General features: G+C 44.8%; 2 protein-coding genes and 1 long non-coding RNA gene across 4 annotated transcripts; 1 reads left to right on the top strand and 2 right to left on the bottom strand.

Moving 5' to 3' along the window:
• Window positions 1-76,357: 76,357 nt before the first annotated feature.
• Window positions 76,358-223,964, bottom strand: LOC142803720 (uncharacterized). 2 transcript variants are annotated; one of them, XR_012894244.1, is made up of 5 exons: window positions 223,718-223,964; window positions 166,975-167,087; window positions 159,286-159,369; window positions 106,141-106,310; window positions 76,358-79,171 (listed from the first exon to the last, which is right to left on the bottom strand). It is a non-coding gene; the product is annotated as an uncharacterized LOC142803720 (long non-coding RNA). The 2 variants fall into 2 exon arrangements; XR_012894243.1 differs by lacking the exon at window positions 166,975-167,087.
• On the top strand, window positions 189,841-191,070 carry LOC119160170 (5-hydroxytryptamine receptor). Its single transcript, XM_037412875.2, is given in 1 exon segment — window positions 189,841-191,070. A coding segment is annotated over 1 exon segment (1,206 nt). The 5' UTR covers window positions 189,841-189,864.
• A 2,642-nt stretch (window positions 223,965-226,606) lies between the features above and the next one.
• On the bottom strand, window positions 226,607-227,338 carry LOC142766559 (uncharacterized). The gene has a single exon (XM_075868006.1). It carries the CDS (start codon window positions 227,336-227,338, stop codon window positions 226,607-226,609), a length of 732 nt encoding a protein of 243 aa, XP_075724121.1.
• Between the last annotated feature and the right edge of the window lie 61,020 nt (window positions 227,339-288,358).

Raw genomic sequence — 288,358 nt, 5'->3', positions numbered from 1 at the left:
TAGATAGATAGATAGATAGATAGATAGATAGATAGATAGATAGACGAACGGACGGATGGACGGACGGACGGACGGGCAGATGGATAGATAGATAGATAGATAGATAGATAGATAGATAGATAGATAGATAGATAGATAGATAGATAGATAGATAGATAGATAGATAGATAGATACGCTCAAAGTCGCCGAAGTTCTTTAAGAACTGCTTCGCATTGCAAAGTCGGGCAGCATGACAATCTAGCTAACGGTTCTGCACTGCCGAATTGTTGAGCCAGTGCAGCACTTTGGTAACCACCGTAAATGTCCAACATGCGTTTCTGTTACCACATGCGTTCTTGTAGCAATTTTCGTAAGCACTGCTACCTCGCACTCCACAATATCTTCATGCCATGGCCGCCGTAGAGCGAACTCGGAGCAACCTCGTCTGCCCGATAAGCTGGGATCATCCTGAGTAGCCACCCTGGTGCGTTACGTTCAAAAACAATGATGTTCTTTTGAGGCACGCCACGGTGAAGGGCTCAGCAAATTACCAATATCGCACAGTGCACAGGCCTGTGACATTCTGCCATTATAGAAGCGTGACCGCCGTGGCTGGCATCGCACCCGCGTCATTCGTGTCAGCAACTTAGCACGACAACAGCTGCAGCACCACGGTGGATATTACAGAAAAAGCTTACGACACCGTTGTACAGCTGTATAAATATATGTCTATATGATTCGCTTTGTACCACGTTCGGAAAGGTATGATCCAACGCTAGTCAAATCTTTTTACTGCAGCTAATTCATCCAAATGCTTCATTGCTTTCGTAAATAGATTTATACACTGTAGTTCTTCACTGAAAGAGTGTCCTCTCTTATCCTTTCGGTGAAGACAATCAATTACTTATGTGCTCGAGACAAGCAATCCGCAGCGTGGGACATTTGATGTCGCACCTGAAGATTTATGGATACGCTCGGCTTGTCCATGCGGGGCACGCGTGCTCTCAAACTGTGGTGATACGGAGCCCGCTTTATATGGGTGCCATTGAAAGCGTGGCTGAGCTGCAAGAGCGGCTGCTACAGAAAACAATACAGCCTGAAAGACAACACATGTCCGTGCGCCTCCTTCTGTCAACAAACAACGTGCGCCCACTAAGACACCACAACGCATGTCGTGGCATTTAGTTTGATAGCGCAAAGGTTAGGAGAAAGGTACATCGTTCGTGTAGAATCGGGACCATAGCTGACGGTATGTACTTGTCTTGAGCTCGTGCGTGTAGCCCCAAAATTATTGTTGTCACACTAGTTGCTACTGAGTGATTTTCATTATTAGTTACAAGTTATAAGCATATTCGACTTATCGAAAGAAAGGAAGACAGATATTCTTCGTTCATATGCAAAAAGTGTCATTTATTGTTTTCGTAACATTCATGGCGTAATAGCTCGTTGATATCTCGTTAAAATAAGAAAAAGAATACAAGGGGCCAGTTGTTTGCAATAATAAATAAATATATTTGCACTAACAAAGGAGATCTTATAACGTCTTCTTTTTCCTGCCCATTGTTATTGCCGCGCCGCGGTGGTCTAGTGGCTAAGATACTCGGCTGCTGACCCGCAGGTCGCGGGTGGGCCTCCCGGCTGCGCCGGCTGCATTTCCGATGGAGGTGGAAATGTTGTAGGCCCGTGTGCTCAGATTTGGGTGCACGTTAAAGAACCCCAAGTAATACAAAGTTCCGGAGTCCTCCACTACGGTGTCTCTCATAATCAAATGGTGGTTTTGGGTCGTTAAACCCCACATATCAATGAACGCCCATTGTTATTAGCTGGCTGAACTGATTTGCTCCTGCCACTCTCGCTGGCACAAGCGTCCTATTTTTAACTAGGTTTTTTAGGGCGAAGAAAGGCCGACGTCATGCTAAATGCAGCGAAACGTATCTCTTAGCGGCACTCAGCGAAGTATAACATGTGTGCGCATGTGCGTGTGTGTTCGTGTGATCCTTTGTGAAAACGTTTATCCAAGTGAGAAACGTCAAAAGGAACGTAAATTTTTGTATAAGCGCACAGATTTATTGATCGATATGTAGGGTTTAACATCCCAAAATCACCACATGATCATGAGAGACGCCTTAGTGAAGGGCTCCGGAAATTTTGACCACCTGGGGTTCTTCAACGTGCGCTCAAATCCGAGCACACGGGCCTACAAGATTTCCGCCTTCATCAGAAATACAGCCGCCGCAGCCGGGATTTGTTCCCGCGACCTGTGGGTCAGCAGACGAGTACTAGCCACTAGACCACCACGGTGAGGCGTAGGAACGCACAGTTCCATTTTGACGAGTGCACACTTTTGGATTATATACCGTGCCATAGAACCTACTGGTGGCAACCATACGCACAAATGAGAAAAAAGTTCCTTATTTATTTATTTATTTATTTATTTAGGAAATACTGCAGGCTAAGAATAGCCTAGGCAGGAGTGGGCTATTCTTACGCACCACTTCCGCACCAATTCCACTCATTCTAAAAAGAACTTGGAATTTTATGGATTGTAATTAAAAATTTGTAAACAGGGGTTGTGTCAAGCTGACGTTTTGACAGGCGCACTTGTGTTTCTCAAGGTTATAAGAGAGTTTTCTCATTGCTAGAACAGAAGAGAGTTTTCTGTTCTGTATCGCGAGCTTCCACCTTCCCTTTCCTAATGTTTTATTAATTGTAAACTATGAAGCGAACTTTTTTTATTTTTGAATATATCGTCTATGATTTACTAAGTGTGCATGCATATCTAAGCCATATCTCATGTTCGCTTCACCTATTTCCTCAATATTTAACAGCAAAGCTGTGGAACCTAGCAGTAGTGTGTGCAGCCCTATCCTGAAAAAAAAAAATGACAGCATATCCACGGAGTGAATGATAGAGAGTGGGGCGAAGCATTCGTCCGTCCATGCGTCCGTCTGTGTGACCGTCCATGCGTCTGTTCGTGCGCCCGTCCCTGCGTTCGTTCATGCATCCGCCCCTGCGTCCGTTCATGCGTCCATCCATGCATCTTCCTGTGTGTCCGTTCGTCCATCTATTCAACACTCCAAGTCCCACCATCTCGCATCTTTTTATCATATATTCCCCATATAGAAGCACCGCCATTCAGTGGACATTCCAAGGACTAAACTAGAGGTGGCACACGTACACTTTCTTACGGCTTGCGCTTCGGGTCTACTTCCCACCTTCAACCACCTTGAGTTCATGGTATATACTAGTTCACTGTATTCATGGCACTGCGGTTCAATGCTCGCTAAACCTTTCTAAAACCAAGGAGGTTACGCCCAGCGAGTATAACGTAGCAAACTTTTCCTGTCAGATAGTGTTCAATGTACATGCCAGTGGCTGCTAATGTGAAATGAGAGACAGGAGGATTCAGCTTTTAATTTCTTACGGCTTGCGCTTCGTATCTGCTTCCCCCCTTTAACCACCTCGAATTCATTCATAGTATATACAAGTTCATTGTATTCATGACCCTGCGGCTCAACGCTCACTAAACCTTTCTAAAACTAAGGAGGTTACAACCAGCGAGTATAATGTAGCAACCCTTTCTTGTCCGATAGTGCTCAGTGTACATGCCAATCGCTGCTAAAGGCGATGGCAGCGTGCGCGTTGACTAAAAGCTGAATGCTCCAGTCTCTCATTCCCCATTAGCAGCCATTGGTATGTACATTGAGCACTATTTTTTAATGTTAAACATCGCACAAAAGAAATCTCTCACCGGCACCACCTTGGAGGTCAAATGTTATACCTATTTCGGGTATGTGGCACTGGTGGTTACTTACTAAGAGGGACGCCCAAGCCACGCCGTAAGGAGCTTCGCCCCTAAAAATCTCGATGCGCCGTTGTGGAGCGACCGCTAGCTATAGCAAAGCTAGTGTGACGTTATGTTCATCTGTCTGTGCTTCGAAATAGCTCCTGCGTGCTGACTACGCCGGAGAACTTGTGCCAAGACGAACATCCGGCGTCTGTTGAAGGAACTTTATGTGGATTCGCTTATGCGTTGGGCCACAGTTGTACAGCGATGTCGAAACGCACCGTGTGGAGACAGTTGATGCCATGGGTCACTAAGAAAGGCACGCACTTTCGAAGAGGAGGTCGGGTTTCACTAAGCGATACTCGCTGTTATGAGAAAGATACATTGGCAGAAACAAGCCGATCCCGAACACGCAGCAAGAGGCCTCGAGAATAAGAGGCGCCGATGATGTAACGATCCCGAATGCGCCAGCCTTCTAGGAGAACAGGATACTGAGTATAAACGGATGTGTGGCGTGAAGTCGAACACGAGCAACGCCTAGCCCGTGAACACACCATCATAACTTTGAAGCAGCCTGGTTTGACCTCGACATGCTGCAGGAAACTGCGAGATCGATCTGATTCGGTGTGATGTGGCCACGCATGGCCTATAACGTTTTACACTTTTTGTGAGTGAACGTTTTAAGATAGTGATACAAATAGAACAAGCGCCTTCTTTCGTACCCTCGAAGAGCGATGTTACATGTGCTTCAAGTTGATATATGACTGTGACCTAGACTGGCCGTCTTGATTCTGCAAGCCTAAAACAACGGCCACAGTTCTCATTTTCGGATGTAGCTGTAATTTATGTAAAACAAAATGTCTGCGTCATCTCGGTTTCAAGGAACAATTAAGCCACACCCTGTTTTTGTTTTACTGAGAGGCAGCAGAATCACAATATAGGACAAATATAAAAATTACCGCGGGGCGTTTTCACTGATAATAATTTGATATATGAAGTTTAAGGACCCAAAACCACCGTATGATTTTGAGAGACGCTGTAGTGGAGGGCTCCAGAAATTTCGACCACCTGGGGTTCTTTAACGTGCCCTGATATCTGAGCCCACGGGCCTACAGCACTTTCGCCTCCATCGAAAATGCAGCTGCCACAGCTGGGATTCGATGCCGCGACCTGCGGGTCAGCAGACGAGTACATTAGCCACTAAACCATTGCGGCGGGCACGCGTTCTCACTGAGATTCATTAAAATTTACGGATTGAAACCGTGCCTTTGTTTACAATTCTTTTGCACATTCTGTGACCAGAAGCCAGATTTTTCAATTTTTACTGGAATATAACTGAACATTACTCACGTACTTTCAGCTGTTCCAGAAGTTAGACATATAATTGATAAACGCGCGTGTATTCTGTACACACTAGCTCTGTAAACAATAAACTGTTTTGCTTCTTGTACACATCAGGACATCAAAACAGGCACATGAAGTAATGATTTGTGGGGTTTAACGTCCCAAAACCACCATTTGATTATGAGAGACGCCGTAGTGGAGGGCTCCGGAAATTTTGACCACCTGGGGTTCTTTAACGTGCACCCAAATCTGAGTACACGGGCCTACAACATTTCCGCCTCCATCGGAAATGCAGCCGCCGCAGCCGGGAATCGAACCCGCGACCTGCGGGTCAGCAGCCGAGTACCTTAGCCACTAGACCACCGCGGCGGGGCCACATTAAGTATCGCCGTGGTCTTCAAGCCAATAGCAAACTCCAAATTTCCGATACGCCGGCATGGCATTTTACGTAACACGGTACTATAGTATACACTATCCACAAATACCACTTATCTGCTCCTAGCCCGTGAGAGGAAACGGCGTAGAGCTTTATAAACTGAGCGCCGACGTCATAAAGTGCTAGTGAACTCAGCCACACCAGAAGTGTTCGGCCTTTGTGAAAACCTCGGGGTGTCAGTCTCGTCGGACTCGGCGTTTTGCGGAAATACGGCTGCAGTCCCTTCGGAAGCCACACTTGTTTCCGGCGTGCCGCTGTGACAGGAAAGGGTGTTCTGTCTCGTGTTTTATTTTGATGCCCCCGAGCAACGTTAGTCCGCAAGAAATGGAATACCGTCCCACTCATATAGCCCAACTTCTACATGGGATGAACGCACAGGGTTTTCTATGTATAGAGGGGCAGGCTACTCCCCAGTTATGTGTCTCCGCATGCCGATCTATTTTTCGCGCATGAAGCTGACAAAGTAATGCTTTTCAGCCGACAATATTCAATACACTTTCGCTTGTGAAAGACGTACAGAGATGAAAGTAAAGTTTGTCTTTGTCCGCTGCTTTAAAAAATCATAAAGACCGCCACTTATCGTTATTCTTATATTCATAGCATTTACATAGTTAGGTTTGCATAATGATTCAAAAGTATGACCGGAACTGCGTTCTATAGAATACTGATTTTCATTCGCTATCTAGCTCATACGAAACACCTAAACTACATGCATGCAGGCACTGCTATCTCATTCCCCGAGTGTCTGTAAATGCGTACTAGAATGACAGACTTGTGTAAACGGGCTTCGAGGCTGTTTTATTTATCAAAAATTTGGGCACTTCAATAAATGTTCTATCTACCGGTAAAATGCAGATGCTCGTTGTAGTCACAAAAATAATAAGAATATCACTATCATATTTAATCATGCCAGTGAGACAACAAGAACATGCCAATTGCGGCTAATGCAGGAAACTTGGCGACGAATCGCCAGCTTTCCTGTTTTGCTGTAATCATACGCTGGTGCAGCATGTGTGCTACCGCGAACGAACATGGACAAGCTCGGGAGGAACAACACCGCACTAGCTACCATGTGTCCATCAACGATGATGTGAACACGAGCTTTGCTGATGAAGATGCTGGCGTTGTGCCTCCAGAAAAGACAAAGCACCGAAGTGGTCAGTCGCCATGGAGTCTTGCGTAAAACTGGATTGGTTTTTCACAGCGCACGCGAGTTACGTACACAGCATCATGCGGTACACGCGCGCACAGTGCTTTCACCAGCAAAAAAAAGAAACTTCAACCGATCTTGTAGTTGTTCAAAAGAAACTATAACATTTCATTTGATTATAAATTGAAGCAAAAGAAAAATAAATAAAAGAAAATGAACTTTCTAGAGTTCATGCATCAGTACAGTTCGTCACTACGGTAAATACACAAGTATGAATTTACACTCGCATTCTATTCGTTTTCTGAAGATAACTACAAACCGCATCAAAAGCGTTCTTGTGGCTGAAGCCCAGATCCTAAGAACTGAAAGAAAGTATGTTCTCACTCGTGAAGTCCAGCCCCAAGTTGGCGTATGGGACAACAAGACTGAACTGAGCCTGCTTTGTTGTTTTCGTTAGCAACAGTGCAACACATCTTCGGCGATCAATTTGCATGTAGACGTGCTGTCATTATGTGACGCCACAATGTTGACAGCCACAGCGTATCCACTAAAGAAAAAAAGAAAGAAAAAAAAGAAAGAGAGAAAAAAAGGAATCAAGAAAGAAAATTTGGAAAAAAAGAGAGAAAGAAAGAAACGATCAAACAAAGAAGGGAAAGGAAGAAAGAAAGAAAGAAAGAAAGAAAGACAGAAAGAAAGAAAGAAAGAAAGAAAGAAAGAAAGAAAGCTTAGAAAAGCGAAGTCTTTCTCTAGAAAGGCAAAGTCCTCGTACAGATAAACCGCGATAGAGTGAGTGGCTACGATAGCGATGATAAAGACATATAACTGGCTACGAGAATGTCCTATATGCAACGCCAAACCGCAGTGTTTTCATGACAGAAGCTCTAGCACAGTGCGAACAAAGGCACCATGACGAGCGCAATGAACGAAGGCCCTCCGAGCAGACAAGGGCCACTTGCACTTTGAGCGATGATGGCCATCACTCTTCGACTGAGGAAGAACTAAGCGGAATGATAGTTATCTGCAAGTGCAGTGCGAATACAAAAATTACGAGAAGATCCATAATAACGTGGAAGGCCATTCTTGCAACGTAGAACACGCGTTTTGTTGCACATATCTCCCTGCTTCTATAACGGCATTGAAACGTGACGTGTTACCTAAATTACAGGTTTTCGTTGGCACAAATCCAAAATCAAGATTAACCCCCATGCGCGTATCGCCAATTGCAAAGCGAGGACAGCTAACAGCCATAAAAGCGATTGTGCCTGCTATCCGAAACTAGTACTATTTCTACGCAGCAGTATCCGAGTGCACTCTATAGGAGCTGATCAATAATCTATATATTCCTGTAAAGAGACCCCCAAAAAATGATACGATATCGGATATTTTAGAGAAACGTCCCACAGATGTCTCCTTCCGTTTTATTTCTTGTTTGTCATAAAAATACTCCGAGTTCTAGCTAATCCCACTCACTTTTTTTATGCATGCGCTGAACTTCATTTTTCCAGAACAAGCTGATGCTTGTGATAACATGGTTGGGTTTAGTAGATCTAAAAACTAAAAAAACAGTGGCAGTATTCACTAAACTCACTCACAAAAAAAAAACGTCCCACCAGAGAAATTTGGTCACGTAAGTCGATTCATGAAGCAAAAAAAAAAACAGTCGTAAGACGTCCTTGTTGTCACATCAGCCACTGCAAGACAGCGCGCGGCGACTGCTCAGCAACGTGTAAGCGATGGTGTTGCAGTTGCTATATTTGCTTACGTCACCAAAAAATGCTTGTAAATAAATTATTGAAGCTAAATTTTGCGTCGCGCCGTGAAAAGCGCACAAGAGCTTCTTCATAGCTTTCTTACGACGAAAACAGCACGGCGTCGTAAACAAAGTTTCTGTGGGTGCCGATTGTCACAGAACGAGCGCTAAAAATGGGCGCGCCGCCAAATTCTTGCGGTAACACGCGGAAGATACGCCGGGAGGTCAAAAGAAAAAAAAAGAAAACAAACATCCAAGGCTCCCCGGGCGCGCGCTCTGCCCTTGGAAGCGTGGCTTCGCCGACGAACCTCCTCACCCCACATCGGCGGCCGAGATAGCCCGCGAAAGTTCTAGAACGAAAGGGGCGTGGTCATACCGAGTTGAGTCATCGGCCGCGGAGGGCATTCCAACCGTCTCGCCCTCTTCCCAGCCTTCGCTGCGTATCGCGCCGACGAAATGACGAGAACGTTCTGGAATGTCGCGCGCAAGGTATTTAACCGAGCAGCCGAGATGAGAGATCAGGAGAAGACGGAAGTTAACGCCAGAGCGCGTAGGGATTCCGCCATGTAGTCGGCGAAGGTTTTGTCCGTAGAGACAAAGCAGGAGATGAAGAGAATTTCCACCTGAGGGGTGACGACTCGAGCTACAGGCAAGAGTGTGTGTTTACCGCTATCGAGCGAAGACGCGTGGCGACAGCTGTGTGTGTGAAGCCGACGTGTTCCGGCGAAGAAGTTTGAAGCTTGGAGAGTTGCCTATTGAAGTCGGGAGGTTTCCTGGAAGAGAAACTTCGGCGAGGTTTCCTGGAAGAGAAACTTCGAGGTCGCGGAACAACAACAACGCTGGACTTTGAGTGAGTGATTCTCGGAAGAGTATCATCTAGACTTGGGTTCCAAGAACTTTGGACTGAATAGGTTTTCTATCTCTTTAGTCTTTAAGTGTCTTGGTTGTTCAATGCATGCGACTGCATTGTAGTGTGTATTGTTGTCTGTGTCCGTTGTATCGAGTGTGGCTGATTGTACTTTGTAGTACGTTGTTCGATTGGCGACGTATTGTATGTAACTATTGTGGAGTGTGCATTCTTGTGTATTGGTTTCGATCTGCCATTTTTGAGAATATAATATTTGTTTTGTTTATCAACTCTCGGCTCTGACTTGTTCTTTGGGCCACAACCGGCGTCTGCTGGCGCGCCAAAAAGGACCACTTCTAAATTGTCCACGCTTTCGTGGTGCGGTTCGGGGGGCCAATACTACGGCCCTTGGAATTAGCCTGGCGATCGCCTCCCTAATAAACGGGACAGGTGTGAAAATTAATCTGGCGTCCGCGACACGGGACCTTTTGGTGCACAGTGTGTCCAAAGTAGTGAGAAAGAGCCTCGAGTTGTTGATACTGCTTTCGGAACGATTTTGTGTGTTGTGCAGTGTTCTCGTTAACGAGTGCAGTGGAGTGTTCCGATAAACTGATTTAGGCAGATACTTTTTACACGCGGCAAGACTTTATTTGCGAGACACCATGGATCTCGAAAAGTTAGTAGCTCTTGGTGAGAAGATGGGTCTTTCTGGTGCCGAACTACGGAAGTGGGTAAGCCAGAAGTAGAAAGAGGCGGTGGAGAGAGAGAGGTTGGCAGCTGAGAGAGCCAAGGAAGAAAAAGCAGCTGAGTTGGAGCGAGAGAGGTTGGCAGCTGAGAGGGCCAAGGAAGAAAAAGCAGCTGAGTTGGAGCGAGAGAGGTTGGCAGCTGAAAGGGCGAGGGAAGAAAGAGAAGCAAAGGAGCGTCAGCTGAGAGAAGAAAGAGAAGCAAAGGAGCGACAGCTGAAAGAAGAAAGAGAGCAGCAATTGAAGTTGGAGCTGGAGAGAGAAAAGTTGGCAGCCGAAAGGGCGAGAGAAGAAAGAGAGCTGCAATTGAAGTTGGAGCTGGAGAAAGAAAGACTGGCAGCTGAGAGGGCGAAAGAAGAAAGAGAGGAAAGGGAACGGCAGCGACAGCATGAGATGGAACTCGAGCGGCTCCGTTTGCAACAGCGAAGTGAAACTCCCGTCCAAGCTAGAGTTGAAAGCAGCGAACGGGAGGACCACGGCTTCCGCTTGAACCCCAGCAAGCTGCTCGTAGCGTTTGATGAAAGGAAGGACGACCTTGACGCGTACCTTCACCGATTTGAGACGATTGCGAGGAGCCAGAATTGACCGGAGCATCAATGGGCAACTGCTTTGAGTACTTGCTTGAGTGGTGAAGCGCTCAATGTGTATGGTAGGCTGACGCCGACCGATGCAGCCAACTATACAAAGGTGAAAGCTGCTTTGCTTAAGCGATTTACGTTTACTGTAGAAGGATTCCGGGACAGATTTCGGACAGGAAAGCCAGCTGATGGTGAGACGGCTACGCAGTATGCCGCCCGACTTTGCCATTATTTCGACAGATGGATTTAACTTTCAGGGACAGCGCAGAAGTACGATGAGCTTAGAGAGCTCCTAATTAGAGAACAATTTCGTACTAGTTGCCACCCAAGCCTGTCGCTGTATTTGAAAGAGAGGAGAGCTAAGTCACTTGAAGACATGCTTGAATTAGCTGATCAATTCTTGGAAGCGCAAGGTGGCACTAATTTGGCCAAAGTCAAGAAGGAGTGTCCCGAGGATTCGAAGAAATCGGCTCCCGAGGAAAAGAAGCGTGCACCGGAGAACATTCCGAGATGTTTCCTGTGTAACCGAGTGGGTCATCGCGCGAGCCACTGTCGTACTAACTTTACGAGCCCTACGGTATTAAAATGTTTCAAGTGTGGTCAGCCTGGGCACAAAGCAGACGCATGCCGAAACGGGGCGAGTCAAACTCACCAGGTATCCTGTGTGCAAGCGGCACCGAAATCCGGTAATAATGCCGTCACAGATGGATTCGTAGAGTTGAAAAATGGGGAGAAAATTCCTATTGTGGGTGCTGTAATGGCAAAACAGCCGACCGGTGTTACGAAGGAAATTCCAAAGCTGCCTGGAAAAGTTGCGGACAAAACGATTACGGTGTTACGAGATACCGGCAGCTCCACTGTTATCGTGTGGAGAAATTTGGTACGGGAAAGTGAGTTAACAGGCAAAACGAAACCGGTTTGCCGCATTGACCGTACAGTTCGGATGCTTCCCGAAGCAGAAATTGAGATTGAAACCCCGTACTTCAGCGGAGAGGTTACCGCTTTATGCATGACGACCCCCCTGTACGACCTTGTCATCGGAAACATCAACGGGGCGCGAGGGCCGAATGATCCAGAACGTTTGTGGGAAGACCCGAAGATAGAGCCCTCGCCAACCCAGCGGCCGCGAGATACAGTGGAGGAGCATCCCGTGACGGATCTCACTAGAGCCCAAGGTGAAGCCGCGGCGCAAGAGACAGCGAATGAGAGGATGATCGTGTTGAATGAGTTCACGGGCCGAGCAGCTGGACTTACGTCGGCACGACCTCAACCGACCAGCAGTGTAAAGGTGACGGAGTCGGCCTGCCAGACCAAATGTAGAGACATGAACAAGCTGGTAAATAAACAGACCGGACCCGTCGGACGTCATCACCGGTTAGCAGGGTCGGAAGTGACAACGATGGCTGAGACGATGCCTCAGTTACCGTCGTTGGAAAAGGCTCGCCGAAAAAGAACAAGAAAAAACAAGAAGAGATCGAGCGAGCACCGCAAGAAAGGACGCAAGCGCAGCTCGAAATACACAGGATAGGTGCTGAGGTCGAATCAGAATGTGTTTGGCATTGCTGAGTGCCATATGTTGTGTTAATGTTGTGTTATCCTGTGTCACAAGTGTCGAAGTGTTTGTGCTGTGATGTGATGTATAGTGTTGTATAATTGTTGTAATGAGAAAACTTTGTACATTGGTATTATTGGGAATGTGTGGTGTAGTGTTGTACTCATGTGCCTGTGGTTATATTTCATGTGTTGTGTAATTGAATTACAATGTACAATTGTATTGAGTGAACTATTGCGAATGTGACGTGTCATGAGCGACGGACTATGTTACAGTCTTTGAGTGTGTGGGGACTGTTCGCGCTCGTTTGTGTGGTTCTGAATATTATGAGATAATATTCTTAAAGTGGGGGGCAGTGTCAGAGAACGAGCGCTAAAAATGGCCGCGCCGCCAAATTCTTGCGGTAACGCGCAGAAGAGACGCCGGGAGGTCAAAAGAAAAAAAAAGAAAACAAACATCCAAGGCTCCCCGGGCGCGCGCTCTCCCCTTGGAAGCGTGGCTTCGCCGACGAACCTCCTCACCCCACATCGGCGGCCGAGATATCCCGCGAAAGTTCTAGAACGAAAGGGGCGTGGTCATACCGAGTTGAGTCATCGGCCGCGGAGGGCATTCCAACTGTCTCGCCCTCTTCCCAGCCTTCGCTGCGTATCGCGCCGACGAAATGACGAGAACGTTCTGGAATGTCGCGCGCAAGGTATTTAACCGAGCAGCCGAGATGAGAGATCAGGAGAAGACGGAAGTTAACGCCAGAGCGCGTAGGGATTCCGCCGTGTAGTCGGCGAAGGTTTTGTCCGTAGAGACAAAGCAGGAGATGAAAGGGATTTCCACCTGAGGGGTGACGACTCGAGCTACAGGCAAAAGTGTGTGTTTACCGCTATCGAGCGAAGACGCGTGGCGACAGCTGCGTCTGTGAAGCCGACGTGTTCCGGCGAAGAAGTTTGAAGCTTGGAGAGTGGCCTATTGAAGACGGGAGGTTTCCTGGAAGAGAAACTTGGGCGAGGTTTCCTGGAAGAGAAACTTCGAGGGCGCGGAACGACAACAACGCTGGACTTTGAGTGAGTGATTCTCGGAAAAGTATCATCTAGACTTTGGTTCCAAGAACTTTGGACTGAATAGGTTTTCTATCTCTTTAGTCTTTAAGTGTCTTGGTTGTTCAATGCGTGCGACTGCATTGTAGTGTGTATTGTTGTCTGTGTCCGTTGCATCGAGTGTGGCTGATTGTACTTTGTAGTACGTTGTTCGATTAGTGACGTATTGTATGTAACTACTGTGGAGTGTGCATTCTTGTGTATTGTTTTCGATCTGCCAATTTTGAGAATATATTTGTTTTGTTTATCAACTCTCGGCTCTGACTTGTTCTTTGGGCCACAACCGGCGTCCGCTGGCGCGCCAAAAAGGACCACTTCTAAATTGTCCACGCTTTCATGGTGCGGTTCGGGGGGCCAATACTTCGGCCCTTGGAATTAGCCCGGCGATCGCCTCCCTAATAAACGGGACAGGTGTGACACCGATTTTAACAAATTCTTCTCGATTGAGTTGGTTCAGTATTCGACTGGATTGTGTTTTGATTACCACTGCTTTTTTGGTGCGTGTAAGCGGTTCGAAGACCAGTGGTAGTGTATTGGTGTGCGGTGAAATGCAGCGAAGCCTGTGCCTTGGTGTATTTATCATGCAGGGATCGGCGCCTGTGTATCAACGGTAAATAGCACTAGAGAAGCCTGCAATGTGTGTTTGTGTGCCAGTAACAGTTCCTTCGCTTCGCTTTGCATGCAGTCTCTGAGTTGGGTGCTGTGCCAGATTTCGGATTTGACAGCGTTTTGGCACGTGAGTGACCCCAAGTACGGTACTGACACATTGAAATGGGACTGTTGGAGCGTGTGACCGATGGTATATATGTGCCACCGCTAGTGGGTGCGTGTGGAACCAATGTGTTGCATTGTGGTATAGCGCGAGGGGCAGAACACATACGGAACAGGATTACTCCTTCCGGTTGCCAAATTGTCGGCCTGTAGTTCACCATGCGTACACTGCTATCCTTTATGAAAGAGAACACACGAACGCGTGGCCTGCACTCTGCGGCGGCTGCCTATAGCACCATCAACCGACAGCAAAAGAAAACACGTTCGCTCTCAGCGTCATCTGTCGCCAAATAATAAAGAATAACCAGTTATGACCGGTAGACAAGCGCTGCTAGATTGCACTCGCCCTCTCTTCTCAGGCTTGCAGTGCGTAGTCCACTACCATGATATCAAACGTTGTGTGCGACCACGGTGCCGGCTGCAGTGGTCGCTCGATATCGCTCGCCGAGCGAGTGGTGCGGGAACGTAATCTAGCAGCGCTTGTCTACCGGCCACGACTCGTTATCTAGCTTGGCCATAGATGGCGCCAAAAGTGAACGTACTTTCTTCACTTGTCGGTTGATGGTGCTGTAGGCAGCCGCCGCGTAGCGCCGGCCACGCGTTCGCGTGTTCCCTTTCATAAAGAACGACAGTGTACACTGACAGGATGGTGCTGCAAGGCTCTCGCACATTCGCATGTCAACGTAACTGGCTCGCCACTGGGCATCACTTTTATTGCGCGCCAGAAGACAACCCTCTCGTTCTGCGTGCTTAGATTAAGTGGTACGTATGCTGTGCAAGTAAAACACGGGATTCAGTTTGAGATTGTAGCTTGCGTGCGTTCGTGGACATGAAAAACGTGTGCACAAAATCATGCAAAGTTTACTTCCAGTTTCTGCTCGACAAGAAAGAAAATGAGCTTCAGACTTGCCTTCATGAAACATAGAAACAATATCATGTATTATTGTAGGTTGTGCAAACTGTAGCATCTTTCTGAATAAAAAATGGCAGCATATCCACGGAATGAATGATGGATAGTGGGGCGAAGCATCCGTCCGCCCATTCGTTCATGCTTCCGTCCATCCATGCGTGTGTCTGTGCGGCCGCCCGTGCGTCCATCCGCCCATCCGTGCATGCGTCTGTTCGTGCGTCCGCAAGTTCACCTGTGCGTCCGTCCCTGCTTTCGTTCATGCATCTACTCCTGCGTTCGTCCATGCGTCCATCCGTCCGTGCAGTCATCCGCGCCTGCGTTCATGCACCTGTCTGTGTGTCAGTTCGTTCGCCTCTTCAACACTCCAAGTACAACCATCTTGCATCTTTTCATCATATATTCCTCATATAGAAGCACCGCCATCCAGCGGACATTCCAAGGACTTAACAAGAGGTGGCACACGCACACTTTCTAACGCCTTGCGCTTCGGGTCTACTTCCCACCTTTAACCACCTCGAGTTGATGGTATATACTAGTTCACTGTATTCATCACACTGCGGCCAACGCTCTCTATACCTTTCTAAAACCAAGGAGGTTACGCCCAGCGAGTACAACGTAGCAACCTTTTTCCTGACAGATAATGCTCAATGTACATGCCAATGGCTGCTAATGGGAAAAGTGTAGCGATCAAGCTATGCCTTGACCAAGCGGGTCATTCGCCACGCCGGATTAGTGCCAAAAGGACAGTCTCGCCACGGCTGGACGGTTAAAGCAACAGAGGCCGGCCCCACGAGACGGCGCCTACTGATTGACAGCGGTGCCAACGGGGTGGAATTTCGCCAAAGAAGGTTTTGGAGCCGCCGCTCCCGCCTGGGCCAGCCACGCATCGTTAGCGCGTTAACCGGCAGACGACGACGGCGCTGGTCAAAGGGCTCTCCCCAGAGGAATCCACGAACCTGGCACCTCTCGAAAGAGCGGCGCTTCTTTAATCTATTGTCAAGTAGCTGACCGGCTGACTGCCACGCCTGCCAGGCATTGTCCGAGGACGAGACGTAGTGTCGCCAAGACGCCGCGACGCCACAAACAGGACAACAGGGACGGCGTCTTCCTGAAGGAGACCGCGGCGGCTGCCGCGGATCGCCCTGCTAATTGAGCGAACAAAATCGGCGGACCCTTTGAAGTATGCGGCCAGGATCGTGGGCACTATTGACTAAAGGCTCACACACGACGAGGAAGAGCCCTGCTGGTGCCACCAAAGTGCAATGTTCACGTGGACCTTGCATGCTCGCCCCCCCCCCTCACCTGTGTGTGCGTGATTGGTGGTCGACTCGGAGAGGAGGAGCCTGACAGGGCATAAAACGACGCGGCAGAGTGCTGGACGTCGCTCTGAACTACGTAAAGTTCAACCACCACGCTCGTGGTTTGTGAAACCACTAGTTCTTCTCTTCTCTTGTGTCATCTCGACAACGCACTGTAAAGATGTAAATAAACCCGTTAAGTTTGCTCAAAGCTCTCCCCTAGTCCTTGGCTCGATGGAGCGACGGCGATCGGCCCCGCTACCCGCAGACTGCGGTCGCCGCGACGCGCTACAGCTGGTGGCAGCGGTGGGATGCCATCAGAGACTTTCCTTCCCATCCTAACAACTGGTTGGCAGCGGTGCGATGGCAGCGGCGACCTTCCTTCCGAACCGCTACAACTGGATGGCAAGCGGTTGGATGTAAGCCTGGAGGACGGAGAATGAATAACACGCCGAGATCATGGAGACTGGCAGCTGTGGACTGGTGAGTGCTGGCTTTGGTTTTTTGGTTGCCAGGCTGATAAGATAGAAGTGCAATCTTTTCGCTGGTAGAGGCTACCATAGAAGCAGTTGTTTACGGAACTTCTGGGTAGAGAGTGAGCTGCACCACACTAGTTCTCTGTCATGGATTGGAAGCGTTTGTTGAAGAATCAGCTACTGATTCTGGGGGAGGAGCTGGGAGCAGAAGTAGATGCGGGAATGAAGAAACACGCAATTGTTAGCGCTATCGATGGCTTGAATCTGAGCACTGAAGATATTAAAGAAACGTGGAACGAGATTCAAAAGCAACAGGAAAGGCGCGAAGAAAGGCGTGAGGAACGGGAGCGTCAGGAAAGGCGAGAGCAAGAGAGAGAGCAGTGGAAGGAAAGCCTAAAAGTATAACTGGAAGAGACCAGAAGATCAATACAGTGCCTTAGATGGTCTCAAGTAAATTCCAGGATCCATGCATTCGAAGAGGGCGAGGATATAGAGAGTTACCTAAACTCTTACGAGAATTTTTGCACAGACCTAGGGCTCGACGAAGACTATTGGTCTATCGCCTTATTGAGTGTCCTTCCGTGCGACTTAATGGGTAGAATAGGGTACCTTTCCGAGGACGAGTTCAACAGTTACAATGTAGCTAAGGCAGCCTTACTGCGGTGCTTCGGCATCAGAGTTGACAGAAAGCAAATTGAGTGCAAGCTCATGAACGCTCCGTTGAAGAACGCGTGGCGGTGTGCTGGTATTGAATCAAGCCTGAGAGAGGTCCGCGTGTCTCTCATAGCACCAAGGTGAATAGTGAGCGCAAATGGGAGATAGAACAACGGGAGCGAGGTGAAGAGTTCGAGCGAGCACTCAGCCTAGATATTGAACTGTCGGAACAAAAAGTCGAGGCAACGCAGTGGAAGATTCAGCCATCCGCAAGTGTAGCGCACGAGAAGTGCGAGGTGCAGCCCAGAGCTTTAGAGAAGGCTAGCACGTGTGAACGTAGCAGCGGATTCAAAGGCGAATAGATTTTGAGTGCTGCGAATGAAGCTGCGCTGAGTAGAGAGGCCGACGAAGGCCAGAGCGAGTGCGACGAGGTGCTTTGCCAGTTAACTGTTAGCGAAACAGCTAGAATAGCTGTAGAGAATCTGGCACAGACCTCAACTGTGTTTGTCGCGGTGGTGGATCTTGCAAATGAGGTCGAAGTAGGCAAGAACACCGGAGAAGGCTCAGAAGCAGCAAGCGTAGAGAAGGGTATCAGTGCAGTTGCAGACGGCTCTCAGGAATGCGAGCAAGATTTTTCGAAGGGAAACAGCTGCATTGTTCCTGAGTGTGTTAACCAGTCCGCCGGTCTAGAGGGTGAGAATAAAGATGACCAGGGCGAAAATCATTTAGACCGCGCGACTGAAAGCTGTGAGAGGGTTCACGATTGTGATATGCGATCGGGAGGCTCGGAAGCGACACGCAAAAGGCGGCGCAGACGAAAGAGACGTCGCAAATCCGCGAGAAAGACGAACAGTACTACGCGTGTAAAAGAAGGCGCAAAACCTGTCAGCGTAGCCAATAAGAGCTTTGCAGCAGCGTCAAAATTACATTGCAAGCGTCCGAGCAACCGGACGAAAAGTAAGAGGAAAGCGGGTTCGCGAATGGAATTGCGTGGAGAGCGCCGGTCTTTCCGTTCTATCCACAGAATGTTTCAGGGCGCACCTGAGTACAGCGTTAGCACAGGTGAATCGGCCAGACAAGGCGACAGAGCCAAGAAATCAAAGTGCCGAAACACTGTGGCAGGTGGTGCAGAGGCACCCTTGAGCGGTAAAACCATTGATAACTCAACCTGCAACGAATTTACAAGCAGTGCAGGACAGGTCGGTCGCAGACGTCGCCGGAAACGAGAGAGGCGTACGCGAGCGACAAAGCGAAGGGGTGAAAGAGGGGGCAATCAGCCGGGCGAGCGGCCCAAGAGTAGGTTACCAGCCAGTTCAAAGAAAGGTCCTTTGTGGCGTAAAGTAAGGTTCCAATGGCGGAAGGGTAGGCCCCAGCGCGCATCCCCGTGACGGAATGTACGCAGGAGATTTAAAGCTTTGCGGGAACGGGATTGTAGAAGGGGTCCTAGAGGAAAGGGAAAAGCCACAATAGCTAAATACCACACGCGAGCTAGCCCAAAGAAGGCATGGCCACTCTGTCCCACGCATCGCTCAGGTCACCTACGCCGAACTGACAGAAGCCCGCCAAAATCGCGAATGAGGCGTAACGCTGCAGTTCAGCTTGTTGCTCGTGCACGTTGTTGTCTCGCGCGTTTTCAGAATTGAAGACCACGACCGCCGCGTGTACGGCTGAAGGGGGAGCGACAGCTGTATGCGGGAGAGTCGGACACAGGAGTTTTTTTGGAAACATACTTGTTTGATTATATTGGGTTTTAAAGTGGTAATCCTGTGTCATCTCTACAGCTAGCTTGCTTGGGTACTTTTTTCTTCCCTCTAGATTTTGTTTGCGTGTAAGCTTTGTAAAATTTTCGAGTTGAAGTGTGTCACGGACGGCTATTTTCGGCGACACCGCGTCACGGCAATTAACGGGCGCCGTACTCCCCGACTGACCGTGAGAAACGGCGGCACATGAAAGGGAACCGATAAGTGCAAAATTGGGGTGCTCTCCTTAGAACGTCGCCGCCGACAGTTAATCCTTTTGTAACCGTGGCGACGTCTGCAAGGTCGTAGAAGGCCGCGGTATACCCCGTACAAGGATTAGACTACAAGACGCCCGGCTGAGAGCTAAGTGGTTGTCCGTTCCCACGGAGAAAAGCGTGGGAAACGCTCTGGTGGCCAAGCCGTATGACAACAACCCGACAGGTTGTCACTCTCGCTAGTTGCGGGCCCTCTCCCTATTAAAAATGGGTGGGGTCAAAATATTTTTTGGGGCGGAGTTTCCCCTCAATTAAACGCGCATGATTGGACCCAGGTAGAGGTCTCTTGTCCCCAAGGAAGAGAGCGAGGAGACACGAGGGGGATTTAAGCGCAGGATTTTGCCCTGCTAGGCAGACTAGTCGCTGACCAAGATGGTGTAGAAACAGATCAACAAGCATCTCTTCTAGAAGTTTTTAGTGTGGCTCTGTATCGGCTGGCCACCTAAACTTAGCCGTTCGTCTAGTTGTGACGCGATATTAACGTCGGCAACGTAGACATCGGGACTTCGCCTCGAGTTAGCTCAACCTGCTCGAAGTCACCTGCAAGCACTAGCCTCCCGGAGCCACCAGCGTTGCAACACCGCCGACATCGCAGTCGTGCCAGAACTCTCTCCGACTTCTCGCATCCGATCGTCGGGGACACAACGCTGCCGGTCATCACACGTATGACTTCACCTGTTTATATCTTCGAACTTTCTACTCCGTATTTCTATTGTTGTTAGTTTGTGTAGTTTGTGATAGTTCTCTCGCGTAAGCTGATTTATTGCTTTGTATATATTTTTTAGTTGCATAAAGTGTTGATGTGCTTTGTTAGTTGTATTGAAGTGTTGTATTATATCCCGTGTGCTGCAATATCACTAGAGTAAAGCTGTTTTGTTTTCTCACGTCTCTGATCTCTTCACTGTCTCTGCTTGCGTGCGGAACGAACCAACCTGCTGTCATTCCCGTCGCCGACTTCGCGCTGGCGACGCTTGAGTGGCAGCTTGTAACAAAACTGGCGTCCGCGAGACAGGACGTTCCGTACAAGAGTAAGACAGTGAGGGGTGAACGAGAACCGTGCGGATAGCGTGGCGATAGAGCCGCACAGTTGAAGCGGTTGCATCCTGCATATGATTGCGCTCTTTTTATAGTGGAATTATAGTGTCAGTTTGCAGTATGGAGTGTATAAATTTTGATAAGTGGATCGCGTACGGTAAACAGTTAGACCTCGAGGGCGCCGAACTGAGACAATGGATTAAGGAGCAGCAGGAACTGGCGCAGGCCAGAGAAGAGCGGGCAGGGGCCCGGGAGAAAAGGGAAAAAGAAAGGGAGAGAGAACGAGAAGCGGCAAGGGAAGCTGGAGAACGGGAAGTGCAGTTACTGCAATTAGAGATTCGCCTCAGTGAGGGTAGCAGGGTGAGCCGATCCAGCAGTGAGCACGGCGATGCCGGCGAGGGACTGTCATTTGAGCGAGACACATGGTGTCAAGGGCTACTCACGGGTCTGCCTTGCGAGGCAAATGAAGCTGTTGCGCGACTCAGCCAGCAGAACGCGAACAACTACAAGGTAGTTAAGGCAGATATGCTCCGGATGTTCGGAACTTCTGTCTGGACAAAAGAAGAGCAGCTCAGACAAGAGTCTGAAAGAGAGCGCGAAGCAGAAAGACAAGAGTCTGAAAGCAAGGCGCGTCGGAAAGCGTTGGACATTGAAGCGCGTCATGAAACGCCAGAACCAGAAATCGCGCTTGAAAAGGGCCCGCATATTCTCGCATGCATCCATATAAATGATGTAGAGAACGAGGCCTTGGCCGGTCTCGAAGTAGAGACAGTATCAAAAAACGGTCCTAGCGAGGATGAGGTGTGTGCCAGCAGCCCTAATGGACTCAGTAAGAAGCTGGAAACCATCCTCATGCCTCGAGAGGACGTCTCGAGATCGTCACATGCAGATAGGGTTAGCACAGTGGCTAAACACAGCGAGAACGCGACGCTTCAGGAATGCAGCGATGCCGTCGGAGAGGGCCCAGTTAATGGTTTCATCAGCATTAACAAAGATAATTTGGCCCGGCAGTCCGTCGTGACACCGAGTTCAAAATGTTTGAGCGTGGGGCAAAATGTAGCACAAGCTCCAACGAGCTTCCCAACCACTCAGTTCCCGACGCGACATGATGATGGCATTGAGAGAAAAGAGGCAAGCAAACATCGCCGAAAAAGAAAGAAGCGAAAGCGTTCGGCACTGCCTAAGCCTAGGACTAGTCCCACCCCGTCGCCAGAAAGACGAAGGGGTGGGCATTCAATCAGTTTTAGGAAACGTCCATGGTGGCGTTCAGCCTGGCACAAGCGGCGAGCCAGCTTTGGAGGAGGAAAAGGAGGTGCATCACCCAAACGAAAGGCGCGTTTTAGTTCGACAACTTCAGGAAGGCGACCTTGTCCGAAGGGTCAACGTCGAAAGATCACAAAAGCTAAAAACCGCGTCGGGGCGAACACAAAGGGACAGTGGCCCCAGTTTTCCCCCTGTTTCTGGCGTCCCTTTCAAATTCCTGAGGGGAACAGGCCAAAGTGGAAAATGAGGTGTGACGGCAGTGCACTGCTTAGAGTTTGTGCATTTTGTATCCTCTGGCGTGTTCGAAAAAACCGCCGGGAAAGCGACCTCATCGTGTGCGATTCAAAAGAATCTAGTTGAGAAAGGGGGAACGGTCAGTTCTAGTAACTTCTGCACAGGCGTGTTAAATATTGTTACTCAGTTGTACGCCAAGATGTGTATTCAAGTCTTTTAAATTTTGGAAGTTACGTGATGCGGTGTAATTTTTTTAAAAAAAGGGAAATCGTCGAACCAAAGGCTGAAAGTTAGCATCGAATTAGTTTAATCAGGAGTGCGAAAATTTGCATAAGGTAAAAACCGAGAAAATGTGTCTCTTTGCTAGTTGTTTCAAAGGTTTAGTGTGGCATCGCATGCCTCCACTACCATGGGGATGTGGCATGAATAAGCCTTTGAGGAAGATGTTAGCATAAACCGAATGATTTCGTAAATTGATTAAGATTGGCGTGACCCGGTACAGTTGTCGTTGCGCGCATTGCGACTTCAGGTCTATGAGCATGTTTTTTTTTTTCCTTCCGTCGGTTGTTTTCTGTTTGTATGTACGTATTTCATTGTATAAGAAGTGTATTTTGAGTTATTTTCTTTTTGCTTGGTGCATTGGTTGTTTTTACTTGCTGTAATGCACATTGAAGGATTGCACTACAGTAGAGGAGCGCAACTGTTCCGTTTTTCGTAGTATACATCTGTGCAGTGTATTCTGTATTGATGGCTGCCGTACACGGCTATTTCCTTTTCTTGTTTGTATGGCGCATTGATATTGTTGCGCGTAAATGAAGCTGGTACTCTAACCATTGTTTGTTTTTCCTTTTGTTGTTACTTTGATGCACTCTGCCTATTTATGTTGTGTATGAGAGGGACAATACTCATGCCTCCCTTGTTGGTGGTATTTTGTTCCTTGTTGTCGGAAAAATTCCCCTCCGTGCGAGCAAATGTTATGAATAACATTCTGAAAGTGGGGGGCAATGTCACGGACGGCTATTTTCGGCGACACCGCGTCACGGCAATTAACGGGCGCCGTACTCCCCGACTGACCGTGAGAAACGGCGGCACATGAAAGGGAACCGATAAGTGCAAAATTGGGGTGCTCTCCTTAGAACGTCGCCGCCGACAGTTAATCCTTTTGTAACCGTGGCGACGTCTGCAAGGTCGTAGAAGGCCGCGGTATACCCCGTACAAGGATTAGACTACAAGACGCCCGGCTGAGAGCTAAGTGGTTGTCCGTTCCCACGGAGAAAAGCGTGGGAAACGCTCTGGTGGCCAAGCCGTATGACAACAACCCGACAGGTTGTCACTCTCGCTAGTTGCGGGCCCTCTCCCTATTAAAAATGGGTGGGGTCAAAATATTTTTTGGGGCGGAGTTTCCCCTCAATTAAACGCGCATGATTGGACCCAGGTAGAGGTCTCTTGTCCCCAAGGAAGAGATCGAGGAGACACGAGGGGGATTTAAGCGCAGGATTTTGCCCTGCTAGGCAGACTAGTCGCTGACCAAGATGGTGTAGAAACAGATCAACAAGCATCTCTTCTAGAAGTTTTTAGTGTGGCTCTGTATCGGCTGGCCACCTAAACTTAGCCGTTCGTCTAGTTGTGACGCGATATTAACGTCGGCAACGTAGACATCGGGACTTCGCCTCGAGTTAGCTCAACCTGCTCGAAGTCACCTGCAAGCACTAGCCTCCCGGAGCCACCAGCGTTGCAACACCGCCGACATCGCAGTCGTGCCAGAACTCTCTTCGACTTCTCGCATCCGATCGTCGGGGACACAACGCTGCCGGTCATCACACGTATGCCTTCACCTGTTTATATCTTCGAACTTTCTACTCCGTATTTCTATCGTTGTTAGTTTGTGTAGTTTGTGATAGTTCTCTCGCGTAAGCTGATTTATTGCTTTGTATATATTTTTTAGTTGCATCAAGTGTTGATGTGCTTTGTTAGTTTTAATGAAGTGTTGTATTATATCCCGTGTGCTGCAATATCACTAGAGTAAAGCTGTTTTGTTTTCTCACGTCTCTGATCTCTTCACTGTCTCTGCTTGCGTGCGGAACGAACCAACCTGCTGTCATTCCCGTCGCCGACTTCGCGCTGGCGACGCTTGAGTGGCAGCTTGTAACAAAGTGTTAAGCGGAAGCAGTGACCCGCGTCGGTCAACCGACTGCTTCAAAATTAGTTTTTCTTTGAGAAAACAAAAGTCGTAAATGAAGTGTGGTTTGCCCGCTAAATTGGAAAGCGTGGTAACGTTGGTCGAGCGGAGCAGGAGTTTCTATGCTTCGTGCCCTTTAGTGAAGCGCGGCATCGCATGCCGTCTTCAATAGAGTAAATGAGCAATGTTTGGGAAGGTTTTAGAATAAAACTAAACAAAAGCAATTTTCGAAATGCTCATGGGGAGAAACATTCGGTACAGGAGGTTTAGCGCAAAATTAACGCCTGTTTTGTTACGCACTCCTGACGTGTACCTCAAGTGTGATTGTTCCTTGCGTTTGTTCCTTGAGAAAATTCACGTTCAGATGAGGGTTTAAGGATACCTAGGTGAGAGAGATATCGCCTATGGTTAAGTGCGTGTGGATATGCTAGCGCTCTTTGGAGGAGAGTAAGATGTCGTGCTAGAGTGCACAGCAAAGTCTTGTGCGTTCTTTAAAAACAGGGGCTGACATGAAACTACATTGAGCAAATAAGCGTGTTAGTATACAAAATTGCATTACCCTTTGTTATTTTAGTATGTGCTCAGGGATCAGTTGAATTCTTTAGCTGAGCGTCATGTTATACGGAACGTTGAGGGACGTTTTCTGTAATGATTTTAAGAGGTATTTGGAGTAATCGAAATTTTAGCTATGGGCAAGAGTATTAGTGTGGTTGCCATTTAAAAGAACAAAAAAGCGTAGGTGCATTGTGGCACATTTGAAAGACCGGCCTGGTTGCCGAAAACTCATTGCCGGCGCTTGCTGGTTCTAGCAGTTGGTCTTTGTGGTTTAAATGGTGTTGGGAGACTGCGGTTACTGTGATCTCTCCCGTCGAGCAGCTGATACTACCCGACGTCCGAGATCTTCCTGTCGGCGGAGGAGCTGTAGCGATCAAGCTATGCCTTGACCCAGCGGGTCATTCGCCACGCCGGATAAGTGCCAAAAGGACAGTCTCGCCACGGCTGGACCGAGGAAGCAACAGAGGCCGGCCCCACGAGACGGCGCCTACTGATTGACAGCGGCGCCAACGGGGTGGAATGTCGCCAAAGAGGGTTTTGGAGCCGCCGCTCTATCTCCCGCCTGGGCCAGCCACGCATCGTTAGCGCGTTAACCGGCAGACGACGACGGCGCTGGTCAAAGGGCTCTCCCCAGAGGAATCCACGAACCTGGCACCTCTCGAAAGAGCGGCGCTTCTTTAATCCATTGTCAAGTAGCCGACCAGCTGACTGCCTATGCCCGCCAGGCATTGTCCCGGAGGACGAGACGTAGTGTCGCCAAGACGCCGCGACGCCACAAAGAGGACAACAGGGACGGCGTCTTCCTGGGGGAGACCGCGGCGGCTGCCGCGGATCGCCCTGCTAATTGAGCGAACAAAATCAGCGGACCCTTTGAAGTATGCGGCCAGGATCGTGGGCACTATCGACTAAAGGCTCACACACGACGAGGAAGAGCCCTGCTGGCGCCACCAAAGTGCAGTGTTGACGTGGACCTTGCATGCTCGCCCCCCCCCCCCTCACCTGTGTGTGCGTGATTGGTGGTCGACGCGGAGAGGAGGAGCCCGACAGGGCATAAAACGACGCGGCAGAGTGCTGGACGTCGCTCTGAACTATGTAAAGTTCAACCACCACGCTCGTGGTTTGTCAAACCACTAGTTCTTCTCTTTTCTTCTGTCATCTCGACAACGCACTGTAAAGATGTAAATAAACCCGTTAAGTTTGCTCAAAGCTCTCCCCTAGTCCTTGGCTCGACGGAGCGACGGCGATCGGCCCCGCTACCCGCAGACTGCGGTCGCCGCGACGCGCTACAAAAGAGAGACAGGAGAATTCGGCTTTCACTTTCTTACGGCTTGCGCTCCGTATCTACTTCTCCCCTTTAACCACCTCGAGTTCATTCATGGTATATATTAGTTCATTGTATCCTTGGCACTGCGTCTCAACGCTCGCTAAACCTTTCTAAAACTAAGGAGGTTACACCCAGCGAGTATAACGTAGCAACCTTTTCTTGTCAGATGGTGCTCAATGTACATGCCGATGGCTGCTAATGGGGATCGCAGCGTGCGTGTTACCTAAAAGCCGAATGCTCCTGTCTCTCATTCCCCATTAACAGTCATTGGTATGTATATTGAGCACAATTTTATTGTTCAATGACACAAAGAAGAAATCTCTCACCAGCTCAACCTTGAACGCCAAAATGTTATACTTGTTACATACTACAACGGCTACGAGGAATGAACGGGTGCCGCTAAAGAAAGCTTCGTCCCTAAAGCTTTCAATATATCAGATTTGTCCTAAACGGAGCGTTATGTGGCTGCAGAACTCGAAAACTACACTCACAACAAACCGGCACGGGCTTCTTTGTCCCCTTCTGCTTCACTCCGACAACACGTGCACCGACTTGCCCGGCGTAGAATTCAATGGCCATGACGAGCGAGGGAATGAAACACAGAGAGAAAGGAAGAGATATCAATAATGGGGAGACAGAAAAAAATAAGGGAACAGAACGACTACAGACTGAGAGGGCTCGAAGGAGACAAAGAAAAGGAGGAGAAGAGAGTAACGATGGAAAGACAGAAAAAGAATAGACAGAGGGGGAACGGCAGAAAGATGAGAAAAAGAAATAACATGGAGGGGGAGAGAACGAACGAGAATGTAGAGAAATATTAGGCAAAACAACAAGAGAGAAATGGAAAAACTTGAAGACTGGGAGAAAAAGACCCAGCAAAAGCAAAGACCAAAATTGGCCCCGTATCCGCATGTTTCACTGAAAATGTCGCCGAAAGACGATAGCTTTGTGTGAGGAGAGAGTGAATTGGATTGGATAAACTTTTATTTAGGAGAGAGTGAAGAAAGCACTTATTTATTCTGCGCGAGAAAATCGGTTAATTGCATTCTGGAAGCGCTGTCCTAGACAGTTTCGATCCGTGCAAAAAAGACTAACGAGCGCATCGAGTCACGCTATACAAGAGCGCCATCCTTCAGTTATGTTCGACAACGAAGGAAGGCGTGCGCGCCCGCAGAGAAAGATGCGTGCCCCATCTCGGAGGCAATAAGGAGTAGAATGCGAAGTGACGGGCAGGTGTTACCACCGTGTCGTCTTAGCAAAGCGTTGGAAACACTTGTGTTTTTGAGCATCGCGTTGAACTGTCAGCGGATCGTGATAAACCCTACGATCCTTGGGATTACTTGTGTGTGCCTTCTTTAGTATAAAGCCACACATACAAAATATCGGCGTGTTGTTTTGGTGCCTCAGGTATGCGCAATAATGGCTCCTAAATTAACAATCGCACAAATATGAACGCTGAAACTTGAGCAATTGTGGTGGGCGCAGCGAATGGGGCTGGCCATTTGAGGTATTGTTTGGTCACTTTGTTGCCATAAAAGCTATCGTCACCCATTGTATCAGTTTGGGACGGCTTTAGGCTCTCCCATAGTCAAGTACTAAGCACTCGAAATCGTTAACCACTTTTTTTAAACACACAGTTCTAGGAAGAAGAGTATTTCGTACTGTCCTTGATTTTATCAAGGTTGCCCGATGACCGTCTTCAGGCTCTCCCATGGTATATTACCAAGTACAATAAGTCAGTGACCACTTTTTCTTAAAAGAAACAGAGAAATGTACAGACAGAAGGACAGACAAAAAGACAGACGAAAATTTTGGCATCGAAGGTCCCCAAGAAAGATTATCGTCTTTAAAAAAGAGATACAGACAAGCCTAATGAAAACGACATAGAACAGGTTCAACAAGCATAACCCTGTATAGTAAAGTATACCAAGTGAGGGATATGAGGTAAAAGAGATGAGAGGGTCCACATGAACAACAGCCTTCTGAACAGGGTACATGACGGAAGAATGAAGGAATAAGTATATAATGAAAAGTATATTGAGTGAAAGTATATAAGCTGCAATGTTACGAAGTCATAGGGGAAATAATCTACTTAAAAAAGCATCACAAAACCTATATTGCGAAATTATACACCAGATTGCGGAGGAGTTGGAATTATAAAAATCGTTCTAATTAGTCTTCGATGAACGCCGAATTTCTTCAGAATAATGTACTCCATACAGCACGTTCTTCTTTTTCTAAAATACACATCAAAAAGATGAAGCCCTACGTAAGACACAGCTTTCTGTAGTGTAGTATAGTGTAGTGTAGTCTTGCCCCCACAAGTGCATAGCCACCCCACTGTTCTTTGGCATGAAACTGTTTCATGCCGCGTTCTACCACGACTGCGCTGGTGCATTTTAATCACGGATATGACGTTGTAAATAATCATAGATTGCAAAGAAAGAAACAGCATGAAAAAAGCTTTGGTGGGGCGTCGAACCAGCGACCTCCCTCTCCGCAACATGCGAAGCAAATCACTGGACCACTGAGCGTACAATCACCGGCTTCTTAACCGCAAGCCATTTATATAAAACAATGTAACGTTGGCGATCCAAGGAGCTCAGCAATTTTGGCGCGTTTTCGTCATCAGTAGTGAGATAACGCACTAGCTAAAAGCATTAACCTCGCATCTACATGTTTCCCTACAAATACCAGACGATAGTCTTTCGTCTGGAGAGAGTGAACAAAACATTTATTTGATGTTCTGCGCGAAAAAATCGGTGAATTGTATTCTGAAGGCATCGCGTTAGAGAGTCACGATCCGTGCAGCGAAGGCGAGCGAGTGCATCAAGGCAATTTATACATTACTGCTATCTAGCAGTTATCTTCAAAAACGATGGAAGGCGTGTGCACCTATCTCAGATGCGATAGATTGTAGAACGCAAAGCGACGACGGGCAAGTGCCACCACCGTGTCGTTTTAGCTATTAAGTAACGATATTCTCTTCCACGCGCGTGTTTCCTCTTCGATTCTCCTCACCCGCTTGCCGCACGCTAGGCGCGCGGCGCCATCTTTCGCCCACGCTCTCGCGGGCGCAACGCAGAATTCAATAAAGGCGGTTTATTTGCGGCAGCTAGCGCGCTACAGTATGCTGAATTTTTTTAAATGTGAAGCATTTCTTAGCGAACTTCAGCGACTTTGAGCGTATATCTACATCCATCTAGACGCTTACGTTTGGGTGCTCTCATGGTCACCCCATTGACGTGGCGTGAACCAAAATTAGCATTTGAGGGTGGGTAAGATGGTTTGACTGATATGACGCGCTGGTCAAAACATGAATAATGTCACAATCCCGTCGCGTACGTCGTCAAAAACTTCCCGCTAGACACTGGCAATACTCACGCACGGGTATGTGCCACAGGTGATTGACACTTGTATCTACCCAAAAACGACGAGAACACACAGGGGCGATTTGAACGTGTGAGCGTTCAGCAATACCCGACATTAGTAGCGGCGACTCAACGAAGGCATAGAATAAATGTCAGTGTTAAGAAAGTCTGACATGAGCAGCGTGGGCCACCCGACGAATGCAAATAATAAATTTAAGGAGCCCAGCAGAAATCGAACCCAAGCATTCTGCGTGGTAGTCAAGAATTCTACCACAGAGCTACACCAGGTCTCGGAATTACTTTTCAAATAGAAGCTAATCTTCGTAAAACGCCAATGGTATTTGCAGTTCTGCCTACCCTATTTTATAAACATTACATATGTACTCCATTCATACAGCCGTCAAGTCAGGTTAACGTCAATTATGGTTAGTTGCTATGCGCTGAAGTTGATTTGTGTAGCTGTGTCCAGGGCCAGCATTCTCACAAGCATCAGCACTTCATATCAGCTTCTGGTGTTGCTAATACGAATTTTCCAGTTGGTCGTTGCGCAAGTGCAAACAACTGGTTATATAAACATCTGCCACTCTTCACCATATATCTGTGCGTGCAACATTTGTACATATATCTAGCGTCATTTCGCGACGTGTTGCTCAATAAAAAAATGCAACACAGCCACCTTCCCTCCACATGCTTGGCATAAAGTTGATTCCCAGATATGTGGGATCTGCCGAATTTCATTTAAATGTTCATAAGAAAATAAAGAACACTGAGGCAATCGTTTAATAAAGGATAAGCTTCTTCAGAAGGTCGTATAATTGAGGCATGATATTTAATAAAAGTTTTATAGGGATTTCTACGATGCGGATGTTTTTCTGCCATATGATGACAAGCTGCACGTTTGCATCGGATGTAGTTCGGCTTGTGGTATGTCCGTCTGTGTTCGGATATCTTTTCGTGCTTGTGCGCCAGTTTACGACACAGGTACTTGCAGTCTCACATATTGGAATGACTTGGCGGATGGTGGATCGTATAGCCACGTGTTTATCTACTCGGTGTGAAAGTAGCTTTCCGCAGTGGTCTTTAACTGAAGACGGCCTTTAAGCAATGTCGTTACGAGTAAGTGTCGCCAACAGTTATTCGTCTACCAAAATAACAGAAACATAAGAAAATGATTCATTAGAACTCTATTTTCGTGTTTTGTCAAAGAAACTAGTGATAGGGTTATTTGTGAAAGGAGAACTCTGCACCAGGATTGTCATCATTAGCTGTGCGTTCATAGTGACCAAAGAAGTACTATCCGGCTGACTGATCTCGGTCAGACGTACCCATGTGACACTAGTATAAAAGGTAATATCATTTTTTTACCGGGGAATGTAAAAAGTGTTAATGGAGTCGTGAACGAAACGATTGCGGCCACGTTCTCTTAGAAAATGGCTAACTCGCTATCACAATGCTATAGCTTTTTAGGGGCGAAGCTCGAAAAGCGACACCCGTTCATCCCTTGTCGCAGTCATAGTGCGTAACCAGTGTTACGCTTTGACCTGAAAGGTAGTGTCGGTGGGAGATTTTTCCTGTGCGTTGTTGCACGATAAAAAATTCGCGTTAACTAAAAGCTGATTTCTCCTGTCTTTCATTCTCGATTAGCAGCCATTGGAATGTACATTGAGCACTATCTGACAAGAAAGGGTTGCTACGTTATATTCGCCGGGCGTCACCTCCTTGGTTTTAGAAAGGTTTAGCGAGCGTTGGGCCGCAGTGCCATGAATACGGTGCACTAGTATATGCCATGAAGTCGAGGTGGTTAAAGGTGGGAAGTAGACACGAAGCGCAAGCCGTAAGAAAGTGTGCGCGTGCCACCTCTCGTTTATGTCGCTGGATGGTGGTGCTTATATATGCTGAATATATGATGAAAAGATGCGAGATGGTGGCACTTGGAGTGTTGACTAGATGGACGAACGGGCACACAGACAGAAGCATGGACGGACGCGCGGAGGGCTGTACGGGCGGATGGACGTATGGACTGACGCAGGGGCGGATGCATGGACGAACGCAGGGACGGACGCACGAACAGATGCACGCACGGACGGTCGCACAGACGGACGCATATATGATGAAAAGATGCGAGATGGTGGAACTTGGAGTGTTGACTAGATGGACGAACGGACACACAGACAGATGCTGGATGGACGCACGGATGGCTGCACGGACGGATGGATGAACGGAAGCAAAAACGAATAGATGACGGATGCTTCGCCCCACTCTCCATCATTCACCACGTGGATATACTGCCATTTTTTTTCGTTGCACCTCTGTATTTCCTTATTTAGTTCGATGGATCGCCTCTCTTTCATGATTATTGTGTGTTAATTTCCCCCTATAAAGTTACAAAATAAATACCCTTATGGAAGCGACCACCAATTAGTGTCATCTCTATTCATAAGTTCATTTCTTTTCTCCAACAAACGTTCTCGTAAACAAATCCTAAGAGTCACAAAAAGCGCGATCCAGAATCTCTGTCATCTCACGTAATTGTTCGCAGTGAAAGCAGACTTTAGTTGTGCATTTTTGACAATTGCCGAGGTGCATGCGAGATAAAGCGTGAGCTCAATATTGCTACGTGTTAGTGCATGGAGTTGTAGAAGACATAGCAGATAGACTAGCGTGAGCTAATCTGCGTGGCAAGCGCTGCTCGCTTAACCGGCTGTAAATACATCTGCGACTACCCCTCCGAGTTGGTCTCCTTCTCGTAACATATTTGGTGTAGTTGTGCAATCCCCATCCTCGCAACGGAACTCCGAAGCGGACGCTCCCTTGTGGCTTTCAACATGGCTACTCAGGACTCGGCTACATCCTCTCCGGTCGCCCGCCCTTCTGCCCGGTCTGTCAACCCAGCGCCCGCCACAACTTTCGTGACGCTTTCCTTGCTCTAAGACCCCGGCGTGCTCGCGGGCCGCAAGGTTTCTGACATCGACTTGTGGCTACGCCTCTACGAACGCGTCAGAGCCACTTACAGGAGGGATCTCACATCTATGCTCGCAAACATCATCTTTTATCTCGATGGAATCCTTCGTGTTTGGTTTGACAACCACGAGCATGACATAACAAGCAGGGAAAGCTTCAAGGAAAAGACCCGTGAGCTTTTTGGCAACACCTCTGATCGTCGTGAAGCTGCAAAAAATGAGTTGTCGACTCGCGCACAATCTTCCACGGAGACCTACATTGGTTACATTCAGGCTGTCTTCTCACTATGTCGCCAAGCTGACGAAAACATGTCCGAGCCTGAAAAGGTTGCTCATTACCTAAAGGGTATCGCCGACGATGCGTTCAACTTGTTGGTATTCAACAATGTGTCATCTGTTGATGCTATCGTTCAAAAATGACACCGGTTCCAAGAAGCTAAAAGCAGGCGCATCTCCTATCAGTTCCAGCCCCTTCCGAACACCACTGCGACGTCCTCGTGTCTCGAACATCCACCATACACCTGTGACAACTTGACGCGACTCGTCAGGCGGGAACTTGAAGCGGCTGCTCCAGCTAAGATGGGACCAACGTCCCCTTACCCCTCTCCTCCAACTACGTTACCTCTCATTCAAGCAGTCCTCCGGCAGGAAATCGCCAGCTTGGGAATTCACTCTATCTCACCGCCTCCCCGCACTGACTAGCAGCCCCAACGCACACCTGCGCGTCCCTTCCCGAGCGGCTCTCCCTCAACGTTCTGTAATCCGTCCGCATGGCGAACACACGATGACAAGCCGATCTGCTTCTCGTGTCCCAGAATCGGGTATATTTCTCACCATTGCAGAAGTCGCTGGGGTCCTCCTGCACAACCATCTTCTCGTCCCTTCTATGCGCGGCCTGCCTATCACCATGAAACCAGCCGCGACTATTTTGCCCAGGAACCTGCTACTGAATACCGCTACTCCCGCTCTCCGTACCCCAAACGACGCCAGTCTCGTTCTCCACAGCCCCGCTGACCGTCTTCCCCCGCCTTGCCATGAGGTTCCCCGACGAAAAACTAAGGGTTGCAGCCCCCGGAGGTGGCGCTGCATCGCTCGGACTGACCGTAAATCCTCTCTTAACGATACCAACGAAACGGAACCTTATAGACGTACAAGTAGATGGCGCACATGTCGCAGCTTTTGTCGACACCGGCACTCAACTTTCTTTGATGACGAGTGATTTTCACCGCAAGCTCAAGAAGGTTCTCACACCTGTGACCACTCAGTTCGTTCGTGTTATGGATGGCGGAATAGCATCTATCGTTAGAATGAGCTCCGCTTGTGTAAGCATTGCAGATCGACACACAGTTGTTCTCTTCACCGTCCTTGATAAATGCCACCGCTACGTGATCTTAAGCCTCGCCTTCCTGTGCGCGCATTCTGCCCTCATAGGTTGTTCGACCAGTACGCTCCGTCTACACTTGCCCGCAAAAGAATCTCTTGCACAACGGCCGACTCGCCTCTGCACAACGGGACACGCGCGCCTCCCTCCACAGACACTAACCTACATGGAGCTCGTCTCAATAACACCAGTTCAAGACGGTGACTATGTTCTGACCCCTATCACCGATGTCCTAATAAACCGTGGCATCACATTACCGCACACTATTCTGTCCTTCATAGGAAATTCTACGTGCCTCCCAGTTGTGAACTTTAACTTGACACCTCAAGCGCTGCCACAAGGGATCTCTTTGGCGTCGCTCTGCACCTTAGAAGACAATGCCGTAGATCTTTTCACGATGGCCACTCCTTCTGACCCACGCGCTCAACATCAATCTGCCACTTGCTCCGACATTGCTATTACGTCGATGATCGCTTCCAAGTTAACGCCTCAGAAGACTGATGAGCTCCACCGGGTTCTGCTGTCCTACATCGACGTTTTTGACCTCAGCGGCCGTCCGTTGGGGAAAGCTACTGGTATGACCCACCGCATAAACACTGGCAATGAGCATCCTATTCATAGGCGTCCATAACGGGTGTCGGCGGCCAAGCGTCACATTATCAAGAGTGAGGTCGACAAAAGCTCGCCAAGAACATCACTGAACCATCCTGCAGTCCCTCGGCTTCTTCTGTATTGCTAGTCCGCAAGAAAGACTGTGCATGGCGTTTCTGCGTTGATTATCGACACCTCAACAAAATTACCAAAAAAGACGTTTACCCTGTGACACGAATAGATTATTTGCTTGATTGCCTGTATAATTCCCACTACTTTGTCCTACGTAGACCTTCGTTCCGGCTACCGCCAGACAGAGGTATATGAAATGGACCGTGAAAAGACGGCATACATCACCTTCGATGGCCTATATCAGTTTAAGGTCATGCCCTTCGGCCTTTACAACGCTCCAGCCACCTTCGATCGAATGACGGACTCCCTGCTCAGAGGATTCAAATGATCCACCTGTGTGTGCTTCTTGGACGACGTCATCGTCTTTTCACCAACATTTTAAACTCATATAGAGCGCCTCTCAGCCATCTTAGGAATCTTCTGTCGCGCTTGCCTTCGGCTAAACTCGTCCAAATGTTACTTTGGCTGCCATCAAATCACAGTACTTAGTCATTTAGTAGACGCCAACGGTGTAAAACCAGACCCGGCGAAATTCAGCGCCGTCAAAAACTTTCCTGTACCACGATCTGCAAAGGATGTACGCAGCTTTATCGGACTACGTTCCTACTTCCGATGCTTCGTGAAAAATTTTGCGCACATAGCGAGGCCGCTTACGCAGCTCCTCAAGAAAGACGTCCCGTTTTCATGGGGCTCTGAATAGGTTTCTGCGTTCTCGACTCTCATCGCCCTTCTCACTACTACTCTGATTCTGGCACACTTCAACCCTGCTGCCAGTACGGAAATCCGTATAGATGCAAGTGGACATGGCATTGGTGCAGTGCTGGCTCAGAAACAGCTTGGCCATGATTGCGTTATTGCATATGCCAGCCGCCTCCTATCCGCCCCTGAACGTAACTATTCGATCACAGAGCGTGAGTGCTTGGCTCTTGTATGGGTGGGGACAAAATTTCGACGTTATCTATACGGACGCCCAGCTTCGGTAATTACCGACCACCACGCGCTCTGCTGGCTCAACTCTATGAAAGATCCATCAGGCCACCTTGGTCGCTGGGCTTTGCGCCTGCAAGATTTTTTCTATACGGTGGTCTACAAATCTGGCCGCCTACACCATAATGCCGATTGCCTCTCCCGGTACCCTGTCGACGATCCTGAGGACACTGACGAGCTCACGGAGAACTCTATCCTGTCAGTGTCCGACTTTGTTAATATTGTGGAATAACAGAAGCGCGATTTAGTGCTGCTTGACATCATCGGCCGTATGGAATCCTCCCCAAATGATGCTTCCGTCCGCTACTTTGTCATTCAAAAGGATGTGCTATACCGTCGCGATTTCCGACCAGACGGGCCCGACCTTCTCATTGTTGTGCCTAAGCATTCGCGCCGCTGTGTTCTCACCGAACTTCACGACGCTCCCACGGCTGGACACCTTGGCGTATCCCGCAAGTACGAGCGCGTCTGGCGCCGTTTCTTCTGGCTAGGCCTTGCTCGCTCGGTACGCCGATACGTCACCACGTGTGAACTATGCCAACGTCGTAAAACACCGTTGCTGCTGCCCGCTGGCTATCTTCAACCAACTGACATATCCACGGAACCATTTTACCGTGTTGGGTTAGACCTGCTTGGTCCTTTTCCCACATCAACATTGGGACACAAATGCATAGCCGTTATTACAGACTACGCTACATGCTACGCTATTACGCGAGCTCTGCCGACCAGCTGTGCAACCAACGTCGCTGACGTCTTTTTACGGGACGTTATATTGATTTACGTTGCTCCGAGACAGCTTCTCACAGACCGTGGCCGTGCATTTCTATCCCAAGTCATCGCCGACATTCTTCGTTCTTGTTCCACGCAACACACACTGACAACCACTTACCACCCTCAAACAAACGGCCTCACTGAACGATTTAACCGCACTTTAACAAATATGCTCGCTATGTACGTGTCGCCCGACCACCGAGACTGGGACCTTGCCTTACCCTACGCAACTTTGGCTTGTAATTCATCCCGTCACGACACAGCAGGTTTTTCGCCGTTCTACTTATCGTACGGAAGAAAGCCCACTTTACCACTGGTCACAGTCATCTCAGCTCACACCTCGTTCACCAGCGAGTATGCCGGTGACGAGATTTCGCGAGCCGATCATGCCCGTCAGCTCACTCGCGCTCGGATGATGGTATCGCAAACCAACCAATGCCGTCGGTACGATGCAGAACATAGAGACGTACATTTCGCTCCCGGTACCTTCGTTTTACTCTGGTCCCTTCATCGTAGGCTGGGCCTATCAGAAAAACTTCTGTCTCATTACACGGGACCCTACCGTATATTGCGTCAAGTAACACCTCTCAGCTACGACATCAGCCCCATCTATCCATCATCATCTGCTGTGTGGTCCAGTGATATTGCACACGTCTCATAGATCAAGTTCTACAAGAATGCATCAGATAACGACCTTTAAAGCACCGGGACGGTGCCTCCGCCGCCGGGGGTCATGCTACGTCCCAATGCATGGAGTTGTAGAAGACAAAGCAGATAGACTGATGCGAGCTAATCTGTGTGGCTGGCGCTGCTCGTTTAACCGGCTGTAAATACATCTGTGACTACCCCTCCGAGTCGGTCTCCTTCTCGTAAATATATTTTCATTTATTCATTTAAACATACTGAAGACCAGCGATTTGGCCCAGAAAGAAGGGGCACAAGAAACATCACGTGATTCGTAACAGCAAAAAAAAAAAAACATGTATCCATACTCTAGTCGAGGTCACATGTCTGTGAAACAGCAACAAAGTTTATAACACATTTGAACATTCTAATCACCAAGTACATAACGCTCCAGTGACATAATTGTCAGCTGAAAAAACTTCGTGAGGTAGTGAATTGCATTCAACAACTGTTCTGGGAAAATAAATGTATATGCAAGCATTCTTCCCCACGTAACTTCTGGCGTTCCACAAGGGTGCGTCCTCGGCTCCCTACTGTTTTTAATCTATATAAATGATCTGCCAAATAACATATCTTCATGCATGCGTATTTTCGCAGATGATTGCATATATTTACCGTCCTATATCATCCCCCGACGACCACTTAACTCTACAAAGCGACCTTCACCGCATTAATGACTGGTGTAACAAATGGTTAATGTCCCTGAACACGGAAAAATGTAAAATAATCTCCCTTACGCGCAAACAAAACGTTTGCACATTCCACTACACTATCAATAATTCTGCACTATCATAAGCATCATCCTATAAGTATCTTGGTGTCCATTTCACACCCAATCTTTCCTGGTCTCACCACATCACCACCATTAGCGCGAAAGCCTCCAAGTCCTTAGGATATCTACGCCGTAATTTACATAGCTGTCCCGCTCACGTCCGTCAACTAGCCTATCAAACCTTTGTCCGTCCCCAGCTTAAATTTGCCGCTCCTATCTGGTCTCCTTATCACAACTACTTAATTAACATGCTTGAAGCTATTCAGAATAGGGCGGCCCGTTTCATTTCACGCAATCATGACTATCACAGCAGCATAACGCAAATTAAAAACAATCTTTCTCTTCAATCCCTGAGCACTAGTTGCGACATTTCCCTTCTTTGCCTCTTTCACAAATACGTGTACACCAACAGACCCCTCCCACTCCACCTCGATGTTTCTTCCATTACTTCACGTAGGTTGCATAATCACTTCAGTTTCAAGCGATTATACGGGGCAACTGATTCATTCAACTCATCTGCTCTTCCTCGCGCTATACGTTTGTGGAATGGTCTTCCAGATAATATCGCATCTGTATCAGACAATAATTCTTTCCGTCAGTTGCTGCTTACTCTCTTCTCACAATAGACTTGCCACTGTTCTGCACATTTTTTTTTGTGTGTGTCGGATTTTGTGCCCGATTATGTTTGTTGCACACTAGAAATGTTATCTGTATATGGGCATAGGTTCTGCGTTTTTTGGTGCTTTTTCTATTGTATGTTCTGCAACTTATAAACAAATTATGGCACGTCGTTGAGGTAAAGCCAGCTGGCTATCTTTGGTTGATGTCGCCTTCATATGCTATAATGACTGTATTCGGTTCCCTTTGTCGTGTGTGCACTATGAAATCGCCTTTTCTTTTTTCTTGTTATCGCCTGTTAACTTCAACTTATATTGCAAACCGCGTCATATTTTCATTGTGCTGTTACGCTTTGTAACGCGTGAATTAATTTTGTGTGATCTGTAAAACTTCACCAATTACCCCCCTTACTCAATGCCCTGTAAAGGGCCTGTAATAAATTTTAAATAATTAAATAAATAAATTAGTTTGTGCAAATATGAGTGCCAAAAATCGATCATGTTTACGGCGGAAATTCCTAGCAGTGGCTGGCCGAACGTAACAAAGTACATTTAAGGCAACTTTTTTCGACATAATTTTGTGCAACAATGTTAAAAGATTCAACTTTTTTTCTTGTTTCTAACAAAGAAATTCTGCATATTAATGACAACTCCACTTTAAAGCAGCGCATGAAGAGAGAGAGAAAACATTCAATTAGTTAAGATTGTGATTGAAGGTGGGAGTGTACCTTATTCCATGAACCCTCTGGTCAGAACTCATGCGTAGCGGCGAAAAAAATCACAGCGAATCACACATCACAAGAAATTTGTGTCACAGGAAATTTATGTCACAGGAAATTAATAATGACGAGTGGGGCGGAACGTGTGGACGGACGGACGCACAGACGGAAGGACAGATGGAAGAGCGCACGGACGCACAGGAGTATGAACGGACTGACGGACGCTTTGTTCCACTCATCATCATTCACTCCGTGGATATGCTGTGACGCCATTTTTATTAACAACCAATGCAATGCAACTGGCTACCACGACGACTATGACGACACGGGACATACGATCCACGGCGTAAGGAGCTTCACCCGTAAAAGCACGTATGTTGACGAGCAGGCCGAAACAGTATTCAAATGCAGCATTCGGAGATGCTTTGATACGAGCAATAAGAGAGGCGCCTTACCTCACAAAGTATACTGTTCTTGGTCGGAATAATTTTTCGGCCAATGTTGTGCAGCCATTGTGGGTTGCGCAAGCCATCGCGTTTATCTTGGGGTATCATAGAAAGTGCGTAACCATTTTCACTGCAGTTTTTGCAGTAATAGGCGCAACAGCACGGCTTTGCGCCCGCACAAAGTAAAGAAAACAAAGCGCTATGTTACGCAGAGCATCGGTGAAAAATGGCGCAAGCGAAAAAAAAACACAAGCAAAGCACAAGATCCACGCGTCGCTAAGGGCAACCGCCAAGGAGACCAATTATCGGGCAAAAAAGGTATCAGAGACCAGGAGGACGCGAAGGTTGGCGATGAGGGAAAGAGCAGGTCGAGCGCGTGGTGGCGAGTGCATTGGATGGCGGTACTTTCTCCAAGATCAAGGGACATCTGTCTTTGTAAAGCTTTGGAAACACTTGCCTTTTTGAGCATCGCATTGCATTATCAGCGCAGCGTGATTAACGCAACGGTGCTACAATTACTTGTGTATGTCGTCTCTAGTGTAAAGACACACATTTAAAATATTGACATAATGTTTAAGGGTCACTAAAGTCAAATAACTATTTACGTCAGAGTGAAAGCTCAATATATGACAACATCAAAAACGACAATATTATCTAGTGTCCTACTTACCGAGGAATTAAGGTAAGTGCACAAGAACACATGCGTCGCAGTAGGACATTTTCAAAATGATCCCAATGACATCAGACAGACCGCCTACAATTAATCACTAGTAATCGATCTAGCTGCACTAAATCAAGAACCTTACGTGCATCAAGAGACGCAATAACATGCTACTTGTTCGTGTCTGTTTGGTTTGTGTAAAAAACCACCACCGAACATTACTATAGGGAACGGCACGAGTGGTTAAAATATTCACCTTAGTGTGGTCAAACTGGACAGATGGTGTCATCCAGTGGAGCGTAGTTGAACCAAAATACGTCTGCAATCTCGGAGCCAATGGCGGGATGGGCGTTGTTGCCGCAGGGGCTTTCGCCGCTTTCGGACTGCAGCTACTAGCGCGGTAAAGCTCGGCAACATTGTGCACGGCAACAGTGACGTAAGTCGGTCCGGTCGGTCCGCTTCAATGAGGCGGGTAATATGAAGTGCGCTAACCTAATGCGAACCATTAAGATCCAATTTCTTTTCAAAATAGGCACTTCCTTGACGCAAAAGTACCCCTACGAGGCTTCTGAACCGCTCTTTCAACAATCAACATCGACTTAATAGTTGCTTTAGTGTCCATTTAAGGTGCCTCAGATATGCACAATATTTGATTTTAATTGGCAATCGCACAAGTATGAACGCTGAGGCTTTAGGAATATTAGTGGGTGCTGTGGATGGGGTTGGTCATTTGGGGTATCATTTGAGGCTGCTTTAGATATTGTTCCGGCGGATAAACCTATAAATGTACAGACAGAAAGGCAAACCAAAATAGTTGCGTCGAAGTGCCCCAAGAAAGATTATTGTCTTCAAAAGTCGCCGGCCTGCGCCACCCCGCACGCTGCTATACGTGCGCACCTCCACATAGCGTGGTACGATCTGGCGTTCCGCGAAGGTCACTTATCTTGCAGCCGTGGCTGCGTTTACGAAAGCACCACGCTGCTTACATACGCAAAAGAATTGTGACAGTTGTTCGCGCTAGTCTTGTGTATATTTTGCGTTAATTTTGTACGTCTTCCTATTTGGGCAGCGTACCTTAATTGTCGAGCTGTAACAGTCAGTGGTCCGCACTCGTCCTGTCTATGCTCATTTCCTACGTGCTTGATGCTTGAAGTGCGCGCAGCCAGTTCCGAGCTTCTTGCTGTTCAGCTACGATTCAGCCTAGTTGGAACATACCCATCTTGAAAATTTTTACGTAAGCACACAAGTCACAAAAAAAAACACAAACGGGGGCAATCTAACAACTGCTGTGATTTTGGAAAAACATTCGCTTTATACCCATTGGATCTGCGCTCTCTTGTCACCAAAAACACAAATGCACTTTGCACATACCACAAATAACGGTAAGAGGTTTATTAAATAACAGACAATTTGTGTTCTATTCTGTGTCCCCTGTGTGCTTGCGCAAATATTTTCAAGATGCTTGCTGTTCATCGTGTGACATGGTAATTTGTTACTCTATCATTCAATCTGTCGCCCCTGTGGCGAAACAACGCACAATAAACGCTCAACTACCTCCGTGAAGAGACGCAGCACTTTCGTGTTATACTGATTCGTAGAAAAAAAGATACAACGACATTTTTTTTTCATGCGACTTTTTTTTCATATAGCAGCCCGAGCAACCAATAGCACTTTAGTTTCTCTATTGGAAAATCCCGATTTACTTCGAAGAGCACTTCCGAGTATTTCCAAGAGTGACAACCAAGTACTCTGGCTGCCGATTTCGCAGTTATTGAGAAAAAAGTGTTCTGTAGATTAATGTCACGACATGGACGATTATAGCTCAAGTTAACAGTTAAATTGGATACATATCATATGGGAGCGTAAATTTAACCTAAGAGACAATTATATGCAAGTACAACTGAACAAAATTTCTTGAATGAGCCCACTGAAAAAACATATGGCTGTCTTGCGTGAAGCTCGGATCGTTGCGACAACTGGCGGTGCCGATCTCAACCAGGCGGCCTTTCAGTGCCCCTGCAATCCACTTCGCCAGCATGAAGGTGCGCAGCGGGACTTCATTGCGATGCACACGCGGAGAGATGCTTAACAATCATGACCAAATTCCACCTTCATAAGCTTCATCCATGAATACAGTGAAATAGTATATACTATGAACTCGAGGTGGTTAAAGGTGGGAAGTAGACGCGAAGACGTAAGCAAGTGTGCGTTTGCCACGTCTACTTTAGTTCTTAGAATATCCGCTGGATGGCGGTGCTTCAATATGGGGAATTTATGATGAAAAGATGCGAGATTGTTATACTTGGAGTGTTGAATAGATGGACGAATGGACACAGAGACAGATGCATGGATGGACGCATAAACGGACGCAGGGGCGGATGCATGAACGAACGCCGGGACGGACGCACGAACAGATGCACGCACGGACGGGCGGATGGACGAATGAACGGTCACAAAGACGGACGCATAGACGGACGGAAGCAAGAACGAATGGACGGACGAATGCTTCGCCACACTCTCCATCATTCACTCCATGGCTATGCTGCCAATCTTTTTTTATTCATTTCTTAGCGAACTTCGGCTACTTTGAGTCTATCTATCTATCTATCTATCTATCTATCTATCTATCTATCTATCTATCTATCTATCTATCTAGCCGCCTACAACTTTTAGCTCTTCTAGCCATTTCGATAATGGTATCAATACGAAACTTCGTATGGCAGGACATGACTATATGAACAACATATTTCATTGGTCATAACAGGAAAATGATGACATGTGTGCCGTGAATGTCATGGCTTACATTTCATGATTCTGCAGCTCTTGCGATGGTTTCGTTCAAATGGCATGTTGCAAAACTGGTATGGTATGGCATGATTGCATGGAAAACACAAGCGACAGACCCTAACATGAAAATCACGACATGCGTGTCATGCAACAACATGACTACACGCCACGCTCATGATGCGCTCGCGGCCGTTTCGCTAGCGACACATATACCAAATTTGGTATTACAGTACGTTAATGGATTACGATGGTAAGTGACTGGGGCAAACATGATAATCATGAGATAGATGTCATGTAACAACATGACCACATGCCACGCTCGTGATGCGCTCGCGGCCGTTTCGCTTGCTTCACATGTACCAAACTCGGTATCACGTTACGTGAACGGACAACATAGGTAAATGACACATCCAAACATGATAATCACGACTTGCATGTCACGTAACAACATGACTACATGTCACACTGATAATGCGCTCGTCGCCCTTTCGCTAGTTCCACATATGCCAAATTTGGCATTACGTGACGCCAATGGTTGACGAAGGTATTTGACTGGTGCAAACATGGTAATAATCTGATGCGTGTCATGCGAGAACATGACTACATGCCACAGTCAAGGCGCCAATATATTTCGACGTGACGTGGTACGCGTGGTCACCAGCGTTCATTTCGTCGCGTCACGCCGGAGTTGCCACGCCAGGCGCCGGTTCAGCCTTATACTCGTAGGCGCGCGCCGCGCTGCGTTGCTTTGACGCATGCGCGTTTCAGCGCGTCCGGCGTCTCTCCGTCACGAAAAGAGGGAGACGCAGTGTTGTATGGCTAACGCATCGGCGCGAAATTCAGCATGTCGCATTTCGCACCGGTTGCCGTCAGACGCCCCGACGGACGCTGGTCGCACCTCGCGTCAGACTATGGAGTGCTCGCGTTTTGCTAACGCAGCGTCGCTGTGCCCAGCTTGCGCGCGCGTCAACGCTACATTGGAATATATTTGGCCTTCATGATGCGCTGGTGGCTGTTTTTCCAGCTCCACATATACCTAATTTTGTGTTACGTGACGTCAATGTATGATGAAATATATGACTGGTGCAAACAAGATAATTCTTACACGCGTTTCATGTTAGAACATGATAACATACCACGCTCATAGCGTGGTCGTGGCCGTTTTGCTAGCTCCAGATATAATAAATTTGGTATCACGTGACGTGAATACATTACGAAGGAAAACAACAAATTCAAACATAATATTCATGACACGGAAGTCATGTACGGCATCTTTGCCTCCAACTCGTATGTGCAAGTTTTGAAGTGACATATCAACATTTCTCATTAGTGCTTCGCATATCGCCGATTCCCACTGTAAGTGGAATCTGCCATTTTTTTTTCATCGAAAGGGGTTATAAAATCTAAACAAAGGTTCTTTTTGGCGCTTTAGTTGTCTGCGGCTGCCGTCGTTGCTGCCACCACTGCTGAAGCCGGCGTCCGTAACGACTATAGCATAAAGTAAGAAAACAAGCAATAAATACACCCAAAAAAATAAAGGAATCGAAACTCGGGTCCCTGCGTGCCAGCCAAGTATTTTACTACAGAGCCGCGCCGGTAATTCTAAATCCATCCCAAATTGGCTTAAGGCAGGCTTCAAGTCGGAAAGCAATCTGTTTATCATGCATAATAAAGCGTTTTAGGACAGAAAAATAAGCCTTAGGCGTCACACAATCGGAACTTCGTTACAAGTGGGTCGTCGAATGCGCTACCTCATAAATAAAAATGCCTCATGTATAATTCTTCATCGTCGTCAGCCACAACATCAAAAAATTGCAAGAAATTACGTGCAGTGCATTTTTGCGTGCAGTGCGTTTCCCCGAAGAATGACGAGGAAATGCATAGTGAGTGCCTTTCAACTACCCAAAAAGTAAGAATTTATGTCATAGTGGGTACCCTGCAAGTGTGTAGCTGTTGGAAAAAAGTATTTAAAAAGGCTCCAGAAAATACGCTCTTCCAGCTGTCGCTGCGATAGTTCTGCGTATTCCAAGCAGGCCTGGCAGTTTTTATATGTGAAGCATTTCTTAGAGTACTACGGACAATTCGATCATCCATCCATCCATTCATCCATCCATCCATCCATCCATCCATCCATCCATCCATCCATCCATCCATCCATCCATCCATCCATCCATCCATCCGTCCGTCCATCCATCCGTCCGTCCGTCCGTCCGTCCGTCCATCCATCCGTCCGTTCATCCGTCCATCCGTCTGCCCGTCCGTTCATCCACATCCATCCATCCATCCATCCATCCGCCCACCCGCCCGCCCGCCCGCCTGCCCGCCTGCCTGCCTGCCTGTGTCTGGGTGCTCTTGTGATCACCCCCCAACTTTGGGCGAACCAAAGTAGTTGCGGGAAACTATACAACATAGTTTGATGAATATAGCTCGCTGAAGGTCATGACACAAAAAATGTCACAATCCCGCTGCATACGTCGTAAAACCCTTTCGGCCATACCTGTGACGCATACCCGCGGGTGGCTACATGCAACTTGTACGAGGGTATATGACACAGATCACTGAGTGTTTATATCTACCCAGAAACAGTGAGAACAAACGTGGGTAAATTTAATGTGGGACCATTAATAAAAGCTGACTACGGCGACGTTGCGACGATAAATTTGATCTCGCGAATAAATTCGTCAGTTCTGCACATGCCTCTCAGTTACCTAATTTTAATGTAAAAGCAGATTTTTATGGCTTGACGTGGCCATAATCTTCATTCCTTAAAAAGTGCAATGGTGGGGGAGTTGGCAAGTGTGTGGTCGCGTTTTGTGAAGCTCGTTGGCAAGGAGTTAAGTGTAGCACACGTGTTGGTAAAGGCGTAATATGCAGTGAAATGTTTTGTTTTGAGAAGAGCATTTTTCTCATCCACCCTTATGGATACTCGATCACTTGCTCAAACATAAGTACAGGTTAGTGTTAGTTGTGCTCGACAGGTGTGCGTGCAACAAACACATGGTGAGAACAAGGCCCTGAGGGGATAAATCAACCACTATACTTTTTCTCTTTCCGCATTTTATTGTATCATAGAATCACAAATGTCTTTCACTATGACTTTGATCGAAATGACAGCTTCCAAAGGCCATAAAAAAAGCCCCATCAGGCAGCATTCTCGGAACCTGTATATTTCCGGTTCACCATCTACACTTTCATTTCTCATGTTTTTCTCACTTATAACAGCTCCTAGGGGAATTTACGACCAACGCTGAATAATGTCTTGAAGTACAGCCGTTGGTGTAGTTCTTGTCTAAACTCTTCGTTAAGGTTATTTGCTTACTCTAGCGAAAAACTGGCGTGTCCAGTGACATCACAACAATGAGGTAAAAAGTAAAAAAAGACGTATACGGCTGTACTCAAGCCGCTTTTTATCCCGGGGGTCTAAACCACCTTTGGCGAGTCTGCACTTGGACCTGCTCTATATTTGTAGTTCTCAAACGATACCCTATAAACGTATTTGACTCAGTAGCTTTCTCTTTCACTATACGTCTTGCAGAAACTGGTCGATGTCACCGATCCTTTTTTGATTATGTTCCCTTGTGAACTCCCAGCTATAAAAACAGAGACAGACAACTTGCTCGATTTTGTGGTGCCCGGGAATTACAGCCCTCTCCAGCGACCACCAGAGTTAGAATCAGCCTGCGGCACTTTGGGTCAGGCCCGGGTGAGCGCCCCTCGAAACATGCCTTTCTGTTTCCAGTTTTCGCTTATACGACGCTGAAGAAAGAAACGAATTTTTATTATAGTTCTTTATTGTTCTAAGCTTTGTTCATGACCAACCCTCACATTTATTTTTTAATCTTTGTATCTTTAATTTTTTAGCCAGTTTCACTTGCGACAACTGCGTGGAGTTCCAGAAACTTATTAGAAAGGCGCTCTATTATTCTATAGCAGATGGTGTTCCAGCCTTCAACAAGATGGTTTCTCTTGGTATCTATCTACTATGAGTCAGAAGCTTACTTACTCGGCATGCCCCTCCTTTTCCACGGTAAAAAGGAGCAGCATGAGCCGTTCTCTGTCCCATAACTTGGATCGTAATTGTCTTGGGTCCAATATAAAGACTCACATCAGAAGGAAGCAATAATATTGTGTTTTCTTGAGACTACTTATTCAAGTGGACTTGACCGCGCTCCTATAAAATGTTAACATGTTCGATGTATGCGTAATTTTCATATCCTACACAGAATTGTAAGTGGAAGAATGTATGAAAGCACTCGAAAGTGACCGTAAAATTATATTACGTTACATTCACGTCAGATATGTAAAAGCAGACCTACTATTTTTATATATCTTTTCATATATATACTATTCATATATATTGTATATATAGTGTGGGCATTTAAAGCACGCTTCTTCATCACCTAGACAAAACCATCATCACCTGGTGTTTTTCATCTTCATCGTTAGTGGGGATGACCCTTGAGTCGGTTCTGTGCCTCGGAGGAAACTGTTTTTGGCCACGTCTTCCAGGCCTAATAAAGGCGTGCAAAGTACTTCGTCGCAAGTGGTGGAGTTTGCTCCTTGATTCCCCATTCCTGCTCGCCCGCTTAACCTCCTGGTGCTTCACTCAGGTCGCCGTTTGGGCTATGCGTCCACCAGCATGCCACAGCACGAGCCCTCGGGTGCTTCTCTCTTTACCCCTCCGGCTACGACTGTCTCAGCTACTCACTCTTCGATCGTCAGTGGACCCCCTCGTGAGCCCCCTCTATTTTGTGGACTCCGACATGAAGACTTGGACGACTGGCTACACCATTATGACATTGTGAGCGCAGCGAACCGTTGGGACAATCCGCACAAGCTCCGCCACGTCACCTTCTATTTTACTGGCGTGGCGAAGACGTGGTTTTTTAACCACCTAATCGACTTTTCCAACTGGAACGTCTTCAAAGAACACCTGCGACAACTCTTCGCAACTCCGGCAGTTCGAGCCAGTCTGGCGAAGACAACACTTGATTGTCGCAAACAACTAGGTGAGTCTTATACCTCGTATATCGAGGATGTTTTCTCCCTCTGTCGACGCGTCAACGCCTCCATGGCCGAGACGAACAAAGTGCGCCATCTGCTATAAGGCATAGGGCCTGTCGCCTTCAATGCTTTGGTCGTATAGGACCCAAGTACCGTAGCTGACATTGTAGCTATGTGCCAGCGCCTGGACGAGATCAAATTCGCACGGCTGCAGCTGGACAACTCTCCCACAGCCATCCCTGACAACCCTACTGCCGACCCCTTGTTACGAGCCATGATCCGCACCATGATACGAGAGGAACTGCAGTCGCTCGGGTTACCAGCGCGCCAGTTTTCTTCTGACACCCCCAGTACAAAGTTACGGGACGTCGTCAAGGAGGAGTTGGCGGCTATGACTGGCAATGCGTACACAGACCCTCACGTCCCTAAAGCCCCAATGACTTACGTGCAAGTCACCGCAATTACTCCAGGCTTCGTTCTACCGATACTGCCGACGACGAGGCCAGCCCTTTGGCGTCCCTGGAGCTCAGCACGCAAAACCAGCCTTACTGTGCACGACCGGCGCCAGCACACCTGGCTTCCATACTCCGCAGCCAAACACCCAACCCTACTATCAATCATGGCGCCCGACGAAACCTACATGCTACTATTGTGGGCACCGTGGACACATCGCACGTGTCTGTCGCAAGCGTCAGCGAGACGAGCGTCATGGGTTTCACACTTACGAACGGGATGACGATGCCACAGCAACCACTTTCCAGCACTGTCCTTACGCTACGCTTTACGGTCGCTCTTCCTCGCCATCAATAACTCCTGAAATGGCTCCTCGCTACCGTGGTGCCAGGCATCGCTCGCCGTCCCCTCTTCGTCGCTCTACGTCGCCACTTCGACCAGCCTCACAGTTCGCAAACCGTCGCCCGGAAAACTTAATTACGCAGCTTCTTGGGGAAAAGCTGCATTTAGCAAAGTGAAAAAAATTCTTCCAGGACATCCTCATAATATTATATCTGTTTCAGTGGAAGGCATAGAAGTGAAAGCAATTATATACACTGGTGCTAGTTTCTCAGTCATTCACAGAGATTTGTGTGCGCGTTTCCACAAAGTTAGTACGCCCTACGATGGACCTATATATGTTGCTCGCTGCACAAGGGGACGCCATCCGACCTTCCGCCATGTGCACTGTTCGTGTGTACATTGAGAGACTTCTCCATTATGTGCAATTTGCAGTGCTTAGTTCATGTACTCCACAGCTAATATTAAGATGGGACTTTCTTTCAACGACGTCCTCGTGCATCTGCTGCTGGCAACGCGTCCTACATATAAACGATACCACCCATTCGCTTCACGCAGATGACCCACCACTTATTTTTAGGGGCGAAGTTCCTTAAAGCGGAACCCGTTCGTCCCTCCTAGTCGTAGTCGTAGTGTGTAACAAGTGTTACATTTTGACCTGCAAGGTGGTGCCGCTGGGAGATTTCTCCTGGGCTTTGTTGAACAATAAAAAGTTCGCGGCGTGCGCGTTACCTAAAAGCCGAATGCTCCTGTCAGCAGCCATTGGCATGTTTCAGTAGGAAACGTTAGTAGAAGTGTTAAAAGCCGACTTCTGCTGTCTCTCATTCCCAGTACCATCCATTGTTTACCTCCAAGGTAGTGCCTGGTGAGATTTCTGCTGTGCATGATTAAACAATAATTTTTTTTCAAAACATCGTTGATTAATGAAATAAAAAAACGAAAGACGCCAGAAGTTTCTAAAGCAAAACAAAAAAAAACTCCAGGTGTTTTCTAAAGCGCATATCATCAAACAATCGTTAATTCAATCAATCGTTGATTTGTCATTTTTAAATTGTTTCACGTCTTGTTTTGTCAGGCGAATTAACGGAAGAAATTCTCACGCTATTACTTGAAGGAGCTTCGCCCAATCTTATCGTCATTCACCTCGTGGATCTGCCGTCAATTTTTTATGCAGCAGAAGACAATGAGCTACCTCCGCACAGTCAGCAAATTGTTACACTTCTGTCTGATGGCATTGACTACGACGATATGCTCGTACAACCCTCCGTACGATGTGTCACCAAAGAAATAGCCTTCGCATAAGGTCTGATACGTTTTGTCGATGGCTTCCTATTCGTTTGCGCAACAAACCCGACATCCGAAAAAATTCTGGTTCCGAAGGGCTTAACGTTGGCTTGCATCGCTACACTAGAGCCTTTCTCTGTGGTAACCTTTCAAGACGCTTCTCCTGAAGATCACCCTGTTGCACGTTCTCCATCCACCTCCTCCCTCAAAACTACCATCAGCTCTGACCTGACCCCTTCGCAGACTCAGCAACTGTTTGCCTTACTGACGAAACACGAAGCTTTGTTTGACGTCAATTCACCCGTATTGGCAAAGACGTGCGTCACCACGCATCGCATCGAGACTGAAGGTACGCCGATCGTTCGTCGTCGGCCATATCGCGTATCAGTAGCTGAGCGGAAGGTTATTGAAGAAAACGTTCACGACATGTTGAGACGTTACATGATACGCCCCTCCGCTCTGAAATAATATGCCCCTCTGCTCTGAAAAAGCCGAATTCTCCTGTCTCTCATTTCCCATTAGCCGCCATTGACATGTACATTGAGCACTATCTGACAGGAAAAGGTTGCTACGTTATGCTCGCTGGGCGTAACCTTCTTGGTTTTAGAAAGGTTTAGCGAGCGTTGGGCCGCAGAGCCATAAATACAGTGAACTAGTATATACCATGAACTCGAGGTGGTTAAAGGTGGAAAGAAGACCCGAAGCGCAAGCCATAAGAAAGTGTGCGTGTACCCCTCTCGTTTAGTCCTTGGAATGCCCGCTGGATGGCGGTACTTGTATATGGGGAATATATGATGAAAAGATGCTAGATGGTGTGTACTTGGAGTGTTGAATAGATGGACGAACGGATACACAGACAGATGCATGGATGGACGCATGAACGAACGCAGGGGTGGGTGCTTGGACGAACGCAGGGACGGACGCACGAACAGACGCACACACGGACGGGTGGATGGACGCTTGGACGGACGAAAGCAAGAGTGAATGGATGTACGAATGCTTCACCTCACTCTCCATTATTCACTCCGTGGATATGCTGCTAATTTTTTTATCAGTACCTTGGTTCCGGCTTGCCTTCCGGTCAGGCTATGAATGAGTTTATTATTCCTTAAGAAGAGGCATGACTGAAGTGTGATATCCTCTGACAGATCATTGAGAATTACTTTATGATAATTGTCTATTCCAATAATAGGTTGGGAACTCTGTTTTATGATGTACCCTAAAAAACGTCGTGAACAGTCTATCTAGTCTGTTTTTTGTAGCAAGGTTATATGTCCGTTGCTTTATGCATCCCTTGCTGAACGACTCTCACTTTTCATATACGTAGGCAGCCCAAGGGGTATTGATTACTTTCTTAACAACGTGTTTAGTTTGTCTTTTTGCGGTCTTTCTTGTGTTTTTCAGATGGCTGCTACTCGTGCATGGCTGCAACGTAGATGAAGTGAACGGCGCTGGTAAAATTCTTCATCCACTCTATGCTAATCTTCACATGTTCATACGCACTTTGTCTCGACAGCAACATTACGAAATGAGGGTTGTATACTTCGTCAGAAACGTGCTCCATATACCGGCATAAAGAAAAATTAAAAAGTAAACTGTAGAGGCGCGGAAACGGTCAGAGTGAATTCAGAAATATTTTCGCTCGATACTATCTCTCTTTCCACCTGCCTAAGATTGGATGTGACGTTTATAATAGCTGGAGGAGCTTACCGAAAGGCGCGTGTCATGGTTTCTCCAGCTTATGAAAATACCTAGCACCACTCTACGCATGCAAATAAGCATGTTCTCAATGTTTGATAAATAGTGTTGAAGATTTCTAGAATGGTGACTTTCAAGCTTCTACGACGACTGTCCTGTTTCCCTAGTAGTTTCTCGTTCGCTCTTATGCACTTTGATTTTCCTTCACAAAAATGCCACTAAAGCAAAAACTTCAAACATCTCTTCCCCTGTCGGAAGTGACCACAAGTTGCTGTTGTGTAGGACTATAGTTAAAAAAATGGGCCCCGTATCTAAATGTTACATTGAAAATGTCGACAAAAGACGATAATTTTTCATCTGGAGAGAGTGACGAAAACGTTTATTTGATGTTCTGCGCAAGAAAATGGGTGAATGGTACTGTAGGAGCGCTGCCTTAGAGTCCTCGATGCATGCAAGGGAGGTGAACTTTTATTGTTTTCATGTCTCTCTAAATTAGAATCTGCACGCTCAGCTCACTTGAGGTGCGGTCTGATAAAAAAGACTTTGAATAGCCTTTTTTTATTTGGTACTCATAGATGTGATCTCAGAACATCGTTACGTAAAAATGACACGAGGCGTGTCTATTTAAAATCTATATTAAAACTGATGCGTATGACGTCGACTAAGATGGAAGACAGCACGCACAACCGACAGACCACTTCCTCGTTGTCGTCTTCTGACCGCTGATATGTCAGTTACGTAGCATTACCCACCCCCCTCCGGCTGTAAAAGCGCCATCTCGGTGCACATTAACTACGCTCTTTAGTAGGCAGGTGGTAAGGTTTTAGCCTGCTGACGTGCACAACATCACTGGGTGTGGTTGCAGGCAGGCTTGTGTTCTCAGATGCAGGAGTGATCTCACAGGTGACGTCGGTTACCTGGTGGATGATACGGTAAGGACCCATGTAGCGAGACAACAACTTCTCTGTAAGCCAACTCGACGAACTGGGCACCATAGGAGAACAAGAGAACCGGGAGAGAAGTGAACGTCAGCATGCCGACTGTTGTAGATGGCTTTCTGGGTGGCTTGCGAAGCCGAAAGTCTAGAGCGGGCGATTTGACGTGCATGGTCGGCACGAGCAATAGCGTCGCGTGCATATTCGGTGGACGGCGTTGTAGGGGTTGAAAGTAGGGTGTCGAGTGGTAACTTCGGATCATGGCCATAAAGCAAATAAAAGGGTGAATAACCAGTAGTGTTGTGGCGCGAAGAATTCTACGCGAAGGTCACGTGAGGTAGCGCCAGGTCCCAGTATTGGTGGTCGTAGGACACATACATCGCGAGCATGTCCGTTAGGGTTCGATTTAGCCGTTCGGTAAGGCCATTTGTTTGGGAATGGTAGGAAGTGGTCAGCTTGTGGTGCGTCCAGGAAGAGCGCAGAAGATCGTCGATTTCACGGGACAAAAATGCGCGGCCGCGATCCGTGAGTAATTTGTGAGGAGCGCCATGGTGTAGGATGACGTCGTGGAGCAAAAAGTCCGCAGCGTCAGTAGCGGTGCTGGTGGGGAGCGCTGGAGCGATGGCATACCTAGTCGCGTAGTCTATAGCAACGGCGACCGACTTGTTGCCCGATTTCGACTCGGGAAAAGGACCGAGAAGATCTATACCAACACGGAAGAAAGGTTCGGTTGGAATGGAGATCGGTTGAGGAAGTCGAGCCGGGGGCGCAGTAGGTCGCTTCCTACGTTGGCATTTATCGCAGGAGGACACGTAACGGCGAACGGACCGGGCGAGACCACGCCAAAAGAAGCGGCGACGCACGCGGTCGTACGTCCGAGATACACCCAGATGACCAGCAGTTGGTTCATCGTGAAGCTGGTGCAGCACGGATGAACGCCAATTTTTCGGCACGACAAGAAGGAGCTCAGGGCCATCTGGCTGGATTCTACGAGGGTACAGCGTGCCGTTCAGGAGAACGTACATGCGAAGTGACGCGTTGTTCGGAGCAGATTCGAGACGGTCAATAAGTTGTCGCACAGAAGCATCACGACGTTGTTCATCACCAATCTGAAGAAACTGGGACATTGACATGACGCTGAGGCTAGGCTCGATGTCTGGTTCGTCGGGCTGATCAACAGTGTAGCGGGATAAGCAATCGGCGTCCAGATGGAGACGTCCAGACTTATAAGCAACCGAGTAGGAATACTCCTGTAGGCGTAATGCCCACCGACCAAGTCATCCAGTGGGGTCCTTCAGAGAAGAAAGCCAACACAGCGCTTGATGATCTGTGATGACATGGAAAGGGCAGCCATACAAGTAAGGACGGAATTTCGAAACCGCCCAAACAAGAGCGAGACATTCCCGTTCTGTTATAGAATAATTGCGTTCAGACTTAGAAAGCAGACGGCCTGCGTACGCGACTACACGGTCGTTGCCCCGCTGAATTTGCGCCAAAACTGCACCAATTCCGTGACCACTCGCGTCTGTTCGCACTTCTGTAGAGGCATCGGGGTCGAAATGTGCAAGAATAGGAGGTGTCGTTAGAGCGGTGATTAGCTGAGAGAAGGAGTCAGCTTGAGGAGGGCCCCAAGAAAATGGGACGACTTGTTTGAGAAGGTCGGTGAGTGGCCGTGCGAGTGCCGCAAAGTTTTTCACGAACCGGCGAAAGCAGGAGCAGAGGCCCACAAAACTGCGAACATCATGAACAGAGCATGAGAATGGGAAGTTTGTTACAGCGCGTACTTTCGCCGGGTCTGGCCGTAGGCCAGCAGCGTCAACAAGGTGACCAAATACGGTAATCTGACGAAGACCGAAGTGGCACGTGGAGGAATTGAGCTGCAGGCCGGCCCGTCGAAATATGGATAGAATTGTCGAAAGGCGTTCAAGGTGGTTTGCCCAAGTCTGGCCCAAGGGACGATCGTCATTGTCGAAAATGTCACTGTATGAGGCCAAAACTTGGCAGAGACCGTCGGCCTGGTGAGTCGACAGCTCCGATCCAATCATGTTTCGAAAAATACCATCGTCTGAGCTGGGTGACCGTGAGACTGCGCTTCGATCAAGAGCAGATACAGCGACAACACTGACATCGTCCTCTGTTATGGCAGTTAGCTGGGCTAGAGACATCTGGCAGGGCAACACTTGAGGGGTGAAACCAAAGTGAAGGAGCGGAAGTACCACACAGTTATCCGCTATGGTCGCGATGGTATAGGGCACAGTAACACTGCGCGTCAGATGAACGTCAGTAATTGGCGTAACGATATAATCACCGTCAGGAACGGGAGGGGTCGATGACAAAGACACGTACGTGACGGCTCGAGGTGGCAGGCGAACGAAAGTGGTTGGGCTCAAGCGGCTGGTGGGCTTTGCAGAGTAGTCAGCGAAGATTGGTAGATCAAGGCTCAGAGTACCAGACAAACAATCAATTAAGGCCGAGTGTGCCGGAATAAAATCATGGCCAACTATGGAGTCATGAGAGCAGCAGGCTAGCACGGCAAAAAGGACCACAGCATGACGAACGGTAATGCTGACACCAGCAGTGCACATTCCAATTACTGGTACAGTACCGCCATCGGCAACACGTATTGCCTGCGTCGTAGATGGCGTCATAATCTTTTGTAAGCGGAAGCGTAGAGAAGCGCTCATAATAGACAGGTGCGCACCTGTGTCAATGAGGGCGGTCACAGGAACATGGTCGACTTGTACTTCAAGCAGGCTATGGTGCGTGGGAAGCGTCAGTAGAGGATTTTCGGCCGTCATTGGTATTGCAGCTTCACCTCTATAAGCTGCAACATCTAGTATTCCTGCTGCGGTCATCCAGAGAAGCTCGGTGAGGAAAAGCGCCGAGGTGGCGGAGAGCGGGATTCACGACGTAGCGGCGACGGGGAGCGAGAGCTGCGACGACCGGACGAAGGGGCGTCAGGGTAGCGGCGTCCGGGCAGAGGAGCGTCAGTGAAAGGCTCGTAAGATGACGACAAATAGAAATTGAAGGGTGTGGCGACTGAACGTCGAGGGGTCGTCGGATGCATGAGCGCCGAGGTAGAGAAAGTCTGACGTGGTTGGTTTGACTAACGGCGGCGGCAATAGCGAGAATCGTGCCCAGGCTGGTGGCAGGAAAAACAAATAGGCCGGTCGTCGGGTGTTCGCCATTCCGAAGGGTTACGGAAAGGCATTGTTGTAGGTGATCGGCGAGCGTGTCCTCGGGAGTAGGACGGGACTTCAGGGAGAGTCAAGGGTCATGCTCGCCGAGGTTCGCAAACTCCTGCCTCACCACAGCTTGTATTAACGCCACTGACGGCTGTTGTTGGTCAGAGGCGAGCGTTTTCAAAACGGGTGGTTGAAAAGGAGCCGGACAGGCGGCTTCGATTTCCCGACGAACAATGCGTGTGACGTTGTCATACGTGGGGGACTGGCGGGCGGCTTCACACGATAAGGTTGCGGCCTTGTTGGGCAGCCGGGTGAATCGCTGAGTAATACGGCGGCTCTTGGCTTCTTCGAACCGCCGGCACACTTTAATGATGGCGTCGACGGTGGCAACGTTGTTGTAAACTAGAAGATTAAATCCGTCGTCTGCTATGCCTTTCAGCACATGGACCACTTTCTCAGACTCACTCATGTGCTCGTCAATCTGGCGGCATAGGGCGATGACGTCGTGAATGTACGCCACGTACGACTCCGTCGACGTCTGTGCACGAGCCGCCAGTTGATTCCGCGCTGTGATCTGCCGCCCAATGGTGTCGCCAAAAAGGTCGCGGATCTTCTATTTAAAGGAGTCCCAGCTCGTAATCTCTGCTTCGTGGGTCTCGAACCACACTCGCGGTGGGCCATCGAGGTGAAAAAGCACATTGGCAAGCATAAGAGTCCGGTCCCACCTATAGCTTGCGCTGACCCGTTCGTACCGGTTGATCCATTTGTCGACGTCAACGCCATCTCGACCTCAAAATACACCGGGATCACGAGCAGGAGGTAGAACGACGTATGTAGAAGTCACGGTAGGGGCAGGTGGTGAAGACGATGGTTGTTCAACCTGTGACATGATTGTACCAATGATGATGCGGCCGTTGCGGAGCTTCGTGATGAAGACGGGTAAGTACCCAGCACCTCCACCACAAAGATGTTACGTAAAAATGACACGAGGCGTGTCTATTTAAAATTTATATTCAAACTGATGCGTATGGCGTCGACTATAGAAGACAGCACGCACAACCGACAGACCACTTCCTCGTTGTCGTCTTCTGACCGCTGATATGTCAGCTACGTAGCCATATCACTGAGTTAAAAATCAAAGGAATAAATCTTATTACTTGCATTTGCACTTTATTTTCATGCAATTATGATTAAGAAGAGCAGCTCATGAGCTCAAGCTATGCAATCGTACCTAAATATGCACGAACATTTGAAGACGATGGTGCCTTATCTAACGCAGGTGTCACAGGGGAATCAATGATTATGATCAGCTGTTCGGAATCGGGCAGATCAAGACCGGCAACCTTAATCGCCATGAGAAGTTCATCGCGGCTACTTGATACCTAAATTTATAATGACTTTGATGCAGACTTCAGCCAGATTCAAATCGTCTCGGTCTTATCGCGCTTGATCGAGATGAAAAGGGACCGTGTAATAGCGCCTGATATTGATCGAGCTGGATCGACCATGACCGCGATAAATGACTTATGGAGCACCGGCATAGAAAAACCCATGATGATGATGACGATATGTGGAGTTTAATGTCCCAAAACCACCATATGATTATAAGAGACGCCGTAGTGGAGGGCTTCGGAAATTTCGACCACCTGGGGTTCTTTAACGTGCACCCAAATCTGAGCACACGGGCCTACTAGAAAAACCCAGCAAAGTGAAAACATCATTAGACGAAAATGCGTGCTCTGACTCTTTTCTATAGCATGGATCATATTCACCTGCAGAAATCGGATATTAAAGGGAGTTAAATTTTGCACTGCATCCGATTGATGACTGGCGTGCAGTAGACCTAGAAGCAGGCATGTCTTCATATCCACAAAAAATTTAACGAACTGATATATTCCTGCAGACCGGGATAAGAAAGTGGGTTTACTTTCAGATTTTCATGATTTATCGCACCAGAGGAGTTCTGTTTTGTCTCGCAAGGCGCCCTTACTACAGAAGCGTTTTTACACACAGGCTACAAAAAACAACGGTTCTATATTTTATATATTTCTCGATATATAGATGATTTGAAATGTTATGGTCTTTCTGGCGAAATGACACACCAACAGCCAGCACGATGTTGTTCACTGCGTGTTAGGTAGAGATCTCATCTGAACGATCACGTGCGCAGTAACGTCATGTCAAGCCTGTCAAAGTGAAAGCTACGAAGAATCGGCGAAACTTGCTCGCCCACGTTTTGTTTTGACATGTACTCAGCGAATACGGGTAGCAAGAGACGAACAATATGCGCAACTGCCAAAGTGATATTATTATTTATAGTTTTTGCATGCCGCCAGAATCAATTTCACGCGCCCGTGGTTTTTCCCGGATCGCAAGAACGAAAGCAACGCACGAGTCACGGAAACCATTTACGACGCGTCGTAAAGCATAGCGGAAGCACATGCAAGGAACAATGAAGACCATAGACCTTTATCTCAACAGTTCCATTTAAACTTTTTGATAGCATCGTGGCCCAGCCTGTGATCGTTCACGACGCCATTTTCCGGTGTTCCTGACGTCACATGTGACGTGCAATTGCCGGAGATCGCGAGCATGCCTTTGCAGTAAAATCTGCTGCACTTGTGTTTGATTACAATACACTACTGGTCTTTCTAAACCAGTTTGCTAGCATAGAATGTGGAAAGTTCACACATGTTTATGCAGGTTCTAGCAATATACCTTGCTTTTATACATTGTCGTTTTTATGTGTTATGGTATAAGAGTTTTTTCACTATTAAAATGAACATCTGCATCTAAATAACCGAGTGAGTTTATTTAGATGCAGATGTTCGTTATATTAGTCCTATATCTATACTTTTATATCTACAGAATATAAAATATATACATACCAGCACATCCAACGAAAAAATTGGCCCCATATTTGAATGCTAATCTGCAAATGTCGTCGAAAGACGATAGTCTTGCGTCTGGAGAGATTGAACAAAACGTCTATGTGAGGCTCTGTGCAAGAAACTCAGGGAATGGTATTCTGGAGGCGCTGCGTTAGAGTGTCTCGAGCATGCAGCGGAGGCGAACGAGTGAACCAAGTCACGTCACACATGAAACAAGAGCACTATCTGGCAGTTATCTTGGACAACGAAACGCGCGGCTCTGAGTCGGGCGTGCGGGCTAGTTTCAGGGGTGATAAGGTGTAGAACGTAAGGCGACGGGTAGGTGCGACCACCGTGTCAACGTAGGAAAGCGTTGGAAGCACTTCCTTTTTCCTGCAAGCGTTGGATGATCATTGCCGCGTGACAAACGCTACGGTCCGTAGAATAACTTATGTTTGCATTTTCTAGTAAAATACGGACATACAGATAATACACGTGTTATATAGTGGTAGGGCAACCCAATGCGTTCATCGTTAAGTGACGAGCAGGACCTCAAGTCAAAGAGCTGGTATGAAGTATGTATTTCCGTTAACAATGTATTTCTGAACTTGTTTTTGCCACTTGTGAGACAAGGATGTAATTGCTTACGAATGGGGACAGCCTCTTGCTCTCCCATAGTAGAGTACATTGTACTCTAAATCGTCAGACATTTGTTCTTAACACATCCATGCTCTTGTTATATATCGTGTGCGTTTTTCACGGTGGCTTCCAGCTCACCCGTACATTTTTATAGTGCTCGCTCATAATCGTGGTAAATAGAGAATTGGGATCCATAAACCATATACATACATTAGAGATGAATGGCATAAGAACGTTTCAATCCGAAACAAGGCCCTGAGGTGGCCATCTACGCTTTTTTTCCCACAACCTGTTACGACCAAATGTGCTCCAAGTTAGCCAACTTACTTTATAATTCAAGTATTGAACTACGAAACCTAAATAATATCCCAAAATCGGATGTCTTTTTAGAAAATGGACAGTATCCACGTACAGTGGGAATCGATGATATGCGAAACACGAATGAGAAATGTTGATATGTCACTTTATCATCAGCGCAACGTTACGAGGTGGGGGTAAATGAGGCCGTACATGACCTGTCATGATTATTAGGTTTCGATGTCTGGTTTGTCTTCGTCATCTATTCACGTCACGCGATACCAAATTTAGTATATGTGTAGTTAGTGAAACGGCCGCGAGCACGCTATGAGTGTGGTATGTTGCCATGTTCTTACATGACACGCGTGCATGATTATCATGTTTGCACCAGTCATATAATTCGTCATCTCTTGACGTCACGTAACACCAAATTTGGTATATGATGAGCTAGCAAAAGGGCCGTGAGCACGTCATGAAGCGCCCAATTATACACACCAATGTAGCGTTGACGCGCGCGCACGCCGAACACAGTGACACTAACTTAGCAAAACGATCTTATACCATATCAATAAAAAAAAACTTAGCAAAACGCGAGCACTCTATAGTTCGACGCCAAGCACGACCGGCGCGACTAGCGTCCGTCAGCGTGGCCCAACGGCAACCAGCGCAAAATGCGACATGCTGCATTTCGCGCCGATGCGTCACCCAGGCAACACTGCGTCTCCCTCTTTTCGGGACGGAGGGACTCCAGGCGTGCTTAAACGCGCATGCGTCGAAGCATTGCAGCGTGGCGTGCGCCTGCGAGTATATGGCAGGACCGGCACCTGACGTTTCAACGCCGGCGTGACGCAACGAATTGAACGCCGGCAAGCACACGCATCGCGTCACGTCGAAATGTATTGGCGCCTTGACTGAGGCATGTAGTCATGTTCTCACACGACACGCATTTCATGATTATCATGTTTCCACCAGTCACATATCTTCGTGATTCATTGGCGTCACGTAATACCAAAGTTGGCATATGTGAAGCTAGCGAAACAGCCGCGAGCTCATCATCAGTGTGGCATAGAGTCATGTTGTTATATGACAGGCATGTCCTGATTATCATGTTTGGATGTGTCATTTACCTACGTAAACTTGGTATTACGCGTCGCGTAATACCGAGTTTACTACATGTGAAGGTAGCGAAACGGCCGCGAGCGCATCATGAGTGTAGGATGTAGTCATGTTGTTACATAACACGCATCTTATGATTGTTATGTTTTCACCAGTCACATAACTTCGTCATTGATTCACGTACTGTTATACCGAATTCAGTATAAGTGACTCTAGCGAAACGGCAGCGAGCGCATCATGAGCGTGGCATGTAGTCATGTTTTTACATGGCACGCATGTCGTGATTTGCATGTTAGGGTCATTCACTTGTGTTCTCCATGCAATCATGCCATACCATACCAGTTTTGCAACACGCCATGTGAACGAAACCACTGCAAGATCTGCGGGACCATGAAATGTAAGTCGTGACAAGCACGTCATGATTTTCATGTCAAGACTAGTGAAATATGCTCTTCATAGAGTCAGGTTATGCCATACCAAGTGTGGTATTGATACCATTATCGAAACGGTCAGGAAAGTTAAAAGTCGTAGGCGGCCAGATAGATAGATAGATAAACAGATAGATAGATAGATAGATAGATAGATAGATAGATAGATAGATAGATAGATAGATAGATAGATAGATAGATAGATACGCTCAAAGTAGCCGATGTTCACTAAAAATGCTTCACATTCAAAATCGGCCCCGTATCTGCATGTTACTCTGCAAATGTTGTCGAAAGATGATAGTCTTGCCTTGACGATAGTTATAGCGCGAGAACAGAACAACGACAAAGAGACAAGAAGAAGACGAGCACTCGTCTCATTCTTGTCCCTTTGTCGTCGTTCGGTTCTCGCACTATAACTATCGTCATGTCATACCAACTAGCCCCAACTGGCACACTTCTAAGATAGTCTTGCGTCTAGAGATAGTGAACAAAACGGTTATATCGTGTTCTGCGCAAGAAAACTGGTGAATGGTATTTTGGAGGCGCTGCGTTCGTGAGCCTCAAGCGTGCGGCGGATGCGAACGAGAGCATCAAGTGACGTCACACGTGAGACATGAGCGCTATCTGGCAGTCAACTTGGAAAACGAAGCGCGGTGACCATCGCGCCCGTCTTGGAGGTGATAAGGTGTAGAAAGCAAGGTGACGGGTAGCTGCCATCGCCATATCATCTTAGCGAAGCGTTGGAAAGCATTGCAGGGTTAGCGCGACGTGATAAACGCTACGTTACTTGGAATTACTTATGCATGCCTTTTCTAGTAAAAAGACACAAATACAGAATATTGACGTGCTGTTACGGTGCCTCAGATATGCACAGTAATTGCTTTTTAAATGAAAATCACACAAGTATTAGCGCTCAACGTTGAGCAATATTGGTGGGCGCTACAAATGGGGTCGGCTGTTTGGGATATTGTTAAGGGAGAACAAACAGACAAATGTACACACCAGGGCTGCCAACTCTAGGAAAATGTCCCTAGATCTAGAGAATTTGGTTTGTATTTAGGGGAAAAGGGAAAATTTTTAAACATCTAGGGAATTATTTGGTTCCACGTGAAGCAAGAAGATAGACAGAAACATAGAGCTTCATACAATAATACTTGTATGTATTTCTACTGACGCAAGGACATCCCGCCCACAACCTCTATTTTTCTTCCTTCTTCCACCTTTTCTCTTTTACACCCCCTCTATACTCACTAAAAGCGCTGTGCCATGTCCAGTGGTGGTGTCGAGGGGTGCAAGGGGGGACGGGGCTGGTCCCCGTCCACAACGCTGTGCCACCACTCTGCTCTTCCCACTTCATTGCGGTTGAGTCTGTTAAGTCTGTGTTCGACATCAATTGCCTGAATACTGGTTTGAACCAAAGAAAAGGTGCTCTCACTCGAACCCGCCAAGTATATATATATGTATGTTTTTTTTTACACTAACCTCCCATTTTCTCACCTTTCACCCACCGCGTTATTTCTTTGGTTTGTTGTTGTTTTTTATCTCTTTCCCTTTTTTTGTGGATGCTGCCACGTTGCTAGTGAGCTGGCCCCTAGAGCCACGCCAAGGTCACCAAAGTTTTTGTGAAAAGCGCAGCCTGAGCAATAGGCTGCATGTACGCGGTTATTTGCACAGCTGAAAAAAAAAAAGTTGAAAAAAAAAAGTGCCTAGGGAAAGAATGCAAGGATATATTTGGAACGAATATCTGGCAGTCAACATTTCTAATAAACATATGTGTTTAGAAAAAATTGCTAACGATTTAGAGTACTTGGACTGTACTATGGGGGAGCAAAAGCCGTCCCATTTTGAACATCAGACGCTCCAAAGAGACTCTTCAAGGGAAATAAACAAATACGATATTTTTTCGTTACCATTCAGCAGATTGCGAGAGATGAACTGCCACATGGCATAATATGCTTTCATTTTAGAGGCGAAGCTTCTTATGGCAAGGATTGTGCGTCCCTCGTAGTACGTAACCACCAGTGGCACATACCCGAAATAAGTATAACATTTGACCTCCAAGGTGGTGCCAGTGAGAGATTTCTTCTGTGCGTTGTTTACAATAGAAAATGGTGCTCAATGTACTTGCCAATGGCTGCTAATGGGGAATGAGAGACAGGAGCATTCGGCTTTTAGTCAACGTGCACGCTGCGATCCCCTTTAGCAGCCATTGGTATGTACATTGAGCACTATCGGACAAGAAAGGGTTGCTACATTATACTCGCTGGGTGTAACCTCCTTAGTTTTAGAAAGGTTTAGTGAGCGTTGAGCCGCAGGGCCATGAATACAATGAACTAGTATATACCATGAATGAATTCGAGGTGGTTAAAGGGGGGAAACAGATACGAAGCGCAAGCCGTAAGAAATTGAAAGCTGAATCCTCCCGTCTCTCATTTCACATTAGCAGCCACTGGCATGTACATTGAGCACTATCTGACAGAAAAGGTTGCTACGTTATACTCACTGGGCGTAACCTCCTTGGTTTTAGAAAGGTTTAGCGAGCATTGGGCCGCAGTGCCATGAATACAGTGAACTAGTATATACCATGAACTCAAGGTGGTGGAAGGTGGGAAGTAGACCCAAAGCGCAAGCCGTAAGAAAGTGTGCGTGTGCCACTTCTCGTTTAGTCCTTGGAATGTCCACTGAATGGCAGTGCTTCTATATGGGGAATATATGATAAAAAGATGCGAGATGGTGGGACTTGGAGTGTTGAATAGATGAACGAACGGACACACAGACTGATGCATGGATGGACGCATGAACGGACGCAGGGGCGGATGCATGAACGAACGCAGGGACGGGCGCAAGAACAGACGCATGGACGGTCACACAGACGGACGCATGGACGGACGAATTATTCGCCCCACTCTACATGGATATGTTGCCATTATTTTAAACTATTTTTCATCACACTGTCCTGCATCAGATATGACAAAGATTAAGAATAACGTTTTTCAAGACATTGTTTATATATTAAGTAAGCGTGCATCACTCCATGTTTTATATGAACAACACCAAGCTTTTTCTACGGGAGAGTTGCAAAATATCAGAATGGCTTGTTAATTTTTGAAACCTACCGCGCCAGATTATTTCACGCATTGCGCTTTATATGCTCGTTCTGATTATTATTATTATTATTATTATTATTATTATTATTATTATTTTGATAACTTATTTCTTTTTCAACCTTTACGGAATGCCTTTTTCTTGGTCACTTGTATAAAATACTGCGATACTACATGTCTCCCCCCACCCACCTAAATGTGATGACCCCTTACCTTTGTGATTTCATGAAATAAAATGGTGTGTAAAGCTTTTTCATTTAGACTGCGACATTTTTTCACCTTCAGCACAGTGATATTAGTGAATATTTTCAAACAAATGCACTAATATACCAAAAAATTGAACTTGGAAATTGTTTTTCACAGCACAAACACATATTAGTTTAGGAAAAACTGCTTTCCATAAATATTTAGAGAGATTTAGGGAAATTTTTTTTCTCCAAAGAGAAAAAAAATCCCTAGGTCTCTTTAAATGAATATGGTCGGTTATGGTAAACCGAAGAAGTTGCCAAACCTAACTTCAGTGCAATTTACAAATTAGCTACTCGTATATTTCTTCTCCGAGCATCTCATACCAATAACTACAGTGAAATTTAGGGATTGCAATCAGTGCATGGGCAGCAGAGGTCCAGACAAAACAATCTTGACGTTTGTGTTTCATTGATTTATCTAATATGTAAAACAAAATTGAAAGCGTATTGCTAGAGCAAAAAGTAACACGAGAATGCGGTGATGTACTTCGAAGAAAAAATCGATGGTTGGCTCGCTAATACAGGATGAGGCTGATTGAAATAAGCAGAAAAAGAAGTACTTGCGTTAAAAATATCGGTAGAGTTTTTACCAGAGCCGGTCAGTTTACTATTTCGACAGAGGGAGAAACTTTCTATCTATGAGCAAGACAACACGAGTTCAATGCAGGTACAACAAACAAGAAAAACGTAACAAAACAATCAAAGGATAAATATGCTAGAAGGTTCAACTGATTCATTGCCTCTAAGATTCACTTGATCCACCTGCAACATTCTGGTGGGGTGCTGGGTATTTTTACCAGTACCTCTCAAAGAGGTGTGCACATGCAGAAAGGAAATATAAGATTTCAACCAGATGAAAACAATACAATGAAAACCACGTCCACTTATCATGCTATCTTCCTGTTTCAACAATTTTTCATGCATTTAACGTTGAATCAGCGCGAATTTCTTAAAACAATAGTTACTCTATATTCATACTTGCCAGAGGAACTCAACGAAGTGGCGGTACCTATTCTCTGATTTAATTATACGAAATGTATGGGAGCTGAAGTGAGTGAACATTTCGCAATAGTTTGAAATACACTTTTTTTACAAACGCACAGGAGACGTTACTGGCAAACAACCCTTAGGCTGAAGCCAAAATGAAAATAAAATAAACAGAAACAATACACAACTCGACCCATGTCACCATGCTTTCCAGAATGCAGAAGCTGAAGTCTAATTGAGTTTTTCAAAAACTACTATTGCGTGCGTGAATAGTGTACAGTGTATACAAAGGCTACTGCCACCATTGTATACAATCTCAATCGTAATCCACTCGAAAGTCACAAAATCGCAGAATGAACGAGTAGGCGAGAAACTACGGTCTTCACCTTCAATAAATCTTGGAGAACGGCACGCGCAACGGCTCACCGAACCCTCAGCGGAGCCCATGCGCGTACGTGGTCGCCAAGTACAAGAAGTCTCTTCGCCATTTCGCCACGGTCGTTGACTAAATTCAAATGAGAGAGAATAAGAGGATTAGGCAGGAATGGCACGGACTGTGCACCGAGTGTCTCGTCGCCCGCGAAGTGCGAAGTTGCCCAAGTTTTCGAAGAGTGGCGCACACTGAGAATAGGAGTCGTACGCGCGTATGCAGGGCAAGAGGCGCTTTGTTTCGCAACGCGTCCGGACCCCTTCTGGTTGAATGCCATTCTTGGCGCTAGCACCACGACAAGTTCATTTTCTCGCATTCAACTTGAGAAAACTTCATGCGTCTCGCGGTTTCCGTGGAGACCACGCCATCTTTCTAGCGTAACTGAAAAAGTAAGCAGAAGGTAAGCGGGGAAAAACTCGACCACTTTAAGATGACAGTTTCAAAGGCGCAATTTATAGGCTGTGTTTACGTGCGAGCTCTGAGTAAGAAATGACAATAGATGATTTGTGAGCACGTAGTTACTTCAGTTGCACTCTCATAGTTCTGTCATAGTCTAACGTGTGTTTCGTGTAGCCGGATCATTTGAAATGGTCAAAGTTTTCTAAAAATTATATTTTACAAAAATGAAGGGACACTGCTGGGTGGCATAATTATTTGTTTGTTCGCGCATTCTTTCCGTGTTGGTTAATTGATATTTAGGTGCTCAAATATTACTCTAGTCTGCGTTCTAGTGGCTCAAAAAAAGTTGTTACTTTGGTACTCGCTAAGCAATCAGCTTTCCATTTTCCTCTAGTGAAAATATTTTGCTTCTTTTGTATGCTTACCACTGCTGCGCAGCCTAACCAGTTATGCCAATAATGTGTTGTTCTACTTGGTTGTTTTAGGGTCAAGAGCGGAATGTATCTGAAAAAGTGTGATTAAGTCTAGAGAAGGAAATCTCACGCCTCAAGCCGGACACTGATTAATAAATTGAACTTCTTTTCTCACATAAGAAGCCATTGATGTTAATAAATGCGGCAGAACTGGGCTGTCATGAAATAAGTAATAAAGTGAAGGGTGTGCGTCTTTGCGGCTCCTGTTCAGTTTTGCACACGTTATGTAGCATAGTTATCGGCAACGCCCACTTATCATCAGTGCGACATGTTGTTAAAGATACCGGCAAAACTAATGTAATATCCCAAGTGCTTGTGAACCCCTGTTTATTAACACTGGTTCTGAGGTAAATGTTTCCAGGTCTTCTGTAAATAGTTCTTGACGCTTGAGGGCCATTTTTTTTTCGAAGGCCCTACAAGCCTCAGTGTTAAGGAAAATGCCATTTTGTGCAACATGAATGGATGTTTAAATGTTTTCCTGTTTCTGGCGCTTTGTTCCAACCACCAAGCGCCAGGAACGTGTACTTTTTTGTAGCCGACAGGTGTCGCCATTATACATACGCAAACAGAATGAATGGCTTACATAGGCCTCACTGAAACCACTGTGTTAGGGCTCCTGCGTTTGGGGGGCTGGGTCCGGGACCTTTGTCGTTATATGAAAATATAACATGCAAGTCCATCCGTTATTCAAGCACGGAGGCCTTCCAGCCACAACAAACATAAGTAACTTTATATTTGTCATCGAAGCCACCGTCGATGCATTCAAGACATCACGCGAAAGGTATTTATATTTGCCGCTAATTGGAAGCAGTTTCAGAGCACGTGAGCGCACTTCCAGCTCTGATTATCTCTACGTGTTTTCTCTTTTTCTGCAATAACTACTGTGAATTGTAATAGTGAAGGAAAAACAAATATAAGGGGTAGCGGGTTAACCAATTATGCTTCCAATTGGCCACCCAACTCTTGGGGAATAGACAAGGGCAAGAATTTGACACAGATATATGAGAGAAGACACCTTACAAAGCTTTTAACCTAGTTTAACTGGTATTAATTCATTCGAGTATGTACACGGATATGTGTACTGACTATCTTTCAACTGACAAGAATATAGTGACAACGTTTAATAGTTCTAAATTTGATTAATGAACTTATCAGTATTATGGAACAGGCACACTGACGGACACAAATTAAGGAAAGACAAAAGTATGGTACTAGCTCATGGTGAAGCGAACCTAAATATCAATTTGATTAGAGTGCTCACTTAGTCGTAAGTAGTGAAAGACAGCAGTCATCAAAATGACATCAATAAGTCCCCCTGCGTCTTCTAACAATATGAACAGAGCGCAAAGCAAGGCGTCAGCCTGCACTGTTATACAGCACAAACAAGATATTACTGAATTCTAGTGACTATCATATTGCATGAATTGGAAGCAGGGGCTTACAAATTACAAGCTTGGTTAAATTACCTACTTTACGTCAAAACAATATCTATCGTTTCAAGACATCTGTGGTTACTGAATTTGTGAAAGCGTACTATAGTCGGACACAACTTGAAATGACAAGAGAGGCCCCACCCAGCCAACCAAGGCGCGAGAAGCGATCACCTCCGCGACTCAGCAGACAGTCGCACTCATGATCGGCCGACCGTCCGCGATCTCCTGACGCCGTGTAGCTCTCTCCGGGAGTGCCCCGTCCTCGGACTCCTTCGACCATGTCCCCCCCCCCCCATGTATGTTGCAGCCTTGTCCAGTTATTAACGCGACAGTATTAAAGAGCTCGTGTCGCAGAAAGCCCGCCACCAGTGTCGGCTCCGTTGGTTGTCAGCCAAAAATCGTCTGGGCTCTGTGACCGAAAAATCAAGCTACTGAGATAGCAGCGGAAGGCAGCGACTTCTCCACGCGTACGCGTGCGATCACACTGAGAAAGCCGCGCATTCGAAGAAAAGAAAGCTGCTCAAGGTCCCGATTTGTGGTAGGTCCTTTGCCCTGCCACCCCTCCCTGCTTAGCTTCCAGCGCTTTCGTCGGGACGGGAGAAGAGATACTGCAATTGCAGCATGCGACCGACCTTTGTAATTCACTCGCACTCGACGGATTCTTAAATTTTTTGCGGCGTTGAATTCGTGGGGCAATAAGCTCTTCTAGTGAATTCATTACGTGCTTACTTGAAAAAGTGTTTCAGGGCTCCTTCAACGCTTTTTGTTCGACAGGTGTCACGACGAAAACTAGCCCAATCGGCGATAATAGCACGCGCTGGTCCAATCTACTGTGTGCGTGTTTGTGTGCGTGTGTGTGTATGTAACAAAACATATGAATAAGAATGCACTTAGCGGTTGAAGATTGCACTATAGGGGCCGGATTTCGCTATCGCGTTCAACTCTTAAACGCGAAGCTTTAAGGTCTGCCAATTTTTTTAAAGCTCACTAGATTCTGTTGTGAATGATGATGAGTCAGGTGAAGTGCACGTCCATTCGTCCGTCCGCTCACACAGACAGACAGACAGACAGACAGACAGACAGACAGACAGACAGACAGACAGACAGACAGACAGACAGACGGACGGACGGACGGAGGGATGGATGGACGGATGGATGGATGGACGGACGGACGGACGGATGGACGGATAGATGGACGGATGGCCGCGTCGCTCCTCTCATCATCATTCACTCCATGGATATTCTGTGAATTTTTTCCTTTCATCAAGAACGACTGACGAACCACGCTATTTTCTTGACACCTGGAGGAGTTCACTAATATTTACAGCTTCATGATACATGTACTTTCTGTCCTCATCAGAAACCACCGAGTCTTAGGCAAAGACCCTTCACAGCGGCCAAAATGCTTGTTGGATACCACAATAGAAATAAAGAGGAAAAATCATTAGACACAGTATATGCTATAAAGAGCTTCGCCCGGTTTGCAAGTGCTAAAAACAGTCCCTGATCATTCTACGTCAGGGGCGTCCGTCAGCACGAGTCATGGTGCCAATCGCGTCTTGGACGCCTTCGAAGGCGCTTGTCTTCGACGTTGTTGTCTCTACGGGGACTAGTGCCGAGACCGTCGTTGATGCGACGACCTCAATAGTCGGCCTCTCAGAGGTATACTGCGTGCAGCATCAGGAAGCTCGAAACTTCCAAGTCACCGTGAAGAGCAGGGCCTCCATGTCTGTAATCGTCAATGCTGGCTGCCTGGTGATTGGCGGCGAGCGTGTTCAAGTCGTTCCCGTTGGCCCACAAGTGACCAACGTCGCCTGCCTGTTCCTGCCTTCGTTCGTCTCAAACGAAGCTCTCGTCCAAGCGTTATCCCCATATGGCAAGGTGCTCACTGTCACCAGTGGTTTGATGAGTGGGCTACGCTGCGTACTCACTCTTCTGTTGCGGCCGCTCCGACCATTTCGACATCGCGTCATACACGTAAAAAATCACCCACACAAAGGTTGCCTACACCGGCCTGCCGAGACGTGGACAGTGCTGCCAGCATCACGGCTGTGGATCCAAGCTTGCCGGCGGCTCAGTCCCTACCTCCTCAGGACACGTCTTCAGAAGACGACTTCAGCCTGGGACTGGATAGTAGCATCGGACTGTCTAGCCTTGCCGATTTTGACGTCGACATGGGAGCTCCACGTGAACCAAAGCGAGGGCACACTTCCAGCTCTTGCTCGGATGAACGCAGTGATGGCCGTGGTAAATCCGTATGGTCCAGAAAACCTCGACCCTCTTCTAGAGGGTCGAACAGTGCGATGGAATTTGGTTGAGCAAGTGTTCCTGGACACTTTCCAGGACACTGTCTTGAACTATGCGTCCAGGTTAGTCTTCACTTTTTATTAAGGCTACTACATTGCATATTATTTCATTGAATATTCAGGGTTTTCGCAGTCCGGCAAAGCAGGCTGAAGTGATTAGTGTCACCCATGCTGCCAATTGTGATGTTTTGTGCCTCCAGGAAAAAATTTCTTCTCGCTATCCGACGTGCTTGCTTTTAAACGAAAGTTCACCCTAGATTGTTATGTCTCTTTCGGTACATCTCGTTTTACGGGAGTAGGTATTATTATTATTTTTAATCGAGCTCTATTACGGGATAATCATGCTTTTTACGATGGCGTGGGCAGGGTTTTGGCTTTAGACTGTAGCTAGCTTTCTTTCAGATTAAGGATACTGTGTGTGTATGGGCTAGCGTAAGCTGGACAGTGTAATGAGTTTTTTAGATACCTGGATGTGTTTTTTCTTGACGGTCGTGGTGTCATTCTGATTGGCAACTTCAACTTCAATCTAAATGCGCGAACCGATGTACAAGGTCCTGGCTGCGGCCGGTCTGCTTGAAATGCTGCTTTGTTGCTTCCGTTGGTCCCGCCAGCCCGCCATGCTCGCTCTAGACGGGTGTCTTGGAGCACCTTAACGGCTTCTTTTCTGTCTGGACACCTCCGGGACTTCATGTGGCGCTTAGATGGGGTGTGCTTACCACTCTCGACCACCTCGAAAGGTGGAGAATGGTCAAGTCAGCAACATGTCCGAACTGCTCCCTTCGGGAAACAAATCAGCATTTTCTGAGGCATTGTGTCATTGCTCGCGTTTTTTGGAGAGCCGTACATGCTGGATTTCGCTGCCTCAAAATAAATCGCTTTGTTTCTTCTGGGCGTTGTTCGCGAGGCCGCTTCGCTTGTCATCTCATTGTCGCCGGCTGTTTCTGCCTCTGGCGCAACCGCTGCGAGGCGGTTGCAGTGGGCCGCCGCCGCCGCGCGCTCTACCCGATCCTAGAGCGATTGTACTCGGAGCTGCGGTCTGTTTTGTCGGAGGAGCTCTTCTTCTTCGGTGAAGAGGAATTTCTTCGGCACTGGTCTTGCCCTTTTGTGACGGTTTATGACGGACGAGTGAAACTTGTCTTTCGGCCGGCCTAGTATTGGTAGGCTGATCTGTCGATGCGCTGGCAGAAATGGCATGCCAACATGTAAATATGCGAAATGTACATATACATGTTTTATTTGTGGGTCTTGTTTACCTTGAAGTATTTTTGTGGTTGTGTTTGTGTGAACCATCGAATGTACATGTTCTTTCAACGTCATCTCATATCCATGTTCATGTAAATGACGTCTGCTTTGTCATCATCGTTCGAGTGTGTCTAAGAAAGAAATGTTCTGTTGAGTGTTATTGACGTTTGTGGCAATAAATATTTTCTAAACACAAAGCAAATTGGCGGTCGGGTCATCGCTTCCCGTTGCGTTCACCAATCTCATTTGCTTTATAACACAAAGTAATGGCCCTTGACCTTCTACGCGATAAAGATGTCATACACTGTTGAGTTGTAACTGTATGGGTTCTCCTGTATTGTACGTTCCCGTGCTTCTTGTGGCGTACTATTTCATTATTTTAATGACACTGATTACTTTCAAACAAATATAGCCAGTATATACGTGAAAAGCCTTAAATTATTCACAGAAAGAACCGGCCACAAAACATTGGATTTAGAAAGTTTTTTTTGCGGGGGGTTTGATATCTTACCCATAAAGAGTAATGTGTTTCAGTGCAGCCTGAAAAATCATCTTCGTGAGATGATTTACTTACTTATTTTACGGATGGTCTAGCTACATATCCGTAGACTAAATGTTTGCACTGTGACGCTTGCCCTACAAGTTACGGATGGCTCAACTTTAGATTTATCTCAGGAATCATTTCCTGATTGATTGATTTGTGGGGTTTAACATCCCAAAACCACCATATGATTATGAGAGACGCCGTAGTGGAGGGCTCCTGAAATTTTGACCACCTGGGGTTCTTTAACGTGCACCCAAGTCTGAGCACACGGGCCTCGACATTTTCGCCTCCATCGGAAATGCAGCCGCTGCAGCTGGGATTTGAACCCGTGACCTGCGGGTCAGCAGCCGAGTACCTTAGCCACTAGACCACCGCGGCGGGGCCAGGAATCATTTCCTGCTGATGATCTAGAACACTGTCTCGGTAGCATGGAACGACGCTGTGCTCTCGCCTGTGATGGATACCGATGCGTGCCGGAAGCATCAATTGTTGGTCGGACTTACGACCTCCGATCTGCACCACCTGGTGCACTATTTGTCTTGGCGCATCTGGTGAGGAGTAACGATCCGCCTACATGCGGCAAAGCCCTTTCAGTTTCCTCTCGTACTCCTGTTTACATCAGTGTCTGACCACTAAGCGAATTGTCCTCTATGCAATAAATGTTTTATAAACTGATGTATAGTGCATCACACTGCCTAGCGAGAATGATCAGCCTGTCAGAGGTTTTCATAATCATAATCATGATACTGACTACGCTAATGTCAGTGCGAAGACCTATTCTATATTTTATTTATTTATTTATTAGCTTATTTTGAATACTGTCAACACATACGAGCAGTGATTGGGAGGAGTTTACCCATATAATAAACTGAAATCTGTCCCTTTGAAACACGACACTCCACAGGAGGACAAATAAACAGCTAGACATGCTACCTGCCAACCTATAATTTGTGCCTCCTGCTGACACTTTACACTTGCGAACTCTTTATTATCATCTGCCCACCAAATTGTTTGTCTCCCCCTAAAGCGTTTGCTTTCTCTTGGAATCTATAGTGACTTATCCTTAATGACCAGCACTTATCCTGCCTACGCGCTACGTTCCCGGTCTATGTTCGTTCCTACTTTTTGATTTCAACTGATATACTTAACCCCGCAATGTTCACTGCCCCACTCTGCTCTCTTCTTGTCTAGTAAGGTTACACCTATCATATTTCTTTCCATCGCTCACTGCCTCATGTCACGCGTGCGAAATCTAATTCCATGCTAAGATTGTTTTTCACTTTTATTGCATATATTTAACCAATCTATGTAAAAGAAACAAAGCATTTGCTCAATGAAATACTTCAATTATGTATCTCTTTATTTATGCCAATGAAGGTATAAGAGCCGTGACCTCCAGAAAACGACCACTTGACCTCCATACGTGGTTCGGGATGCATGTTTGAGCAGGCTATTTGTGATATCACGTTTCCCTCTTAAATTACTTGCAAGCAGTTTTGACACGAAGGGAGTTGTCCCTTTAGGGAGGGCCAGCGAAAAAATTTACCGCGCAACATGAAGACCATATGGATCACTTTAGGTGTCGATTGAGCAAGTTTTGGCGAACGTGATTGATGAATATGTGCAGAAGTGCAGAAGTTGGCCACAAACACCTTACATTACTGACATAAAAATAGTTAACAATGGGTCAAAACACGTGTGTTTTTACCAGCCCATCAAATTTTTCCGATAATGAGAAGGAAAATTCATTTTGGTCCACTAAAATTGGTCATGTATTGCGAGATCTATGGAAGAACCTCTCACCGACCTCTCAGAATACAAAAAAAAAACAACAACAAACGAGCGCCTTATTTTCTGCTGATGTTTCTTGTTTTTCTCAGCGCTCTTCGTAAAGCAGACATTGGTTCCCACGATGTCTTTAGTGTGCAGGCCTTCACTTGGTCCAAATAAGCGAAATACCAGACGTGATTTCTGCACAGTTTTACCAAGCAGCCACCCTTCCATTCTTCTTTGATTCACATGACCATATATATATAAATATATATATATATATATTGATGTTTCTCTAATTTGCTTTTAGTCAACGCTCTTACTTGTAACGTATGATTGGTGGTAGAAATAGATGGTTTGACAAGTATGTGTATTTTTGCAGTTCTAGCAAAGTAACAAAACAAAAACACGAACTGGTTGACCCTGCGTGGCTTGAGAAAGGAATTATGGAGAATAATAAGAAAAAATGCCGGTGAATGTGATGCTACTCAAAGGCCTGCAAATCGGCATTGCTCAGAAATATCGATAGAATATATAGTAACGTTTTTGCTGAACGTCAGTATCATCAGCTGCATTAATTCTTGCACTATTGGAAAATTTTTTGTAAACAATGGGACAACATGCGCGCTATGATATGCAATGGTATCCTCAAGAGATGCGTAATTAAGTAAAGTAACTGACAATTTCTTTAGTATTGTTTTCTTCTATATTTCGTAGCATCTTACCTCCACGTTGCTTGTAAATAACTACCACAAAAAGCGCAGCTTTATCCTGATAACCTTTTGTACTAAAGCGTATTTTCCGCTGCTCTTTTCAGCTTACTGCCACATCTCTGCACTTTTTAAAGAATAGTGAATTTCTTCGGCGGCCTAGGCCTGGGCACAGCAACAACCGTTGTACAAACAAAGTTCATTCCACTCAACTCAACCTCGGAGCTAAAAAAGATCCACTCATGCATAATACTTCTGAACAATATATACTAAGAATATATTTAAAATATTCTTGAAAATGAGATCATTCAAATTACTTCACACGGATTAAAACATAGCTATTTGTGAAGTGTATGTCTCGATAGATTCGATTAGGAACTAACTAATATTTTGAAACAAAACCGACGCTGAGGAGTTTGTGGGGAACATCAACGTCATTTTCAACGGTATAAGCTTCCACGCCTATTGAACCCGCTGGTGTATATTCACACAAAACCTCCAGTAACGTACTGGGTGGTCGCGGAAGTGACAGTACATTTTAAAACGAGCTAGCCGCTTTCGAAACTGTTCGCTGCTGTCTATAGAAGATGAATTGGCGTATCCGCAATTACTATCCACTCGAGTTTGCCCCGAGGCCCATTATTATGCTTGCCATTCTTCTTTTGTCTTCTTTTTTTTAATTCTAACTGAACCACACTTCATACTACGCGCGCTAAACGCAAAATCTAGTGCTCAACCTTACTGTGGTAACATATTTCGAGTAAGAAGCCTGTCACTGAAAGCGTAATTAACTCTCCCGAGGTGAGAAACTCCGGCTTCGATACCTGTGCAGCGTTCACAACAGGTGTCCCCGCATTTATTGAAAGCGCGAAGTCCCCAAAATAAAGCCGTGATAAAAAAGCTCCCGCTTCGGGTCCATGCTTTGAACTTGACCTTCAATGGTCCGCAAGAGGAGCGATTAGCCACTTTACTCGACAATAGATCTTGTTCATTCTTCAGCACTACCCGTAATAAAGCTCAAAATTATGTTCAGTGAAATAACACATGACAGCTTTGATTAAGTATCAGGTTTGGCATTGTATACCTGTGCAATATGTTGCTAGCATATTTGCTGATTATAAGAAAATCATGACTGCTTACTTTCGAAAAAGGTTTTGAAGCGTGTTTCGCACATTAGTAGGAGCAAGGGCTTCTATAAACACATAAAATATTATCTTCCATAAAAACCTTGTGATTTGTAGTAAAACAACGCCAGAAAGTCATCTGACTGAAGTGAAGACGCGTCATTCTTTATGCCTTTCTTATGTACAGCGGAAGGTAGGCGACATAAGAGGAGCATTCTTCGATAGGTCGCTAAACCATAGAAGTTATCCATCGAAACGCATTAATTGGCCGTGCCTTAAAAAGGCAGGCGCCAGCACACTTCCGCTGCAAAAACAGATACAATTACTAACGGGAGAACGTGCCACATACAGACGTACATTTCTGAAAAAAAAAAACCGTTTCTCTGCAAAGCGAAGCATGGCATGCAATAGCGACAAACTAGAATTTTACACAGGATAGGTGTAACATTTATTGCACCCGACCTACGCTGTAGTGTAGACATTAGAGTACTTGATTGCTGAACCGAAGGTCACGGTTTTGATCCCAGCCGTGGTTACTGCTTTTGGTAAAGGCCAAATGGTATAAAGACGCGCGTAGGGTGTGACGTTAGTGCACGTCAAAGAACACCAGATGGTGAAAATGTCCGTAGCCTCCTGTGACGGTGGGCCTCATAATATCATTACGGTTTTCGTTCGCCGAACTGCCAATATCATTGCTATTATAGCGCATCATTTCTTGGGATCTGGTCTGGCGTAACCCAGCAGTATGGCTTGCGTTAGATAATGCGGCCGCTTCAGCTATAGCGGAGTGGTTTTCGTGCTGTTATCCTTCTCACGAGAAGTTAGCAGTGAGAGCCAAGCTCGTACGAAGCTGTCTGCCGATCTGTGTCGAGATTGTGAGCGCGCACCAGCCCTCATTTGATTTTAAATTTTATTGGTTATACGAGCATCAATTACACATTCCTTGTATACAGATGAGGTTCCCGGTGTATAAATACTAAAAACGGGACCCTAAGTTTAAACTACGAAAAAACTGAATGAAGAACCAATGGCGGAAGACTAGCAGGTGGTAATATTAACCATACACAAAGCAAAACAATCCGCAGCATGCCAGAACAGGTGAAACAGAAAGTGAAGTATAATCAATAGAATAAAATCAAAAGCAAAATGTTGATACTATAGGCATAGTAATGCAACGCGCAGTCAAATACAACATACAAAAATTGTACAGAATAAAAGTAGAAAATTGCACAAAAGATAAAAAATTGAATAAATCACATAAGAAAAAAAATAAGGACAAGTAAAGAAATTCAAAGAAGTGAAAAATACATATATACAATAAGATGAGCAATCAGCAGTTAATAGGAAAAATTTTAAAGATGTTTAAAAAGTGAAAATGCGCGCATATATTTGGGTTGAACGGGAAAACTACTACAAAGCTTAAATGGTAAAGAACTTACATGTTATTTTACTGTTATTAGTGCGAATGAGTGGTAGCAAGTAATCATGATTAGAAGCGAACTTTATGGGGTTAGTATTCTTGAGGAAGCTGCATTCAAAATATTCGAAGGAGAGCTAGAAATGAAGTAACCTTTACAAAAATAGACATAGTAGGCCAAATCATCCTAACGTATTATAATATAGCAGGCTGAATGCATCTGAACGCGAAGAATTATAGCTTATGATGCGCCGCCAAGGAAGTATACTGACCATCGCATCAACCTTGCGCAAACCAATACAGTGGCTGCATTCGAAGCGGCTATACGATTCAGTTTTTGACTGTATTCGTGCGTTTTCAAGTATAATGAAAAGTTGTGAACGAGAATTGCGACGCGTTTGTCGATCCAGGCACCCAGCCCACTTCAACGGAATCTGTCATTCGTTGCTACTTAATCGCGGGGCAGGCGCATCGTCTGCTAGGCCGAAAACAGAGGACACCTGCCAGTCATCCAAGGGAAATCGTTTTGTCACCGTTATGCTCGCTTGACTGAAAGTTGATTTTTGCAACCAGCTATTGCTAGGAGCTAATACTGAAATGTTTGTTGCCTAAATTTCACTAATATTTGCTACTGTCTAGTGGTGTAGCACATTATACGCAAGTCTAGAGTCCATGCGCTAAATAGCACAGCCACCTGACTTCTTCTAATGATATGCCTGATCACTCGCTTCCTTGGTAAAGCTTTTGAGTATTACATGTGTTGCCATTGAGAGAAAAAACTTCCAGTCATTGAGGAACTTTGCCAAGAAGAATGATTTGACCATTTCAGAGTTTAAAGCAATGAAGTCGTGGCGGAATGAAAAACAATGAAAATTAGCTGCATACGTGGGGCGATTCCTGCTACCATGGATGATCTTTTAAACAGACGCTGTTGTTCAATCTAAAATGTAATGCCAACACTCAACATCAGCCCATGTGACAAGCGTGTAAAATGAGGTGTGTTGTAGGTTGCTTAACCTGGTCTATATTTGTTGACGAATTGTTGTAGCTGCAATATGCAGCTCCTCAGCTCTGTTACTTTTTTTTTGTTCTCAAGTATTCAGTAGTCAGCAAAGTAGAGGCCAGATGCCGGTCGACCTGAACGCTTTTGCCTCATGGGGCCCTCTGCTCGGGCTTAAACACGCATTCATTACGGTACTGGAATCAATTGTCGCTTGTTTCGCAGTTAACTCTTGTGGTGCGCATGGGCTGCTATCCAGCTTCGGGACGTAATACTAGCGTTGAAAACGAAAGTGATTGCGAGGTAGCGTTGCTACAGATACTCATTCGTTGTCTGTTCGGATGCAGCGTGGTCATGTTCAGTGACAACAATTGCCATGCTTGCAAACTTGAAGAATATTCTAGAGCCACCACTTGTAACAAATCTTGAAATTTACGTGTTTTAAACAAGAGCTACATATTTGAATGTGGCTTGAAAGAAAGAGAAACCAGAAAAATAGGAAGGCAGGGAGGTTAACCAGATGCTAGTATCCGGTATGCTACCCTACACTAGGGTTGGGGAATAGGGGGTTGAAAGAGAAAGGGAGAGTTAAAAATAAATAAGAGAAAAACACCGACACACACGCACACACAAAATCAGTCCACTCGGAGATGTTCCGACAGGCCAGTAGTTCGCAAGAAGCCCAGTAGCGCTTACACGGCTTTCTTCTGTGATAATGAGTCATGACGATGGCGCAGTATACTTTCTTCTCACAGCAGATGGTCATCTAACCTGTTTAGTATATTAGAAAGCTGTTGTATTTCCAGGTTATATTTCGGGCAGCCACACAGGATATGTCGAATGGCTTCTTCATCTCCGCAGTGTACACAGTCGGCGGTGTCGGCCATACCTATGAGGAACGATGAATGTAGCTTGAAAATGTATTAAGAGGCCTATTATCTCGCTCGGTGAACTGCAAACACCCTTCTCCGAAATCAGTTGCAGCTGCAGTTTGAGGGAACGACAGCCGCACAGTGTATTAAGGCGAAAGCCTCAGATACGTCATCTAAAGCGGAAAATGATTGCCCAGTTCGTCTAGCGTTGGCGGCATCAATATGAGTTATCCAAGCAATGATTATTACGTGAACGTGGCATCACATGACGTCAAAGATAATAAAGCTTTGGGACATGTCGGAAGATCACATAACGTGACGTCATTATATTACCTCTTCGCATGATTGAAATAGGCCAATCATGAAGGCAATGCATAACCAGCTGAAGGACAGAATGGTAGCAATGTCTGCAATCTTTGTGGCAGTGAGAAATCCATGTTAGCCGCAAGAATACCTCGGAGGAAAGCAAGGAGCTTCAATACATTTAAAAAGAAGAAAAAGAGGATGGTTCTCGCCTTTGAGTTGTCTCAGGTAAATACTGAAGGAAGCCTGTGAGTTATTTTTTCTCTTCATCACTAGTGAAAAAAAAAGACATTCTGATTTCTTTCTGTTTGATATGCCCAACGGCACCCTACAGTATTACATACTGAGGCATGCAAACAATAAGTTTGTAATGACCTGAAACAGAAAATAAAACTTGATTACCGTGAACCTCTAATGAAAGTATCCAACCAGCAGCACGGCATGGCAATCTGCCCGCGGACTACATGAGGTGGGCATGGAAATAAACACGAACATGGTATGCGTACCTTCTTTGCTGTATCGCATTTATTTTCAGCGTATGTAGACTGGAAGACTGATAAAAAAAAAGCGTCATACATGATTCAATCGAAGCCTATCAAGCATCTCTTTGTTGCCATCAAGGTGAAAACAGTTCACCACTATGTCTGCGTTACTTTTCAAGCTCCTCTACCCGTGAAAGCCTGCGAGAAGCCGGATAGTAAATAAACGTGCACGAAAGCTTCAATTCACGAGCTTTCTATCCTGTGCTGCCGTTCAGTGCCAGCTTTCCGTAGTTATAGTCACTGTATATGCTACCTTCAGGTAGCATGCTACCTAAAGGTAGCATATACAGTAATTCTATTCGTAGTCTTCGCGCAGCCTTGCCACGCGGCAGAGGCGAGCGGAGGCGGACTGCGCCTTCGACGGCCCGAGGATAGCATGGACGAGAGCGTTCACCCGGGGACTGAAAAAATTGAGGAGGCGCTGGTATAGCCTAATTTTATATTCACTCAAAAGAATGAAGATTACAATATTATATATTACTACCCCAAGTGATTAAGGCATAGTTGATATGGTAATGAATAAATGCAAATCACAGTGGAAGTGATGCAGGAGGTGAAAAATACTGGCGTGCCTTGAATAGCGGACGGATACTGAAGGCCCACTTTTTTTTAATACGATCAATGTGAAAACGAAACTTCAGCGGGCTGTGGAAAATCAGGAATACAAATACCACAGAGTCTTCTATGGTAATAAAATGATTTGCTAATAGTAAGCAAAGAGAATCAAAGGCTTTTGATGTGGATGTAATACCAAACATTTAGTTTTAAATATAATAATGAGTGGTTCAATATTGTTACATTATTTAATTAAGTTATCAAGTGCCGCATTTAGCTTATTTAGTAAAGAACACTAGATTGATCAGATACAGATGTATTGCTGTGTCGTCTGCGTAGAATACTTAGCGGCATAGGTGAGTGGCGTCCGGCAAATCATTATTTAAAGGACAAAAGCAATGGTTTCAATATTGAACCCAGTGGTACTCCTTGTTTATTAATGTTTGGAGCAGGCAATGTTTCACGTGCATACACCACGAGCTCTCGGTCACCTAAATAATGCTCTAAACATAATATAGCAGGGCCAATGATCTCATAGGCTTCTCGTTTACGACACAAAATTGTGTGAAAAATGGTGTCAGCAAATTTAGTTATAAGTTCTAGGAAGACGGAACCAACTAATTTGTTTTCTATCAAAACTGTTTTCATTAAAATGTGTTAGACAAAATGATACTAAATTGGTAGAACTTCCTGCTTGAAAACCGAACTCTAAGAGTCTGTTATGTAGGATTTATCTAAGTATTTTGTTTGTCTGGATAGGCATGACTTTTCACCCATTTCACTGAGGGAGGAAAAAAAAGTATAGAGACGGTAGTTTGACAGCAGCTCACTGTTGCCTTCCTTGAGAACCTGCATCAACTTAGCGCGTTTTAATACCTGCGGAATTTCAACAGTTTTGAAGATTGAATTATTTATTACACCTAGGGGTTAGCAAACTGTGTCAGCTACCACTTCAAAATGGCGCATTGAAATACCATTCAATCCAGGGCTCGTTTTGCGAACATTGCGAATAGTAGATACCACGTCACTTTGCGTAACCGAAAAAAGATAAAACGAATAACACAGACGGTTAATTTGATCACAGGTACAGCATCTGCCCGAAATATGCAACAAGCCCCCTTTCCTTCCCAACCTCGGGCTCACCTACACACACTTTTATGAGAAGGAACCAGTCAACGCGTTTCGGGTGCACTTCGCAAGCTTTCAATGCCACACAGTTCATGCGACGCATCGAGCGATGATATCCATTGGACTCGTTCTGTGGATTTCATGCCAACCGGTTCTGCCCCCGCGATCTCTGACGACAGCGCAGCTCTTGCTGACAGGCTTGCCCTACGCCATCTCCTGCCGCCAACAAGAGCTCTCACTGAGTGATGCCCCGTCCTCGGACTCCAGCGACTGTATCCATCTTTCCTATCTTCACCTTGCTTCTGGGCGTCGCTGTCCCTGCACCACGCTCTCTCCTTCCCCCTCTTTATCTCTATACCTTTAATCTTATTCTTACAATCCCTCCTTATCCCCATCCCCCGTGAGCAACTGTTGAGGTGTCACACTCTGATGCAGGCAGTTACGGCACTCACTTTTCTCTTCTTTTCTCTATGCCCCACCGCGGTGGTCTAGTGGCAAAGGTACTCGGCTGCTAACCCGCAGGTCGCGGGTTCGATTACCGGCTGTGGTGGCTGCATTTCTGATGGAGGCGGAAATGTTGTAGGCCCATGTGCTCAGATTTGGGTGCACGTTAAAGAACCCCAGGTCGTCAAAATTTCCGGAGCCCTCCAGTACGGTGTCTCTCATAATCATATGGTGGTTTTGGGACGCTAATTTCCACATATCAATCAAATCAATCAATTATTCTTCTTTTCTCTTTAGGAATCACATAAGAATGTCAATTCAGAATATTACGGTGACGGCGAGAATGTACTTCGAGTATCCATAAAAATCCTAACGCAAAAATCAAAAGCCATCGTCACTTTATAAAGCCATTAAAACATGAGATCCGCACTATTATCTCAAAAACGTACACATTAATCTAAACATCGGAAATTTAAATTTCATTAAAGGCAATTGTTATCTTTGTGTTTCAGCGCGCATAAATTTTATAGGTAAAGAAACTAATAGAAATACTGAGTAAAGTAGACATAAAATAATCTTGAAACTCAGTTTCATGATTTCACGCAACCGTCGACCGAAACAATATATAATGTTCGCGTAGGTGCTCTTCTTGGATATCCATATGAAAGCAGAGGAAAATATATGTAAAATATTCACTATGGGACGCGTTTATAAAGCATGCTACGACACCCCAGAGCAGATACGGTTTGTCAAACGGTGTTCGATCTTGGGTGGATGGCGCGACTCAGCGGGGGTGTGCCACAATGGCACAGGGACACTCGATCGACCCGCGGGGGTCTCTAGTGAGTGGCGTCATTAATCACTGAACGCCGCCGCGATCTCCAATGATTCTTCCAATTTGTCATGGTAGTACCCACCAGTACCCGTTCCCCTGAACTCGGTCGCAATGCTTTCGCAACCGTCTTGGCACACAATTTAGCACACAAGCGTTGTCGAACAACAGGGAACTAACGTGGTGCCCTTGTAGTTTGTGGCACTCAAATTAAATTTCATTAATCGTTCACCTTTGTAACTCTCCCATTGTTAAATTGCCTGAAAAAAAAAACAACCATATACTGGAAGGAGACAGCTATAACATTTTTCAAGGGCACGAAAAATATCGACGCAACTGTAGACAATTTATCTGCTGCATTTAAACGTAGTGTTCATGTTGCAGATAAATCTCTGGTTAAATACCGTTAATAACTGGGCCAGTTTGCTGCTCGTATCTCTTCGGTGATACTTTACAATATTTCAATAACTGCAGATAAATATAAATAACCAGGTGTCTAGAACACGCATACTGAACACGCCGCGATACGATAGGCGACTCGTTAAGTATTACCGCTAAGTTACGTATGATTTGCCCAATATAATTCACGAATTCACTTGATGGAATGTGAAGATTTTTTAAGACTCCCGATTTCTCCTTATATCTATATTGAACGCCCTCCCCCCCTGTTCCTTCGCCCTATACAAGCAATAAGCAATTCTTAACTGGTTAAGATTTCCACCTTTTCTTTTTCTCCTGATCTTGCACTCTAAACACACACACTCATATATATATATATATATATATATATATATATATATATATATATATATATGTGTGTGTGTGTGACGTATCAAGCGATGGGTAGTAGAGGCAGAGGAAGAAGAAGTGAGAACGAAATAAACATGGGGTATGCGCCAGGCCACGTCGCCCATTCATCATAGCGTCACACAAGTCGACAGGATGAAGACCTGGCAGCCCCTTCATTAGTCGCACATCATCGACAAGGTTCTCCGCAAGACACCCTGACCATAAGTGAACTACCAAACCAGAATCTAGCAATACACATCGGCGAGCATCATGACGGAATCATCGACCGACCTTCCCATCCCCAAGTACACCGGAGCAGCGGACGATGGACCTGTACAGGACTGTTTCGACCTGTTCGAGCTCCACGCTACCGCTGCATCATGGTCGGAACGGGAGATGGTCACCAACTTTACCGACTACGTCACTGATGAGGCTTTTAAATTTTACCTCACCCACATATTCGACAACGAAGAATCATGGCAAAAAATCAAAGAAGAAATGATCATTCGATTTAAAGATTACGATAAGGATTCACTTACAACCCGTGATCTGAAGGCAATCGATCTCAGTTGTCACAACCACCAGCAGTCTTCAAGCACTAAAACAGCCAAATCGAGTCGGCCATTCCCATTCCGACAAGACCTCTTCAAACATCCGCTCACTGAAAGGCATCAAGGTCTATTTCCACGAAGAGTTAATCTTCCACCTTGTTTTGCTACGGCACGACAATTGACCTCTACACCATTACTGCACCATAGGAGTCGTGTTACCGAACCATCCAGTGCACTGTACTCCCCGCATCGTACACTTGGCCCACCACGTGGTTTTTCGTCACTTTGCTCTTCAGTTACTGACAACGCCCACCTCACGCCTCACACGCTCGCTACGGTTGGTATACAGCTGAGGAACTCCGAATATACTCAGCCAAGCCCAGGCTCTACCGTCCATATTCATGCATCAGAACAGTCAACCTGCAAAGTTGCGCAGACAGAGAAACAATCCCAAGCAAAATCCGACCAAATCAAGCGTTTGTCAGTGTCGCCGTCGAGTTCCCAGCCACCTAGGAGTCCAAAAAACACAGTAGGCTCGGAAAAATCAACTCTCAAGCACTGCCCTGTACCAGAAGCGTCTATTAAGAACGGCGTTGCAAGAGCCTCCAAAGACTTCTCTGTCGATTCTAGTGCACCACCTTCATTTTCTTTCGAGAATCGCGACAACCGAACGACAACCAACTATCTGCTAGTCACATCAACTATGAAGAAAAAGCAGGCTCGTGTTACTAAACGAGTACCACCTCGTAAGATTCCGCAACATCAGCAGTGCCATCAAGTACTCAAAGAACTCCGGAAACTACGGCAGTTACATCAAGCACAACGACGAACTAAAATGAGATCACAAGCAGATCTGTGGCTTAAGGATGGTCGTCAGAAACGACACCAACTAAAGGAAAGACCAAGTCAACATTTGAGCCATATTCGTAGAAGGAAACGTCAAAGAAGTCTTCTGTACGAGATATCAAGGCTTCGTGTATTCTCCTACCGATGGAGATACCACCACAGAAAACCACGAAAGAGACTGAACGTTCCCATTTGCAAATTGCAGGTACATAGACATTGTATCATCAACTTCGGATCTCGTGAACCCAATCCTGAAGCAATGCTTCTGTCTCAGCCACGACAAAGAATACAGCACCCGCGGCAGAAAACTCGGCGCCTACGACGTCCGACCTTCAAATTCTACAAGGACGTCCAGCATCGTTGGTTCTTCGCAGCTGCTGAAGCCGTGTCATGGTCAGTGCAGTTGTGCAGGACGCGGTTATCTTCTCCAGAACGCCACAGTCAGCCTCGACCACCAGAACTCCTGCGTAAACCAGACTGCTGCACTATCTCCTGAAGTCTTTGAAAGTTTACGGAACTCCCCTGAAGCATAGAACCAATTGTGACTTTTGACATTCGTGACTTTTCAACCTCTCCTTGTTTAATTTTTCTTGTTCATAATTCATGCCTTCTTTCGGGGGAGGGGGAATCGTGTGACGTATGAACCGATGGTTGGTAGAGGTAGATGAGGAAGAAGTGCAGAACAGAATAAACATGGCGTATGAGCCAGGCCACGTCTCCCGCATCTAGCGTCACATATATATATATATATATATATATATATATATATATATATATATAGGGAAGGGATATGGCACAACAAGGATAAATATTATATATATATATATATATATATATATATATATATATATATATAAAATAAGAGAAAGAAGTGTATACCTAAGGGCTCGTTTTTCCGTGTTTTAACACAATAATAATGAGATCTAACAGACAGTAATGCCAAGGAATGTACAGGGGAAGTTATTAGAACCAATTGAATGTAAATAAGAAGAAAGAAAAGTGGATGAAAAAATAACCAGCCGTGAGCAGGAATCGAACCTACGACCTTCGAATAACGCGTTCAATGCTCTAACCACTGAGCTATCACAGCGGCATATATATATATATATATATATATATATATATATCTATATATATATATATATATATATATATATATCTATATATATATATGTATATATATATATATATATAATAAAATAGAGGTGTTGTACGTCGAGAAAGGTTAAGACGCAGCTTGGCAAAATGAGCTTTAACAGGCAGGTCTGGCTAATGGCGAACGGCGAGCGCGAGCTACCACTGCAGCCACCGATCATCGTCGTCTTCTTCATTGCCAGCAGAAGTTTGAAGTTTGAAGTTTATTATTATTAACAGACTGGCGATACATAAAATGAAGAAGACGTTTTACAGACTAGGGTCCCATAGTCCGAAGACTGTAGGGGGACCCACGATGAAGAAAGCATGTAAACAAGTGCAAAGGCAAATGGCAAGACAATGTAATATTAACAAAACAATGCTATAAAGCAACAATAGAAAAATAACGAAGCGATAAAACATAGTAATAATCACAACTTCAACAAATACAATCGCTAAGTCAAAATGCAAAAAGGACAACATAGAATAATTTATAGTGATAGAAGATATAATTTCAAAGTTTTTTTGAATGTATACAAGTTGGATAGAGACTTTATATTTGGTGGAATAGAGTTCCATAATGAAATAGCTGTGAATGACAAAGACTTTATGCCGTAATTAGTGCAAACTCGGGGTAGTAATAAATTTCGCTCCAATGCGAAGCGAGTGCGGTTAGTGTTTATCAATAAGTCACAGTTGATGAGGTCGAAGGGTAGCCGACGGTGAATTATATTAAAGAACAAACAAGTACAATGAAATTCAAATAACCTACTAATACACAGAATATTGTATTGTCTAAGCAAAGAAATAGCGTTCGAACGACGAGGGCTGAAAGTGATAATGCGGATTGCTTGGTTCTGTATATGTTGTACAGATGAGATGTACGAGTGATAGGTGTTGGCCCAGGTAATTATGCCATAGTTAAAATGACTATGAATAAATGAGAAGTAGAGCGATAGTAATGCATTAGTGGAAAAATATGGCCTAGCTTTAATCAATGCACGAATACCAAAAGCAGTCTTTTTCTTTATGTCTAATAAGTGTAGACCAAAATTAAGGGTTATGTCTAAACGTACACCGAGAAAAGAAACAGTATCACAAGCATGGATAGTATTAGGACCCATAGTTATAGCAGCAGAAGTTAACAAATGTTTATGAGCAGACCTGAAAACCATGAACTGAGTTTTAGAGGGGTTTATCGTTAGATCATTGTTGTTGCACCATAAAACTACATCGCTGAGTACAGAGTTTAGTTTTGATATTAAAGATGGAACTGTTTTGGCCTTACATGATACTGTGGTGTCGTCAGCGTACAAAACACAATGTGCAGAGCAAATGACGTCAGGGAGATCATTAATATAAATAATGAATAGGAGGGGGCCAAGAATGGACCCCTGCGGAACACCTTGATTGGTAATCTTAATGTTAGAGTAAGAGCCACCTGTAAAGACCACATTTTTTCGGTTAAACAGGTAACTTTTCAGAAAATTTAAAGCTGGTCCAGTAATACCATAAGAATCTAACTTATTGAAAAGAATGGAGTGATTGAGCGTGTCAAAGGCTTTAGTTAAATCCAAAAAGACTGAACCCGAGAAGTTACCAGTATCAATGGAATGTTTGATGAAGTCTGTCAAAGAAAGCAGAGCAAGGTTAGTGGAGCTTCCATGACGAAAACCAAACTGGGAAGGTTTTATAACATTAAATTTCGAAAGGTAAGAACTAAGACGCTTTACAAACAGTTGTTCAATTAGTTTACTTAATGATGGAAGAATAGAGATAGGCCTATAATTTTTAATATCATCTTTATCGCCTTTCTTGAAAATTGGTATAATTTTTGCACGCTTTAATGAGTCAGGAAAAGAACCTTTAGAAAAAATGAGATTGATTATATGGGTTAAGGGCTGAGAAATTATATGAGCCACCATCTTTAAATGGTGTGCACAAATGTTATCCAGACCGGGAGAAGTATTTTTAAGATTACGAATAGCTGATACTATTTCGTCAGAGGAAGAGGGAAAGAGAAAAAATGAGTGAGGTAAGCGCGGCAAACTAGGTGAAGGAACATTTTTTGAGGAATTGGATGACGAACAAAAATACTCAGAAAACGCATTAGCAATGTCGTCAGAGTGACAATAAGTAGCGTTATGGTGAGTGATTTTCGTTATGGGCGAGTTAATTGTAGGCGAATTCAAGAATTCATTGAGCAGTTTCCACTGTTTTTTATGATTATTTTTGTTCTTTATAAATTCCTCATTATAATAGCGTTTCTTGGCAAGTTTTAGCAAAGAGTTAAGAGTATTACAGTAACTTTTATAGCGAAGTGCCAAGGCGATATTAAAGGGTTGTCTCTTAACTTTCCTATAGAGGTTATCCTTCTTTCTGAGACTGGTTAATAAGGCAGATGTCATCCAAGGGCTTTGAGGCTCTTGGTATTTCTTGTTATAAGCAATAGTGTGAGTACTAGAAGAAACAGCTTCTGAGAATAAAGAAGAAAATGTATCAACCGCTGATTGTGGATCAGCTTGCGAGCTAACTTTGGACCAGTCACAGTTTGAAATTGCACTGATGAAATTGTCTTTGTCAAATCGCAGTGCAGTAAAAATTGTGTTGATTTGAGTTATAGGGCTATCAAATGTGATGAAGATGGGATAATGATCGGTAATATCGACATCAACCACCCCGGACACTCTAGGATTAAAGTTACAAAAAGCATGATCCAAAAGAGTGTTAGAGCCACGTGGGTTGGATCTAGTGTACGAATCGATGAGGCACGTTAACCCGTACCCTAGAAGGCAATCATTATAGGCACTTGTAGTTCTTGAATGAGAATCTAATAGGTTAATGTTGATATCGCCTACCAACAATACATTTTTGTTCTCCATTGATAGAGTGTTCAGGACAGTCTCAAGAGCCGATAAGAACTGGATAAATGAGGAGGAAGGTGAGCGATAGATGCAAGCGAGTATTAAATTTTTTTGATTATGAGTAACCTGTGGCTGTTCAATTTCTATCCAAACTGATTCGCAATAGGGGATGGTAATATGAAGGTCCAATCTGCGAATATAATTAATGCCAGAAGAAATGAAAATGGCTGAGCCACCATAGTTGTCAGATGCACGATGACAGTATTCAGATTTGTACGACGTAAAACCATATAGATTAGCATCCACATCGGAAAGCCAGGTTTCTGATATACATATAAATGAAAAAGAGTGTCTGGTAGAGTGAATGAAACTATTAATGTTGTCGTGATTCCTTCGCAAGCTACGTGCATTGAAATGAACTAGAGAGCGTTGATTGTCAGATAGAAACGAAATAAATTCTTCAGCAGAAAAGGACATGATTGACAAGTACTCGTCAAGGACAAAAAAAAAATTAGAAAAAGAGAGAGAGAGAGAGAATTGTCCCTAGAATCGATAACACGCGACTTAGTTGAAAACCCGAAGGTCGTTCTCAGACTTTAAGATGAACACTTTGCTGCTGCTAGTCTGACGAGCCTTAATCTGGCAGTTGTCCGTCCATAAAAACTGCCAGCTCTTCTCCTTCTTAAGAGCTAGTGCCTTAGAAAACAAGCGTTTGTTCTCGACAGTAAGGTGATCATTAACGAACACAGCAGCATCAGTGGAACCAGAAAAGCCAATTTGGCCAGTACGTAGACGGGCTTTGCGAGCCCTACGAACAAACTCGCCTTTCTTCTCGCGGCAACAAAAGCGAGCGATAATGTTCTTCTCCTTAGACTTTGTGGCCACACGATGGACAACGTCCAAGTCAGAGGGAGAAACAGAGCAGCCGATGGCATTGCCAATGGTTTTCACGATTGCAAGGCAATCTTCATTTTGCGTGACCGGAACACCCTTTATCTCAACATTATTCAGTCGAGAATACTGTTCTAGATCAGCAACTTTTTTTTCCAACGCCTCATTTTTTGCGGAGAGTGCGCGGTTCGCAGTCACCAGCTCGTCCTGCCTCACCCTCATGTCATCAAAAACATCACTTAAGTGCTGAACACTTTCCGCCAGAGTTGCGCATTGATCAAAGCCGAGTTCATGTAGCTTGTTAGAACACTTAGAAACAAGGTCTGCAACCACACGTTCAAGCCTACCATCGAACAGACTTTCGAGCGCGTCTATTCGCTTAGCAAGCTCGGTATTAGTAGGCATAGTGCAGTATACAATGTAACAACTTGGCAAAAGCAGCAGTCACGGCTAAGAATTAAAAAAAAAAAAAATAAGAAAAGACAACTTGAATACCACAAACCTGCACAAAGAATGCGTAGTTTTTAGATGCGAGTCAACCAGCCGTAACGCTGCTTGCCAAATGAAGACGAAGCACTTGCGACGTCCTTATATAGGCCTGAAGGGGCAGGCACCAAGCGCTGCTCGGTAACAGCAGATCTCGTGGCAGCACGATAAATGCGGGCGTCGGATCTCGTCGATGAATTCAACGATAAAAACGCTGATTCGAAGAGCAGACTGCGCCGGCGCACTAAATCCTGTCGAAAACCACGCTGGCCCAGAAGAAACAGGCCGCTACGGCAGCGACGGGAACAGGCTGCGACGGAAACTTGCTGAAAATCTGCACAAAGAATGCGTAGTTTTTAGATGCGAGTCAACCAGCCGTAACGCTGCTTGCCAAATGAAGACGAAGCACTTGCGACGTCCTTATATAGGCCTGAAGGGGCAGGCACCAAGCGCTGCTCGGTAACAGCAGATCTCGTGGCAGCACGATAAATGCGGGCGTCGGATCTCGTCGATGAATTCAACGATAAAAACGCTGATTCGAAGAGCAGACTGCGCCGGCGCACTAAATCCTGTCGAAAACCACGCTGGCCCAGAAGAAACAGGCCGCTACGGCAGCGACGGGAACAGGCTGCGACGGAAACTTGCTGAAAATCTGCACAAAGAATGCGTAGTTTTTAGATGCGAGTCAACCAGCCGTAACGCTGCTTGCCAAAAAGCAGAGCGTCCGTTATTCAGATTCATTAATTCGTTACAATTACTCCCCGCGAAGTAAGGAGCCATCCTGGCGACCTATGGACAAGTAAACACGGGAGGGTCGTAGCAGGGCTTAAGTCTCGAGACGTGGACAATTTCCTGGCCACGACGACGTTGGTCAGAAGATGGTTCCAGTGGCTCGATGAGGTAATTCACTGGTGACGTTTTTTGTAGCACACGATATGGGCCGTGATACTTGGGGACCAACTTGGTAGAAAGGCCAGGTGTAGCCGAAGGGACATGCAGCCAGACGAGTGAACCTGGATCGTAGGAAGTAGTGTTATTTGATGCGTCATGGTGGTGTTTTTGGCGTCCTTGGTCTTGAGTTGTGAATGATCTTGCCAGTTGGCGGCATTCTTCAGCGTATGTAGCGGCTTGAGACAAAGTCGTGGACTCTGAGGAGTCAGGTTTGTACGAAAGGATGGTGTCCATAGTGCAAGAAGGTTCGCGTCCGTAAAGGAGGAAAAAAGGAGAGAACCCAGTAGTGCTTTGAATGGCGGTATTATAAGCGAACGTGATAAACGGGAGCACTCGGTCCCAATTGTAGTGGTCTGACGAGATATACATAGACAGCATGTCACCAAGGGTGCGGTTGAAGCGCTCTGTCATTCCATTGGTCTGGGGATGATAGGCGCTTGTAGTGCGGTGAACGACGTGGCACTCACGCAGCAATGCTGTGATGACGTCTGACAAGAATACGCGACCACGATCACTCAGTAACTCCCGAGGTGCTTCATGCCGTAATACGATGTTGTGAAGAACGAAAGTCGCAACGTCCTTTGCTGTAGACAAGGGAAGGGATGAAGTTTCGGCATACCGCGTGAGATGGTCGACGGCAACTATGATCCAGCGGTTACCGTCAGCGGTGTTGGGAAGGGGACCGTAGATATCAATGCCGACGCGGTCGAATGGTCGGGACGGGCATGGTAAGGGTAGCAAGGTACCGCTGGCGTGACAAGGGGGAGTTTTTTGTCGCTGGCACGTCGAGCAGGCCCGAACGTATTGTCGTATAAAACGGTACATGCCACGCCAGTAATATCGGAGACGTATGCGAGAATAAGTCTTCAAGAAACCTGCGTGGCCACATTGAGGGGTCGTCATGAAACGTGGAACAAATTTCGGATCGCAGATGACGTGGAATCACGAGTAGCCACTGACGTCCACCGGGTGCGTAGTTGCGTCGGTACAGCACGTCGTCGCGAGTGGCGAAATGCTCGACTTGCCGACGCAATGTGCGAGAAGGGGGGGAAGCCGTGTGCCCAGCCAGGATGTCTAGAATCGAAGCAACCCAAGGGTCCTTGCGTTGCTCAGATGGCATCTTGGCGATGGTGACGGCAGTGGCATCACAGGTTAGACTTTCGCAGCAGTCCGGGTCAGGGGGTAGCGGCGAACGGGATAGGGCGTCTGCGTCCTAATGTTTCCGGCCGGAGCGATAGACCACGCGAATATTATATTCTTGGAGGCGTAATGCCCATCGGGCGAGGCGACCGCTTGGATGCTTCAGTGACGACAACCAGCAGAGGGCGTGGTGGTCAGTCACGATGTCAAAAGGGCGCCCGTACACGTAAGGTCGAAATTTCTCTATCGCCCAAATAATGGCGAGACATTCCGTTTCAGTGACTGAATAGTTGGTTTCGGCTTTGCTAAGAGTTCGGCTTGCGTAGGCAACCACGTACTCTTGGAAGCCGTCTTTCTTCTGTGCAAGAATAGCGCCTAGCCCGACACCACTAGCGTCGGTGTGGATCTCTGTGGGTGCCGATGGGTCGTAGTGTCGCAGAATAGGCGGCGACGTGAGGAGGCGGCGCAGTTCATTGAAAGAATCGTCACAGGTGGCAGACCAGACGGAAAGGTCTCTAGAGCCGGTGAGGAGCTTGGTCAAAGGAGCGATGATCGTCGCGAATATGCGGACGAAGCGCCGGAAGTAAGAGCAAAGGCCTATGAAGCTTCGGAGCTCTTTCATGGTGGTCGGTTTGGGAAACGCTGAAACGGCTGTAAGTTTGGCAGGGTCAGGAAGAATGCCGTCTTTTGAAACCACGTGGCCAAGGATCGTAAGCTTTCGCGCAGCGAAATGGCACTTCTTCAGATTCAGTTGCAGCCCCGCGGCAGAAATACACGCGAGGACTTTCTCGAGGCGGGTTAAATGGGTTGCGAAATCGGTTGAAAAGACGACAATGTCATCTAAATAACAAAGTCAAACGTTCCATTTGAGGCCTCGAAGGATAGAGTCCATCATCCGCTCGAAAGTAGCTGGTGCGTTGCAGAGGCCGAAGGGCATGACTGTAAATTCGTGAAGCCCATCGGGCGTGATGAAAGCAGTTTTTTCACGATCGGCCTCTGCCATGGGTACCTGCCAGTATCCAGAGCTCAGATCTAAAGAAGAGAAAAATTCGGCTCCCTGTAGGCAGTCCAAGGCATCGTCAATGCGTGGCAGCGGATAGACATCCATGCGCGTGATTCGGTTGAGACGCCGATAGTCCACGCAAAACCTGATGGATCCGTCCTTCTTCTTCACCAACACAACTGGAGAGGCCCAGGGACTGCTTGACGGTTCGATTATGCCACGTGTCAGCATGTCGTCAACCTGTTCATTGATGGCACAGCGTTCGGTAGTCGACACACGATATGGACGCTGCCGTATTGGCGTCTCTTGACCGGTATCTATACGGTGAACAACAGATGACGCTCGACATAAGGAAGGCTGATTGTCGTCAAACGAGGCTCGAAAACGCTGTAGGAGCTTGATCAGCTATTCCTGCTGCCCAGGGGTGAGGTTACAATCAATGGACTTGCGGAATACATCTATAGGTTCATTAGCGTTCGTTGCGGGTGTAATGGCACAAGTCGGTAAAAATGGCTTGTCTGGATAGATCGGGTCTTCGAAAATACAATTTAAGGTCTCGAGGCTTCCCAGACACTCGCCGCGTAGCAGGATGTACGGACATGCAGAAACGTTGCACGCATAAAGTACCACCGAACCATTGGAAAAGTTGATGACGGCAAACGGGAGGACGATGGTTCGGTGTTGCACACTAGCTATAGCTGGCTGGAACAGGAGCGTCGAGTTAGTAGCAGCAGGGGAAAACACAGGCACTAGGACGGCGGACAACGGCGCGATGCGGACGTCAGCTGCGGCAAACACTTTGGAGGGACTGTGGTGGTCGATATCAAGGCACGGATTCGTCAACGTGAGTTCAGCACGAGCGCAATCGACGAGGGCCTGATGGGTAGAAAGGAAATCCCATCCTAGTATGACGTCGTAAGATGAACGTGGGAGAACAACAAAGTTGACGGCGTACCAAACATTTTGAATAAAAACGCGTGCTGTGCACTGAGCTGTCGGCGCGATGAAATGGGAGGTGGCTGTACGCAGAGCAAGATTCGTAAGCGGCGTTGTAACTTTTCTCAAATCGCGACACAGTTTTTCACTAATTACAAAAACGACGGCGCCTGTGTCGACAAGTGCACGTACAGCAACACCTTCTACTAGCACATCGATTTCGTTGGTCAGACAAAGAGGAGGTCTTAGAAAGTTCGACGACGACGCAGTTCTTGCCTCCGGAACTGCGGCTGTCAGTTTTCCTCTCGAGCGGGGCTCGTGCGCCGAAGCATCGGGGAGACAGATCGGCGACGGGGCGGTAATGACCGGCGAAAATCGACAGGGCGTCGTGGGGACAATGAGTCGGTGATAGGATAAGATGGTCGCCGGGGATTCTGGGCAGCCTGGTAATTTGCAGAATTCCCGTGGTCTGGAGGCTGGAAGTTACGACGGCGACAGTAGCGTGCTATATGTCCCACGAAACCGCATGCGAAACATATGGGCCGATTATCCAAGGTGCGCCATGGGTTAACGATAGAAGGTGCAGGGGGCGAAACGGGATGGGGTGCCGTGTATGTAGGCAGCGTCGTAGGGTAGGAGGACCCGGTGCCCCTCTATGCGCCAGAGACAGGTGGGGCTGAGGGTCTAGCAACGACGGCAGCGTAGGTCAGCGGCGTAGGGACAGATGGCGATGGAGGCAGTGCCTGCGTGACCTGTGTCTCAATGACCTGGCGTAGACGTGGGTCCAACGATGTCACTGGCGCGGATGCTTCGGCCACAAGAGAAAGCTGACGCGCAACTTCTTCACGAATGAACTGTTTGATGTGGGGCAGTAAGACGGTGTGATTAGCAGCGACATCGTGCACGAGGGCGGAAACTTCAGCCGTATCTTCAGCGGCCCTGCGCGTCGAGACACGCTGCTTACGCAACTCGTCGTACTCCTGACAGAGCTGGACAACATCAGTGATGGTCTGTGGATTCCTAGCGACGAGCATCTGGAAGGTATCGTCGTCAACTCCTTTGATGATGTGCTTGATTTTGTCACGTTCGGTTAGAGATTCATCGACGCGCTTGCAAAGAGACAAGACATCTTCAATGTAACTTGTAAAGGTCTCGTCCCTGCGCTGAATTCGACTACGGAGACGCTGTTCCGCGCGAAGCCGGCGCACGGCGGGACGACCGAAGACCGCGGCGACGGTGGTCTTGAAGGCGGACCAGTTGGTGATTTCGCCTTCGTGGTTCTTGAACCAGAGGCTGGCCACATCATCGAGGTAAAAGCGCACGTTTGTGAGCTGGTCGCAGGCGTTCCACTTGTTGGAAGCGCTTACGATTTCGTACTCGACGAGCCAGCCCTCGACGTCTTGTTCGTCGTTGCCGCGAAAAATTGGTGGGTCGCGTTGCCGAGGCACGCCAGTACAGTAGACTGTCGTTGGTAAGGCAGCTTGAGAAGGGCCAGGAGCAGTCATGGTGAGCGGTGAGGGTAGCGTCCGATTGCGAAGTTCCAGGTTGATGGGAACCCCGGCTCCTCCACCACTTAAAATAGAGGTGTTGTACGTCGAGAAAGGTTAAGACGCAGCTTGGCAAAATGAGCTTTAACAGGCAGGTCTGGCTAATGGCGAACGGCGAGCGCGAGCTACCACTGCAGCCACCGATCATCGTCGTCTTCTTCATTGCCAGCAGAGCGTCCGTTATTCAGATTCATTAATTCGTTACAATATATATATATATATATATATATATATATATATATATATATATATTCAGCAGGAAGTTCAAGGGGTCTGGTACGTATAAAGAACACAAGCGAGTACACGTACGAAAGAGCAATACTTTTATGCCAACGTTTCAGCCGTGGCACGGCCTTCGTCAGGGAAAGGACGAAGGCCGTGCCACGGCTGAAACGGCGTTTCCCTGACGAAGGCCGTGCCACGGCTGAAACGTTGGCATAAAAGTATTGCTCTTTCGTACGTGTACTCGCTTGTGTTCTTTATATATATATATATATATATATATATATATATATATATATATATATATATATATACGCTACTTTTCGTGGCTCTATAGGATGAGAGTATGGCGTTTTTTGCCTCCTTCGACAGCGGCCTCGGTAGCGCAGTTCACACTCAACTTAAACCATACAGCGTAATCGGTCTATTGCCCCACTTCTCCACTCCGCTTCCCACGTAGTGGCACACGCTTACTGACGATACCAACGTGACGACTACCTCTTTAACTGATAGATCACGTATTGCTTTTTTTTCATTTCGAGAAAGTATAGCCTTGCCGGGGCCCTGCTGTTTTCGCTCCAATTTCGTTCTGATCTCACCTCACTGTCACCTTCCGGATCAATGGAGCGTAACGGTGAGCCAGAAGGAGACCGTGGGCGTGGAACATCTCTTTGTGGCTTTTTTTTTATCTCCACCCCGGAACACACCGACATCTCAACTTGGAGATCGTTCTCGTCTTGGCCGCTGCTACGCCCCACGCTACCTCCTGTCACTTGATAGAAGCCCATTTCAACTCTTGTCTTTCGCACGCGACCTAGCAATTACGGCGGCCATCCGACCACGTCAAGTCCGGCACTCCGTGCAGGGATTAGCTTAGCACTCCCCATCGGTCTGACAAGCTCCTACTTCCCGCTGTACTTTCCCATTGCCACGTTATGATGTGGACTATCCACATCAGGAATGTCTTTTAGTAAACGTGTAGTGATTATTCAACCACAGTTCTCCTAGTAAGGTCCTTTTGATTAGAGGACATGCATGCAAGCTGCATCAAACGTTTATTTTGATCATGGTGTTCAGCTGCTGGAACGTAGAACCACATGAAATGAAAAAATTAGCAACAACAACCACGTTGGGAAAATTGGTAATATATGCCTATGGATCTCTAAGAAACTACAATATATACAGCTGCGAAGAATCTCAGGGAATAATGGCATCTGGCTTCGAAGGTGCCTCAGAACTGCAGCTAAGAAACAGCCAAAAAAAGACCTGGAGCTTAGCCCCTACCCCGATTGTTTGGTTACCTTGTTCTCAAAAGCGACAACGGAGAATGATAGAGAATACAAAAATAATGTTCAGAAGTGAAACAAGAAAACAAATAAGACCGCGAAAAATGAAAGAAAACTAGATGAAGCCACTGGCTAAAGTTGTCTCTAAGCCCTGTTGTCCTTTGAAAGTGCAGCGGTGGTTTCAAGCCTTTTGTGCTGACACACTCTGTCAAGGTCCCAGGATTCATTCATCCGACGAAGAGCGATCGTCGCGTCGGTGTAACGTATTGGAGAGTTTAGTTTTCTGGGCAAATGAAAACGGGGACACTCACACAAGGAAAGGGTGGTCGTTTCTTCACAACAACTCGAAACGCGTTCCGAGCTTTAGCTAAGAGCACCTCTCCAAAAGGCTACCTTAAAAAATGTTTGATATATCTTTGCACGTAAAGTTATTGCATATAATGCGCATTTCCTTAGAAAGAGGAATAGATGCGTGTACATTCAGTTTTGCTGTTGTTTTCATAAAAATTTGAAACTATTGGCAAAAAAATGTCGATTACCCGAGTGCTGCTCGTGAATACCGTACTGGGAGAAATACTGCTTCCAAACAAAAGTTACTTGGTCTGATAGTCGTACACAAATTTGCTATAATTTACTAGATTTTGGGTATATTTCCAGCAGGAATGCGTAGAGCTAAAAAAACGCTACGTATTTTTTTTTTCATTTGTTACGCACTTCTAATTTGTTGTTCATTGCTGTCTCCGCAGGTGAGCAAGGCACCGCGTCTAACAGTCTACATCTGTCTACACCAAGCGGATATTAGTCTACAACTCCGCACTGTGCCAAAGGCTTCTTCACTGAGAGCGCGACAGGTAAGTTTCACTAATCAACCAAGAGGGAGAGAGAGAGAGAAACAAGGAAAAGTTAAGAATTCAATTAGAGCAAGGCTCCGGTATGCTACTATGTACTTGGCAAAGAGAAAAGATGATGTAAAAGAACGCAAAGAAAAAATTCGGCACACTTGGCAATATGGCACACTTGGCAATGGTATATATATATATATATATATATATATATATATATATATATATATATATATATATATATATATATATATATATATATATATATATATACATATATATATATATATATATATATATATAAATATATATATATATATATATATATATATATATATATATATATATATATATATTACTAGAGCACCATCTTAATGCTACATGGCAACAATTTCCGCAAACAGTCACCGTCGTTAGTCGCTCTGTTCGTGGTTTACTAAAACCCTTTGGCGATGAAACAGGCCCAAGCTATATTCTTCGTATAGAACGGCGTCCCCTATAAGACCCATTAGCATGTTAAACGAGGTTCGAAGTAAAATCACGTATTATAAACAAAAAAAGGGAGATAAAGAGGTGTATTTCATTTTATATATAATATAGACTCATGTAGCCACATTCCTGTGAAATAGTCACTGTTATTCGAAGCAGTGTATGAAGGAAGTGGAATATCTATAACACTCTACTGCTTGTTCCGTATGAATACTAAAAAATTTGGTGAATCGAGGTGATGGGGTCGAAAGCGATTGCACCATATTGCCACTTTTGTGTAGACGAAAAGAAAGCGAACGTGTTGTTCCAACGCATATTTGTATTTTCTGTGTGCCATTCTGTGGGTTTTACTTAACCAGAGCGTCAGCTCAGTTAGCATACTATCACTACACAAGCAGAACTTGTACGAAGAATGAGAGAAGCAAGACTGAGTTGGCATTTCTGGCACGCACATGCGACGAAACAGAAGAGCAGCGAGTTTCAGTAAGAGTGGTAAACTTCGCGCCGAAAACATTGCCACTCTAGAACTGAAGGAACAGAGCACCAGGGACGAGTACTAGAGGAAGAAACTTGCTTCGCCTCTCACGTATGCGTTCCTGCATTGAACAGACAGAACGAAGTCGGCGGCGTTAGCAACAGCATCATGCCATCGCTGCCGTATAAGTAGCGGGTTTCGGTGGCCGCATGCGCTTCCACGTATAGTAAGAGGAGACTGGCCGCGGATTTATCGCTCCCATGGCTGCGGCGGTGGTGGCTGGTGTGTGTGCGGGGCCTCCGCGCTCCATTACCAGAGATAACGGTTGGCAGACACCGGTAGGGCGAGCGAGCGGAACTCTCGTCTGAACGCTTCGCTTGCGCCTTCTCGCCCCGCCACACACAAACGCCTGCAGCAGCAGTCCGCACTGGCTATGACTGCTCTTCCCGAATCGCGGCACTCCTGCCTGTAGCGTGCAAAGAGAACATGTGCACGACGCAAAATTTATCTCGAAATCCCGCTGTTCTCTCTTTTTTGTCTCCCACCGCAAGTGCTTCACGTTAAAGTTTTCGGTTTGTTTTGTTTGACAACTTCATTTATGTATTTTATTGCCTGTGTTGTGAGGAGAGCTCTCAATCTTTATTTATGCTGCTTTTAATATATAGCAAATATTTTATTACAATCTGTGGCTAGGAGTGTGAGTGTAGTGCTTCAAATGCAATATTCATTACGCCGACTCATGTTCACAAACTACAGTCATGATGCTGCAGTGGTCGAATTGCTTGGCAGCTGACCCAAAGGACGCAGGTTTGATCACGGTCGCTGCGGTAGCTATTCTATTGAGGTGAAGTTCTAGAAGCCTTGTGACTATAGGTATTGAGCTACGTCACAGAACACTGCATGGACGAAGTTTTCGGAGCCCTCTAATGCAGCGTCTCTCATAATCATATCATGGTTTTGGGACGTGGAACCTCAGATATTTTGAAGATTTATATAGCGCTCATTTTATTATTATTATTAGTAGTAGTATTAGTATTATGCGCTTGATGACTTTATGATTGATTACAATACTAAAATAGTAGAAGACTTGTGGCTACTCTTTAAATTATTCATACCGCAAGCTATATACTAACGCGGGTAAAAAAGACAAACCACCGAAGCCCCTTGATAACCACTCAATGTTTAGCCGCTTGCTTAGAACCTTACCGCAAAAGGAAAAGGTGCAGGAAAAAATAAAAATAAGAATCAAGCATTAATAAATAAAAAAGATGATGCAGATCACTTCAATCACTTCTTTCAGTCTGTATTCACCGCGACCGATTATGACGTCGACGTAAGTTCAGAATGTACCGCTCGTAGCTAAATGAAGGATGACGTCAAAATAACTCGGAAGGGCGTATTTGAGCTGCTAATGAATTTAGATGTGAAGACAGCGAAAAAACTAGATGACGATTCGACCTAGTTTCTTCAAAGATATGCTGAATGGGTATCGTATTACCTAACACTTATATTTGAAAAATCACTGAAAACACAGTGTGTGCCACAAGACTGGCACAGTGCGGTAGTCATTCCAGTGTTTAAAGGGGGAATCTGAACAAAGGGGAATAATTACCCGCCTATATATCTCACATCTATCTCTTGTAAACGTTTGACATATAATAGCTAAGCACAATATTTGTTATTTAGAAATTAACTTGTTACTTCACGCCCACCAGCATGGATTCAGAATGGACCCCTCTACTTTCACACAACTCATACAGGCTATTCACGATTTTACTACAATAATTGATGTAGCTGGTTGATTTAATAGCCACAGATTTCACCAACGCCTTTGATAAGGCGCCGCACACTAAGCTAATTTATAAGCTGCAAACAGTCAGGCCTAATGCCACTGTTATAAAATAAATTAAGACGTACTTAACCAATCGCAGCGAGAAGTTATAAGAATGAGTAATCATGTCTCCTACTCAGTGTCAGGGTTCTCGGGGGTCCCGCAGTGATTTGTCTTGGGACCACTCTTATTTTTGGTGTATATCAGTTACGCTTCTACTATCATGAATCCAGGTGTAAACCTTAAACTGGTCGCAGATAACTGTTTATTATTTTTTACTCTAAGAAACACTGAGGATTAAGTTAAAATTAGCAGGACTTTACATGCGTTGAACGAATGGTTCTTTTGAACGAACTTAATTCTTTTAAATTTACATACATACTTAATACCACAAAGAAGTGACCTTTTTTTCATTTTCGTAGTCCGTCGGAGACGAGTGTTTTATAATTACTACGCAATTTAAATATCTAGGATTAACGATAACGTGAACTTCATCCTAGAACCTACCCACTGACAATGTTTGTTCGATGGCATATGAGAGAATATGTTTTCTTCAAAAAAAAACTAGAAAGTGCTACAGCTGATGTGAAACTCTGCTTACAGAACCTTTGTAAGGACAGTTCTTGAGTAGAGAGACCTCAGCAACACCATTTAAATAAACAAATAGAAAAATTTCGGAGTTATGTGGTGCGATTTTTATGTTGCCATATAGAGTAACAGAGTCAGATAAAGAGATGTTTCATTCTTCTGGCCTGCATTTGCTAGAAACGTGTAGGCAGAAAAGTTGTCTGAAGCTATAATTTAAAATACGAAAAGGCCAACTAAATATTAGCAAAAAAGTATACATACTTCCGCCAGGTAAGCAGAGCTGTCGAAGCAACCACAACAGGGCCACTCAATCGCGCAGGGGTCATACCGATAGGTTCAAATACTCCTTTTTTCGTAATGCAATTGAAATGTGGAATGAATCGCTGGTGTGCGCTGTTGAACAAAACAATTTGTCTAAATTTGAAGAGACCTTGATTGACTATCTGTACAAGTGTACCGCGTGTACCGCCTGTATTTGTGTTTTGCTAATGATGTGTTGTTGCTTTGTTATAATATTACTTCACCTCCTCTGTAAGAACTACCTAAATAGAATTGACAGCCTTGTGAAATAAAGTAATAAATTATTATGGATATAAAAACAATTTCTTACTAAAATGTATTCATCTAATTCCTCAACAAGTCCTAAAACTTTAGCTGAGCTACAATCCGTAATTGGGAATCGGTAATCAATGATCTTGTTGAGTCACTTCTTCTGGACTGGAATAAAAAATCTTTAATATACATTTATCCGTCACGCTTTAATTCGTAAGGCTGTTGAGATATCTGGTAGCATTGCTAAACAAAAAAGATTGACAGGCTCTTTTCATTTCTACGAATGCTTGAATAAGAAGTACAAGCGTGATTAACTTTTGCGTGAACTTGAGATGTCTAATCGTATGACGAACGTCCTCAAGTTATTCAGCACTTTCTTTTTCGAAGTAAACTACATCATACCTCCTGAGACGCTGCCAATAACTAAATATTGGCGAGTTGGCATTCAATTAGTCTTTTCAGCAACGGATTCTCTTTTTTCTTCTTAAGAGAGACCTGTATGTAAACTACAGAACTACCCAATTAGGGTCTCCTATGTAATTTCTATCACGAGCGTGGTGTCGGTGGACCGCTTCGATTGGCCTGCGTGCTTAACGGCAGACGGGAGATGAATGAGGTTTTTATTCGAGTAAGAGAGATGGCTCATCACGTAGTCGTTCCGAAAGCCGATATGCTCATGACGATACGCCGGCGGTGTAGTCCACACGTCGTTGGCAATCTAACAAGAGTTCATCCAGTCGACTAGAGATTAGAAGTTAGTATTTGTATGCTTATTTCTTATTCAGTGCACTAAAGCCTCCATTAGCTGTAGCAGAAGCGGAGAGCATAATGTGCAAAACTAAACTAGAAGATTCGCAGTATCTAAAAAATTACTGTATGATAAGAATTCGTAACAACGCCAAGGTTCAACGCTCTAATTTGTCAATGTCATACTGGCTGGAGTCACAGTTCAACTAGAAAAAAAAAATGGGCGCGTATCCGCGTGTTTCACAGCAGGTGTCGTCGAAAGAAAATAGTGTTCAGCCGGCATTCTTTCACGCATAGTGTTGCATTTTCAACGCAGCCAAACGCACACCAGGGTAATTGAAATCATGTATGCCCGTATCTTCGAGTGATTGAGCACATCTAGTAACACCTAAATGTTGATGTTGCGTGTGAGATATGTGTAATACCTGCTTCTAAAGACGATAGTCTTTCTTGGGGTACTTTAACGAAAAAAATTTGGTCTGTCTGTCTGTCTGTCTGTCTGTCTGTCTGTCTGTATGCCCTAACGATACACCAAGCGGCAACAAGCGACACGCCTGACGACCAACCCCATCCGCAGAACCCACCAATATTGTTCAAGTTGCAGCGTTCATGCTTGTGTGATCGTCATTTAAAAACCAATTATTGCGCACATATGAGGCACCATAGCAACACGTCAATATTTTGTATCTGTGTCTTTATACTAGAGAAGGCACAAGCAAGTAATTCTAAGGACTATGGCATTTATCATACTGCGCTGACAATGCAACGCGATGCTCAAAAAGGCAAGTGTTTCCAACAGCTTGCTTTGATTTATATGTGGGTTTTAACGTCCCCAAACCACCATATGATTATGAGAGACGCCGTACTGGAGGGCTCCGGAAATTTCGACCATCTGGGGTTCTTTAACGTGCACCCATATGTGAGCACACGGGCCTACAACATTTCCGCCTCCATCGGAAATGCAGCCGCCGCAGCCGGGATTTGATCCCGCGACCTGCGGGTCAGCAGCTGAGTACATTAGCGACTAGAACACCGTGGTGGGGCAACGGTTTGCTAAGACGACATGGTGGTGGCACCTGTCCGTCCCTTTGCATTGTATACCTTATAGCCTGCGAGACGCGCCCATTTTCTGCGTGGACGCGCACGATTTCCTTCGTTTTCGAAGCTAATTGCCAGATAGTGCTCGTGTCTAACGTGCCTCTATGCGCTCGTTCGCCTTCGCTGCACAGATCGAGATCCTCTAACGCAGCGCTTCAAGAATACAATTCATCGATTTCTCGCGCAGAATAACAAAAAAACATAATGTTCACTCTCTCCCCACCCAAGACTACCGTCTTTCGACGACATTTGCCGTGAAACATGCAGATACGGGGCCATTTTTTTATATAGACAATCTTTAAAAGTATGAACTCAGCCACTAGTTCAAGATGTCTGGGCGTTCAGTAAACGCTTAAAATTTGGCCGGTTGGCTAACTCATGTGACAAACAACCAGACAAAGGAACAGACAGAGAGACCAAAATTTATGCGGTCAGATATCTTCAAAAGACTATCACCCTAAAATTGTGGTGGGGGGGGGGAGGGGAGCACGGGTATGGTGTGCCATCCACTTGCTAGGTTACTGTCAGCAGGACAGCAAGAGCCAGGGTTTCTCGTCCCCACCGACACTCTGTTCCAGGTTCGTTCTTGCTAGCACTCCTTCTGACATTCTCCGTTCCAAAAGCTCGCGCCACAAGGCGTTCCTGTGTTACTCTTCTTTTTGTTTTTTCATGGCATGGTTTATCCTAAAGAGCTTCAAGAACATTGTCATCTTTCTTTTACCATTATCTATAGATGCGTCTTACAGCTAACGGTAACAACAAAGCTGACAAGGTCATGTTTTCAAAAAGGAGTAGCAGAAAAATAGTTGGTATTATGAGAGCCGCACCCAAAAGAAATTATATATGGCGTGAATAGACCTACCAGCGAAAGAGCTTATGACTCGCGAAATTTATGAAATAGAGGACTTTGAAAATAAGTTCATGCTTTAAAATGAATTTCCATAATTGTTCATACCATGTGCGGTGCCTGCCCTTGGTGTTCTGCCCTAATTACGTTCGTTTCTTTATTTCTTTCGAGAAAAGAGTCAACCTCCTAAGACTCGAGCCTTGTTTAGTTTTTAGGCATTCAATACACCAGCTTAGTCACGTAGCCATAAGCAGACAGTGGGGAACAAGTTGCTTGGCTTCAGATGTAATAGACAATACCTTCACACACACACACGCACCATTCATCTCCGCTATGTTGTCTGGTATCTTTTATTTCCTGTGCAACCACTGTGTGTCACGAAGTGCCACTGATGAGATATTATCAGACTGGAATGCAATGCGGTACATGACAGCAAGAGAAAATGTTCGCTTATATTGTCCCTGTCAACTATGACAATATAAATGAACTTAACATGAAGAGTTTTCTTTTCTTTAAGATTTTGCTATTACGTGGCTGCAATCTTCTGAAGCCATTCCACAGAATCATGGTACCTATTTCAGGTGTGCAAGTACATAGAACATCCAGCTGCCACTCTATGGACTCAGCGCTCAGCCTGAAGGTGAACACGCAAACTGAGTCCAACAGTGACTGAAACACTGTGATCATTCGACGACCTACAGTGAAACGTGGTACTCTTGATATACTGCGTCTAATACTCTAGAAAGTAGCAAAGTAGTTAAGGTCAAACAATTCATGTATGCTCAACACTTTGTATATATCTCCCTATTCTTAACCCTTAATCCCCTTCCGCCGGCTTAGACAGATAACCGGACACCCATCTGGTAGACTTCCTTGCAATTCATTTCTATTGTTCTTCCTCCGCCTCCTCCATTCCACATAAAGAATTGTTCTGTGCTGAATTCTGCGTACTTGCCTTACCATCGAAGTTGATCTAATACCCCAGGGCCTGCACTTACAGTAGATGCATGTCAAAATTTGAATTGAAAAAGAAACGAAAAAAAAATTTCTCTGTAGGCGTTTCTTACCACTGGGTGGCCTCAGTCACTAATGATATGCTAAGCATCAGGACGACTGGAAATAGTCTCCCCCGAATGCTTCTTCCGTAAGATGCTGATACAAGGCCTGGTAACACACAGTAGATACTTTAGCCAAGGTTGTCACAGTTGCATATCCCACCATTTCCTGTTTCAGATCCCTAATGGGGGGACAGTCAGAAAAAAAAACACATTTTTTGAGCTATAATATGCAGACACACGGGCTCTGGAATTGTGGTTTTGGTAAAAAAAATGGCAGATCCCACGTACCTTGAGAATCAACGTTATGTGAAGCAAGTGGATGGAAGGGGATGATGTTGGAATCTATATATAGCGAACGTGATAAAATGATACTAAATATATGTACAAATATTACACGCACAAACATATGTTGAAGGGTTGAGGATGTTTATATAACCAGATGTTCGCACTTGCGCAATGATGCCAACTGGAACATGATTACTACCAATGCCAGAAGCGATCAGCTGATATGAAGTGCTGTGCTCGCGAGGATGGCAGCCCCTCGAAGGTAATACATAAATCAACTTCAGCACATGGCACATAAATTGACGTTAACCCAACGTCATAGCTGTTTTGTGGGAGTACATATGCAATGTTTATAAAATTTAATAGCCCAGTAGTGCAACCACAGATGACGTTTCACGAACATTAGGGTCTATTTGAAGAGTAGTTCACAGACTTGGGTTGGCTTTGTGGTAGAATGCTTGATTTCAGCGCAAAATTCTTGGCTTCGATTCCTGTTGGTTCCCTAACATTTACTCTTTGAATTCGTCGGGCCAGCGCTGCCGATGTCAGGTATTTCTTAATGCTACTACGTTGAAATTTTGGTCTCGCTAGGTTAAGGGAGTGATGACTAGAGGACCCACACTTAGGCGGATAGATAGATAGATAGATAGATAGATAGATAGATAGATAGATAGATAGATAGATAGATAGATAGATGATAGATAGATAGATGTCAAAAGTGCTCGCAGTATGCAAAGAAATCATTCGCATTTGAAAATCAAACTTCCAATAAGCAGGGCATTGAAAGTGTTGTGTTAGAAGGAATTACGCAGACTAACATACGTTTAGAGCACTATCAACTCCTTCAATAAAGTATTGCAACTGTTATACCTCCCACAAATCCTTCAATAAACTTTCATGTTATGGTGTCGTTTATGTATGACGAAGTTGTTCAAAAAAATAATCAAGTTGTTTACTACTATTGTCGTTTGTGTATGAACACTTCAATTTCACTTGCGCAATGAATGAAAATATTGAGAACGAAGCTATCTCATTTAAAATAATTTGTCTTGTATCTGCATGTAATCTGCAAATGTCATTGAAAGACGATAGTCTTGCGTGTGGAGTCAGTGAACAAAACATTTATTTGATGTTCCACGCAAGAAAGTCGGTGAATGGTATTCCGGAGGCACTGCGTTAGGCCGCGTTCACACTGAGCATTCCAGCCGTCGAAAGTGCTCCGAATCCGGTTCGGCGGTGGCGAGTTCCGCCGAAAGGGCCCTCTCCGCGCCGATCTCTCTCGGACCGATTTTTGCGGCGTCTGCCGCTGAATCGGTCACAGCGGACCAATAGGAGCGCTAGTCAAGGAATTTTGAAAAATGGCAGCCAAGCCCTACTCACTTGTTATGCTGCAGTGCACGTAACTGAATGTTGAAACCAACGGGAGTTTAACCTACTCTGTGCCTATTTTGTCTCCGTATTTCGTGAAAGAGGTGACCCAGCTTGCTGTTGGCGTGACCGAGCTTGTTGTGGTCTTGCAAAGCAAAACGAACCCACCAACGCCACTGGCGTCGGTGGTTTTTCTGCTCTTCGTGCATTACTAGACAGCCACTTGCCAGCAAAGTAAGCGGTACTGTCTTCTCTTGCTTCTTGCGTACGAGAATCATCGAAGTATACACCACCGGATAGCGTAGTAGCGTTTGCGAGCCGCGACAACAACCGGGTGACGCGAATCCATCCCTCGTTCGCCCCGTAGTAGATGGCCTATTCGGCGGTGCGGGGCGCGTCCAGTGCGAACAACGCTGTGTTTCGGCGGCAGGGGAATTTCGGTCGCTGTAGAAAGCGGATGTTTCAGTGTGAACTAGGCATTAGAGTGCCTCGAGTGCGCAGCGGAGGCTCACGAGCGCATCAAGTCATGTCACACTCTAGACATGAGGGCCATCTGGCAGTTTCTTTTGGAAAACAAAGTGCGTGGCCGTGCGCGCCCGTCTCATAGGTGATAACGTGTAGAACGCGAGGCGACGCGTAGGTGCCACCACCGTCTCGTTTTAGCAACACTTCCCGTTCCGTGCAAGCGTGGCATGGTCAGCGCAGCGTGATAAGCGCTACGGTCCCTAAAATTACTTATGTATGCGCTTTCCATTAAGATATGCATATGCAGAATATATGCGTGTTCTTATGGTGCCCGAGACGTGCGCAATAATTGCTTTTTATTTGACAATTGCTCAAGCATGAACGCTCAACCTTGAGCAACATTGGTGGTCGCTGCGGATGGGGTCGGCCGTTTTAAGTACCTGATACCGGTAAGATCGGACAAACAGACAAAGGTACTGACAGACAGACAGACAGACAGACAGACAGACAGACAGACAGACAGACAGACAGACAGACAGACAGACAGACCAAAATTTTTGCGTCGAAGGTCCCCAAGAAAGACTATCGTCTTTAAAAAAACAGTAAATTATGGGAATAACATCCTGGAACTGCACCGTTAATCATCATAAACAACGTACGGTTATATGATACTCAATCATTCTGAGCATCCGCGGCTTGTTAAAGCACACATTGACTCTATATAGAACCATCGAGGACTCGCATTATGTTGCTTCATTCCTAATGACATATACATAGGGATGAAAGGATTTGTCTTGGTTTGAACCTGAATAAAAGCCTTCGCCGGCAATCATAAACACTCATAGCTGTTCTTAAAGCAGGCACATTTATTCATATTTCGTGTCCTATATAAGTTGATTTAGTAACTGATTTTGACCACTGCTTGATTTAGAGTAAGAAGTTTGAGTTCTCATCAATGCTATGAGGTTAGTTTAAAGAAGACAACATACAGAAATCTTCAATTGGGAACGAGCACTTATACGGATTGACATCTTCCTGTGGCAAAAAAAATAAATTTAGAGTACGTTACTCCCGAACTTCATAATTTGCCATGCATGACGACTTTCGGAGTTTTAAGAAATGGCATAGGGGAACTCAACTGAATTCACACAAATAGAAAATAGGGCAACACGAAAATTGGCCTACTATTAAGGCCTCATCCAAACCCTTCGAAATTAATTTCGTCGTTTTCTTTGAGACAAACTGCTCCTGTTTTCAACAATTTCGGCTAAAAGAATATGTATGATGTGTTTCAGTGGCCAGCACTCAATGGCGATTCCTTTGTACAGTTCCTACTTACCAGGACCATGGGCCTCGATCAGACTGATATATTTGAAATAAAGTGTATATAGCGCGTGCAGAAGGTCTAGGGAAGCTCTGCAAGCTGAATTTAGCGTTATATCTCAAGCATAAATGTTTAAGATATCAAGAGGGTGCTTTACTTCCTGTACACGCAAACAAAAACTCTTTAAAGCCAGTGAAGTGTTCAGCATGCTGGCACAAATATCTTTGAGCAAGTGGCAATAAAAAATGGGAAGAAGGGAAGTGCAGAACGGAGTGTGGTGTAGCTGAATAGAAGAAAAGGATCGTAAAAGGAAACGGTCATGTACTTATTTATCCACGCACGCTCGGGAAGTCGCCGCGATTGTTATTATTTTCCTAACTCTAGGATCTTCTGCAGTCTTTAAGCATGAGCAGTCGCTGTAGAAATGAAATACAATTACTGGGAACACTTCAAGCCGTTAAGTTCGCCTCTGGCGTTTGCAAGTGTTCTCTCGTTTTGTTTTCTTGTTTTTTTTTTGTGAGCTCTCGAGAAAAGATTGAGCATAGGTAATTTAGAGCTGGCCCAAGCGATTACCGGGGAACGATCTCCGTTCGGAGTCTCGCTCGACTAATTCGAGCGGTCGTCGTTGTTAGAGAGAAGTGCCAGTCCTCACGAACATTTTAGTTTTTTACTTTAATCAAAGACACAATTAGGCCATGCTTATTGTTATAGTAATTTTTTAGAAAAAGTCTTTCGCGTCGATATATGTTTTAATCAGCATCAATTCACTAATTCTGTAATAAAAATTGTGAGAGAGCAATATATTAATTAAAAGGAGGTCCCGAAGACGTCCTGCAAGAGAAACTGCTGCAGGGGCCTTCTGTAATAACAATAAAAAACTAATCCAGTTGAAACAAAGACAGCAACAACTCCAAACACTAAGAGAGGTAACGAAAACAGTTACGTGCATAGAATAAATCATAATATGTAAAATAATCTGCTAGTTTATAACGTTAAAACAGAAAGAAGTTACGGGACGTGTAAAAAGCGGCCAATCGCAAGGAGTTCGCAAACAAAAGCAACTTGTGAATAGAGATATAGTATAGGAGTCAATAAATACAATCAATTACGAAGAAAGAACAACCAGGACCGCATAAAATACATTGAATAAAACAAAGTTAGGTACAAACAAAACATACATGCTTTTTGAAACTGTCTGTGTTGCGAAACAGTCATTTTAAGTTTGAATTATTCTCCAAGATCACTTGCCATTCACAACAGAACATGTATGATTACATGCACACAATCATTCTCACACGGCTTCGTTATTACGCACATTCAGCAATAAGGTTACGCAGAAACGTCGTCTTTGAGAATTTCTGTGATATTCTAGATGGTAGAAAGAAGTCCAAGTGCTAATTACAAACCATTTTTTTAATATAGTTGTTTGCTGTTGTCCGTGGCTTGTACCACAAAGCTACTCGTGAACTCGAAGAAGCGGCTATTACAAATAAACTCGAAACGCACTTCTCAGTAACCTACGTGTTGAGTTTAAATGTGAAGCTTTTCTTAGTAAACTTTGGTGAATTTGTTAGTAAACTTTGGTTTACTAACAGTAAACTTTGGTTTACTATTAGTAAACTTTGGTGGATCTATCTATCTATCTATCTATCTATCTATCTATCTATCTATCTATCTATCTATCTATTCCTGTAGCCGCCTGCGGCTTTGAGCTCTCATAGCCGTTTGATTAAATACAAAAATTGGCATCGCGAACATGACTTTATGACAAACATAACGGATTTAGTATCACAAACTTTATGACATGCATGTCATAAACAACATGATCTATCTGCCATGGTGTTGACACCATTGCCACCGTTTTTTTTTACCCGGCATTCTACACAAATTTCTGGGTCACGAGAACCATAAATGGCTACCAAAATTGACAAGTGTTAAGGTGCAAATTATCAGAGGCATGTCATGTAAGGCATGATTTACCTACATCTTATGGTCTCGGTGGGCTCACGGCCGTTTTTTATACGTTTGATATGTAGGTAAATTGGTGTTGCGCCAAGTGACTGTACCAAGAGCATATACGCTAGATGGTAACATGAAAACATTGAAGGCATGTCACGTGCGTCCTTTACTGCAATATTCAGGGCGCACATATTCAGGGCCTAATTTCACGCTGTCACCAGTACGAAGATGAAAACAGCAATATTTTCAAACTGAAACTGCACTGCTGTTTACCAGGCTAATATAAACAAAACCATTATAAATATTTGAAACTCAATCATCACTGGAACAATGCTGCATTTTGTGGCTATGTATGTAACCAAACGTGTCAAATATCAGAATTTGTTTTAAGCTCTCATAATGTGTTTTAGCTCATATTGCCTTACGATTTCTTAGCTGTCTATTTTGAACCGAAATACACAATTTAAAAAATTTCCCTTGAAAATCACTAATAGAAACTTCGTGAATCATAAAACAGCAATACTGCTTCATTGTGCAAAACATCTACAAGTAGAACCGTTTTAGATCTTTTAAAGGTGTATTTTTAGAAATGTTAGTAGTGCCCCGCCGCGGTGGTCTAGTGGCTAAGGTACTCGGCTGCTGACCCGCAGGTCGCGGGCTCAAATCCCAGCTGCAGCGGCTGCATTTCCGATGGAGGTGGAAATGTCGAGGCCCGTGTGCTCAGATTTGGGTGCACGTTAAAGAACCCCTGGTGGTCAAAATTTCCGGAGCCCTCCACTACGGCGTCTCTCATAATCATATGGTGGTTTTGGGACGTTAAACCCCACAAATCAATCAAATGTTAGTAGCTGTAAAAGCAACACTTGATATAGTTGAATTTATTAGCACTTATCACAGGCATGTGATGTTTTAAAAATTTGTGTAAAGAATACTTCACCTGTTGGAAATAAATGGTGTGAAAAATCCTAACACGAAATTTTAAGACTGGTATTGGACATATAAAATTGTCCCAGAGATCTAGATATACAATATAGGAAGTCTGGCAAGTGGATTAGATTTGACTGCGTCCTTACCAGAAGAAACTTCAACGCGGGAAGAAGACATCAGCCTATATTTCAATGAATAAAGAGAAATGGGCAGCACCCTTACATAGGCCGAGGGCAAATTTTATGCATAAAACAGCGCCATCATTATTTTTGATTGACGAGTGCTATTCACGCTGGATTGACCCATACTTTTAGTAAAAACAAATGGCAGATCCCACGTAGAGTGAGAATCGGTGATATGCGAAGCACGAATAAGAAAGCTTGATATGTATCTCTAGAGAGAGAGAGAGAGAGAGAGATGAAGATGCAAGGAAAGGCAGGGAGGTTAACCAGACGCACATCCGGTTTGCTACCCTGCACTGGGGAAAGAATGGGAAGGGATAAAGGGGAGAAAAGAGGTTGCAGAAAGATGAGAAGGTACACACAATTACGAGCACACTCGGGGAGCACACACAGTCTACAGGCGGTCGCTCAGGTTTGTTGACTTTAGGTAAAGTAGCAGTGCTTTAGTTGCTTTCTGCGCAACTGAGGCAGATGCCCAAGGTCCTATTATCTTCTGCACACAAAATGGTCCGGGGTCAAGTCGATTCAAAACCATCCAGAGCTGGCATCGCTGTGTGTCGTAGCAAGCGCAGCTGCAGCTCCGCAGTAGTCGCATGTAGGAGTGTCTGCCATATCAATGCGAAAAGAGTACACTTTTGTAAATGCAAAACCAAAGGTGGCATAACAGTGTCGCATCGGAGAGGGAAAGTTGTGATGGTAGCTTTAGCTTGAGCGAAGGATCCAGTTCATAAAATTGACACCTTTGGAAGCTGGTAGACGACCAGAATGTGCGTGTGAGATCTCGAGCCAGCAGGTAAAGTTGTCTTGCTGCATCATTCCTTGATAGAGAAATCGGGACTACACGGGTTTCTTCATGGGCTGAGCGAGCTGCATCATCGGCTAATTGATTTCCGGTAATACCGATATGTCCAGGTAGCCATTGATGTATAATATCATGCCCTCGTGCTAGAGCTTCATGTTGGCAATGTCTTATTTCTTGTACCAGTTGTTCATGACTCCTCCTACGCATGGCAGACTGCAAACTCTGAAGCGCTGCCTTCGAATCACAGAATATGACCCATTTTCCTGGACGTTCTTGAACGAGATATTGTAAAGCAGCCCTTATAGCAGCAAGCTCTGATGCCGTAGATGTAGTCATATGCGACAAGCTAAACTTGATTGTCATTGCTGCAGCCGGAATTACAGCGGCACCTGATGAGCTGCTGGACGAGACGGACCCATCAGTGTATATCTGCGTTCGGTCTAAGTACAACTCATGTAATAATAGCAGTGTTGCTTGCTTCAATGCTACTCTGGAGTGATTGCTTTTCTTTTTGATTCCCGGAATTTCTAGACGTACTTGCGGCTGGTCGAGGCACCACAAAGGACATGCCATTCTTGCAGCTGGCGTATATCCTGATGGAATGCTGTTTAGGTGCTTGGCTATGACGTCTGAAAACGTAGCACGTGGTCTTCCGGAAGGTAGATGGACCAAGTGGTGGTCGGAGACATGGCTAGCATGTCGAATGTGCGATCTGAGGCAATCCACAACTATATATGTTCTGACCGGATGGTCTTTGGCAAGCATGATTGTGGCATAAGTAGAAGCGCATCGGGGCAGTCCTAGGCAGATACGCAGTGCCTGACACTGCAAACTCTCCAATGAATGAGTATTGGATTTGCAAGTGTTAGTCAGTACCGGCGAGCTGTAGCGCAATAGACCCAGAAATATGGCCTTGTACAGCTGTAGCATGGAGGCCACATAAGTTCCCCATGCTTTCCCGCACAAGAATTTCATGATATGCACAATAGATAGCCGTCTCTTCTTCAAGTACGCACAATGTGGGCTCCACGAAAGACTTTTGTCGATTATTATGCCCAAAAAACGATGCGTCCGTGCATATTTGACACTCTGCCCATTGATGTAAACAGGGTATGGCGTCATTGGTTTGCATGTAAACGCAATCAACGCGCACTTCACAGTTGATATATTTAGGCCTTGTTTTTGAAGGTAGGCTGTTGTGAGGGTTGCTGCCCGCTGTATTCGTGCACGCGCCTGAGGGCGAGTAACTGCAGCACTCCGGAGGCAAATATCATCGGCGTATATGGATAGGCACACCGACTTTGGCAGAACCTTCACCAGACCAATGAGGGCCACATTGAACAATGTGGGGCTTAAAACACCTTCCTGAGGTACTCCGCAGTAGGTGTAATGTTGGGCAGTTGTACCCTCATATGTTTGTACAAAGAAACCCCTGCCAGTTATATAATCTTTTATCCATTGAAACATTCGTCCACCAATGCCCATCGCTGCGATAGAAGTGACGATGGCATCGTGAGCTACATTATCATATGCACTTTTCACGTCAAGAAACAGTGCCACTGATATGCGCTTGCGACTTTTTTCTTATTGAAAAAATGTCGATAAGTCAAGGACACAGTCAATGGAGGAGCGGCCCCGAAGAAAGCCTGCCATGCAAGAAGGGTATTTGGTGTATCGTTCCAAGTACCACTCGAGACGAAATAGAACCATCCTTTCCAACACTTTTCCGAGGCAGCTTGCGAGGGCAATAGGGCGATACGCTGTCAAGTCCAACGGTGATTTTCCCGATTTCAAAAGTGGTATTAATCGACTTATTTTCCATTCTCGGGGAACACTGCCGCTGAGCCAGGAGTTGTTGAAGCATGTTAAAAGTTCTTTTTTGCCTTTTTGTCCAAGGTGCCCCAACGCACTATAAGTAATACCATCAGGACCTGGCGATGACATGCGCTTAGAAGCGACTAACGCACCTTCTAGTTCTTTCATGGTGAATAGAATGTCCATTTCTGGTAATCACGTCTCAGGAACGATCACGGCGTCGATGCTCTCGTTTATAATATTCCCGGCAACTCTCGTGCAAAATTCTTCAGCCACCTCGAGTTATGTTTTTCCATGATGGAGTGCCAAAGCTTTAAAAGGGTACCGTTGTTGCGGAGAGGAGCGAAGACCACGAACTGTTCTCCAGATATAAGACAGCGGCTTATGAGGGTCTAGAGATTCGCAGATAGCTTTCCAGCGTTCGCTCTCCAGCTTGTAAATGCGTCGTTGAATCATTTTCTGGAGCCGCCTTGCTTCCCTCAGATCGTAAATTGATCTTGTGCGTCTGTATCGTCTTTCAGCACGCCTTCGTATAGCTCGTAATTTTTTCAGTTCGATGTCGAACTGTGTTCTTTTAGACGAAAATGGTAATTTACATTTGGACGCTTGCATAGCTTCCGCTATGGTATTTTCCAGGCTGCAGGCGAGGCCTTCTTGGCAAGCGTTCTCAACACGCGATGTAAACATCGACCAGTCAGTGCCAATTGCAACACCAGAAGAGAAATTTTTTATGATACCATCGATCGTGACGTAGGTGGGTATGTGATCACTCCCATGAGTCTCAATATCGCAAAACCACTTAACTTTGTTAGAGAAGCATCGTGACACCAATGTCAGGTCAAGGCAACTGCCATACGTGAGACCCCGCAGATATGTGGGGGTACCATCGTTCATGATGGAAAGGTCGTAATCGGAAGCGAATGTAACAATGTTCCGGCCCCTGGCATTCATCCTAGTGCTCCCCCAAAGCATGTGATGGGCGGTGAAGTCACCGGTGATGAACCAAGGCCCATCGGTCCTCATCAAGATGTCTTTTAATCTGTCGCAGTCAAATCGCGATGACGGAGATATATATCCACCAATAAGCGTGAACGAAACTGCATTCTTCTTTACACGAAGACACACGTACTGATTGTCGTCATTTGAACTTATTGGGTGCGAAAGATAAGTCAAGTCTGTGCGAATGTAAACAATTACTTTGCTTCGTTCTTCGCAAGCGGCTGAACAAAAAGCTTCATAACCGGACAATCTATAAGGCGTTGATACGTTTGGTTCACATATGACAAGCATAGGGAATTGATTGGCCTGAACAAATTGACGAAAGTCCAAAATACGGAACTTCATGCCTCTGGCATTCCATTGAAAAATCGACGCACTTTTAACTTCAGTGCGGAAGATGAAATTTTGTTGAGCCATTGTGCCTATACGAAGTTAGCAAGAACTGTATTCAGTGCATCCAGTATTTGCAGTGCACTCTTAGCAGACGAAGATTGTATGCTGCTCAGTAGCGTGCGAATCGTGGCAATTAATGATTGCACGATTGCCGTCACTTGCCTGTCTTGGTTGGAAAGATCTCAAACCGGGATCGCGGACTGGCCGTCATGAAACTCCTTCGGTTCGCTTGATGCTGCTTCCCTTTGAAGTGCTGGCCACTCTGTCGCAGTTAGGGTATCCTCACTGGCTTTTTCCTTTACAGCATTTTCCACGGCATGTGGTCTGGGAGGTAAAGGAGGTGGTACTGATGAGGCTGGCAAACGTGTCGAGGAGGTAGCGGGCGTCCTCGAAGACCGACGTCGACGTCAACGACGCCTTCTGACTTTAGCTGCGGCTTCTCGATGAGATGAGGGATCGCGCGCCATCTCCTTCAAGATGGCAATTTCCTTCTGAATCCGCGGCCAGTCCTTCGATGTGGCTTCATGGGATCCATTGCAATAGAGCATTTCTTGACAGTTGCGGCGCATTTATCCGCTTCATGGTGCTCGGCGCAGTGGTGGCATACCACCGAATTCTCGCAGACGCTGCTCACATGTCTAAGTTTCATGCATTTACGGCACTGGAGAGGCTTTGGAATGAAAGGCCGCCCAGCATGTCTGAAGTACCCCACCTTCACATGAGAGGGGAGTGATGTGCTCCTAAACGCAATCTTCACACAGCGAGACTTGCCTAGCCGGGTGACATCAACAATGGGAGTATCAGTTGTTGACTTGACAAGAAATTGTAAGTCATTATTGGAAATAGTCACATTAATGTCGTAGATCACGCCGGTTACTACATCACATCCCAAGGGAACATGAGAGTGCACCTGGTTTCCGTCCAAGTCAGTTACACTGCGCAGAACGCCCAACGCACTTGCGTGCAAAACGTCCACAGCCAGTATATTCTTTCTGGCGTTCACTCTTATGTCCGTGATCTCATTAGGCACGAGCGTTTCCAGAGACCTCGACACAGACTGTCTGTTAAGGCGTTTCATGCTGACGGTAGGAAGTGCAGGCAGAAACAGGATGGTATAAGTGTTCGATTTTGGCGCTCCACTTACAGCTTGCATAGTTGAGGATGAGGATGTTCTCATGTTTTTCCTCTTCGCTTTGCGGCTTAGCACAGGTTGGAAACCGTCATCTGAGAAGTCCTCACTGCTGAGATAGTAAGCATGAGTATCTTTACTGTCGCTGTCACTCGCTTGTCCCATCCGCTTCCTGGAGGCGGCCGCCGCTGACGCCGCTGGTGCCGGCAGGCGCCCGGGATGGTCTACATTCATCCCCTCCAAAGGAGCCGCGAAAAGTGATCAACAGACTTAAATTACAACTGAAATACGCCGGAGTTAGCAGAAGTAGCTTCTATTCAAAACACACTTCTTCGTTTTCCTCTCCTGCAGCAAGATGTACCAAGCCTTGTTGGTAGGCTGGGGTCTGTAATTAGGGTGAGATCAAGTTCACTGGCACTTTGCCAAAGTCGATTTCCTTTCCCAGTGTTGTACTTGTAACCCCATGTATGATGAGGGGCGTTGAAATCACCTGCTATGACGAGTGGACATTCCCGGGCGATATTAACAGCTTTCATTAGAACAGTCTTGAACCCTTGCTTTTGTTCCTTTGGACTGCTGTATATATTAAGAATGAAAATGCTCTGACGGTTGCTGGTACCCGGCACGATCTCTACCAAGACGTGTTCCAACCTGCCTGCTTCTATCTTGAGGTCATGGGTTACGTGCGTTAGTTTGTTGCATACGAAGGTGCAGACTCCCCTCCCTTCAGTATCCCCTATTACAGGCCGGAAGCCAGGCAACGTTGCTTGCGGTGAAAGGGTCTCTTGTAATAATATATATGAAGCTTTTCTTGGCTGCTCCTGATATACTGCTGCAGGGTTGGCTTTTTTTTCAGGTAACCTCTACAGTTCCATTGCCAGATACGAAATGCTTCACGTAGCGCTGCCATCATGGTTATTACATGGGCGGCCAGAGCCTGATGCTGCACCTGTCGACAGGTTTGGTACCACTAGTATTGGTGGCCGAAGGGGTGAGCTTGGTGCATGAGGAGGCCTTGCTGTGTTGTGCAGATATGCTTCGACCTTTGTAATGCGCAAAGTCATGTGCTCTGCGAGTGCCACCACGCTTGATTGTAGCCTACCCATCTGCTCGCTAAGATTGGCTACTACATTGCTGAGCGTGTCAAACACCTCTTTCATGTCTGACATGGTCGTTTGGTTGGCTTCCACGTGTTCTGCCATGACTGCCCTCTTTTTCGTGGTTCTCGAGTCCCCCACGTTTTCATCCACAGGGACATCAACTGGCTGAGGCATTGGCTGTGAAGATTGCGCGCTGGTTAGCTTAGTGAGTCGCCGAAGTTCGCGAAGAAATACTTTGCATTTAACATAGGAATTCGCTTGCAGTATTTCGACAACTCATTGCACAATGGTTAGAATCTCATATTTGTTTGAGGTACGTTATGACCCTAAAACGTCTGTTTATTAATATGTGAACTACCGTTTATAAATATTTTAGGAGGGTGACCTTTAGAATTGTGGTGCAGAAAATGTTACACCCTGTGTGTTTCTTTTTAAGAGGTGGCCCTTTACATAACTGCCTTCAAACGGGGGACAAGCTAGTTGGATAACTCACTCCTCGTTTTTTTCCCCGAAACCTTAATTTTAGATGTTCATCGTTGTGCAAGATCTTCTTGCCTTTTAATAATCAGGTATTTTAGCGATACAACCTCCCAGGCTTTTTTTTGCGTTAAGTTGTACAGTGAACCAGGATATTTGAACATCGCAAACTATGTTTTGATAGTCTGGATTTCATTTGCAATACAGCCTCTTCAAAATACAATTTTGTAGATTTTTCGACTGCAGCATACCGAATGTTGATAGCAGCGCGAAGTTGCTAGTACAATGCACAACCTGTACATGTATATGCACCTACAGCGCTGCTAAGCGATTTCTCTATCATGTCAGAATTGGTAGTTTTGACTGCTAGCCAAAGGACATATTTTGTGTGTAGTAATATGTAACTCAATCTTAGTTAATTTTACTTTCATTGAAACCGACCCTTTGAAGGGTGTTCTGAAACTGCCTTTCTGAAGGCATGCTGCTGGCGCAAAGCAACTACTTAGGATTTAAATATAAAATCTTTTCTGAAAAGGTGTCAACGCACCTTAATTTGGTATGAAAAAGATTTGATCCTGCTTTGAGTGATGCTTGAGATGCTTTTGAAAATGGATAAGGTGGGCTGAACGTCCAATTTAGCAGCGAGTACGCTCTCACAAAATCTACAAATCTTGTATTTATGTTTAAGTTCCTGGCAAGCCTATAGAATTCCAAAATATGTAGCGAAATGGGTAGAAAAAAGCTTCTCGCGTAATACTTGACAAAAATGATATTTTGCGACTCCTTCCATCTTAGCGGCGCATCTATCGCTTCGCGCACCCTCAGTGCTGCAACTATTATTATGCTTACTGTAAATTACTTATTTGGCTGATTACTTCTTTGTCTCCAAAATGTCGTTTTTAGGTAATATCTCGAAGATATTCGGTTACAATTTTTTGTCGTATTAGTGTGATAATTTTGAAAAAGTTATTTCTAAAAAACATTTCTTGCAGACCTACCTCTCCGGTTACTAAACTTGCGTTACCATGTAGGGAAAATTGGGGGAAGACAAAATATAAATCACCAATATTTTACGCATGCCACTGCCTTGAAAATTTATTATGCTGTTTTTTTTCTTTTTTTATGTATTCTGCAATGGGCACTTCCCTGTTATATTTGTTGCATAACCTTTCACACCGCGGTTACGCTGGTGGCAACGCTGACTTCATCTCCTCCTCTACCCCAACTTCTCTCGTCCTCTTTCTAGTTCCTACTAACCAACCACGCTCGGCCTTAGTTTACCTTTTTCTCTTTTTTATATTCTGCTTCTCATCTTTCTCCTCGACAAGCTGAATCAAACGCTGCATTTGGGAATCACTTTACACGGCAGAGGCGCCCATAATGAAATCAGCTGGTCTTGGTCTTTAGGCAGACAGTGCTGCTACGTGTGCTCGCGAAAGTTATCCGCCCTGTCGGATAACGCATTCGTGGCTCAGCCAACAGTCAGAGTGAAAAGCGAAAGAAAACACGTGATCGGTAGATGAGCGCAAAGCTACCATAATGCTTTGCACGCGGGGCGTCTCGGTTGCGGTGTCCATGCAATTCAGAGCACGCTTCCTGCCTCCGAAAGTATTTAAAGAACGTGAGTGGTGCTCTTTTATTAGGTTTTCCCGTTTTCGCTTGCCATCGCAGCAACCTTGCCGCTTTCCATCGAGTGTTCAGTGTTTTCAGATAGTTTCGCTAACTTTGGCTCTCGCTTCTGTCGGCGCCGGTCTTGCGCCTAGCTGAAGTGAGGTGTTTGTCGGGATTAATGCGAATGTTTCTTTCACTATATTGACCCTATCGTGTTATGCATAACCACGCGTCTGTCTGTCTGTCTCTCTGTCTGTCTCTTTGTGTGTTGAGGGGGGAGGAATAGGGATTGTGCATGTGTGGCGGCACATTTGCAGCGCAAATGTTGTTGCTATATAGACACTTTTTGCTCACGCGCTGCACGTTCACTTCCAAAGGAATTGTGGCATCTTTGACGTGAAGTAATGAGGCAAAAATGATGAACTAAATTTGCCACGAGGTTGTGTTGAACTGCATTATAAAATAGTGCCTGGTTAGATACGTGAATTTTACTCCATATATGAATAAAAATAGTGTTCTGTGTTTACTTCCCCAATTCCATTTTTCAAACTAATTGGATTCAATTTACGCTCTTGCTCGGTATAAAGTATCGGTATAAAGGGGCGAAAAACCCTGACTTTTTTCAGGGAAGCTACGTTACTGCCATAGGTTCAACTGGAACACGTTTGCGAAAAAATGGTACGTAGGACAATTTACGGCACTTTTAGTGCTCTCATCACCACCGATGCCATCGTGCTTAACTGATTATAGTGCTCAACAAGTCCGCCGGAGGTTCCGGGGGTGGATTCCATCAATGGCGGGCGCATTTTGATGCCGACGAAATGCTACAGGCCAATGAACTTAGTTTTAGTTGTCTGTCAAAGAACATCAAAAAGTCAAATTTTTCTGAGTCTTCCAATATGGCGTCCTTCGTAACCACGTAAGTGTTTTTCAGAAGCAAAACCCCAAGTGTTAATACAAGTTTTCTTTCAGAAGTGTAGCTGCGGAGCGATGGCGTCTCCCGCCGGTTGTTGTCCATCGTTGCTTCTCCATCTCGCGACGTAGAGATCGCGGATGCGCTGTTGTTGCCAGCTATGAGACTGACGCGTCCGGTTCAGTTGGAGGAAGAATAGCTGGTAATTTCAGGAGCACCAGCACGCTCAGAAGCGCGAAGCGGCGCGAAAACGACGTGAGGCCACTGCCAGAAAAGGTGCGACCACCACTATAGTGCTATCCCTGACTTCTAACTTCGCAGTACTGAAAGAATTTTCAGTTATCCCGCGTGATACTCGAATATAATCCTGCAGGCGTGAGTATTTTCAGTGAGCTGACGATGACGACTTCGTTATACTGAACAATAATTTCATGGTCCTTCCTTTTTCGCTCCTTGGCCAAGAGCTGTTCATCAGCGCTGTGCATAGAAAATGGAGGCAACCACTTCAAATGCGACTCTCTCTTTGAGAACAGCGCTAAATTGGCGTAATTATTTCAGTAAACGCCACTCAACCCTTTCGCTGACGACAGCAGCGTGAAATGCGTGGAAAGCAACGCGCACCAGCATATAGGCTAACTAAAAGTTTCACTGCAACGGTGACTTCCCCGCCTTCCTCACTGACGAGCAGATCGCCGCCATGTGGGCTGCTCTTAGGAATCGCCTTCACAATGGTTTAAACACCATGCATTAGGCTGGTTGGCCCTGATGCTTAACGCGCATACTACAACTTTTAGGGCAGTGAGGACTTTCTGTTTAACAATTATTGATATAATATCAAAAGGTACTTAGGCTAGAAAAGACTGATACATTTATAGCATTCAGTGCTTCAGAGAGGGTCGCGAAGTTCTGCTCTACTTTCTGTTGGTCCTGGTACCGTGCTTAGTTTAAAAGGGTTCAGGGGCTCCTCGGGATTCACTGATTCTGCAATTACAATTCAAGTATGGTCCCGCCGCGTTGGTTTAGTGGCTAAGGTACTCGGCTGCTGACCCACAGGTCGCGGCATCGAATCCCGGCTGCAGCGCCTGCATTTCTGATGGAGGCGGAAATGTTGTAGGCCCGTGTGCTCAGATTTGGATGCACGTTAAGGAAGCCCACGTGGTCGAAATTTTTGGAGCCTTCCACTACGGCGTCTCTCATAATCATATGGTGGTTTTGGGACGATAAACTTGACATATTAATAATCAATCAATCATCAATCAACTGAAGTACGAAAATGTGCGGTGCTCTATCAGCATGGTAGCAGGAGGAAGAGGAGGCAGAGGAAGGAAATGCAGTAAGGTCCACTATGCGAGCGTCTCGTTTGCTATCCTACACCGGAGGAAGGGAATTGAGAGATGAGAAAGAGTGATAGAAAGAAGAGCAAAAAAAGGAAAAAAAAGTTGAGCTTAAACTAGACTGCTGCGTTCGATAGTAGTGTACGCAGGACTTCAGGCATAACACGTTCCACCGTAGGTCATCAGTTTATGATGCCTATTGATGGTTTGCAAGCACTGGAAGTAGAAAGTCCAGTACCTGTTGTACGGCCTCAGTGAGTGATGATTTCAACCAGCTCACGAACACTTCAAGCGTGTCGATTGATTGATTGATATGTGAGGTTTAACGTCCCAAAACCACTATATGATTATGAGAGTTGAAGTGTGTCGAGTAGTGATTGATAACTATTCGAATAGGTTCGCCTTTTGGGAATGCCGAAATGCGCTGTCAATCAGCATGGCGCTGCGACTTCGGCCACGGAGGCCAACCATGCGACTTCGGCAGTGGAAGCCAAACTGCGTGAGTTGTGTCCATGGTGGTCTTGTTCGTAGTGACCATCGCTGAACCATGTGACTGCGGGTATGGCAATGTAGGGCAAGTGGTATCCGCAGAAATCATGATTTTCACTGCGTTCTGCTTCATACGAGCCGAGTGTAATCAGGGTGTAAAAGGAGGTGGGGAAGTAGGGCGTCGAGTGGGCGCTGTGGATGCAGATGAGTTCGATTTTTCTGACGAACTTCGACGCCGACGGGGCCGCTTTCTGACGGTTGCGGCGGCCTTGCGATGCGATGCATGGTCTCTCGCCATTTGCCTCAACACAGCGATTTCTTTTTTTTTATTTTTGGGTATCTTTTGAGGAAGCTTCGTGGGGTCCATTTCAAGTGGAACACTTGAGAACAGTGGCTTTACGAGTGGCCGCGGAATGAATTTCAGCACAGCGAGAACATATTCGCTTGCCTTCGCATACGCTTCTCACGTGACCAAGCTTCATGCAGTTGAGACATTGCAGCGGCTTCGGCACAAACGGTCTTGCAAAGGGTCGGAAATGGCCCAGCTTTATACGTGCTAAGGTAGTGAGTTGCCCTAAATTAAATTTTTACATAACGTGAGGTATCCAAACGAGCAACCTTGATGATGACACTTGGTTAATTAGCTGGCTTGATAAGGCCACTCAAGTCCAAGTTAGGAATGGTAGCGTCAACGTCGTAGATCACACCAGTGACGAATTAGAGCTCATTGGTATGTATAGGGGCGCACGTTGATGCCACCCACCTCTGTGACGTTGCGTAGAACGTTCAGTGCGACAGCATGCGAAACATGAATCACCATGACATTCTCACGCGGGTTCACTCTGATGTCGATGATTTCACATGGCACCAGTCGCTCAAGCCGCGCGGAAACAGATTGTCTGTTGAGGCGCTTCATGTTGCTCTTGGACTCAGGAACAAAAATTATGGTGTTGGCCTCTGGCCTTCGTGGAGCTCGTTCATTCGGTGTGTTCGGGGATGAAGAGGTCCGGGCGTTACGTCTCTTTGTCTTTCATCTCATTACAACTTCGAGGTCATTGATTGATTGATGTGTGGGGTTTAACGTGCCAAAACCACCATATGATTATGAGAGACGCCGTAGTGGAGGGCTCCGGAAATTTCTACCACCTGGGGTTCTTTAACGTGCACCCGAATCTGAGTACACGGGCCTACAACATTTCCGCCTCCATCGAAAATGCAGCCGCCGCAGCCGGGATTCGAACCCGTGACCTGCGGGTCAGCAGCCGAGTACCTTAGCCACTAGACCACCGCGGCGGGGCGACTTCGAAGTCATCGTCCGATGGTCCCTCACCTGTCAGTGAGTAGCCATCAGTGTCCTCGCTGTCGCAGTCAGGTCCCGTCTGTTTTCTTTTTCCTTGTCGTGGCCGTCGTGGATGCTGGAGAACCTGGTAGATTTCCGACCTGGTCCTCGTATATCGCTGATGGCCCCTCATCTCCCAGCAGGTAGGCATGAGTGTCTTTGCTGTCGCAGTCGGGTCCCGTCCGATTCCTTGACGTGGCCGTCGTGGACACTGGAGGACCTCGTAGCTGTCTAACCTGGTCCTTGTACACCGCTGATGGCCCCTCACCTGTCATTGAGTAGCCATCAGTGTCCTCGCTGTCGCAGTCAGGTCCCGTCTGTTTCTTTGTCGTGGTGGTCGTGGATGCTGGAGGACCTAATAGATATGCGACCTGGTCCTCGTATATCGCTGATGGCCCCTCATCTCCGAGCAAGTAGGCATGAGTGTCTTTGCTGTCGCAGTCGGGTCCCGTCCGATTCCTTGACGTGGTCGTCATAGAACTGGAGGACCTCGTAGCTGTCTAAGCTGGTCCTTGTACACCGCTGATGGCCCCTCACCTGTCAGTGAGTTGACATCAGCGTCCTCGCTGTCGCAGTCAGTTCTCGTCGGCTTCTTGAACGTGGCCATCATGGACGCCGGGGGACCTGGTAGATATGCGAACTGGTCTATGTACATCGCTGAGGAACGCAGCAGCAGAGTTAACGAGGGGTGGATGCTATAGCACTAACATGGCAAGAGATACTCGAACAACGTGAGCATCGTCGTAGCAGAATTGTTGAAACCTTTGCCATCTGATCGCAGATACTTGCCTTCAATTCCCGCCACCTCTGAAGAAGTTTGTTTTCACCGTGATTTTCTTTTTTTCCCTTTCTCACATTTTTGAATATTTGCTTCCTTACCTTCTACCTCCTTTCCTCATTTCTTTGCTATACGCCGGCCGTCCGTTGCCGAATTTTTCTGGCGCATACCGATTCCTGGTGATTCTATAAATTTGAGTCATGACATTACGCCGAGCTAGTACAGCTTTGCAGTCACCTCCACCTGATAAAAATATGCGTAAGATCTGTTTCGCGCGACACTTCTTTCAGAGGCGTGGTAAAGTGGGTTCACTTGGCGTGTCGGGGTAGTCTTTCAGTTTGACAGCAAGGAAACTCTTAGCGCTCAATTAGAGCAGTACCGACGGAGCTTCAGCTGAAAAAAAAGATGGTGCTTTCTTGCGCCAAGGTTTTATATTTCAAAGGACATCTGGAATAACGGTTCTATAATACAAATTTTCAAAAAACCTATTGACCCCAATTTGATGATTTCGTTCAAAAATGGTCATGGAAAGAAAAGAAGCGCGACGATATACACGGCCATGCATCTCGGTATCACGTTGAGCTGAAATGTATTTGTTCCAAGTAAGCACGAGCCTATTCCGACATTCCAGCATTCGCGAGTGCCATAAAGTCCCACGAACGTCTTAAGTACTCTGTTTTACATTTTAACTGGACATGAGTATAGTGTTTGCCTGAACTTCGCAAAATGTTGAAGAACATGCATGAAAAAAAAATTCCCATGATAAAAACTGAGATGTCCGCCACTTTTTTACCATTCTATTGTCATAAGTAAATTACGTGAAAGAAAAAAAGAAAAACAACCCCGCACGAAAGAAATACTTCACATTTTGTATCAGTGGTAGCTACTTTTTGTTTCACGTAAGAAGAAGAGAAAAAAAAAGATAATAAGATGGTTATTACCTTTACCCACCCCTCTCGGTGAAAAATGTTTTGATGCCGTGACGAGAACTTTCACGTGTCTCAAAAGGCTGCTGCGCTTCTGGTGTAACTGGCAGCACATGGAGGAGAACGTCGGCACGAAAACTTTCAAAGGAAACGCGGAAACACCTTCAAGGCTTTTTTTTTCTGCCAGACGTTCGAAGAGAAGACGTCTGCGAACCAGCTTGAGTTACCAAAAAAGAAAACCTGATAAGACGTGCTCGAAAGGCAAGGTTAAAGACATGGGAAAGAATGAACAGAAAACAAACATTCTGACGCTTGTGCGCCGCAGCTGTCGCAGATTGAGGGCCGTTGCAGCTCGACCCATACGTGGGCTTTTGGCAACCTAGCCGGTAAACGTTTCTTGCTCGCGAAAGCATGCACGGTTGTGCCTCACGAAGAATCGTTCGTCGGGCGCGGTTGTTGCCTTTTTTCTTTTCCATTCTCTCTCTCAACAACGAATTTCTGCGAGAAGTGTAATGCATAGTTTTGTACCGCCTAACTGTCGCCTTACGAGCATTCGTACGCGCACCTCGCGCTTTCTGTTCCGCTATCAGTGCCGTAGTTGAAACTTTTCGGTGGTCTTGGGAAATCACGTTCACCTAAAACACGCCCTTTCCCCCACCCCTTCATTCTCCGAGGAACAACCACCATCGGAGCGCACGTCTTGGAAAGCTGTGTCAGCTCTTCTTCATCCACTGTCGAACCAGCGTGCGACTAAAACGTGCAGGATGCCCGAAAAGGGGATGAAGAAACGCCTTTCAGGACACTATAAGGCAGTGCCCAAGGGAAAGTCCCGAGGAAAAAGGGATATATTCATTCTTTTCGGGGCACGTAGAGGCGTCTATTGGCGAATACGCGACGCGGATGTGGCTATTAGTTTAGCTCTTTGTCATTTTTTTGCGCATCTGCTTCTGCGCTGTTCAACTCTATTTTCTTATCCCTCGAGGTGGTGTGCTGTTGTCGCATACGTATACAATCAACTAGCTGTCTCTTTTCTTGACGCGTAATGAGCATGTTTGAACAACTGCGCCCCGAGCTCTCTAGGGAGAGCAAGTGCGGAATCGAAAGTTTTGTCTCGGGATCTTGCGGGGCTTGAGTCGGAAAGTTCCACTTTGCACACACCCACTTTTTACGCTGAAATTGAAGTGCGAGGGTGTTTAGAAGATGACAGCTAAAAGTAACATTCATTCCTCAGCAGCCCGCTTACGACAAGTTTCTACTTATGATCCTCGAAAAGCGTGTGTTACTACTCGTCGCGACTGAGGCAGACTCACTGGTAAAGTAAATGACGCACAGAGGACAATTATAACAGGAAAGTGCTTTACGCCGGAGTCCACCACGCCGCCACTGAGGTATTTTCGTCACGTATATCGCGTCATGAAACATATTCCTACAAATGGCAAAGAAATAACATCGAGAAAAAAAAGTTTCGTCACCGGTAGTCGAACGAAAGACACGTTTTTCGCTTTCACTTTCACTTTGGTGTGACACCAATTTCTATGAATGAAAGATTAGCAGTTTTTTTTATATTGGTGAGTTTCAAAGCTGCTTATAATGTAGCAGTGGATAAGGTAACGCAATGGTATACCTATATCTGAAGATAAAACAACTCGCTGAAAATCTTCACGGTATAGGTGCAATGATAAAATGTGTGTTTTTGCAGGCAGTGCTAAAAAACTTGGAAAATGCTGAACTCAGTTAGCATTATTATCACTGAGCAGCACCTTCGCGTTCAAGCACTAAATGTTCGAATTAGAAATATGGAGTAGTTATATTCATGAAATCTTATTTAGTAAAACATCAGAGTTGTTTATCGCCAATAGTAAAGAACAGAATGCTTGAATCGTTACTTTGTGCTTACTTCAATGAACTGAACTAACATACTAGATTAAAGGGGATGTTATCAAGCTATATCATTATACTTCTATTAGCTGTAGCAATAAGGCCATGAAATGTTCTTCAGTGTTAATTTTTCTTACTGGCTGCCTCATTGTCAAAGTTACTACATTAAAAATCGTGTCACAAGCACAAACAACCTTCACTATGTTGAATTTTAGCAAACAACATAGTTTCAGGCATTCAAATTTCTGAAATGGCTCAGAGATTTTGTCTAGCTTGAAATAGTCAAAGCTCCCGGCATCAAAAAACTGCATTTTAAATCTAACTAATGAGACCCATATTTAGGAGGAGCTCTTATGGAACAATTCAATATTAAATTTATACTTATATAACCTGTGGGTTTATGTTCCGAATCCACATTATGATTATGAGAGACTGTCACACACTACTGGTGAGGCCCCGCCGTTAAAACAGCGGAGGCTTCCTTTTTAGGCTTTGGCTTGCGACACCTCAAGGTCCTCCAACTGGTACATTTCAAACTTATTTGCATGCCCGTCGACCTGTGCGGGATGCACGTGTAGTGATGTATGGGTCTCACTGATGTACTCGTAGAGCAGACATTAAAATAAAGAAGCTTATATTTAAAACAAGACAAAGGCAACAGCTTATAAAAACTGACTAAGAGGAAGAAGACGAATACACGCGATGAAAACAAGAGACACAAACAAACTATAGTCACAGGCAGGTACAAATATGTGAAATTGGAAAGATTAGCAAAATTACGACATGATGAAAACTAAAAGAGATACAAAGAAGAATTACAGAAAAAAAGTCATGCTCGCGCTTCTGAGTTTCTATGCGCGACTCAGGGTACGCTAAGACAATATTTAGAGCTAGTGAAAATGATGGCTATAAAAATCACAAAACATTTGCACGGACCAGTAGAGATCTTGGTTGAATTAAGGAACTTGAAGCGGTTTCGATGAAGGTCTCACCAGCTTAAGTAAACAGCGAGGGTGCCCAGTGCTGCAGCTGTCTCAAGACGTTGCGTACGTCACTCCGGACTCACCGCCTACAGGAGGCTCGTGGCACCGACAACCGCCTTTTTCGCTGGTTCAACGTCAATTGCCGAAGAAGTAAAATTCTTTTCCGGGCGAACGCTACTCTCTTGAGGTCATTACCCTTGATAACTTAGTGTTCTTCTACGCACCCTAACAGCCAACAGTACACTGGCCATTTCGCCTTCATTCAAAGGTGGCCGCCACGACCGAGATCCAACCGCGACCCTCGGGTTGAGCACCCCATAACCACTGCTACAATGTGGTGGTCTTATCAGGTTAAATATAGCGAGCATAATACTGGAGAAACGATAATAGTGGTCGCTGACGCACTCACAATCTTCGTGCTTTGATGCGCTGCCTAATAAAACGCGTGCTGAAAAAACAACAACGAGAAAAACAATACAAAGGCGATGCGCAAACTAAGCCCTAGTTATATTTTGAGCATGAACACACTTATGCACGAGAGAAAAAAAAAGCAACACCTAAAAGCCGGGAATCCAGTGTTAAAACGAGAAGGCAAAAAATAAAGCCTACGGGGTTTCGGACAATGCTGCGATGCATGTTATGAATTATATATGCGATGAAACGGTTTCCTGCAAAAAAAAAAAAAGGGTGACTGAGGTAGTGCTACCACACTCTTCGCTTATATAAGTAACAAATGCTATAAGTAACAAATGCTTCCGTAGTTTCTCTTTTTGGCTGATCGAAAGGTCGCGCCAAAACGCTTGCTCTATGAAATATTGCCATGCACCGACATTTTGCCCAGTGAAAAGCCAAACGGCCCGGTTGCATCAACAGCAAAACAGCTCAGATATGCACTTTGGCCTAAGTACAGACACATTCTTTTCGAATTCATTTTTTTGCGCAATACATATTTCTCACAATGACACTGAAGCACGCCATTTCTGAAGACGTGGTATCGCCAGAACCGGCTAAATATTTTAAAGCACTGTCCATGCTAAAACACCCGTTTCAGCGTTTAGCTGCGCCATGCCCCGTCTGTCGCAACCATGAGAACGAGTTCAATAAAAGATGCAGCCAAAAGCTCATCGTGCAAATGATGCCGAAAAGGTGATGACGGCCCTCAAGTTTTCGCTGCCATGAAAAGACTCCATCATATTTAAGCTGATTCTATGCGCGACGTAATTTCTGTAGCACTTTGGCAAAGCCAAGCCGTTGCTCCACAATATTCGACGGTATGCGTGTGAAAAATCCGGTGCACCTTACTCAAAAAACAAAGTTTTGGCAGGTATTTGTAGAATCGAGTGACGCAACCGCTATGATTGCTTCGTTCCCGACTGCTAAACTATTTGTCGGTACAGAGGCTGAGCCGTGCCGGCGCGATCATTCAAAAGTGCGCGCAGACGAAGCCTAATCTATAGCGCCATCGCCAATCCTTTCACTTAATATCCTTTGACGTGGCCTTCTTTATGACCATCAATGGTTCTCTTCCGAAAAGAGCATTTGTGGAAAAAAATAAGAGTCTGTAATTGATCGTAAAATCAGACCTCTTTTGAACTGTTTCCGTCAACACTATGAAGAATCAAACAGAAACGCGTGAAGCAGTGCTAAAGTTTCTTATTTCAGAAAATCAAAACTGAATGAAAAAACTTCAATAAAGTTCGACAGTTTTTTTTTTCGAGAAAAGTGGGGGGCAGTGAGAGGTGAATAAAACCTTTTCTATCCCACACTCTCTCGATGATGATGGTGGTGTCTCAGAATTTTCAGAATTTTTGTTCCTTTTCTCTCAATCTCTGTGTTTACGTCATAGGATTGGAACCACTTGCGCTTTTTGTGTTTTATTCCTGCACGCCAAATGTCCTTTTATTGTATTTCTTTCTCCTCTTTTTTTTTGTCTACCTCTACTTATACTATCTCTATATACTTCTACGCGCATAGAGTAGCCGACTGAGCACAGGGTTGGTACATATACATACATAAACTCCCAAATTACATCTTTGCACGAGTATTGTGTGAGAATTCCTGAGAACTAATGCTTCCTCTCATATATAGGGCATGAACTTCTGTTTTTATGACGATGCATAGTGAAACCACATCGCGAGTGAGCGTTATTGTTTACGGTGCTCCCATCAATAACGAGGAACATATAATTCATTCATAGCAGGAATAGCAGCAGTGCCGTTGCTTCGAAGACGACCCGGTAAATCTTTTGTAAACTTCTAAAAAAGAAGAAAAGAATAACAGTACTGCTATTGAACATATTTGTACAAGAAAAGAAAAGGGCTGCCCGCATGCATCCGACAGACGCTCCAGGGGCTCCTGTGTTGCGGTCGATGCGAGGCGTTTGTAGCTCGACTGCATGGGTCCCGCCTGCGATGCTCAAACCGGATCCGCATGGTACATTCAAATAAGCTCTCGTCTTTAGTGGCGGCGCCACCGCATAATTCCCGTGCGCGAAGAATGCCTCTATTGAATGCGCATTTCGCGCCCCATGATTGACGCTAGCTAAACTAGTCACGGTGGTTGGAGCGAGATAGGCAGTTTCCAAAGTGTGGCTTTAAACTATAGAGATCACTGACACCTTGTTTTGTGCAGCTAATAGTGTTTGCATGGTCGGAGACTCTGGAGGCCATTATTTTCAGCTCTCGCTAGTATCTAATGTGCTATACATATATAGCACATTAGATACTGCGCAGAACTGCGCAGAAGTATCATCTATTTGCAATAAGCGATAGTTTACGCACAATGAATGAAGAGCTTACATGGGCCTCCAAAGGAGGGGGGGTTGACAAGAACAGGTTTCGAATCTGTAGAGCGCATTCATTTTTTCTCCTCCCTCTGACTGTAATTTCTTTCCGGATTTCTTGCCTTAATCAGTATATTCAAGCTCCAGACAATATTAGTTTTGATACGAAACTCTCATTAGCAGGCAAGCATGGGCAGATACTATTGCAAATATGACATTCACTTTGTGGAGCTTGCTGGAAAGTAATTATAGGGTAGACACGATCTAGCAGTCTGTAATCCTTTCTTAATAAGATTTATTCATTTCTTTTACACACGGGATCCCAGTGAATTGAGCCGCTGCCGGGCAGCGGGAAAATACGTTTACCATCCAGGCAGTGGTTGCAATCCTCAGCTATTTTTTCTTCCAGGCGGGGAATGAAGTTTTCGGCTGCGTTTGACGTCTCGGTCTCTTTGATTATATTTCTTAGTTTAAAGACTTGAAAAAGAAAAAAAGTTTTCGAATATCGTCGTGGGGAGATATGCCAGAAGCAGTGGAAACATGCGAGCTAGTAAAAAATCTGCTGACAGGCTAGAAGCATTGCTCTTCCCGCCAGTGCTTAAATTACCTGCGCTCTTTGATTGTTGTTACCCGTGAACACTCACGCTTATGTTTTTATCCTTTTTTTTTCTACGACCTTAAGCATTGCTTCAATTACCAAACAGGACTAGCGAAGCCATTTTTGCTGAAGTTTATGCACAGTGTTCTTGTTCAGGCTCAAACTTTAACAAGACCAAAGTCAGCGGCATCAGCAGTTGATATTGTCGCTTGCTCGAAGGTATAGTGTTAAGTGCAACGTTAGGTGCAGAAGACTTGAATAAAAAAAAAAGGCAGGAAATGGAGTGCAAATAATAATTTTAGAAAATCTGGTTTAACCTACACTGGGAATCGGTGCACGGGTGTTTGGTTCAGGTGTAATTGAGTAGGGAAGAATGAAAAAACTAACAGCATATTCATGAAATGATTGGTGATAAGTGGGGTGAAGCGTCCATCAATCCTGCCGTGCTGCCAACCATGCGTCCGTCCGTCCGTACGTGTGCCTTTTCATGCGTCCATTCGGGCGTCCATTCATGCATCCATGCGTCAGTCCACCCCTACGTGCGTCTTTTCGTGCGTCCGTTCATGCGTCCGTCCGTGCGTCCGTCTCTGCGTGCGTCCATGCGTCCGCCCATGTGTCTGTCTGTCCGTCTACTTCTCTGTCTCTCCGTTCGTGTGCCCATCCGTTCATATATTGAACACTTGAAGTACCGCCATCTCGCTTCTTTTTATCATATATTCATCATATACAAGTACCGCCACCCAACGGACAATCCAAGGTCTAAACGAGAGTATGTACAAGATTTCTGCTGTCAGTGCTTTGTTAACACCGAGAGCGTGACAACGACGCCATGCAACGTTTTTCGTAACATGCGGACATGCGGATCAGTGTCCGAGGGTGGGTATGTGCTACTGGTATGCAGGTATGTGCCCCAGGTTACGCACTACGACAATGGAGGACGCACAAGCCACGCCATAAGGAGCTTCTCCTCTAAAATGCTGGTGGCAGAGATCGTCGAAGTAACTTGAATGACAGACCTCTGAGAGCATCGCATTTTGCCTGTGCTTGCCTTAGCAATGTCTCAAACTCTGTGGCAGGTATTTATTAAATTTTGGATTTACACCTGCGATAACCATGAAATGATCGTGAGATGCGAGGGGTAATGAAGAAGTCCGGAATAACTTTGGTGACCATATCTTCTTTATCGGGCATCTGAAGCTAAGTACAAAGGAACTTTTCGCAATTAGATGCCATTGAAACGCGGCCGCCGTGGCAAAAAATTGAGCATGCGTTCTTAAGCACAGCGTTTTTTCTTACTTGCCAATAAGCTGCAACAATGAGCACGCTCTCTCTGTTATAATAACATATCGATGCCACGCGTTCAGAGAAAAATGAGCTGGTTCTTTCATGAGCAAGCACACGATTATGACGACATGAACTAACACAGTATTTAGTTTTTGATTGCCAGAATTTCACCTGCTTACATTAAGTGCAGCTGCCCTGACGTGCATAGTGTTATTTACGTGTGTCTGTCCGTGAGACTTGCAAACAATTGAGGATATGTGTGAAGACGAAACCCCATAAGCGCTAAAATGCACGCGACAGTGACGAGTGACGCAATGAGCGACGAAACAGAATGTTCGCGCGCTGCGTCACCTGGTCATTTTTGCGAGACCACTCGGTATTTTAGATTTTGAAACTGTCGTCCATCACCCGAAAGCGCTGTGCTGAAGCAACCAATAGCGTAGCACTGGAGCACGATCTACATCTGTGACGTACTACTGATCGTCGCTACTTGCTTATCGGCGCGCATCAAAAAAACCTTCGTCAACACAAATGGGCAACGGCAACGAGCGAAGGTTCACATCGTTGAACACGAACGTGTCTGGAGAGGAACTACGAGTCCCACGTCGTTAGTGACGTGGGTTGGTGGTACGTGTCAGCATTGGTGGGATTAAAGCAAATAGTGAAATACAATGAGCAAGCTTTTATGTGCCACAATGGAACGAAAGGTTGTGTTTCAAGTTGCACACCGCTGACAACGTGCCACTTTTAGTGCGAGTAAACGCCACTTAACAGAAAGAGGAAAGATCGCTCGTCAAAGCGGTCGTGTGAAAGTTGTTTGGGCATGCAAGTGACCGCTTGCGCGAAGGCGCGCTATGTCGCGTCACCCGTCGCTGTCACTTGCATTTTCACGGTTTGCTCTTTATTCACCTGACAGGCTAGCCTCTCTTACCCCCGTATTCACAAACGCTCCTCGACTCAACTTTCACCCTTCATTTGACATAGTTGAGCATTGCACCACTGCTCGGCTGAAATTGACGCTGCGCTAACCAATAATAGCAACAAATTATCACTGATATGCAGTGACTTGCCCTGCCTAAAGATGGCGCTCCCATCTGCTTTCTCAAGCGAAGGTGGAGCGTTGAGTGAAGGGGTGTTCTAGAATACGGGGGTTAGTCCGAGTGGCATTCGATGATTGTATTTCTACGTACTTTGATCGATTCATTCCACACGGCTGTTTTTTGGCTTGGTGACACGCCATTGCACAGGAAAAAAGAAGGCAGCCAAGTGACGTCAGCAAATCTTTCAGTTCAGGTCAAAAATATTGCTTCGTCCACCACGGTGAACTAGTTGTAACGGTGCTTGGCTGCTCACCTGAAGGTCGCAGGTTTGATCCCGACCGCAGAGATCGTATTTCGATGGAAGCTCATGCACCGTGCAACGTCAGTGTACGCTGAAGAACGCCACACACACACACACACACTCACACACACACACACACACACACACACACACACACACACACACACACACACACACACACACACACATATATATATATATATATATATATATATATATATATATATATATATATATATATATATATATATATATATATATGTGTGTGTGTGTGTTACAATATATATATATATATATATATATATATATATAAATGTGTGTGTGTGTGTGTGTGTGTGTGTGTGTGTGATACAATAAGCATTTTTCGAATGATTATCTAATATCCTCATTGCGCTATAAAAATATAATAAACAAAGCGCTAAATGGGAAACGCGCTGAGCCAGTTATTGCTAATTTCAACACTCCTCCAACGCACTATTTCAATGTATGTTGTGTGTGAAAATCTTAACCACGGGCACAGCTGGGGTATACACTTCACCTTTTTTTCGTTTCCCAACGCGTGTCTCTACTGGGACGGGTTTCTGCACTCCCGTGGTAGAGTACCAAATAACCTAAATCCTTAAACACTTTGCCTAAACAAGGAACGCATTGCATGTTTATTTTATTTTAGGGGCGAAGCTCCTTAAGCCGTGGGTCATGTGTACGCGATGTATGTAGTAGTATTACTACTCCTACTAGTAGTAGTAGTAGTCGTAGTAGTAGGTAGCCACCTCTCGTCGAGTGATTAGAACGTCCGCTGAATGGTGGTTCTTCTATATTATGAATATATTATGAAAAGATGCGAGATGGCGGCACTTGGAGTGTTCACAGGATCGACGCACGCACGGACGGACGCACGGACGGACGAATGGACAGACCGACAGACAAGGAGGTGGACGGATACACGAACGCACAGATGGACTGATGGACAGACAGACAAATGCACAGACGGACGGACGAATGAACGGACGCACCGACGGATGGACGGACACACAGACAGACGCATGCACGGATGGTCGCACGAACGGTCGCATGGACGGACGCATGGACGCTTCACTCCACTCATCATAATTCACTCCGGGGATACGCTGTGATTTTTTTTTGTTTTTCACTCAGGCGCCAACACCATGAATGTTTATTGTTAAATTACATGATCTAGCTGAAAATAATAATGAGTTTTGTTGTTCGGTGGCACGCAATAAAGTGCCTCCGGCAGCTGTTTTTTGCTCAGGAAATTTCATGGGAACTTATTTGCAACCACTGCAAAATCAGATCTCACTGTGTTCTTTCTATAGGTTCACTGCGACTGTCACAAGCTGTTATTTTTAACAGCTTCGCACTCCGAGCTGGCTTTGCATATAATTTTGCGCGTCCTATGGTACATCACGTTGTGTAGTGTGAACTTTCGCGGCCGGTTGCGCCCTTTCTATAATCTCAGCCACCAATTACTAAAATTGCATTCGGTTTTACTGTTGCTTCACCTGAAATCTAAGCCGATAATCCTCCACGGTATTTTCTCGTTAGGATTTCTGGACTGGAACGCTTTCGCAGTGCCGCTGGTAACCGTGACTTCCATCGACATTCTAGCCACAACAACAAACAAAAAAAACGAAACTTTACTGTTATATGATTAACAATGAACTACTGCAGCTTTCGGTTTTCATTATTTTAAAGGATACTTTTAATCCACCAATGTAAAAACCAAGCTAGCAGAATTAGTCCGGCGAACTGTGTCCCCCCCCCCCCCCAAACAAAAAACGCTCCTCGCGAAGAACAGCGCCTACCTATTCAGCGTTAATTTTCGCTCGCCCGCACGAAACAAGAATATGCCTGCTCCGCCAGCATTGGCACCTCGATTTCTAATGAAGTTAGCCGGAGAGCAGTTTTGTGAAATAAGACTCGATACGTGATCCCCGTTCGACCCATCCTCCAGTCAGGCTCTCGCCAGAAAGACACGCCTCTGGAGCATCACGTGACGCAGATGCACAAACGTTTCTGTATCGGTATGCAGATGAAAAACGGATCTGTGTTACATAGATCACAGGCAAGCCGACAACCTTTTTCTACCTTTCTTAGAGTATTCATCACCAATAGAGCAGTTTTTCATTGCTGAAATGACAAACTCCAACAAAAGGATTCATGCAATGACCTGTGAGAACATATTCTTCAATTAATGTCCTAACGTTTTGTCCTAGCGTTTTTTTGTTGTAAAGATGACGCATGTTTCAAGAGTATTGTGTACGTGCATGCTCTCGTTTAACTACATGTCTTGTTGGATTTCAGTGTAGGCTGAAATTTATTCAACATCGAGTTAGGTCGCATAATGAACGTTCCAACAGAAAAATTCAAACGTCTCTATACAACAAACGATATTATCTGAATACGAATTGCAACTAAGCACCTCCACGAACCTTTATTTTTATTATCACTTGTTATTCGGGATTTTTCGGCTTACCTTTCATTATAGTTTCATTACCACCGTAGACGGATGCTGAACTAATACTTCAATGCTAAAGCTCAACAAATTTAATGCTCAACATATTTTTAAGCTGATCACTTAGAAAACGTTTCGATATCATTGCACAAAGAGAGATTAGTGCACATTTCTGAATGCTTCCTCGTTTTGGCATATTACAAATTACACTCAAAATACAGCATCAGTGATATCAAACAAGTAATAATAATAATAATAATAATAATAATAATAATAATAATATACAAGCAGTTGTAGATTGCTCGTGATGCCTGGTGACGTATGTTTCACACGAAAGGCTGCTACGTCCATACGTGGTATTTCTAATGAATGACATGACTAGCTAATTCACTGTTCAATTATATCAAAGGATTCAAAACAGTTCGGCACTGCATATGTTGTCACACGTCATGGCAAGCTTTATTTCAGAAGTATTTTTGTTTAAGCTTAGAAGCCGTGATAGTTGCAGATACCACCATTTAGGCGTAGATAACATGATTTACTTGACCACCAATACTGAGGTATACTTGAGAACCGAGTGGTAAGTACGCAGGCTGTTTCGTGCGAGATAAGTAATCGCGCCACCAAAGTTCACTAATCACAAAATTATCTAGAAAGCTATACTCCCGCTTTGAGAACGTGTCCTTGCAGTTAATGTTCCAGACTGTATATATAGTCCTTGCCCCCCAGTGTTGGGTAGCCTGCCGGAAGTCTTTCCGGTCAGGCTCCCTGCCTTCTCTCTATATGTTTGCATACTTACACAGATACCTTACACAGATACCTCTTAAGTTAAAAACGCTGCCCTCTGACAAAACATTAATTTGAATTTGCAGTGGAGCTCACACTCCGTAAAGATCTGGGTGTTGCTGCACAAGCCTTGCCAATACGGAACAAATGTATATAACATATACTGCTTTCCCGCCAAAACAACACTAGCTAAAAAGCTCTCGTTCGATCGGAAATCAGAAAACGAAGTTTGGTGTGATCCACTTGCTGGGAAATGTATGCTTCCCGTCAATACCATTTTTTGTTTCGCTCACGGCACGTCCCTGGGCTCCGATTCTTTGCCACCCCAGCCGCTGTTTGTGCCTAGACCTGAACATGTGTCACACTACAGCAAGCCAACTTCCATTTCCTTCTGTTTGATTCAGTTCCCGAATAGACGAACATGAAGGGCAGTATGTCCAAACAAGCCACTTTAGAGCTGACGTCAATCAATTATTGCGGGGCTTAACACGAGAGGAGCCGTCTGTCACGGAGAAACGCCGGAATGGACACTTCAGGGCAAAAAAGATGTTCTCAATGTGTCGCTAGTCCATTGCCGTTATTCTGGCTTCGCTTTTTTAGATGAACGGCAAATTGTGCTCTCCTAGTTCGTTGCGTTCATTGAGTGTTCTTTCAGCACTTTCGCTTAGCTGCGAGGACTTAGTCTTATATAGCTCAAATTGCGTTTTGCACAGCGGCGGCAACGGATTGCTTGCGTGGTGCTGACACTTGCTTGAGCGCGAGCGCCCAATAGCGCCAGCTTTCAATTTCCGTCAAGATAAACAAACATTATCCGGGAATGTTTGTTTATCTCGACGGAAACTGTATGGAGTAAAAACAGCCAATTATCGCAAAGAAGAGTGAGAAAGCAAAAGAAAAGCACATTTTTATCGCGACGTTAATTGCTTTGAACTGTGTGTTCTTGCACGGCGATTACGTTGCTCTCGCGAACGCCCACACGCAGCATATCCACGTGGAAGCATTGTCATAAATGTTTGTGATCTGTCATACGTCATAGACAGATTGTTTGAATCTGAAATTTTTGGGCCTTTTCTTTGGTTCTCTTCATAAGGGAGTGTATGAAGTAATAATATGCGAAATACTTCTTGGGCAACCTTTTTTTTTGTACTAGTGCATTCACGAGACACTGTTTTCAAATGCAAGTAAACAAAAAACATCGCCTATTTAGAAGTCGTAGAAATCATACTGAAGCAATCTCCCCCAAAATTGTCACGCGCAAGAACAGTGAACTGAGCTTACAATATTTTGCACTTTCTTTACGAAATGCGAGTAACCTCCCACCTTACTCTGCTGGCTATCAATGCTGGGAAGAGGAGTTCATTTGCGCGAACTATTCAGCACAGTGTGCTGAAATGGCCTGTTTTTCATGGCTGTTGGTATGTGTTATATTGTTTTAGGTTGCGTGGAAACTGGGTAGAATGAAAGTGCCCACTGAAAGTGCGGAAAATTTTATTGCAATTCATCGTACTTGAATACCTAAATCCTTGGAAAAGTGCTTCATCATCGAAATTCAACATGTTTTACGCATGCTATTGCAATATATATGCAAAAAATAGATTTCACCTTTCAATTTTCACCTCGTGACCTGATGTTGACGACACAATATGCTACTCAAAGCTTCATGGTTTCCTTCTTGGGGACGATGTTCAGAAGGCGATGTTCAGAAGTCTCCTCTCGATAATTTCTGATTTAATTTCTTTTCAGAGGCCTGCTCTAGTTCGCCTACCGCCGAAAGTACCAATCGGAAATAAATTCAGAGATAAAAGTGTGTGGGTGCTGAAAAGCAAGCGTATAAACAGCGGTAACTTTTGTTAGCATCAATGTGGTGAGCAAAAACCTCGAGGCATTACACATGCAAAATGAATACACAAGCGGAATTTCGAAGACTCGTTTCCATGCTCGACACAAAATTAATAAGAACCAGCACATAATGAAGTAATGGAAAGTATAAGGTACGTTAACTGGACTGTTTCAAATGCATTGTAGCAATTGTGCGATGCATGCGAAGAAAGTATTGCGAACGAAGAGTCGACTTGCCACCAGCAGGGACAGGCCATGCAATCTCTAGATTACGCGACCTATAATCTCACCAATTTACCTTCGGCGGCAGTCGTCCTCCGGCCCACTTTTTTTTAGATTTTTTTTTTTCAGATAACTTGGCTGGTTATGTGCATGGAAAGCCTGGAATTGTTAGCGCCCCCCTTAATGGAGTTTCCTTTGCCGCAGCTAGCCTCACGTAACGCGTGATCTTTTGATGAGTGGGCAGCTCACCTATTAACCCTCGCATATTTTCTTAAGCAATAGATTCCGCCTTAACGTGGCCCTCTCTATGAACGAATAAGGAAAGATCATTTCAAAGGCGTATTTTTTTGTTTAAATCAATGCTAATGAAAACTAGGAGAAAAAACAACAACAAAAGTATAGCCAAGTAATTGTACTGCTCGAAGAGACAATCCCTAAGTGTGACGTTTTTTTAAAGTTGCTAAACCAAAACACAGTTCGTTATAGAAGTTTACCTTTGCTGACACAGACGAAAGTGTACGATAAGGAACAATACATCTCCCTCCCCCCCTTCGTGGGATTTAGGTGCACACAAGGTACACCGGGTGGTCGCAATTTCCAGATTCCTCGCCTAAATTGTCTTTAATGATCATATCGCTGTTTACGTACGTTAAACTCCAACATTTATTAATTAGTCTCTGTGTGGGTGCCGGCAAGCATATCTTTTCCTGCAATGAATGTAGCTATTGTAAAGAAAACACAACCAGCTCAACGTTTTTTCTCTATAAAAAAACTCCAGCAAAATATTTGGAACCGTCTTAGAGATGGTACCAAGCCTAAGGTGGATCAGATTGTATTTCTTTTGCCGGCGAGTCCTTCGCTCTTGGTACACTCTAATCTGGTTGTGAGGGAACGCATATCATAGTGAACAGGGAATGATAGTAGCTAGATTCATACAGTTTTCTAAAAGCAGTGGTCAAAAAAGGGGGTTACTTAAGGTACTTGGATTGCTTGGACACGCATTTCCTCTGGCCATCCCAGCAGTAGTGCTCGCATAGCCTCAGCGTATGACTTTTCTCAAGCAACCGATCTGCGCAGTACGAGTGATGCATAAGGCGCTATCAGCTCTACAGCAACAAGAAGAGCAAATGGAGGAAATAGACAGAGAAAAGAAGAGACCCCGCGCTCACTCTGGCTCGTGCTCTTTTTCAAGCATCGAGTTTCTCACAATAATACCTAGAGAGAACTGTGGCACCTCCGTCTATGGGAATTTTTTAACGGGCCCCGTTGGCGCATTGAGAACGTATATGTGTCTGCAAGGCTTGTGTTGGCTGGTGTCGAGCGAGGCTTCTGCTCAAAAGTGAATACGACTGCGTAGATCAGTACCTTCAACCAGTACCTTCAACCAGTAGTGGGGCACGACCGAACACTGTCTAACCACTCGTTGAAGGTAACGCTTCTCCTTCATTCAATAAATAGGAATAATAAATACGAAATAACTATTAGGCATTTCAAAACCATACCCAACTACCATTCACGCGGTACTCCCACCACTTTACGCCTCATTTACTCGAGGTCACTCTGTAGTTAGAGGCGTGCGCCTTTTATTTGTTTTGCATCTACTGACGACTGATTTCGAATTAAATAAATTTGCACCAACATGTGCCACTCAGAAATATATTGGTGTTGAACTAAAGTGGCTGATAGCATCGGTAAAAGGCTTAAGATTCTTCCGCTCAGTTGAATACGGATCAGCGATAACAATGAAAATGTTTCTATGAGTGTCAGAATGATCTTTACTGACAAAGCAGGCAGCTGGAACAAAAACCGTAATGGCCTGACAGTATGCTAATGCGATTCATCTTTCGTAAGAGCTCTCGGATAGCCGCTTTCCGTTATAAGGACCCGCGGAAGTTTTTGGGCGCCGATGAGTTTCGCATAAAAAGAAAGTGAAAAAAGAAGTTCTCCCTTGCCTTGGTAGCTTTGCGAGCCCATTAGCGCCGGAGGAATGAGACGGCGCAGCATTGAACGCAGGGACGCCTTACCACGGCTGAAAATTGTCCGGCTGTTATAAGCGGGCACACCAAAAGACTTGAAAAAAAAATACTTGAGGAATGCCGTTTCACGACGGCACAGAACACAGGGACGTCTTTCTGTACGCGTCTGAAAGATTTCCATATCCAAACTTCCAATTCTTTAGTGGCTATCGAACGGTCACTGCCAGCCCTGCTTTACACATTCACGCCCAGTGCCGAATTGGCCCATTTATTCCTACGAGCGTTCTGCATACCGAGGCTTCTGAAATTGCGAGGCCTGCGACAAAGTAAAATGAGCAAGAAGAAACAAAAACGCAGACTGGCCGGCGGTGTAATAAAAACAGCCGCTCCCGGTACCCTTGCGCTGCTATGTCTTCGGAAAAGCTCGTGGAAGCCAGAGCTGGACCGCCTTCGCCGGGCCCCCTTTGTCCCATTTGTCAGCGGCCAACGAATGACAGAGTTGCGCATGGCTGCCGCTCTTTGATGCCCCGGGTTTCTTTCCCTGAAAATGAATCGTCGGTTTCCTTCAGCCCCTTCCTTATTTGTGTTACTTCGCAAACAGAGCGAGGCGACCGACGGTTGAGAAAAGAATGAAGAAAGCAATAAAGGACAAGTTGGCTTGCGGCGTTTGCTGAGATACTAGCGTAGGGAAGCTTAGGCAAGAAAAAAAGTGTGGTGTTAGCACCCGTGCGCCTTCTGTAGAAAAGATACAACAAATTCTACTCGAGCATACGTTTTCAAGCGAGTATAAAGCATGCTTCGAAGAATTTTGACATTTGGTGAGTGAAAGGTCGCAAAAACAAGAGAGAAATAGCACAAAAACATTTTTCACCACACTGTTTCGAAGGGCTTCGTGCATGTAGTAAAGCATACAGCTTGCCCTCCGCAACTACCGTGTGTTCATTCTCAGACACCCCTTTTCAAAAAGACGTTCGTTAGTAATTTGTGAATATACCACAAATGTGGCTGGCGGAACGATTGGGCCAAAGTTTTGAGGCATGCCAGCCTACATTTTTACACCCATGCTTATAAGTAAATGTGTGCGGCCAGTATACTGATGTCAGTTTAAGTTAGCATTTGAATCGATTGTTCGATAAGTGAGAACAAACCAAAAATAATGATTGGGCGTTTCTACAGGGCACAAACGATTCTGGTTAAAAGTCGGAAAATAATTAGTGTACTTAACTAACAATGGCCAGTATGAACTTTCTATTCATACAAAAAAAAATGATTACATTTCGGCAATTATTATTGTAAGTTCCATTATTAAGTTCCCCAAAAAGTTAAAATGTGCTGATGTCTTGCTTGAATGTGACTTGTATACGATACGTCCTGCTTAGATGAAATTCGAGTTGCTCAATAACGCGATCTGTCGACTACTAAAGTGACAGCAAAATCCATAAGTGCTTTGAAAGTGATAAGTATGAGGGAATAACTTAAAGTACACTGAGTGTTGTTTATTCTAGGCTAAATAATAAAGTTGCGTCACTAGTCTCAGTAACAACCTCGCTCAAACAGAAGTCATGAAGTAGATTTCTGAGCTTGGACTGTTATTACCAATTAGCAAAACTGCGCAGTGTTGGCAGATTTGCTGTCATCAATGTTATTCTACTTAGTCTAAGCAGACTCAAGTAAAAATAAAGACCCTTCAAGTCCAGGCTCGCCATGGAAGCCTGGATGAATGATACGACAGGCAGCGACTTTCGGAAATAAATCTTCGTGGTCTCCGATGACCGATGGCTTTTGCGAGAGTGCTGCCCGTAATAAAGTACGCAGCAAGAAAGAATGCGTTCTGCAAACACTTCCTTGTTCTAGATAGATATAGAAAAGGCTGATGCATCATGTCAACCTTCTGTTTTTCTACCAAAGTTGGCTGTGATCAGCGTAAAAGCAAAAAAGATTGTGTAGGCAGACATAAAGCACATCACTGCGTAAGCTTTTGACGGTCCTACTGAATGTTTCTATTGAACAGATGATCATATACAACTTCAGCGACTTTGAGCGCATCTATCTATCTACGTATCTATCGCCGCTTACGTTTGGGTGCTCTCGTGGTCACCCCCTTAACTTGGCGTGAATCAAAATTAGCAAGCGAGAGTAAGAAGGTTTGACGAATATGACGCGCTGGTCACGACATGAATAATGTCACAATCCCGTCGCATACGTCGTCAAAAACTTCCCGCCAGTGGCACATAACCACGGGCGCGTGTGTGCCGGTAGTATGAGAATATACGCCAGAGGTAATTGACGCTTGTATCTACCTAGAAAGGACAAGAACACACATGAAAAGTTTTAACGCGCGAGCATTAAGAAATACCCGACATCGGTAGCGTCGACCAGACGAATGGAAGGAATAAATGTCAGGGTCCCAGCTGGAATCAAACCCAAGCATTCTGCGTGGAAATGAACATTTTCCGTGGAGCGACGCCAGGTCTCGAGACTACTTTAAAAAAGACGCTGATCTTCATGAGACGTCAATAGAGGTTGCAGTGCTGCCTACCCAATTTTATAAACATCACACATGTACTCCTTTGATAAAGCCGTCACGTCGGGTTGACGTCAATTGGGGTTACTTTCCGTGTGCTGAGGCTGACTTACGTAGCAGTGTCCGGGGCCAGCATCCTCTGAGCATCAGCGCTTCATATTGCCAAGTTTTTTTGCTCAAGTTTTGTTATCACCCCGTTACACTACGTTCAGCGCAAACCGCACCTACGATGTTCGAGAAGCTTCGAGGCATTAGTAGATCGTTTCGTTAGGATTACGCCCACTTCGGGAACGTCACAGATGATTCGGGAACCTACGTCGCCGCTAGTGATAACGCTAAAATATTCGACTCTCTGTTGGCCGCATCCAGTGCCAGTATCTTACTTTCCTTTTGCGTGGCCACAAGTTCGCCTCAAATAAACAGTTTCTTCTTCGACCTGGAGTCTGTTCCCTTTGTTCCCTTTGTTCATATGACCCCGTGACAATATCAGCTTCTGGTGTTGCTAGTACGCATGTTCTAGTTGGCATCGTTGCGCTAGTGCAAACAACTGGTCATATAAACATCTGCAACTCCTTAACTTATGTCTGTGCGTGCAACATTTGTGCAAATATTTAGCGTCATTTTTCATGACGTGTCGCTCAGTAAATAAATTGCAACACGGTCACCTTCCCTGCGCATGCTTCGCGTACCGTCGATTCCCAGGTACGTGGGATCTGGCGAAGTTTTTTCTTAAGATGTGAATCGAAGGCGAAAGCGATATAGTAGGTTTTCTATTCAGTTCGTTTTATTTACCTCCTCCGTCTTTCCCGTAGTTCTCGGCAGACAAAAAGGTTTTGCACTGTCGCGAGTATCGGAGGCTGCTGAAGATTTTTTCCACCTCTCTTGGCTCCAAAATGGGTCGCCCACAATTTACCAACGCCACCTAAAGAAACTTCGTCAAGGTCTGGAACCTCTTCGCGTGACGTGTCATCAGTAGGCCGAAGCTTGACTGGCACGAGCTCCATAATAAATGACCTTTTGTCAAACACAATTTCTGTTATAATAATAATAAACGTTAATATGCTGAAAAATACTGCGCATGAATAAAAACATGAATACACGTACACACTTTGATCGGCTTTTGTACGTCTTTTGTTCCAAGCCCTTATGCACTAATCTATTGGCAGGCATGTCAGGCTTTTTTTTTAAATTGACTTTTCTGTAGTATGCTTTCTCATTCAGGCATTGATACAAATTATTGAGCAACACTCTTGCTGTCCCAAAGTGCTTATTTGATCACTAGCTAGTTCGCTATTATGTCTATAGTCACAGCAATCAAACTTTGTAAAGTCTTCACCTGCCAGCAAGTCCAGCGTTGATTCCGCTGCTATATGGCACTTACCATTGGTCGCTAAAAACACTGGCATTACTGTAAGTTCTTCTACAAAAAAAAGTTGTGCTTAAGTACATACACAGCTGACATTGAATGTAAACAAGGTATCCTCTATTTTGTTTATGAACCTGCACAGAGGAAATGCCGGTGAAACGTTTATTATATTACGTCTTCGCAATCGTAACGCAGTGACATGCACTGCGTATGCTGTCGCATACGCCAAAACTGGCATAATTACCTTTAGTTTTGGTGTTTCTCGCACTGTCACAACGACGTTCCTGACTGCTCGCTGTACTTTAGCTCCTTCTTAAAGTTTCTCGCAGTTTTTCTCATTGTTGGCTGGGCTTTCAGCAGACGCACGATCTGCGGTGGCATGTTTCGACGATGATTTTTTTCGCCTTCATGCGCATGCCTGCTAGATAAGCCGCACCAGAACACAGCCATGCACCTGAACGTCCCAAAGTTATCTTCAAAATGATTTACTGAGGAGAGCAAAATGCATGTTAAGTTCATCAAAACAATACCTGACAATCTCCACGGCCCCTTGGGTGTTCTGGTGAATGTAACGATGGATGTGTCACTAAGTTTTTGAGTTTCATCTATGTGCACACAGAAATACCCGTAGTTCCCACCGCATAGTCGTAGTCTACACAAGAATAGGGCACACAACACTTTTTGGTCACACCTCTGAGGCTGATTTTACTGTCCGAGCGGCGCACGAAGAAAACAAAAATTGCCCCCACCTCCGCGAAGGAAAGCGTGAGGAAACGTGAATTCATTTCTTGCGGCGAGAGTACACAGCGTAGTAAATTTAATGGCGTATAATAATGACGAGACGAGCATTTGTACCGTAACCATTTATTTACACATTCATCAATCAGCTAACGGTCGAAGGTGAAGTGCGTGCTTCACTCCATTTATATATATATGTACCAGCGAGCGAACGAGAGACTTGGGCGCAGGGAGGAAGAAGAGTGAATGGCGAGAGAAGGAGCGGCGAAACCCTGCACCGCACTCTGCTACACTCTCTCCACACACGCGGGAGTTCCGCCGAGCTCCCGCAATGCGAGTGCCCTCGAACGCCAGAGCGCACTCCTCCTCTCCACTCACTCTCTGCTACACCACCCGCACCACATGCTACGGTTGCTAGGAGTGAGGATAAGCACATAACCCGCAACTGTTGCTATGTGAGAAGGAGGGAGAGGTAAGAAAGAACACCTGCCGGTACGTGGACCTCGCTAGACGACTGACATGGACCAACTAAGAAATGCATTCGCATATAAAACCACCACACATCACAAAGTGTAAGTGACCTATAGCACCAAGAGAGAACAAATGATTAGCCTTTCTCGTACAGCTTACCACCACAAAATTATCATGAGATCCCTGCCAACACATGCATGAACAATTCGACACACCTCCGGAGTCGGCGGCCAGTAATGCTGAAAGAATCGAAGTGCCGACGCGAACGCGCCGCGACCACAGTCGTCGTTGAGAAACTGTCACCGAGCAAAGCTCGTATTGCAACCAGCATCGCCGCCCAGCAGTGACCACTGTGATTGGCAGCGCCTGCAGAGTGAAAGGAGCCCACTGAAAAAATCTGATCCTCTACCGATGGCGTTGTGTGATGTATGCAGTAGAGCTTCCAGGCCTTGACAAAGTTTCTTCACGTGGTGTTCATTTTACAAAGCTACGATATCACGCGACATACTTTGATGTGTCATCACATGATGCTGCTTTTTGCATCGCTCGCGTAGACGCCGACGGCCTTCTCTTTACGCTGACGGTCAACTTCTGTTTTGGCACCATAGTTACCTACCCTTTCGTATTATTTGCATATAAAATTTAATGTTTCGAAACTTTTCTGCCGTTCCAGACAATGCACCCACGTTCTCGCCTCCCCAGCAAGCTGGTGCGCATCGAGCCGCTGCAACGCAACTTGCAGCTCACCTCGTGGAGTGTCGAAGTTGCTTGCATATTGGCAAACACGGGGCTAGTATATAGCTCAAGGCGCTTATAATCTATGCTGAGGGGCCGCGAAGGTTGCTGGTTCTGATTTCCAGCTTTTTTATTTAGGCGAACTTGAAGAAAATACAAATCTTCACATAAAATGACGGTACTGTTCATCTCAAACCATATTTCACATTTTTGGGCTTGCCTGGTATGATGTGTACTGTTCTGATGAAATCTAGTTGGTGGCGTCATTGAAAAAAAATTTCAGTGTTCCTAAAATTTTGGAAGAGTTTGAAGGGGGTACGAGAAGTACGAATCATGAAGCTCTTTTTCACTGGAAGAGTTAGCCCAGTCAGCTGGCTTGGCACAACCACAGCCAGGCTAGTGGGTGTCCCAGTGCGACGGCAAGGCAGGTGAAAAAACATGGCAGACCCTTTGTCCAGGAAACGTTACAGTGCGAACAGACGGCGACTAAGGAAGAGTACGCAAGACAAAACGCTGATTTCTTTCTTCGTCCCGTCTGTACGTGCTCTAGAGTTTCTAAGATGCAATCCCCATTGGCCCACCGAACCGCTCCTTGAATCCAATCCAGGATAAGACAAATTTATCTTTGCTATTTTCTCCCGGATGTTACCTTTCGGCAATACTCTAGGAGCTGAGTGTGAATTGGCTATAGGAAGGCATTTAATAATTTATACTCCAATTTCTATTTACGTCATAGAGGGGTTATGCAACAATTTTTGAGCATGGTCAGAAAACGATGCCGATCGGTAGTCGATGCCCCCGAGAACACGCGAGCCAAACATTAAAGCGCAGCACGTTGCTTTGATTTCGCTACAAACTTTCGAAGTCGGATAAATATCGCTTTCTCTTCTCTTGACAATTGACGCTACATACTCGAAAATGAATGCGTGACAGGCGAAGTATCGGCCATCGGCTAATTTCAACATGGCGTGCGCTCAGTCGTAAGTGGGGCTGCCACTGGAGGCCGTGGCATGTACTCGTGTGCACGACCAATTGCACTCAAAAGCCTCACATTTGAAGAGAAGGAAGAAAAAAGCTCACTGTAATGCACTGTGTGTGACGTATTTTCTTCTCTCGTTCCACCTCTCTTTGCTTAACTTCCAGCACTTCTATCGGTACGAGAGAAAAAAGAATTCAGCTGGAAGGTGCCAGAAATATGTAACTCCACTCCTACTGGACGGATTCTCAAACTTTTTGCGGCAGTGAAGTCGTAAAGTAATGAACTCCTTTAGTGAATCCATTCCATGGCTACTTAGAAGAGAACTCAAGGGCCACTATACCTATATTAACTCATGGTGATTCTTGTCTTAAAACAACAATATGATATGGAAGATGTCCTAGTGGAGGGTGCCGGAAATTTAGACCTATTGGAATTCTTTACCATGCACCTAAATCTAAACACATGGGCTTCAAGCACTTTTGCCTTCATCAAATATACGGCCGCCACGGCCGTGAATCGATAGCACGACGTGCGAATCAGCAGTCTCGCAACACTACCACTAGATCACTGTGACGGGTCTCATTGAAGTCTTCTGCAGGAGTGTTTGGCCCTTCCGAAACTTCTTTTTTTTTTGCGCTATTTGTTCAGATTTGTAAGTACGAACGTGGCTGAAGTATGTTTTCTACACTGCTAAAATGCAATAGGTTTTTGCACATAATGACAAAACGGCCAAAGGGAGCATCATCATTAACCAGTTGCATTGTAGTCGGCAAGTGGTTCACATTAGAGTTCGTGCCAACGACGCCCTAAGACGTGCCATAACCGATGCACTGCAGTCCGGACCCCGGCCTCGATGTTGGCTGTCTTTTACATATGAGTTATGATCGTAAACAATCTAGGTAACAATTTGAAAAAAATTCCCCACATGACTAAAAAGCACTATCACTAAACCTAGCTGATGATTCCTTTAAACGATGTTGTAGGCCCGTGTGCTCAGATTTGGGTGCACGTTAAAGAACCCCAGGTGGTCTAAATTTCCGGAGCCCTCCACTACGGCGTCTCTCATAATCATATGGTGGTTTTGGGACGTTAAACCTTACAAATCAATTCCTTTAAACGTGTCCGGCTGCTTACATTATCCTGGTGCCGGACTCACAATTCTATACGTAGCAACTGTTTCTTGCTACACGCTGAATTCAGCCTGCCGAAATGTTTTTGCACTGTCGAGACCGGCTGGCATACTTGATATCACAACCAATTCGACAGGGTAAGATCTTTCGAAGTAAGAAAAAGATTGTCAGATCCCACGCAGAGTGGGAATCGATGATATGCGAAGCACGAATGAGGATGGGTGATAGGCAACTTTAAAATCAGCAAAACATCAAGAGGCGCAGGCAAACTTTGCAGTGCATGACTTCCATGTCATTATTATCATGTTTGGACGTTTCATTGGTATATATGAAGCTAGAAAAACGGCCGCGAGCGTGTATGAGCGCAGCATTTAGTCATGTTTTACAGAATATCCATATACTGATTATCATATTGAGACGTGTCATTTACATTCCTCGTCCATTCACGTGACGTAATACCACATTTTGATATATGTGGAACTAGTGAAACAGCCGCGAGAATGCTAGCACCGTAGTATGTAGTCATGTTTTACATGAAACGCATAATATGATTATCAGGTTTGGATGTGTCATTTACCTTCGTCGTCTATTCACTTCTCGTGATACCCAACTTGGAATATGTGGAGCTGGTGCAACGGCGGCGAGCGCGTCATGAAGGGCCCAATAGATTTCGTAGCAACGTTGACGCACGCGCAGGCTGCATGCAGCAACGCTACGCAAGCAAAACGTTAGCACTGTATAGTGTGATGCCAGGCGCGACCGGCGCGACCAGCGTCCATCGGCGCGGCCCGGTGGCAACCGGCGCGAAATGCGACATGCTGCATTTCGCGCCGACAACGTTACTTAGCACCACGACTGCTTCTCTTCGTGACGGAGGGACGCCGTGTGCGCTCAAACGCGCATGCGTCAAAGTAAGGCAGTGCGGCGCGCGCCTGCGAGAGTACATGGCATGCAGATTCACAATAAAGGTCAGTGGACCGATCCACTGATCTGTATTAGGGAGATATCGGCGCCTGGCATAGCATCACCGGTGTGACGCAATAAAACAAACGCCAGCGCACACGTGCGCTGGCTCCCGTAGGAGTATATTGGTGCTTTGAGTGTGGCGTGTAATAATGTTCTTAAATGACACCCCCTGTATAGCCCTGTATAGCCTAAAATGTGATCTCAGTTATATATATATATATATATATATATATATATATATATATATATATATATATATAGTTTTTCGTTGTTCTTGCACTGATCCTGCCTGTAAACTGTTCGTTACCTGTCTGTACCATTCCGATTCCTCCCCCCCCCTTACCCAATGCCCTGTTCTGGGGCCTGTAAGGTTTTTTTTGAATAAAGAATAAAGACACGCATCTCATGATTATCATATTTGCACCAGTCACATACCTTCGTCATCCATTCACGTGACGTAATACCAAATTTGGGCATATGTGAAGGTAGCGAAACGGCCGCGAGCGCATCATGAGTGTGGGACGTAGTCATGTTGGTACATGACACGCAAGTCATGATCATCATGTTTGGAAATGTCATTTACCTATATATGTCGTCCGTTCGCGTCACGTATTACCGAACTTTGTACATGTGAAGCTAGCGAAACAGCCACGAGCACATCATGAGCGTAGCATGTAGTCATGTTTTTACATGAGGCGCATCTTATGATTATCATGTTTGCACCAGTCACATACCTTTGTTATCCATTCACGTCCCGTAGTACCGAATTTGGTCGATGAGAAGCTAGCAAAATGGCCGTGAGCACATCATCAGCATGGCATTGAGTCATGTTGTTACATGACACGCATCTCATGATAATCATGTTTGCACCAGGCACATACCTTCGTCACCTATACACGGTCCGTAATACCAAATTAGGTATATGAAAAGCTAGCGAAACGGCTGCGAGCACATCATGAGTGTGGCATAGTCATGTTGTTACATGACACGCATATCATGATTTTGATGTTAAGGTCTGCCGCTTGTGGTTGCCATGCAGTCATGTCAAACAATACTAATTGTGCAGCATATAATGTCACTGAAACCACAGCAAGAGTAGCAAGACCATGACATGCAAATCATTCCGTTTATGGCATACGTGTAATGACTTTCATCTTATCTCTAGTCACTTATGTTTATCTTAAAGTAATTTTACATAATGCTTTGTTTTCTATCGATACCATTATCCGAATGGCCAGGAGAGATAAATGTCGCAGGCGGCTAGATAGATAGATAGATAGATAGATAGATAGATAGATAGATAGATAGATAGATAGATAGATAGATAGATAGATAGATAGATAGATAGATAGATAGATAGATAGATAGATAGATACGCTCAATGTCGCTGAAGTTTGCCAAGAAATGCTTTGCATTTAATAGCACATGTCGTTCTAACGAACAACGAAACAAGTCGAAAGATCTCCAAGTGCATGCGTAAAGTCATTGGATGAATTTACAGAGCTATATGTAAGCGCCCCTTGTGATTGGTCAGTGTACTTTGCTGGCAATAGGGATTAGAAAAGAAAATGCCCTAGCGGACAATGCCAGTGTAAGAGCTTTCCGTGAATGTGGTGCCACGAACTAAACAAACAAAACAAACACAAACATAAAACCATGGCGCGTGAAGTCGATTCTTTAATCGCAGCCAATGACTTTCTCACTTCTGACTTGAAAATCATACCTTTTCCCTCCACACCTGATTTCTCGAGAGAGAACCAGCGGAAAAAGAGAAAAAGAAGGGGAGAAAACAGCACATTGTTATAGATGCTCAAGCTGGCTATTACCCGTCCCAGATCTTCGGATACAGTGTAAACACTGGAGCAAAGATATGTGTGGACAACCGTAGATAGACAGCTCCTAGAACATGGCAAAAAGATGGGCCGTGCTGTTTTCGGGTATGTTTAGGTTTGGTTACCGAAGCTAACCCAGCATAGGAATACTGCTTTTATGCTACGGGCGATCAATACCTGACACCGTTTCTAGTATAATAAAGGATGTCCCCGCCTACCACTGAGGCTACGTTTGCTCAGACAATTGTCATACTTTTTATTAGTGCGCTACTGCTGGGTATAGTGTTGGCATATGTATTTGCTACTTTTCCTTTGAATAGTTTAGTCCAAGCGACTCATTGATCTTTATTTCGTTACGAGGCGTAAGTTTTTATGTAAACATCGCTTTTGAACACTTTATTATGCGCATAATGATAAGTCGGTCGACTTCTCGGGAGAACACAAGCAGTCCTTCTTTACGATGAACGGAAGCTGAAGAAAAGGTGCATCTCATGACTCAGACTGACGTGTTCTCTTGTTGGTAAAAAACAGAGATGCTGATGTGTGACCGCAGACTTTGTTGCTTTGTTCCTCGTACACGTTCACATTTCTATTTGTACACGTAGTCGTTGAACTTGTAAAATGTCGTGAAAAAGTGTAGCTTGGCATTAAATGTACTGACTTCAGTGTACCTTGAGAGTTTTATCACCTTAATGTCTCTTCCATTAATGTTTCTTCCAAACTGGCTCAAGAACAATTGTACAAATTTTGGGGTTTGGTGAAAATTCCAGAATTCTAACTCAGTCAATATTTCTCTGCATTATTGTTCAGGGTGTACCACCTCAACGGTAATGCGAAGAAATTTGATTGAGAGAACAGGTAATTTCGGTAATCATAGTTTTATCTCTCACTAACAACCTTCTTTAAAAAAATTTTTCATAACGTACACAGGACCGAAGTCATCCACAAAAGGAATGACACTCTGTTACTTCACCACAAATATAGATAATTATTCTTTTTAGATTGACATAGAAAATAAAAGCGCTCAATGCATGGAGAGAGAATAGGCTTGAGACACTTGAGGCATCTTCTCTGTCCTGTCCTCTGTCCTTGACTTGTGCACTTTTAGTTACTAGAGCGTCTCGACGACGTGCCTAACCAGTTAACTTAGCGAGCTTTGAGACATGCTCTCAAGCACATGCATGCAGAAGTACAACAGGCTGGAAGAGTCTTTATGTTGGAGGAGGAAAAGGCGAGATATATCCAGGCGATACCTTTAGATGCCTCAATAAACACGTCCACTGAACGGTGTCTCGTGGCAGCGTCTGCAGAATCCACTCAAAAAATCACCATCACGCAGGAACTTCACCAAAAGACGTCACTGAGTTGCCGCATAACCTAATGATATATGTTGATGTCATCGCATGACGCCAATGCTAAATCAAAGACGACCTGACAGCAGAGATAATGCAAAACAAGGTGAAGAGTAGACATCCTGAAAAGCCTGCTATCTTGGAGGCACTCCAATATTGTGTTAGTGGTACAAAGCTCGTGGTGGGCGGCGCGAAATTTTCAGTATATCCACTTCAAAACTAAAGGCATATGGTGGCTGTCACGTTCGAGTGTAGTGCGGTAGATATATAAGGGACCCTGTGAGTTTTCAAACCAATGCTGAACACCATCTTATGAAAGGTAGCATCAAGCACAATAACTGCGCGTCATCATGCAATTGTCAATACACTAATACAAAAACAAAAGCGATACAATTTGTTACTGCGCATGCCAGAAAAAATAAATAATAGGCAGTCACTTCATAGTTAGTGACGGCGGGTTAATTTTTATCACCTGTAGTTTTTGAGCTTGCATCTCTATTCAAGTACCTATGAGTTGTTGCATTTCGTCTCGTCCAAAGGCAATCGCCTGTTTCAAGATTGAAACCCATGTCTTCGAGCTTGGTAGCACATCACGTACTCCACTAAAGTAGCATTGAATGTCACGCATGCACAACGCCGCCTATGATATGGCTAAGAAGTTAACCTGCAACGTGGGATGACGTGAGCTGAGCTCGTACTGTAACACTTATACATGAACAACGATGACAGCTATAGCTCGTCGTGGATTTCTTCGCAGCATCAAACCATGCCTTGGTGAAAGCTCTAGGTTCCAGTGACTAAAAAAAGGGGGGTCCTTATTAGATGACAAAGACAGTTATTCATTGGTATTCAATGAAAAGTTCAGTAGTTTGTCTTATTCTATTTGAACAGCCTTTCGTGAAGTCAACTATAAGTTGTACGCGATGGACTCGAAGACATAATTACGAGTTTTGAAATGAAGAAAACATCGTTTCCAAAAGAAAAAGAGCAACCAGATAAAAAGCAGTGAGGATGGGGTAGTATGAATGTGTTGTTATATTTATAAGCATTCAACGCAGTTACAGTGAACCAATCCTAATATGGCGTCTCTACTATTAATAAAGTCCCCTAAAACCATGCTGAGATACGTTTAGCATAACTAAAATAATTAAATTAGCCATCGCTGTTCCCGAAAGTATAGTTAAATATACATGAAAACGTGCACCACTCGCTTTGGAAATAATGTATAATTAAGTATTGAAAAATGTAGTTTAACCTGCTTGAACGAGCAGTAATATAAAATTAGTGTTAATAAAAACTCACATTTTTGATATATTGCCAATAAATATTATTTTAACTGTTTTTATTGTTTAATTTGCTCATCTCGTATAGTTATGCGTTTTCAAACTGTTTACTGGCTTAGTTCATCATGACAGAACAACTTAACATGCAAAGTAATAAGTTTGTTTACTTGGATAAATAATGAACTTGTACCCACTAGTTAAAACGGTACCTTGAATTTAGTCCTAGTCGAACTACCGGTGCGATAATGTGTCTCAGGTCAGAGGGCTCGTGCAACTAAATGGTACACCGCAACCAGGTCGGTTGTAACGTAGCAAGTATTAATTAGCCGCCTTCGTAGTTTATTGTTGTTAGCATACCACACCGCCTGTTTTCCGATAAGTGTAGCAATCCAGTGCGCAGCTCTGGTGTTTGTGGGTAGCCGTATTTGTTTGGCGGCTCTGATGGCATTTGCACCCCTGAACTGTCTCTCCTTGCTGCTAGTAGACGGAAAACGGATTTGAAAGGCGTTGATGGCCTCGAGGACAGTTAGTGCGGTCCCAACGGTGTTGTCCACGGGGCTTCCACTGAGTGACCTACCATATCATATTTTCCCGACCATATCATTAGGAACCGGAATATATGGCGCTTACTCTGCATATTTATTTAACCTGGAAAGGCTCAAGGTCAATAACAGTATACGTGGTGTAGTAAAAGAAATGCCAAACCAAAAAAGATGATGATCTCCAGAATCACTTGTTTTCGAATCCAGCGTGTTGGGCTCTACATCAACAACGCGCGCCATTAGGTGTACTAAATCAATTATTCTCTGTCACTGACATGTCTAACAACAACAGCCACTTTGCGAAAACATCCTAAGGCCATGAACTTGACCGCGCTGTAATATGTTTGCTTGCCGGATGTGTTTACTACGCTGAAACAGGCCAGGAAGTTTAGCTGGCATTGATGTTCATATCGGCTGGGAACCACATTAAGCGTAATTATTCCTCCGGCGTCTGATTACACTGCAGTGAAACTTTCGTGCACTGACAGTATGGCTATCTGAAAGCGTGCTTCATGTCGAAGCCCTGTCAGTGTGGTTCTGTTAACGTTCACGCCTAATTTCATTGTGGTAGAGACGAGCCACATGTGTAGAAGGTTCAATTATCCATTCGATGCGCTCAGAAAAATTGGCACTGACAAAGAATGAGGCTCTCGAATGGCTTATAAACGCTTTTTGACTGTGGAACATAGCGAATGGGCAGGCTAATATTAGAGTAAACTAGCCCACGCAGTCGATGTCCAAGCTCCGAAGCAGATTATGATGTTAAAGAGCCAATTTAACCTTCATTCTGCAAGAAATGTGCACACTATTATGCTGCGAATGAATCACGGGGCTACGATAGCTAAATTTTGTATACCTCTACTTCATAGAACATCGCTGCAGGCACTTTTTTAACAAAGCCCTAAATCGTCAGTTAAGGGCTACCTGAACAAAACAAAAACATAGCCTGTAGCGCTGCAAGTGTACACAATTACGACATTCTTCTCCGTGTGTTTCGCAAGACGCCTCCGTTTGCTCTTATTTGCAGTGCCCACTTCCTTAACCGGTCGCATCAACGAAGATGAAGGGCATAACACTAGTTCGTCGAAAACGTGCTGTTCGTGTAAGGTGTGGCAGTTAGGTCATGGTGAAGTTTTAAGTGTGAATACACTTTATAAGCGACCCCAAACCATCCACCGCCGTCGGCGGCGTCCACAGTCTTCTCTCTATCTTTAAAAGAAAGAGGACTTGGCGGACCGCAGCGCGACGCTCTACCGAATAAGCCACGGACGCGACGCTGATATCGGTGTCAGTAACGCGCCTTATATCCCCTCCCCCTTCGCTCGCTCCTCCGCTCTCCTCGCTCGCTGCAGCTGCGCGCGCACCCCCCTCTCTCGCGCGCCCGCCTTCTCCCTCAGTCTCCCGTCGAGAGCGGGTCGTGAGGGGGAGTAAAGTTAAAATCCGTTGGCATTCGCCAGTGAGTTAACGTAAACTCTCCCGTGTGATCAAATTGCGATTTCCAGGAACCATTACACCATAAAGGCACCATAGTGTGATTAATAAATATATTAGTGCGAATTAATAAATACCCCTCATAGCATCACCCCGTGTATTCGCACTTAACCATGTTCACCCTCGGGGAAATGATTGGGAGTTTTTTTTCGTAGTGTCAACGTTAAGCCTGTCTTTGACTGTTTCCCAGTGGAAGATGTGTAAAAGCTCATGAAGCAGCAAATAATACGAACATTCACGGCTTGTACGAGTGTGTTTCCTTCTAGCATACAAAAAATACCCAAAAAAGGGCCATCTTTTCACACTGTACCACGTATATTAGGTTGTGTTGGAAACGTATGTCTAAAGTTATCATTCCGGTAAGTATTCTTAGGCCAGCCCTAAATAGCGATTTAAATGTAATGCACACCGCAGACATCGTCGTCAAAAGAACACTTAGTAGCGAGCCTTTTTAGACAGGAACGTTTTGCGCTGGGACATAATTACTGCATAGCAATCTTACACGAATGAAAATTACGTCAGCTGAACACGAATAAATGGCCTCCTGCTGATCGGCACAGTATAATTGCTTGCAAACTACAGTAACACACGTGGCTGCAGCTGCTCACGTTTATTTAGAACATTATTCAAGCCTGAACAAACGAGAACTGTTTGTGAAATGAGAAGCGCTACATGATCTGTACAAGATCTATAAGACACGAAATGCCCGCATTGGGCAATGAGTACGCTGCAGCCCACATGTACAGTACAGTTCGCAGCGCCCTCCATACGAAGTAAGAGGCTGCGGTTGCAACTGCCTTCCAAGTTTTATGTCGTCTCCATGAGAAATAGCAGTGCAGCCTCAATGTAGGTGTAATGACCATTCCCGAAGGACGTCGAATCAGTGTTTCGATATGAGTTTCAAAAAGAACATCTACATGTATGGTTCCGCTGTTGAGGTACGTGGATATTGAAGCAATCATACTTACGTGCCAAGGCATTGCCGTGGTGCCAAGAGCAGTTGCGGAGACGGAAATGTGGTATCGTGGGGCACGTGCCTATATGACTGTCGGCTGCAACGGTAAGAAACCGATGAGAAACGGGCCATATAAATGGGCACATCTGAAGGATAACTTTTATTGGTCAACAAGCTCGAAGGGAAAGTCTCCTGGACCACGAGTCTCCTTTTCACGCAAGAAAGTGCATCCCAGGAATGTTACCCGGTTGTGCGTAAGAGAAAGCAAAAAAGAAAAGCGAAACACAATTTGGGAGCACATACGTTATCGTAGCCACAAAGAGAATGTTTTGGTTTTGCAGTATCGCTGGTGAAGATGCTGCGATCACCCATGTGCCTTGGTCTTACAGTTTCATATCTGTTGCGTCATTAGCGCAAAAATTCACTCTGCATGTTTGAACAGGTATATAAAAGGGTGGGAGCAAGCACAGGACCGAGTTGACTGGCGGAACATGGGAGAGGCCTTTGTCCATCAGCGGACGTAGTCATGATGATGATGATGATGATAAAACAATGATAGTGTCAATTATTTCATAGCCAAAAGAATGAGAAAGAAGGATCTCACCGTAGTGCGACGAATTCTCACGTGAGCTTGTTTACACGCGGATAGATTAGCCGTCAATCTGATGCCAACATTCTGAGTGGCATTTACGAGATGCTGTCAGCTCCAAAAAAGGGGCAGGGTACGTAGTAGTTTTAAGCCTACGAAACACTTTAAATATGTTATTTTTATTGAAGCCACAAATCGGTCGATTCGAAGAAACAGAAAAGCCTTACTTTTGTTCCTAAGATCTCTAAAATGACCTTAAGGAACGATAAATTTTTTGCAGCACAAAAGCAATATAAAGTTTGAGCGTAAACGCATTGACTGTGTATGCATGCATCAAAACATAGTGAAAAATGCATCGAACGTCCGGTCAGGTCCGATATAGATTAAACCTTATTCAGATACTTAACTTTGATATTCTCATTGACCGCTTACTCCAGATTGTCTCGCACTTTTCAAACGAACCCTTTTTGCACTTTCCTAAATGCACCTTTCGAGGACACTATATTTATATGAGACAATCCTTTTAAATGCGAAGCAATTCTTTGCTAATGTATACTGCACGCACTTTTGGCATCTATCTATCTATCTATCTATCTATCTATCTATCTATCTATCTATCTATCTATCTATCTATCTATCTATCTATCTATCTATCTATCTATCTATCTATCTATCTATCTATCTATCTATCTATCTATCTATCTATCTATCTATCTATCTATCTATCTCTATCTATCTATCTATCTATCTATCTATCTATCTATCTATCTATCTATCTATCTATCTATCTATCTATCTATCTATCTATCTATCTATCTATCTATCTATGTAGCTGTTCTTTTCTGGTTGATCTTGTGATCACCCCTTCAACTTGGTGTAAACGGAAATTAGTAGGGAAGGGTAACATCGTTTGACGAATACGACTTACTAGTCATGATGACATGAATAAGGACACAATTTCATCGCGTACGTCGTCAAACACTTTCGGCCAGATAATGGCACATACCCGAGGGCGGGTATGTGCCGCTTGTGTGCCGCTATGTGCCACAGATGATTGACCCTGCATATTGTTTTGAGCGCGTGAGCGTTAAGAAAAAGCTGACATCGCTGGCGTTGGCCCGCCGTATATGACGAACAATTTTTAGGGTTACAGCAGGAATCAAACATCAGCATTGTGTGCGCCAACCAAGTATGCCACCACAGAGCCACACTAGGTATCGCAAGTACTTTTCGAATAGACAGTATAGTTCGTGAAGCGTCAATTGTGAATGCAGTATCAGCTATCCAGTTTCATAAACATTCGATATGTGTTCCTTCGGTACAGCCATCACGTCGGGTCAAGATCAACTGTTGCAAGGCGCAATTCACTGAAGGTGATTGACAGTTCATATCAAGGAAGGAATGGCATGAGCATACATCGGTAATTTTAATTTGAGAGCATTAAGAAAAATGGCTGCATCTTCACAAAGAGAATGATGATCAGAGGGCAAATCAATATATCCGAATGCCCCTAATGTCTACTTTGAAGTTACCGACTAGTATAACGGACGAACAGATCGATGCACTTACGGACAGACGTATGGACGGATGCAGGAATGCACGGATGAACAGACAGAACGGCATGGGTGATCATGTATTGTGCTTTCGTATAGTTGAATACATGGAGTTGGTTGTTTACATATATCATTTTTTTTTGTCGTTGTGCAGTTTCCGTTTGGGTTTCGTGAGGCATGAAGGACGCCAACTCGGTCGGCCCTAAGAAGCTTCGCCCCTTAAAGCTGGCACCAGCAGCGTTGAACCAATAAACGCATAGAATAAATATCAGAGTTGCAGCAGTAATTGAGCTTCAGCATTGTGCGTGGCAATCAAGTAAGCTACAACAAATTCACGCCAGGCCTTGTAACTGATTTTCGAGTAGACTGTTATATTCGTGAAACGTCAATCTTGGTTGCAGTGCTCGCTATTCAATCTAATAAACAGTACTTGCTCCTACCATACAGCTGTCCTATCGGGTTAAGGATGATGGTAGCGAAGTGCTATGCACTGAAGCTCATTTACCTAGCTGTGTCCAGGGCTGCTATGCTAGTTGGCACAAGCGCTACATATAAGCATATGCTTCCGGTGTTGCGAATACCCATGTTGCCCTCCGCATGCTTCGGATAACATAAATTCCCAAGGAATGTGGGATGTGCCACACTTTTTTTTCAGTGTTTATTCCAGAAAAAAGTGCCTGTACTTCATCGCTAAAAAGCTTTTGCGTTGTTGAATATATAGATATATTTTCTTTTGGTGAATTAGCAAATGATACAGCCCTGCTTCAATAACTTCAGTAGTAGTTCTATTTTATTGGCATACGATATGTTTTCGCTGTTATTAATGCTATCAAAGTTCTCCTACAATTTCAAGTTAATGCTAATGCGTGATACACTTCCCTCTTCAGGTGCTGAAAACGGTTTCATTAGATTCAATGAGTGTAGATAGAAACGTACTTTCGACTGGAATTACAATGCTGTTTTTCCATTATGTGCGAAACCTAAAATTAAAAAAAATGTATGGAGCAAACTTTATATTTCAAAATTAGTTCTGATAATAAAGTGTAACGATCTTGGTAAATACAGGCAATCGCCTGCGAAATAATGAATATGATTTTCTACCGCATGTCACACACTGTATTTTTTATTTTATGTTGCTGCACTATATATTGCAAATTGCTTCCCTGTGGGCAAATGACACATTTGTTTCACCGTAGATACCGTCGTTTCAATGACATCATAATGATGTTAACCTCTGCTCAATATGAAAGCATATTTACCTTTAGAGCAGGTTATTCGAGTTTTGTGGGTGTTGTGAAACACATTTTATTTCCAAATACCTGTCGATGTTCTGCGTTGAACAGTAATGATTCCTTGTATGAATCACATCCCCGGAACTACGTTCATTTATGCAGAAAGAGCTTCACGGCAGCCATCTAGAACTTTCGCTTAGTGACACCGAAGTAAAGATGACATACCAAGAGCATTCACAGGAAGTTGCCGAAGGTTCAGTGAACTGCTCAACCTACGTACCCAAAAAGAAAACGTTCCACAGAAGCAAGCTGGCTTGACCCTTCAAAAAGGTCAACAACCTCATTCTGTTTATCTATCGGAGCGTCTATAACGCCTTCAAGCTTCTAAGCCACATCGTGTTCTCTCCAGATGGCTCGGCCTGACTTTATGTTCCTTTCTCTTTTTTTTCTTGGCAGTAGTGCGCTAGCGGGAAACGCAGTGGCGTCTTGATCCGTTCACGGAGAATTTCCAATAAGCCTTGCCGGAATATTAAACTCAGCGTGTTATGCTACAAGTCAGCAGTTGCTGCTAAGAATGTTCGATTCGTGGCTTCAAATATAACATCAAGAAGTGTATATAAGCTAAGGTAATCGGTCTAAAACATGCTGCCCTATACTCCTCGTGCATTGATGTCGCACGAATAAAAGAGGTAGGCTCTTTTTTAAAATTATTGAAAATTTATTGAAATGCTGTGTTTACTTTTTCTATACCTTTCCCAAGTGCAGGTTAACATAATTATAAAGTTCTTTAAAAGAGCTCCATTTTTTTGCTCCACCTAATACGATAACCACATAATGCGTAATCAATTAGAGAGCAGGTGCGCTTAGTGAAGCAGCCACGTTCGCACCACATGATGCCTTCTCCTCAGTTGAAGTTGAAGAATATTTACCCACTTAATTGACAGCTTCGCACTCATACAAGAAAATCATGAGGATGAGGAGACGACAGGTCTAAACACAGATATTTGTCCCAGACCCATTACGACAGAACGTAAGTGGTTAACAAATCGCCATTTATTTTTGAGTCCGCTCTCTAAAACCGTAATAATGAATCACTCCATATTTAGTGTATATTCACGCAAAAGCACAAGTCAAGAGAATTTTTGGTTTTTTCACGTTTAATAGTGATTAGAACCATATATATATATATATATATATATATATATATATATATATATATATATATATATATATATATATATATATATATATATATATATATATAACGCGTAATTTAGTCCTTACTTTCATTTTACGCTATCGAAGCTTAGGAGCTTTAGCCATAAAGAGGGCAGTAGATGTGATTAAGTGATTTAATTTAGTTTGGCTATATCATCGAGTAAGGCTTAGACGCCATGGCCTGGTGGCCACATTTCAAAACGGAAAGAATGCAAAAACACGAGAGCACTTAGGTACACCTAAAAAAGCGCCTCGTAGTCCAAATAATTCAAGAGTTTTCCGCTAAGGTGAACCTTGTTGACATATCTCTGTTTTGATACGTCGAAACCTCGGCATTTATGAATTTATTATATTTTTATAAAGCAGACGGCACGTTTTAGAGGACTGGTCTTTTCTGTCTATTGTTGCTTCATATTTTCGTCGAGCAGAGATGTAATTATTATGCAGTAATGTTACAGAAAACTACATTGTAATATTCGTGCATTTATTTTAAGATATGGCACAGTATGCAAATAACTTATGAAAGCACCCATAGTTCTCTGCAGAAAAATTGAGGGGGAAAAGAATGTGTAGGAGAATCACACGCTCTTACTCCGCTCTGTGACCTTGCTTTTAGAGGAACCATCCGGGCACGGTGCTGAGCATGGTCACAAGTTATGAACACCTCTCACTAGCTTCTCATACTTTTTACAAAACAACGATTGTGAAATGTAATGTATTACAATTGATTTTACTGAATCAGTGGCTATAAGATGACCTTACCTTAGAGTTTCAATAAACTGTGCACCTAATCACGGACTTGATTTCATTTGAGTTGAAATAATTTCATGGTGATGACTTGTATATTCATAGGAGAAGCAATAGCGCTTGGGTTGAAGCAAGGTTCAAGCAAGAGCTGAAGCAATAGGTTGAATCAAAGTGCTAAAAGTGTATATCTAGTGACCTCTTCAAGTGGATATTAGATTCTCCGCTATGTAACTGTAGCTAACGAAACACCTGTCTCAGTGTCTTTTGTTGTTGTTGTTGCTGTTTCACTATTGCTCACACAAGTGACTTCACAAAAAATAAAGCAAGACAGCCGTATGAGTTTTGGCCCCCGAATAGACAGAGCTCGATGTTGCACAGGGGAGAGCGAAGAAGCGTTGTGTCTTCGCCGACGTGAAGTTTTGTTTGCGACAACGCGGCGAAGGAGGCTGACATTGCCCCACTTTTGCTTGCGCATCGCGAGAACGCAATATCCGGCTCGTGTCTTCATCATCTTTTTCCTATATATACCACGTATTTCACTCCTGCAAACGCACGCGGATTCGAACTGGCTACGAGAAGAGCAGAAAGCCTGCAACCGATGCGGTGCCGTCTAGTTCAAAGTTGGGAGATATGTCTCGCAAACGCCGATCTGTTGCTGAGGCGATTGTTGTTGTGGCGTCCATTGTATACACGAACTTTGATATAGAAAACGAGCCATATGTCGGAGCTCGAATATTGACGGTGGACGTACGACGAGTACAATTTATTCTGTGTATGGCGTAGTGTACGTAGCTCAGACATTGCACTTTGATGACGCAGAAAAGTTTGATTTGCGGCATGTGTGTCTGCGTGTCTTTTCATAGTGGTCCAGTAATCAACACACATGACGTTCCTCGAGACATTCCTCGTGGCAGATGCCTTGCACTTTCGCAATGGATCGCGCGAGAAGCGTCGAAACGTGACGCACTTCTTGCACTGGAATATTCAGTGGTATCCTCCTTCATCGTTTCCGTGTTCGCGAAGGATATGAAGAAAAAGAAATTGAAAGACCCGAACTGAGCATGTCAAGCATGCTTTCCAAGGGCTTTCACAGAGTCTTTCCACTTCCAAAAGTAAGTCTCTCGCCTCGCTTTATTATTTTCATAGCCCGGTGTTTTCTTATTATGGTTTATGTTTCTATAGCGAATGCTCCTTCTGGTATAGTCACATAGGTTTCTACTCAATGCATGTTCTGCGGATGTCGTCATCTTGTTTGTGTTTTACATTCCGGCAACCTAACGAGAGGGACACCCTAGCTAGATATGTGTCTTCCTAAACACATGATACAAAGTGGTTTTGTGCACCATTGGAACAGACGTTCGGGATGACGGACAATATGCTTTATGGATATTCATCTTCAGCGAACTGCAAGATTAACACGACCAGAGACACTATTCGCTAGGAAATAAAGTAACCACGCTTACCCATCTGCCTTTCCGAGTTCTGCCCAGCACAAGACTCGCATGCCTTTGCTCACCATTTCTCACCACCCGCTGCCTTAGTGCACTTCGAACTCATGGAAATGGTAATGCTGCAGCAGACGAAGTCATCATGGAACGCTTAGCCGAAAATGTTTCTGCCTGAGACTACAGTTTGAGTTGACAGTGCGTCACCACTTCCTAAACACCTCCGTGTTCGTATTTCTGCGAACGCAGACTTGGTTTGCATTATTGCAATCGATAGTCATGACGGCGGAGTTCAGTCAACAAATACTGCTGTCTTTAATGACCACTGCTCTGACCGACAACTACCTTGTTTCATATGTGGAGTACTATTTCATTCGTAACACAGCGAAACAGCAAAAACACGAAGCAAACAAGCAACTATATGCTACCCCATGCTATTTTTGTGTATGTCGATCAATTTCTGTTTAAGGAGTGTATACTGAATAAAACAAAAACCCCACGGATTTCTTATAGCTGTGTTCGCAATAGAAGCGTTTCAGTTCTTCCTACAGGTCCAAGGCTTACCCAATCTTTAGTTTTGGATTTGCGCAAAAAAAAGAACAATCCAATTTTCCATCATAAAAGTGAAACAGACTGCAAGGTATAATTAGTTTTTGAAAAAAACCATTGTTCATAATTGCTACTTTTTTGTAGAGACCAACTGAGATCTTTCTGTTTTTATACAAGTACAAGAACATGATAATTTCGTATTTCGCCTCTACCTAAATTCGGTACTACTGATACTCTACTAATGGCACAAGTGAGAAGCGTGACCTCCAACTTAGCCCCAAGAAGCAGTAGTTCCAAAGCCACTACGGTTGATATTGGCGCAAGAAATCCGGAGAGAACTAGTATGTCACAGAAAACACGCAGAATTACCTGGGGCCATTTTCTTCAGATAGAGATACAGAAAACTATAGACAAAAGTGCGTGCGCTTTTTGTCTACTCGGCACTCGATAGGGGCATAAGTAGAATAACAGATCAAACAAAGCTGGAAACAGAAAAAAAGGATGTGAAAAATAAAATAAAAGGCAGGTAGTGTACACACGCAAGTAGTGCAACATAAACACTTAGAAAACCTAGTCAATACCTTGAAACGTAATATACAATTTGTGGCGTCACCAGGCTGAAATTGTAATAAGGGGCACAAATTATAATGCGCCAGCAGGCGGCAAAAGTGACAATGTGAACGCGGATACGTTCGGCACATCTTGTTATTCAGGAGTACATGTCGAAAAGATACTTAATAAATAGACAGCTAATCGGTACGTAGTCACCAGATGGACTGATACGTATTATCAGCGTCCAATGAAACACGCACAGAGACAAGCCTTCGCGATGGTATAGTTCGTGCCATCCATTTATCACCTCGGACAGGCGCACATATATGCGCAGAGCTGCCGAACACGATGCACATGCCTTACCGTGGCGATAAGTAGACGGCACGAACTATACCATCGCGAAGGCTTGCCGCTGTGCGTGTTTCATTGGACGCTGGTAGTATTTTTAGTGTTCACTTACTACGTGAGTGAATTGTGGAAATGTTTTATAAATTTTGTTCATGCGGTATTTTAGAGATAACATATGTCGGTGACTACAGTAGTGAAGAGTTTTTTTTTTATACGAGACACAGAAAGAGGATAACACTTGAATTATTTAGAGGACTTTGCTCAGAGGTGCACGGGGCGTTTCTTGGCGAGATCATTTCTAAGGCTCGTTAAGGAACCGGCGCGTGACGTTTACGTTAAAGTAAGCGTTGTCTAGCACGTTCCGAGGCCAGTGCTGCTACAGTGTAGGCCACGTCGATCGGCACGTTAACCATCTGCCCCTTCATTCCATACTTGCAGCCGAACGAAGTCGGCGTAGTCGGAGAATGCGAGCGTGCAGGCCATCGAAAACCGACGGATGGGTGGATGAATGGATTGATATGGCTGTGCCCTTTAGATAGGGTGGTGGCTCACGCCACCAAACCGTAATACTTAGTGAATCAAAAACTAGATTTATTTTTTTCTTTAAATAGTAAGGTTGAGCACTAGTACTTTGCAATGAAGGGTTTAATTTATACTCGTGCCTCCTTCTACCCGCCTAAAGTCTACCCGATTAAAGTCTATTTGTCATCCCAGTACCTAAACCCCAGTGCTTTGAAAAACTCTGCGCCATCATCCTGAACTATAGGGTGAAGCCCTTTACAGGAGATATTCAAGTGTTCGGCAGTTTCCTCCTTCTCTCCACACGCGCTGCATGCTGTGTCTACCCCTTCGTATTTGGCCCGATATGTCTTGGTTCGCAACACTCCCGTCCTGGTAAAGAACTACCCCGAGTATTATCATAGATCGTTTCCTTGGCAATTTCCTGCTTAAAAGTTCGATAGATCTCTAGCGTTGACTTCTTAATCATGCCGATTCTCCGCATATTTGTCTCCGCTTCCTTCACCTTCTTCTTAACCGATAATTCTTTTTGGTTTCGCCCCCTGCTGTTTTCTATGTATTTACCCGTCGATTTTCTGGTTCGCTTTCTCCATTTTGTATCGATATTCTTCATGTACAAGTGGCTTGAAACCTTCCTAGCCCAACGATCCTCCCCCATTTCTCTCAATCGCTTCTCAAATTTTATCTTGCTGCTAGCTTCCCTGCCTTCAAATGGTGTCCATCCCATGTCAACTTGTACTACCTAATTTGGTGTATTCCCGTGAGCACCTAAGGCAAGCCTATTTATTCCACGTTGCTTAATTTCTAATCTTGCTTGAACTTCTGATCTCACGCACAATACCGCATTGCAGAACGTCAACCCAGGAACCATGACCCTTTTCCATATTCCTCTCACAACATCATACTTATTGTAATTCTACAGTGCCCTATTTTTCATCAGTGCTGTATTCCTGTTACCTTTAAACGTCACGTATATTTCGTGTTCCCTTAGGTACTCGGTCCCATTGCTTATCCATACGCCCAGATATTTGTACTTATCTGATATCTCTAGCGTGACCTCCTGTATTATAAGCTCACTATATACATTATTATGAAAAATCATGACTGCTGATTTTTCCTTACTGAATCTCAAATATAACTTATCTCCCTCATTACCACAGATCTCCATCAATCTCTGCAAATCTTGCTTGTTGTCAGCCATTGGCCTTATATCATCTGCGTACATCAATGCTGGAAGTGCCTGTTCAATGAGGTTTCGTTCTTTGACGAAAGATAGGTTGAAGCCAAGTCCGCTTCCCTCTAATTTGGCCTGTAATCCTTGTAAGTACATCATGAATAACAAGGGTGACAGAGGACACCCCTGTATAAGGCCTCATTTTACATCTGTGGGCTCGGATACCTGTTTTTTCCACTTTATAAATACCTTCTCATCTTTAGAGATATCCTTTAAGAGATTAGGGACTCTATCTTCCACACCTAGTTCGTCCAGTATTCTCCACAAGTCCTCTTGAACCATGCTATCGTATGCTCCCTTGATATCCAAAAATGCTAGCCACAGGGGCCTGTGTTCCTTTCCTGCTATTTCAATGCACTGCGTCAGTGAGAACAGATTGTCATCCAACCTCCTGTGTTTCCGAAACACATTCTGCAGTTCCCCCAGCACCCCTCATCCTCTATCCATGCCTGCAGTCTTTCCTTTATAATCTGCATCGCCAGCCTGTGGACCACTGATGCCACTTTTATAGGATCCATTTTGCCACTTGATTCATCCTTGTCAATTGTGGTGCATAAGGCATTTCTTTGTTGATTTTTTTCTGTCACTCTTGTTCCTATATATTCAATAGCTTCATCCCCTTCTAGCCTAGCACCTTGAGCTGTAGTTAAAAACTTCTGCTCTAGGCTCGTCTCATTTATTAGGGAATTTAGATGGTTCCAAAATTTCGTAGCTGCCTTTCTATTCTTTTGTGTACTTCTGCCAGTCACTGAGACTCCTTTTTTCTAATCTTTTCATTGATCAGAAGTGATGGTTCCCGTCTACAGCTTAGAAAGATGGCCCATTTTCTTTCAACATCATCTGTTGGTCGACGATGATGATGATAATTTGATGCCGTTCCCTTTGTAGCGGGCGGGTGTAGAGGCACCCTAGCATATTACGTCTTGGGTGGGGCGCGCCATCTTGTGAGCATTGTTGGAAACCCTGGAGAGGACGCCGTGAGCGGCTACTGGAGAAGTATACACTGGCAGTACTGGCACTTACACGCCGGCCGCCGCCACCGGACAATGCGCGAGCGTAAGAAGCTTGCCGAACCAGCTTCTAAAATTACGGGATACATGAGGTCGACATAAGCTGTCCCTTACAAAATGCTCTTTGAATGCGTCAACAGCCTCTTTTTATCGTCATCGCTCCACCTAGCTTTTTGGCGTGTGAAAGCCTCCTCTCAAACCACCCGACACTACACACATGATATCCAGAACAACGCTTCATTGACAACATTAAAAGCAGACTTACAAAATTCATAAGCCATGTCAAGTTTCATTGTCAACAATGACGGGATTGTGACATGGTGTACAATCTTTTCGTGGCGAAGCTGTTCTACACACAGAAAAAACTACGAAACGCATAAGGTTCTCTTTTAACAAGTGAACCCGATAGCGATATCTTGTTCTTAGCGTGTACCTAAACAATTTAGTGCATACACTTTGTTGTATGATTTTGCTCGAAAAGTTTAAACAGTGGATTCTTACAGTGTAATTGATACAGTTGAAAGTTTCTTGCGTCATTGAAGCATTTGCATTCAGCTCTATTCTGTGTATTGGGTAGTATGCTTAAAAGCACTGGCATTGGTGCGCGGTAAATCTTTTCCAACTTCGTATGCGCCCACTATGAGGTATTTAGAGATTACTTGTAGTAACGTGTGTGCTTTCTGTAATCGGTGGCTATGATAATCGCATGTTCTGGTGCCCAATGGCAATGTATACGCTTGTACCCCGCAACAATATTGCTATGTTGCTTCTTGTAGCATGAAGCCCGTTTAAAGGACGTGTTTGTTCATAAAGCGCGAACGTTATTTCAACCACATTTCGAAGCAGAAGTTATTTTAACTTATTCCCAAGCTTAGGCGTGGCTGTATTTTTCAACACCTGCTTTCTACGCAAACGGTCTGGGTTTAACCTTCATTCGGACCCAGAATTTTTTATTATTTATTTGACGTGCATTTCTCTGGATTTACCGATCAGGCCCAAGAAGATCCTTTTCCACTCACGACGAATGACGCCGAGGCCAAAATTTCAGCAAAACGAGCTCTTTAAAACTATCGCGTTCATAACAGGCAACGTAACAAGTACGAGATAGCTGATACGTGTATGTGCCCCTACACAGTCGTCGGGAGTTTTTATACACGGATTCCTACTATCAATTCAGATACAAACAAGGTGCTACAACAGAGAGAGCAATACGGTTCGAACACAAGCCACAAAGACGGCGCCGAATCAGTAGCTTCGTCAAACTGCTGAGAAGTGGCAGCAATTAAGCGTAAGCTCTATCAGGCGTGAACACTTTCTCGGGCACGAGTCTGCATATATAAATATTAGGTAATTTGTGAAGACGGATGTGGATATCATATCTAATAAAGGAAACGTCGCACACCTTCACTAATATGCTTTATGACTTCGTTTCACAGCTGCTCTGCACATACGTGTGGCGGCTTATTTTCAATGCTCTAAGAGCTTGTAAACTGAATCTGCTCCTGGGACAATATTGTCTGACTGATAGCAAGTCACTGGTGCTTTCACATCAACAGGTAGGCAAGAAGAACAGAAGGTAGCATTGAAACTATGTTTCTTGCCCATCCGTACTTAATTTTTGATGCCGAACATTTATGCAGAGGTTTTCACTGGGAAAGATGCGCGAATACAAAAAAAAAACACGTTCAAACCAAATATTTTTGCGATTCAATTTTCACTCCAGAATAGATGAAATGGTACATATTACGTACAATCATACCTTAAAAGAAACATCGCATAATTTACTAACGGCTTTATTTGCAAGCAATCTGCGTGAGCGTGGACCTTCGCAGGGAGAAGCTATTAGCCATTTGGTTGATAGGGTCCTCGCTACAGAAGCGCTTTTTTCAGTCTTCAAAAGAAGCATTCGCTCTGCAACTACCATTCGTACTTTGAAACTTTTCTCTAAACATACATTAAAACTGCTTTATACAACACGTTTTATTGCGAGGTCATCTTACATATCCAAATTAGTACTGACTATGAATTTTAATACAAGTTTTCAGAATAGTACCCCGTTCATGAAGTTTTTTTTCCGAGTGTAGACATCCTTTGGCTAAGTTTCACGGTAGTGACGATTCAGTGCGACCAAAAGCAGGATCGCTTACATATATATTAAGCTTTCCGTATACTATAAAGTGGCCTTAATTGTGTACACAAAGTGGTGAAACGCAAGAACATTGAAGAGTTTGTCACGAAGAAATTCTGCCATCAGCGTTTTTGGTTGTGAACAAAAAATCTGAATAGATTCAAACAAGTGAACAATAAAAAAGTATTTATCTTGAACGGTAATTGAACTGTGTCGTGCGTAGCAAGAAGATGTTCTATTAGAGAGCTGCACCCGTGCATGAAATTGCTTTAAAAAGCATTGTGTGAATTTTAAGTATTGCAATGAGTACCCTTATCCATGTCATTTTAGTGGCAGTAGCATAGAATTTCCCCAGGTGTCAAAACATATGCGCGGCTTGTTTACGAGTCTACTCATAAAAAAAAACGCTTAAGCATTGTTAGTAGTCGTCGTCGTCGTCATCATTATCATCATCATCATCACACAATTATCCCCAAAGTTTGCATATGCACAATGTTGGCAGGGCCTTACGGATGGCTAGTGAGACTTGGCGTATATTTAAAAGGGAGAGTTATGGCGTAGTGGGCAATTCGTAACTGTACTTGCGTAAGGCATTCTTAGAAAGTTTGAAAGGGCGTATGTTACGCACACAGACGTTCTACTCATTGCGGACGGCTGAGTTGCCCGCAGAGATGCGAAGTCGGGCTTGCAATTGAGAAACCATTGTCAACGCGTCCCGATTACGTCATTGAGTTCTCCTTATTAACCCAGAGTTAAAGTCCCCCGATTTGTTCACAATTTATCCAGTTTTTTCGCTTTGTGAACGAATTCAGCGCCAATATAAAACTGTGATTGGTGGTGAAAAATGTAGAAGAGTATTAAACTATGCAGTATCATATTAATAGCAGCAGTGACGTTCTAGTCTGTCAGTTCGTGTCTTCGCTTCATCCACGTCCTCAAGGTGTCATATCAGTTTTTTTTTCAAGTAATGAACCAACTAGTTCAACAACAAGCCCCATTAGAATGGTGAATTAAAAAAAATTGCCCGCAGCTTCCCTCGGGGGAACACTGAGGAGGATGCGGAGCATATAATTGGTTAACGGGGTGTTAAAGTGCGACTTACTTGGGTCGATGGCTAAATTGGTTAACGTGGTTGTGAAATGGGGTGTTAAATTGCGACTTACTTGGGTCGATGGCTAAATTGGTTAACGTGGTTGTAGGAGGGGGTGTTAAATGAGTGAACACGTACACACGTATGCGAAAGGGCGGCGCTGGTCGAAGGGACGTCGATCATTGTGTTTGTGGATTCGTTGGAATTCATTTCACCGCGACCTTGGACGTCGACGCGCCGTACAAACCAACCGACGAGCGGCAACTGAGCGAGCGAGCGCCGACCTTGAGTATATATACAGCACGACGGCGCATGCACTGTCAGCTGTTGAATGTTCTCGAAGCGCGACGCCACATGCGCGTCCACTGGAGAATCAGGAGAATTGTAGATGTCGAACGCGGTGTGTAGAGGAGGAAGGGTGCACAGATGGTGGAGGAGTGAAGCGCGCGCGGTGTGTAGAGGAGGAAGGGATGCACAGATGGTGGAAGAGTGGGCGACGGCGCGACGGCGCATGCGCGCGCGTCAGCTGTCGAATGTTCGAGAAGCGGTGCGGACGGCGCGGACGGCGCACTACAAGGCGCGAGTATAAGATGCTTCCGCATCTAAAAAGAAAGGCGAACCATCTGCTGAACAGAATATCGGGAAGCTCTCAGCTTTGAAACTAAAAAAATAACCCCCAAAGCCACGTAGTACTAAAAACCTGCCTTATCATGTGTTTTCAGAGCTACAGGTTTTGTGTTTTTTGCTTCGTAGTATTTATTAACCCGCCATTAAGTATGGGCAATTTTGGAAACACAGTTCTTCATTTATCGTTCAGAAGGGGACGTCAAACATTGCAACGTTGCTCAACCATTCATATAGCAACAACTCCTGGCTACTGTTTATGACAGCCTGAAGTCGAAAACTAATCGCATTCATCGTGTACCCACCAGATACGAGACGTCCACAAGATTGTGAAATAGCTAGCAGCATCCGCTCAGAATGCTTAGGCGGATTGTTGCGGTATTGCGACACTGCCGCTGCAGTACATTGTAGGAAACCTGGAGTTGATATATAGGGCAGCGAAACATTGCGACTGTCCCACATCACTGTCCAACGCTCTTGCCCCAGTGCCGGCGATCGATCACCCTGAACAACACCCGTGTTCGGAGTGCCTGTTGTATTCTCCGGTTTCTTGATGGTCAGTCGTCGCTTAGCACACGAACGGCCTGATATGCAAACGGGAAACACTATTGGAATATAGGCGGAAGGAATTATCCCTATATATTTGCTAGTCAATCTGAATCTGCTTGTGCAAGTGGAACAATGCGATGACACTGGCAGATACGACAGCAGCAAGCCGATCAGACAAGGCTATTTGCACCCTCCCATTTTGATGTTGCAACAACGCATGCATGCGTGCATATGGGGACGTGAATAGTCGAACAGCTAGAGAAAAGAGGGAGCAGAAAACAACGCTGTGTCGATGTTCACGTCTACAGTTTTCTTGCTTTACAGCGCTTATGTTATTCGGTGTGTGGCAAGCGAAGGTTTACGGCTGTAAAAGAGAGACAGATGAAAAGGAAAGATAGGGAGGTTAACCTCAGGTAGTTCGGGAAAGATTTTCTTAAGTTTCTGGTTGGTTGTTAGAATTGGAAAGCATTTTCTGAGCATACGCGGTGTAACCACGGCTAAGCCGCATATGCATAGAAAACGAGGATTACATCAACAGACTCACCGTCTAAAAAAACACTATCAGAATGAAACCATTCTAACACAGTCCTTGACAAAGCTTGTACGGACGCACTGTAACTGAACCACAATAGAGCACTCAATCCACGCACTAAAATCACAGCAACAGAAACTACGGCTCTTCTCACTGCAAAGTTTTCTAATGCACTCCCGAAGATAAACAAGATCATCACAAAATACTATCCAATTCTAACAACCAACCTGAAACTTAAGAAAATCTTTCCCGAACCGCCTAAAATCGCCTACGGACCCAACGCCAACTTCAAAGACATGCTTGTTCCCGCAGAACCTAAAGCAAAGACTAGGACAACGTCTGGTCCTTGTGGCTGGTCCAGGTGCTCCACTTGCAAACATATACAGTTGGCTACCAACGTGAAAAAGAACAGCATCTGATTACATTCACAGGGTGACATCAAGCTTCACCTGCAATTCAAACAACCTAATACACTGTCTTGAATGTGTCATCTATAGAAAACAATATATAGACGAAACTCGGCAATCAATTCACGTAGGACTGAACGGCCACCGTGCAGACACAAAGCACAATTTACCAAAAGCCGTGGCCGGTCACTTCAGTCAACAGGATCACAATTATGACCAAGCAAAGCTTTACCTTCTACAAACTAACTTCCGGTGACCACGAAAGAGTAAATACATGGAATCATATTTGATACACAAATTTATGTCGCTACACCCAATAGACATCAATGTAGCATGTGGCAATTTGGAATCGCTGACAGCCATAGTATACTTGCAGCAATATTTACAGAGACAAGATACGTTCAGCCTTCAAATAAACATAACCAGTATTACGTGAAATTGTTCCTAGCCTACATATCATACTATTATTATTATCTTTCAATTTTTCAATTTTAAATACAGATATGCTTGTACTTAAGACAACTACGAAGCTTTTATTTTCTAGTACCTTTCAACCACTGCTTTCTTTATTCTTTCATCGCTTCTAAAACCACTCTTGCCACGCATCGTTAAGATTATTGCCATTCCAGAAAGTTCTCTGCGTCTTCGAGGTATTCACTCGCATCCGCAACAGCGTCATCTCTTCGATGCTCTGGCGCAACATCGACGTCTGTCACAGCTTGATGTTTCTGGTGAAGTTTGTGCAAAGGTCGTCGGCGACATCTCTATACCAATCGATCTATTGCCACAGGACGTTTCATTCGAACGAGATCAGCAAATGAAGGTTGCATTCACTATGGAAGAACTACGTGCAGCATTGAACACATGCAGACGCTCATCGTCCCCAGGTCCGGATGGAGTGACCTGTACTGCCCTACGTCACCTAGGCCCGAATGCACAGCGCTGCCTCCTGGACATTTTCAATAAGTCTTGCCATGACGGAATGGTGCGTGATAACTTGAAGTGCTGTCGCCTAGTGCCTTTGTTGAAGCCGGAAAGTCTCCATTGGATTTGGCACCATACCGGCCTATAGCACTAGCAAGCTGCATCGGCAAGGTCATGAAGAGAATGCTGCTTACACGCATGGAATGGTATCTGGAACATTATAACATCTATACTGATGCTATGGCTGGCTTTCGACGAGGTCGGTCTTCAATTGATAGCGTTATTGACTTAGTGACCTCTGTTCAGATTCAGAAAGCTGAGAAGCGGCTGTCGGTAGCTCTGTTCTTAGACGTGAAGGGTGCCTATGACAACGTGACCCATGAGGCTGTTCTCAATGCTCTTGAAGCAGCTGAACTTGGAGGTCGTGTTTTTCGATGGGTAAGAAGCTACCTCACAAAGAGATCCATGTTCGTTCTAACTGAAGATGGGTCTACGAATAAGTATTTCACAAGTCGTCTTTCACTCTTTCACTCTTCGATCTCGAAAGAGTGAAAGTCACTCTTTCGATCTCAAATTGTTTCAATTGTGAGGTATCACTAGTGAGAAGCAGGCCTGCGTCAGCTTGTTTAACGTTAAGTATGCCGAGTTTCGAACTCTTCAATATTGAGCTGTTCGAATGAGCGAACTTAATAAAAAAATGTGCAAAAGTAAAGTACAGTCGCCCCGTAAGAAAGCAAAAACAAACAATAGTATATTGCAGCTGCTCCAGCAGAACCATTTCCGTTCTATAGGCCTACGCAAAATATTACCGCGCACCCTTATGTATTTTGTTTTCATTTCTTTCAGGCGAGATTCTAGAAACATCTTCGACAGCTTCATGTTCTGTTCGTGCTTTCTTTGGTGATTGCCTCTCCGGATTCGGAGAGCATGCCTTGAGAAATGGGCGAGCCGTATTGGCTTCTTGTTTCGTTATATATCGCGAGGAAACGAAGTTTCCTCGCGATATTGATCATTTTCCCGATCATTCATTCACCCAGCTTCCTACGTTTCTGATCGCGTTGGTCATGCACATAAGGTCAATACAATATATTCACGCACTAAGAAATACCAATTTTCACCTCTGCTGTTATCCATTAACGAGTGGAACGCGCTGCCCTCAAACATCGTCGCTATTACAGAACCCTCCCTTTTCCAGTCTGCAGTACAAACTTACTTAGAAGTTGACAATAATTTGTAACCACCATTGACATTTAATGTGTAACGCATGCTCAAAGAATGTTTATTGCTATTTCTTGAAATATGTTTCCTGTTATGGTGGGCTGCTTACTGTGTTTTTTGCTTATTGTGTTATTAGTAATGTTGCTTGGGCTATCGGTCTGTTTGATTACTAGTATTACTCCCTGACATGTTGTTTTACTGATGCTATAGTAACCTCTTGTATGTATCCCCCCTTATGTAATGCCCTCCGGGCTCTTAAGGTATTTAAATAAATAAATAAATAAAATTTAGTAATGAACATCAATTTTACTCAGAAAAAGCTATTTTAGTCACACTTTGTAATGTGACGATGAGAGAGAGAAAATATAACCCAATTTTCGAGGCTAAGCTGTTTACGCCTGGAAGTGGGCGACCCCCTCTCTCCATGTAGCCGCAAGCTTGATCTTATAGCCTTGCCCCCATTCTGGCATAAGCCTTGTCTCTAGATTCTTGTTGCATTCGAAACCAAAGTGGCCCAGTGTGTTTGACAACTTCCGTGACTCTCATTCTAATTATCATTAAGAGAACATTTGACAAACGTAGTGGTTTCTGGGCAAGGTTTTTGAAGTACACTGATGCAACTCAGCTCGTAGCTTCTGGAAGGCATGTGCCTCAGAAAGTGGGCAAAACAGTACTTCTCTATCGGTCCACTAAAGATTAGGAAGCTGTCTATAAGGAACTTCCTACCGTGGACCGGCTACTATGCAGTGAGAAGGAAATCGTCCTTTGTTTGCCTGAATGAGGCAAAAGTATGTACTCATTCAAACCTTGTTCGTCTTTCTCGAGTGTTCTGAGATGAGTAAATTGATGGACTTCCCTCAGGAAGAAAGTGCCCTTCAGGATCATCAATGGGGATTGGCACCTTCATGCAAGTTCCGATTAAGATGCCAGCGAAAGAGAGGCTGAAGCTGAGGCCAAGCGTCCGACAGAAGATGCTGAACTTAGATTAAGAGAAACTGATTGTAAACGTAAAGGGCTTGCATAAGACCTTGAGTTTAAACCGAGGCAAGAGGAAACAACTTGAACGCTTCGATACTTTACCAGCCTTCACGACGTTGTGAGTGAAACAGGGCTAATCTTTATAGGAAATCTTTCCTTAGGTAATGAAAGGCTATAAAATATCGAAAATGAAACAAGTAATGCAGTGTAGCTGTCACCACTTTAATGCAAAGCGGCCTTTCTAGGTGCACTATTTTATCAAAACTCGTCAATCAGATCACACGCACATTTTCACTGTGTCTATCAGCATGTGTGTCTGTATGCCTAAAGAAAAAATTAGACCTGGTATTTTCAGTGTGGCGACATTTGGTGATCTCTTTTTATTAAACTAGAATTCATTTTGTTATTGCTAATATTTATTATCAGTTTTATATCAGGAGAGGGCTCAGTGGTGCTTGCTTGTTTCTTCGATATCAAGGCACCACTACCTCAAATTTCCAACCTGACAGCGAAGCTTATGCCGGTAGGGTTTGTTTGGAAAATAGATAGATAGATAGATAGATAGATAGATAGATAGATAGATAGATAGGTACACAGACACACAGACAGATAGATAAATAGATAGATAGATAGATAGATAGATAGATAGATAGATAGATAGATAGATAGATAGATAGATAGATAGATAGATAGATAGATAGATAGATAGATAGATAGATAGATAGATAGATAGATAGACACGCTCAAAGACACCGAAGTTCGCTACGAAACGCTTCGCATGTAAAACTTCATTAGAGGCCAGGCTTGTTCACCATCAAGCCATTTATAAAGAGAGAACACAATGTTCCGACGATTACTTAGCCACTGTGGCATTTAAAACTTTGATCAAGCGAACGTAGCTTCCCTATCTACCTGCAATGGCGTCAGCAGCGTCGCAATTTCGCAATCCAGATCGGGCGTAGCAAAAAGACGCCGGCCGCACTCTAGCACATAATTTAACGCTGGAGCGCTGGAATTCACCGACGTTTGCAAGTATACCTCTACATATTGTGACCAAGATCCTCAGTTACAGCTCCCATCCAATCTATCAAGCTATTAGTGTGCCCTGCTGAACCCTCTCGAGCTTTCAGTGGCCATCTTGAATGCATATGCATAATCTATTGAAATAGTTTATAGCCCATTTTATGATCGCTGCGGGTGGAGTAAGGCAATCGCACAGCCTCTGTTTGAGTGCAACCGTTTTGACACCCAAAGAGAGGTCGTCTCAGCCACATTTTGCTTGCGAGATAACCACCCTCTCGCGGAGGACAAATTCGTAGGGCACTGGCCTACAGGACTATGAACACGAGTGCTTATGGGGGCATTGCTGCTGTTACTTTGATAAACTTTACAGAACGACAAGTCATGGCTCGTCTTAGACAAAGCTGCTGTGTTGCTTTCAGACAGATCTATTGTCATGACTTCGTACTGCCGTTGCGAACAGGCTCTTCTCTTTCATTATTCTGCACACCGTTTCACCTTCCAAAGTACAAAGTGGCCAACTGAAGTTCTTTTTTGTTAACAACCCTGCCTTTCTTTTTCTCTCTTTCTCGTTTTCGCTCTCTATGGATGGCCTCAACTATTACTAAGAGAGCAGATGCCAGCCATCAATATGTAAAAAACCTAATTACGGCTTCTGTTTTATTCATCCTTCGCAGAATTCTTCGTCGCAGTGACGAGAGCCGAGGTACACGCAAGGAGTGCTCGTCGTTCGCCACCGGCTGCTGTCCACTTAAAAACGTTTGCGATCGAGCAACGCCACAAAAGCCAGCCTGGTCACGCAAGACGAGACGTTTGGGCCATTGCCTCGGAGTCTCAGCCATAGGCTAGAAGGTGCCCTCGACAAAACGGGAGCGTGCTTGAAGTTCCTACTCCAAGGAGAACGCCACCTACCATCTTCTCCATCAATGTCATCTGGGGACCGCAAGAAGAAGCGGCACCGCTGCGGGTGACGACGTCCACTCAAGAGAAACACCCCGGTAGGCATGTCAGTGCAGTATGACGAGGACAAAAAAAAAAATATGCGTCTAGTTTGGACATCTGGCTTGAGGTTCGGGCCGGCAGGCGAAAAACTTTACTTGATCCGGAGACTGAGCTAAAAGCAATTTAGTTTTCCTTCCCTCAGCCAATGCTTTTTTTGAAAGTGGCACGTGACAAGCCCCGAAAGGGGAACATTTATTGTATAAAAAAAGACATTTACACTGATGATGCATGAGAACAAAATATCGAGTCAGTTAACAGGTACAAAATCAAACAGTAAGAATACCAGAAACGTGAATTTTGCGCGATGACGACGAACCAGCGGATCGGTTAACGTGCATTTCTTGGAAAACGATAAGGCCACTCTATTTTTTGGCATCTTTCGCTGCATAAGGATGGTCAGCCGGCGTGCATATGTATTTTATTTTTGTTATGATTGAATATGTATGAATGAGTTAGTCAAAATCCGCTCACATATGCCACGGGAGGAGGAGGAGGAGAAATAAAATTTATTATAAAAAAACAGCTTGTTTAGGAGGCCGGGCCTAGGCCTCTCATGGGAGGACGTCTAGCGCTTGCCTCAACGCCGCCGGAGGAACTCGAATAAATATCTGGCAAATTGGTGGATGTACCGCGTGAATGCTGCGTAATTCGTTATGGTTTCGGAATGCTCTATTAATATTTCGTCTTCATTATAGCTATTAACTGAACGAAGGAGAATAGTTGCCTTCAACGAGTGCTGGGACGCTGATGTTTGGTTGTGCCAAACTACTGTTTGAAGGTACTGTTGCTTCCGTCGCATCGGTTCGAGTCAATCGAACCGCCAAGTCAAACGAAAGCCTAGTAAAGACACCCTTGACTGAATTCCAAATGCGCGATCAAGTGCCTACATACATAGAGTTTCCTAAAATGAACCAGAGGGGACTTTGCTCTGCGATCGTTCAGCGACCATGGGAATGATGAGTATGAGTCGAATTAGCCTACTTGTTCGTGCTTGCTGGTGGCGAACGCTCTTGTGGATTCCATTACTGCTGCTATGTTTTGATTTTGTTTCGAAGAACCAACCGTATTTCACTTCGTGATCTGATTTGAAGTGGTAGGCCTAGAATTTTAAGATGGTGAAGCGTAACTGCCGAACATTTGCCGATCGTTGTTTTGTGACGAAGCAACTTGAAGCCACGCGAAGCTAGAATGAACTTAAAGTACGAAAACTAGGGAAATTCATGTCGTACTTGATTCAGATGCTCATTGAGGCACAATGCGTTGCAGCTTTCATAGAGAATAGCCCCAGAGTTCCCCATAGTGTATATAAAAAATTCTGTGCCAACGAATACGGGGTGGCCAGTGAACGGTTGCGCAGCGCAAGCAACCACTTTTTTTTTTAATAGCAGACGCTGTCTGTGTAGGTCTTACGAGGCGAGAGAGGGTAGCAGAGCGACACTTTGCGGGTGTCTTGTTGGGCCGGCACGAGACGCGAGCAAGCGGCACGACTCGCGAGACGCAAGCATGGACAGTGAAGGTGTGGAAGGTGCCGCCGCTGCGGGATCAGCAACCTCGTGCGACTAAGAAATGCTCTGCCTTTAAAAGTTATTGACAATCCACGGCGGTATTGTGTGGGCTGGTGCTAGAAAAACCCAATCTTAGGTGATGGCCTCGAGTCTTTGGACACAGGTGGCTTCCTGGGCGTGCCGGACGGGCCACAGTTGATCGGTGTGGTCGTGGCTGAGCAGAGCCACCGTCCATAGCGCCTCGTGGTTCGAGACTTGCGACGTCTACCCGTCTCATAGGCAACTGTCGCCCGCGGAATAAAAATCAAGAATATTTAGTAATCAAAGAGTGCTTACGTTTTTAGCCTGTTAAATAAATCTGTAGCGCAAAGTTTTAGACACCTGAAGCTCTGGATTGTTAGCGCATTTAAACGCTTCACGATTTCTTACGGGGCTTTTGGGTTTTAGGCTTGCTATGTGGTTATGACGTGGAAGTAAATTCATGAGTTGAATTTCTTTGAGCGAGTCAAGGCAAGCATTTTGCAATCTCTATTTATAAGATCCTAAGAGCTTGTAGATGTACTTTCTCTAAGCTACCAGAGAACACACACACAAAAAAATAAAAACTCCTACTTCTTTCTTTTCTGAAGAACGTCATTTTATAAACATTATCATTCTTGCTGCGGAGTTAATGAGCACAAGGAATACAAATCTTTATTTCAGAAGAAGGTCTTGTTGGACGAGTCGACGCATTGCTTCGATGGGCATTGTTGCGCATTCAATCGTGCGCCGCCACGGTGGTCTAGTAGCTAAGATACTCGGCTGCTGACCCGCAGGTCGCGCGATGGAATCAAGGCTGTGGCGGTTGTATTTTCGAAGTGGTCACACGTTAAAGAACCCCAGGTGGTCATAATTACTGGATATATATATATATATATATATATATATATATATATATATATATATATATATATATATATATATATATATATATAAATATGACGCAGGAGACGTGATTGATATACGATGAACCATTTATTTTATTTTTCTTCGTCTTTTTCCTTCTTTACTACTCCACCACACAGCTCTCGCGTGGTTCGTCACACGCTTCCCCCCTCCCCCGAGAGAGACGTAGATGCAGGGGCGGATGACATCGTTTAAGTCTCCCGACATGAACAATGTCAGTCTGGCGACCGAGTGGAGCCACGCTTCGGTCGATCTCTTAGTTAACTGCCGAGATCTTGCGTATGATTGTATAGGGTCCTTCCAAGCTCCCACTGAGTTTGCTGCGGTTCGGGTGCCAAACTGTTGTATATATAACAAAGTCTCCTACTTGAAGCTCTGGTGGAAGGAACTTCTGTGATCTTTTTCTGTGATGTCATCTTTTTTTGGCGCGATACGCCACTGAATTGCGGACTGCGTTTGTACAAGCTTCCTGCAGAATTTCGGCAACGTCTGGAAGGAGATAGGTATACGATGGTGTGCCATACATAAAAAAGCAGGATGGGTAGCTTGTGACTTCATGAGGTCTTCTATTGTACTCGTCGACAACGCCACGGTTTTCGGGGTTCATCGTTGATCTTGCATCGGAGGCGTGTAACAATCGACTGATTAGTGCGCTCATTTACGCCGTTACACTGCGGGCGTTATGAACTTGTTAAAAGCTGATGAATATTGTTGTACTTGAGGAACTGCTTAAATTTGCTGGCAGTGCATCCTGTGCGACGGTCATAAAGGAACTTCAGAGGCTTTTCAGCAGCGAAGATACTCTTCAGACAAGAGATGTAGGCGTCGCAAGTCTCGTTCTTGTGTGCGAAACCCGTACCTAACGGGTGGCATTATCAGCGGCTAAGTCAATGAATCTTTCGGATGAGCCATAATTGCCAAAACCTCCGATAGTGTCCATGGCCAAAAAATTTAATGGTTGTTCCGCTGGTGGCGAAGACTCCAAGGAACCAAAGCGTTTGGTCTTCGGCGTCTTGCAGCGCTGGCAAGTATCGCAGTGCCGTATGTACTCGTTCACGTTGATTATGATGTAGGGCCATGCAATAATACTGTGGAGCGAGAAGCCACAACGTCTTCTCTACACCGACATGACCGAAAGCGTCATGAGCTTTTTGGAAAAGAGAAGACCGGAGGGCAAAAGGCACATAGACTTTATGTATTCCTCTGCGTGTAAGTATACTCAGTCCGTTCTCAATGTTATGCTTTCCGGGTGGTTTGTCGCTGCGATGCTCTCGCAGTTGCTCAGAAGATAGGAGTAGAACTATCGGACTTCGAGATAGTGCATTAGCTTCAATGTTTTCAATGCCCTTTTGGTGCTTGATGTTCACGTCATGAAGGACCACCGGAAAAGTCAGCCTCGGGGATTCTTGATGCCTTTAAGCCAACGCTGCGTGGTCAGTGATCACAGTGAAAGATTTCCCGTGTAGATAGCAGTGCCATTTATCAATAGTGTCAATAATCGCTAAACATTCGAGTTCTGTGAGGGCGTAATTAATTTCATGTTTTAGTAACTTCCGTGAGTAATATACAATTATATGTTCTTTACTTTTCATCAGCCTGCTTCAAGACGGTGCCGATACCTCTGTTGGAGGCATCGCAGTATATAGCACACAATGCTTAGAGGCATCGTAGATGTTAAGGACGGGCAATTCTGTCACGCATTTCTTGAGCTGAGTGAAAACCAGCTCACACTCTGATAACCAGTTCCAGGTGGCGTCTTTGCTGAGCAGGCGTATCAGTGGGTGAGCAATTTGATTAAAGTGGTCGATGTATCGACGGTATACATTGACAGTGCCAAGAAAACGCTGCAACTCCTTAAGGCGTGGTGGTGTCGGAAACCGTAAAATTGCGTCCCCGTTGCTTTGTTTCGGAGTGACGGTGCCATGAGAAACCTTGTGTCCCAGGTACTCAATGAAGGTTCGAGCGAATTGACATTTATTTAATTTTAGCTCGACGCCTTCACTTTTGAAAGCTTTTAAAACGCCCTCTAGATGCCTCAGGGGGTCTGGAAACCTGTCAGATTGGACAACAATCTTGTCGAAGTAATTCGTGACGTGCTGGTGACGAGCTGCGAACGGTGGTTTACTAACATGGATTTCACAGCCCGTTCGAAGGTGACCGGAGCATTCCAAAGCCTAAAATGCATGGCGAGCCACTCGTAGTGACCGGTACGTTTGACAAACATCGTTTTTGAAATGTCGTCAGGGTGAATCTTCACGTGCCAGTAACCTGACGTTATGTATACCATCGAGAAGTACGTCGATTTCCCCAGAGAATCGAGGACGTTGTTGATGCGAGGGATGGGCTGATGATCAGGCACCGTCAATTCGTTTAGCTAGCGGTAGTCGATGCAGAAGCGCGTGCGACCTTCCCTTTTTTCTCTACCAGAAGCACCGACGCAGAATATGGGGAGGTAGATAGTTGTATGACACCGTGCTTGAGAAGGTCGTTGATCTGCGGTCCATTTCAACACTGTTGGTTTCTGAGCATCGATAGGGAGCTCTGCGAATGGGAACATTGTTGGTGAGATGAATGCGGTGCATTTCGCCTTTGATGCACCCAATGCCTGTCTTTGACTTAGAAAAAAACGCCATCGTACTTGCGGATAGGCTGTTTCAAGGCCAACTGTTGAATTCTATTTAGATGTAGTACATCGCAAACTTCAACACCTTGTGAAGACGTGCCCATGTTAGCCGTTATATGGTTTTGTGTACGAGAATAGAGGATGCCATTCTCTTGGCATAAAGTTATGGTGTCAAGGTCCAGCGACAAGTTAAAGAGGCAGGCACTATCCAAGCCACGAAGTAAGTAGCTCTTCATGCCTTGTAGAACATGAGCCTGAATTTCACTTGCCACTTTTCCTATCTGTACCTTTAGATTAACGTGACCCGAAGTTTTGGTAGATGATGTGACTTGTTCAAGTGAGATGCATGAATTCCTCATTATTTGCAGGCGAAGTGCCTTCAGCACTGCTTCGTTGATACAGGTAATTGTAGCTCCGATATCAAGAGTAGTGCTGACAGGGTACCCGTTAATGAGGGCATCAAACTGAATTACATGAACTCTGGGTCGCCCTCCTCGTTTCCCTGGTTGGTGGAGAGGGCGGAAATGCTTGCGCGTCGTGGGCATTCATTATGCCAGTGCATCTGTCGGGGTGAGCCGTTCATCGCGCAGCGTTTGCACTCGTGCACGGGTGTTCGTGCCACGGTATTACGTGGACGCTGACGAGTGTTGTCGCTTGTCACGTTAATCTGTATTCCGAGCTGGTGGAAGGCGCTGCACCTTCACTCTCTGCATGGTTGACTCTACACGAAGTGGAGCTGTAAGCCATGCTGCGGGTTTACACAAGGTAAGCCCAGCAAGCACCATTTCCTTATGCGCAGGAAGGCCTTCGATGAGCCCTGATATAAGGTGCGCGTCCTTTAGGTTGGCGAGGTGTTCGAGGGACATCTTTTTATTATAATATTACTTCAGGCTTCGGCCTGGTGTCAACCGGCAATGAATGAGTTGGCGGAAAGGATCCTTGACGCCGCTCGTAAAACGTTCCTTCGTGCGTTCAGATAAACTCTCCCAAGACGCGTAAGTGTCGAAAACCTCAGTGAGAAAGCGCCGGAAAGTCTCACCTTCAAGCTAATCGAAAAAGTAGCACAGCTTGTCTCACACCGTCCATGCTGCGGCCGCAGTCCTCACCTCGAAGAGCTGGAGCCATTTGTCAAAGGGGACGTCCTCAGATGCTCCCGAGTACTTCGCGGGATGTTGATGACTTTCTGTGATATCGCCATGATGAATGGAACGATAGATCCTGTCGACTAGTGTGACACAGGAGACGTGATGGCTGTACGATGAAGAACCAATTTTTCTTCGTCTCCCTCTTTCTCTACGACTCCACCATATATATATATATATATATATATATATATATATATATATAGGAAAATCATGTCAAGATCAACTCGCCTGAACAGAAGCAGCGTGGAAAATTTTTTTCTGCGTTATAAAAAAGCTTCTAACAGCTCACGCCCAACTGTCTTTGCTCTTTATCAGAGTTGTTTTGATAGCAATGAGTAGGGTTAGTAAAACAATGTAATTCAGCTACTTCGAACACAAATATATTCAAGCACAATTTGTAATGATATTTCCAAAGAAAGTAATCAACTGGAACTGGTTGTTCTGTTTTACCAACTTCGCAGCATGTAATATGCGTGACCGAAAAATTGAGAACAATGCAATTGAAATAAAGTGATACAAAATCCTGAAGCAGAGTGGGGACCGTGGGGACCACACCAGGGTTGTTTGGGTCCGAGCGTGGATCAAACCCGGGTCTTTTGCGTGGCAAGCGGATGTTCTGCTACACGCCCGGGATGCCTCTGCTTTTGAATACAGTAAAAAGATTATTGTCTGCTTGAAAATGCAGTAAAAGTAGCTTTCATGCTTCACAAACACACGCGTCCTGTATACATTCTTCACAACGCAACGCGAGATATTGCTGTAATAATGAAGGGTACAAGCGTCTATTTTCAACGGGCATCAGAATATGTGATTATCATGACAACCCTGTGGTTGAAAGCCCCCACTACAAAAGCCACACACGCTACTGCGCCCATTCCCTTAACGCCACGTATAGGTGGCGCACAGCAAAATCGAAAAGGTTTCATGCGCTAAGTGTTTGAAATACGCACTATAAACAGCAAGTCACTATCGCGTTCAAGACCTGAAGGCGAAGCTTCAGGGTTGCCTAATTTTTTTTCTTCTCATTTTTGTGTAGGCGCGCAACTGTTATGTTGAGCTTTTTCGACGATATCCTGCAGTACGTATCATCACGAGCTGCATGGTTCTGCTGCCTTTCTCTCTCTTTATAGGCGGCTTTTCAGCAAAAAATTGGCGCCCTGTGAGCCGAGTGTGTAATAGTGTTTATCAGAGCGGAGATGCAAAGATTGTGGGCAGCGTATTCGCTCATTGTGTAATATTCAACCAGCAGATGTGACGCTATATTGGACGTATATTATAACGTGCTTGAACGCATGCAGAGTAGGTGCCAAAGTTGTTGTGTGGGTCTTTGTTATGGAAGCCCGCGCGGGTCTGAGTAGATGGCACACAGCCAACCACGGATCCGTGGGTTTTTCGCTGACGTCGTGTAAATTGATAGAGAAAACTTGATTGCGTGTTTTAAGTAATTAGGTAAACGTCGGTGTTGTTTGTTGTTTCTTTATTGCTGGAACTTCTTGGACCCTCTGTTATTAAAACCAACGGGAAAGCACTTAAGATTTTACTGCAGGCTTCGTTTCTAATTCCAGATGCACAAAGTTCTTTTTAATGCAAGCGTTTTTATAGGAGTCACTCAGTGCAAAAAAAAACATTAGAGGGTTGCGAGTTTTAGCAGTTCCTGGTACTTCTGTGGTTTAGCTGAACAGGAAGGTGTCTGAAATCATTCACAGACTTTACTTGACATTAGTTTCGTGATACACAATAGTTCCCCCTATTTGCAGTGTTTTTACAACGGTTTCACACGTAACGTAAACGACGAAGAAAATTTTGATTATGGGCGTTCTACAAACCATAATTTTCGGTCGATTTGAGTAATATCGTAGAAAGCAACACATTCGAAAGAATAATTTTTATGGCAGGTATTTCTGCATCACCTTTTGGTCCGCTTGCGCAGCTGCTAAGTATTTATACCTATATACTGCTCTAAATCTATTTATTAAATTGAGTTCGCAAGAAAATGAAATGCAGCTAGTGACGTATTGTGGTCGGCTGGCGGCTATGAGGCCCACATCCATGAGATCTAAAGAAGTCTCGCGTTTTCATAGTGAAAGAGAACCACTTAATTTGTATACCGGTTGTGAGGTGTGCCTTAGGTGTCGGCTGTACTCGCACGATTTAGCTTTCTGCAGCTGTACGTGACGTGATGTCAAGGGTTTCGTTATCAGCTATGAGGATATCCTTAGGCAAAATAGGTGTAAAGCAAGGTCGTCGTTTCAACGTGTATCATGTGCACATTTAAATGTCAGGTGGTAAAGTCTAAGTCGTAGTATACACCGATGCGCCACTCAAAATCCTCTTGCATAATACTCAGTGCTGAGACCCATAGTTAAATCTGCTAAAAACTAAATGATTCAAAAACCAATCGTGAGCTATATTCACTTCATTATTATATGCACTGAGTAGAATACTACAGAACCTTTTTGATGCATTCTAATGATTGTAATGATTGCGGGCAGAATACATTAGGTGTATATGAGAGCTCAAATACGCTGTGTTGTGTGCACTTGCATATCCGCACTCTAAAAAGAATATTCGTTTTTTTCTTTTTTATGTGCAGGTAAAAGTCACCACATCACCAGTGAACTAACCCTGGACGTGGTGAGCGCCCATACATCCTGAATGCGGTGTCACGGAAGCAGGCAGATATGAACCAAACACCACCGAGTGCTCTCGAAAACGCTTGGCAGGCCGGGACCATCTTATTTCATGTAGTGAATCGAACGACAACGAGGGCTAGCATCTCTTTGCCTTTCAACTCCAACTGGACATCGGACGTTGCCAATTCAACAGCCACTGAGGCTATCGAGATACAACCGTGGTTCACGATGTTTGAAAGCACTGTTGGCGGCAGCGACGCGCCAAAGCTGAACATGTCACTGACGAGCCAAAACGCGTCGTCTTACAATGCCGCCGCAGCAGTTGCTGTCGAGGTGGACGATGCGCTTTCGCCGGCAACGCTGCCGCCCAAGCTTCGACTATTTGCAGTCGTGCTCGTATCGTGCATTTTAGGACTCATTGTAGTCGCCACCGTGGTTGGTAACGTCTTTGTGATCGCAGCCATATTCATGGAGCGTAATTTGAGAACTGTTGGAAACTATTTGGTGTTATCGCTAGGGGTCGCCGACCTCATGGTCGCCTGCCTTGTGATGCCCCTAGCAGCCGTCGCTGAAGTGAGCCGCGAGTGGGCTTTAGGGCCCGCTCTGTGTGATGTGTGGACTTGCTGTGACGTGCTCTGCTGCACGGCCTCCATCCTGCACCTCCTCGCCATTGCCATGGACCGCTACAGAACGGTGGCTCAGGTAGACTACGTGCGCCAGCGGAACTCGCGCCAGGTTGCACTCATGATCCTTCTGGTCTGGGCTGTTGCCGTCGCTGTTTCGGTGGCGCCTGTATTCGGCTGGAAGGACCCGGACTTCCAGCGAAGGGTCCAGGTCAACCGAATCTGACTGGTCAGTCATGACGTTGGCTACCAGATATTCGCGACCTGCGCCACATTTTACGTGCCTCTGATACTAATCCTGCTGCTCTACTGGCGCATCTATCAAGTGGCACGCCGCAGAATCCGCCATAAGCCGGGCAGCAAGGTTCCTATTGCGATGGCCAAGAGTCCTTCTTCAAACGTGGAGATCTCGGTAATCGTGGCCGGTGAGAATCACAGTCCGAACTCGTGTAGCGGCGGGACCTCCACGCAGGAGTCTGACGTCTCACGCAACAACGACGGGGCGCCGCTGCGACCGAAGCTGCAGAGCAAAAAAGACCGCAAGCTACAGGTCAAGCAGCCGCACATCTCCCGCGAGTCGCTCGAGTCCAAGCGCGAGCGCAAGGCCGCCAAGACCCTGGCCATCATCACGGGCGTGTTCGTCGTCTGTTGGATGCCCTTCTTCGTCAACGTGCTCCTCATGACTCTCTGCACGTCGTGCTCGTCCGGCGGTTACGCGTTCAGCGTCTTTCTGTGGCTTGGCTACGTCAACTCCATGCTCAACCCAATAATCTACACCATATTCAGCCCCGACTTCAGGAACGCCTTCAGAAAACTACTATGTGGCCGAAAACAGCCGTATGGCATTAAGCGGTAACCGCCAGAAATGTGGCGAGGCGTGTAAAGAGTTAACCTGGAGAAGCACACAGAAAGGATGGTCGGCAACATCAAAGCCCTACACCAATGTCCGAATCGCATTGAATGTGACCACGTAGAGAGTGTCAAAGCATCCCTCACTGTGATTAAGCTGACGCAAAACTGGAATGTAGTCCCAGCAAGGGTGTTGATAAGTTGCCATCCACTCCGCTTTAATAGCGCCCAGTTAAATTAAATTAACAGAAGTAGAACAGAAATATGTGTTCAGTTTTACTGTATACAAAGCTGCGTTAACTTTTATTGATATAGAGTGTACTTGTTGGCTAATCGCTTGCGTTGGAAAGGAATTAGGTCAGATTAATTTATTGACTAACCTGTCCAAATGAGTTATTATGCACCAAACATTCTGTGAGCAAGGGATCACGACCTTTGAAGTTCTTGCGAAAGAGACTGTTGTTAATTGGCTCAGAAGATGTGAGTGCCATCAGTGCCAATAGAAAACATATTTGACCCAAGGACACGTACCGTCGAAAGCTCTTCGACTTGTTATGAATACAATATTCCAGTGCGTTAATACTTGAGTTTAGTGATTGTAAGTTCAAATGAGACGCATCAAAAAGTCTAGTGATAAGAAGTAGTCTTGAATTGAGCTTTCAATAATGAACTATATATTGACGGTTGTGAGATCGGAAGTTACTGTATTATCCACCATGCATCGTGTTGCACGAGACAACACTGCTAAACCTACCCAGAGATGCATAGTTGTAAAAGAAGCCATTGAGTAGAGGTTACGCCCTGGCCAGATGGCTTGTGCTTGAGTAACATAGGTTGGAGAAATTTTTGTGAATTTTGTTAGAAATCTCTTCCAGCTGAAAATACGTCTTTCAGCTTCTTTTAAGGGCAACGAATGAAAAAAAAAACTTTTGCATGAATATTCAGTAGTTAGATGTGTTTCCCGCTTAAGCGAAATTCAAGAAAATTATGTGCAGTGTCACGCATCGGAGCTACTACATATCGAATAGTGCGTCAACATCGGGGAAAATACTAAACGCAATCGTTATTTTTCTCAAATAACAAAATAAGCAGCGCTAGCGTCATTTAAAATTGCATACTATGCTAAAATTTATGTAATTTAGGTGGCAATTACAAATATGATCATTGTGTTGATCAATTTTAAATGCTAATTCAAATGTTGCGGGAAGTTACGCTGTTAGAAATCGTAACCACAGTACCACCTTCATGTGGAACCTCATCTTCACGGCTGATCAGTAAACAATGTAAAAAGTAATAATGACTTCAGTTACGACCTCGGAACTATTACATCACAATCTCTGATAATAACAAGGCTTCTTACGGTAAACAAAAAAAAAAAGATTCGTGGTATACTCTTAGCAGATCACCATGATGAAGGGCCTACCTAGTGCTCTGGCCACCGCCTTAGGAAAAGATCATGATCTCTTTTCCGGTGCGCTGTTGTAGGTGCATTTTCATTCGGAGCAGCATTCCGTTGATTGTGCCACACTTAAAGCACGTCCAATCGCAACACCTGTCGGCAACGTTTGGTCAAAATAATATTTCGCGCATGCACACAATTTTATGTTAGTTGAGCAACTAGAGCACATATTTGAAACAGGCTGATGTCAGTGCCCGAACATGTACCATCACACCGTTAAGAAACTTTGCTTCCAAGAAGACATGAAAAGCCCACTGTGTCCATGTTTGTGGAAGAGTGATATTTGAAACTTACCTCTGGTTCAGTGTTGTATAATGTATGTATTCAGTTGCTTTGTTGATATTTCTTCGATGTGTTATTGAAAGTATCTTGTGTGCGTGTCTATGTATAAGTGAACAAATTGAACGCCACATATTTACGCCTTCACCCCGCCTAAAGAAAATTTACAAACTTTTTTTACCCAGCATAAGAGCGACTTTTTTTTTCTTTCAAATGCTGTTTTTGTTTAGAGTGACCAGTATTATGAGACTGTTAAAGGTATTTTTTGTATGCCCAAATATGAGAACGCTAAGCGTTGCGTATGCCCACTCTCAAAATAGTCACATTAGAAATTTTTCATCGCATCACAGCATATTCCACTATTATTTAGTCCTCATTACTACAAGATATTTCTTAGTCTCTATATTTGTAAATGATTTACTCAATCAAGTATTCATCCCTCAATGTGGGCCCTTGCCCAAGGTACACAAAATACGCACATATTGCGAAGCACAATGATTTATTCATTTGAGCTCATCATACGAGATCGAATAGCACCAGATGAAAGTTGAAGTACTAAATGAATGAAAATTTAGTCATTAGGTTCTAATATAAAAAAGTTTCCTATACGTAATGTGCTTCCACTTCATAAAACGCACAAAAAGACCACACAGCGATGCAGAGCGCGGCGTAACAAACGACTGTGAGTTAAAGGAAACAAGCTTCATTAACTGCAGTAGAACGTAAATGAGCTCCCCGGCTTCTGCTTTATGCGTACCCTAACGTTTCGTCTACTCCGCTAATATGTTGTTATGACTTCATGATTAGCCTGCAGAATTACACGCTCAACTCATAAGGCGCCGACGCTGAATGGACCACACGAGCCGTTGTTGGCATGACAGCAAGCTATTTCTGATGGCTTTCCTTGCATCTTCGCGTGCCCACAATGTTAAATACCACCAGAGTTGAGCAGCGTAAATTGCATCTGTTGCTAGGCAACTACAGTGACTCGAGTAATTACCATTATTTTTTTTTACTTAGTCATCAGCGTACGCTGCAATGTTTGCTCACCACTTCCCCGCGGCACATATTTTATTAGTCCGCTTGATTCGTTATCGTGCGAAGCGGGAGATAATAAAGTTCGTATGGACGTCTGTGTCATCTGAGAACGTCGTTTTCGGAATATGTCTCATTCCTTTTCTTACTTCTCCCTCTATTCTGCCTATTTTCGACTGAACAACAGCGGCGCACATTTTCATATTTACGAGCGTCAAAGCAGGCTGCTCAAAGTGTGCCTATGCTGATGTTTTATGTGAGAGAAACGATTGTGCGTTCGTGTGGGGCTGGGAGCCTGGTGCGGGAGTGTAAATAACATTTACGTAAGGTCCGTCTCCGTTGACGTCTGCTACGAGGCGCGTAGTTGCGAAAACCGAGCTTATACGTGTAAAACTAGCAAGAAAAACGTGGCAGTACCGAAAATATTTCACCATCAAAGCTGGTGACAGCACAATTCAAAAAGAACAAGACGACGTAGACGGTACTTTCCCCTCCAGTCGAGTTAGTTGTGCTGGCAGCCGTCAGCTATAAAGCTTAAACAACTTCTCGATTCACTGCTGTCCTTCGTTATCGTGAGTTGAGAAACGCGAGCTGCATATTGACTGCAAGTGAACCACCGCAGAAGCCTCACAAGCAGGGCCTTGTTTCCAGTTTTTTGCTGTGATCATATAATTGTGTTACAGCCGTTTGTTACACGATACATAGATTTGTCTTGCTCGGTGACCCCGAATTCATTTTTGTTACTCTCAGAGGAGCAAATGGAGGCTAAGGAAGAAGAGTGCGAACGACATTCTTCAAGTTTATATCACTTGTTAAAACTTATTTTGCTTTTTTTGCCATTATCTAGAACCCACAAAATTGTTCCTAGTTTCATCTCATCGAGATTTTTTGTTGCAACTCTTGCATTGTACGGGCTCATTATAGGTTTGCCTTGAGTGCTTCTCCTCCATTGACTGAATCTTTGCAGTAAGCCATTGTATGAAGCTGTGAACGTTACTGACTTGATGTACTTCACAATACTCAGTGAACTCTTATGTTTACCTTCCCAGAAAACGTATTATGTGGGCGCTCTTTGTAATAAGGAGTTGCACAAATCCTCAACTATAAACAACTTGGGTTATGGCCGGTACTGATGACGTTACATTTGGTATAGTAGTTCCGATCAATGTCAATCGTAGTCTTGTGACAACAAGCACAAGTCAGAAGGGACTTATTAAGAATCCTGCTTGCAAGACTGATATTGCCGTGTGTTTGTGTTCTGGTATCTACCTATTGCACTGCATCATACTTCCTGCGCTCTGGCTTGCAGGTGGCTACTATAAGTTTATCTTTGTTGTCGAAACTCAAAAATCACTTTAACTGGTTACTAAACTCCTCAACCTGTGCCTTTTGATGCTGCACGTATATTGATATGATCCGTCATTCTGACACTGAATGCATGGTTTTGAATGAGCTCAATAAAAATGATTGTAAGAAATCGTTACTAAATTAACAATATACTTTGATATTCCCCGCATATACACACACTTGAGTAATTGAGTTCGCATAGTGCTCTCATCATGAGCCTTACGTACCCCTGGCGTCTGTAAGCATTACTCATTTCATTCCGCTATCAATTAGTAGGCACCCCGCTTCTACTTCTAGCAGTGTATACCCACTTTATTGCCGTGATGCCCTTATATTATTCCCTGCTGTAAGTTCTGGCAGCTCGATGTCATGTACACATTTTGAGACGACAATTAATTCGCGGAATCATCTCTTGAGGTGGATTCCCGGAGCCGCCGCTACTTACACTGGTGCCTGACATGATACAGCAAAAACGTGTCTACATTTTCCCTTATTGGTTCGTGGCCGGTGATGGGCAAGGGTGCATGCGTGTGCCTGATGTAGGCTAATCAGAGCTAACATGTTCCGCATGTACCTTTTCTACTATGTTTGCTACTGAGGCTGGACGTAGAGGTTCTTGAAGAGTTGGCACAGAGCGTCTGAGGGCTTATCTAACTGCTCCTCCGTAGACGAAAAAGTATACAGTTTAGGTAGGGAACAGTGGACATCTTAAGTCTCAGTGCGATTTTGAGACATCCAACAAAGGAATCATAAAGGCAGCATGCGCGACCAATATGATGCAGGCTGCCTTACTGCCCAAACCGAATGTTGGCTCAGTAAAATGCTTGAATCTTTACTGACATGGTCTTTTGCTCTCAAGTAGGCGCCTTTTAAACGCATGTTGCAAGCTCCCCTCACGTTTGAGCAGATCAGAATTAGGAAGATCTTGAAAAAATATTGATACTGTTTGTTTTTCTTACGTTTCGCTTGTCATTGGGAGATCGGGGCACATCCCACTGGCGTTATCCGGACGTGTTTTATTATCATGTGGCTAAATCTTGTTGCTATATTCTAATCTGTGCTATCGTCAGGAAAATCTGAAAACTGACTTGGTGATGGCCCTAATTGGAACAAACACTAACAGGATACGCAATACTGACATGGATACGTACTCACATGGTGCTAATTTTTAGCGATATGTTTAATTCACATATTGGTCGTACATACATTTCCCGCCAGAAAGGTGACAGCTAATGACTCACTTATGAACTTCACGAAAGTTGTTTTGCTTGGTAATAAAAATAAAGATTTGCTGATCATTACATCAACGCATCATCGCCGATTGATGCGTGCCTGCTTCGGTGATTAGCGTATTGATTTTTTCTCAATATTGCCTTTAAAAATCCTTTTGCTAAATATAGGCTGACAGGCGTACTTATTTTAGTTGATTGTGGGGCGTTTATCGTTAATAAAGATGAATACACGTTAGTAGAAAAATAAAGAAACAGCCTTGTAGTGTTTGGAGAAAACAAGGGCTCAGCTATTGTTAGAAAGCGTGCCCTCTTTATACGTATCGGGCACAGAGGTAATTTATAACAGAAAAACGCAACTGTCCAACGAGAAGTGTCCAAAATATTTCATTCTGTTTCTGAGTAGAATTATTACTGCCGTCAAAAATATAGATCAAACTATAGGGAAACCTGGAAAGTAATGTTTAGAAGAGTGCTACTTTAGAATTGTGCTCTTCTTGCTCACGCACTATGAGATGTTCTGAAACATGACCATATCGACACCAAGCGTGACAACAAGTGTTAAAATTGCGCATGAATACAGTGTGCATTGGGGATTGCGGAACAAGGCACCACGTGGCGTATGGTCAAAAAGTACATTTATAGTGACGTTCCAAACAAAGCTAGATTTGAAAGTGTTCAATGTGCCCATCGGCCTTATTTGTGCTTTAATCTATGTGGATTCGTATACGAAGCGCACAATCTGAAGAAAAAAAAGAAATAAATGTGACAGACAGGTAGAATTATTCCACGCCACGTCTAAAGGTCATGACCTCATAATCACGAAGGAGCGAAAACTCCACAAGTTTGTCCGATGAGCATTTTATTCGCCTGTAACGACGTGACGAGATCGCTGGCCTAAATCATACAGAGGCGTCATTGCGCACTCCGGCTACCACATAGAAAGGTTCCAGTGTGGTCCAGGTTTCTTGCCACGTCCCTAACCATTTTAAGTATTTGATGTCCCAAGGCGCGTCATGACTGATGCGCAAAGGGGTTGCTGAACTTATGAAGTCAGTAGGCGGGGATTGCGCAATTCAGCTATAGTCCTCAGGAGAACGGCATTTGACGTAGACCAGTAATAGTCTGGTCATTTTCCATATGGTTCCATGGGTCATTTCACTGCGCAGTATGAGTAACGACTCGGAATTTCAGTGTTTGTCACATTCTGCTTTTTAGTCTCAAATATGTGTCTACGAACGACGGGTACAGATGACGTGATGCGAAACCGCAGCTTGATGAATTCACCTCGTTACATTCATTACTCTCTTGTCTCTGAGGTTTAAAATACGGTGAGCCTAATACCTCAATATTGCGATACCGCCTACTCTTAGGTCAATTGTTTTTCATTTTGGCGTAACGTACAAATGTTACTAAACCAAGATAACTTAAACAAGCTAGATCACACAATTTTTGTTTTTTTTTTAAGACAGAAGCGTCTTTCCACACCTATTGATTGATTGATATGTGGAGTTTAACGTCCCAAAACCACTATATGATTATGAGAGATGCCGTAGTGGAGGGCTCCGTAAATTTAGACCACCTGGGGTTCTTTAACGTGCACCCAAATCTGAGTACACGGGCCTACAACATTTCCGCCTCCATCGGAAATGCAGCCGCCGCAGCCGGGATTCGAACCCGCGCCCTGCGGGTCAGCAGCCGAGTACCTTAGCCACTAGACCACCGCGGCGGGGCGTCTTTCCACACCTAGCACAATGAAGTGGAAAATTATATCAGAGGTTACATGTGCAGAACACCTACAGGGAACATTTCTGTTTGAAATTCAACCACGGCCTTCAATACAAAAGTCTACAAACGCATCTCTTCTTCATATGACCACAGCACGTACCCATACAAGAAAAAAAAATTCCCGATGTCGTTCGCATCTTCAGTGGCTCATACGATTACTTGCTCTTCTGCCGTGCTGTGGGTAACAAGTCATGCTGTTGAAATATGAAAGAACTATGGAAACAAAGTCCTTGAAGTACAATGTAAAATAGTTTACACAGCTAGAAAATACAATCGAATTCATGAACTTCTATTCAAGTATGTCTTTGGGACATTACTCTTGAAGCAAACAATTTATTTTTCGGCATACAGAATAGTTCGTATAGAGACAATGAAATGACGTTGAAGTTATCCTGTCATGAATCGCTCGACAGCATCACAAAGTAGAAGTTATGATCTCATGCTGATCGATTTCTAGAAAGAAAGATAACGTTCTTGTCGTTTTTGTTGCTGCATATGTATCATCCAATATGCTATATTATGTCAAAACACCTCAGTGTTGTCTATGTAAACGTGCTAAATAATGCTTTTTATGCAAAAAGCAACCAGTGTATCTCAACCCCGTATATTAGGTACATGATGCTGTTGTTATAAGGACCACTTAAGCTGCAGAAAGTTGTTTTACAAACATATTTGAAAATATTTTACAGCAACATCTTGCTATTTGTCTACTTGTGAATGAGAAAAACACCGTGCGACTGCCCATCTCCGTCCTGTAGCCAACATAACCTGCTGCACTTTGTATGCATCCAGTGCTCAGCTTGCTTGTGTCCTCTGTACTCACCATCTGCCCTAACGCCTGCTGTTTTGAGCTTATTTCTATTGCCTCTCTTTGGAATCCTGTATTTCGGAAGGATTCAAGGTGAACGTATGAAAACGAATGTTGTTGCCGGGCTCACTGCAGGACTGTTTATGGTGATTGATAAGTGGCGCACGTTGTTTCAGAATCTCTGGTCCCCACACGAGGGCGGCAAAAATTTATTTGTTGTTCTCTGAAAAAAGTTCGAATAAAGATGGTGAATATTGAAGTTTATGGTAGTTTGTAGTGTCAGCTCTTGCTGCCACAATGCTCCAAAGAAAAACAAGCTGAAGAAAACACAGGAACGTTGGCCTTAGTCAATTGAAATGAAAATCAGATCCCTCATCACACTTGTATATGAGGTAAGTAATGGGAGGTAATATGAGGTAAGTGAAACTCATAGAGAAAAAAAAATAAGACAAGCTCTGCAATAGCACGTAAATAAAATTTCTAATTCGTTGTTTCATGATGTTATTTTTTGTGGAATTTCTGTACCCCTCTTGTCTACCGCAAGAATGAAGAAAACGTAATTATTTGTGTGTATTTGATGTGCGAGGTATCGCACATGATAGCAGTAGTTTTATAGTAGTTCTGCCATTGTACCTGATGATAGGCCTTCTTGCCAACTAGATTGATTATTTCTGCACGGTGCTTTGAGGAACATAAAGAGAAATTGTACCCCTTCATCATACGCTGAAATCTTGCGCTTAGACATTAAAAGTGGTCAAAAATACACAGGCAAGCTTGCTTCATGCAGCTAGTCTAAGACTAATCAATGAAACTGCCCATGAATCAAACAATCAAGATTAGATAATGGACCAGGATTTAGGCCTTTGTCCCGGATATGGCTAAAGTGAATAAACTAAATGAGGATCTAGGTAGTTAAAGAGCAATTGTGCCACTGTTACACGGTGAAGTTTTAGTAGTAGTTCACTAAGTGCCGAATCTAAGAAGTTAGACTTTGACATGAAACTGTAACTATGAAGGACAAACAAGCTTTTAATTAGAAGAAACTTGGTGGTAATGGAACGAGTAGAGATTTCAAAGTCTTGGTGAAAACCGCGCACAATGAAAAAGGACTGGTTGGAAAGAAAGCAGAACTGGAGACGACTCGAAATTAAGCTGAGTTACATACTAAACGAAAACATACCAGGTGTTCAAGAAACCAGTAAAAAATTCTAAAAAGTCAGGAAAATGCGATATTTTTGTGATGCCTTCATAGTTATTTCTGTAGCCACAGACATAATAAAGTAAAACTGAAATAAAATTTGAAGTTTAAGATGTGCCCGTCATTCGATTGCTCATAAGTATTGTTCACTAAGTTTTAAAGGTGCCCGTCGCGTAAATATTGCTTTATTTCGAGAGCAAATAGCGTATATGAAAGCTCAGTGGGCCTTTCAGGACCCTGCGACATTTACGCTACTGTGACGTGTTCGGTGTGGTGCATCCATCTTGAGTGACGACAGATGCGACGACGTCTACGATCCATGTGTTCATACCGTGGCGCTGACGCCTGGAAACGCCCTCACTGTATGATCTTTGTTGCAACGTTTCAAGGATTTCAGGAAGTGTACAAGGTGCAAACATTAATTACCAGCCACGTGAAAAAAAGAAGAGCATGATTGAACCGCTGCCCTTCTGTCAGCATGTAGGGGAATTGTCGTGAGCGCCAGTTATGTTTTATTTATTTTATTTACAACATACTGCGGTCTTGAGAAAGACCAAGCAAGAGAGGCACAAAAATTAAGTGGAAAACACACGTAAGCGAGATAGATGAATGATGTGCACAAAATACAGAAGATAAGTACATTATACAGAGATATATAGATGAGCTTAAACACAGGTTAATACGACCTTCAGAACAACGGTGATGGGTCTATTATATGATGGGTCTATTATGGCCCTATTATACATTCACAATTGCGATAAACAGTAACGCAAGTCCAGTACAGACTACAGTACAGACAATATGGCACGCTCAAAATGACAAATAGACTGAGATGTGAAAACCACTTCAGGCAGCGAATTCCATTCCGATACTGTACGTGGGAAAAACGAATTCTTGAACATGTTTGTGCGGGCTCGATACGGAAGCAAATTGTGCGTGTGCCGATGTCTCGTGGGGCGCGATTGAAATGGCTGAATGTATACCGATGCATTTAACTTTGTGGAACCAGTATAAAGAGCAAACAGCAGTTTCAGCCTATCAATTTTTCGTCTATCTTCCAGGGCTGAAATGATATTCGCCAGCACCGGAGAAGTTGGCGAGTCGGTGGTCCTATATTTGTTGAAAATTAAGCGTACAGCGCGTCTTTGCACCATTTCAAGCCGGTTGTTGTTGTTGGAAGTGCGAAAAAAACGCAATGAGTGTGTCAATTCATTGCACTTATGATACACGCCAACACGAGCACTAGGTAAAGGGAGTGCCATAGATAAATATCATCGCTATCAAGCAACAGCCAGATATTGTTGATAGTGAATGATGGATCGTCCGGAGACTTCTTTGCGTATCGGTTTACTGCCGCCGTAACCATAAGAGGTCGGACATAGGTGGCGCTATCTACGGGTACAAAAAGTGAACCTCTCAAGCTCAGAAATTTTAATATATAAACATAACGTACCCCGTTTCCCTGCTGGTTTGCATTCGCTACATTGGTATTTCATAGACAATTTCGCGCATACTGGGAGGTTGTTTACACGAAGCAGCCCCAATATATCTAACTGAGATATACGAGCCCGCATGACTCAAACGTGCGTTCCCCTAACGTCCTCGTTGCTGCTGGGAACTTAATTCGTTTTCGAACCATTGTTCTGCGAAGGGTCGATAGATACAAAAATGATTCGCGATGTCGCAGATATTCAAGACTCCAACTTCCAGGATGACGCAATCGAGACTACAGTCGCATTAAACTTTAGAAATCTGCGAAATTTCATCTACGGAGGCAGATGCATGAAGACTGCCTAATTTAGGGTGCAAAGCAGAGTGACGTCATGAAAAGGGTGGCCGCTAATCCTGCCTTTGGAGAAAATTGACGAGTGCATGAACAAAAATATAGGTATTTAGTCTGTCCGGCTCCCCGCTATACGCTAAATAATTTGCCTGTACTGCAATACCGCGTATGAACTGCACATTCGTGCGCCAGTAAAAATGGCCCCACTGTTGAAAAGGGCAACCTCGAATATATGAAGTGGCCGTCGTGCGCTTTGTATATCGCTAGCATCGAGTAGATGCTTTTATTTTTTTGAGACTCATGTTCTTGAAGGGCCCCTGACACCCAATATAGATACTGGAGATGCCTTTGTTGTTTGAAATCCGGCATGATCCTTCTGTTTAGCGATGAGCGTCGCCTATAAGAAATTTCCATTAGGTTTTGAAGTAAGATGCTGGTTCGTCCGAGTACCACTGGTTATTAACACGTATGTACTTTCCGACGCTTATACAGCATGTAAATTTATTTAGCGTCATTTTCTAACGTTTCACTCAATAAAGGTTTCACGACAGTCGCCTTCCCTCCACATCCTTTGCATTACATAAATTTTCATGGTACCTGTGCAGCTGCGCTTGCTACGACACACAGCGGTGCCAGCTCCGGATGGTTTTGAATCAACTTGACCCCGGACCATTTTGTGTGCAAAGGATACTAGGACCTTGGGCATCTGCCTCAGTTGCGCAGAAAGCAACTAAAGCACTGCTAATTTACCTAAAGTCAACAAACCTGAGCGACCGACTGTAGACTGTGTGTGCTCCCCGAGTGTGCTCGTGATTGTGTGTACCTTCTCATCTCTCTGCAACCTCTTTTCTCCCCTTTATCCCTTCCCCAGTGCAGGGTAGCAAACCGGATGTGCGTCTGGTTAACCTCCCTGCCTTTTCTTGCATCTTTATCTCTCTCTCTCTCTCTTCATGGTACATGAGGTATGCTGATTTTTTTTTCTTTTACTGTCAGAACCAAATAACGGTATTAGTAAAGGTTTAGCCCATTTACACTGGCCACCATATTCATGTCCAGACAATGTCATTGCTTTCATCCTCTTTTCAATGAGAAAACCCCGCATATTTTCTAATTATTTTCGTTATAATCATTTACTATAACAATAATTCCCAGTGTTAAACGTACCTAAACTTCGATATGGTTGTGAGGAACGCTGTAGTTGAGTGCTCCGGAAAGTTTGACTCCCTGAGGTTCTTTATCATACACAGAAATCCAACTACATGAGCCTGTAGCACTTTTACCTCCACCAAAAACGGGGCCACCATGGTCGGTATTCGATCCCATTACCTTGCCGTCCACAGTAGCGCACATAAACTAGTATACCACCACCAAGGTTTTTTATATTGTGATAGCCAGTAGTAGGGCCACATGAACACTTCAAGCTTGGCACGCAACCCTTACAGTGAGGAGAAGAAGCAGCAAAACGCAACTCTGTCTGAAAGATAAACACATATACATATGTAAACACTTTAAAAAGAGCGAGTTATGTTTTGTGCACAATTTGTCCAAAAAAAGTTTCTGTTGTCCCTGTTGTGCAAGGGTTTTAGAAAACAACAATAATTTTCATAAGCGGTCTTCAATTTCTTTGTGTCAATTTTGGTTGCTGCGTTCTCTAAAGACAATTGCGCTGAAAGCTAGCACTTGGTAATGCCTTGCTTTAGCGGCAAAATCAATTTTTGTAGCCTTTAGTGCTCACGATAAATCTGTATGCACGAACAAAGAGCCTATGATAAATTTCCGAAAGCATGCTTGAGTAATAAACCAAAATGCTGATGTCAAAAATATGCCTGAGAGTGCAAGGCCGTTCAATTAATGTCCGCGCATTGCCGTGTGTGCAGTGTCGACGTAAAGATGACCCAGCATTGACAATTAAAGTGATATAGTTCGAATATTTTTTCTTGCATCAGAACATGACTTAATCTGTCATCGATTACTAGTAAAGTAAGGTTAATTTGCTCAAATGGTATTTGTAGATGTACCAAAAAACTAATCAGCGTAAGTACAAATATATTTATTAAAAACATCGTCATAATTTTTAATGCGTGCAGCCGTATCAAAAGAGCTCCTTTCTGATAATTTTACTAGGTGACTTTCATAAAAACAAGCGCCAGTGAACGTGTGTAAGAACTATGAAATCATAGAACCACGACCACAGTAGTTTCACACAAATTTTATATTTTCATACACTGATTAATATGTGGGGTTTAACGTCCCAAAACCACCAGATGTTCATGAGAGACGCCGTAGTGGAGGGCTACGGAAATTTCGACCACCAGGGGTTCTTTAACGCGCACTCAAATCTGAGCACACAGGCCTACAACATTTCCGCCTCCATTTCAGCCGCCGCAGCCGGGATACGATCCCGCGACCTGCCGGTCAGCAGCCGAGTACCTTAGCCACCAGACCACCGCGGCGGGGCTATTTTCACACACTAAACACTATAGTATGGTTGCCTCCTTCAAGCACCCTTTTCAGAGTGACCACTTCCAAAACGGAATGGGTGCTGCGCCTCCATAATTTGGTATTTAGGGCACGCAACTCAGATTTTTCCGCGTATGATTTTTCCGCGTATGAGATGGGCCTTCAACGCTACCTGAGGTCACAGCAATAAGATCCATGTTCAACCTTGACGGAAGCGTGAAACAAAGCCTAATCTATTTACAAAAGTCACCAATTGTCCCGCCAATGTACACTATTTTCAAACATCAGCGGGTGTTTTTTTGTTGCTTGAAATTATTGTTTATAAAAACCTCGAGTGATGTTCAACTCGGTACAAGTCTCGACTTTCGTGGTCAGTGTTCATGTGTTCCTCCGTTTCTTTATCCTATCAAATGGCAGGCACTTAGTAATTACTAAGCTGGCTAAAAACAGAACCGAGGCCTTTTTACTCAAGCTCAGGCAGGATTCTCCTATCTTTCTATAAAAAGCTGCACGCCAATTTAACATCAAGTGTGCTCGCTGTGCTTACGCCCATGGCAGCTTCGTTAACCTCATTAAGGCGTGAGTGCACTTACTGCCCACCTAAAGATAATTATTTTAATTTTAAAGTTGAAAGCACTGCATGCTTTGATTGAGTAATTTTCCAATATATCTTTGCCCTTGGTGGTAGTGGGTGATCAAATTTTGTTTACGCAGCAAATATTATAATAATTTTGGTTTCGAGGACCCACAACATGGTTCCCCTGAACCGGAAGTGGAAACATGAAAGCATGCCTAAGTGCACTTCGCAGCCGTGTTCATGCTTAAGTGCTTTTGTGCTGTTTAAATTGAGCGGGAGATGACACGCAAAAAGAATATATTGATGTGCATGAGAGATCCCGAAAAGTAACCAGCAACAATAAAAAAATTAAATAGAGATTTCTTTTCTTGATATCGATACTAACTTTGACTTGCCTGTTTCAATGACGCTTTAGCAAAGAATCACTTGTACTTGAACTACATGTCTGAATAAGACAAAAGAACCAGTGTGCCTTCATATCCAAAACATTAAATATATAGAAGGGATTGGCTGAAGCGATAACAACAGTTACCAAGTCGAAAATACGATTGCCTGTATAGCTCACCACGCTTTTGCAGTCTTACGCAGAAAGTTCATTTGATATCTCCGCTTTGTTTTTGGCGGATGTATGCGGAGAATTCTGCGTAAGAATGAAAAAAAATATAACGTTTGTATGGGTTTACGTGCAATGAGTATACTTGAACTTAATTGGCCGAATATATCTCAATCAAGTGAATTACAAGTAGTCTCAAGTACTGAAAAAAGCCAAGTAACGGGAAATCTTGGCTGATATTCAATTCTCTCTGTAGGGCACTTGAATGACATACCAAAGTTTATATTAAAACAGATATGCGACTTGAAATTGCTAAATGAGCAAAATAACTAAATAGCCGCACTGTCAAACCATTTCGATGGTATATGAATGAGTTAGAGGTGAAACATTATCATGGGATCACCACATACACTTCTTAGCTACGAAGGTCTCTCAGGTAGTCGGCCTTGTGTACCGAAACAAGCACTTGCTTCCTCGGAATATTTTGTTGTTAATTTACAATACCTTATTTTTATCAAGAATCAATTACTGCCATCTAGTTTGGGCTCTAACTTCTAAAGAAAACATAAACAAACTTCATATGTTGCAAAAAAGGTTTCTACGGGCGGTAGAGAACGTGCCACGTACTTATCATACTCGTTCCTTATTTGAAAAATACAACCTAATGCCAGTAATAAAAATGTATGATTTTCTTCTGTCCAAGAAATATAAGCAAGACATAAAAAACTCTAACCCGTTTCTAAAGCAGTTGGCAGATTTAATACTCAACCAGCCTAAGTATAATACCCGGAAAAATGAAGTGTGGACTGTTCGAACCTTTAGAACCACATACGGTCTTCAATCGTTGGGAAATAAACTTCCAAGGTTACTAAATGAACTTAGCGATAACGAAATTGACTTAGAAAAAATCACCTTTAAACAACTGCGAAATCATTTTCTCCAGACGTCATGATCACTCGTTTATGTTACTTGTAATTTTCTAAAGAATGTATTTTTGTATTTTGTTTTTGTTGACGTGTATTTTGTATACTGCTTTGTGTTTTTTTCACGATATGTTTCTTGGTGTCTTGTTTGTTTTTTCTGTTTTAGGAAATGAGTATGCATTTGTGGTGTTGCCAAAACAATAAATTAGGTATATTCTTTTATGATGCTTTTTTCTGTGTTTTGCAAGGCAAATGCGCCTATATTTCACATTGCGAAATTATTTGTTTATAGCATTATATGTACCAATATGTTACACCTGTACAGTGTTGATTGCTTATTTTTGTCGTATACATGTTTGTATGCTTCGCTCGGATGTATTACGCAAATGCTTCCTTTTTTTAAGGCAAATACGCCAACATTTTTTGCATCTTTTGAAATAGATTTTTTGTTGTTGTTGTTTAAGCATTAGACGTTTCGTTTTATCACACATGTACAGTGATGATTTCTTTCTTGTCATAGACCTGTTTATTTTACGCGTATGATCCCAAATGTTTTTATGAAAGTGTTACCGCTGCTGCGATGTGTTCGGGGAGGGGGAAGGGGGGCCTGCGGCCTTGTCAAGCTGGCATCACGCCAGCTTTTTCTGCAGGTCTCCTGCATCATGTATCCTTGATGCGAAATAAAGTCATTATTATTATTATTACTTACTCAAAACTCTGTGCGAGATTTGCATGTACGAAAATAAAACAGCTCTGCACAATGTAGAGCAACACAATTTGCTGAAAGGGGATATGAAGCTCATAGGAGAAGCAAGGCCGATTGAGCAAGGGCTTCCGGAAACATTTTCCGAGTCTTTAGAAGTTCTGAACTAGAACAAACTCATGTCCTGTGTAAAGGCCGTATAGCAGGAGCGGACTGCAGAGTCCTGAACGAAGAACTCGGACTCGCCGCAGGAGGACAGGAAGGCAAAAAACAAGTGCGCTTGCATAGCTCCAGTGTTCCCCAGAGGACTCCTTGTAATATGTTTAAACCGCGATATACAAATAATGTTTTTACAAATGTTGCATAACCGATCGAAAGATTCACTTGACCACATAATCACGAGGTGTTTATAATTGTCTTACCCTGTGGAGCGTTATATATTGTAGAAGTATATTTGAAAACAAAAAACAAAAACGAATTCACAGCTTTGCTTTCCCGAAGACGCTATGAAGCTATACCATCTTTTCTCCATCTCACTAGAGTATTTGACCACCCCCGCCACCACCCTCAGAAATCTTTGTGCACCAACGTTTTGCAAGGTTTTGCACCGCCCTTAAAGTCGAAGAATCTGCAAGCTTTTTTGAAACTCAACCTTTTCGCTAATCAGTCGATGTATTGATCCTCCACGCCTACCACTAAAAGTTTACTGAACCTAACGGGCTTTTTTCCTACATCCAAGATCGGGCGCACTGCAAGTTTTCTTTGCATATATATTTACCTCGGGCTGCCTCTGTGATCCGCCCACGTTTCCACAAGCCACGATGCCGTGTGATGAGGTCACGATGGTGCCACAAAGTTTGCCGATCTGCGACATCATCAAGTTATTGCGATTCTATTACGATAGCAAGTATATGAACAATCTTGGCTGGATTTCACTGCCAGCGTTGGCGTCGATGTGAACGTCGGCGCATGCACCGTATATGTATATGTGTCTATATATATATAAAAACGCAAGAAAGAAAAAAATACAGAAAAAAATGGCCCCGTATCTGCATGCTAATCTGCAAATGTCGTCGAAAGACGATAGCCTTGCGTCTGAAGAGATTGAACAAAACGTTTTTTTATGTTTTTCGATGTTCTGCGCAAACAAACAAAAAAAGTCGGTGAATGGTATTCTGGAGGTGCTGTGTTAGAGTGCCTCGAGCGTGCAGCGGAGGCGAACGAGCGCACCAAGTCACGTCACACGTGAGACATGAGAAACTATCTGGCAGTCATCTTAGAAAACGATACGCATGGCTCTGAGACGGGCGTGCCCGCCCGTCTCAGAGGTAATAAGGTCTAGAACGCAAGGTGACGGGTAGGAGCCACCTCCATGTCGTCTTAGAAAAGCGTTGGAAACACTTCCCTTTTCGTGCAAGCATTGCATGGTCAGCACCACGTGATAAACGCTACGGTTATTAGAATAACTTATGTATGCATTTTCTAGTAAAAGACGCACATACACAATGTATACGTGTTGTTATGGTGCGTTAGATATGCGTGATAATTGCTTTTAAATTGACAATCTCACAAGTATGATCACAAAACCTTGATCAAGATTGGTGGGCGCTGTGGATGGGGTCGGCCGTTTGAGAAAGCCTCTGGTGCCGTTTAAAGGGCCCGGTACAATTAAGGCTAGACAAACAGAGAAATGGACAGACAGACAGACAGACAGACAGACAGACAGACAGACCAAAACTTTTGCGTCGAAGGTCCCCAAGAAAGACTGTCGTCATAGAAACACTCCAGTGGGCCGGAACAAACGCGGGACCTCTGCATCGTGATATCGAGGAATTAACCACTGAGCCACCCCGGAGCACATCCTTTACCGTTCAAACGGCAAGCTACTTATATCTACCATTTACCCCTGCTCACGAGCATCTCGGGGGGCGGAGGAATCATGTTTTCAGCATTACCAGTGAGATGGCGCAATGAGCGCGCGTCGCGACATCACGCGGCGGCATCCACTCTAATCTCCTACGCATACTCGGCCCGGCCTAGAGAAGGGAAGCAGCGCTACCTCACGCGCCTTTATCTTGCGGGGGCGAGGAGGGCAAGGTCGTACGCCTTGGCTGCCCTTGGTCTTTAACTGGAACAATTCTGCTGTTGTTGCCGGGTGCACAAATGTCACTGCAATCATTGCAGTCTCCATTTGCGAAAAGCGCACGCTTTTCAGACACAGCAAAGTAACAAATGAGACGCTTATTCGCGTGCATCCGTACCTGTGAGTACATTTTGTGCGTCATTTGTGCGTGAGGACAGTGGGCCGTGTTCGATCTGCTTTATATTTGGCTCGTGACCTTTCAATTCGTTGCTATCGCGTTCATTGCTTCACCTTTCTGGCAAATCTGTGACTTTAAATGCGAAGCATTTCTTAGGGAACTTCGCTGACTTTGAGCGTATCTATCTATCTATCTATCTATCTATCTATCTATCTATCTATCTATCTATCTATCTATCTATCTATCTATCTATCTATCTATCTATCTATCTATCTATCCGCTTACGCTCAGGTGCTCCTGTGGTCACCCCATCAACTTGGCGTGAACCACAAAATTAGCATCGGAGGGTAAGATGGTTTGACGAATGTGACGTGCTTGTCAAGACATGAATAATGTCACAATCCCGTTGCGTACGTCGCCAAACACATACCGCCAGACAGTGGCACATACCCATGGGTGGATACGGGCCACTGGTGTGCGGATATGTGCCACATGCAATTGACACTTATATTGTATCTACCCGGGAATTACGAGAGCACACAAGGGCGATTTCACGAGCGTTGAGAAATACCTGACATCGCTAGCGTCGACCCAACCAATGCAAAGAATGAGTGTCAGGGTCCCAGCTGGAATCCAAACCAAGCATTCTGCGTGGCAATGAAGCATTTTACCACAAAGCTACGCCAGGTCTCGGAACTTCTTTTCAAATTGACGCAAATCTTCGTGAAACATCAATAGTGGTTGCAGTGCTGCCTACCTAATTTTATAAACATTGCATTTGTACTCTTTTGATATAGCCGTTACGTCAAGTTAACGTCAATTGTGGTTAGTTGTCATGCGTTGAAGTTGATTTATGTAGCAGTGTCCAGGGCTAGCATCCTCGCGAGCATGAGCGCTTCAAATCAGCTTTCGATATTGCTGATACACATTTACGGTGGCATCATTGCGCAAGTGCGAGCAACTGGTTATATAAACATGTGCAACTCTTCAACATATGTCTGTGAGTGCAGCGTTTGTACCTATATTTAGCGCCATGAAATGTCGCTCAACAAAAATTCGCAACACGGTCACCTTCCCTCCGCATGCTTCGCATAACGTCGATGCTCAGGCACGTGGTATCTGCCGAATTTTTGCATCAGTCTAATTGACATGGGTGTCACGCATTCGACAGGATGTCAAATTATTATTCGGCTTCATACAATTACAGTCAAGCATTTCAGATAACAAGTTAAGTATGAATTCGTTTCCACTTATGACACACAAAAACCTTTTTGCTCATGAAAGAACAATGTTAAAATGTACAGAATATGCTTGTGCTACTATTGCGCTGACTCGCCCGTCATACACTGCATTCGGGTTTTCTGCACATGACAGAATATTTACAGAACTGTTATGAAGAAATGGGACTTACGTCATGGCCGCGAAGTTGTAGGGTGCATTCTGCTTAAATGAATCCTATCACATTTGCCTAATTGCACAAAGGCTACCTTCATGGTTACCAGTGATGTAGTCAGAAAACAGACGAGCTCTATTCATTAGGTGAGTATTTTACGACAATTTTATAAACTTTTAAACAAAAAATTCAGGGAGTATACGCAATCTCCACTAGAGCACCTCATTTCCGTCGTTTAAAGAGCTCAATATTTAGAATTACGGGCTGCCATTTAGCAAAAAAATCGGAAATGTTCTTGCGAGGTATGTCGAAAGCGAACAAGTTGTGAAACTGCCGCCCCTTCTTGGGTTTCTTTAATGCCATTCGTGGCATGAAAACGACCAGAGAGGCCATTTCGTTTTGGAAGCTCGGTTATCAGTCGTCTCTAAGCCTAAACGATTAGACGCGCCACCGGTTACTGGAAGCGTTTATTTCTATAGAAACCGTCATGCCTCTAGAAATAACTTAGTATTTCTCAAGAGGTATTAATGCTGGACATGCTAAACAGAGGATTACATTTCGAGTCAGTCGTTGGGAAATGTATTGCGTTCATTCTTGTTCGCTGTGCCCGCTCTTTGAAGAAGGCTCCCGTACTGTGCCGGAAACGTAGTGCTTTTGGTTTCTTTTATCATGGTCAGTGTCTTCTGTTAGTTATGTTCATATCCATCCAAAACTTTAGGAGAATGAGATCCAAAACTGTTACGCTCCTTTGGCACTCATGCGACCCAAAATGTGTATCACAAGCAGCCCTTCGTTACTGACGCATTCTAGTGAAAGTTGTTATAATTCCATTGACAGCAGTTGTACTGCTGGACATATATATCGAGCAACAGTTTTTCGGGTGTCACTTGTGGGGCCTTGAGCACTTCGAAGTGAGCACTGTGTAGTTCTACGCCTTTTTTGAACCTTGCTGGTTTCCTTTTCATCTCTACTGCACAAAGTAAAAAAAAAAAGCTTCGGACTAGTCATGCCAAGCCTGACATAAAAACAGAGCTGAGCAGTTTTCTTTGATTCCTTGGTGGCTGCCTTTTTTATTGTTTGTTTGTATTCTCTAATCTATGGCTCGTACCCACTCTGGGGGATTGGCCAAGAGAACATATAGTCTCATACGGACGATAAAAGCATTATTGCTTACAACGAAAAAAAAAGGGGGGGGGGGGGGGGAGTAGTTGTATAGTGAAGACAGTATGTTAAAAAAAAGAAAGAAACCAAAAACTTAGATAGTGAGAAAAAATAATCAACAAGAAAGTAGACAGTAATAGCTATAACTTGATTTTGGGAGCCGACCAGACAGCTGGTTTTGCCAAACCCGATTAATTTGGTATGTCACAGATTTATCCAGACTTCAAAAATACTTTTCGACCCGGTTTTTTTTTTTTTTGAGAACCTGTTAACGTGGGCTTTATGTTGCAAAACGTTTAGAGTCTTGAATAGAATTACACACTGCATCGAATGCATCTCTGTGGCAATTTTCCAAAACAGAGGTACCAAAATTTAGAACATTTTCTGTGGTTAAACTTAAACCTAGCTTCGCAAACGGAATATCTAAAAGTCGTTTCCTAATTAATGCATAGTTACGACATGAGCCAAAATAATGTTCAATAGTTTCTGATTCTTTGCGAAACGGACAAAGGGGAGAAAGTTTCAGACCAGCTCTATGTAAATAAAAATTTAATGGGGGGACACTGCACCGGAATCTGGAGATTATAATTTCAAGTTTTTTTGACGGACTCCACTGGGCTTTTTATGGAAATTTGAGGTGCTGGTAATCTGTCCAGTGTGTGATATTTTCTAAACTCTCTGTAAAAATAGCGAATTTCTGATATCTAACCCCTGATAAATATTCTAACTCGGGAAGTAGTGAAATTATTGGTCCATCGAGTGATGCTGGGGCCAAAGCATCTGCCAATTCATTTCATTGTAATCCGCAGTGACCTGGGACCCACACTAATTTGAGGAGTTTTAAATGCGGCTGTGCTAATGTGTGGAACGCTGCTAGAGCACGAGATTGTTCAGAGGTTGTCAGAGCTGCACACACCGAAAGTGAGTCTGTTATGATCATTGCACTGATCTCGGTCGTAGGAATTTTACGAAGAGCTAAAATAATAGCTACTAGCTCGGCTTCAAATATAGGAGTGAAATCTGGAAGCCTTACTGAAAAAGACCAGCCGAGGAAATCAGACGCAATTCCTACGCCTGCCTTTTCATTGTTGACAGAAGCATCTGTAGCTATTACATTTTTTCTTTCTGCGTGTACCAAGTAATCGTTTAATGTAGTGGTCAAAAATCTAAGAGATTGCAACTTGGCTTGTGGGGGGAAGATTTTATCGTACTCTATTCTAATGTTGATGGTTGAGGAATTAGTTTCAATTACTGTGCTAATGTCTACATTTATGCAATCCAGTTTCTTTTTAACGAAAATTATCTGAGGGGTATGAAATCGAGGCCAATGTGCAAAAAAGAAAGAGTCAGGGTCGCTGATAAATGCGTACTCTGATCTTCACGTCGGTAAACTGTAGAACTTTAAGAAGGTTTGAACCGTTAGAATGCGGAATTGACAAAGGAGTGTTGGCAATCGCGCTTCTTGATACAATACATTATTCGCCACGAACCTGGAAAGTCACAGGCATATTCGCAGGGCTTCTCGCTCCAACATTACTAGCGGTTTAATTTTATAACCAGCAGCCACCGAGAATAATACACACCCAAATTCCAATATTGGTTGCACATACATTTTGTATATCATTAACATCGTGTGTCTGCGCAGCCGGTATTTTCTGTTGCGTAACCTGCGTAATAAACCTAACGCCCGTTGTGCTTTTGCTGTTGTATATTCAATGTGTGGGCTCCAATTTAGCTTTTCATTATAAATCATTCCTAAGTACTTGACTGAATATACGTGTGGAATAAGTTCCCGATTATATAATACAGAAATTGAAACTGTATCTTCTATAGGAAACACCAAGAGCGCACTTTTACCGATGTTCAATGACAATGAAATTGATTGCAACCAAATTTCTAGTGTATTAATATATCTTTGCAGTTTTTGATGTAGTGAGTAAATGTCACTCTCTGCAGCGAAGAACGCGATATCATCTGCATAAATGTAGACACTGACATCCTGAACAATTGGAATAGAGCTCATCAGTATATTGAATAATGCTGGAGATAGGACGGACCCTTGGGGAACACCACGTTTCTGTTTGAATTTGTGCGAACAACAGCCATCCTTCACGCAACACAATTCCCTTGATTTTAGGAATTCTGCTATCCACTCAGTAATATACTGGGGAAACTTTAGACTCTGCAAGCTGGTGAGTAGAATAGAGTGCTCGACACTGTTGTACGCTTTAGCTATGTCGAGAGTTACTAATGCGGCGTACTGTTTCCTTTTACGAGCAAGATGTATTCGACTCTCTAAATCCGCATGGGCGCACCAAATTGAGCATTCACAACGAAAACCAATTTGATTTGGCTTTAATATGACCTTATTCGTCATCCAGGAGTTTATTCGGCCCTTTAGAAGCCTCTCTATGAGTTTCATCATGTTCGAAGTTAGCGAGATGGGTCTGATATTTGCTATGGTAAAACCCAATCCTTGCTTTTTTATTATTGGGATTACCTTAGCTATTTTCCTGTCATACGGTATCCAGGCATTCTTTAAAGAGTAGCTTATAAGATTGAGGACGTAGCCGGGGGATAGCTTGAATAAAATTTTAATCATAGGAACTGTGATTCCATTTGGACCAGGAGCAGACGATGGTAGATCTCGAATGACTTTTGATGCTTCAGACAGCGTTACGTTTTCGAAGTCAGTGCTTATGCTAGACTTTTGCCAGTTGAAAGCCATAGTCGAAGAAAATCTAATTTCTAGACCTCTGCCGATTGACTCTAAAGAGTTCTTCGTTTCTTCCATTGATAGTTTTTCATAATCAGTATTTCCTGTAGACGGCAGGATTTTGCGAGATCGCATATATTGAAATAAAGCTTTCTTATTTTTAGATTTCGAGAGAAAATCGAAATGTCTTTTATCATATTCTTCTTTAGCTTGGGCTACCGTGTGTTTAAATACAGCGGCAAGACATTTATAATCTGACCAGTTCTTAGGGGACTGATTATGTATTAGCTTCTTCCAAGCTGCCTGTTTTCGTCTATGATCTCGTGAACAGTTGGAATTCCACCAGCGGCTATAGGGTACTCTCCTCGCCAATTTAACAGCAAATTCAGCGTTTTTGTATGCCCTTTTGATTACTGCGCTTAATTTTATAGCTTTAGTATCACCTCCATCCTCAGAAGGAGCGTCTAAAGCAGTTTTTAGGTCGTGTTGAAATTTTTGCATAATTTATATAGGTCCGGGCATGGAAGCATGATGGTTTGACGGGGCAAGCGATCTCGAACATTATTGGAAAGTGGTCACTGTTGGAGGCGCAATCAAGGGCTGTCCACGATGTACTAGCAATGACCGAGCTTACAAAGCTTAAATCTAAGGCGGAGCGTGAATGACCTCGAATAAATTTGGGAGTTCTAGCGTTAAGGCGCAATAAGTTGTTGTCTAGCGACCAGTCCCACAACCGTTGTCCACACTGATCTGTTCTAAAACCCCTACAGGTATGGTGAGAGTTGAAGTCGCCAACTATAATTTATTCTTTACAGCCTGAATTAGCAGCCATATCTAACAATCTCGTGTCTTGAACGCCTACAGGAAAGTAGGCGTTTATTAGCGAGAAAGGCAAGTATCCTGGCAAGGTAATATCTAACGCGAAAATTTCGCATTCAGAAGACATACATTTGTATGAGTTTTTTACTTTTAAATTAATTTTATTGTTTATAAAGAAAGCTAAACCTCCACCTTTAGATGGACGGTCTAGACGAAAGGTTTGGAAGTTGGGTAGGTGAAATAAATGATGTGTGGATAGCCAAGTTTCTTGTAATGCAATAATAGCTGGATCGAATTTGGAAGACAGGTATAACAGATCTGTTATGGCTGAGTGAAAAGATCGGAAATTCCAATGTATAATTTTAAGAGACCCTATGATTTCGTTAAAATGGTTTCGGCAATTACCTTATCTAAAATACTTTCTTTTAGAAAATCGGTTTTCGAAAGGTTGTCTTTCTGGTATTTCTTGCTTTTTACATGTTTCGGCGAGCCAGGTTTTTTCGATACAGGGGATCTAGAACGCTTTAGGCATTTGAGATCCATGTCCATATCTTGTGTGTCCTGGGAAGCTTCCTGTGCACCCTCGCTTTGCCTCTGAACGCCTTCTCCAGAGGGCTCTGTAGACTGTGCATCCGGTAGAGTTATCTCAGATTCTGCCTCACTTGTCGTGTGTGCAGACTCAGTATTTTTTACAGTCGTACTTATATCTATCTGTGCTCCATAGACTTGTGCGATTTGGTTATTCACAATGTGCGACAGCGACTCACATAGGGTGGTAGCAAGGCGTTGCATAGTCTTATCCACAGCCTTCTCGATCATGTCCGCAACTGATAGGGAAAAGGATGCTTCCATTTATATGTTATGGCGGGCAGCTGCTCCTGCATACCCTTGAGTTCGGGCTTGGATTTCAGCAATGGCATCCTTTCGGGAGCATCGCCTTCTGTCTACAATTTCAAGGATTTGGATTTCACGTGCCTAGGCTGAGAAGTTTGGCTTATCAGCGCAGTGTGCTTCATGGCAAAGACAGCACTTTTCTTCAATACTTTTACAGTCGTTTGAGTTGTGCGTCTCACCACAAATTCTGCATCTAGGTACTGACCTGCATCCTTTCAATGTGTGCCCATAACTCCAACACTTAATACACTGCAGGGGATGAGGTGATAGTGGTTCCACTCCACTTTGTGTTTTGGTTCGAATGACACGAAGCGCAGCGATTTGAAAATTCTTGGAAATATTCCGTGTCCATCATGAATAACATTGTTATTTAAAGTCATTTTAAGTAGTATAATGGTGTATTTTATGTGTGATTCTGTCTTTGTTACAAGCCTACTCTCTCATTTTCATTTACAAAAGTATACTCTTGAACACCACTAACTGCAATTATGATGGGTTAGCATCAAGCACGGAATTGACGCGAGAAAGGCTCGAGTTGATTCCACAGTTCCTGCCTTGGAAGCTGGCAGTGAAAAGCGGCGTGATGGAAGACGGGTAGCCACACTTGGACAACGACAAACGTCACTTCTATAGATGCGTCAATGTCACAATATATACGCGACAACCTGCCTGTTACGAAATGGTTATATGAGGTGGATAACAAATCGAAAATGTGAAGCCTGCCGAACGGCATCGCGTAGTTTTTGGGTTTTTTACAGGTGTTGTATGTAGTTTGATGGGCTTACAGCAGGGATAGACCGAAGATGCTTACTGGTCCTATCTCCGATTCTCAGTTCCTTTGTTTCTGAATAAAAGAGACCTACTTGGCACCTGTTTGGTTGTCATTATTTTATTACGTATTGAGACATGCAGGAAGGCGGGATACGTTGTGCCACATTTCTTACTTGTCCTCGAGTGAATTAAAAGACATCAAGTGTACCTGAAAGCGCATGTGTGTATGTAAGTTTTTACATAACGAATGCCCTGAACAGGTATTCGAAGATGAGAATTACTTTATGGTATCTCTTTACAGCGCGCCTAAAACATGTAGTAGGCATAGTGGTTACTAGAGCTCTAGCAATGCATCTACGCAAGCTCTCTGCTTTTACACGAGCGAAACTAAAAAAAAAAGAGCAACCACGTTGCAGAATTCACAAGAAAAAGATTTTTCGCTATCTCAGAGTAGTCACGGAACCATAGTGGCGCATAGAAAAATCTGAATGTGGTCGTTTATTTTTCCAGCCTCAAGACAATGCGTTTGAGTTTTGTAGTGATGCGTACCCGGAGGGCCCTTGTATGGAAGAGACGCTTACATACCTTTTTTGTCTTCTTACTCGGACTGGGTGGTGTTACAACAATTGAAGCATCAATGTTCTTTTTTATTTTCATATCAACTGCATCTCCACAGCGAAATATCTTTATATATATATATATATATATATATATATATATATATATATATATATATATATATATATATATATATATATATATATATATATATATATATATATATATATATATATATATATATATATATATATATATATATATATATATATATATATATATATATATATATATATATATATATATACATATGTGTGTGTGTGTGTATGTGTGTGTATATATATAACGAAAGAACAGCCATCACAAGAAGAAGCAAAAAAAGTCACATGCCAACAAAATCAAAGCTGAAGTACCCCATGAAGATGCACATGCCACGGTGCCGCTGTTCACAGTGCCAAGCATTGCTGAAACAACGTCAGAATCGGCATTGTCTACTATGGCCAGACACAATACGAAAGTTTTTTTTTTGGTCGAGCCTGTCTTGTCTATGATCTGTGGTGTAGCTTGCAGGCATCAAAAATAGGTCAGCGCCACAGATATCTTGTAGATTGCACTTCTCACCCCTGCCCACAAAAAACGGATCGAATATTATCCTAACAAATGGCATGCGCGTGAACGCATTTACAGCGCTGTCATGCGATACCGTGTAGTTTTAATAGGTGTTCGCAATACTATTACCCCCAAAAATAACGAAAAGTGCTAAAAGTGATTAATAAAAAGACGTGAACGAACATATCTGAAAGAGGGACAAAATATTGGCATGCGTTATACTGGCGAAAGACGCCATACGCTCCACAGTCTGATCGGTGTCCTCGAAGTGTAGCTGCCTAAATTTATTTGCATTTTCGTTATACCATAACACATCACTGACCGTAGCACACAGTTAGCTTCCTGAGAGAAACAGTGAAGTGACCACCGGCGAGTCCTTGCCAGAGGTATGCCACCTTACAAATCGTTTTACGCTGCCGCCAATCTGCGTTATGGCAACATCGGGAATTTTTCGTCTTCAAAATAGACAGCATCAATACTTGAAATGAGGGCTGTCAAGTGCAATGCGTCTCATACTGGTGCGTTGAGTTAAATATTGTGAAATTGTACCTTCGCAACAGTTATGTTTTTTTAGTTATTTCCTGACTCAGAATGACGTCGACTCCAACCAACCACTTGCGCACGCAAGCAAACTGCCATTGCTATGGAGGAAACAGTATCTCCTGGTGAACAAAAAGAATACAAAAGAACAGAAAAGGACATCATTCCGATATCTACACTGACTGAAAGGCAAGATCCTTGTCAAGTAAAGTTCTCACTATATAGACCATTTCACTGTTTACAAAGCAAAAATGCTGAACGGGTTCTGGTTTTGTGCGCCAGCGTAGCCAAAGAGCATGATGGGTAACGAATGCTTTCGCGAGTAGCTCGCTCATTTTCAACACTTTTCTTCTCTTTGTCTGGCCAAATAAATAAAATATACTTTCTTCTCAGCCACGAACAAGATTACATGAGTTAGTAACTATTTTTAAGGTCCTTTCTTTCACGAGAAAGCGAAAAAAGGGTTTATACTTACTCCGGCAACACTAAAAAAAACAAGTCTTCTGCTTTAGCATTAGATAGTGATAATTTTAAGTAAGCGGAAGTTTTTTGGAAAGCAACACGTGCTGCAGCTATAGCTGTGCTGACACCGATCTAAAAGGTCTATATCGAAATAAACATTTTAAAGTGTCCAGCAAGCCTACAATGCGGCTGTAAGTCCAGGTGTTCCAGTCCCAACGTGTGTTTAGCAATTGCGCTCGCACGTCTCTCGCAGAAGATTAAGAATGTTATTCCGTTACAAGCGTTTACACTGCTGCATTCTACGAAACCAATAATGATGTTTGAGGTAAACATTCAGGTATACCCCGGCGCAACAACAATCTTGCTAGGGAGATTAGGAAAGTCAGGGTGCAACGTGCTCACTGCATCATTTTGATTCACTCAATTTACTTTCCGTTCGCTACGGCTGTCGAAATACACGCTGCCTGCACAGAATTCAGATGTCGCCACCGAGTGCAGACAAAGTGGCGATCAGGGCAGCAGTATTGGGCACAGCGAATCCATGACGCTTTTTCTTTAGCAGTCCATTGGTGCAAAGCATTTTTTTTGCTATTAACATAATTATTAGAGTTTCTTGTTGGCTAATGCTGTTAATTCTATTATTTTGGAGCTTTGAGCATTGCTAGTCATGTTATGGGCCAGTACTGAGCGCTGAGTTTGAGTGTGAGCATACCGCCTCTGATATATGAATGGATGAGAAATTGGGCCGCCTAAAACGCAAACTATACGAAAGTTCGGCAGAATATAAAACTCTGTCACTTTTTTAAAATAAGGCGTTCTACAGACTTGGGAATCTCTTAGGTTATATAATTAGTGACCACACTTTTTACAAGACATATCGAGCTTTTCAAGGTGAACTGGCGTGTGCAAATAAAGACAGGGACACAGTTGGTATGGGAACCAACTCGCCTAGCAACAAGTTTTATTGAACCACAAAACGAGTCACAGATTTAGAGACAAGCACCCAATCGCATTGAAATTTGTCATTCTATTAAATGGTTCCGCCTCGCACGAAGCTTCCTGCCTATTAGGTGGTGTTGTAGACCCCGTGGGATCATCGCACTATTGACAAATCGACAATTCCATGTGATGACGTCCTCATGGCATGACGCCATAATTTGACATCACGATGGTATTATGATGATGTCACATATTTATGTTTTTTTTAAGATGTCACTATAGCGTTATATGATGACTTTACACTAGAGAGTCATTAGTCGTGTAGGTCAGCCCCGCCGTGGTGGTCTATTGGCTCAGATACTTGGCTGCTGACCCTCAGGTCGCAGGATCGATTCCTGGCTGCGGCGGCTGCGTTTCCGATTGAGGCGGAAATGCTGTAGGCCCGTTTGATTAGATTTAGGTGCACGTTAAAGAACTCCAGGTGGCCGAAATTTCCGGAGCCTTCCACTGCGGTGTATCTCGTATTCATATGGTGGTTTTGGTACGTTAAACCCCACATACCAATCAATCAATCAATCAATCAATCAAGTCATGTAGATCACGTCTGTTTCTTGATCTGTACATTCACCTGCCTCATTTGAGGCACTTTCCTTATACTGCACTCAAAACATTACTCAGTTCGCATTATCAAATTTATGCTCCAGCTAAGTGCTACGCGGAAGACGCAGCAGAACAAATCAACTCAGTTTTCTGCATGCCAAACAAAAAGAGAAAGGAACGTCCAACTGATAAAGCCATTTTTGCAAGATTACACAGGCATCTTTCAGAGATTGTTTGCAAAAAAAAAAAAACAACTGTAGTGGACACTGCTAGTACAGTATATAGCTACCGGAAAACTTTCGACAATCCCTCTTTTCGCCTTCCATCACCTCAAAAAGAGTGATGAATTGACTTACTTTCTGCAACTGCTGTGCTGTATAGCCTCCCGTTGTAAAAAAAAAAAAACAAGCCACGCGGGAAAATGAAGTTTTTGAGAATTTGGAAACATTGTCGTTAGAAGAACGCAAGCAGTAGTACCTGCGCAAAAAGGTTTTGTACTGCTAGAAAAAAATCCTCGTGAAGGCATACTCAAAGCGTAAGCTTTGCATGCCCACCCTCGCTCGACTGTTGCCTTTATATGCGGGCTTTAGGTTAGATGAAGATGACGAGGCAGCATTACGTCTCGACGTGCTCACAATCCGGAAAGGAGTTGGCGAAGTCTCCAGAGTGCAAAATGTCGAAATCTACGGCGCGTTCTTTTTTCCTACTCAGAAGCTGCGCAAGCTCTTTTATTCGGCAAGCCAATCACGGTGTGTTTGGAGCTCGGAATGCTCATTATGTCCTCCTGCAGCATTTCTGATTTTAGACAAGGTACCACCAAATGAAGTTAGTGTGCGCCTTCTAGGCTTCCCACGCATTTGTTTTTAACTGCATGTAGAGGCACGGAGCCTCTGTGAGCTCCTTCCCAATCTGCACTCGAGGAACAAGTTTTGTCCACAATGAAGGAAGAAAATTACTCGACATGCTAGATCAGTATAAAAAAATGGCCCCTCATGCTGGATACTCAGAGTTTAACGAGCTCGTTGACGGGCGAGAACTCCGGTGAGGGCGAACAGCAAGGATCCTCCAGATGCATGGTCTACAGAAATAAGTATTCCCAAACCAAGAAATTCTTCATGGCTAAATGATTGTCTCAATCTTGAATGAAGTAGAAGGCAAGAGTTTAAAAGAAGGTGATTTTGGCAAACATTTCAATGATTAAATTTTAAAGATGTGAAATACAGCCTGCAAAAAAATTTTAAGAGGGGAACAAAGCCTGGAGGAATGCTTCGGTCGTAAGAGAGCTTAGGTGAAGCTTATATTGCATAACAACCACATAAAATATGGTTATTTTACCTACGCAACATTGTCAGTAAACGTCCACCAAATGATCAGTTTAAAAATATTGACGCCTGCACGCTCACACAGCATAAACACCTGATGGATGTGAACATAGGAATTTATAAAGCTGGCGTGATGAGCTGCTTAATCAGTAGTTTACAAACTTTTCATTTTTTCTGGCTTCCGTGAGCTCGTGCCCCACTCTACGACCTCCGCTGCAGTGAGACTACTTCAGGACAGAATAGAGGAAGAAAGACATTGCATTTGTTTACCACCTGAGCTGCCTCAGCGTATCCCACTCGTGCTCCCTATACTTGCCACAATGGCGTACCCTCATGTTAAGTCTCCATCGCATAGCGTGTATACTGCACGCAGACTGCATGGTACCTGGAGAGTAAATTTATACCGGCAACCACACCAACGCTCACACTGGCGGCGACAGCATCTACATGTCCTCTGACGATAAATAGGCCTAATTACGTGAACGCCTTGTAGTTAGATAAATGGCATACAACATAAATAGGCACTAGAGGTGTTTTGCCAATCCCTTACTTAATGCGTGAGGGTTTCAGTGCCTCAAGAGCAATGAACAGCCGCCACTGAGGCTGAATATGAGGCTCAAAAACTGCGGCCGAAGCCTCAGATTTTTGCAACTTCAGAGAGATGTTGCTCCTAAAAAAACAAAGGTGCAACGATGAAAAGAAAATAAATATTCATTTTTTTATGCATTCGACTGTTTAGGGCAGTTGCTTTTATTCGGGCGCAGAAATTCTTATTAAACGCCAGTTTTCAATGTGCACGACGACTCGTCATACAGTTCTGCTACAGTTTCAGTTTCAGTTTATTATTCATTTCAAAAAAGTAGTACAGTAATATTGATATACAGACGAGGGTCCCAAAGTTAAAAACTGTAACGGGACCCTCGATGCATTATAACAATCAATAAATCACATCAAGTTAACAAGCAACGAGTGAATGGAAATCAATTATACAATATAGAGTGATAAGTAATTATTATAGGCTAAGTGACACATCAGGCAACAAAAAGCAAGGCAAATAAGGAAAGAAAAAAGAAAGAACGAAAAAAAAAAACATCTCGTTCAGTGGTGGACATTGTCAATCGAAATGCAATGATCTAAATGGCATAACCAAAAACACAAAGCCCCCAAAAAGCCCATATACAGGCAGCTAATAATTTAACAGAAAACTTTTAAGCGACTTTTTGAATGATGACAATGTGGGCATCGTTTTAACAGAAAGAGGCATGTTATTCCAAAAAGTAATAGCCGCAAAGGCAGTGGTCATTTTTCCATAATTTGTGCGCGACGCAGGTAGCAAAAAGTTAAGGTTCATTGCAAATCTGGTTACATTGTTGTTTTGTAAGAAAACTGAATCAATGAACTCAAACGGTAGCAGTGCATTGCGCAATTGAAACAGAAGAACGGCTATGCTATAAAAAAATAACTTACGAACAGGTAGGATTTTGTTGTCTTGGAGTAGATGGCCTGCACTGGAGTATCGTGAGCTATTAGTGATAATGCGGATCGCCTGATTTTGTATGTTCTGAATGGGTGATAGATGACAGTCATACGTGTTTCCCCAAGCAGCGATACCATACATGATATGGGAATGAATGAAGGCGAAATACAGAGACATAAGTACGTTTATATGAAAAACTTCACGAGCTTTTATTATAGCTCGAATTCCGAATGCAGTTTTCTTTCTGAGGTGATCAGTGTGGATATTAAACTTTAAATGGCAGTCAAGATGTACACCAAGAAAAATTACAGTATCACAGGTGGGTATAGAGTGAGGACCTAGGGTTAAGGGTTGATGAAAAGGCAATGGCCTTTGAGCGGACCTAAATATCATAAACTTGGTTTTGGCTGGGTTAATAATAAGTTGGTTCTCGTAGCACCCTTTAGTAATATCTAGAAGTGTGTTATTCAAGTGTAAAGTAAGAGCAGTTAGAGAGTCCTCATCTGCAGTTATAGTCGTGTCGTCTGCGTATAACACGCAGTGAGTTGATTTAATTGCATCGAATGATCATTAATATAAATAATAAATAATGAAGGGCCCAAAATAGACCCCTGGGGCACGCCTTGATTGATTAGCTTAGTTTCAGAAGAAGCGCCTGATACGTACACCAAGCATTATCTATTGTGCAGATAATTTTTCAGGAAGGTTAATGGAGCTCCAGTTACCCCATAGGCCTCCAATTTGTTAAACAGGGTGGCATGATTAATGGTGTCAAAGGCCTTAGTGAAATCTAGGAAGACAGATCCAACAAATTTACCAGAGTCAATCGATTTTTTTAAGTAATCTATTAATGAAACTAGTGCTAAGCTTGTCGAACTGCCTGAACGAAAGCCAAATTGACACGGATGAAGTATATTAAATTTGCTTAGGTAATTACTTAAACGATCAACGAACAGTTTTTCAATAACTTTGCTGAGGGAAGAAAGAATTGATATGGGCCGATAATTAGAAACTGTTCTTTGGTCACCCTTTTTGAATACCAGAACTATTTTAGATTTCTTTAAAAGTTTAGGAAATACGCCTTGCTGAAACATTAGATTAATGATATCACTAAGTATCCCAGAAATATTACGCGCAACCAGTTTTAAGTGATACGCAGAAATATTGTCAAGACCTGCGCATTTATTTTTTAGATTCAAGAGAACTGAGCATACTTCGTCAGCGGTTACGGGCAAAAGAAAAAATGAAGAAGCGACCCGAGAAACGGAACATTTTGGTATGCCCGATTGTGTAGTATCGATCGATATGTGGGGTTTAACGTCCCAAAACCACCATATGATTATGAGAGACGCCGTAGTGGAGGGCTCCGGAAATTTTGACCACCTGGGGTTCTTTAACGTGCACCCAAATCTGAGCACACGGGCCTACAACATTTCCGCTTCCATTGGAAATACAGCCGCCGCAGCCGGGATTCGAACCCGTGACCTGCGGGTCAGCAGCCGAGTACCTTAGCCACTAGACCACCACGGCGGGGCCCGATTGTGTAGTAGGAATGCTAAAAAAAATCGCTGAAAGCATTTGCAATAGAAGTTGGCTGTTGCAAAGAAATATTATTATATATTATTTCAGATATAGGTGAGTTTCCTGATGATTCGTTTAAAAAGTTGTTCAAAAGGTTCCATTGTTTTTTAGGGTCCCCCTGATGTTTGGTCAACTCATTTTCATAATAACGCTTTTTTGCTTCTCGGAGTAAAATTTTCAAATTGTTGCAATATTTCCTGTATCGGCGGGCAAGCGAAGTATTAAAAGGCTGTCTTTTTGTTTTTTTTGTAAAGGTTATCTTTTTTACGAGCACTTGTCAATAAGCCGTTTGTCATCCATGGATTGTGGGGAAATTTATACCGTTTTTTGCATTTAACAGTTGATGTACTTGATGTTACGGCCTTTAAAAATAAAGCGCAGAATTTCTGTAGCATAGCCTTTACGTCGAAGCAGGAATTATCAAGAATATCGGACTTAACAAGTGACCAGTCAGTTGTAGCTATAGCATCGATAAACTTGTCATGATCCAGCACAGATGTGTAAAAACAGCTATCGACACTGGAGCGCCTAGCATTAAATGTTATGTAAACGGGGAAGTGATCTGTAATGTATGTGTCAACCACGCCAGCCTCGGGGGCGGGAGAAAAATTGCATAAGACATGATCTAAAAGAGATTGGGAACCCTGGTGGCCACATCTTGTTGGAGCAGTGATAAGTGATTCGTAGCCGAAGCCACTGAAGCAGTTCATGTAAGCCAAGTAGACACTGGATTCCATATCTAATAAGTTTATGTTGATGTCCTCTACCAGTACAACTTGCTTATTCTCAAAAGATAGCTTGTGAAGTAATCTATCAAGATTTGACAGAAATTCTAGAACAGGAGATGAAGGAGAGCGATACACACTGCCAATGATTAATTTTTTTCCGTTGTTTAGGGGTGACTTGCCACATTCGATCCACACAGATTCGCACAGTGGTACGGTGAAAGACAGATCAAACCTGCGCGTGTACGAAACACCACTGGAAACAAAAATTGCAGCCCCACCATGCGCGTCATAAAATCGGTGACAATACTCTGCCTGATACTGTGGAAAAGAATACATGTTACGGTCTGCGTCGCGCAACCACGTTTCCGAAAGGCAGATAAACGAAAACTGGTGGTGCAGTAGAGAAAGAAAAGTGGTAATCGCGTCATAGTTCTTTCGGATGCTGCGAGCATTAAAATGAATTAGCGAATATTTCTGTAACGTAAGCGAATGTTTGAGGTTGCTAACGGTAATCGAAGACATAAAAAAAAGAAAAACTTAGTGGTCGATACAGAATATGTAAGGCGTCGTTTAAATGAAAATCGAAAGGTCAGAGGTGGTATTTATTCGAAAGACCCTGGTATCTTCAGACTTGCGTGCTAGGATGCGAAAGTTCTCTGTCCAGAGAAATTTCCACTGGTGCTTTTTCTTGAGAGCCAGTGCCCTAGCAAATAGCTTCTTATTCTCAGCAGTAAGGTGGTCATTTGTATAAATAGCCTGGTCAGAAGATTCCGAAAAGCCAATGCTGCCGGTGCGAAGCCGAGCCTTGCGAGCTTTGCGGATGAAGTCATTTTTTTTGTCACGACTGCAAAACCGAGCAATGATGTTGTTCACTGCTGATTTCGTGGGAACACGATGCACTGTGTCTATGTCAGCAGGTGTTACAGTACATCCTATTGCATCGCCCATGCGCTTTAGAATGGCAGTACAGTCCTCGCCTTTAGTCGTTGGTACACCTTTAATTTCTATATTGTTTTGTCGAGAATATTGCTCAAGTTCAGCCAAACGGGTTTCAAGAGACTCGTTATGGGCCCTTAGCGCTTTATTTTCTGCAATGAGCGCATTCTGCTTCACACACATGTTATCGTACTGAGCACTGAGGAACTTAACGCTCTCGCATAGTTTTGCATGCTCTTCGAGGCCTTTGACATCCAGTGTTTTCCTAGCCTCCGCCTTGAACTTCTTAACTGCAGTTTCTAATTGCTCTTTAAACGCAGATTCAAGCGCTTCAAGTTTTTTAGCAAGTTCAGCACAGGTAGGCATTGTATACAGGTCAAAAGCAGCGTTGAGCAGCAGTCACGGTAATTTTTACAGCACAAAATAGTTACATAAAATTCGCACACCAACCTGGAAATACAGAGTGAGGCGATTCAAAGAGTGCACATTCCGCCGTGACTGCTGCTGCTGCAATGGATTCCAGGCAGTCCAGAGTGGTCCTTATAGCCCCGTTTTGGATGTGCAGAGCAGGATGCGCAACCGCTGCTTGCGTATCCCTTGAACACTGTAGCTGGCGACACGCGGGCGTGACGGAGCGATGTTGCGAGAGGTACCAGGGTGATACTCAGCAGTAGTGCCTGCCAAGCAAGGAACTTCGGGTGCCTGGAAATACAGAGTGAGGTGATTCAGAGTGTGCACATTCCGCCGTGACTGCTGCTGCTGCAATGCTGTTATAGAATTTGATAGGAAGATATTAGACTGCGCTTTAAGCAAATTCCACTGAGCACGTTTGAACACTGATAGTGAATTGGAATAGGATCACCCGCAACAAAGAGTTTTTCTGTTTAAAAAAGAAATATACCATATGTCTGGGAGGCCAAATGTTTCCTGACATAGCTGAGTGCGTCTCCCCGGCAACAATCTTTCGTCGATCACATGCTTCGAATTACATGCTGAAAGAGTGTGAGTGCACATGTCATATAGAGGTTTTAAATGTACTTCACAAGTTATTGGCCAGCACGATTTCGCAAATAGTCGCTCGTTTGATTTTAAATTTCTGTATGTTTTGCTTAATTGTATGGACGTGATGCCTAAAGTGCCTATACCTTCCCCCCTCGAAGATTTTCAATGTTGGTATGTATTTGCAATATAAAAGGTGTTTCAACTAAAAAGCACCAATAAATAAAAATTTATACAACAGTCCTACACATCTACAATTTAATTCAGTATTGTTTGAGCCATATAGAGCACGTCAAAATATTTTCTCGACCCGGCAACATGGGCAATCAACAAAATTGCCTAATGAACTTTTTTAAAAGGACTTCAGAGAAAAATCGCCTATAGAGAACTTGTAGCGCGAAATCATATATAATAAAATTTTCAATATACGGTACAATAACTGTGCTGCTTAATTTTTTTTGCAGCCTTTGCCTAAAGTGCGAGAAATTAAAAAAATACCATGTGATTGCTGCCTGATGCGTGGAGTTGTTAGTGCCCTCACGTGTAAGCTCAAGGAATTATCAAAAACTGCTCACAGATGAAGGTCGCTTCAACAGGCTATCGGTGAATACGATGTGTGTTAAGGGATGGTACGATAGTACAAATAAAAAATTGACGAAAAAGTGGCCACCACTTCCGAACGTGATACGAGTCCACAAGCGGCATCCGACGCAGCTCTGGCATTTTTTACTTTTAGGGCTAATGATAAACATGTCACCCTCTACCCCTCCATTATGATTATCTTTAGCCTGAAAAGAAAAGAAAAAAAAATGCCGACGTTGTGTCGAACGCTGCCTGCGGACTCGTATCACATTTGCATGTGCTGGCCACTTTTTCATCATTTTTTTTTATTTGTACTATCCAACCATCCCTTGACACCTATCCTATTCACTGAAAGCCTATTAAAGCGACCTTCATGCGGGAGTAGTTTTTGATAATTCCTTGAGCTTACGTGTGAGTCCCCAAAAAACGCCACGCGTTAGGCGGCAATCACGTGGTATTTTTAAAATTTATAGTACTTTAAACAAAGGCTCCAAAAAAAAAAAAGCAGCAGAGTTATCTTACCTCAGAGTGAAAAGTTTATTATATCTGATTTAGTGCTACAAGTTCTCTATTGAAAATTTTTCTCCAGCGTCCCTATTTAGAAAGTTCATCAAGCAATTTTGCTTTTGCCATTTGCCAAGCTTGGCGGGTCAGAAAAATATTCTGACGTGCTCTATATGGCGGAGAACAATACTGCACTAATTGGAGATGTTTAGCGCTCGTGATGTTTTTAGTATATATATATATATATATATATATATATATATATATATATATATATATATATATATATATATATATATATATACGTATGTGTGTGTGTGTGTGTGTGGGATTGAACAGACAATAATGCCAAGGAAAGTATAGGGGAAGATATTAGACCAAATTGTAATGTAAATAGGAAGAACAGCGGGTGAGAAGATAACTTGCCGTGGGCAGGATCCGAACCTGCGCCCTTCGAATAACGCGTTCGATGCTCTACCACTGAGCTACCACGACAGCTATTCCCGCTGCCACTTTATTGGGTATCTATGTCAATTTAAACATGGGAGTGTCAGTCAGTGCCACTAGTAGCCATGGCGGCGAGTGTGGCACATTCTTTATGAGCCTCTTTGGCGTCACGTAGCACGTGAATTTATTACAAACTGGCAGCTGACCAATAGTCCCTCGTGTACAACCTAAAGGCACCAAGTCTGCCAGTACGAGACCCTCGTTAATGAATAAGGGAAACAAGTGTATACCTAAGAGCTCGTTTTACATGTTTATACAATATTAATGAGATCTAACAGACAATAATGCATAAGAATTTATAGGGGAGGTTATTAGACCGATTGATATGTAAATGTTAAGAAAGAAAAGTGGATTAAAAGATAACTTGCCATGAGCAGCAACCGAACCTGCGACCTTCGAATAACACTTTCGATGCTTTACCACTGAGCTACCACGGTGGATATTCCTCCAGTCACTTTATTTGGTTTATATGTGAATTTAAACGTGGGAGTGTCAGTCAGCGCCACTTGTAGCCACGGAGGCGAGTGTGGCACACTCTTTTTGAGCTTTTTGGCATCACGTAGCACGTCAACTTATAACGAGCTGGCAGCTGACCAATAGTCTCTCGTATGCAACCTAATGGCACAAAGTCTGTCAGTGCGAGACCATCGTTGATGAATAAGGGAAAGAAGTATATACACTTCTTTCCCTTATCCAGTGGACTGAGGAGTAGAGACTTTATCGGTGGTTACTGCCAAGTTTATATCAGTTTCTCGCTCCTTCCAAAGGGCAATATCTCTTCAGGCTTTAATTGATTGATATGTGGGGTTTAACGTCCCAAAACCACTATATGATTATGCGAGACGCCGTAGTGGAGGGCTCCGGAAATTTAGACCACCTGGGGTTCTTTAACGTGCACCCAAATCTGAGCACACGGGCCTACAACATTTCCGCCTCCATCGGAAATGCAGCCGCCGCAGCCGGGATTTGAACCCGCGCCCTGCGGGTCAGCAGCCGAGTACCTTAGCCACTAGACCACCGCGGCGGGGCTCTCTTCAGGCTTTATGACGCTTCTATGCTCATTCGATAGATACGCCACACAAGTGATTTTGATGTTTTTCGCGCAGCGCGTTATCGTCTGTTAGATCTCATATATATATATATATATATATATATATATATATGTATGTATATCTGGCTACACCGCCCCTGACAAGCCTACATTAGGGTAACTCAACGTACCCTATTTCGTCCGACTCAACCAAGAGGCACGCACCTTAACGGACTGTGTTGAGCATGTCATCATCTTGTGTAGCAATCTCGAAATGCGACGTTCATTTTGCGGTCGCTATATACGTGGGTAATGAATGGCCTGCAATCTCGCTACCAGGCACTATACTCGCTCACCAAGCGGTGTTCCTGGCTATTTTCTGGTCACTGCGGCATACGCGTGATAACGTTGCTGCTAGCGCCGGCTTCCGGCAGTTTCACGACGTGGGGTAGGCTATTCTTCTAGTTTAGGAGAAAAAAAAAGTTTTTTATACAGGCGTCACGTTCTTCCTGCGAAATGTTGCGAAAACCCTGTTCACCGAGGGGAAGAGGTACTTTTAAAGAGTGATTTCAGGACTTTTTTGAAAGGCATCTCTAGAAGTGATACGAGTGCGCCAGCTTCCTAGAATGTTGCGTTGAAATAGCTGCACAGGAGAAAAACTGTCTCATATAGAGAGCAAACCTATGAAACAAATTATTTGAAGCTTACATTTGAAGAACGTTTAGTGGCCTTCTGTTTCACTGCAACTTTCTTTGCTGCTAAGATCTTTTTAAAATGAATTCAGAAGCTTAGTGAAGTCCACGTTGTGTAAGAATATCGGTAATGTGCTGTGCCAGCGTGTCTTTTATGTCTCCATCAATCAGAAGCGAACCAATTCCTAAAGCTCACATGGACTGCTTGCGCCAATAAACGGAAAAGTTAAAAATTTACAGACACGTTGTGAGTGTTGCTTTAGATTTGGCGGGCAAAATATTTCAGTGTCTTGTTTTAATACCCCGACAAGAAGTGGCCTGCTGTAAACGCGCGTTCACCCGTGAGCTCACCATTCCCATGATTAACGTTTTGCATTTGACAGACTGCATTAAACTGAGAAAGTGTCACGAGGTTTCACTTTTTCCAATGCACGTTTGTTACTCATTTGGCAGATAGAGCGTGACCGAAAAAAGAAAAGGTGGAAAGATTTCCTTCAGCTGCGCAAGCCATGTACCGCTAAGAAGCTAGCCGAGGACGGCACCATTCGCCCTCGGCATTTTGGAAGGCTAGATCGTGGCTTAAATTTTACATGCATTCTCATTAACGTATACGATAACATGAAACGGCAAGTAACATTAAATTTGATTATTCACGTGGCTATTAACAAAATTTTATTTTTGTCTTATTTCACTTCCTTCTTACATAGAGGTAAAAGTGACCATATAGCATGTTATTTCAAAGGCTAAATACCCGTGACATGTAATGTAACTTTTAGATTGCATCCTATAAAAGCGGAGTGAATCTACAATCTGAAGTGGAGGTTGCCCCACCGCGGTGGTCCAGTGGCAAAGGTATTCGGTTGCTGACCCACAGGTCGTGGGATCGAATCCCAGCTACGGGGGCTGCATTTTCGATAGAGGCGGAAATGTTGTAGGCCCGTGTGTTCAGATGTGAGTGCACGTTAAAAAACTCCAGGTGGTAGAAATTTCCGCAGCCCACCACTAGGGCGTCTCTCATAATCATATGGTGATTTGGGGCGTTAAACCCCACATATCAATCAATCCATTGAGTGGAGGTTGACAGATCATTGCGTCACATCACGATTTGTCTCGTTCAAGACAGGCTTTAGCAACTGAACATCGGATAACGTACTCACAGTACGGTTGTTGGCAGCATTGAAGCAAATGATCGAAGCAGTGACATTACATAGCGAGAAAGTGTGAAGAGGTATGAGTAAAATGAGCCCAATTTGAACACATCAAAGTTCAGAAGTTGCTTAATATTCGCATGGACATGCATCAGAAGCACAAGAAAGAAAGTTATTATGCTGATAATTGTTTTTTTCTCGCGAAAGAACTTCCTAAGTTTTTCTTATCTATGTTTGCTTTTAACCTAGGGCTTTTATTGATTTGCCCCTGAGAAGCTTGACTAATAGCGGAAAAATTACACCCGATGGTAAATTGCGACCTGATAAAATATTCTGTGTGTACAACAACGTACAAAGTAAAACAAGCTGAAAGAAAAAACACACTTTGGCTCGAGAAAAGTTCGGTATTCCATATTCCGTATTCCTATGTAGGTGACTATAGTGAACGGTGTGCATAATCAATGTGGCACTATCGTACAAACTTTTAATATTAAGATAAAATGTTGCGCTTAAATAAGCTAGACAATGCAGCCCCATCAATTTCATTATTTAAGAAAGAACGTTTACCATGCCTACATGTATTGCGTACAGAGAGTGATTCTAGACAAGTTATATAGAAACTGTGGTACGTCATTGACGTAAAACATGTTATCACCAAATTATTAGAAGACGCTCATTGACATTTTTTGTACTACTAAGATAAATACTACAAAATAATATCAAATTTCCTGACATAGAAAAATGAACGCGAAAAAAATTTCGGCAGATCCCACGTATCTCTTGGGAATCCATGTTATTTGAGGCATGCGCATGCAAACTGACCAGTGTAATTGTTGAGAAAAACAGCATGAAGTAGCGCTTAAGCAATATACAAATGCACGCACAGACATACACTAAAGAGCCACATATGTTTCATACCACCAGTTGTTCACAGTTGCGTAACAGCAACATGACTATTTTTTTTATTCAAAATACTGTTGGTCATACGGCCGTTACAGACTCAGTTGTAAGAAAAGACACACACACACACAAGAAAAGTGGGAGTTACAAGAAAAGGTACAACATTGTAATGTCAAACATGTAAATACATGTATGCTCATGATCTAAACATTAGTTATCAAAACATGAAAAGAGTTTTACAATCTATCCCAAAGAAACGAAAAATCAGCACTTGAACAGTAATATTTTCAATCATGTTTGTAACCTACGGCACGCGACAGAAAAGAACAAGAAAAATGAAGTCTAAGGAATCACATTTACGTTTGTAATGTCAGTATTACACTATTTTCGAAGGTTTTTGTTGAGATGCTCTGTACAACTGATGATGGTAAGGCATTCCAGGCTTTATTGTTTCTGGTAAGAATAAGTTTGCATAGGCGTCGATATGTAGTTGTGGCATAATGAACATAAAGTCATGCTTTTGCCTCAGAGTTCTCTTTAGATGAGGTATTACGTACGATGAAACGTATATGTTAAAATGATGCTTAAAAATTGCTATTTGTTTGGCTTTTCTGACTCACGTCTTCATCCTATACCTTTGCGCTAATAATAACTTATGTTGAACTCGACTTCGTTTATGTGTGCGTACATACTCTTTTTAACTAGCATTAGTGGACGCAATTTTACTTTTTCTGAACAGACAGTTGGCGTAGTTGAGTGGAGTGCTCGTCATGCAATCGTTATTTTTAGGTGTTCGGTTGCGGCACCACGTCGCGCTGGTTCTGAACGTCAACGTATGAGCATTGAATATAAAATTACCCTACAGTACCCTTTCCAGCACAAAAAAGTTTGGTTGCATGAGCAAAAGATAAAAAAAAAGTCGATTTTTTTTTTTTCTACGCAATGTAAAGCGGTTGTAGAAATGCGACCTCAGCGTCACAAAAAAATCGTTCCTTGTAAAAGCCTTCGCCTCACATTTCCGAACAAACTAAAAAGCTGAACCCAAGGACCATAACTAAGTAAATTTCTCCTCCCAGAAGTGTTAAATTTCTCTAGAAAATAACTAACAAGGGAAACAACACAGCACAAACAAAAGCTCCGGTGTGTATTGAAGTCCTGGTTTTTGTTAGGAATTTTTCACTGCCTATAATAGATCAGAATTCTCGTGTCTTTATGCAACTTCGGCCACCGTTTGGACAGCTAAAACACTCAGTAATTTATGGCCACCACTGACACACACACACTCTCTCGCTGCGTGAGGCCTAATGCTCCTCTGCTTCCGTCCACCCCTTTGATTTTCCTATACCCATACATGAGTGGAAGGCCCTTCCTCCTCCCGTGGAAAACTTCTGTTCAGTAAAGCTATACCGCATTTGGGAAACAATCCTGGTTAACATATAGTAATAAAATCACTGCGCTCCGGTTGCAATGTAGTATCACTAACTTCTGAATTCAGTGAGAGGACAGACCTAGCGTGAGATGAAGTGATTTTGGCATGTTTGCGAAGGTGTGTTGTTTTAAACGCACGCGAACTACATAGGCGCAATGATTTTCGTTTCGTCACATAAACAAACTGCGGCATTACATTCAAATATATTGGCATTTGAAGAGTGTTTCTATTAGTAAATAATTATGTAGGTTAACGTTCCTTTCAATATTACTGTAAACTCACAAGATTAAGCTAGCGTAAAGCAAGAAAGCAACTCAACAACTCGGTGGTTAATTAATGATATAGAAACACTTCTTCCTTCTTCGAAACTATTCACTGCAGTGGTAATAACTTCTTTAGCTTCCGGAAATTCGCCAATTTTAGCCAATTGTTACTAAACAATGATCATTAAGAGGATATTTTTTTCCAAGTCTTTAGTTTGCGGCATGATTAAGCACGTGAACCGTTATTTTTTGTTTTTACAAGATTTTAAATCAATTTATCTTGTCTTGCGATTGAAGGGTGAATGAAGTTGCACTGCGCTGATATCTCTTGGCTACGCCACTGTGCACCGGTGAGCAGCTGTAGTCCATCTGTTTGCGGTGAACCTTGATTTGTCCGGAGCCACTTTGCCAATCCTCCAACTGCACCATAAGGAGTGCTTGGAACGGCCACATTGCAGTGTCGTGAAAGGAGCGGGCTGCGATCCATATCGCCGTGACACAAGCAGCTTGATTCTGTATGCTTTGACCTGACTTATTGAAGATAGTTCCGAACGTTCCAACGTTCGCAGAGTTTTCTAATTTGCTGGGTCTGTTTTGGAACACTCCACCTTAAAGTTTCAAAGTACCAGAAAAAAAGTCACTATTACGACAAAAAGATAAAATTGTCGCTAGCACGATTGGAAAAGAGCTAAATTTAGCAGCTTTCTCGCAAAGTTAACACCACTGTTGCACCGGGATGATACCGACCGATTTTTAAAAAAAGCATTAAAAGCTATAAATCTCTATGACAGATTCACTGCGATAATACCAACTATATTAATTTTTAAAATGTAATGAAAGAACAAAAATCGCTGCTACTGATTCACTATAACGATACCGACTATAATGAGTTTTAAAAAAAGCATTAAAAAAGTAAATCACAGTGACAATCACTTGCCGTTTTGACGCCACTTTTGTTATAAAGCCTTTGTTTTATTGCCAGTTTTTGATTCACTGTCTTTCCATTCACCTAGAAGATCCCATGGGGATAAGTTACACGAGAGTTTGCTTGAAATATTAAAACCTAATCAGGTTGTACTGTAGTTGCAATGATCAAATAAATATCAGATATTTACTCTAGTGTGGTCTATAGACACCTAGTTTTTTCATGATTACTTTATAAAACACGAATAGCAATTGCGTTTTCAATTTTCGGCGGACAAAGCAATCCCCGCCAGAAAAAAAGCAATGAGATTGCGTATTTTTTGGGAGTTCACGCACGAACAATTTCGATTATAGATTGGCAGATGTTCAGGTAACAGCAATATTTACGCCGCTGATTTCTATAATCGAACTTCACTCTTTTGTTGAAGTCACTCTTTTGAATAAAAAAAAGCTATTTCCTGAAAGACCGATGCGTGAAATTCACGTTTTCGAAGATAAAATAACGAATTGCATTGCACAAACCTATACCGAAATTACCTCAGCGTGTTTATTCGTTTTCGTTTTTTTAAACTCCGCTTACAAAAAAAAAAGCACTTCAGAAATTAGTTTTCTGAACTACATGGCATAGTTACGCCTGTGCGCCATTTAAAACAATTTCATACCATTCCCAGCAAAAGGACACTTCAATTTTTTGTCACTATACTTAAACTGAAGTGTCCTTGCATTTACTATCCCATTGGTGTCTCTTGAAATATTATTTGCATGAACTGCAACGATCCTAAGTGGGAATCGAGGCATCTCTGAGCATGTACACCATTATTTTGCTTTTTCAAGCATAACACTGTCATCGAAAGCAGTTGAGTAAATATGAAAAAAAAACGAAAACTTGCGGAAGGTTAAGGTTTACATTCCTGATAAGCTACAACAAAAACAAATAAAAAAATTGTTTTCACAACCGAAACGTGAGTGTTCATCCACTAGGAAACACCACCTGCAAGTTTTGTATAAAAAATGTTGTTTAATACTATTGAGTAAACGATGCACGAAGGAAAGCAAGTAAAATGAGATTTTTTTTCACTCTTTAGGAATAATGAAAAATAAATGAAAATCAGCTTGTTCATTGAAAACATAACTGTTGGAAGTACCAGCAAGTGAGGATGTCCTTTCGTTAGCAGTTTAGTTTGGTATGCGCGAAGCTCGAAGTTTGGTATGGGCGAAAAAGTTTAGATATTACGTCGAGCTAATTTAATTAGAAAGGCGCCTGGCGTGACTTCCCATTACTACCTCAAAAACTTCGCAACCTCTAAAAAATGGCTAAATTAACAATTTTTGCTGAGCCTTTCACTTGTACTCCCGAAAAAAATTGAGATGAAAGGGTTTTAAGTGAAATGCAAACACTATGTCATAAAGTAATGACAAAAATTTACTCCTTGATAATTTGATCCAGTAATTTGCATCATAAATTATAGCAAACTGATAAAGGTAATGCTCGCCATGGAGCGGCACAAAGTTCTTAAGTTGTTGACAATGTGTAACAAAAAACGCCAGGCCTGAGCAGTAGGCGCAGCACAATCACAGCGAAAGTTAGAAGGGCGGCTTTTCAGAGCATTTTCAAAACACTCATTGGGTAACTACTGCAAGTACACTGGCTTGGTACCAACTAGAGCAATAATAATAGCCTTTTGGGTAGTAAGCCGGGATTTACTATGCTATTTTTTCTCATTCTTCTGAGAAGCGTGGTATCCGCTAAACACTTGCAAGAAATTTTGTGCCAATTGTCCATGCAGGGGCTGACGACGATGATGAATTATGGCAGAAGTGGGTATGCGCTACAGTTAATAGGGGAACAAGAACAAGCCTTTGTTACGGTTTGGAGCATTGGACGGCCTACTCGTTACGCTATTCGCACTGTGCGACGACTGGTTGTTCTTTCGCTGTTGTAAAACACTTTATAAGTCGTATTAACGCGATTGTTTTCCTGGCATCAAGCCCGCCTAAGGAAAGTTTGGCAAGTCACAAGCACCGGTGTAGCTCAGTGGTAGAATACTGGGCTAGTATACAGCGAACCCGAGTGCGGGCCACACTGTGTCATTGGTGTAGATCATGCTTGCCTATATAAGGCAATTTTGACAACAACTTACAAGCATTAATGGTAGAATAGTAGTTGGCACCCAACGGGTCCGGTTTCAAGCACCCCTGTGTCAGTGGTGCAAGGTTTTTTTTGTTTTCTGTTTTCGCGCGATGTGGTTACGGACACCGCCGGCGGCGGCAGCGGCGGCGGCGGCGGCGAACAACAACTACGCTGGCCCGAAAAGTAATCTCATTACAGCTTTCGCTGTAAAACACAAGCAAAAAATTATGCTGCTTCATACACCCTATGATGTAAATGCAAGGCGAAAAGTGGTAGCAGCGTCAGGACACAAGCAGCAAAAGCTGGTCGGATATACGGGCGTCGTCGCAGCAGCGACCAGACAGGCTTAGCTCGCGCCTCGCGCCAACGTGTCGATGTCGCTGCAGTAGTGAGCATTACTCTTCACTGCATATCGTCCCCCGTCGGAAAGAGAACCATCCTGGCGACTCACGGAGAACAGAGTACGAGTGGATCGTAATATGATTTCAATCACTGTACGTGAACGGCTTCACGACCCTGAAAGCGCTGGTCCGTGGATGGCGTAACGGGTTCCACGATGTAGTTAACAGGTGAAGCCTGCTAGACAATGGGGTAGGGTCCCTGGTATTTTGAAACAAGCTTTGATGAAAAGCCCGTAAGGGACAGCTGGAACACAAAGCCACACGAGGGTGTCCGGAACAAAGTAAGGGTACGGGTGGTTATCGTCACGCCGAGATTTTTGTCTTCATTGGTCGATGGTTGTGAACAACTTGGCGAGCTTACGACATTCTTCGGCGCGGCGGGCAGCTTCAGAGATGGGCGTAGACTCGGAGGTATTGATCGGGGTGGTAGGGCAGAATGGTATCTAGTGTGGTGGACGGGTCTCGACCATATAACAAGAAAACTGGTGAAACGCCCGTAGTCGCCTGCGGAGCTACTGAGCATTGTATGCGTATGTCTCAAAAGGCAGAATGAGGTCCCAATCGGATTGGTCTGAGGCAACATGCTTAGATAGAATGTCGCCAAGGGTACGGTTGAATCTTTCCGTCAAGTCATTCGTTTGGGGATGGTAGGCGGTGGTAGTCCGGTGAATGATACGGCATTCGGCAAGAAGTGCGTAGACGAATTCGGAAAGGAATACACGTCCTCTGTCCCTGAGAAGTTCACGAGGTGCGCCATGTCCGAGACTGAAGTTCCGCAGGAGAAAAGATAATATGTCGCGTGCTATGGCAGCAGGGAAAGCGGCTGTTTCTGCGTATCGCGTCATGTAGTCGACAACGACAACAATCGATCCAACGGTTTCCAGAAGCCGTGAATGGAAGAGGTCTGTACAGCTCAATTCCAATGCGATTGAGAGGCCTGACTAGTCAAGGCATTCGCTGGATCAGACCGAAGGTGTGATGAGGCAGAGCTGCACATGCCTCACCAGGTGTACATGCCTGGCGTACATGCCTCGCCAACAAAGCCGCGAGGAAAGCCGAGCATATGCTTCGAAGATGCCCGCATGTGCACATTGAGAGTCAGCGTGGAAAGCTGATAATATTGCAGTACGGCGATGGCGAGGTATAACCATTAACCACTTTCGGCAGTAAGACTTGTAATTCCTGCAATGAAGGAGACCATCGCGGATCTCAAAGTGAACCACTTGACGGCGCTATGTTCGAGAAGATGTAGAAGTTGACGGGTCTGAAAGGAATCGTAGAAGAGTGCTGATCCAGTCATTCTTACGTTGCTCAGACGCCATATCACAGTTTACCGTAAACGCAACCGTTTCGTCCACGGCAGATAGACATGCGGGGCTTTCCGATGATACAGGTGAACGCGATAGGGCGTCGGCAACAGTGTGACGTCGGCCACACCTGTAGACAACATGCATGTCAAACTCTTGGAACCGCAAAGCCCAGTGAGCTAAACGGCCGGAGGGGTCCTTCAACGTGGATAACCAACAAAGTGCATGGTGATCGGTGACTACGCTGGAAGGGTAACCATATAGGTACGGTCTAAATTTACCTAGAGCCTATATAACTACCAGACACTCCTTCTCTGTCACAGAATAACTTTCTCCGCTTTGGTGAGGGATTGCGTATGCGACTGCGTTTTCCTGAAATCCCGATTTGCGCTGCACGAGCACGGCACCGAGTCCAACACTGCTGGCATCGGTGTGTACCTCAATCAGAGCAGTCGGATCGAAGTGACGAAAAATTGGCGGTGAGGTTAACAGGTGGCGCAACTCTTTGAAGGCATAATCACAGGTGGGTCACCAAGCGTAACTTTTCGAGTCATTCCGTAAAAGTTTAGTCAAGGTGGCGGTGATAATTGTAAAATTCTGAATAGAGCGGCGGAAATACAAGCAGAGGCCAAGGAAGCTGCACAGATCTTTCAGATATGCAGGTTTAGAGAACTCTGCAACTGCCTGAAACTTGAGGGTGTCAGGAAGAATACCGTCTTTAGAGACAACATGACCGAGGACCGTGAGCTGACTTGCGCCGAAGCGGCATTTTTTCAGATTGAGCATAATGCTGGCGTCGGTTAGGCACTGTAGCACTTCATCTAGCCTGCGGAGATGCGTGAGAAAATCTGGTGAAAATATAACCACGTCATATAAGTAGCACAAGCATGTTTTCCACTTCAGGCCACGCAAAAGATTGTTCATCTGCTCGAATTTCGCGGGCGGGTTGCAAAGACCGAAAGGCATGACGCGGAATTCGTAATGGCCATAAAGTGTGACAAAGGCCGTTTTAGGCTGATCTTCAGGTGCCATAGGGACTTGCCAGTAGCCGCTTCATAAAACAATAGAGGAGAACTCCGCACCTTGGAGACAGTCAAGGGCGTCGTCGATTCTCGGTAAGGGGTAAACGTCCTTTCGTGTTATTTTGTTAAGATGACGGTTGTAAACACAGAAGCGAATTAACCCGTCCTTCTTCTTAACGAAAATACCTGGAGATGCCCAGGGGCTATTCGAAGGCTGGATGACACCATGCTTGAGCATGTCACCTACTTGGTCACCAATAACCTGGCGCTCTGTCGTGGACACGCGATAGGGTCTTTGACGTAGTGGTGCATTGGTGCCCGTGTCTATGCGGTGACACACAGCTGACGTACGGCCGAGAGGACTATGTTGGCAGTCAAAGGAAGAACGGAACTTGTTCAGGGGTCGTAGAAGCTGAGCAAGTTGCGTTGAGAAACGGTTAACGTGTCGGCGATGCAGCTGCTCAGTGTGTCAGGTCTAGTAGTCTGCGGTGAAGAAGCAAAGGTCAATCCAGCGACTTCGTGTTCAGCGAAAGAACCAGTCAGCATGTCGATAATTGCAGAAGGGTCGAGACTGTAAACACGCCCGATGCACTTACCCCGAAGTAGTGTTACAGGACATGACAGGTTTGAGATGAGCAGTCTGCTCACGCCGTCATGAAGTTCCAAAAGCACATGAGATAGCGCCGAACACTTGCGACAAACGAAAATGGCAGATGGCGGGAAAAGGGCACTCGACTCGGCGAGTGCGTTGCAAGACACCATGGCAAGGGCAAAAGAGTGCGGTGGTATGGTAACGTGTTCAGCAACAAATAGTTTTTCCTGGTTTCAAGAGTGTCATATAAAGGAGCGTCGCTAAACAATTCAAATGCCACCTCAGCGTGAGAGCAGTCGATTATGGCTTTATTAGCGGAGAGAAAGTCCCAACCCAAAGTGAGGTCATGGGAGTAGGAATCCAACACTAGCAATTCAACGACATAAATGAGGCCGTCAATCGCAATGTGAGCAGTTCAGGCAGCTGCCTGCGTGAGGTGCTCTGCGCTTGCTGTACGATGCGATACACTTGCTAGTGGCGTCATAACTTTTTGAGCAAGCGGCAGAGTCTGGCACTTATCACTGAAACTGTGCGGCACCAGTGTCGATTAGAGCGAGCGCAGCGACGTTGTCCACATATACGTCCAGAACATTCGTCGGTGAAAAGAGAAAGGCCTTGGTCTTTTCGCGGGTGGCGCAGTTCGTGCCTCTAGAACTGCGGCAATCAGTTTTCCCGCTCCGGCGATGAAGGACGACGACGCATCAGTGATGGCGAGCGGCGTCGAGGTGATGGCGAGTGACGGCTAACAGGAGGGCGGTGGTTGGCGTACGATGACATTTAGTCGGGGGGCTGAGAGCCTGCGAACGAAGAGCGCGGTAGCACATAAGGAGCAGGTTCGAAGCTCTGGTCGTAGCTCTGGTGCGAGGCAGGGACCCGCCGATGGCGGTATTGCGCTATGTGGCCAGGCAGGCCACAGCAAAGCATATCGGCCGATTGTCAGGTGTAGGCCATTGTCCACTACTCTGGAAGGACCTTAGCTGAGTGAACCAAGGAGTGGGTGCGGCTCATGGTAGAGACCTAAAAGTCGGAACAGGTGGCCTTGCGGCAACCTCAGCATTGCTTAGAGGTGCATTCACCTCGGCACAGGCCACAGGGGTCGGCAACTTCGAAGTGTCGCGGTCAGATGACAGGGCCGCGCCAATTTCCTTCTGGATGACCTCACGAATGTTTGCTGGCAGATGTGCTAGTAGTTGGCCGGCTGTTGATAGCAGCGACAGCTGACCAGTGACCTCAGCGCGAACAAACGCCTTGATCTGCGATAGCATTGAGTGAAGGACAGTAGTAGTTGTCAGGCTTGAGAGGGTGTCATCCGGGGCGTGAGGGCGTCGCATGAGAAGACGTCGTCATCGTAGCTCGTCGACACTCTGACACAGCTTCATGAGTTCTGAGACAGTGGCAGCACTTTTCGAGAGGAGCATTTGAAAGGCGTCGTCGGAAATGCCTTTCATAATGTGTCGTACCTTGTTAGTTTCCACCATCGTCGGGTGAACACGCTGGCAGAGGACGAGGATATCCTCGACGTAGCTGGTGAATATCTCACCAGTTTGTTGAGACCGGCTTCGTAGGCGCTGTTCTGCGCAAAGTTTGCGCACCTCAGGGCGTCCAAAAACAAGATGTGATGCAGGTCTTGATGGTCGTATAAGTAAGAATTTATGTCCGCCTCGTGGTTTCTGTACCACAGCTTGGCGACATCCATTAAATAAAACATCACGGTACCGAGTTTCATGGCATCGTCCCATTTGTTGGTGGTACTGGCTCGTTCATAGGATTCCAGCCAATCCTCAACATTTTTCTTGTGCCCCTGACGATGTCGGGTTCACGAAGGTGCTGGGCACCGGGACAGCCCCTCGGTGGCGATGGCCGGGGGAGGGGTGAAGACAACGTTGTCAGGCATGATGGACGGCAGCTTTCGGCTACTCAATTCCAGGGTCGGGCAAAACCATAGCCACCTCTGCCAAAATATAATGTAAATGCAAGGCGAAAATCGGCATCAGCGTCGGGACAGAAGCAGCAAGAGCTGGCTTGGTATGCTGGCGTCGTCGCAGCAGCAACCAGGCGGCGCTAGCTCGCGCCTCGCGTCAACGTGTCGATATCGCTGCAGTAATAGACATTCCTCTTCACTACATCCCCATCAATGACCTGCATGACCTCATGATGTCGTCGCCTTAATATCAACCACCTTTTGGGAAATGGTCTCCTGCACAAGTGCCGCTTGTCTCGACAATGCAGCTGTTTAAAGAGGTTCAAGAACTATAGTACACTCCGACTCTATCTCAGCAATAAAGAAGATCCGCAAAGTATATGACGGGTAGCTTTTTGCAAATGACAGACACCGCGAAACTGCACAGATGATCGGTTACCTACGGGTATACACTGGATTTCACCACTATTCCTGCTTACGTACAAGCTGACATCGACACCCATAGTGAGCTGCCAGGTGCTCTAGAGCATATTTCTTGTGTGATGCCCTGGGTTATAAACTCCACCGCAAGAAGATTCTCCAGCTGGTCACAAAAAATTAATTCCGCCGTGTGATTAAGTCCTCCAAGGCCGCCTTAATCATCGGAAGAAGGTGGCATTGCGAAGTTTTCGATTGTGCGTGGCACTGCGTCGTTGACATAAGCCTGGTCCCAACGTCTACAAGGATCTAAGAAAGAGGACATTTGCTCATTCACCCTCCAGTTGGAGAATTCTTCAGTGTGGCTTGCCCAATGCCCCTATAGATCATGTGTGGCTGCGCACTCGCAGTTTCCTTTTCCGAGAAAGGTATAATTAGAGTGGCACGAAATGTGGCTGTCAGGAAAGACCAAGGAAATCATCTGCAAAGTGTATGCTGGGTAAGCTGGGCCGTCAGGCTGAGTTGAAACTAGTGCTGTAATCGTGCAAAGCTGAAGTTAGAACTAAAATCTACTGAAAGCTGCCGTACTGCTGGCGTAGCAACACAAATGTTTGGACCACAGCTGCATAGTCTTCTCCCCCATAAGCTGTAGCCGAGTGCAGGCTGCAAACCCCCGGCCACCGCAGTGTCTCGACCATAAACTGTCGCAAGCGAAGCATTGGTAGCCCACCGGATTTATCACAGAACCAAATAAACACATACAAATGGTGTTTTAGGAGGCAATTTGTAAGTCTTATGTACACACGTTTAATGCAGACCTATCACATTGTTGCGAGAATGGCTTCATATTTCATTCAATAAACATTTTTAAAATGCAAGTGATTACGTCTGTCCAGTGTGACTTGTTAAATGGTACTATATTGTATACATATAAGTGGACAAGATTCAAGAAATTTTGAACCAGATTTTAACGGCAAAAGTTGTTTTGATGCGTTGTAAATATCACATAGGATGAAACACTCCTTGATGTAATAAACGAACACCTTTTCGTCAGAAAACACCTTAATTTTAGGGAATACGAGACCTATACAACGGCACAAGACTCTGCTTCTGGTGCTCTAGTAGTTAGTGCTGTGCAGTATGGACCAGGATAAATATCCTTCAGAAGCCCGTAGTAGCACAAATAGAATAAACGGTATTGAAGCTTTTGCTATCGTATATGCAATCACCATAGAAACATGACTAATACAATACTGTGAGATACATGTCCAATACACGGCCCAAATATCCACTCCCACACAATAAGCGCTCGTGACATGCTATAGAAAATAAGTGCGCTGAGACATACCTTAAGATTGTCGCGCTCTTTGCGATAGTCTTCCAACAATGTTCATTAATGTAAAAACTTTCCCAATGAAAACTGTCAGCTTTTAACTAGTGTTAGTGCTTCCGCGCAGCAATTATATGTCAGAGAAGGCACGAACATTAGGGATTGTATCTTAGAGCTCACTGAGCTGCCTACTTTTCTGGCTATTTTTGAAAAAGCCCCTCAAAGGAAGCTGCTCCAACTATTCTACGACGGCATTCATTATTGCTTCCGTATCCAGATCATTTTGAATGTCCCGTTTTACAGCGACTTTCGTTTGGGTGTCTGTGGCCCTGCTTTTGCAAAGATTTCAATGACATCTTGATCACTGCGTAGCTCCTGTAGAATGTTGAATTATTTTGTATCTCTAGTCTTCTTAGTAAAAGTGAAGTGTAGCATGGTGTCAAGTACATGTATGTGAGGCGCGATTGCAATGGCGCGGCACCTGGTAGTGGGTATTGCAAATCTAGCAGGTTTGTAGTGAAATAACACGATTGAAATGAATTCGGCCCCCACAAAAAGAGGCATACGGTTAACAAGCTCATTTTCCAAAGAAACAATGTTATTGTTGCGCTGTATGGACATACGCGAATGTGTTCTGTGATAGCTTTCAGTTCCCGGAACAAGTGTAGAACTATCCACATTCTACTGATGAAATCGCTAGCATGCTCTATACTCTTATTGTCTTCAGGTTTCATTTATTTCTCGTACTGAGCCACTTAGTGTGTGTCAAATACTTGCGTGTTTGCCGATAATCCCGATTAGGTTATGCAACGTCCTCCGAGTATTGAGGGGAATGCATCAAACGAAATGACACAATGAGCAAATGAAAGTCGAGCGACTGCATGGACTGAGGTGAAGTAATTTGCGATTATATAACTTTCACACAAAAACTTCGCTATCCTCGCAAGTGTATGGCATGGAAACAAGCTCACCAAAGTTGAAGTATGTCAATGTGTTGCAACTTATTTCGTAAGTATAGAGCAGGGCGGCAGCGTGGCAGCCAGCGTGTTTTCATGTCTCTAGGTTGATTAGAGGCACTGCCAATGTGACAGAAGTTTATCGAAGCGAAACGAAAAAAAAGAGAAAGAGGTGATATTGACTCGTCTTCCTGGCTTCTTTGCTCTCACAAAGCCATTCAATGAGCAGCCAGTCCCATTCGACACTGTTATAGGAGCGCCGAAGTTGGTTTAGTAAGCATATATGCGAATGCTAGACACGGCCGATGTCAGTACAGCCAGACACGCCATGCGAGTTATATATGTGCGCACGTCGGCTTACTATATATGCGGTGCTTCAGCCGGCGATGCTCTTTTTTCACCGATAATTGAGCGCCTACTGACGCAAGAGCCGCCTCATTCGTGCCGTAACATTCATCGTTTCTGGGCACGTTTCAAGCAGCTTGTGTCCGTCAGCAGATAACTGAATGCCTTTGTTCAGGAAATGGGTTTACGTAAGAAACCACCATAAGTCGATGCTTCACAAAATGTATATTTTCTTTCTTGTTAGACTTAAGTGCCAATAGGCAATACGACTATCTTGTTTTATATACAGTTGATAGTAAAGAAACGCCTGGGTCTGCTCGTTATATCTAACGCGCGGTGATGTATTGAGTTTCATGGACGAATGAATGGAGTCGCGCGGCTTGAGAATCAATGCGCCGGCATACAAAATAGTAGTCTGGTCTTAAAAGAAATTTCAGAGGAAAGAAAACTGGCAGATTTCACGTTTAGCGGGAATAAATGGTATGCGAAGCATGAATGAGAACTGTAGATATGTCACTATAAAATCAGCACAACCTTACGAGGTGGAAGTAAATGATGGTATACATGACTTTCGTGTCATAATTATTATGTTTGGATGTGTCGTTCATCTTCGTCATCTATTCAGGTCACGGGATACCAAATTTAGTACATGTGGAACTAGCGGACCGGCCGCGAGCACGCTATGAGCGTGGTATGTTGTCATGTTCTTACATGACACGCGTGTCAGGATTATCCTGTTTGCAGTAGTCATATAATTCGCCATCCATTGACGTCACGTAACACCAAATTTGGTATATGTGGAGCGAGCAAAAGGGCCGCGAGCGCATCATAAAGGGCCCAATATACTCCAATGTAGCGTTGACGTGCTCCCACGCTGAACAGAGCGATGCTACGTTAGTCAAGCGCAAGCACTCTATAGTCTGACGCCAGGCGCAACCATCGTCCATCAGTGCGGCCAGACGGCTACCGCGCAAAATGCGACATGCTGCATTTCCCCGATGAGCTACCCAGACAACACTGCGTCTCCCTCTTATCGTGACGGAGGGACGCTGGACGTGCTGAAACGTGCATACGTCAAAACAACGCAGCGCGGCGCGCACCTGCGAGTATATGGCAGGACCGGCACCTAGCATGGCAACGCCATCGTGACGCGACGAAATGAACGCCGGAGAGCACGCGCACCGCGTCACGTCAAAATGTATTGGCGCCTTGATTGTGACATGTAGTCATGTTCTCACATGACACAAATCTCATGTTTATCATGTTTGCACCAGTATCATTCCTTCGTCATCCATTCACGTCCGGCAATACTAAATTTGGTAGAAGTGAGGCTAGCGAAACGGCCTCCAGCGCATCATGAGCGTGGCACGTGGTCATGTTGTTACATGACACGCATCTCATAATTATCATATTTGCACCAATATCATACCTTTGTAATACATTCGCGTACTATATTACCAAATTTTGTATATGTGACGCTAGCGAAAAGGCCACCACCGCCTCATGAGCAACGCATGTAGTCATTTTGTTACATGACACGCATGTCATGATTATCACGTTCTGGTTTGTCACTTAGGTTCGCCGTGCAATTATGCCATACCATACCAGTTTTGCAACATGCCATGTGAACGAAACCACCGCAAGAGCTGCAGGACCGTTAATTGTAAATCACATTGTTCATGACACACCTGTCATGATTTTCATGTTATGACGGGTAGGTTAGGTTCATAATACACTCATGTATTATCATACCAAGATAGGTATCGATACCGTTACCGAAACGGCCAGGAGAGCTGAATGTCGTAGGCGGCTAGATAGATAGATAGATAGATCGATAGATAGATAGATAGATAGATAGATCGATAGATAGATAGATAGATCATATACATTATCATCATCATCATCATCATCATCATTATCATCAGCATCATCAGCCTGACTACGTCCACTGCAGGACAAAGGCCTCTCCCATGTTCCGCCAGTTAACCCGGTCCTGTGCTTGCTGCTGCCAATTTATACCCGCAAACTTCTTAATCTCATCTGCCCACCTAACCTTCTGTCTCCCCCTAACCCGCTTGCCTTCTCTTGGAATCCAGTTAGTTACCCTTAACGACCAGCGGTTATCCTGTCTACGCGCTGCATGCCCGGCCCATGTCCATTTCTTCTTGATTTCAGCTATGATATCTTTGATCCCCGTTTGTTCCCTAATCCACTCTGCTCTCTTCTTGTTTCTTGAGGTTTCACCTACCATATTTTTTTTCCATTGCTCGTTGCGTCGTCCTCAATTTAAGCTGAACCCTGTTTGTAAGTCTCCAGGTTTCTGCTCCGTAGCTAAGTACCGGCAAGATACAGCTGTTATATACCTTCCTCTTGAGTGATATTGGCAAGCTACTTGTCATAATTTGAGAGTGCTTGCCAAATGTGCTCCAGTCCATTCTTATTCTTCTAGTTACTTCAATCTCGTGGTTCGGCTCCGCCATTATTACCTGCCTTAAGTAGACATAGTTTTTTACAACATAAAGTGCACTATTACCTATCTCGAAGCGCTGCTCTTTTCCGAGGTTGTTGTACATTACTTTCGTTTTCTGCAGAATAATTTTAAGACCCACCTTTCTGCTTTTCTTGTCTAACTCCGTAATCATTAGGTGCAGTTCGTCCCCTGAGTTACACACAAAATTTAATGTCATCGGCGAAGCGCAGGTTACTAAGGTACTCTCCATTAACTCTTATCCCTAACTGTTCCCATTCTAGGCTTCTGAAAACCTCCTGTAAACACGCGGTAAATAACATTAGGGAGATTGTGTCCCCATGCCTTACACCCTTCTTGATCGGTATTCTGTTGCTTTCTTTATGAAGCACTATGGTAGCAGTAGATCCCCTGTAGGTTTCTTCCAGGATGTTTATATATACTTCATCGACGCCCTGATTCCGCAGTGTCTGCATGACGGCTGACATTTCTACTGAATCAAACGCCTTCTCGTAATCTATGAAGGCTATGTATAGCAGTTGGTTATATTCTGATCATTTCTGTATTACCTGATTGATAGTATGAGTGTGGTCGATTGTTAAGTAGCCTGTTCAAAACCCTGCTTGTTCCTTTGGTTGATTGAATTCTAATGTTTTCTTTACTCTGTTAGCAATTACCTTTGTAAATAGCTTGTATACTGCAGAGAGCAAGCTGATCAGCCTGCAATTATTCAAGTCCTGGTCATCTCCTTTCTTATGTATTAAGATCATGTTAGCGTTCTTCCAAGACTCTGGTACTCCTCCCGTCAGGAGACACTTCGTAAACAGAGTGGCTAGTTTTTCTAACACAAGCTGTCCTCCATCTTTCAGCAAATCTGATGTTACCTGATCTTGACCAGCAGCTTTGTCTCTTTGCATGCTCTCCAAAGCTTTTCTGACTTTTTCTATTATTACTGGTGGGGTGTCATCTGGGTTACTGCTAGTTCTTATAGTATTAAAGTCGTGGTCGTTCCGGCTACGGTACAGATCTCTGTAAAACTCCTCCGCTATTTTAACTATTCTATCTATAGTTAAATAGATAGGATAGATAGATAGATAGATAGATAGATAGATAGATAGATAGATAGATAGATAGATAGATAGATAGATAGATAGATAGATAGATAGATAGATAGATAGATAGATAGATAGATAGATAGATAGATAGATAGACAGACAGACAGACGCTCAAAGACACCGAAGTTCGCTAAGAAACGCTTCGCATGTATAACTTCATGAGTTAATATGTAGAAATTACTGACTTTCGAAAAGCAGGTCCCTCGCGATGAAGGTTTATTGAAGATAACGTAGTGAAGAGTGCGTTTTTACACCCGGTCTAGCAAGCAGAAGCTTTTCAATCACTTATAACCACGAAGAGTGTCCACGTTTGTCGGTTATGTATTTGCAACAGGAATACTTCACGGATACATAAACTATTGACCGACACACTTGCGCTGCCTCAACAATTTTGTAAAGGGACAAGAGGCTCTAATCGTCCGTATTCCTCTACATTTCTTTTTTAATATACCTTATAGCTCGCATTTTTCCAACAGTCATATCATGGATTAATGCAGTGCCATTACTGTTGCCGAATAGTTCAGTTTGAAGAAAATGTGCTGGATAATAGGAATAGAATCTATTCAGCCAACACTTCTGAATCGTAGTTTTTAAAGCTACGCAATTAACTACGCCTTTCCTGGTGCTTAGAGAAACTTGAATTCTGTACATGGGCAGCCAACGTAGAGAAGCAATTTGAAGCAATGATGCGACAACTCGAAGTGCGTGGACATGTGTAATATGTGTCCATGCGTGTGCTTTACCTATCGATGAATTCACCCTCGCATCGTAGATTGCTAGCTTTCTTATTGTATCAACTGGTAGACCATGCGAGAAAGCCGTTTGCCTCAGGTTCTATTCAAGGACCAGAACAAATTCTTCGGCAAATATGAAGCTGCTCACTTTTTGAGAAATCATTTGCGTTTCCTTGTGACTACGTGCTGCAAACAAGTGATTATTGATGTTGCCTTCACAATGAGGTATGGCAGATTAAACCCTCCAAAAAATCTAATTTGCAATCTTAACATTCACTGCCCTCTGAGAAGAAAACTTGTGGAAGCCTGACGTCAAGAAATTTGCGCCAAAGTACGCCACGCGCCGTCAACGTAAGCAATGTGCGCAGGTAACACTTCGTTTTTTTTCCAAATTGTTCTTTCTTTTATTTTTTTCAACTTTACTGTACAATTTAAAAAAATGTGCCGAAGCAATAATGACGAAACTTCGAACGCATCAACTGCAACAAACTGAAAACAGTAAGAACTAAAAAAATGCTGGATTCATAAAATGTGAAGGTGTAAAAAATAACACAACCATACGCGCCCTCTGTGCCTTTGTGCATGTAGTTCTTTTATTTTTTAACAAGACTCTATGAATTATGCCATGTTTTTTGTTCTAAAATAACTTTGTTGTCTTTATATAGCACGGCTGAATATCAATAAATTCTTTTGAGTGGCTTTAGAGAAAACGTATATTCAATAGGTGAAATCACTTGAATGTTTGGGAGTGGGCCATGGAAAGGATACGCAGTGTAGGCATAAAAATGTATATATTAGTTATTTTTTTATTTATTTTGAAAACCACCAGCCCTGTATTGAGGGTGATTACTGGAAAGGTACATCACTCTGTACAAACGAACTAGGCATATAACTATACATCTGACAATGATCAACCACGAACACACATTTAAAAATTTACGAAATGTCTGCATTTCAAACGAAAAACGAAAAACACCTACTCTAATTCGCATTGCGACAGATAACACTCACAACATGCTTTACAATAAATCACATAAGTGTAAATCAAGTAAATGCACAACCTCATTACCGTCACCTTGTCAATAACATGATATATGTCACGTGATAGCCAGTGGTATTTTTTGTGAGCACGTGAAATTTTATCTGAACACTTTCAACAGTTTCCAAAATAATACGTAAAAACATCATTTACCATTTACCCCGCCATACCCTTTAAGCATTACGTTAATTTGTGACATTGCAATACTATAATTTTCACCACGTTTTGTGTTCAAGAAGTGGTTAACTGCTTTACGAGGCCAGAAAAGCTCACTTCTTCATATCAGCACAAGGTACTATGCACGTAATTCACAATATGCTTACTTATACGAGCTAAAACCATAGCAGTAGTGCAACTATATCTTGTTTGCTTAAATCGATGCCTACCATCTTTTCGAAAGACATGCCTACGCTCTTTGATTGAACTTAAAGAAATGCCACTTACAACTACGAATTTTCTTACCACAGCCATTACAAGTTGTAAATTAGGGTGTAAATTACGTTAAATTTTGTTAACAAAGTTATTAGTAATTATAGTTGCAGAATATAGTCAAAGCAAACGGCATCTATAGCACAAAAGTGAGGACGGAAGTCAGTGGCTTCGTATGATATACTACCTTCACATCCAAAATGCGCATAGAAAACAGTGGCCTGTGTACGTCTGCCACGTTAAAAAGGTAAGCCCTGTTTAGAGCGCATTGCCATTTTTTAAGGCTGCTGGGAGCCACGAAACTAGCATCGAAAGAAGAAAGATAATATTCACAGAATGGTGCTACACACATAAACATGTGTGTATGCACACAGAAGATCCACAACAAACCAAAGCGCATAAAAGGGTTTAGCTTCTTCATTCGGCCATCCGCGCGAAGGGTGTAATACGTCCACAAAAGATGGCAAAATTGGGTTAGCGTGGATTAGAGCCCTCCGAGCGAAGAACTCTAGCACGATCTAACGGTTTTACTACAACGGACAAAAACTGCACCCCAGCCACGACAATACTGGTCATTGTCCGCGTAGAATAACGGGAATTTTTTCCCGGCATAATGATAAGTGAACAGCTGTAAGGCGCCTTAAAGACATCATTCTTGCGTGGAGGAATGCGAAAGCAAATGTCCTATTTTTCGTTTATATTTTCGACAATTAAGACTCGAAGAGGTTATGTGTAATGATGCCGATTTGGGTAGAATCATAATGAAGCGAAAAGCCGCTGTACTCTAGCGAAGAAGATGGTCTTGTCCCTTAGACGTCACGCACATTGTTATTTTCATAAAGTGTCCGAGCTTGTTTATTGTTGTGCTGTTCATCATTTTGTATATTGGGACAAATGTGCCTTCCCCATGAGGCCCATTCCCTGTGTACAACATGGACAGATGATGGCCATCGCGAGGCCGGTGTTTCTGTTGTTCACAAAGTCATCGTCTAGCAAGCAATGTCCACTAATTTTGTGCTATTTGTTAATATTCACATAGAAACGCTGCAGAGCCACGAAGTAAATGCTGAAATGCTGATACTGGAACGTCCATGAAAGGACGGACAAATGCAAAAACGAACGCACGGACGGGCCAACGTATGAATGGACAGATGCATGGACTGACAGACGCATATATGGACGGATGCAAGGAGAGAGTACAGTCTATTTTAAATCTATATGCACGCTATAAACGTTGCATGTGCGGTATTTGTAACACTTGTGTTTTGGTACTACATGAAGGTATCACAACGGCGTCAACCGACATCGAGAGAACTATATAAGGAGCTTCACTTTTAGTATTTCTACTATTCCATACATACGTCGGTACGTTCTAAAGCCTGGAGAGTATCTCTGCAGAAACCACCGTTCGATGTGGGCACGCCTAGATTCCGTAGCACTTACACGTACATTGTGCAAAATATGCGGCAGGCAGCTTCTGAACAGCTAACTATAATTTTGTAAATGGTCGCGATTGCATGATTACTTACGATGTGTGTGAGTAGTTTCACGATTTCAATAAATGCGTATGTATGCGTGCCGAGTCATTTCACAAATAAATGTGTGCATTCTGTATCATTTCCCTTCTAGGACATTGTCCTACAATATAGGTGCATTATAAAAACAGTTGTTGCAAATTTACAACAATGTTTGACCTGCAAGTATGACATGTCACCCGGATTTCGTTGCACCACCTCACATCCCTTCCAACTTCCAGGCCACACTGTTCGTTCTGCACTACTATTACTCTGCATTGCATGATGATGCAGTGCAATCTTCAAGACCTCTCGCAATCTTCAAGCAATCTCCTCGCACTCAACAAGACCACCTTTATTGTTGTGCTGTCTACATCTACAGGAGGCCCTAATAACCATCCCGGGAATGCAAAAGAAAAAAACAGCCTTCATATTTAGCCCGACAAGCTACATCACTGTTCTTGCATGAGAAACAAACTCGATTCCTTCAGATTTACACGCATGGCCCAGTTGTTTCTGCAAGCTCAGCAAGGTCAGTAGTACTTCCCGAGAAATGGTCCTCAAGAAAAATCAAGACGTATCTGACGACATCGATGGCTGAAGACTGACTGCCGTTCATGCTGCGTCAGAGTTACGATAATTGAAGAACCGCCACAGACATAGTAAATATACTCCATATTCAAAGCGGTTCTCTAGTGCACAACCTCACCATACCATCATGAACCAAGTGAACAACAAGTCCCTGACATAACACTGCTTCCTCGTTAGGCTCTAAAGAAAAAGCATGACATAGCGTATTAGTGGATGCCGGGTTCCTGCGGTATCTTCGTAAACCACCAAAGAGATGAAGCAGCCTGATCTGCTGATAATGTCATCCCTCGTACAGCTCTACCATTTTTAAAAATTGACGCCACTGCAAGGCTTCGTTTACTTGCACTAGAACTAACACCCACGAAGTAGAATTCGATAGCACTTCAAAACACCCGTTTTCAGGACTTCGACCGAAATTTACATCTGCGTCTTCCACCAGGAATAACCTGCGCTCAAGAGATGCAGTTGTGCCATCTGTGGCTTGAGGTGGCTTTTACTAATGCTTATTTGTTTCATAACAGAATGGCCAACAGCCCAACATGTGACAAATGCAGCTGCGTGAAGACAACCTTCCATTTTCTCTGTGAGCGTCCTTACTTCATTGCGCAAAGAAGATAAATTTCAGAACTTCTAAATAGAGTTGGCAATCGCCGATTGCCGGAAGAAAACACCTCAGGACACTGGCCTAGACCGTCCTCTGCCCACAATGCATTGCGACCGTTGTTGCATTTTCTGCGGTTAACTACTGTCAGTGGCCGACTAAGCAGTATAGTCTACCACAAGTATGTTTTGTCGTACATTTGCTAACAACTGTTTTCTAACATTTTTTACTAACCTCACCCCCGTCCTCAGCACAGGGTACCCAGCCAGTCTAAGAATTGGCTAACCTCTCTGTTTTTTTTTTCTTCTCCTCCTCCTTATTACAGATATGTGTAAATAGTGCTTGCTGAAAACCATTGTATTTTTTTTTCTGAAGAAAATTTCTACATAAGATATTACTCATGAGCCCGTATTCCAAATAACTTCCCACTCAGCATTGTTCGAAAGAGTAAACTTAAAACAGTTTTCACTTTTAGATATCAAAAAAAAAGAAAGAAGCAGACCAACCAGTGCCAGAAAGCGCTTATGTGAATAAATAAATGTGTAAGGTCTGTACCGGTACTCTCAAATTTTCAAGCAACGAAGCCCACCTGCTCCTGAGAGGTACCTTGGGGTCTCTGAAATCTGCCACGGTAGTATAGGAATGTCAAGTTGCTATGCTGCTGACCGAAAAATTCCGGGCTTGTTCTCGGTGTTAAACGTCGCAATTCAGTGAAGGCGGAATGCAAGATGGCCGTGTATATAGGTCTGGGCACACTTCAGAGATTTCTACGTCAAACCTCGAATAATGCAAGTCATCAAGATCAGTTCTTGCTAAACAGTGGGCCTAATATTCGAAGTCTAACAATAAGAGGTAAAGTGCTTGTTCTAAGCGTTGTCTAACATATGTCATCATGTGAACTACTATGCATTATGCTTTTGTGACTGCGGGTTGCAGCTTTTAAAGCGAAAGCTGTTAGAAGATCACAACATGGATCTTGAGCAGTGTTGTAGTCGTCCACCACCACCACCGGTGTCCGTAACCACTATCATGTGTTGATTCAGCAAATATACCTCATTATATAACTCAGTAAACATAAAACATCAGGGAGACAGTGGAATTGTAACCCGGGTCCCCTGCGTGCCAGCCAAGCATTCTGCCACGCAACCATACCAGTGGTTGTTACTCATTTCTCAACTGCATGCCCTTAGGCAGGCTTAATATTGTGAAAGAAATCGCGTTCTTATGAGAAAAAAAGCGTTTTACAACATCAAAGGAACAACCAGGCCTCACAGTTTGCGAATTTCGTAACGATTGGTTCGTGCAATTCTCCAACCCATTACAAAAGCCTCTTCTTAATCGCTTATTACTGTAGCACATACGTTTCTCCGGCATACTTCTCCAGGCATAATAAGTGTGTATCAGATACCATCGATTTCTGATAAACTATGAAGAAGAGCTTAGTGAATACCGGCCAACTACACAAAAAGATTAATAAATGGCGTAGTGGCGGCCTAAGAAGTATGCTAGTAGCGGTTACCCAAACAGTGATTACAAAAAGCTCCGAGAGGTCGCTCTTTCAGCTTTCGTTTTGACTGAGCTGTTCATTCCGTGCACACCTGGCGTTTCTTGCAGAAAAAGATACGAAGAGTTGGTAAATAAATTAACGCACCTATTGTGCCTGTACAACATAACCGATAGAGAGGTCTCCTAATAGTAGGTAATTTCTCTGCTCTTTATTACACGACTAAGAAATATGAAGGGAAATATTCGTGCAGCTCGTAATATGGCCCAAGTATTGCACTCCTGGACTTTTCTCTCCTAGAATATTATGAATGTTAGTGAACATTGCCGTTATATGGCTTTAAAACATCCTGTAGTGGGGAGATACGATTCATGCTGGTTCGTGGGTTCTCGGTCATGCACCTGAGAGTAACTACACTTCTGCTTTCGCAAATCGCCCTCGTCAAAAGGTGGATCGCAGCCGAAACCTCAACTTGCATACTCATGCTCATAGTACATAGAGCTCATTCGCCAAGTTCCTGCGGCGTTCCCAAACAATTGATTCTTACCCCGAAGCGGAAAATAATTATTTACGCTGTCCAGCAATTATCCAGCGAAAGCGCGTCTAAACAGGGGTAATACGGTTAGGCACTTGACAAACAAATACACGCATGAAAGTCACCAGTGGGATGTCAACCAAAACAAGCCGAAGTAACTCAGGCACGCAGAATCTAGAATGCCCCCGCTGCGGCCGTTGATTGCTCTCAGAGCCGGAAAACATGCTCACGTTTTCACGACTGATTGTTTACGCTCCAGAGGGCAGAGGACCACAGAAGAAAACCTTTCTACGCGATTTACGCAGTCGAGATGTTCAACCGCTCCTACAGAGGGTTAGCACAACAAAAGGTCTTCCTCGTCTCAGCATTTGCTTCACACAAATATTAGTTTCAGCCCCCACCCCCTTTCCCCAACGCCCCTTTTGTCGACACTCTGTGAAAGAACGCCACCGTATAAACAGGCGAGCACGTGTGGTCTTGGCATCGGTGCGCTTGCAAACAATACACCCGTGGGCAACTCGTCGTCCAGTTATGTGCACTTGTTAAGCCGATGCCAGAAAAAAAAAGCGTGTGCGAAGCATGCAGCGGCAGCAAGGCTTAGCGTTTCTGTATCTGCAGGGCTAAGGGCGTAAGAGAAGGGGGTTTCAAAAGTAGCAGCAACTACCGAGAGAAGTCGAACTGTGAACTCTTCAATGCTTTCCTGAAGAAAGCAAGAAAGCACAACACATGAAGCACTGCTTGCTGGCCTTTTATCGCCTTTCTTTTAGTAGAAAAGCACCTCGTATACATATATCGTCTAGCCTTGTCCCGCATCAGTTGTAACCAGCAGTATCTTCAGAACAGTGTGATTGATGGCACTGTCTTTTAGAAGTACATACAAACTGCAATTGAGTGAGGATATTCTAGATGACGCTGTACCGCTACGCTCCCAATGGCTGCAGCGTGGGCTATGGCTGGTCGCTCGGAGAACGAATGCCTCTTTCAGACTCCTGCATCATCGGCGTACGTGACAGATCATTGGTTGGGCGTGGACGAAGCGGAGCGGTAGGCGCGGAGGGCCGCGGTGACTTGTGCACTTGGCCAGAAAGACAAATGCATGGCTGCATGGGTAGCTAGTGCCTCTCTCAGTCTCCTGGATTGTCGCTGTACGTGTCTGATCATTAATGGGTCATGAACGAAGCGCACAGACAGACAGACAGACAGACAGACAGACAGACAGACAGACAGACAGACAGACAGAGAGACAGACAGACAGAGAGACAGACAGACAGACGCATGAACGGATGGAAGGACGGACGCACACAGGCATGGACGCTTTGCCCCACTTATCACCATTGACTCCATGCATATGGTGTAATGTTTTTTTATATTTTTCTGCTTTCCAAATCTTTTTCCCAGACCATATTCTACGTCGTGATCCCCGCACGAAGCGATCCGCGTTGCTTTCGGCGTTCAAACTTGCCTCGAAAACGTTCCTTTAAAGTAAGCGTCACATCAATTGTCCTTGCACAAGAGTCAGGATCGCAGCAGCGTGACGTCCAGCTTCTCGAGGCTTACCATAAGACATTTGTACTGAAAAAAAAAATCCTGCCAGCACTACAGAGTGAAAACTCCAGAAACCGCGGAGCAGAGCTGAGACTTCAGTCACCTCTGTTGACACTTGTATTGAGTTTGTCTGAATCGAAGCTGTGAGTTCTCGTGGCTTTGTTGACGCCCGGCTTGCGCGCAACTCTTCGGAAGCTCAAAGTTACCTCACTGGTGTTTGGCCTACACTTTTCTCCTAAATATGCCTCTAATCCAGTGCGCTAGCACTTCGCTATCGGTTAGCTGGGTGGGACCCAGCTGAAGTAGAAGATCCCGAAAGGCTTTGCCAGTAAAAGTGAAGCCTGCTTTTGCCTTGCAAAGATATCAGAAACATGCAATTTCTGGTGGTACTGACACAGACATCAAATAGCTTTAATTTGTTAGTCTAAAGGCTACAGTTACGTTCCGTTGTGTTCTTTCCACTCGCCTCTCGCTTGTTGCGCGACATTTGCTGCTGCCGCCAAGCAAGCCGAAGACGAGAACTTTTCATCTGCTGGCAACTTGAGGAAACGACCGCTCCGACATCATCTGGATATAGAGACGTTTATTCGTTTCTCTTCTTTTTTCCACTGTCCCTGCACCTCTGGTTTTATCCCCTGTCTCCCCATTCAACCACTTTTACAGTCCAATCGTAACGCACCACTCTTACAGTCCAATCAGAACGCACGAATGTGTCTCTCCTCGCCACAACCTCGAATACCCACCGCCTCTTGCCCACTCATCGGTTCTCCGCTGTAGCTGAGGTTTCTTTCACACCGGTTCCCGGAATGGTCGACGACGGGCGTTGCCGGGTCGTGGAAAAGCGCCTCCGAGTAAGTTCCCGCGATGCCGGGCTGACAGGCCATCAATACAATTGGCCCGTGCGCCAATGTCGTGGCCTCCGCTGATTCTGATTGTCCGGCGGACGCGTACGTGTACCTTCCACGTGTACCTTCCACGTGTACCGGCCACTTGCAGCCTGGCTTGGTCTCCTGTAAGGTGCCATAATTGAACCCCTTGGGGCACGGGAGTTGTCGCGTCCTTTGTGGCCAGAAGACAGTCATCGTCCCGCATTTCGGTGGCCCTGCTTCCTTGTTGGCGAGGGGTCGCCGGCCGCGGGGTGGGTAACATAGGGTATTCGGAGAACACACGAAGTCCGAGCCCAACACCTCCCCTCCAACTACGTTGCACTGTATCTATGACATGCGACACAAACACAACCACATATGCACACATGTTCACTGGCTCGACACGTGAGGCACCAACTGTCACTCGTACCTCGTTGACTCCGTCGCGCGCATGCGCTAACAAAGCATACACCCCCCTTAACTCGCCGTCCCTTTTATGCGTCATCATTAGCAGTCACTAACCGCGACATTGCATCGGCATTAGTGTTTAGACACCCCTTTTTGTGTTCAATTTTCAGGTTATACTTTTGTAGTGCCAACGCCCAGCGTGTCAGCCTAGCGCTCTGCGGAGTGGTTAGAGTCAGAAATTTGAGTGGGTTATGATCGGTAATCACCTTGATTTTAGCGCCAAACAGCCAAACATCCAACTTCCCCAGTGCCCAAATGATTGCATAAGCTTCGTTTTCTGTTGTGGCCCATCGGGTCTGAGCCGGGCTAAGCTTCTTGCTTAGAAAAGCGATAGGGCGCTCCTTGCCCACCAGATCCTGCTGTGCCAGGCATGCACCAACGGCGTAATCGGATGCATCTGTGGCGATGATAAATTCTTTCCCCGGGTCTGGTGCCTGCAACGCCGACGCCTGCACTAGACAGTTTTTCACCTTATGAAAAGCTTCCTGCGCCTCTGTATTCCAAGGTAATTTCTGCGGAATACGTCGGCCAGTTAGGTTAGTCAAAGGCATAACGACTTTGGAGTACTCGGGCACGTAGTCCCTATAATAGTTGGCTAGCCTTAAGAAACTACGAAGCTGTCCCTTTGTTTCGGGAGCCGGGATCTCCTTTATTGCCCTGACCTTCTCTGGATCGGCCCCGTGCTTGCCTGATCCCACAATATGCCCCAAGAATTTTACTTCTTGTTGTGCAAACCGACATTTGCTTACGTTGAGCGTCAACCCTGCCTTCGCTAGGGACACAAGCACCTTGTCTAAATGTTCCAGGTGCTCGTTCCAGTTCTCGGAGTATATCGCTACATCGTCAATGTAAGCGCAAGCATAATGTCTATGTGGAGCCAGTACACTATTGATGACCCTCTGATAGGTACTGGCGGCATTCTTTAACCCAAAGGGCATCACTCCCCATGCGTAATGGCCTGAGGGAGTGGCAAAAGCAGCACAAACCTGCGCGTCCTCGCCGAGAGGTATTTGCCAGTAACCCCTGAACATGTCTAGCAGAGTTATGCACTTAGCCTTCGCTACTTGGTATAACAGATCAGTCGCCACGCTCAAGGGAAATGCGTCTGTCTCTGTTATTTCGTTGAGTCTCCTGTAATCGCAACAGATGCGGATGCCACCTTCATTCTTTGATACGCAGACCACTGGATACGCGTGCAGACTTTCAACCGGGTATATCAATTCCCACTGCTGGAGCTCATTTACCTGCCTCTCTACTTCGTTCACCAGCGCCACCGGCACTCTGTATGGGTATGCGCGCCTTGGTTGCTCTCCTGCTTTGATTCGTATTTTATGGATTCCCACTTTGCAGGTGCCAGGTTTGTTTGCGAATACCCTCGGGTGCCTCGCGATTAAGTCTCACAGCTGTTCTCTGTGTAGGGGCTCCAGGTGTGCTACCTCATCAAGCTGCAGCGTCGCCTGCGCCTCTAGCCCACATGGTGGGACCGGAACCTTTACAAATTCCTGATCGCCTTCGAATATCACTCCTGCTGCAGTTACTCGGGCGTTATATGCGTGAAGCTAGTTAGCGTGAATGGTTCTGCATGAACCGTCCTCGAGCTCAACTAAATAACTGTACGGTCGCAGTTTTTCGACTACTGTGATCAATCCCTTCCACTTCGCCACTAGCTTCCCCTCTCCTTGATGACCTGCCCATGGTGAATCGTGAGCCATTTTCAGCACTTCTTTGTGCCTGTGCGATGGTAGCACTAGCTGTTTGCAGATGCGACCCGCGAGGTGTTCCTTATGATACAATAGCTCGTCTTTAACGAGCATATCATGCGTTCCGGCCTTTGCCTGCGCCCAAGCATCTTGCAAAGCCGGGTCTGCTTCCTGAGCCTCACGAAACTCCTGTCGTTCTTTTGACCGGCTCGGAACCTTCGCTGTTGCTCTCCGTGGTTATGACGCCTGCCATCGCCTGTTGCTCCTTGCATGCCTCATCTGACAGCTCTACTATAGCTTCGGTCTCCTCGACTGCTGAACACTCGTCTGACACTATGTCACGTTTAACCCTTTCCTCGAGAAGATGTGCGTAATCGTTGGGCGTGATCAGCGCGTCGGTGCCGTCTAGCAGCTTATCTGTGATTGCACAAAGCACGGCCGACTGCACCGCCTCGGACATCACTTAAGGACTTCCTTCAGTAGCTATGAGCGGCACGTAAGCCAACTCAGCGGTTACCTGTTGCCCGAACGCTGCCGTCAACTTTATCTGCCAACCAGTACCATCGTACTGAGGTACCACTGCCTTTCTGATGACGCTAACCTCCACTCCTGAGTCTACCACGGCGTTTAATGATAGAACTGAGCTCTTAAGCGTTACAGTTTCTATTGAGGGTTGTTTCAGCTCTTTGCGCTGCCACAACCTGTCTGCCATTGCTATTTCTGACCCGAATGCGGAAGCCGTCACCCTCGCGACCACTGGACTGTTTTCTTGTCCTGCTGGCCTAGTGCCTTGCCTTGCACCTGAGCCCTTATTGGGGCAATTCCTGGCAATGTGGTCGGCACCCTTACACTCAAAACATCGCCTTTTCCCTTTTCCCTCCATGGGTGTATCTACCGCTGTTTTAGCTTTCTTTTGCCACTCCTCTATATTTGCCTTCTTTTGTGCTGCCTTGCACTTTTCGCTCTCCTCTAATCTCTCCGCGAGCCTAGCCACGCCACTGAGCAGCAAAAAGGACTCCTGTTGATTACAAATGACATGCGCTCTCGCTTCCGGGCTCAAACATTCTTTCAAGCAATCCGCGACGACTAGCTGCTTGAGTTCCTCGAACGTGCCTACCTTTGAACTCTGGACATAATAGTCGAAATAGTTCTCAAGGTGTACGGCAAACTGATCCCAGGACTCCCTTTCTCCCTTTTTCGACCCCGCAAACAGCCTCTTGTACTCCGCCGCTGAAAGCATGAGACCCTCCAAAATGCTTGACTTAAGCTTAACATAAGCTTTCCGCTCCTCTGCTGTAAGCCTCCATAGCAGCCCGCGTGCCCTTTCACTCAACTGTGGCAAAACTAGCCCGGCCCACCATTCGCTCGGAACTTCATACGACTCGAGCGTTGCCTCAACATCCTCGAACCACATTGGCGCAAGCGCCTCTTCGTTCGGCATTGGTGCCAGTACACCCCTTAACAAGCTTGCGAATTTCAGTCGCCTGTCTTCCTCTGACCTTCCGCCCAGCGCTACGCTGTCATCGCTCTCGTTGGACTCTGCCCCATTACGGGCTCGTAGCCACTGGCTTTCCAGCATCAAGCGCTGCTTCTCCGTTTCCGCCTCAGCAATTTTTAATTGAAGCTGGAGCAGCGCTAGCTGCTGTTCCGACACCATATCTGACGTGCCACTACCATGACCCCCCGTGCCGCTGTCGGCGACTCCCAACGCCTGCAAGTTTCCTGCCCCGTCCCCGTTCATTTCCGAATTGTCTCTTTCTCTGTCTCGCAAGTTGTAATGCTTTGTCATCGCCTGCGCCCAACAGAAAATCAAGAAGTTCGCCTGAAGTAGCCTTGCGGTGCGCTCTTTCTCCTCGGAATCCGGTGGACTAGCCTTGCTTCGTTGATCCCGCAGCGTGGTCGTCAGTTGAAGGTGGTTGTCGTCAGTCTCGGCCGCTGTCGCTCCCCACTGCCCTCCTCAGTTCAGCCATGCAGATCCTGCCGACTGCGCCAGTTACGTTCCATTTGGTTCTTTCCACTCGCCTCTCGCTTGTTGCGCGACATTTGCTGCTGCCGCCAAGGAAGCCGAAGACGAGGACTTTTCATCTGCTGGCACCTTCAGGAAACGACCGCTCCGACATCATCTGGATATAGAGACATTTATTCGTTTCTCTTCTCTTTCTTCACTGTCCCTGCACCCCTGGTTTTATCCCCTGTCTCTCTATTCAACCACTCTTACAGTCCAATCGTAACGCACCACTCTTACAGTCCAATCGGAACGCACGGATGTGTCTCTCCTCGCCACAACCTCGACGACCCACCGTCTCTTGCCCACTCATCGGTTCTCCGCCGTAGCTGAGGTTTCTTTCACAACGGTTCCCGGAATGGTCGACGACGGGCGTTGCCGGGTCGTGGAAAAGCGCCTCCGAGTAAGTTCCCGCGATGCCGGGCTGACAGGCTATCAATACAATTGGCCCGTGCGTTAATGCCGTCGCCTCCGCTGATTCTGATTGTCCGGCGGACGTGTACGTGTACCTTCCACGTGTACCTTCCACGTGTACCGGCCACCTGCAGCCTGGCTTGGTCTCCTGTAAGGCGCCATAATTGAACCCCTTGGGGCACGGGAGTTGTCGCGTCCTTTGTGGCCAGCAGACAGTCATCGTCCCGCATTTCGGTGGCCCTGCTTCCTTGTTGGCGAGGGGTCGCCGGCCGCGGGGTGGGTAACATAAGGTATTCGGGGAACGCACGAAGTTCATGCCCAACAGCTACATTAATTATAAATTAAAAGATATTTGTTTCCGAAGAAACAATTGGAAGAGACTAGTATCGTTGCCTTAATTAATATCCAATGAAATTTGCCTTGAATTCGAGGCTTACTAAAAAAACTAATGGCTCAAGGACGCACTTTGAGCACTATCTAACCCGAAAAAGTTGCCACGTTAAAGTGATCGGGCGTGCGAGAAAAACGCTCCTTCTCATATTTTTTACACGCCACTGAAGTGATCTTGTTACACCAGACAGTAGTACTCACCTGAAATGTTGTTACCAGTTTGCAATCAACTTCCCTGTGTCAATCGCCGAACGCTATCAGCTGATCATGCCCCTAGTGAGATGGCTGCCACAACCGCCGTCTCACACTCGGCAGGACTACAGTTACGGGCGAGAAATTCCACTGCAGATATTTTTCTTTTCACCTCTTTGGGTCGGACGGAAAAAACTAGACCTGCTCGAGCCAGCAAGGGCTTGCGTTCCAATTGTGCATCCTACTCAGAGGAATGGCGGGAAGATAAACGTTCATTTGCGATGATACGGCACCCTTTATTGATATTTCGTTGATTTGTAGCGACCCTTTTTGACATATTTTTATACTTTACTTATCGACAGTGCCTTCTTATGACCTAGTTTGTTCTTTGAAAGTGACGGTATGCGATCATAATAAATGATGTGACATAACACCTTCGGACACCAATGTGTTCCGAGCTTCAAAAATTAAAAATAAACAAAAACTAGGATCCGTCCTAACGGCAAAAAAAGAAAAGACGCAGAAGCTATTGTTTCGAAAAGCAGAGGTTCAGCGAAACGGCCATTTCAAGAGAATTTACCCGCTGTCACAGGCCTTGTAACCTATATGTGCACCTTTTTTTGTTGGAGGCACCATGATTCATGCTTTGATAATGAAATAAATTCTTTTATATGCTTTCACTCACTACAGAATGTCAACTGCCGCTGTTCTTCACAAGTACCTCAAAGTGTTAATCACAACAACAGCAACAACAGTATTCACGAGATTATATTAATAATAATATTATTGTTGTTGTTTATTTCTTATCGAGACAAAGATGTACTGGACGGCGCTAAAGTAAAAGAGGTGGACACTTAACTGGGGTTTGAAATGTTTTACAGCAGGCTGCAGCAGAGAACAAATAAATAAATTGGAATTGTATTGACAAAAGAATTGGCAGATCCCACGTACAGTGGGAATCGATTATATGCGAAGCACGAATGAGGAAGGGTGATAGGTCACTTTATAATCAGCACAACGTTAACAGGCGAAGGTAAGTTATGCCGTACATGACTTCCCTGTCATGAATGTTCTGGTTGAAGGTGTCATTCACATTCATCCTCCATTCACGTGACGTAATACCGAATTTGGTATATGTGGAAATAGCGAAACGGCCGCGAGAACGCTAAGAGCGTAGCATGTAGTCATGTTTTACATCAAACGAAAACTATGATTATAAGATTGAGATACGTGTCGTTTACCTTTGTCTTCTATTCACTTCCCATGATTCAAAATTTGGTACATTTGGAGTAACCGCTGCAGCGGCGAACGCGTCATCAAAGCCCAATATACCCCGACGCAACGTTGACGCACGCGCAGGCTGGGCGCAGCAACGCCACGCTAGCAAAGCACGAGCACTCTATACAGTGACGCCAGGCGCGACCGGCGTGACCAGCATCCATCGGCACGGCCCAGTGGCAACCGGTGCGAAATGCGACTTGCTGCATTTTATGTTGAAGATGTTACTTAGACAGCTCCGCGTCTGCCTTTCATAGTGAGAGAGGGACGCCGTGAGCGCTAAAACGAGCATGCGTCAAAGCAAGGCAGCGTGGCGCGCGCCTTCGAGTATTTGTCATGCAAATCCACATTGAAGATCAATGGGCAAATGCACTGATCTTTACTAGGGGGATATCGGCGCCTGGCGTGTCATCTCTGGCGTGACGCGATAAAACGAACACCGGTTACACGCACGCCGGAACACGTCGAAGTGTATAGGCGCCTTGAGTGTGGCATGTACTATTGTTCTTACATCACACGCATCTCTTGATTATTATGTTCGCGCCAGTCACATACCTTCGTCATTCATTCACGTACCATAATACCATACTTGGTATATGTGACGCTAGCGAAACAGGCGCGAGCACATCATGAGCATGGCAAGCAGTCACGTTTTTACATGACACGCATGTCATGATTTTCATGTTAGGGTCTGTCGCTTGTGTTCGCCATGCACTCATGTGATACAATACCAGTTCTGCAACATTTCATGTAAGTGAAACCACCGCAAAAGCATGAAGACCATGACATGTAAATCACGCAATTTATGAATTACATTTTATGATTTTCATGTTATGACTAGTCAGTTATGTTCGCCATACTGTCATGCTATATCGTACTAGGTTCGGTATCGGTACAATAATCCGAAAGGCCAGGAAAGATTTAAGTAATAGGCGGCTAGATAGATAGATAGATAGATAGATAGATAGATAGATAGATAGATAGATAGATAGATAGATAGATAGATAGATAGATAGATAGATAGATAGATAGATAGATAGATTCATAGATAGATAGATAGATAGATAGATAGATAGATAGATAGATAGATAGATAGATAGATAGATAGATAGATACGCTCGTAGTCGCCGAAGTTCACCAAGATATGCGTCGCATATAAAAACATTGGCCCCGTATCTTCGTGTAATCTGCAAATGTCGTCGAAAGACGAGAGTCTTGCGTGTGGAGAGAGTGAACAAAATATTTATTTGATATTCTGCTCAAGAAAATTGGTGAATGGTCTTCCGGAGGCGCAGCGTTAAAGTGCCTCGAGCGTGCAGCGAAGGCAAACTAGCGCTTCAAGTCACGTCACACGTGAGACATGAGTGCCATCTGGCAGTTCTTCTTGAAAAACAAAGCGCGTGATCCTGAGACAGGCATGGGCGCCCGTCTCAGAGGCGGTAAGGTGTAGAACGCAAGGCGATGGGTAGGTGCCACCACCGTGTCGCCTTAGCAAAGCGTTGGAAACGCTCGCTTCTTCGTGCAAGCGTTGCATGGTCTGCGCAGCGTGATAAGCGCTACGGTCCCTAAAATTACTTATGTATGCCTTTTCTAGTAAAAGATGAACATTCAGAACATGTGTGTGTTGTTATGATGGCTCAGATATGTGCAATAATTGCTTTTTAATTGACAATTGCACACGTATGAGCGCTAATCCTTGAGCAACATTGGTGGGCGCTGCGAATAGGGTCGGCCGTTCGGGGTATCGGCTGGTGCTGTTTAGAGTACTCGGTTTGTTGTAACGGTGAACAAACAGACAGACAGACAGACAGACAGACCAAAGTTTTTGCGTGGAAGGTCCCCAAGAAAGATTATCGTATTTAAAAAAAATGGCAGCATATCCACGGAGTGAATGTTGGAGAGTGGGGCGAAGAATTCGTCCGTCCATTCGTTCTTGCTTCCGTCCGTCAATGCGTCCGTCAGTGTGTCCGTCCATGCGTCCATCAGCCCGTCCGTGCGTGCGTCTGTTCGTGCGTTCGTCCCTGCGTTCGTTCATGCAGCCGCCCCTGCGTTCATTCATGCATCTGTCCATGTGTCCGTTCGTCCATCTATTAAACACTCCAAGTACCACCATCTCGCATCTTTTCATCATATATTCCCCATATAGAAGCACCACCATCCAGCGGACATTCCAAGGACTAAACGAGAGGTGGCACACGCACACTTTCTTACGGCTTGCGCTTCGGGTCCACTTCCCACCTTCAACCACCTCGAGTTCATGGTATATACTAGTTCACTGTATTCATGGCACTGCGGCTGAACGCTCGCTAAACCATTCGTAAACCAAGGAGGTTACGCCCAGCGAGTATGACGTAGCAAACTTTTTCAGTCAGATAGTGCTCAATGTACATGTCAATGGCTGCTAATGGGAAATGAGAGGCGGAGAATTCGGCTTTTACTTTCTTACGGCCTGCGCTTCGTATCTACTTCCCATTTTTAACCACCTCGAGTTCATTCATGGTATATACAAGTTCATTGTATTCATGGCACTGTGGCTCAACGCTCTTTCCTTCCCCTTTCCCTTATCCCCTGTGTAGAGTAGCAGGCTAGAGCGAACTAGCTCAGGCCGACCTCTCTGCCTTCTAATAAATACTCAGTCACTCAAAAAAAAAAACGCTCGCTAAACCTTTCTAAGGCTAAGGAGGTTACACCCAGCGAGTATAACGTAGCAACTCTTTCTTGTCAGATAGTGCTCAATGTACATGCCATCGGCTGCTAATGGTGTTTGCAGCCTGCGCGTTAACTAAACGCCGAATGCTCCTGTCTCTCATTCCCCATTAGCAGTCATTGACATGTACATTGAGCACTATTTTTTATTGTTCAACAACGCACAAAAGAAGTCTTTCACCGGCACCACCTTGGAGGTCAAAATGTTATACTTGTTACACACTACGAAGGACGAACGGGTGCCGCTATAAGGAGCTTCGCCTCTAGAAGCCATGATGGGGTGCGAAGCAGCAGTGGTGTGCATGGCATTGATCCGGCTGGAACGAGTGTTGACACGGCTCCTAGAGGAATGGTTTGAAGCGAAACTCGGTGTAGCGTTTAATCGAGTAAGCGTTTTTTTTTTTCTTGAAGCGCAATGACATAAAAGGTGGGTCGAGTTTCGCGCAAGTTTCCTCGTAGATAAAGAAGCCGAAAGAGTGTTTCCACTGGACGTGCGTTCGAGCATTGCGGGTGGTGGATAGGTTGAAGCGAGAGGGTAAAGTTTTGCGAGTGGGTGGAGGAGCCAGCAGCTGCGGGTTCTGCGGCGAGCGTGATGCGGGTGAGGAAGAGAGGGATGTCAGAGCGAACCTGATGGAGAGTATGACGTCAACGGGCAGCTGAAGCGTTATTTACAAGGTACTGCTCCAACACCTACGGTGAGGGGAACGCGTTACGGCGTACAGGTGCGGAGGCAAGTAGGTATGGCGTTACACACGTGAGTCAAAGAGCTGATTCGCATCTAAAATCCTTAAGTTATTCCGAACATCACTGAGTTGAGTGTATTTACTTGCATTACATTTTGCACATATACACTACAGAAATCTAAGACGAGGAAGAAAACAAGGACATACAAAACACATTCGTGAGCATTTCGCGAGCATCGCCAACCTAACTGTGCTCACAGCAGGGCAAAAGCCTGTTCTACGTTCCTCCTTGTCTTGTGCTTGATGCTGCCATGGTATACCCGCTAACTTCTGAATCTCCTCTGTTCACCTGACTTTCTGAAGGTATACATGCCCCTCGTGCATGTATACCTTCTTTCGAAATCTAGACAGTTTTCGTTAATGGCCACCTTTTTTTCTGCCTACGTGCTACGTGCCCTGACCATTTCTTCTTCTTGATTCCAGCTATTATGCAAATAACATCCGTTTGCACCCTGTTCTACATTGCTCTTATCCTGCATCTCAAAGTTTTACCTACCATTTTCATTTAAACTGCTCCCTGCATCGTCCTCAACGTAAGTTAAATCTTTTCTGTGAGCCTTCGGGTTTCTGCTCCGGATATAAATACCGGTAAGATGCCAAGGTATTTTCCTTGCTCTTGAGGGAGAGGAATAAACTACCATTCATGATTTGAGAATGTCTATGAAATGCAGCACACCTAATTTTTATACTTCTGGTTATTTCACTCTGATGTTTTGGTTTTTTGGTTACCCCCTGTCCTGGGTGAAGGTACTCCGTTACAACTAGTAGTGCCTCGCTACCAATAGCAAAGCATTGTTCTCTACTAAGACCGCCCCACACTATTTCAAAGTGGTTTCTGGAAATACCACTGTTTAAGCTTTCACTGTGACTGTGCTGCGCTTTTTGAGCCATCCTGGCGTATTTTGACGGGCCGTGTTCCAGGGCCTTCGTCAAGACTGTTTTTTTTTCTTTTCTTGGAATGAAACAGTGCTTGCACTTGAACCTTATAATTCATTTTTATGCAAAATTTTATGGTGTCTGAATAGTGAGGATATAACTAATAACCCAATTACCATTACCTATTAAAACTCGCGCGAAATCAACTATTCCTTCATTTTAGTGTTTGGAACGTGATACTCAGTGCCTTGGAATCTCAACATGAAAGTTTGGCACATTTGGAGACAGTGGATCATGATTCGCGCCTGAAGGAGTTCTGATGATTACCTTGCAAGGAAGCGAAACAGATTAATACGCTGATATATATAAAGCAGTTAAATTGTCATCACTGTGAAGGCAAGAAAGCAAAACAACTTCAAGAAATATAGTGTCTGATATATCACCAAACTGCATTAAATTAAGGCTGCGGTCGATGACGCATATAGATGCATTTCACTCAATATATGTTGAATAAAAATTATACAAAGTATAAATAAAACAACCTCCAATGATCAATATGTAACCTAATCTTGAGATTACGAAGTAATGTCTTAATTATAGCCATTCGGCATCAGCATGACTGTGAGATCTAGTATGAAGCCAACCACACTAATGAGCGGTTTTGGTTGGTGATTATAGGTTACACGGGAGGTCTTGTTCATCACAGGAAACAAACTATTTTATATTCTGATTGGGAACAAAAGAACAAAGGCATGCTAAAAGTTTATAGTGAAAGTTGCATCATGCCACATATCGAAACTGCCTGCGCCTGTTGAAAAGAACTGGTAGGAACATGATGGATCGCTTTCTGGTATCAAGCTAATCTGAATATTTTTTTCTTTTGAAAGGAAGCTGTTCGCCTCATCTATGACTACCCATACACAAGCTATACCTTTGTTCTTGCTTTTGTAGAATAAGAATAGCGGACGACCACACAATACGACCTTTCAGGCACGTACTGGGTTCCCTTTGTTCTATGTGAACAAAAATGTAATGAAAGAAGAGTGAAATCAAACAAAGTTGACTGACGCACAGTACTACAAGAAAAAGAAGCTTCCTTCACAGATATATATAAATATAGATAGATTAGCAATAAATGGCACGAATACTGGTGTCGTCATACACAAAATTACACTTTTTCATGCGCTCTGCACTATCAATGGGTGCATTCTGGATCAACAAGCTAAATTATATTTTCATCATGATAGATGGAAAGCCATCCTCGCGAATGGACGCCCTTTCCAGAGCACGCACAAAGTGCGTTTCCCAGGATATACAGGTAGTACACAAAAGCTAATATTGTATGACAGCTGTGCCCTGATTCATACGGTGATTTGTGCGCTATTGATAGGAGCTTTCATTGGCAGATAGGAGACTTTACTCCAGATACAATATTAGGCTGTGCCACCCAACAAAGGTGAAAGTTTAGGCGCACGTGCGCGCACGCACACACACACACGCACACACACACACACACACACACACACAGAGAGAGAGAGAGAGAAAGAGAGAAGACACGCGCATTTGTCTGCTTGTGTAGTTTTCTACTACTGAGTTGTGTCGCACTCCTACCTACTATGCCAGCCAGCAAGCGCAACCTGATACTTTTGCAGCTAAAGCTGTTATGAGATAACAAGAAAGGTCGTAAGAGCATTTTCGGGTAACCCGATCTTCTCCGAGCAAGCTCCTCTAACATCATTCATTCACTTTGTGAATACGATGGTGAATTTTTTCGTTAGAATTGCAATGTCCTTCTCTGTGAAATAATGAATTGGCGCCATCTAGCTTAGAAAACCATGGTGCTCACACGCATTGCTTTACTGACCCTTTTGAACAGCATTTGAATGACCGCATCAAACAAGTCAGTACCCATGTTGTGAATAGGTCTCGTGCATTATGGCAAAGCGTAGCATGTGAAGTATGAAGAAAGTAGTTCTTTCTAACGGCTTTGCTTTGTTGGTTTATACGCTGTGCGTGAAGACACCTTCGTGAAATAAACGTGAACTGGAGTGTCCTTGGAGTTCAAGTACGGGAATCCTACAGCAGTTGCGGCTGCTTCCAGTCGCCTTCTTTCCCGTGGGCCCCGCTTTTTCCTTTCTTTTATTGCCTTATAGGTCGTTGTTCATCCTGGATTTTGTTTACATTGCTCGCAAACAAAATTTAAACTTGTATTCTGAAGCGCAGTTTCAATGAGGTGGAAGATACCACCACCCTCCATATCTTTCCATGAGTACGATAATTACATAATTAAATGTGGCCGCTTATACACCATAGTGGCGTGAGCTGATCCTTGACACATTAAGTGTTAATGAATCACTCATCCAGAAAACAACTCTTTTTTTAAATTGTCGTCAGTTCTCCAAGTATACCTAATTTTTTTGGCTGTTCAATCATCATTTTATGTCAAATGATAACGCCAATAATATTTTAAAAGATTGATGGCTTTCGCTCAAAGGGTTTAGGTGCAAGCGGGACGCTCATTGTTTTGAAAGCTAAAATATAACGCAAGCTGATGAGCTGTAACTCTAAGTGAGAATTCATGAAGATCGTCAACGGAACAAACAGGCCGTATTTGTCACTAATTACCTCGAGTTCCTTCTCGGAAACAAGAACAAGGTGATGATATGGGTATTATTACAGCAGCTCGTTGAGGCCATTTTTTTGTTCTCACTTATGTTTTTCTACTACAGGAAAAAGATTAAGAAGCTCCAGACACTGTGCCAGTTTGAAACGCTAGTATATTTCCATCTTATTGCGCGTCCCGTATATACAAATAAGGCAAAGAAGATCACCAAAAGTTCTGATGCCTAAATATTCATATATCTCAGCCTATGTGCAACGTTAGTGGTGCAGAATACTAAAGCCATGCCTGTGTAAGTTTTTATAAAATGCTGCATGTGCTGGTTTATTTTAGCTTTGCCATGATGTACACTTTAAACTTACTTCGAAAATTTTCATTTTTACAATGAGAATGGCTTGCACAAATGATATAGAGTTGTAATTATGATGTAGACTTTTTTAATCATTGACAATGATAAGCCCACATATCATCATTTTTATGCAGAAGTGATACAGTTTGCTCTCCACGCCTACTTTAAGAAATATTAATTATTCCCACCAATTCGTGCAGTTGCATATATAAAGACACAGAACCAGTGATCATCTACGCAGTAATAATAATTTTATAAACCAAATATTATAGGGTACAATTTTCCTGCCACCTACGACAATGCTGTATCTTTGTCCATGCGAATATAAAAGTTTGATCGCACACTGGAGCTTAAAGATTAGTATTTTTTTTCACTATATTCCACCACCATCCCTCACATCTCCTCTACCTAATCTTGCTTTAATAAATGCCAAAGCTACTTGATAAAATGACACAAAAAAATAACGGCATATCCACGGAGTGAATGAATATGAGTGGGGCGTTCATTCGTTCTTGCTTCCGTCCATCCGCGCGACCACCGGTGCGTCCATCTGTCCGTCCGTCCGTGCATACGTCCATCCATCTGTCCGTCCGTTTGTGCGTCCATCCGTCCGTCCGTCTGCTAGTCTGCCTGGCCATCCCTTTGTGCGTCCGTCTGTGCGTCCATCTAGTGAACACTCTCAAGTACCGCCATCTCTCATACCCTGTGCCACATACCCACTCTAGAGCGGGTATGTGCCAAACGTGTAACGCCGATGGACAGGGGACATTGCTCGACCCTAAGGAGTTTCGCCTGTGAAAAAAAGTTTACGAAGGTACTTTTGTCTAACTGTGTCGGATATTAGGTATACCTGTATTTCTTTAATATGTATGTAGCTCGATGTTCATCACATTCTAAAGATCAATTGTTTTTGAACAGGAAGCATCTGTTTCAATGAACCGTTACGTTGACAAACTCCTCTTGTTTCACAATGTCGCCATGTTAATGGAGTAGTTACGATGCTCGGCTCGTCACCTCAACAGTAGTCGGTTTGATTCCTGTTGATATTCATTGATAAGTGGGGTTTTAGGTCCCAAGACCCTAATATGATTATGATAGATGCCGTAGTGCTGGGCTCCGAAAATTTTGACTACCTGGGGTTCTTTAACGTGCACCCAAATCTGAGTACACGGGCCTACAGCATTGTCGCCTCCATTGGATATGCAGCCGCTGCAGCCGGGATTCAATCCCGCAACCTGCAGGTCAACAGTCGAGTACCTTAGCCACTAGACCACCATGGCGGGGCTGTTCGATTCTGGTCCCGGTTGTCGAATTTGTCTGAAGTTCACATTCTCGACGTACAAGTACTGTGCAAATTCAGTGCGCGCTAAACTGAACGCCCATTTGTCGAAATTTCAGGATAAATGTATCCTGGTCTTGGAGTACAAGACCCCAGCATTTTGATGTTATTTTAAGCATTTCCTGTCTTAAGCCATGCCGCACTCCTAAAGATATTAATCGAAAAGAATACGGTACATTTCTGTGTATTTAAATTTCTATTAAAGTAAGTTTGTAATGCTTACAGGAGCTACAGGATATGCTCGCAATTTCAGACTCTGAATCAGAAGGGAACTGCTGGTTGAAAACTGGTCGTTTCGATGGAGGAGAAAATGCCTGAAGCCCGCGTACTTCGATTTATCTGCACGTTAAGGAACCCCATATGGTCGAAATTTCCGGAGCTCATCTCTACGGAATCTCTCATAATCATATGGTGGTCTTGCGACGTTAAACCCCAGATGGTATAATTGTTATCTTTGAAGAAGTTCATAGCAACTGAGACAATGCTGATGGAAAGAGCCCTCGTCTCACCTTCACGTCCACTTCATTTAGACTTCGTGGTGATAGAGCGCTAGAGAGGCACTCGCTGCTCACGCACAGCCCCGCAGGCAGGCAAAGCATGAGTTCGCTATAGACCGCAGCCAATTTACTGCAGTCCTAGATCAAGTTATTTTTATATCTTCAGAACACCCAAGAAGCTTAGCGACAGGAATACGGAGTCACAAGTTTCGCTTTCTAGACAGCCCTGTCAAGTGCTGGTGCGAGGTGTGAACAAAATGGTAGAGGCCCACGTTGTACGCTAAGATAGCCTGAGGGACGCCAGAGCGAGCGGACGCGCGTCGCATGCGCTCCGCCGAACGTGTGCTCTCATTGACCGGATTACTTCGATATCGTCGCCGGCACTGTGTCGGATCATCAAGTTTTAACTGTCCTGGGAACCGCACACCCTTCCCGAGGCTGTAGAGCATCTCCATTTTGCTCTATCGCCTTCAGAAGAACCCATGTGAGCGCTGGGTCGCTGGGCCTAAGCGTCGACCCAGCTCGCCTGTGCGAGTACGGTTTACTAGGCCTAACGGCGGGACCCCTTCCACAACAATATGGACGCTAGCACTACGCCAACTGCGGACGTGACTACTACCGGATGCGTTCAACCTGCATTCAGCCCCAACGACACCCATGTTAACACGGAATCTCTCGACCTCGACGAGCTCGCTTCGGCGAGCGAAGATGAAGTTGTCGTGCACCATCCCACGTCGTCTGCATCGCTGGGACAGGTGAGCGACACCGACGCCAACTGGAAACTGGATATTTCCCGTCGCCAGCGTCAACGCCAGAAAAAATTCGACAAAGCTCGAGCGGAATTGATGCAGCCGGCCGGTCCTGCAAGCACTTCGTCCAGCCACGTCAACGCCGGGGCTGCTGCGGCTGCGAGCGCTCCTGCAGCGCAGGCAGACGCGGCCGGCGTCGCACTGGCGCGAACACCACCCCCCGTAACGAAGCCGCGCCAGCTACGACGGAAGCCGCCGCCGCTTCCACGCACGGACATAAAGATCATTATGCGCCCGAAAAAGGGCCTGCCATTCGGAACTTCACTACGCATCAAATCTCCCGAGCCGTAGCAGTGGCGGGCAATTCTCGACAACATTGTACTGGTGATCATTTCATTATACGTACTCGCCCTGGTTCGAACATCATTATTGCCAGCACGCCACATGTTGCGTCGGCCGAAATTCTTCGTCGGATCACCACCCTCACGCTTGAAAGGAAGACCTACGAATTTAATACTATGTGGCGGCCCCTGAGGGCACCTTGCGGGGAGTTATTCATGGGATAGACCCTGGCACAACTCCGGAAGAACTCACCGCCAACCTCCGCGTGCGCACACAGGGAGTGATAGTGCACAGTGCACGAATGCTTGGTGCTACCAAATCTGCCGTGATCACTTTTGAGGGCCCCCTTCTGCCCCGATATGTACTGTATTACGGTGGGTAGGTGGCCTGCCGCCCGTACAAGCCGACATGACAAGCCTGCCAAGTCTGCTTACAACCGGGGCACCGCTCAGACGTATGCCCCACGCCAAACACTCCCGTGTGTCGGCAGTGTGGTATCCTCGACCCCGTTGACGGTCACCCCTGTGCTCCCAAATGTCACTTGTGCGGAGATGCCCACCTAACGGGTGCCAAAGAGTGCTCTCAGAGATTGAAGGCCCCGCGCCCACGGCCACCTTCTCAACCAGCAGCACCAGCCAGGGGCCGCGACCCCCATCGTAACCCACCCACTCCCAAACGTAGGTGGTTCAGCAAGGAAAACGAGACCTCATGAAGCCACTCCCGCTCACGCTCGAGGTCACAGTCCTTCCCGCCCCTCCCTTCTGTGGAACCTGGCCAACAGCAGCAGCCACAGCAGCGACAGAAGCAGCAGCGACAGCATCCGAAGAACCAGATGACCAAGGAGCAGCAGCAGCTGCAGTAACCCGCCTATCAACAGTCCCAGCACGCCTCCAGCAAACATAATGAGAAGCCCAATCCCACTCCATCAGCCGGTGCCGACAATAAGGTGAGCTGGTCAGCAAATGTAGATCCTCCCATCGCTCCACTCAATACCCTGTCCACCGCATACGAACACCTTCTCGCGGAAAACATAAAACTCAAACGGGAGCTGGCGGCCGTCAGGGCACGTAAAGCCAAGGACAGTTCTCAACTTAATGCCCTAATGGCACGTCTTGGATCGCTGCCCGACTCCCCCGAAAAAAAACCCCAACCTCCCCCAAGAGACAGAAAATCCCTAAAACGGCACTATCAATTCCTGCTGCGTCGGGCACCACAGTCACACGCGAAGAGTAACGCGAAATGCTCTCTACGCTCGCGCAGCAGATATCGCAATAATTCAGTGCCGTATTCACGCAGTTCGGAGAACGCCTCTACTCTCTCGAGACACGCTTCGAGGCGCAAATTGCTGAAACATGCGAAAACATACGCAGGAAAAGGGCCACTCATAGCTCGCACGCCACGACAGATCAAGGTTATCATAGACTAGGAGTGGAATCACATGCATCCGAAATACTCGATACCCCCGCATTGACACCCAGCGCCCTCACCCTCACTCCTACATCGGCGTCGCAAGCCGAGATTCCGATACCCACGCCTTTCTACTCAACGAATTAACCATGGGGAGCACAACCCCACTCATTGGCAAACATTTAGAAGTCTGGCATTGAAACTGCCGTGGCTTCCGCAGAAAGCGGAGCCTCCTCCAACAGTACATTAACACACACCTTGCTCGGCCAGATCTCATAGCGCTTCAGGATCCCGGAACGCCACCCATATTTTCAGGTTATGAGTCCTATAATAGTCAAACTAAGGGCAAATCGACCATCCTGATTGACAAAGCGCTAACCGCAGTTGGCTTAGACAACATCCCAGAACCTAACATAAAACATGTGATTGTGGAGCTAGTTCTCAGGCAAAAAAAGAAAGGAGAAAAGCGAAGTATCATCATTGTCAACGTATATAGCGCCCCAAGCAAAAAACCACCGATTTCCATGCCCTCGTTCAAGGTGCCTGCAGATTGGCTCAGGGAAAAGAACTCTTACTGCTCGGCGACTTCAACGCTCTCGACGAACGCTGGGGTTACAACCGTTCAGATGTCAAAGGCAAACAGCTTGCGGCTGCCACTGAAAAAATTCAGCTTGAACTGCTCACGGATCCCGCGTTCCCTACCCGGATCGGCAACAGTGTGTGCAGGGACACTTGCCCCGATCTCACCTTCGCCCGTGGTCGTGCAAACTATAACTGGGACAACCAGCAGGAATCCTTGGGCAGCGACCACTTCAATCTCCGCACAAAAGTTACAGAGAGTGCAGCGCGTTGGTCTATTGGAGAAGCACGGACCACAAACTAGGACGCCTTTCGTCGTGAGAGCGAACATTCACTCGACAGCCTCACAAGCCTCACCGACTGGTGCGCCCAACTCAAAGAAATTCGAGATTCGAGAGTGTTGGACCACCACCATAAACAGAACACCTGCACTGCCGGAAGTGGACGGCCATCTGCTACATCTGTGGGAAGCCCGAAGGAGCCTCATCCGCAGATGGAGGACGCAAAAACATAACCGACGCCTCAAGCTAAGGATCGCCACACTCACCACTCAGGCAGAGCAGTACGTTACAGAACTGGCGCGACTCAATTGGGCCCAGTTTAGCGACTATCTTCGAGGCTCATTGGGCACGGCCCGAACTTGGCACATTTTGCGGGTTTTGATGGACCCCACTCGAACAAAAAATGACACGAATATGTCAGTCATGCGCCTCATACACGCCTTCGAGGGTACTGACGATGAGCTGCTGGATCAACTCCGGCGAAAATGCTTTGGCGATTTCTACCCAGCCGCATCTCAGTCTGCGTATCGTGGACGTGCCAATGACACTCTCGACCGACCAATAACGGTGGACAAAGTTTACGCAGCCATTCGCAGCAGCAATCGCAACACAGCTGCTGGGGCAGACGGAATCACGTACTCCCTTATCAGGAACCTCAACGACAGCGCCGTAAAAGAAATCACGGCGTTTTTCAACGATCATTGGCAACGTGGCACGCTTCCTCCTCAATTGAAGCACGCGGATGTCAATATGATACCGAAGCCGGGAAAAAACTTCAGGTCGAAAACCTCCAACCAATATCCCTCACTTCCTGCCTTGGTAAACTCTTCAAGCGCGTCATCACTAATCGCGTGCAAGATTACCTCGAGGACAATGACCTTTTCCCGCACTCAATGTCGGGTTCCGGGCACATCTTTCAACGCAGGATGTACTGCTACAATTAAAAGAAGTCATTGATAACGCCCCCCACCAGGAGAAAACATTATCTTGACTTTAGACATTAAGGGCGCATTTGATAACGTTAGCCACCAGGCCATACTTGAGGGCCTCGAGGCCCTTCATTGTGGGCAGCGCGTCCACAGTTATGTTCACGCTTTTTTGTCGGACCGCACTGCCACAGTTGGTCTCGACTCCATCCGATCACATGTTATCAGGGTTCCGAACAAGGGCACCCCACAGGGCTGAGTGATTTCCCCGCTACTCTTTAATGTAGCTATGGTTGGCCTGGCACATGAACTCCACCGCATCGATGGCATCCATCACGCAATATATGCGGACGACATCACCGTCTGAGCCACGCGGGGGTCCCTAGGAGAAAAAGAATATAACCTGCAGCAGGCAGCCACAAGCGTCGAACAATACGCGCAGGCACGAGGCCTGGCGTGTGCAACAGAAAAATCTGAGCTTCTACGAATTTATCGATGCAAGCTCCCACCATCGGCGCAGAACAACCAAGGCTCCCGCCTCCAGGTCATCCTTGCTGGCAAACAAATCCCAGAGAAATCCACCATTCGAATATTAGGCATGTGGGTACAGTCGAACCGCCATGTGAATCACACACTTTCCCTTCTCCGCACCACTACACTGCAAGTGGCCCGAATGATATCTCGGGTAGCCACTCGTCGCCATGGCATGCGCGAGGAGGACACCCTGAAACTCATACGTAGCCTCGCGGTCAGTAGGGTGACATACAGTTTGCCCTACCAACGCCTCCCCAAAAGCGAACAAACAGTGCCAAGTAGACGCAATGCTCCGCAAGGCGTACAAAGCGGCACTCAAGCTACCACCGGGCACTTCTTCTAGCAAGCTCCTCGCATTGGGTCTACACAACACCTTTGAAGAACTTTGTGAAGCGCAGCTCGCCACACAACTGCAACGGCTCAAGCAAACACCTACAGGCCGTGACCTGCTCCTACGCCTCGGCTACATCAGCCAGTTTCACGACGCAGCTCGTCGCAAGCCCATTCCGGACCAGCTTCGTGCCACTTATGTCACTCCCATCCCCCGCAATATGGATCTCCGACTACATCAGGGCCAGAGGGAAGCCAGAGTGGAAGCCCTCGGGTGAACTTATGCACACAAGAACACTACGTACTATGTTGACGCCGCCTACTACGACCATGCAAACAATAAGGCTGTAGCGACAGTCGTGACCACACGCTCACAGAACGTACCAGCGCTTCCGTGCGGTGCCACAACATCACTGATGCTGAAGAAACTGCGATCGCGCTCGCTCTCGCCCTCGGCTACAGACAACGAAGGTCGCTGACAGTTCTCACGGACTCTCAAGCAGCTTGCCGCAACTACCTACAGGGGCGCATCAGCCAACCCGCTCTCAGCGTCATCCTGAGCGTTACAGACACTGGCGAGCATTCCATTACACATCCACTCAGAATTTGGCGTCGGATTATATGGACTCCGGGCCACATGGGACTGGAGGGGATTCAGGCAGCGGATAGGGTAGCTCGAGGGTATGCGAGCCGAGCACCTTCCAACTCCGCCCCTGAGGAACTCGTTCCGGTCTCTTGCGATTAGTCGGCCATCCTAAACCATTACAGAGGACTTAGGAAAGCTCATTTGCTACCACACCGAACACTAAATAAAGAGGAATCGGTCAGCTGGAGGCAAATTCAAACCGGCACGTTTCCAAATTTGCACATCCTGAGTAAAATGCACCCCTCGGCATACTCTTCTCTCTGCCATGGTGTTCAGCTAAAGCCACTCTGTACCACGTCACGTGGGAGTGTCAGGCCATTACAGCCTTACAACCAGTACAAAATCGAACAGCGGAGCGATGGGAGGAGCTGCTGGCCAGCGAGAACCTGGAGGATCGGTTGAGTCTGATCAACCGGGCCCGCAGAGCGGCTGCTGCAAGCGGAGCCCTGGACTAAGGGCCCCCCCACCGCAAGCCAAGCATCTCCGACTACTCGGAGCTTCTCCGCAGAAAATGTCATGTAAATAAATAAATAAATACGTTTTCACCACCACCACCACCGTTGTACGCTAAGTCTGTACACGTAGAAAAATACCATATCCAGACGACCACACCTTCCGGAGCGCTCTACTACGGCATTCCTCATAACCTTACCATGACTTTGGGACACAAATTATCACAAAAAAAACATTTTGATAATTTGTGCAAAATTTTGCACCACTTATCAAAAAAAACAAGGAATAAATTGTGCTTTACAGTGACAAAAAATAAAGCAAACGAACGTCACCAACTAAGCATTCAGCCTTGGTGCTCGAAGTGCGCTATCAAGAGCCAAAGTTGGTGGGCTGCCAAATGTTCAATACTAGCTAAATTTCCACTTGGTCTGCGAATGTATTTTCATGAAATACTAAAATACATGTTCTAAACTGCATTTCACATTCTGACCTGTACAGTCATCCACTTGTTTAGAAGCATTGAGAACTGATATAAAAGAAATTCGCATTTGTTGCACGTACAACGTCCCACAAACTTTTGCTGTTGCTAGTACATCTTCATTTGAAGTAGCAATTTCAAAAGGCCGATAACAACCCAAGCGTGATGTGAGATGTGAAGGGCACAAAAAAATTACCACGTACATCTGTCCCAGAGAGAAGACGCACTGTTTGTCATTTCATTGTAAACAACGGGAAAAAGTGGTATTTTCATATAACTTTAAGTTCAGCAATGTAATGCGGATCCGACTATGAGGAATGGGACGAAAGGTTCGGTCGCTCACGTTTTGCCAATCCGGTAAAGAAAAGAGGGCGGCAGAACAAGCGCCTCCCCAGATCGGAATGCAGCGACAAGGCATTTACACTTGAGCGTTACTCCAATAAATCCGTCGCTCACCTGCGTAAGCCGAGAGCGCAATTTAACACTTTTTTAGAATGTGCGAAGGTGCTCTTTTTGTGGACCTTCTGGCATTTACATATCTACAATCGGTAGTGGAAGAATTCAGGACTGTAGATGATGAATAAAAGGAAGAAAAAAAAGACGGCATATTGTCGTCGTTCGCTTATTACATTTCAATACAGCCCGAAAGGGCGAGAATTTCATGGAAAGGGAGAAATCAGATGTGTGGCACGAAATGAAGTGAGTCCACGAGCCTAACACGTGCATCGCATTGACTGTAAAGAGGCTCTTGGTTGCTGTGGTTGATGTTTATGCATGTATGTTTCCGTGCAAGTAAGGTGCATTGTATGGGAGCCCGAACAGCAGAGGGGCGGAGTCGAAAAACTGGGAGGGGAGGCACCGAAGTGCTTTTCTGCTTGCGCGCATAGTGCAGCCGCTGGCTCTGAAAGTTGTTTAGCTCCTCCTTTTGTCAGAACCTCTTTCCCTCATTTATCAAATCAATACCACGCATCTACAGGAATAATCTAAATATAATAAAGTTAATCTTTAAAGTGGATCGCTTTCAGTAATGTCGAAGAATCAATTATTCGTGAATACATGTGTTAATATTTGCGCAACAAATAACGAGAAATACGTTTCCAGACGTGTATGTCGACAATGCCATCGTTAAATTTTATCTTAATCATTTGTTTTCTTTTGTTTCACACGAAAGAATAACGGCCGACTCCACGAGCACACCTGTGATATGCTAAGACTAAGTATTTACATTCATAATTTGGGGCTGTGTATCCATGCCTATTGTCTAAATGCGGAGCATTTCTTGGCGAACTTCGCTGCGAACTTTGAGCGTATCTATCTATGAAAATGAACATGGCAGCGCGTGGCCTGCGCACTCCGGCGGCTGCTGGCAGCGCGTTCAAGCGATAGCAAGAACAACTAGTCTCTTTTCGCGTCATCTCGTGGCGAGCAAAACAACCATACGTTGGTTATATGGAACCACCTTTAAGATTGCGACCCCCTCCTCTTTCAGAGCGATTACGTGAAAGCTGGTAATCGTCTTGAAGGGGGAGGGTTCGCAAGCTTGCCGTTCTATATCAGCAACGAATGGTTGCTTTGCTCTCCACAAGATGACGCGAAAAGAGACTGATTGTTCTTGCTATCGCTTGAACGCGCTGCCAGCAGTCGCCGGAGCGCGCAGGCCACGCGTCGCCGTGTTCCCTTTCATAAAAATTGACACTGTACAACTAGCATTGCTTGCTGTATTCTGATTTTGTTTCCCGGACACAAGTTCAACCAAATAAAGTTTAATCTTGAACATGTCGACTGTTGCCTTCGTCAACGTCGCGCATCCGTGGCAACGTACAGAAAAAATCGTGCGTCAGGGTTAACCTAAGGTCCCTAAATGAAACAAGTTTCCAAGGAAGCATCACTCATTGTTCCAACGCCGACTAAATTTCAAGGCCGAAAGGCTGCCGCAGTGACGTCACAGGTTGGGGGCCCAGTTGCCCAACTGAGCATGCTCAGTAAGACTTTTTTTTCACATCTTTTATTCGGCCCAATCACGCCGCGGCAGCTGCGAGAGCGGGAGCGTTGGTTCTCCTAAAACGTGAACGAAACACAAGCTTTCCGCCGCGTTCCGCCGCGTTCATAGCGTAACTGGGCCGCCACCCTCTGACGTCACTGCGGCAGCCTTTCGGCCTTGAAATTTAGTCGGCGTTGATTGTTCTCGAGCCATCCTCCTCATTTTCTCGCGTACTCCTCCGTTTCTCTGAAAACTCTCTTCTTCACATTTTTAATGCCCCCCCCCCCTTCCTACAGGCGCTTAGCCGTGCTCCCAATTAGGGCTGCAGAAGTTGCGTCTTTTCCTTTCCTGAACCTCTCTCTCTCTTTCTTTGAAATCCGCGTCTGTAATTGGTCCATTCCTTGCACGTGATCTTGCAAGTGGCTAGTGATGTTATTATTAATAATGCAAAAGGTTCAAAACGAGTACGCATGCGCATATGGCTGCAGCTGAATTCTCGCCCTGACCGAAAACTAAATCGTAGCTATAGGACATACACTGAAGACAAGGAGCGCTTCAGTTGGCGCTAAGTCGGCCAAGATTGTTTTGTGGTGCTCGTTCAATGAATTATACGAGTTTTTCAACAACGAACGGTTGCCGTAAAACAACAGAACACGGTTTCGCTCTTTTCAATTTACTATGTGCTCTCTGAAATGAAGCATGCCGTGAAGTGAAGCTATGAAATATATCACGCGAACGCTTTTGTGCAACTCCCTCGACGTACGTCGACAAGAATCTGCGAAGGGAGTTTATATGGCTGTTTTTATTGAAACGCCAGGAGCGCGTCTAATCCGCGTCTAGTACATGCCAGGTAGGTAGGTAATCAACTTTATTGATTCACGAAGGAATCATTTGAGGGGGGGGGGCGTGGTAGGGGAAGTGGAATCAGGATGACGACGAGCCCTCGGGCCACTCTAGGTGGCCAGACACTGCTGTGCTTCGGCGACCCTTTTGGCCCAGCTCACTGTCCGGAGCTGTAAACCAGGTTGCGAGCTGCGCAGAGCAGCCTCCCATCGCTCCTGGTGTTCTGACCCTTGCCACGGAGGCTTGGGTTTGTTTGGACAATTCAGAAATATGTGCTGGAAGTCGGCTCTGGTGCTAGGACATAAGTTGCAATGAGGCGAGATTTCGCCATGTGTAAAAAGAGAGAGAAGAAAAGGAGTCGTTACTGTGGCCGTTTGAAGTCTGCACCACAAAGCCTGGTCACTTCTGAAGAGAGATTTATGTGGCGGGGGATACGTTAGGCAGGAATTTCGGTAAAATAGCGTGATATCGTGATAGCCGAGGAGTCGATCTCTGGCACTTCGAAGCGAAGGCAGGTCACTGTGAGCCCAGTTGGCGAGTGCTCGGGCTTGGGTGTGAGCGGCCGTGTTGCCTGGGTGTCCACAGTGCGCAGGGACCCACAAGAGGGTGATGAGGCGATCAGGCGGAGGAGATGATTCAAGAATTTCAGCAGCCGGGGAATGAATGCGGAAAGTGGCGAAATTACGAATTGCAGTTTTTGAATCGGAAAAAATATACTCAGCGGAGGAGTGAACAATAGCTAAAGCAATTGCCGCCTCCTCTGCTTCCAGGGATTCTGTCGAATTTGGAAGGGACGCACTAGCGAACAGGTCTTGAAATCCATATACGACGGCTACCGCGAAAGCTCGATGATCTACATATTCGGCCGCGTCTACATAGACTGCGGGAGAATTAAGAGGGAAGCGCTTCTGAAGGGACTTGGCTCGAGCTTCCCGTCACGCCCGATTATGTTCTGGGTGAGTATTTTCGGGGAGTGGCGGGATTAATAGGTTGCTGCTAACAGTGATGGGAACTGCGTGCGTGGCCGTGGTGTGACCAGGAACGTTGATTCCAAGTCGGCGCAGGAGTACCTGCCCTGTTTCTGTGAGTGATAGCATTTGATATTGGCTAAAAAGATGCGTCTCTACAAGCTCTCCCAGAGTGTTGTGCACCCCAAGATGAAGTAGTTTATCCGTGGCTGTTGATTTAGGGAGATGGAGCGCAGTTTTATAGGCATTACGAATGAGTCTGTTAAGTTGATTGATCTCCGTAAGTGAGAGATAGAGGTAGGGGATAGAATAAGTAATTCTGCATAGGCAAAAGGCCTGTATGAGGCGGCGTGTGTCTGCTTCCCTCATGCCGCGATGACCATTAGATATGCGCGTAATGAGGGAAGCTGTATTTTGAACTGAGGTGCGGATTAACTTTATGGTGTCAGCGTTCGAACCATTGTCGGAAATATTAAGGCCTAAAATATTGATTTTATTGACCCTGCGAATAGGGGTGTCATCAAGCATGACTTGGTTGTGACATGTATCTTGCTTTTTAAAGTCAATTACTAGGAGTTCCGATTTAGCTGCCGAGCAGGTGAGCCCAATATTGTTGGCGTGTTTAACAACAATGTCAGCGGCCAACTGAAGCTTCGATTCGATTTCGCCGTGGTTGCCAGTATTGACCCAGATGGTGATGTCATCCGCGTACAAGGAGTGATTCATGGAAGAAAGTTTGGCAAGTTCCCGCGCTAGCGGTATGAGAGTAATGTTAAAAAGAATTGGGGACAAAACCAATCCTAGGGGCGTTCCCTTGCTACCTAGGGTGAAGGAATCGGTTTTGAAATTGCCCAACTGTAGGCAGACGGGCCTATTGCTGAGAAAGGCAGAGACATACCTGTCCGTGCGAGAGCCTACGTTTAGTTCACTCAGAGATTGTAAAATTCAGGAGTGAGAAACATTATCAAAAGCCTTAGTCAGGTCCAATGCAAGGATGGCTCTGGTGATGTACTTAAAAGTAGGATTGAGCACGTCCTCCTTAAGCTGCAGCATGACATCCTGAGTGGAGAGTCCCGCTCAGAAGCCATACATGGTGGAGGGAAGCAGTTTTTCTTGTTCCATGTAGCGATTAAGACGATTGAGAATTACATGCTCCATCAGTTTTCCTGTACATGAGGTAAGAGAGATCGGTCTCAAATTATTAAGGTCTAACGGCTTATTATGTTTGGGTATGAAAGTCACCTTAGCTGAGTTCCATTCCTGGGGCAGCAGGCCCTGCTACCATTGCTGATTCATGTAATCGGTAAGAGCTGCCACTGACTTGGAGTCTAAATTTTGGAGTGTTTTGTTAGTAATTTCTTCTAGTCCTGGAGCAGATGTGGTGCGAAGTTTGCTTAGGGCAGCCCAAACTTCCAACTTTGCAATCGGTGCACCCAAGTCTGCATTGGGAGCTCCATTGTATGTAGGTAACGATTTTCGCCTTGGGCCAGGGAAATACGTAATTTTAAGAGCAGTTTCAATGTCTTGCCCTTGTTTTTCTGCTTCAAACAAGAGTTTCGTAATTCGCTTATCACTTTCACATCGCGAGGAGCATGGATCTAACATATGGCAAAGCAGGGACTATGAGTTCTTCATATGTAGAGTACCGTCGAGTCGGTTACATATCTGGTTCCATTGCTGCGATGAAAGTACAGCCGCGCGTTCAGTTACAAGCTGGAGTGTTGGTGACATTTTGCGTTTAAGTTTACGATTATATTTTTGCTTGAGCCATCGTTTCTACAAGCTCTGATAGGCCTCCCATAGGTGGAGTAGCCTGCTGTCTACTGGATCACGGATATGTGCAGCTGGGGCTACTTTTTAGCTAAGAGCTACATCCTGTTTAAGCTGAGACGCCCAGTATTTGTAGTCTTCAATTTCTTTTTTCGGGTTTCGGTCTCGGATTTCGCGAAATTTGTCCCAGTCAACAATATGTTTTAAATGAAACTGTGGACGAGAATTGGCATGGGACAGTGTAATTGTTAGGATGTAATGATCACTGCTGAGGTTTACCCCACTGTGTGTCCAGTTAGCTTGTCGCACATTTTTAGTGAAAGTAAGGTCAAGGATGGTATCTCTGCTCACACTGTTGCCAATTCGTGTTGGTAGCGTGCAGTCAGTGACTAGAGTGCACCTGTTTCGCTGAATGTATTGAAAAAGGCTGGTGCCCTTCCGAGTGTTGCTCCTGTAACCCCAATCTACGTGCGGGGCATTAAAGTCACCCATTACAACTATGGGAGCAGAGTTTGCTATTTGGATGGCCCTATCGATTGCTTTGAAAACAGCAGTGAGGGAATCTCTAGGATGAAAATAAATATTCAAAATAAAATATGTGCCTTGTCCTGTACGACGTTGGAGAGGTTCAAGAAGAAGGCAGTCACTGTAAAGAACAGAAAGATCATGCGCTATAAACGAGATATTCCTCTGTATATATGTGGTAGCCCATGGGGAGCTAGGATGCGAATGTACAGCCTGATAGCCGAGGAGTTTGCATGTTTTTAAAGGCTCCTGTACGGAGATGACATCAGGGGCCCGAGTAGACCGCTGTATATAAAGTGAGAGGTTGTCTCTCTTGTTTCCTAATCCACGGCAATTCCATTGCCATATTCATTGAAGAGGGTGAAGATGAGGCAAGGGTGCAGAAGGGGGTTATGGCTGCGAAGGCGCTGGAGAGGGTTGAGATTGTGGGGGAGATTCGAGCCGAGCAACTAACACGTCTAGAATACTCTCTGTCTTATTGAAGCGTTCAGCAATTTGCGTAAAGCCTAAACCAATCTTTTGTTTGAGGTCCTGGTGTTCTTTCCAAATTTTTTGACTGGTGCTTTTGAAATCATCCTCCGATGAATCGGGTTGCTCTGTCCTTTTCTTTTTTTATGGCTGTGGAGAGGAATCTATAATATCGGTCTCTCACTCGGC

This window comes from Rhipicephalus microplus, chromosome 1, assembly GCF_043290135.1.
Source record: "Rhipicephalus microplus isolate Deutch F79 chromosome 1, USDA_Rmic, whole genome shotgun sequence".
NCBI classification, from domain to species: Eukaryota; Metazoa; Arthropoda; class Arachnida; order Ixodida; family Ixodidae; genus Rhipicephalus; species Rhipicephalus microplus.
This window is presented reverse-complemented; position numbering and strand designations above follow the sequence as displayed.

Excerpts from the sequence above, each read along its gene's own strand:
- LOC142766559 (XM_075868006.1), bottom strand. The coding sequence starts at position 227,338 with ATGCCTACCTGTGCTGAACTTGCTAAAAAACTTGAAGCGCTTGAATCT.